This window comes from Rhinolophus sinicus, linkage group LG17 (genome assembly GCF_036562045.2).
Source record: "Rhinolophus sinicus isolate RSC01 linkage group LG17, ASM3656204v1, whole genome shotgun sequence".
NCBI classification, from domain to species: domain Eukaryota; kingdom Metazoa; phylum Chordata; class Mammalia; order Chiroptera; family Rhinolophidae; genus Rhinolophus; species Rhinolophus sinicus.
In genome coordinates this window covers 12,965,141-13,205,233 of record NC_133766.1, presented here as the reverse complement: position 1 = coordinate 13,205,233, position 240,093 = coordinate 12,965,141, and the positions used below count along the sequence as shown (strand labels likewise).

General features: G+C 41.6%; 1 protein-coding gene and 1 pseudogene across 1 annotated transcript; one reads left to right on the top strand and one right to left on the bottom strand.

The window, feature by feature from the left end:
* Positions 1-25,929: 25,929 nt before the first annotated feature.
* Positions 25,930-34,156, top strand: LOC109450562 (serine/threonine-protein kinase PLK1; annotated as a pseudogene).
* Positions 34,157-45,850: 11,694 nt separating this feature from the next.
* Positions 45,851-239,883, bottom strand: LG17H1orf21 (linkage group 17 C1orf21 homolog). The gene is made up of 6 exons (XM_019738074.2): positions 239,484-239,883; positions 162,736-162,955; positions 130,801-130,895; positions 70,202-70,278; positions 62,879-62,939; positions 45,851-46,666 (listed from the first exon to the last, which is right to left on the bottom strand). The coding sequence occupies exons 2-6, from the start codon at positions 162,827-162,829 to the stop codon at positions 46,628-46,630; spliced, it is 366 nt and encodes a 121-aa protein (XP_019593633.1). The 5' UTR covers positions 162,830-162,955; positions 239,484-239,883; the 3' UTR covers positions 45,851-46,627.
* Positions 239,884-240,093: the final 210 nt, after the last annotated feature.

Genomic DNA, 240,093 nt, shown 5'->3' with positions numbered 1-240,093 from the left:
GTCTGTCTACTAAGAGAAGTAATTTAAGGGCTAATTGAGAGTCGTAGGCCTCAGCATCTGCCTGCTTTAGTCTTGTGCTTCTCAAAGCCTTGCTCGTGATTTACCCTCAATAAGCCTGGAGGCCTGTCATTTTTATCTGCCCTCTTCAATGAAGTAAATGGGAGGCCACTGATGGACCCTTGGGGATTGTCTTAAGCCATAAAAGAATGCACTCGACATCCCAGATGACAGTGGGAGAAATACAGGGGTACCTCGGTTTTCGAACGTAATCCATTCCGGAAGACCGAGTTCTGAAACGTTCAAGAACAGCCGACAGCCAGGCCTCAGGATCTTGCACTCAGTGGAAGCCGCGTGACATGTTCAACTTCTGAGGTGTGTTCGAAAACCGAAGCATTTACTTCCGGGTTTAGGGCATTCGTAAACTGAAATGTTTGTGAACAGAGACATTCGAAAACCAAGGTACTACTGTACTTAAATTTAAAAGTCCTGTGGTGTGTGACAACTCATTGCTGCCCTCCGTTCAGTCTCGGTGATGCTGTCTAAGACACAGCAGCAGCAGGTAATGTTGAAAAATTACTCTGGATATAATAGGATGGGATTTCATAAAATGATTGAAAAGCTTCCTCACGTGGTTGAGAGAACCGAAGTCCCTACATAGAGTCAAAAACAGAAATGTAATACCAAGGAACTGGCTGCCACCCTCCCCGCCACCATCACGACCCTGGTCCTGGAGCCGGCAACATGAGGTTCATCTTCCATAGGAGCCCCAACTTGACCTTTTCTGAACCGCTAGGAAAAGCCATTGGCCTTCGGGCCCCAGAAGCAATCTGACAAACACTGCAAGCTAGCTTGCCTTGCAATCCCTTTCCCCATTCTCCCGTCCACTTCTTCCATTTGCAGAATAAATCAAGGTCTCAAATCAGTCCCAGACAGCTGCTGCCTTCAGAAGGGCTAATCTATTCATTGAGCCACTTTCCTGCGTCTCCCGTACCAAGCTAATTGAATTCCAGCCCCAGCCATCTTCTTGGGTCGTTAACGTTTTTAAAGCCCTGTGATCTCAGTCTCTAATCATTCCTATCCTTTCAACGCAACCTCATCCACTCCTAATTCTTCAGCACCTCCAAGCCACTGATCCTTGGATGAATGGATTGTAGTTTCTCAATTCATTGGCCTCCCTGTGGCCTCACTCCCCAGCTTGCCCACCGCTAACCTCTCTTCTGCTCCAATTTAGCAAAACTTTAAAATCGTAATTAAACCCACTACTCACTGATTCTGCACCTAAATGTAAGTTATCTGTTGGCACTGGATGAAATCACGCCCCCACTGTGACTGGCCGCACTTTGAATCATGACCACAGATCTCAGGTGAAATTCAGTACTCCCCCAAATTCCAACCAAGTTTCTCTAGCTAATTCATTTTCCCACTTGGAGACAACAGTTTCACACCACCTTTTTCAAATATCCCATGCTCTTCGCCTGTCACTCACCTGATGACCTCACCTCATATTTCTTTGAAAAAATAGTTGCAGTTGAGGATGACCTCAGCTTCCAACAAGCTATCTGCCTGCTGAGTCCACATGACTTGTACTTAGTCCTTATTATGATAGTCCCTGCATGTATCTGAGATAATCCTCCACTTTTTGTACCTTGATAGTGGAGAGCTGGAACCGCCGGACTCAAACCAGATGGATTGAAAAACGGAGAATCCGGCTGCTACACTCACCATTCCCCCAACCCGCCAACAATTTCTTCCTATGTGCATATTCTAACTCTGGAGAGCGCATCAAATTATCTCTATCCCTGCAAGTTGTAAAAATAAATGTTGGGTACCCTGCATACACAGGGATGCCTCATCCAGGATCCAAAAACATAGATCTCCCCAAACCGACACGCTGACTTACACTCTTTACCTTTCAGAGAAATTGGGCGCTAAAACATTCACCAAAATTCCATGTAAAAAGATCTTTCTTCTTACACTTTTTATCTTGTTTATTTTTATTTTATTTCTACTGCTAGTGGAAGTATAAGTTAGTACAATCTTTCTAGACATCTGTTCGACACGTGAAAATCTTAAAATTATTTATTTCCTTTAAACTCATTCATCTGCTTCTAGGTATCTAAGGAAATAGAGGGACAGACACAGGTTTCCATCCTAATATCGTGAATAAAAGTAAAACATTGGATATAATCTAAATGTCTGTGGGGTAATGGTTAAGACAAATATGGCACATCAGTAAAAAATAATTGCATGAGTTAAAGTGATGTTTATAAAAAAGTGTTAATATCTAAGAACATGCTTTCTAATTCAGATTAATTGAGCAAAGATTTACTGCCCTCCTATGCACTGAGCTAAGCTCTGGGAATAGACTCATGTTCAACACAGTTCCAGATCTTGTTCTCAGGGATTTTACAGTCAAATCCAGACAACAGACATTGAAAATCACATTTATCCGGAAAAAGCTAGGATTCGTAATCACTGAGAAATGTCAAAGAAAAGTACGTACTAGCTTTAAAGACAGTTATATGTGGATAATCCTGAAATATGTTTTGTTGGAAGTGGACACTGACGAGAACACAACTCAAGTAGTGGGTCTCAGAGTTTTAGAGCCAAAAGGTTTTCATGGTCATCACATCACCGATTCTCCTCACTGGACAGAAAACAGAAGCCAGAGATGGGAAGTAACTTGACCAAGGTCACACATTTCCAGGATTGATTTTGCCTTCAGGAAGTGTGTCGTGCGGGGAAGCCTGCGGGGTCTCTGCTCCCGCTCCCCATACAAGAACGCAGGATATGGTGAGGCCAAAAAGGAACACCCACGGAGCCATAGGCAGGGGAGTCATACCACTACGGTCTCACTGGAGGCTGGGTTCACTGGACGTGCGACCTGCTGTCTCTTTTGTCTGCAACCCACCGGCGACTCTCTTTCACTCTCCTCTCTCTGCTAGCGTAGCCACAGCAGTTATATTAGTGGCCAATGGCTCACTGGTTACAGCTGACGGCCAACTAGCCACAGCTGATGGCCATGCAATCACAGTTGATGGCCATTTACTACCTGAGCCAGGCACCTGTCTATGTGAGGCCGAGAGCCTGGAAACTACTTTCTGGGGCTCTGCCCCCACAAAGTGTGAGGGTCTGATTCATCTGTTTCAAAGTCCTTCCCCATGCTTTGTATCTTCAGTACATCCATTCCTTTCAAGTTCACATTCAGCCAGTGGGATAATTACTAACTTCAGAGCTGCCGCTAAAGTGTCTTTGCAAAACACCAGGGCTCCACTGAACACAGTTTAAAAATGACTGTGATAATTTTTTGTTCATTATTTAAACTTTTAGTACATTCAAGCAAAAATGTCTTTTAATTCTCTGAAAACTGGCTATTCTCATTGGCAGCATTTATCCTTTCCAAATGAATAACCCCATTAATGAAAGAATACACTGTGTACTTTTCTTTTGTGTTGTTATTCGTCTGAATTAACGTGTGGGGGCAGAGCTCAAGTGGTGAGACCAAAATACAGATCCTTTGCTGGGCGGGCACTCAGTGGGTCTAAACCCCGAGGATTCCCTAGGTTTCTTTGCGCTGATGGTAGAAATGGTTCTCTTGAGACCCAAATCACTGGATCTGAAGTTTCTACATTTGAAATTCTAAGATAGAGAGCTACAATGATCAACGACCTGTCTATCTCTGTATTGCTAAGGCAAAAATGGAGAATTCTGGACTAAGGGAGCTAGAGGCATCTCATTTTAAGACAGTGTTTTTTTTAAACCTCTGTAAAATTCTCTCATAGCTTGTCATAGTAATCATTACTGATTGCATGTTTACCGTGTACTTAGAACTTACAAAACCATTTGAGACAGGTACTATTGCTACTCCAATTTTACCCATGAGAAAAATGAGGTTGGGGTTCCTAACTCAAAGACACACACTCTGGCTAAATAAAGCAGGGTTGGGGAGAAGATACTAGAGAGAGAGAGAAGTCTCTTGAAGGGTTTTAGTGGTGGCACAAAGTGGGATCTAGGGGAGAACATGTTTTCAATCTTTTTCTTTATTATGTATAACGTGGAAGTTAATGTGTAGACTCTGGCGCCAGACTGATGAGGTTAGAATCCTGGCTTCACTGCTTACTCTGTGTGACCTTGAACTGGGTCTCTCAGTTTCCTCATCTGTACAGTGGGGACACTAACAGAACCTATCTCAGAGGACGGCTGTATTCAAAGCAGTGAACTCAGTGCCACACTCATCATGGGAACTCAACGCAATCATTAGCTATTGTGTGAAGTGCTATGTAAATGTGCTTTCAGGTCCCCTCCTCCTGTGCCTCCCTCCCTGCCAGATTGCTGTCCTTGAGCTTCACCTATAAATTCTAACTGTATTCATCAGTTTTGGGTATCAATAGCGGCTGTTTGACCAAGTGATACATCCTTCAACTTCTTGTTGACCCAGGTGGAGATGCAGGGAGAGGATCTCACCAGCAGAAACAGACCTCCTTGCACAAACTCCAAAGCCAGAGAAAGAGCTCAAAATTGTCAGAGTCATATGAGAACAGAGGTGGAAGGGACTTTCAAAAAGGCAATTATTCTGATAAAGCACAGGCTTTACAAGGAAAAAGAAAAAGGCCTTTTCTGGGGAATTCTAATCTCACTGTCAGAAAAGAACACTGAACAACTCATCTCTCTGGAAAAAGGAGGGGACAGCATCTCCCAGGTGTAGCCTTGGACCACACAGAGCCTTATAGATTCAGACCGGAGCACTGTTTTCCCTTGTTTCTTGAAGGCTATGTCTCTTTTGTTTGTTGCTTTTTCTTTCCCCACAAATTTTCTCTCTCACGTATAAGAACCAGAATTCCTTCTAGTTCCTAGAACTTGCTGAGATACTATTTAATCTTGTCAATGCAGAACCACTTGTTTGCTGTGTGACCCTGGCAAGTTACCTAACTTCTCTGAGACTTGGTTTTCTCCACTATAGAGTACTGGTTTTGTCTGCCCACCGGCTTTCTTCCATTTTCTCTGCTAAGTGGGCTCCACCTCACTGACCATGGGATGACCACTAAAGAAATCAAAGTTAATCTTGCTTTGGCAGCCTCCCTTGCAGCCATGGGGTAAGCTCATAGCTTAAATTCTGTGAGCTGGGGCTTTGAATTCACCTGGAATCTGTTCACGTGAGAGTGATGGCAACCACTACATTCAGAGACTCAGTGACAACATCTGAGTCTGGGAGGTCTGTGCCAGCATGTGTGGGTATGTCTGTGGTGGTGGTGGGGAAACTTATTTCCTACTCCTTGTGTTTCCATGGGGAGAGTCTTCCCTCAGGTAACACCCTGGCTTGCCTCTCCATATCTGTTAGTTATCAGACCGGTGAGCTGGTGTCAGTGGAGAACTCGCTTCCCAGTCTACTGACTACTGTGGAGTAAAAGGAGTCGGAGCCTGTGAGCGGAAGGAGTGTGTGGATAGAGGGAAGCCCAGGTTTTCCGACTTTGCCAGCGTCTGGCTGGGTAAGTCTGCCTAATTCCAGAATGAGGTTAGAATTTTCTTATTAATCCCTAAATCCATCTGCTTTTCTAAAACATCAGTTTACGGCAGAAGGATGCTTTAGATGATTATCTTTTATGCAACTTTAAGCACAGATAATCTTTAAATACACAATTATTAAAAAGCAACATATTTGTCCGTGTACCACTTAAAATCATATTCAGACTAGTGGTATATGAGTTTTACTTTGGAAAATACTGCATTATGCTATATTGCCTCTCTTTTTACGGAGATAACCCATTCTTACTCTGAGGTAAGGAAGACCAACTACAGTGAAATGAGCCTTAAACATTATTTATTTAGTCCCATCAAATTAGTAGGTTCTCAAGGCAACTATGCAAATTCTACCTGTAGCTTTCTAGTAAGTGTTAAAATCAGGAAGTGTGAGTATTCCAATTTGTTGTTTTCAAGATTGTTTTGGTTATTCTAGGTCCTTTGCATTTCCACATAAATTTTAGAATGACATGTCAACTACTTCAAAAAAGTCTGATGAGATTTTGATGGGGATTGCATTGAATCTAGACATCAAATTTGGGAAGAATGCACATTTTTAACAATATTGAATCACCATTCTATGAACGTGGTATATCTGCCCATTTAATTAGGTCTTCTTTAATTTCTCTCAGCAATATTTGATAGCTTTTAGTGTAGAGATTTTTGCATGTCTTTTGTTAAATGTATTCTTAAGTATTCTGTGTTTATGATGATAGGATCTTGTTTTATATTTTTAATGTTTTTATTTTAAATTTTATTTATTGGTGCTAATGTATAGACATATATTTGTATAGTGTCCTAATATCCTGCAACTTTGTTAGATTCACTTATTTGTTCTAGTCACTTTTTTGTAGATTCTATAGGATTTATAATGTAAATAATCATGCTGTCTGTGAAGAAATAACAGTTTTACTTTTTCCTTTTCAGTCTTGATGCTTTTATTTCACTTTTGGCCACATAAAACTGGCTAGGACCTGCAGTGCAATGTTGGGTAGAGGAGGTTAGAATTCACATTCTTTCCTTATTCATGAAATTAGAAAGTATTCAATATTTCATTATTATACGTAATGTTAGCTGTATGTTTTTAAGAGATGCCCCTTTTCAGATTAAGTGCCCTTCTATTCCTAATTTGCTGACAATTTTATTGTGAAAACTGTTGACTTTTGTCAAATGCTTTTAATGCATCTATTGAAATGACCATGTGTTTTTTTCTCCTTTATATTGTTAATGGTAAATTACATTGATTGCTTTTCAAATTAAGCTAACTGTATTTTCCTGGGATAAATCCTTCCAATAATGATGTATTACCTCTTTCATGTATTGCTGAATTTGACTCACTAATATTTTGGTAAGAATTTTTGCGTCTCTATTCATGAAAGATATGTTTTGTTTTTTTTTCCTCTTTTCTTGTAACATCTTTATCAAGCCTTTTTATTAGTGTTATGCTGGCCTCAAACAAGCTAGGAAAATTCCCTTCCTCATTTATTTTGGAAATAATTTAAAATTCTTTCTTCCTTAAATGTTTGATATAATTTACTAGTGAAACGATTTGGACTTGGCATTCTTTTTGTGTGAAGGTTTTGATAACAAATTCAATCTGAAAAATAGATATATGGGCACTCAGATTTTCCTTTTTTTTTTGTTTTGTTAGTTTTGGTAAGGTGTTCTTCAAGGAATTTGTGCATTTCTCTTAAGTTGTTGTTTTTATTGACATAAAATTGTTCACAGTAATCCCTTATTATTCTTTTATTATATGTAAAATCTGTCATCCCTCGTTCATTCTCAATATTGGGAAATTGTGTTTTGCCTGTGTTTTCTTATCAGTCTAGCTAGGGGCTTAGCAATTTTATTAATTTTTTTCAATGAACAAATTTGGGGCTTTGTTAAATCTTTTTATACAGCTTGTTTTCTATTTCACTGATTTATGTTCTTGTTTTCATTATAATCTCTCTTCTATACATTTTGAGTTTAATTTGTTTATATTTTTCTAGTTGCTTACGGCGGAAACTTAGATGATTGGTTTTAAACATTTCCCTCCCCATTTCAGCCTGCTTTTGGTTGTACTCTTTTGTCTTTCAAACAGCTAGGTAAAATATTTTGTCCATAGTTTATAAGTGTTATCTGCAATATATTCTAATTGCCCTTCCACAATTACTGGAACTAGAATTCGGTTTTAAGCTTTATAATCTTGGGTAAGTATTCTAACCCAAGTGCCAAATTCCTCATCTGTAAACAGGGGATAATATGACAACATATACCTTGGAAGATTGTTTGTCATGCAAAGCAAATGAGATAGTGCATATGGAAACATTTTGAAAGAATAACATGATATACAAATTATACTTATTATCATCAATGCAATAAAAAGAATTACTCCCATGGCATGCACTTGTATTTTCACTAAAAGGTAAGACACAATACTAAGTCATTTAATATTGATAGTCCGACAGATGAGGAAGACAGTCCTTTCTCTTCTTCCAAGATGCTCTAAACTTGTAATTATATGCAGCTTCATATTCAATTAATATTGATTAAATGCCTGTCATGTATCTATTAGGTATGTTTATGTGCAATTTATTTCTCACATGAAAATAGTGCCCTCCAATTTATCAACACGTAACAATATCTCAAAAAAATTTTCACACCTTGATTCCACTCTTAAAAATTAAAAATGTATCCTGAGGAAATCATCAGAGATGGTAACCAGATTGATGTGCAAAATGTGTATTGTAGCCTTATTCATAATAATAAATAGTTTGGAACAACCAAAACAAATATGTGTAAAGGAATCATCAAATAAATTGTGATGCATACATACAATGCAATACTATTCAGCCGTTAAAAACATATTTTCAAGGATTCTTTTATCACATGGGAAAAATGTACATAATAGAATATTAAGTGTAAAGAATAAGATTACTGTATAAACATCATGATTATAATTTTATTAGGAAACATGAATTAGAAAAAAAATAGCAGGAAGGAAATATATACCAAAATGCTAATAATGATTATCTCTGGAGTGATACAGTGAGGGATGACTCTTTCTGTACTTTGCTGGGTTCTAAATTGTTCCCAATGAATGTATAATTTTTGCTTTCAATTTTCCCTTCGGCCCCCAGACACATTCTGAAGTGGATTAGTCATAATCCTCAGTTCAGTAAACACTCTCTTCATTGGTCCATGCATAGCCATTATTTGTTAATTTATTTGTTTATTATAATGTAATAAGTACTCATAAACCCAATGCTCAGCATAAAAGGTGGGACTTGAACAAAAATATACATCTAGGTATGAATCCTCTCCTGTGACACTCACCACTTTTCTCTAACCTAGATAACCACCGTCCGAAATCTCATAATTCCCTTGTTTCATAGCATTGTATCTAATTTGACATATAGCCCTAAAAAGCATATATTTTTTTACTTTGGTGGCTTTAATTTTTTTTAAAAAAAGTAGCATGCTACGTATGATCTTTGAAGACTTTGTACTTAGTATTGTATTGCTAAGATTCATCCATATTGATGTATGCCACTAGACCTCATTTATTTTAATGACGATATAATATTCTATTGTGTGACTATATTACTGCTATTTTGTATTTAGGCTATTTCTAGACTTTTCCATAGTGCTACTATAAACATTCTTATACTCAATATATATTCCCACCAATGCTGATGCTAAGGCTCTGTATTCTTGCCAGCATTTGGTCTTGTCAGATGTATAACTTTCATATTCAGGAGAAGAAGTTTTCTAAAAACAAATAAGAACAGAAACAAAAAGACCGTGCCTCTCTTTCCCCCAAATTCTGGGAAATATTTGGGGCACAGGAGATAGTGTATAAAACTATCCTTCCACCAACAGCTTTTCAAAACCTTCTAGGTCTAGAAACCCTCTCCTACCAATGAAGTGGAAACAGTGCGGGGGTGTGAGAAGGTAGGGAAACTGCAGAGTTTTGTGTCATGGGGACTCTTTCTAGCAGATGGTAAAATTATGCTGCAGGTCTAAATTAGAAACCTCTCTCATATTCTCATTCTCTCTCCTCTCTCTCTCTCTCTCTCCTCTCTCTCTCTCTCTCTCTACTGAAATACAAACACTGGACCAGACACATCCTTTTTATTCTCTGCAATATGTTCCCAAGATACACTCTTTGCAAATATCAAAGAACTAACTTGCTTATCTAGTGTTTTTCTCTTGACTACAGAGTAAGAACCTGTAGAAACCACCAATTACACTACTAAGTGGGTTAAGGGGTTCCCTGCACAAGCACTGCAAAGAATAAGAAATCAGAACCAGAAGAATCGAAAAGCCCATTTCAATAGTGGCACTCTGCTTGCTTCTCCTTTCAAAATTGAATCCCAGTTTCTATCACTTTGCAGGAGGCTGGGATGTGATACAGAGCACCAGATGGACGTGTGGATGTGTGATTTTTGCCCACCGATTCCGAGAGAGGTAGGCAGCCCATTTCAACATACTATACAGAAAAACAACCAGGATAAAGTTGAGGGCCAAATGCTTCTCAGCCTGGGATTATCATTCAGGCTAGAAGACACAAAGCATGACGCCCAGAGGTGGTCCTCCAGGGCAGTTTTACAAGCTCCGTCAGCCTACTTAGTTACCAGGGCCCTGTCAGGGCTCTGGAGAAAGTAGGAGAGTCGGAGGCAGTTAACATCCCACCTTATTTTAGATAGAAATAGAGTGGCTTCCAAGTAGTCTATTTAGCATATTTGGTTTCAAAATCAACTTTCTTATGAAAAAAAGTCTTCTATTTTAAAGAAAGTTGAGGAGCCACTGATAGTATTTTGACTGTAAGGTGTCAGGGTAACAGATCTGGAATACCCTTTGGGACCTCAGAGCTATGGAATGAGGTTAAATGTGGCTTCTATGTCGTGGAAGGCAGGTCCATGTCTTTTCAAAACCAACCACGTAGGAAATAAGGCTTGAATCTTTTGAAGGAGAGAAACCCAAGACTCTTACTCTAACATCCGTAGGATTAATGAGGGGAAGAAAACAGTTTTGTTCACTCTTGGATTCTTATGCCTAGCACAGTGCCTTGTACATAATGGGTGTTGAAATTATTTGATAAAGGAAGAAAGAAAAACAAAGATGGAGGGAGGCATACCATGAGGGCAGGGCCAAGAGTGTCTACAAAATAGTTCTAAAACTTTTCCAAAAAGGAAACACACACACACACACACGCACACGCACACACACACACACAAAACTCAAGTTTTTCACCCGAGAGCACAATGAAGAAAAATTCAAAATAATAGTCAGCAAAAATTTACCTCATCTACAGAAGCATCTTCACAACATACCTATGACAGGTCTCATTTTAAAGAGTATTGGTTCCTTTGAACCCTCCAGTAAAGCTTGGCTGAAACGAACCTCTAAGAAATTGATGAGCTCACCTGCTATCTAGAGTTGTAAATAGGTGCGTTACATTTTAAAGAACATAAGCCCAAAGGCATTTGGGCCCTGTAGTAATTGAGTCGAAGCCCCTCTATTTGCAGGTAGAGAGGTAGAAGCACCATACTTGGTCCCTGACCTTCACCCCAAATCACCACTGTACTGGACACACTCTCCTTTCTGTTCTCAGCAGGAGGAGGTGGGAATACACACCCTCTTTGTAAATATCCAAAAGGGGCCTGGAATTAGCACGGATTTTAAACAAAGGGCATAAAACAGTGCGCCATTTGGCACCACTCTTTGACTCACAAAAAAGAAAATTATGTGTGTTTTTGAGAAGCCACACTTCACTGGCTCCGACTCTGGAGGCAGTATAAAATGCTTGCTCTTTATAAGGATCAGTTAATGGGCTTCTATTTTGAGTACAAGCAGCAAAATCCAAAAACTGGTTTCAATCCACAGAATAAAAAGTTGAGGAAATTTTAACATAGGGACAATAGACAATCTTACCTGTAGTTCATGAGAGATTCCTGCAGAAATGAATGAAGAAGTTATCCATGTTCCATGGACCGAGAATCAGGCAGAATAGTCCTGGAATTTTCAGGCTGGACCTTACCAGGAAGGAAATAAACACAGCATTCAGGAAGTATCTTTAATAAACTGACAGGGCATTAATTTCAAGGGAGTAAATTATATTTATTGTACTTTCCACTGGGTTCAAATTTGGTAAGTTGCATTGGACCCTACCAGTCAGAGCAGACAACAAATAATCCTTCAGGGAAAAAATCTTTATTAGATTATTAAATTTTTAGAGGTTTTAAAATAAACTCTATGAGAAGACATAACCAAAATCCAATCAGAGAGGAGCCTGTGATCTCTGAATTTTAAGACATTAGCGCTGAGGTTGAAGAACAAAAAAAGGGAAGGTGTTAGTCTGGATTTGAGCTTCGGTGTTCACTCAGCCGGTTCATGCCTGGCTGATTATGTCCCGAAATCTTACCTCATTCATGGTTGTGACTGCCAAACTGTGGGCCTCCCACAAAGCTTTAAGTCTTTTGAATGAGTAATAAGTTTATGTAAGATTTGAAGCCAATAAATCCTAAAGTGACCTCTTCCAAATTCTATTAATCCGTGGTCTCAGTGGTTTAGCCTAAGTTTTTGTTGCTGTCGCTTCCCCTGCCTCAACAAAGCAGGTACGTGTGGGTACAACCGGAATCCACCAAACACGAAATAGACAGAGCCCCTCACTACTCCCCCCACCCTGGTTATGGGACCCTTGCTGTGCCAGGCGCTCTTCTAGGTCCTGGGGAAACAGCAATGAATGAAGCCAAGTCCAGACCCCAGGGAGACCCCTTCTAGTTTGAGTCAACAATCCACTAATGGAGCCTAGAACAAAGCAGAGCATCTCTTAAGGAACTGGAGATGGTATTTTAAAAGACCTTCATTTGAAACAAAATCCCATAAACATAGACAATAGTTTAGGGGCTACCGGAGGGTAAGAGGGGAGGAGGGCTATAGAAGAGGGTTAATGGGGCCAAATATATGGTGATGGAACGAGAACTGACTCTGGGTGGTGAACACATAATATGAGATATAGATGATGTATTACAGAATTGTACGCCTGAAATCTATGTAACTTTACTAACAATTGTCACCCCAATAAACTTTAATTAAAAAAAAAAAAAAAAGACCTTCATTTGGCAAAATGTCACCCAGAGGTTAGACATTCTCTTTCCGCATTTTCTTCTTCTTAACCACTCCATTCACTAGTGTACCTGTGGGCACAATTAGGCTTCAGCACAGCTACACCAAGGGCAAAGGGGAGGTGGACATTATTTATCTGACCCCAATATTCATCTTTAAGATCCATAAGTAGAGATGGATTCATTATAATACTACGTAGATACTAACTATAGTGCTGAAATTTCCCTCAGTGGGTCCCCATTTTCAGATTCTCTTTATTAATAGATTTTCTATGGAGGAGAGACCAGCTCTAGAAGTTGCAAATAAGCAAGACATTCCCCAGGGAGCATTCCAGATGAGAACTGGGCTAAAGATGCGCCTTAAGAACACAGGACTTACTGATGGGCAGGTCATGAAAAGCCTGAATTAAAGCAGCAAACTCTAGACAAGTAAAGATAAGACAGCAAGAGGTTGTGCTTCAGAGGAACAGTCGCCAGTCAGAATTAGTGGCGAACCATACAAGTGGAACAGAGGGATAAGCTAAAACTTAGTGTTTGGGGGCTTGGGCCAGTAGAAGTTCATTCATGACACAGGAAAGAATAGTTTCAGCCAAGAGGTGGAGGAAAAGCCCCGATGCCAAGGGGGGAGGAAGCCATTGATGATGAGATGAGAGTAGACTCCGTGAAGAACGATTGCACTGACCTCCTAAACGGCTTCCTTGCTCCTACTTCATTCTGCCCATCACTCGCTTCTAGAATACACACTCCCAGGCTCAAAATTCTTTCATAGCGCCATTATCATCTGCACAATAAACGTCAAATTTCTTAGTGCAGATACCCCAGCCCAGCTCAAATGTGGGTGTCATGCGGGAGACCCTGCTCGCTGCGCCATTTGTCCTGCAGGGAGGCCTGCGGGGTCTCTGCTCCCGCTCCCCACACAAGAACGCAGGATATGGTGAGGCCAAAAAGGAACACCCACGGAGCCATAGGTAGGGGAGTCATACCATTATATTCTCTCTGGCGGCTCTATACTCTCAATGGAGCTGGATTCACACTGTCCGCAAACCGCCATCCACACTTGCCAGCCCAGCCACCATCTTCTTGCTAGCCCCCATTCTTCTCTTTTTCTCTCTTCTCCCTCTAGCGTAGCCACAGCAGTTATATTGTGGCCAATGGCTCACTGGTTACAGCTGACGGCCAACTAGCCACAGCTGATGGCCATGCAATCACAGTTGGCCATTTACTACCTGAGCCAGCACCTGTCTATGTGAGGCCGAGAGCCTGGAAACTACTCTCTGGGGCTCCGCCCCCACAGTGGGTTGCAGTTATTTGCGTCACTGCCACTCCACTGGATTATTCCCTAACAGACCCTGTCCCTTCAAGGAATGCACCATTTCTTATTTGGCTTTTTATGTCACCCCAACTCTACTCATTATGATATGGTACTCAACTCATGGGGTTGAAAGAATGGAAAAATAAGTGAGAGATGGACTGGAAGAATGAATGCATGATACCAACCCTGACTGTCTTTGTAACAATGGATTCCCGAGTCCTACAATATGGAAGTGGAAGATAATCTATAATTTTCCTTTGTGTAATGTCTGTCACGTTGAACGAACTCCAACATCCTGTTGTTGCTTCGTCATTTTCAAAGTGCTGTATTTTAGTAGTTTGCATTACCTTGATAGTTTCTTATTATAACGAGACAAGTTCAATTGACGTGAAGATCTCTGATTGGAATAGGATTCCCCAGTGATATGACAAGTGTGACTAAGCACTACCGTTTAGCATGACATTAAGACATAACACATGCTCGGTTCTGTCAAGCCTCTGACTTGTGCGGACAGAATCACCAGGATGCTAATTGACTTTGCTTTGTGATTCCCTTGTCGGCACATTTATTTTAGCTCCTCTGGCAGAGCTGGAGCCTTGCTCTACTAATTCACGACGACGTTGTTTTCTAATTAGGTGTCTTGACGCAGTAGGTATTCGGTCTTGAACATTTCTTTTGTTTCCTTCATGTGCCAGCAGCTGTCTCACTTTTAACTGCCTGATCTTTCAGAAATGTTATCTGCCATGTAAAATGAGATCACCCATGGGAGGTACCTAGCCCAGTGAGTGGCACCTGGGAGGTCTTTCGGAAATGGTCATTACGTTGCCTGGGACACCTTTGCCCTCTGACCTCCTGGTGTTCTAGTTAACCTCAGAAATACGATATTACCATTGTAAAACTTACAGCTTTTTTTTTTTCATCCCAGAAGAGTGTTCAGTAATTCTATGGATTCTGTAAATAATAATGGCCATAATGTGTACTCAGTGCTTCGGTATGCCAGGGTCTCAACATTTCCTTTCCTTTCATCCTCACAAGAAGTCTGTGAGGTAGAAAATTTTTCACTCCCTGCATTTTAGAGGAAGGAACCCTAACTGAGAAGTCCAGTAGCTGAGGGTACAGAGTGGGTGAGTAAGAAAGGTGGGATGAGAACCCACATCTACCTTGTTCCAAAAGTCTTCATCCCCAGCCGGGCCCGGGCCTTGTGCACCATCCTGCCCTCACCAAGCATGCTTTGAGTGGCCAGATCTGTGCTGGGGACAACGACGCAAGACACAAAGATGGATGCGCCCCAGCCCTGCCCTGAAGGCATTCTTCCAGGCTGAACAGTACTGTGAGTGACCCCAGGTGTAAGTACCAACACTCCCTGGGCCTGGAGAGAGGCCAGTTCCAGGGCTGGGCCCTTCCTCTGGGCTGTGCCACCTGGGATGTGGAGGAAGGACGAACTTCCTGTAGCAGGTGCACAGCTTGCCCCCCCCCCTCGCCCCCACAAACCCTGGCCTCCAACTCCACCCCCAATTTCAGCCCAGAGGGGGGACAGCAGGTGTTGCTGCCCCCTCAGTGTTCTGGGAGCCCATTGTCTAATTTTGCTTAGGCCTGGCCTGCTGCCCTGGGCATGTGGGCAGAGCACAAGCTAATTGGCAGGGCTTTTCCAAACACAAAAGGACTCAAAGCTGCCCGCTCACCAGCAGGAGGGCCATGTTCCCAGCTTGTGCTCTGACATTTTCTGGGGCCTGAGGAAGGTGTAACAGGGAAAGGGTAAACAGGGAAAATCAGATCCTGACAGCTTGGCAGAGATAACCCCCAGAGGAAGGGACGCAGGGGAAATCCAGCTGGTCTAGATGCTGGGTCAGCAAGCATCTGGGGAGAGGGAAGAGTCCTTGTAGGGACAGAGCAAAGCTCGTCCTGTCCTGTCCTTCTGCCACCTGCCAGGCCCAGGGAGCCTGAGCCCTCAGGTTCCTGGTAAACAACAGGGCTGATGACCCAAGGCCGCTCCCAGCTCCCTGCTCCCTGCTCCCAGCTCCCCACTCCCAGCTCCCAGCAAGAGCACTTACCTCAGGACGACACAAATGTCTCCAGGACCAGGTGACTGTTGGAGGCGCTGTGGGCCAGCTGAAGGCAAAGTTCCTTGACCCGCACAAAGAAACCCCTCACTGAGACTTTGTCACCAGATACATTTATCTTCAAATCTCATCTCCATGGCTGACTGTAGCTAACCTTTACTGGGCCTTGTGCTATGTAAGTTCTTTTGAACACTATGTAATTTAATGCTCTCAACCACCCTTCAAGGGAAGTTATCTTCTACTCTTTATTTTATAAGAAATGGAAACTTAGTTCAACTCCTTTCCCAGGGAGATATACCCAGAGAGTGTCAATGCCGAGCCTAGAACTTGCTTCTGGCTGACGGGAGGTCCAGGTTTCCTGTGGGGACGTGATGATGGATGAGACAGAACCTGACCTCATAGAGAATGAGTTTCTTAGTCTCCTCACCTCTAACATGGAATTAATAGTATGCATTTTGCAGGGTTTTTGTGAAAATGAGAGATAATAAGGCCCATGGGAGAGGTCCCCGAGGGTTAGGGTGCAGGGGGAGTCCCCGATCTCTCCCCGGAGAGGGAACTGCAAGGCCCATTCCTACTACTGCTATTTCTCTTAAATTAAATCTCTTTCAAAAACATTACATTAGATTAGAATGGAGCAACTCTTGAGTCTGGAGGGTGAGGCCATGGGTTTTGTTTTCGTTTCCATTGTTTTCCAAATAAAAATCATGTGTTATATTTTTCTCATTGTAATTGTAATACATGTTGACACATTAATTATGGAAAATACAGAAACTGTAAAATAGAAAGTAAGAAAAATCTTTACTTCCCACTGTTCAGCGATGACTACTGTGATGACATTTTTTCTTTATTTCCAGTGTTTCATTAATACATTTGTTTTGTTTTGTTTTTCTACAGAATTGGTATCATATTGCATGCTACTGTACTATTTCTCACTTTTAAAGTGCAATGTATCCTGAACATTTCACCCTGATATCAAATAATTCTTAAGACATGTGAGAACTAATGGTTGCTTTCCAATTTTCTTGGCAAAGTGGTTTATTACTTTTGTAATGGAAAAAAATATATGCTTAAAGGAACTCCACTGAGTTAAAAGTACATTTTTGGAGGGGGGGGGGGTGTGCACTGCTTTGCCCCACAGGCATAGTGTCCTATGTTTTATGTCCCACTCAGGCCACGTGGAGGGTGGGAGTTCCCAAAAGAGATAGCTGGACTTTGTTCAATGAGATCAGGTCTGTGACGTTCCCGCGAGTGTGTGGGCCCTGTTGAGTGCTCAGTGATGAGAAAACTGTGTTAGTTAATGACAATGCCAAGAGTACAGATGGTTGTTGCTTGGGGGTGCCCTGCAGAACTGGGGGATAGCCCTGCTAGTGTGGTGAGGCAACCAGCACCTACGGACTCCCAAAAGCCAATTGTTAAATCCTTAGGGACTTTGCAAGCTAGTTGTTGAAGGTTGTGAATCCATTGGTAGTTTGACATCTGTCATGGTGGGAGTATTGACACCAGAGAAATTGGAAATCAGCGAATGCTACAATCAGGGCTATTTGTTTGCATATATGTACACACACACACACACACACACACACACACACACACACACATTTTTACCAGTGCACCACTTGGTAGGGACAATCCAAAGACAGGCTTTGCTGCTTCTCAAAGTGCCTACAGAAATGCTTCTGAGGCCTTGTGTAGCATTATTAAATTTTGTAAAGATGTGTGAGCATGAGCTAAAATCCTGGTCTGGTTGCTCCTGCTTGAACGGGAAAGAGGAATAAGGAAGCATAAGCATCGGGGAATTTAAAAGAGCAAAGCAGAGGAGTTTTTGTTTCTGCTCCTAAAGCATGAGTTACTGGATTGGAGGATGAGACTACAAAAAAAGGGGAGACTTGTCACCTGGACTGACATGGACCCACGAACGTAGTGAATAGTAAGCTAAGGGTTGCAGAGACTTCCTTGTTCAAGAAAAGGCTGTGGGAAGGGGTTGAAGAATGGATGCACGCAGAAGCTTCTCTTCCAGCGTGCCACGAGGCGCCAGGTGGCAAGGATCAGAGACATACGGTCTGTGTGCTAGTAGAGTTCACACATCACTGATCTACGTTCTTCATCTGACAGGTAAGGAGGTGGGGCCCAGAGAAGGTAAGGAATGTTACCCAAATCTAGAATGAAGGGTGTTAGACTCCCAGCTCGAGGCTCTTTCCTGGGCTGCCGACTGCCTGATTTGTTGTGGATAATATACCTGTAGTCACAGAAATACGAGGTCTGACAATGAAGTTTGCGAACTTCCCACCGTGTGCTTATGGCTGGAGTTGAAGGGACTTCAAGCAGAAAAGCAAAAGCGTAAAGCTTCTGTGTGTCTGAGTCTGTTTGGGCTGCTATCTCAGAACACCATAGGCTGAGTGGCTTATAAACAACAGAAATTTATTTCCCACAGGTCTGGAGGCTGGAAGTCCAAGATCAAGGCGCCAGCAGATTTGGTGTCTGGGGAAATCTGAGTCCTGGTTCCCAGATGCTGTCATTTTGCTGTGTCTTCACATGGTAGAAGGGGTGAGGGGCTTCTCTAGGGTCTCTTTTCTAAGGGCACTAATTCCATTCATGAGGGTCCTACCCTCATGACCTAATCACGTCCCAAAGGCCCCCCCTCCTAATACCATCACCCTGGGGGTTAGGATTTCAATATGAATTTGGGGGCAGGGGACATACACATGCACTGTGGGACTGTGGAAATGAAGTAGAGGGAGGAATTGGTGAAAGGCATATCATGGAAAGAAGGAAGAAACCAGTGAAGGAAAAAGAAGGAAAATTTGGTTTTTAGGTATTAATGAGAAATCAATTTGTGACTGGACATGGAAATTGGGTGCAGGTTTATCAAAGAATATCTTATTTAGATTAACACCCAGCTTAAGAAGACCTCCAGCGCCATCCTGCCTCATTACAGAAACTTTGCCCCAGCAATTATTTCCAAGACTCCCCACCCCCAGGTGCTTAGAGACAGGTTCTACTCTCCTCTCCCGCTTCTTTGCTCTGCCAGCACACCACTGCCCTTGCAGTCTGGCTTCTTTGGTGGAAGCGAGGCCAGAGTTTAGGCTTCAAGGTATTTATTAGAGAGCAGCAACACCTGTGAGAGGAAGGAAAGAATGAGTGTAGGGCACAGAAGGAATTTCAGTACACGCCCAGTAAGGGCTCTGCCAATGTGGAGAATCTCTGCAGAGAGTTTTGCTGTCCAAGTATCCTGTGTCACTTGGGCAGGGTTTTTCTAAGCTGCTTCACTCAGGCCGCAGGTGAGAGCTGCCCAGGGAGGGAAGAAGCAGGTAAGGGGGTTCTCTGCAGCCAGGCTAGCGCTGCAGCAGCTGACCCCTGGAGGCTGAGGCTAACTGCATTCCTGCAGCTGCCTGGGGGTATGGGAAAGGCTCCGCTCTCTCCTTTCCTGCTCTGTGCCCTTCAGGGAGCAGCTTCCTTAATTCCCCCTCAGTGGTGATACCGTGATCCCCTTAGAAGGAACTTTCTGAAGGGCTGGGGACATCCAAAGGGAAGTAAGACCCAGACGAGACTGTTTCATAATCCGTGTTAGACATCATTATTCTCACAGCACACAGGTCCAGACTCCCTCATACTGGCTCTGAACGTAATCACACCAGGCCTTTACGTATTGAAACACATACAGTATGGAAGGGAAAACGTCGCATCATAAAACATGTCATTTTCCTCAATCGTGACATGTATAATTAATAGAATTCTGATTGGAATCTAAGTAGAGTTTTTACTTATTTGGATACATAATCTTAAAATTCCTGTGGAAGGTTAAATGTCCAAGAATAGCCATAGAATAATGAGGAAAGGACTTTCCTACCAGAAAATAAACCATTCGCTAATGCTGCTGTAATACAAACAGTATATTGTGGCATAGGAATTTTTAAAAATCCATAACATCCTTTGAACAACATAAAGAGCCCAGAAATGATCTCGATATATATAGTGATATCATGTACTATATGAGAAAGGTAACATTTTAATCTAGTAGGGGAAAGGATGGTTGATACACTATAACAAATGGTGCGGCCACCATGTGCTATCTATCGGGAAGGAAGTTGGATCCCTATCTCACACCATACTCAAAAATAAAGTTCTGATTGTTTAAAGCCCTGAAATAATCAAAAGAAAGTTTAAAGAAATTTAGGCGTGTATATTATTACCTGCATGTTGGGGAGAGTATTTTTTATTAAGACAAGAAAACCAAGTGTTATACAGTATTTTTTAATAAACAAAAATTAAAGTAATGGACTCTATATCATTTTCAAAGGGCTGCTTTGTCATCTTAAGGTGAAACAGTTTAAAAATAGAGTAGAAATTCATTGGGGGAAAATCAGCAAGTGATGAAACAGCGGAATAACCTTTGCAGATTTTTCAGAGAGTGCATTTCTCTCTGAAGTTTACTAATGGAACTTTTCTATTTTGGAGAGACTTGTCCAAATCTACTCCAATGGGTGCTGCTGAAGAAAACCTTCCTGGGTTTCAGCAAAATCAAGAGAGGTTACATTTTCTCTCCTTTGCTAATGCATTACATTTTCTGTAAAATTGGAAGGAAAAAAAAAAGCTGTGAGCAGAATGTCATCAACCGGGACATTTTAGAAATACCGAACCTGAGCTTTTGATTTTATGCCATAAATCAATTAAAATGCAAGAAACCATCTTTTCCAAGTCATGCTACCATCATTTTGTACCTGAAGGGCCACATCTTGCCCTGGGAGGAGAGCTGCTTCATTTCTTAACTATTATGCTTTCTCTGAGGAATCCCAGTTAAACAGCTGAGCACCAGCCTTCACACTGAACATTCTTCAATGTTAAGTCAGTGATTCAAACAGAAACTGAATATTCTTATTTAAAAAAATTAATGAGAAAGTCACATCATGCAGACTCTATATTGGCCCTTCAGCTTCATTGTATCATTAAAGATAAAATTCTTTAAAAACTGCACAACAGAAGGTGTTATTTTGAACTGGTTGAGTGTCATGTTTTGGGCAAAGACCAAGGAGTAAAATATACAAACAAGGTGGAAGAATTTGGGATGTGAAATTTTTTTTTTTTCACGGCATAACATTATTTATTTATTATGTGCAGAAGACAAGAAAGTGTTATCTGGACCAGGATCACTTTGTCTCACTAGGTACCAGTGTGAGGTGTGAAAAAGCAACATTCTTTCTCCCTGGAAAGAGAGCTGCTCTAGACACGTCAGGACAATTTTTTTCCCTCTAAAGAATCCTGTCTCACGACTGTCTGTATTGGAGTTGCAGTAGTGAGATGTGTCTCTCTCCCATGAATTTCTTTCAAGAGTCTCCCTTTGTCTTATGCTCTGTTTTTAATTTGACCACCAGCCTCTGGCATTGAATGAAAAGCCCCAAACCCATTCAACCAGAGGTTGTTTGTGCAGAACAAATCATTTGTTTGTTTTTATTTCCCTTCCTGACCCAAATACTAAATTGAAACGACACTGAAAGTATCAATCTACAAAAAGAGAAAGAGAGAATTCAAGGGATTTGCTCCATTTAAAAACTGTGTCATTACTCTGAAGTCTTAAAAGCAGGCAAAGCTGTGGAAAACAGTCTCCGGCAGATGCCCAGGTGATAAAATTGTTCAGGTTTGACTTCTAGTTTTGTTTTGCTTCATTTTTAATTTGTAACAGTAATAGCTAATGTAAGGATGCTGTGTCCAGTTTATAAATTGCATTTTAGCATGCATTAATTACCTACTGTGATCCTCACAGCTGCATTGTGGTGAGATAGTATCACGATCTCCATTTTACAGATAAGAAAATCACGGTTCTAAGAAATCCCTTTACCCCGGATTCCCCATTAACAAGAAGCTCAGCTTGAATCAGGCATAGGTATTCGGACTTCAAATCCCTTGTTCCTACAGTTGCCTATTTAAAGAAGCCCGAAACCGTGGAATCCGTGAGCTGAAAGGTACCTTTGAGATCTGCTGGGCCAGCATTCGTCTCCACCTGCAGGATGTGAACACATGTTTCAACAAAACAAAGTTTGGGAAATGCCAGGTTAAAGGACATTAAATGGGTTTCCTGACCACAGGATGTCCCGGAGCTAATGGATCTTGATGCCTTTTCTGATCTTATTTGGTGATGGATTTACTCTAGGGGTGCATCTACCTACGAGCCACATCCTTGACCCCCAGGCTATTGAGACTCCTTTGTAATGTTTTGTGTGAGTCTCAAAGCTAACAGAACTGGGGCAAAACTATAGTTTTAGATGACACTTTGAAGGGTAGTGGAGCTCCTCCCTGGTTAGCCTTGCTTGTCACCCTAAGGCCCCTCAATCATCGCTGCAGAGCCAGTGCCCACAGGCCATCTGGTGGTACTTCCTGCTGGAGAGCCTCACCCCGCCTTCCAGGTCTCCTTCCCCATGTCCCCTCTCATCTCAGTCCCCAGTGCTGCATGCTCCCTCGTGAGGTGTTTGAAGGGCAAGCTCCGGATTGTTCAGTTTTATGTCCTGACTCTCCTGTTCACTATCTGAGTTATCTAGTGTCTCTGGGCGTCAGTTTCCCCATCTGCAAAATGGGGCTGAGAGTTGTATCTATTTCCTAGGGTCTTGTGAAGATTAACTTAGCTCGTACATGTACAGCACTCAGCCTATTGCCTGATCCCCAGTAAGTGTACAAAAAAACTCACATTATGGTTTTTATCATCTTAATTTGGACAGGAGGTATGAAGGCTCTCTTCCATTAATTCCTCCAGATGTACCGAGCAATTTCAGCCCTTGTTGAATTGTCATTATTGATGGTGCTTTGAGGTCATGCCCCCCTGTGTTTGTGGGATGCTAAGAGCTTTATAAAGTAGTTCTGTACATTCCTCAGGGACGGCTTTCCAATCCCGTGTGCTCTATCGTGACTTCCTCAGGAGACATTCCTTTCAGAATCAACTCCTAGGGAAAGGGTTTTGTCGCTCCTTATGACTCTGATGATGGTTTTTTCTCGTTCTGGCTTACAGACAGATTTTGCCTCAAATGATTCTTATTTCCTCCCCATTCATTTTAGCCTTTTCCCTCTTTTGACTTGTTGCATATTCCTAGGTTTCCACTTGTTTCTTTTTGTGTTTTTAAAATTTTGTTTTTAATGTCTTTATTTTCTAATTGATATTGTTGTACGCCATTTGAACATTTGAAAGTCTTTGGAGAATTAGGCAAGGACTACACACACACACACACACACACACACACACACACACACACGACCCAGAAGGATAAGGTGAATATCAGACCAAAATCACTGTACTGGATAAACGTTTATTAGAGTTTATATGGTGCATCTTAAGTAAGTAATCCTCTTTAAGCAGTCTAATCACTTTTCCACACTGTATAGTATACCAATTTATAAATCTTCAAAACTTATGGATTTTCAGAAGTGTCTTAGCATAATTTAATGATACCTGCCATTTTTTGAGTATTTACTGTGTGCTCAGAAGACAAATGAACATTTTCTCTCTTTTCTCACAGCATGTCAGCAGGTTGTAATAATGTCTCCATTTTCAACAAGGGAAAACGGAAGCCCAGAGAAGTTCAATATCATCCTCAAATTAATCCAGCTGGTAAGTGATGGGTTTGAGAATTGAGTCCTAGGGTGTCTAATTTTTCAGTCCATGATTTTTTCAGCACATTGTGCCATCTTTCTTACAATCAAGAACTTCTCTTGTTGGTAATGGCTGTTGTATACATTTCTCCTGCTGGGGCCATTTTCTTCACATAAGATGGTGTGGTGGTCTTAAAATATGTCTGCAAACTCTTTGATTCTCCTCCCTTAAAGAGGTGGAGCTTAACTCCCCCTCACTTGAATATGGCCTGGACTTAGTGACTCCTTTCCAACAAATAGAATTGATGAAGTAACAGTGGATCACTTGCTGTGGGGGAAGCCAGCTACCACGTCCAAACGACCCTCAAGCTGCCCCCTGGAGACACCTGATGGTGAAGAACCAAAGCCTCCTGCCAGTCACAAGTGAGGAACTGTCAACAGCCATGTGAGTGACCCCCCTTTTGCCTATGGAATGTCTGCACTAACTTCGGCATCAGTCTGGTGATCTCCCAGGGGTGCTAGCCTGCCAGGTTGCCTCAGGAGGGGTGAAGCAGCCCATGTCAGAAAAGAAGCGGTTCCAACCTCTCATGCTGGTCTGTAAGTAGCCACCACACTCCAGCCTGGGCAACATAGCAAGACTGCGAGAACCTTGACTGTAAAAGACAGAGGGTGCCAAAAAACGTACGTACATTTTTTTTAATTTTTTTTTAATTAAATTTATTGGGGTGACAATTGTTAGTAAAATTACATAGATTTCAGGTGTACAATTCTGTATTACATCATCTATAAATCCCATTGTGTGTTCATCACCCAGAGTCAGTTCTCCTTCCATCACCATATATTCGAACATACATTTTTAAAAAGAAAAACTGTATTCAAATTGTAATACTCAATATATACCAATAACAAGAGATGAATACAAGTCACGCTTGACTTCTGCAATTACAAGAGGTGCTCAAAGTGGTTACCATCAGCGTCCAGACACTTCTGATGACGGTGAACTACTGCTTGGGCAATGTTGACCAAAGTGTCCACTTGTATACATTTTTTTTGGCACCCTGGTATATATATATATGAAAACCAGACTGACCCTGAGTGAAGATTTGTCAAAGCTTACTTCGGCCTTACTTCGAGACAGATGACAGACCCAGGAACTCACTAATGTAATGCATTTACAGAGATCCTCCCTGTTCTATCCCTGAATGAAATTGTGTTATAAGAAAGCAAAGTACCCAGAACACGTTATCTCATGGTCCTCAGAGGGATTTCACAATTAGAGGAGTCTCCTTTTAAAACAGAGTTCCTATGCTTTCCCCAAATCCTGGTTGAGAATATGTCCTTGATTCACAATTCAGCTAATATGTATTTAATGCCTGCTACGTACCAAGTGTTCTTCTAGGGCCTGGGGATACAGCAGTGAACAAAACAGACAAAATCCTGGTCCCATGAAGTTCATAATCTAGTGAGGGAGACAGATAACATGGCAAGCACATGAGATGAGTTAGGTGGGGCAGGTGGCACCGGGAGGGGGCCGGCCAGGGGAGAAGTGACAGGGGTGGCTGCTGTGACGGGGACACTTGAGCAGAGAGGTGCATGTTGAGAAGCTCTGTGGAACATTCCAGGCAGAGGGACAAGTTCTGTGGCAGGAATTTGAGGAACAGCAAGATGACACTTTGGGATTTCTATGTAAGGATTCACAGAACAAATCCCCCTTGAATTGCAGTGGTTCGGGAAAAGTTTGTCTTTACAGACCGATTGGTGTTCATTTTGGTGAGCAAATAAAAGCCATGTGAATGACAATGTCTCCCTTTTGGCCTGGGCTTCTAGAAAGCTCAGAACCAAATTCCATACTTACCGATGGTGGTGCAATCAGCTCATCTCACGGGTCTGGGAGTAGTAGCTGCCCACTCTGTTTCTTGATAGAAATAAATTCTCATTTGTCCTGGACTTTCTCAGGGTATGTTCTAGTGTCACCCATATGCCACCTCAAATTGACTTGGAAGAAGGAAGAAGAATTAAGTTTTTAATTATCATTCAATAGATTTACCGTGGGAAACAAGGAAGTACAACAAAGTGGAAGCTTCCTTGCCCTATTGATTCATGGCTCAAACGTTATGAGTTGCCCATCAGCTTCCAGGCCCGGGGCCCCACCTGCGTGGAAAGATGAAGAGGATGGTTCCTGCCCTTAATGCATTCCTTCCCATTCTAGGATGCAGTGCAAACAAGCAAACAACAAAAAAAAGCAAACAATTACAAAGCATCTGATGAAAGCAGCACAGAATGGGAGCCCAAAGAGGGTGGCAGCTCATCCTGAAGAAGACTGATGGAGGAGAGGTCTATGTCAGCCCACGTCCTCATGGTAGGAGAAAGGCCACATCAGCCCCTGCACCTGCCTCCATCCCAGGAGGGGGGTGACCAGCTACCCAGCCAGCAGGTGTGCGTGCATGTCTTCCAGGATCCATCCCAGCCTTAGGGAATTGGGGTCTGAGCAACAGGGCGAGAGCGTTCCTGACAGAAAGAAAAATAGATTGAAAATGTTTCAGCTCCACATGTCCTATTTTTAATTGATTAGCACACAGACTCTTCAATCACGGTATTAATATTTAATTGTCCTGTCAGGTCAGATCCTTCCCAGTTAAAAATGGCTTGAGACAGAGGAGGAAATGAGGTGGTTGGACAGCGTGACATGAGGAACGTGAGGCGTTTGCTCAGTGAGGAGCAGACCCTGGCCCTAGGGTCCTGACAGGAAAAACAGTTTCCCTCTCTGTCCCTTCCTGGCACACAGTAAGCACAGCAGCACTTGTCCAAAGGCCATTTACGAAACCATATAAGAATTTAGACAACACCAAGGCCTGTGGAACAATTGGAGGGTTTCTTCAATGGGGAGAAGCCAGGAGGCTGGACTCAGGGGAGAGTTCAGAAAATGAAGCCTTTATGCCCCTTGGCTTTCTAAGTGTGTGAGGGACCGGTTGGTGTTTTGACTGTGGGCTGCGTTCTGGACCAGGTGACACCTGATTTACAGGCATGTTTCTGTGAGAAATCGTGTTCATCTTGGCTGTCCAGCATCACAGCAGTGAAGAAAAATGGCTCAAGAACTATTTTAGGTTCATGCACTTGTAGAAGCAGTGAATAAATGTCTCAATGTGACTCATTTCACGAGGCTCTTAATAGGCAGAGGAGAGGGATGGGAGACCCTGAATTTCATTCATTGTCAGCCACTGTTTTGTTTATACCTCCTTTTTAAAACCAGAAATCAACAGGTAAAGCTTGTCTTGCCTGGAGTGGGGAAGAGAAGGCCACCCACCTCCTCCTCTTCTCCCAGAGTCGAAGGGGAAAAGCAAGCACACTCACCTGGCAGCCCCACCACGGTCTTTTTCATTGCTAAACAAAAGCCTAACAAGTCCAGGGAGTCACAGAAAATCAAGTTGAGGTGACACCTCATTTTTAGCAAGCGACAAAGGAAAACTTAGAGTCATGTTCAGAACAAGCTTCAATATCACCTCCTGTCCCTGTGTGTCTTTTTGGTTTGAGGCGGCAGCTCTCAATGGGAGAGCATCTGCTGGAAGGCGGCCTTAGGAAAGTGTGGATGTATTCGGTTGTCTTAATGGTTGAGTCAGGATTGTCTTGACAGCCGGAAACGCCCAGGAGGGTGTCCCCAATCAAGGACCACAGCCCCATGACTGCCTGGTGCCCAAGTTGAAATCAACAGGTAGATGATTTGCGTTCCTGAGTGAAGAACATGTTCGGAATGACCTGAGTCTCAACTCCATTTTACGTTTACAAAGTATTTGGTGCATGTTTTCAAACGCATGAAGTTTTATAGAAATGCTGCTGTTGTGAGAATCAAGGGAAGACTGAATTTTGTTTAGTTCAGCACTTTACCAAGAGTGGGTCACCTTTTGGACAAATCACATCCCTGATGGCAATGCCACTTGTGGTACGTGAGTTATCAAACATCACAGCCCTACAGCGGTCTGCATTTGCGATGGTCAAGTTCACAGAGCTTCTATTTAGGCACGTGAGCATCTGACTGCTTCATGCTGGCTGCTACCAAGCCTCTACTTATTGAAACACATCATCATAAGCATCTTTTCTTTCCTTCCTCCTTTGTATTTCCATTAGGACATTATACTGACTTTTAGAATTATGTGAAGGTAATTTTAATTTAATTTCAGGAATGTAAAGGGATATTATAGAATATTTGTTGTGGGAGAAGCATTGGGTCTAATCCAGGTCCCAAACCAAGGTTGAGATCAGTTTTAAAACAGTACAAACTCCTGAGAGAAGACTCGGACTCTCTGAGGCATTTATTCACGTGCAAATGCTTCTGAAAACACAGCTGCCTGCAATTCAGGCAGTTCACGGGAAAGAGTGAAGGGTCGGAAAAACAAGAGTGAGGGTGGACCGGTGGCTCAGTTGGTTAGAGCGCGAGCTCTGGGCAACGGGGCTGCCGGTTCAATTCCCACATGGGCCAGCGAGCTGCACCCTCCGCAAAGAGAATAAAGTCAATGAGCTGCTGCTCAGCTCCCGGATGGCTCAGTTGATTGGAATGCATCCTCTCAACCACAAGGTTGCCGGTTCGACTCTTGCAAGGGATGAAGGGCTGTGCCCCCTGCAACTACCAACGGCGACTGGACCTGGAGCTGAGCTGCGCCCTCCACAACTAAGACTGAAAGGACAACAACTTGACTTGGATGGAGCTGATGAGTCCTGGGAAAAACATACCACTGTTCCCCAATAAAAAGTCCTAGAAATACACACTGTTCCCCAATAAAATCCTGTTCTCCTTCCTCAATAAAATCTTTTAAAAAAACAAAAGAAAGAAAGAAAAGAAAAGCGAGAGGGCCGTGGCTGGGGTACCTGCTATCAGCCTCACCAGGGCACAATGGAGTCTGTGGCTCGCTGGGTCCCAGCACCAGTTACCTGTCGCCCTGCAGGATTGCAGGCACAGTGTTGCTAGATCTTCCTTTTTTTTCAGTGGAAGCCAGAAGGCTGACAAGTGGGCAACTGTATTCAATGGCTTAACAAAGCTCTAACAAAGAGAGCCAACAATAGAACGGCTTAAGGAACCTGGATGTTGATTTCTTTGGTGGGTGTGGGGACAGAGTCCCAGTGAGCAGTTTCCAGGCTCTCGGCCTCACATGGAAAGGTGCTGGCTCAGTTATTAGATGGCCATCAGCTGTAATTAGATGGCCATCCTCTGTGGCTAGGTGGCCATCAGCTGTTACCGGTTAACCATTAGCCACTAATATAACTGCCGTGGCTACGCTAGGGGGTTGGTTGGTTGGCAGAGAAGTGGTCGGTGGACTGCGGTTAGTAAGTGTAGTCAGCATGCACGGATGGTGGATTGCAGATCGTGTGGATCCTACTTTCTGTGTCTTGCCTGGTTGCTAGCAAGACTGGGGTGCAGGAAGACCCCTCATTGGGATACTGGCGGATGTTTGCTTTTGTGTCTTGACCAGCCGCCATCGAGAATATAGTGGTAGGACTTCCCTATCTATGGCTCCATTGGTGTTCCTGTTTGGCCTCGCCATATCCTGCATTCTTGTGCGGGGAGCGGGAGCTGAGACCCTGCATGACAGTGGGTCTTGGTCAAAGTGGGGCCATAGCCACGTCTGGGTGACAGCTGGTAGGAGAAGGAAGAGGGTGTGGGGAGAGCATCACTGAGGCCCAGACTCAGAAGTGGCCCACCTCAGTCCCCCTTGCGCCTGTCCTCTGATGGGTGGGAAAATGTCGTCTTTGGCTGGGTAACCATTGCCCGGCTGTAACACTGAGGGTCTCTGCCAAAGTACCTAATTCAAACATTTCAAATACATCATGCAGACAAATCCTATGCAGAACATGGGGCCAGACGAGTGTTGAAGGAGAACTAGGCTGGAAGTCAGAAAACTTGGATTTAATTTCAAGTTTTAGCAGCAAGCGGTTGACTATGAGTATGCTATTTTCCTCCTCTGTGCCCTTGGTGCTGCATCTGTCCTGTTCTGGCCCAGGATGGAGGGGGTGGGGGTGGGGGTGGGGTAGATGACGTGTCCTGACGAGACACAGAGCCCCCCACCGCTGTGAAGGGCCGATGTGTCGTCACTGGCATTTGTCTGACTCCATGAGCACATCATGGCTACTCAACAAATACAAAACAGCAATGTTCCAGGCTCCGAGACTCTAGCTTGGCATATTCTCTTCCAAGGTCAAGTGGGCCCCAGCTAACCTGAGGGAGCAATGATGTCCCTTCCTGCAGCTCCAGGACTAATGAGAAATAATAAAAGTTTTGGGCCTCAGAATTAAAAATTGGGATTGATCTAAAGTCCTTCACCCGAAATAGCTCCTTCCAAAAGTGCTGATTCAAATAGTCGAGATTCTGAATGAGACTGAAACATGCACTTTGGGAAAAAGATTAGATTTCTTTGCTGAAATATAGGTTAAGTGTTTTTGAAACAACTGAGAACAACAATGATAAAACATCCAAACCTACCTCATGAATTCATTAACCAAGGAAACAGACATTTCCATTATCCGAGATGTTAGCAAGACTTCAAATGTAAACATCTCGGAAATACTAGAATGTCGTTTTTATAAGGGACCATCAACAATGAATGTAGCTCAATATATTCACTTTACAGATGAAGAAATTGGGGCCCAGAGAAGGTTGCAGTAAGCCATGAAAAATGCATATGTTTGACGTTTTACCTTCTGTGTGTGCTGCATGAGGACCTCACTATAATGTGTCTACACATATGGCACTGGCTGCCTGGGACACCTGCAAGGCTGATGAGTGGTTTGATTTTACCCTTTTGGGGAACACTCTTTTCCTTCTCCTGGATCTCTCAGTCATGGTGCTATCTGGCATGGGGAGGGCATTTGATTCAGCCTGGCCCATCGTTATAGGGATTGGTCTCGGGTAGGCACGTGATTCAAGCAGAACCCATCAAAGTATTTTCTGGGATTTTTATATGGGTGATTCTAAAGCTGCTGAGGCCATGGAAGCAAGTTTCCCTGACTGAAAAGAAAGCTATTTGTAGGAGAGAATAACGCTGCTCCAGAAGAAAGGAGACCCAAGATCAGATACGTACATACATATATACGTACATATATAATAACAGAAAGAACCAGCTCCTACACGTGCTAGTTCTCTTGCTTGAGTTAGTTCGAATTAATTTTCTGTCACTTGCAAACAAAAAAAAGTTGTGACTAATATAGTGAAACACAAATGTTCTGGGACTTCTTACTGATCTAACGCCGCTAAATTGGGGGTACAGGGTAAAGAAATGAGAAATCCCAAGTGGTCTTCTGCTACTTTCCTGCAAAATGTTAGATAAGCTCATTTTCAGATAAAATGTTGGGCCCACTCCAATAAGTTGCTGTTGCACGAAAGCTCCACATTTTCACTTGCCTTTGCAAATGTCATCCTCTCTGCTTTGAGTCACTTGCCCCTTTCCTTTTATGTCCTTTGTTTGGATAACAGTGATTCGTCCTTTGAAGCCCTGCCTTGACCCTCTTTCATTCGTTCGTTCTTCTTTTAGCAAGAATTTACTGCACCAAGTGCTGTACTAGAAACTGGGGATATGGCAAGGAACATGACATTCATTCATTCAACCAACAGATAAGTCCTGAATGCCTACTATGTGCCAGGCACAGCGTTTAGTGCAGGAAATCCAGTGGTGAGTGAGCAAGAAAAGGTCCCTGCCCTTGTAGAGCTTATATTCTATTGCGAGATAAAAGAAAGACCTCGGTTAAGAGTGGGATGTGTCCTCCTGTTATTTATCTGCACCCTCCTCCAGAGTGAGTTCTTACCTGTGTTTCCTACTAGGTGGGCAGGAATGTGAAGAGAGAGACTGTGTTCTTCCTCCAGCATGATACAGGCCCAAGGACCCCCGATGCCTGCACCCCCTCCACCCCTGAGCCCAGCAATGCTCCCTTGTTCATGGAGGATGCTGCTCAGTTAGGTGAAGAGGAGGGGCTGTTTGTGGGAGTAGGGACTGTGCTTCCCCAAGCCCTGCAGGGGCTCCTCTCCATAGTGGGTGGAAAGAGGAATTTAATGAGGTTTTCAAGAAGGCAGTAAAGAAGGTCCAAAGACTTGGCCATCTGGACTTCAGCAATTTATGAGAAAGTAGGACTGGCTCCAGAAAATAGCTGGTTAATCTCTAAAGAGAAGCCAAGTGAGTTTAATCCTCAGTGAAAGCTATTTGGTGGGGTCCATGAGCAAAACTGGGACTGTCACTGCCGTGTAAGGAGGTTGCCATGGGCTCCCTCCAGCTTGGGGCTAGCGAGGTCAGGGGACCAGGCAGGTGGGCCCAGGGCATGACAAATGCAGGAAGTCCTGGTGGTGAGTTCCTGGATGCTGAGTTGGGGCCAAGTCTCCTGTGACTGGGAGACCTGTGGTACCCTTGAAATCAGAGCTGAAGGAATTGCGGAGTTCATCTGGTCTTACCCCCTTATTTTGATGAGAAAACTGAGGCCCAGAGAGGTTAGGTGTCCTGTCAAAGATCAAACAGCTAGACGGTAGCCGAGCCAGGGAGTTTCCAGTTCTGCTTCTGCAGCAAGCCGAGCCGCTCAGGTAGGATACGGGAACCTTGACTAACCCTCCACCAGATAATTTTCAAGATTAGTATCTGGCCCTCCTTCCTTTCCTCCCTCCCTTCCTCCCATATATATGTGGGTCTATAGCTGGATGCTCCATAATTTATCTGTCTACATCTGTGTGCCTATACTATGTGTGTGTCCAAGACCGTGTTATCTTTCTTTTTGTAGCTTTACAGTAAGTCTTCAAAGCAGATAGTGTTAGTTTTCCAACTTTGTTTTTCTTTTTCAGAATTGTTTTTGCTATTCTAGATCCTTTGTATTGCTCTATAAATTTTAGAATCATTTTGTAAATTTCTACAAAAAAACCTACGAGGATTTTTTCATTTTGATAAATTAGACGAACACCATTCCTAATTGTGGTTCACTTTTGGAACAAGCTTTGGTATTTCAGTAAACTGATCAGTTTTCAAATAGGTGGAATGTTTAGAAAGAAGCCTATGAGTCTCTCTTTCTCGTCTGATCCTAGGATGCAATGAAATGAAGCATCACTCTGGTGACAGAAGCACCCTGGAGTGTATCCAAGGCTCCAGGGCCCGCCATTTTGTCCTGAGAGGAAAGCCAGCTTCCTCCTTCAGGTACCCTGTCTGTGTCTGCCACGGTCAGGTAAAACCTCACAACTCAGAAGCTATTTCAGACATTCCCAAATATCCACCCTTCCCACCTTAGTCCAGAGCTAAGTTCATCTGGTTTAGGAAAAGTGGTCTCACTCGCAGCCCAAGAACACCGCAGGCCCCAGGAGTAGACTGTTCTGGGATGGGGTTGAGGAGAGGCCCAGAAAAAGCCAAGGTAGAGCTACCATTTTCTGGAAGCATTGCTGCCACTAGAGGGGGTCTTGCAGATGGACTATCCAGAGCAGGGGCTGTGATTACCACACAGCCAGCTCCCCTGGGGCTACCCTCAGAAAGCCCACATTTCAGCAGCAGAATTGTTGTCTGTTCCTTATACTGTGAATTGTTAGCAGGTTCTAAATAGACCATTCATTCTTCCTTTTGGCACAGAAAGGTCTCACAACTCCGAATACCACCACTGGGCCTAAAGGTTTCAAGTCAAAACATTCCCCAAACCACAGCCCTCGGGTGTGATGCAGGGCTGGCCAAGGGTTTGGAGGAAAAACAACCACCCAGCAGCTGGAAACCACTGAGTACACAGGAGGCTGGGTCGCCTTGCTCACAGGGGCTCACGGGGTGACTGAGCATTTTTACCAGTTAATCTGATAAAGCCACTTGCCCTGTGCCTGTGTCTGCTTCCCTTCTGCTCCAGGAAATAAACTGGTGCGAGGGCCCCGAGGCACGGGGATGGGGTGGAGCAGCCTCGGGATCTGGAGGTCCTGAGCTACTCCCTGTCCTCCTCCTCCTCCTCCCCAATTGTAAAAAGAAGAAGAAGAAAAAGGAGGCTTTTATAACGTTCAGGCGCACTTCACCCAGACTCTACTAGGGCCACTAAGCAACTTCCGGGAACACGAGTGCGGCTGCATTTGCAGGGAAGCTAGTGCAGGCACCAATCCACCAGGGGGCAGCAGCTCCTGGGGTCCTGGCAGCCGCCCGGCCAGCGAAAGAGATACAGGAGGTCCTAGTGGACCTGCACAGTCCGCGGTGCCGTCTGCGGGCCGCTTTCTGGCCAAGGGCGGCTTCCACAAGTGCTTGGAGATCTTGGACGCGGACACCATGGAGGTGTTTGCAAACAAGATTGTCCCTAAGTCGCTACTGCTCAAGCAGAGCCTGAGGAGATGTCCATGGAGATATCCGTTCACTGCGGCCTCTCCCACCATCACGTCCACGGCATTTTTGAGGACAACGGCTGCAGCTCATGATATTGCAGCTGCACCAGCCAAGGAAAGCACTGACGGTGCCCGAGGCCTGCTCCCACCTGCGGCAGTGTGTGCAGGGAAACCGGGTCATTCACCCTGACCTCAAGCGGGGCAAACGCTTCCTGAGGGTTTGGAGGTGAAAATAGGGGATTTGGACTGGCAACCAACGTTGAATCCAAACTCATACTCTGTCCACTGATGGCAGCTATGACCTACATTGAGAAGAAGCAGGAACCTCCCGAGCCTCCTGGAGGAGCACGGCTGTTCCAAGGCGCTGACCAGGCCACTCACTGTGCCTGCATCAGTGGTGGACGAGCTGCTGAGCTCGTCTCGGCCGAGGCTCAGTTTCTCCAGCTATAAAATGAGGAACCAGCATTTAATTTATAGGCGTTATTGGGAGGATTTGGTGAGAGACCGTTTCATCACTGCTCATTAAGTGGCAGCGGCTATTGTCAGGATGGATCCGTGGGGGACCAAATGATGGCTTTGACGCCACACTTCCCCTGAATGATGAGGACTCACTCTGCCAGTGTCTGCAGACTCGCTTCTGCTAACGAGCCAGTCTCACCTGGGACTGGAGGGCAGGGACCCAGCATTGACCACAACCAGGTTTCAGGTGTGAGTTTTCAGGTTGCCCCTCAGGTCTTCCTACTTATCCCCAGGATCCGATTTCGTTATATTTTGGAGGACCCTCAAGCTTTTTCCTTTCAGTTGTGTGTAGGTAGGTGGGGTGGGGAGTAGGAGTGGGGGCAGGGAGATGTTTGAGGCCACCTCTGTGTCAGGAGCTGAGGGGACCTGGAGCACGAGAATTGCGCTGCTGTTTGCAGAGACACAAACACCAGATTATCTCAAGGATAAAAGAGGATTTACAGGGACTTGATTTAAAGCTTCTCTTTTTCCTTTTTTGGGCAGAGGCCTGGGAGTAGGGGTGGGAACTGAAAACAGACAGAGCCTTGTTAGGGACTTGAGTTTTCACTTACAGAAGCACAGAGCTTCAGAAAAGGGTTTCTCCTTCATGCGCCCCTCCCATCACATGCCATCTAACCTGATCTTTAAATCCCCAACCCCATTTGTATTCCAGTCTGATCATGGGAGACTCGTATCGCTGTGCGCCCCAGCCTTGGTTTGTAGCTCACTAGAAACCTTCAGTGGAGCCTTCGGCTGACACAAAAGGACTGCGGGGAAACCAGCCAGCATCCTCACCCCACAGCTGGGCCTCTGGGGAGCAGGGTGGTGGCAGATCAGTCTTTACAACTGCGTTTTACTGGATCGTCTGTGTTGGTTGTAATCACGGTTCTCATAGTCTCTTGTAGGACAGGAAACCATGAGAACCCAGCATCAGGTCAATGTACCAAGTGCCCAGCATACCAATGACCAGGCCGCTGGGAACAATTGGACCTAGTGCTTGAGATTCCAGCCATGAGCCCGGCTCTCCGGGGAGACACATATGTCCTGGGTAAGATCCCAGCTGACAATTCCCAAACTTACCGGCAATTCAACCACTGCAGCCCCAGTTACAATAATTATAACACCCCACCTCCGAAGGCACGAGGGTGAAACTCCTGCTTTTCTGTTTATTCACCTGAAGGACTCTGCAGAGAAGATAAGCAGCCATGGCCCTCAGTCCCTTGAAACCAGAGACCCCTTTTTCACACAAAGGGGGTGTGACCTGCCTTCCTTGAGGTTCATTAATTTTGGGAGAAGGGGGTCATTCCCTGGATGCTGTGTTCTAGCCTGAATTCATCTGCCACAGCTAGAAGTGTCCTGAGGTTGGAGGTAGAGCTGAATTCAGGAACAGGACCAGGCAGGAACAGGCTCAGGGATATCAAGGGGGTAACGTCCTGCCCAGAAGAGGCAGAACGGCCAACAAGGGCAGCAGGTGTCTCCCCAAGGTTTCTTCACGGAATTCTCTTTCTTCAGAACGTCGTGAGCAAAATTGTGCCTACCGTAGAAGCATGATGAACCCCCAAGACCTTTCACTAGCCCGAGCTATGTGTTCTAGGGGTTGATTCATTCTCTTGTGCCACGTCCACAAGAGGAACACGCCATGCGTCACTGGGCGTCCCTATTCTCCCACCTCTCCCTGCTCATTTCTCATTTCCTTCCCTGCTCATTCTCCCCATTGAGAATGAAGGCAGAGTTGAGTGTTTCCTTTTCTGCGATCTCACAGCCCCTTGGTGTGTGTGTGTACAAACCTGCACCCTACTATTCATAGCTCCCCAGGGGCAGGGTTTATTCTGTTGAGCTTAGTTTGGGGGTGTCCCCCTCAGTGCCAGGCAAGTGGCTCTGGGACCCTCCCTTGCCTCAGAGTCTCCTGGGGAGATACTAAGAAATGCCCATCCCCACTCCCAGAAATCCTGACTTCTTAACTGACCTGGTTTGGACACTGGTAGCCTGAGAAATCCCCCAGCTGATTCTAATGTGCAACCATCGTTGAGACCCCCCAGGGGAGACAGACCATCAATGGAAGCTCATCTACATGAACCAGTGAGGCAGCTTTGCCCAACCGACACCTTCTTTTATTTTGTGTGTTGGTGTGGTGGGGTGGGGGTTCTCAAACCCTACCCACCCCTACCATTTTCCCACTGTTAATAACATTTGTTTGAGTCAAAAAACTCTTTGGGGAACCAAGTTCTGGAAGGAGAGTTACTGGCAGGCACTTCTCGTCTGATGTTTGGAACCGGCTGAATAACTGAGTCTCAGGAAATCCCTGCCTCCAGCACCGTGAGTACCTCAGTTATCCTCTAGGTTCACGCTAGCCCTGCCAAATTTCTTCCTCAACATCTTCTAGAATGCAGGCCGTGGTTTCTGAGACCTTGTGGGAAGTGGTCATGGGTAAGTCTGAGGGGTTGTTTGTGAGGGCCCAGGTGGGCCAAGCAGCCCTGGAGGGAGTACTGTTTTTATTGATAAGGTACGTTAGAATCAGGAAGGTTAAGTGAGTAACTCGTCCCATTGTTCCAGGTCTCCCAGCTGAGAGAGAGAGAGAGAGAGAGAGAGAGAGAACACGTGTGCAAGCACACACGAGATTTAAAAGGCTCACGGCACCATTTTCTATCATTTCTTATTGTCGCTTCATCAAGTCTGTGAATTCGTGAATTTGCAGAAGCTGATGGGACCACGTGGGCTGTGTCTGAAAGCTGGAGGTGATGAAAACAAGGTTGGGGGCTTTCCAAGTGGGTGCTTGACATAGTACACGTCCTGCAAACACAGAAGAATTGAAAAGAAGGGAAAGAAGAAGCCCTCGTGTCCATAGATTAGGGAAGAAGGGAAAAGAGCAGAGGGACAAGAACACAAGATCTTTCCTGGCCATTTATAACCAACCCCTCCCTGAGATCCAGGAAAGGAAGAAAGACATTAATAAAAAAAAAATTAAAAGAACAAAGCCAGGTCAACTGTTAAAAATTATTTAATAGAAAGTCCAATGTCAAAATGTAACAATAAACAAAAATACACATGTATAAATATGTATATATAATTAGACCTGTACACTTTCTCAGACCCTTTTCAAAATGGAACAGAATCATCATTACATCTTGGTGATCAAACCAAAAGACTATTCCAACAGCGTGGACCCATGGGTGCTGTGGAGAACAGCACCCCTGACGCGCTTTGAGGGTTCAAAGAATTCCAGTCATGAGGGAGTGGGGGATATTGCCCGTTGCCTTTTCTGGAGACTCAGAACGGGAACGTGAGCAACCCCACGGCTCTGCAGCTGTAGCCACTACCGTCTAAGGACTGCTCTCCTGTCCGATGGGGTTTTGAATTATTTAAATTTATGTTGTTTGGGAGTTTGCTTGCCCTCTTCCCAGATGAGGAGCTCCTGGGGACTTTGGCTAAAGACCTCCCCTTCCTCAGGCCACCTGCGAGCACAGTGGTTTGGGATGGATGCCATCAGGTGTGCTGGTCTGCTCTTAATACAGTGGCGTCCAAAGTAGGTGTGCCATACCAGGTAACTGAGGTCCCCCTTAGGGGCTCAGCGAGAAAATACCAGAACCTCTGACTATAAGATTTTGTATCTTATTCTTTTAAAACGTCTATGTTGTGTACTTTTTATAATGCGCCTACTATATTAGTACAGAAGTATGTGAATATAGGCTTTACATAAATTAATAAACATACAGAGGGGGTGCATCTCACAGTTTTTTGCTGATAGGCATGTGTGATCGACACAGATGGGCGCCCATGGCTTTATAGAATTCCTGTGCAGGCAGCGTGCTGGGGAGGCCACCCTGCTGGGCTCCCATGTCCACTTGAGGAAGCCTTCGCAGGTGCTCAAAAGGGCCATGCCCAAGACAGCACGCAGACCTGACTAAGAGCTGATGTCTCCTAATCCTGCCACTAGAGTTTCCTTGAATGTAAGGCCCCATTCCTAAATAAAACACAAATGCCCTTGGGAAGAGTACATACACAGCCATTGACAACAGGCCACCATTTTGATCTTTTCCTGGTAATGGAGTGGGCATTGGACCAGGGCAGACAACCGGGAGAGGCTGCTCTGAGGGAAACCTGGCTAAATTCCACGACCAGCCCCAACTCCCAAGAGGAACTTCCAGGGTCTTAATTTGAAAGTAGGGTGTGTGTGTGAGGCCAACTGTTCTGTCGGTTTTCAGCACAATTGCCACAGACCAAATTCTAATAAAAAAACGACTAGGCTTAGGGATATTCAAGTGGGAACCACAAGATATACAGAGTTAGAAATTCCTCAGCAAACAGCCAGAGGAATATCTGGGAAAGGAGTGGGTGTTTGAGCTAAAATATTTCTAAAGGTCCAGAAGGCTGGAGTTGCTGTTGGATATGCCAGACTGCACCCAGGAGGGCAGGTACGGGGAGCTTGCAGAAGAGGTCGGCCCCAAGGAGATTTCAGGGCCCTGTGAGATCCCCGAGCCACTCCCCTTCAGCCCCAAATTCCTCCAACCTTTCAGGGAGATGATGTCACTTGTTTAAGCCTTTTCTAGAAACCACGCTGCCTGACAGCTAGTATTTTAATTCATCTCATTCTTTCCTTCTCCTTAATAAAGTTTCTAATTATTTGTCTGGTGGGGAGAGGGTTGTGAAAAAACCCAATGCTCTGAACTCTGAACAGATGCTTTAGAAAACCTGAAAGGCACTGCGAGTTGTCTCCACAGAGACTCCGTTTGTCTCTGAGGCTTCCCTGCCTCATGTCCGAAGAGCACAGAACTCCAGGCTTCGGCAACCTTCCCTGTCCTCGGGAGGTCCATGGCAGCTGTCTAGGCTTGTGGGTATTTTCCATGTGCAAACAATCCTGTGCTTTTAAAAAATTTTAATGTCCCTTTTGGTGGGACTCCGGTGTGTACTCCAGACCCAGAAGAGGCTCGGCCACCAGGTGTGACCTAACCCAGGGAAAGGCTGTCCAAGGGCAGCTGCCTTTGGTGGACTGAATGAGGGTGTCACACACTAAGTCGGGAAGCCCTCTGCTGCTTCCCGTGTATTCATCTTGGGGTGCACCCTCATCCCGGGGTCCAGGCCAGCCGATTCCCAAGAGGTATTTTTAACCTTGGTGGCTCTACAGACAGGTCAGGATGACCTAGAGCTGTTCCTTATATGTCTCTAAACCAGACCCAGCTCAGGTGAAGGCCCTTGAATTCAAACAGCTTTTAGTGAGAGGACGAGGAGGTGGGGTGGGGGTGGGAGATACATGGGATAAGTCAATCTCAGCAAGGAACTGCTCTTCCACAGACAGGAGAGAAATCCTGGCCCCTTTACCTCCCTGGGTGACCTCAGCAATGACCTCTGCTTCAGAGGGCAGAGGAGCCCTCTGGGATGGGTGGCTGACTCTTCTGGCCTCATCCCTCTCTCTCTCTCTCTCAACTCCCAGCTCCATCTGCTTTCCTGCATGCGGGCCCTGCCGCCCACAATGCCCCTCCTTTGGGCTGCGTCCATGCTGTCCCCTCAGCCTGCAAGGCCCTTTGCAACGCTCTCCCTCAGTCCTCTGATAAACGTGGGCTTTGAAGTCTCCTCTTTCAGGAAGCCCCCTGCCTCCCAAAGCTGGGCGGCTGCCACTCTGAGATGCTCCCACAGCACCCAGTGGTTATCCCACAGGTGTTTCCGATATTCTCTCCCCAGACGTGAGTCCTCAAGTGCAAGAGCTGATTTGTTTCAGTCGTGTATTGCTGGCGATTAGCTCAGTGCCTTGAGTATACTCGGTGTCCTATAAATATTCTGTCACGTGAATGTGTCCTTGACATTGGGGGAGGCAATGCTAACAATGCTGCATTTGGGACAGCCTCAGTGAAGGGCCCCCACCCCACACACTGGTGTCGGAGCGTCCCAGTGGAGCTGCTGGAATGCCACACTGGGTGAGTGGGAGAGTGTGAGAAATGTTGTGGTTGTATATAGCCGGACCTGGCATGCATCCTGCGGGATGAGTCCTTTATGTGCCTGGGGTGGGGAAAGGATGCCAGCACAACATCCAGGCTAGAGGCCCAGGTGAGGCAAACATGCCGCTGGCAGGGCATCCTGGTACAGGGCGAGCACAAGGGGAGACCACCAGTGGACTTCCGTCCTCCTATGGGAGTCTAACTCAGACTTGAGCAAGAATGAGCAGTAGCTTTTCCTGTTTTGTATTAGTATAGTAACGCTAATACTTTCCTAGACATTATCTGAGAGATTACAAAACAGGTGAAATACAGCTCTTCCCTAAACAACTATTTCCATGACCAAGTAGTTATAATTTCTCTCTCCTCCTCTCCCCGCCCCTTCCCCCCTTCCCCACCCCCAAGGAAAGAAAGAGATCTAAATTTAGAGTCCTAATAAGACAGCTGCCTGGTTCTGCTCCAGGAAAATAAATACAATTTTTTAAAAATGAATTTGCATCTTGCTTAACAGAAAGGCTGGGTTGAAATCTATTGCAAAACCGTCCCTTTCCCACTTGACTGTCAAGAGAGAACATTCCCGAAGGTTTGGACTGAAATACCAAGAAACTGGAAGCTGTTCTGGCACTTCTGGGTCTAGGCCAAGTGGCCCCCCTAGGTTTCACAGCTATTTTTAACCCTAGGGACCCTAAGGCTGTTCTGGCTGAGTTTATAGTGTTCTTTTTACTGCCTCTAAGTTTTACTCAATCAAGTTCAAAGCCTCGGGCTAAAAATAACCCCTGGAAAGGGAAGAAGGGAGAATTCAGGGTACAGTGGGAAGATAGTATTAGAATGAGGCTTTTGGTTTAGGAATGAATCTTGCTGAATTAAAGCAATTTCTCTGGCTTCCACGAGACAAGAGCCATTTCCTACACTATCTTGAACGAATTTGACAACTGCCAGGTTAGAGGCAGGATCTTGGGGGCAGTTTTCATAGGAAAACTGGTCATCGCATCCTCCCTACGCAAGGAAATTCTTTTGATTCCTTCAAGCTAAGTAAGTGAGAGCGGGGGTGGGTCTCCTCTAGCAGCACCTTTAACAGTTGCTATGGAGACAGGAGTCATCTTTAGAGGATGTGCCTTTAGGAGCCAGGAGGAACTCTGGGGAATTCTTGAGCTCTTCTGACCTTGGGACAAGTTATTTAAATGACTATCCAACTCCCTATGTGCGAATCCCAAACATTTAAGGTTTTGAAAGAGATTCACATCTAGTTTTAGGGCTTAAACCAGCCTGGAAAATACAACCCCCACACCCCCCACCCCAGTTTAAAGATCAAAAAGAGACATCAAACCCTTACCCACAAGAAAGGATTTCCAGTCAATGGCCCAAGCCTTCCCTCCACCTTTGGAGATAAGATTCTCCCAAACTTCTCTGCAAGGTTAAGCCTTTTTCACCTTAAAAAGATGCAGGCTGCAGTGAAACCAGCCTTGGGACCCAGGAAAGCGATCACAGACTCAGATGCTTATCTAGCTACAGAAGTACCAGGTTCCTTTCCCAGATGCGGTAACGGTTCCAAGGGGAGAGACAGGTACCTAAATTCCCAGAGTCTATTCCTTCTGGGCACTCACGTGCTGTTAGCCAGAGGCCTCTCCTGATTTGTGTGCAGCTCATCAGATGTGAGGAGGCCAACTAAAACACACTGCATGGGGAAACCAAGGTGGTGATGAGCCTAGCAGAGGGTCTGGAAGGTAGATGCCCCCAAAGGGTAGTTTTCACAGTGTTGCAAAGGGCATAGGAATAATAAAAAAATTGGGAGAATACTTGAATGACATCTTGCCTTCTTTCAACATGGGCATTTATGTTGGATAGATGCATTCTACACATAAGATCCACTATTTAGAACATGGAGGTAACAGATTCAGTGCACAGGGTTATTGTGAGGGTGACACGAGACAGTTATAAAATGCTTATTAGCACAGTATCTGGCACAGAGTGAGTATAAATAACAAACAGTTCCTTTTCCTCTTTGCCCAAGATTACATTAGATCCCAGATAAGGTACCAGAGTCTCCTGAAAAACAGGGCATGGCTAGTTTGTCACAAAAGTAAATATATTCACCTACAATCATTTTCCGCCATAGGTTTCTGCCCCTTTGCCAGAGATATACAAAAAGGTGACTGAAGTCAAAGACATTTTTTTCCCCCTTGGAAAAAAACACATCCATTCATTGGCAAAAGGCAGTTCCTGAACCTCATTCATGAAATTCCAAAGGTTTATTGCAGGGACATTTGCAGTGTGAACGCCGGTGGCCTCACTCAGCTTCACCCAGGCGCGTGAGGGTCTGGTAACCCACCCGTGACATTAAGAAGCCAGAGTTTCTGCTTCAAGCCACCTTTTCATGATGTCCTTAAAGACATTTCCCTCCCCGAACCATGACTTACTTTTCTACTGGGGTTTAAGCAACTTAAAAAGTTTAATTTTTGAGAGGTACAAAGAAATAAAGCTCTGAGAACGCCTTCCACGGAGAAAAACATGGAAAACAGATTTTATGTAAAACTATAGAGTGCAATCTAATACTTGGTTTTAACAAGGGAGTTGGGAGGAGGAAGGAGAGAGCCTTAGAAACCAATTGTTTTGTCTTTCATAAAACACATCGGAGAGTCCGGCAGTCCAAGACTCAGAGTCAGTACTTTCCTGGATTAAGAATTTGATAGATTTTCTTCCTAGAAGACTGACATATTTAACCGAGTTTCTTGTCTAAAACTAGTAGAGATGGAATGCTCTTTGAAACTCTTGCCTGATGTCTAAACAGGACTTGTAATCAATATACCAACTTGCATCACAGGCTCCTGAGGTAAAATGCATAAGAGGTATAATCTCTGTTTTTAGCAGGCTTTTATGGGAGAGTCTGGTCCTAAGAGAAAAAAAAAATGTCTCAGTGAGGGTGAGGGAAGGACAAAGTTAGAACTCAAAGTGGGATGGTATCACGTGGGACCAAAACGTGGGTGCCATCACCCCTGGGCCTGCTCCTGGGGTCTGTCATGTTGTAGGCGTGGCCACCCCTGACCCTGGGGGAGCCCCTGACCCTGAGGTGCTTCCTGGCCTTACAGGAGAAGCTGGCACCCGGGCAGAGGACTAAAGAACCATGGCTGCTCTTCAGTCAGGTCATCTCTTATTCGAGTCATCCAAAGCCCAGTCTCAGACCATTGGCACTGCTGAGGGGGAGAGACCTGCCTTACCGCAGGCCCATGGCCGGCCACTGCTGCTTCTGAGGGCTGCCCTAGTTTCCTTGTCTCTGGGCTTCATACCTGCTTTGTCCCTGAATAGACCATAACACCACTCTATGCTCCAGCCTGGGGCTAGGAGGCATCATTGAGGTAAAAACCTCTTTCAAGGTTCTCTGCCAGCAACAAACACGTATTCAATTATGACAGCAGAACTCCATGATCCTGAATCTCTGCCAACCAAAAGAAAGCCGTGTATATTCTGCTGAACTTTTACAACTCTACAACTCGGAGCACACAAGGCCTGTGTAATCCAGCTGTAAATCTTGCTGACAGTCGGCCCCACCCACGGGCCACTAGGCAGCTGGATTTTGAACTGCACCCGGCACACAGCCATTCTATCAACTCTGCTAAATGCTTCTCAGTCCATTTCTCACCCTTTTTCTACCTCCATCCACCAGGCCGTTTCCGTCCCTCCCTCCTTCCATCTCCCCGAATCTCAGAGATCACAGCCAGCGGGAGTACTAGTTCTGGATTATTCTTTTCATTGTATCTGAGACAATCTGCTTAGTGTTCAGATACACGGGGGTGAAAAAGGCAAAATATTTTTGCTTGAGGCCCTTTCAGAAAGCATAACAAAATTAAGTACAGACACAAATCACTTGACAATTTTATGATTAAAACCAACCAATGGAAAACAGATCGTTTTGAGTGTTGCTATTATATCAGACATTTCATGCCGACCCCCTTCACCACCCCATTTCTTAGATCTATTTCTAGAGGTACCACATGTGTCCGCAGATGAAATCACTTTTGTACCTCAAAGAGGTCTCCAACTGTTAAAACCGGAAGACACAACTCCAGATGAAAAGCCACTGGTTCTGGGAACCAGTTTCTGGTTTTATGAAGCAAAAGTCAGGTTCTCAAGAAACACTTGGTTCTCTGTATACGTGTGTATCACATCAAAATGTTGAACACAACTGTAAAAACAATGATACGAGCACGTTTCACCTTCAGGTAGGTGATGACTCTCTGGCAAGATACCCTCTGAGACAGTAGACGTCAAGGAGTCAAATGGAAGACATTTACTGTTTGCTTCGTAAGAATAAGAAATCCTGGGACTAGGTCATCCGCTTTAACAGTGCACAAGTCCTCAGTGGACACGTCTGAGGTGGGGCTTACTGGTTCGTTTACAGTGGTAGAAAACCGTTTTATTCGCTTGGCCAACAACCATACAAAGGGAGGACACTTAAAACTCTAGGCGACTTGACTCTCCCAGCATTTTCCTGCTTGAAGCAGGATAACAATCCTTACATTTTGGCTTCATCTCTATTTATGTAACAACCAGAGCTGCTCCCCAAAATAGCTGCTGCTGGCTGAAAGAATGGAGGACTGTGGTTCCTAACATTTGAGACCATTTTCTATAGCACGTGACTGAGTCTCCTTCCTCACACTGTTGTGCCCTGGGTCGAAAAGGAGACAAGGACCCTTGCCATGAGCTATGCGGATGGAGTTTACAGCCCAGGCGCATCTTCTCAACAAGAACAAATTGAGCTGCTTCTTGTCGTCTGTGGCAGGTGATCGCTTGACTACCCAGAACATACTAACCAGCCACCTTTGGAGGGTGGCAGCGCACCCGACGGCAAGGCCCTTCACAGTCACAAGCCCCAAAGAGAGAAACACACAGTGTGCTCCTTCCGTGTTTTTGTGGGACAAACCCAAACCCGGACTGGTGCCCTCCCCAGAAAGTAACAAAGAGAACCCCCCAGTCAAAGCTATCAAATGCGTTAAAAAAATACAAAAGTTATTTTTCTCCTTTTGACGGCTATTTACTTGTGACAACATTTGTTAAAAATATTACTTCTGTCTTTGGGAAGAGATCATTCTCTTCATATAATAATATGGAAAAATAAACTCTACCAAACCCAGTTAACATTCCCCCCGACTGCCCCTGGGGCTTTAGTTTTCGCATCTCCGAGTATCATCACCAGTGTCAATGGGCTACGCTTTCCAGTAGGCGAATACCTCTCACTGTACTGTCCAGTGCTGCAAGGGACAGGAAAGGAAAAGTGGCAAGGCTCCTGCACCATTCCGAAGGGAGAGAATTAGGAAGTAGGGTGTGGTTTGTTTGCTAACAAAATGAAAGCTAACAGGGAGGTTGCAAGCTCTCCTAAAAACTCATGGGATGTCCCCTCATCTCTTCTGACCACTCAGAGCCCAGCTAATGCTTGGCAGATTACTTATGGGATGGTAGGGAGCCACTGAGGTCAATTACGGGTGCCCCAGCAAAGGAGGGCTGTCTTCCGCACCCAGGAGCATCGTAAAACACTGAACTGGATGAATGGGAGAAGACAAGGATCCATAAAAACAGTAAAATGTTTATTTTCTTAGAAAAAAAAGTGGGGAAGAGGGATTCGAAATGATTGTGATCACACACTTCCGTCTGCATCTGAGCAAAGCCAGTGTTGCCAGCTTAATCCTTGGTTAAGATACCTAGGAAATGAAACGACCTGCTGCTGGCTCCTGTGTCACCTCCAGGAGTCATGTCCCAACATGCTTTCAGTCGAGAATAGCTTCTCTACTTCTTCTTAGCACAGAAAAAAAGGCTTGCCATAGCAACCATCCCATCTCCAAAGCGCGACATTGCCAGGGAGAAGCAAGGCTCCAGACCGCGGATGGCTCGGCTCGGGAGAGCCAGGGAGGAAGAAGGGGAGAGGGAAGGAGATACTTAGAAGCAGAACGGGTCTAGAATAGAAGTTTGATATGAGATCACCACTACCCCATCTTTAGAGAAAATAGGTTGGAGAGCCTCTGTAAAACCAACAATATCTTTACGGTGAAATTGCAGAGTTTTGCTGCATACCTGGACACAAGAGAAGTGAAAGTTGCAACAAGTTTGAACTAGCAGCAACAAAGAAAGTTCGTTAACAGTTTTTTGTTTGTTTGTTTGTTTTGTTTTTAGCAATATTCCTTTGCAAGTTCATTAAGAAACACTGTAATTTAATGGGGCATACGATACGGAACGATCTTCTTTTAGTGCTGTTCCTTGAAGAGGACGGATCTTTGCAAAGATTTCAACTGGGGTGTAACCTATTTACACAGTAGTAGCTCCTGGTTTGAGTGGTAGAATTGGTGCTATGTGATATCCTCTTCTTCAGAACAGTAATCTCGACCCTGGAGGGGAAAAGAAAACAGTAACATGTGAATAAGAAATTCAAAGCAGGCCTGAGACAGTTACTTGCCATCAATTTTCTCTCAGTATATGTCTCCTTGCAATCAGGACCCAGGATTCATCAGTGACTACTGGGCACAGGTAGGAAAGTCATAAATAGCATGTGTTGGTTGATTTATAAACTGTATATTGAGCTATACATATATATACGCCTTGAGATAGGCGTGGGAATTTTCCCAAGCCCCCAATAAGCCCTTATTTTATACTGGTAACAACATAAACAAGGCACATACAAGACTCAGCCATTCACCAAGCAATTAGCAAATGGACGATCCATTCGGGAGACCAATTTCTCATGAACAATAAACAAGTCCGTTTCAACTGGGGCTAGGGATGCTTGCTTACTTCCTATAGCTATGTCTCCATGCCTGGAATTTATTACTTTTCAGAGGGGGACGGTACATCCAGGGATGTCTTCGTTTTAAGCCACTCTCAATTAAAACAGGATAAAAACAAACAAACAAACAAACAAGGAGTCACTGAATATAACATATTTGGGGACTATGTTTGGTATGTGTGGGATGCACGAGAGAGGCAAAAATGCTTCTGATTCATTCACTGATGAAATAGGTTATTTGAAGTTTTAAGGACTCTAGACCATTGTTACTTTTGAACATATTCCATCTTCTCTCCTGTAAAATGTATACTCCACGAAGGCATGTGTCGGACTGGGATCTAAGCTCCACGTCCGACCTGGCTGGGTTGCCTTGCTCAAAACACATGGCTTGGTAGTCTGTAATCCCTGACAGGTAGCATAGGAACAAAATATCTGCGTGCGTCACAATGTCAAAGATAAGGGCTTTGTAAAAAGTCACAGATTAATACTATTTGTATCCTTTGACCTTTTTAAAAAATAAATATACAATATGTGTTTCAATTTTGTTGTTTTTTAAAATAGTCCTTTAAAAGTAGAATTTTCTAAATAACTCGAACGTATTCCTAAAAGGATCTTAAAACTTAAGGAATACAATAATTTTGCATAAAACTATTTCTCAAAAGTATTGATGTTTCTTTGAAAGAGGACATTTCCAGTGTATATATGGACATACACTGTGGTGTGACATCAGGCAAATTACTGGGCAGTGGTTTCCTGGGGATAATCATGGCCTCTGTCTCATAGGGTTGTGATCAGGATTAAATGGGGAAAATATGGTGTCTGGCAGACAGTCAATAAATATTAGCTGCTGCGATTATTACTACTATTACTGTTAAACCTCGTGTTTGTTCAGTCCCCTGGCAGAGAAATAAGGATCTCCCATCTCGTGGCTGTCAGGTGAGTGAGGACTGTGGTTATAAATTATGGTCCAACAGGTGTCAGGGAGTCCTCCCTCCCATCTCAGCCTTGCACCTAAGACAGGCCAGACTTCATGTGCTACAATAAAGCTTCTAGGGCAGACACCTAAGTCCCTTCCCCACTTCTATCTAAATGAGGCCTCAAATCAAAGAAAGGCCTAGCTGGCCAATGTGGGGTTTGGAGGGCACCTCATCCCCAAGGAAGACTTGGATGGATGCAATGACAGACAGACAGATAGACACACACACACACACACACACACACGAACTAGTGTGTTCATTGATAAGCAGTGTCTCCAATTCTGTACATGAGCTAAGGATTGTGCAGACAAAGGTGCATTTCAGACCCGCCAAGTTTACTGTCACTATAAGACAGCACTCTCTTTTGAGGGACAAACAAACACACTGTTTAATCTCAAGACTGCAACTTTCATTTCTCAAGCATTGTCTCTGCTGAAATGATTATCATTATTATAGAAGGAGAAGAAAAACCGCATGTGTTGCTTTGCAGACATTGTTTCATTGGTATTCACACCAGCCCTGCAAGGAGGGAGCAGTGCCTGTGACCATCCAGTGGGGAACCTTCAGAGACGCCCAAGCCCACAGGGTACTCCTTGCATTTTTGTTGTTATTATTGCTGTTTTGTTGTGACTGTAGTTAGTTGGTAACGACATTCAAATTCAAATCAGTTTCATTTTTGTTATTATCACCTGTCAGCAGCTCTGAGAACCAAATATTTTATGAGCAGAAAACTTGGAAATCAAAAACATCCAGAGTGGGGGGTGGGAGATGAGGATAAAGGGGATCAAATATATGGTGATGGAAGGAGAACTGACTCTGGGTGGTGAACACACAATGGGATTTATAGATGATGTAATACAGAATTGTACACCTGAAATCTATGTAATTTTACTAACAATTGTCACCCCAATAAATTTTAAAAATAAATTATTTAAAAAAAACAAAAAAAACCCAAAACATCCAGAGTAAGCGCTCCCATATGGCTGGTGTCATTTTAAGAAAGGGGGACCTGAGATCAGGCCCCATCTCAGCATCGCCCATTGGCCCTACCCAGCAGGGCAGGGAGCTTGCTTCAAGAACATGACTTTAGGTCTCATTTAAATTTTTAAAGAACTGTGCTAAAAAGAGAACCTTAAAACCTTCAACCGTCAGAAGGCAGGAAGTGGGAGTGAGCTGGGTTGGGGAGTTACAGAGCAATTCTCTTCACTGAAGCACGCACTTTCCCCTTAGAGGGACGACAAAATGGAAGTCTTTGTGAAGACGCTTTGCGCAGGCGGAATTAGGAACTGTTGGACATAATTCCACCCTTGTGCAAAGGACACACTGAGAGCTACAGAGAGCAAATCCCGACAAGGACCCCACAGACTGGAGGAGCGGAAATGCCTGCTGATGCTGATGCTGTTGGATAACCCACAGGGACATTTTGGTGCAGACGCACACAAACATCTCCGCAAGCTTTTGCTTTCGGAGATTTCCCTGACCACACCTTCACTCTGAATAGGTTTTCCATGTCCTCTTCGGTCATCTCTGTTATTTTCTTGGCAACGTAAAGAAGTTTACAAGCCGAGCACCTCAGGGCCTGGGTGCTAATCCTTCCTCCTCCTTCCTGGCTGGCTCCCTGTGACCCCAGCCCCCACCCATCCATTGCTCCCTTTTTCTAGATCTCTGCTCAAATGTCATCTCATTGTCTTTCCTGAACACTCTACATCTAATAGTGCTTCTTACTCTGCTTCCATTTTATTTACATTACTTATTATTACCTGACATTATTCATATGTTAATTCACTTCTTTGTTGGTTGTCTTTATTGGTTGTCCCCCTTGCACAGAAACATCGAGTGGGCGGAAACTGTTTTTTGCAGTGCTGCATCCCTAGGGCTTAGACTAGCGACAGAAACATGTTTGATGCTCAATACATGTTTGTTGAATAAATGAAAGGATGAAAACTATCTAGAGAGTTCTGAAGTTTGGGAGTTGGAGGGGGACCTAGAGGTTTTCCTCTCTGATTTTGCAGCTAACATAGGATGGGCCTCCATTTACGACATTCCATACAGGGAAACTTCACTATCCGGCTAGTAAGCTTCAGATACATTTCCAAGCTGCCCATGAAACTGTTCAACAGCAGATCCCAAACCCCTTCCTCTCACAGAATGGCTTAGTCTGGGCCTTTGAAACCAGAGGATGGGTCTTCCCACACTGAAAGCATCCCTTGGTCCATTACCTGTGTGGTCTCCATCTGGGTCTCCCTCCTCTGTATGTATGTCAGTTTTTCCATGTATTTTTTGTTTTAAATGGATCCACTAAAAATCACCAAAACAGAATAAGATATCCCAGAAATATAGCCTGAGATATGTAAGAATTAAGTATCTGACAAAGGGAATAACAGAAACAACAGATTCCAAAAAGATCAATGTGCTAAATCTTAGCAATAATACAACAGTATATAAAACTGAACTTCTGTCAAAGGGAGGTAACTCTTAGCCTCAAAAGAATAGAAAAAGATCACAAGGAAAAATAAAGAATATTAGCACGTTTGATTATGTAAAACTGAACCTTTGCATGTAAAAAAAATATTACAACAAAATAAAAAGGCTAACCTCATCATGGGAAAAATACCTGCAGCATACCATGTTCAAATGATAAAAGTTATACGAGAAGCTCATACCAATAAAAAACGAACAGTGAGAGGATCCCAAGAAGAGGGAGGAACACAAAGTGGAAACTCATTCCAAACAAAATAAAGCCATAAACACCAAATAGAAAAACGGTCTGCTTCGGTAATCAAAAAGGACAAATTAAAATGCGATATTATTTAAAAATAGCCACACCCAATTCTTGGGAGTGCACAGTGAAGTGTGACTCTCCTATAATGTTGGCCTTGGCGTAAAATGGTTCGACTGCTTTAAAAAGTATTTTGGTAACATGTATTGTGAGTCATCAAAATGTTCATACCTTTTATTAGAGCAATTGTAGAAATCAGTATCACAGACAAACCCTCAACTATACATTTTAAAATATATATATGCATTGGTTCCCTGGGGCTGGAGGTAGGCATGGGGACTGCTTATAAGCAGGCAGAAGGGATCTTACTGAGTTGACGGAAATGTTCTAAAACTGGAGTGTGGTGATGGTTGTGGCATTCGGTAAATTTACTAAAATTCACTGAATTGTACATGTCAAACGAGTATAAATTTTATGGCATAACTTATACCGCCATAAAGTTGTTAAAAGTATACGTACAAATATTTTCATTGTAACATTTTTATTAGGCATGAAAAATAAAATCAAACATCCACCACCCCGCCACTGGAAAAAAATAAAAAAAGATTTCTAAGGTATGGCTGCTGTACTCTCTGCTACCACACAAAAACAACCAACAGGACCAATCACTCACGATGTCCCAAACAGGCAGATCCTTTGTGTATACCACAGTAATTTCACACATACTGTTCTCTTCTCCCTTCCCAGCCTTCTCTATGTGGCTATTTCAAGTTTGCGATCTTGTTCCAACATCCTATCTTTAAGTGAAATTTCCCCCAGTTGCTCTAAGGTGAATTGGTCTCTTCCTCTCTCACTGATACTTCCATCTCATCACCATGTTTTATAGTAACTTTAGCCTAAATCGTCTTTTTGATACCGAATGGAATCCTTGTGTAGCCCATATTACAAATGGTTATGAATACTAAGCTGTTTGGAGAGAGGCAGGCGCTGTGTGTGTGTGTGTGTGTGTGTGTGAAGGATGAATGTGTTGAATGACGTTCATTATACAGGAAGTGTCCTGGGACATTCATAAGTGAAGCAAACTGTCAATATTTGGGGAAAAGCAGCCCTCTTTAACAATACAACTGATAAAAAGTAATTTTTGAACAAAAGTATTAGCACAGACTAGTTACCAGAATAGTCCTGGAACTCAGGAGAGGCACAGAAGAGCTGCAAGGAGTGGGAATAAAGATTGATAACAGAATCTCACTGTCCATTATTCATCGTTTTTATTTATATAAATAATACCAGTGTAAACCACAAAGGAACCATGTCTGATTCTCTTTCCATAATATTCAGTCAGCCATCTTAAACTCAGTCTTTGCTGTCGTCACAAAGTTCTATATTAAAGAACCTCACAGGTATCACAGTGGAGCCAGATAACTAAACATTCCAGTCAAGACTCTCATGTTTGGAGAAAGCAAACATGCATTTTGTAATGAAGGCTTTCCACAGAAGTTTGGTTAAGTGAGGCTTAGTTCTATCTGGACATGTGAGTTGTTATACTTGTCACAAACAGGCTCTTGTGGGTTGACTGACTGACTGACAAGAATTCACCCTCCTCTTAACCTCTCTGAATGATGCTGGGAACATCTATGAGTTTCTGGCCCGCACATTATTTTGATTCTCCTGCCTCCTGTCTGTTCCCTTTCCATGATTCACCTTCTTCTTCTCTCTTCCCAACTGTGGGGTTCCCGGGTCTCAGTTTCTTGACTTAATTACGACTCCTCGACTCTGCCCTGTGGGACTGACCGGCATTCTAAGCACCAAAGGGCATCTTCATTGAGGAAACACAACTGCCACATCTGAATTTTGGTGCAGAAATTTAATGGGCGGTCTCCCTTCTCTGCCCATCTATACATTTCCCCCCAACGTTTTCCTCCATGTATCACCACCCAGAGGTAACCTCAGATCCAAGTTTCGATGGGAATGAGGACATTTAAGCTCTGACCCTGAACAAGGACTACAAGACAGAAGAGCCCTATTCCCGGCTTGAGCGTGTGTGAATGACAAGCTAGAATCCAGAACAAACATGACCAGGAGGAGGCGGGACAAAAGATGGAAAAGTGGAATGAAGGGCTCTCCAAGGGGCTGCTGTTTCATTCTCCTCCTGTAGGGCGATGAGCCCGAAGCAAGCACTCGACCCCCTCAGGCCCGGACCTGTCACAGCCTCTTCAGTCAGGAAGCATTTCAGCAGCATTTTCCTTTATAGCCCAACAACAATTTATAACACCGTTTTGAGGAAATGCCGAAGAAAAGCAAAAATAATTACCTGTGCTGTTAAAGTCTTACTTCATTAGAAAAATCAGTTGGGACATTAATGGCTGTCTCCTGTCTAATGAGCTTTATTTTAATTAGGCCCACACGTTATTATTTCAGTTGGAAAAAGATCTCCTTTGTAATGAGCAGCAGGAGGAGTGTGACAGCCTCTGACTGTTTCTTTGACCGTATATAGGAAATGATCACCCTGATACCAACAGCCGTGGTAGCAAGCCCAGTATATTAGGCTTCCCATTTCCAAGAAATAAGTATTAACTCAACAGCTTTAACTGCCCCCTACCATGAAATGTTTCTTACACCCAAATCCTCATTCTACCAACAAAAGGAGGATATTTTCGAAGCTTTAAAACACCTGTCTCTCAAGTTTTATCTGATGTTGGCCCTCACTTAAAATATACTCCTTCCCCATGAGGAGGTGAATGGGACAGAGGATAAAGAAAAGTAAGGGTAAAAACATGGGATGTCCACATCTCTAGGTCACATTCAACTGAGGTCCTACAGCAGAAGTTGGCAAATTTCTCTGCGAAGGGCCCAACAGCACATCTTTTAGGCTTTGCATTCCAATATGGTCTCTGTTGCAACTCAACTCTGCCATTTTAAGCATGAAGGCAGCCACAGATAAAAGTGAAAGCACAAAACAAGTTCGGCTGTGTTCCAATAAAACTTTATTTGTTGACATTGAATTTGGAATTTCACATAATTTTTCACATGTCAGACTATATTATTCTGCTTTTTGTTTTCTCCAACCATTTAAACATGTGAAAACCATTCTTGTCTGATGGGCCAGATTTGGCCCAATGGGCTGTAGTGTGCCCCACCCTGTCATAGAGAATTGAATTCCCATCAGAGCGTTGGGAAGCTAACACTATCAAGGGTTTGGCCCTCTTCCCAAGAGCTCAAACAGCTGAGATAATTTCCACTTCAAGAGACCAGAGTTCTCCTCCAAAATGCCATTTTATAAAATTGTTCTTATTGTACAAACAAGAAAGCCATCAATCAAAATAAAAATTAAATTAAAAAAATTTTTTCTGACAACCACATCTTCTTAATAATCAAAGAGTGTTCAAGTTTCGTGTAAATCTCTGTCCACATATATATGTCATTTTAATATAGTTTCAATCCTATGATAGATGCAATTTTTTTATTTGGCTTCATTCACTTAACATTATCTTATAAAATTTTTCCCTGTTGTAACTGATTCCTTATACAGTGGTACCTCGGTTTTTGAACATAATCCGTTTTGGAAGATAGTTCGAGTTCTGAAACGTTCGAAAACCGAGGCACAGTTTCCCCATAGAAAGTAATGCAAAATGGATAATCCATTCCAGACCTTTAAAATCAACCCCTAAAACTGCAAATTTAGCATGAATTTTACTATCTAATGATACCATAGATCCATAAAATTTATGGCGTTCGTAAACCGAAATGTTCGTCAACGGAGACATTCAAAAACTGAGGTACTACTGTAATGGTAATAGATATCCCATACATTTTTTTGTGGAATTATTGTTCCACAAAATTATTGTTCCAGACCATTTGATGGGCTTAATTCAAAAAGATGTCTTAATTAGTCTATTCTCAGGTGTCAAAGTTCAGATTTAAATACCACTCCCTCACTTCCAAGCCAGGACAACCCACTTGGTAGACTAGAGCCTCATGGGTCTTCTCCAGGATTCACTTCCTTTAGGACAGTGATTTTGATTGATGGCTTTAGCAAGTCTGGGATTTTAACCCATATGCCTGTTGACATAGATGTGCCTTCTAGACAAACTCGTTTGAGCTCTTTGTTCTGAACTGACTGCTTATACCCTAGAATTTATATTGAACATGGTTGGAGGTTTGGGGAGACTAAGCACATACCTCCTTTCCTTACAGCTTTTAACTCAAGATAGTCAGAAAGTCAGATGAGAATCAGTTTCCTTGATTAGAAAACCCAGCAGACTCTCCCAACGCCTCCCCTCCCACCGAGGCTCTGTGGATGGTAACCGCCACACCCTGTCACAGGTGGAGAGAGTGGAGGACGTCCGGTTTGCCCCTCTTCCTGCACCACTAGCAGGCGAGTGAGGAGAGAGTGTGAAAAGTGGGTTTCTTTTCTTCCCATACAGAGGAGTGACATTGCTGGGTCACAGTGCTTACTTTTCTTTCTCTTTGCTTTCAGAATAGGAAGCAGTGCATTTAGCCAGGCTTTTAGCTGCCGCTGACGGGAGGTCCCTGCCCACAGAGAAAACAGTGAACTAGCCAGTTCATCATGGAACCTGAGGTTTCCACTGGCCTGGGGAACCTAACACGTTTCCTGGGAATCAGCACGTGGGGAGGATGACAACCGAGGGAGGCCCAGAGGACACAGGAGAGGCTGGGACAAGCAGAGCTGACTAGTCTGTGGTGACTATCAGCCCAATGGGTTATGAAGCTCTGGTAAATGAAGGGTGGTCACACATTTGGCCAACTGGCCAAAAAAGAACAGCAGTTAACAAGGGTCCACTGCATCTATGGCCATGACAATAGAGCCCTAAAAATAGGAGTGATTTCCAATGAAATCTGAAAGAGGAGAGTTTCAGGGACTTAGAACATGGCTTAGTGCCTGTACATCAGTCCATCCCGACGGTTTCCTTCCACTGAACCTCACACACTGGGATGCAGCAGAAGGTGTGAGCAAGGCCAGTGACCCCTGGGTAATCTGCTTCTTTCCGCTTGACATTTTGTCGCAAACATATTCCTGTGTTCATCAACTTCTTTTAATTTTGAGAAATTTAAAAGCTACAGAAAAGTATAAAGAGTGTAACAAACACTGTATTTCCATTCCTCAGACATAAGAAGTAGTGATATGTTGTAACACTGGCTTCTAGCTACCACCCTCCCCCCTAAGAAATGAAACTTGCATCTCAGCCCCATCTCCCTTCCTGCATCCCAGGCTTAACACTGTTCATGGGTTTGGTATGTGTCCTTTAGCTCATTTTTGATACTTCAATATTCATATCGCATTCATACTACATCAAATAAACTGTACTTTATGTGTACATCAATGTTTAAATATGCAACAGATGCCATTTATAAATATGTCATGTAAAACCATACCACACTAATGTGTGCATGCACGTGTGTGTGTGTGTGTGTGTGTGTGTGTGTGTATATGTGCAGTGTCTCTATATCAAACTGGTAAGTTCTGCACTTTGAGTTTCCCGCTCCCAACTTTCCCCAAATCTTTACAAATGGCCTTGAGGATACAGCTATAGGCAACTTCAACCAAAAGAAAAGCTACCAATTACAAGGCATGTACAACATGGCAAACCCTCTACTAGAGACTCCACATAAACTTTCTTGAATTTCTTAGACAGCTTAGTATTACTATCCCCATTTTTTGGTGAGGAAACTGAGGACCAGAAAGGTGAACCAATTATCCTGGGGTCACCCAGCTTCTCCTGGAGCAGGTCCTTGGACGTGGCCCCGGTGGGAAACACAGGCTTTCTCTCTTGCTCCGTGCTGCCTCTCTCCCTGACTCTCTCGCTCCGCTTTCTTGGTCTTGCACCTGCTATGTACCTGCTGGGCTGCCCTTCAGCAGGAGCACCTTCTAGCACGCCGAGCACCTCTCCTAGAGGAGTCTGGCCGACCACATGCCCTTACTTTGTGTGCTTTGGTTCCTGCTAAGCCCAGTGGTCTTATTTGCATCATTCACTCATTCAACACATTTATTAAGCAACCGTTCTGTCCCAGGTTCTGGGGACACAAAGATAAATGAAACCTCATTCGTAGCCTGAGGGAGCTGTCTGCTCAATGCTTTGAGTCCTTCTGAAGAGTCGTAAATAATAAAGCAGCCCTTACGGAGGTTGGCACCCTCTCTATCCCCCGCCCCTGCACTCTCTGTAGGATTAAAACAATGCCCGAGGCTGCCACACACAAAGGACGTAGGGAAGAAGGGAAAAGGAAAGCCCAAGAAGAGGATGGGGAGAAGCAGAATGGGAACCCGTCAAGGGAATGACACACATGGACATCACTGTATCTCTTGGGGTGGTGCCTTGGGTTGCCTTCCCTGATCCAAGCACTTGCACCCACGGCAAAATTCAGTTTGTGCCATACACTGCTATGGCGTTCAGGGCACTGTCCGCCACACTTCATTCATACACGTGGCATGGTTCTTGTTGCATCTGGGCACTACATTGTTCCAGAACCTGAATGCACCTCTGCTGTTCTCTAAAGAGCCAGACTGAAAGAACCTCAAGGATTCTCTGGAAAGCAAGCCCTCCGGGGAAAAGGACGTGAGCAGAGACTGAATGGGTTGCATTTCTTTTAGGCCTGATGCGTGCTTTCTTTTCCTTGTCTGCATCACCTACTGCTATCAGCTACGTGGGAATGCTACATAGCTACCAGCAATAGGTGAGGTAGCGAAGGTGTGCACCCACTTCACCAGTGGTTCCTACACCAGTGTCAACATCACGGCTATTAAGAAGTCATGGCATAAACCTAGGTAGTAAGGAGAAAAAACAGGACTGAGTCACATCCTTACCCTGTCTACAGCTTTCATTCGGCTGGCAGATGAGAAAAGGTACACACAGGAGAGGAGGCAAGGCAGGAAAGGATGACGGGAAAGGAGACGCAAGGAAGGGTTGGGTTATCATCAAAAGCAAGACCACACTATGTTTACCATGGAGCAACAACTAGCTTAATGGGATGATATTGGCAGCCCAGCCCACTTCCCAAATACACATGTCAGCAAGAGCAACTCTCCGCCAGTGTTGAGGACCTCAGTTGTTACTGAAAGTGACAAACTGGGTGGGAGGGACATGCCATGACTTCCTCTGTGCACATGAGGCAGGTCATGGGACATTCTTTAGGGTCTGATACAACAGTCCCACGTTTTCTCATCACTAGCATGCACTGAGGAGGCCTTTACATACATCAGCAGAAAGTAAAGCTTATCATCAGCTACGTCTGCCAAACATTACATTTGATTCTATAGCAGCTCTGACGGTCAGCCGTCTACTACAGGAATCGTTTCTGTGTAGAACCAAACCTGACACACGAGTCACGCTCTTCACCAGGCGAAAAGCAAACACCTTCTGGTCTCTGACACCCTGATTCATAAGGTGGATTCAGGCTGATCTGATGGAGTGTTAAGAGAAGGAGCCCTTGAAATAAATTTGTAAGTGCAGGCTTACCGAGTGCTTTCTCACTAACAAGGTGAATTCTGGCGCCAAGGGATTCGGGCCACTTCGGGAACCCAAACATTCTCTAAATGTAAACGATTTTTCAGTAGACGCAGAGGTCTCCCGATCAACATCTTTTAAAACCAGCTGAATTCAATCCACACGCTGCTCTTTCTCAGACGTTTCTTCAAAATGTCACACTGAGTAATTCCAGTTAACAGGCGAAGTCTCAAAGTCATGCAGGGATACATGAGATGAGACAGTAGGCAAGCTGAGCTCACTCTCAGGTGTGAAGTACCATGAAGTTTTTGGGGAGAAGAAGAAAGGGAAGGAAGGAGGGAGAAGGGGTTTGCACGGAGTTCTCTCCCCTCAGTTTCCCAATCCTCTTTAAAATCAGAGATATATATGGATACGGTCTCTGGCAAGGCTTGGGTCACCTGGGCCCTAGATCTGAAGGAAACACATTAATGAAAATGCGTCTTAAAGAAATCCACAAGTTCTTTGCCTGGGGCCCAAGGACAGGTGGCTCCAGAGAATTATAAAACTCGTACATTTTACTTAAGAATTTCTTGTATACGATATCACGTGCATTTTTATACAGAAAGATCTGTATAACATTTATAAGATTCCAAGAAGACACCCATGGCCCAATAAACCTTAAGAAGTCTTGCATGAGAAAAACTAACCAGATACAAACGACATTGTACTGAAATCTTCTTTATTTACTATTCAGGGTTGTTTTTGAGAGGGCAAAAGGCTCCTTAGTCGCCAGCTGTTCTTACGTCCCCATAGAGCAAAGTATAAGTCCCTGCTTAATTTTTCCTTTAAAAAAATAAAAAAAGTTTAAATTATATTTGATAGTCACTATTATTTTATATTAGTTTCAGGTGTACAGCATAGTGGCTAGACATTTTAAATCCCTGTTTTTGCCTGGAGAAGATACTAATATTACAGGTACTTTAAAAGTGTGCTTACCTTTTCTGCTTCTTACAAAATAAACTCAAGCATATAGTAGAAAGTAGTAGAAAGCATATCTTACAATTAGAAGTGATCTGTATTTGGTACTATATTCAGAAACTGCTCCGTGGTGCCAAGTTTTAATAATCTAGATAGCTTCGTTCTCCTCTAACTACAGAGTTTAAAATCATTACCTTGCTCTGGAGTAAACTCATTTTTTTTTTAAGCTGCAAAATTCGTCAAATATGACCCCTTCCCATAAGGTTCAGGGGCCTATGAAGTGTCGGGCACAACTACAGATTCCAATGGAACAGCATTAGGTATCTTGATAAAAAAACGAGGTAAAAATAAAGGGGACACTTCCATTGTTTCACAGGATTTTTACTCTCCAAAAGAACAAAACAAATGCCAATGAAACAGAGGTTATATAGCATAGGGAATAGAGTCAATGGAATTGTAACTGCTCTATACGATGTCAGAGGGGTAGTAGATGGTGGGGGGTTATCACTTTGTGAGGGGTGTAAATGTCCAATTATTACACTGCTTTGTACACCTGAAACTAATAAAAAAAAATACTGGAAAAAAAAATAAAGCTCTTTTGAATTCTTGTTGATCTGACCAAAGCTGCCCCCTGGTCATCTCCAGAGGCAGCCCCGTGTCCTGGCCTTGCACACACCAGCACAGTGACATGGTACCAAGTGTCCAAGAAGCTGTGTCCCCGCTGCCTGGTTAAGGGACTCCAAGTTTCGCACCTGACCCAGCCAAAACTTGTGTCCAATACAGAAGAATCTGACTCACAGTGACAACGGAGGGAGGGTGGGGGATAGATGAACGACTCCTCCATCAGTAAAACAATTACATTTTTAAAGAAATTCACTTTTAAAATCGAACACCTCAGCCAAGGGACTGTTCCTTACCTATTTTGTATCCCATGTTTCCTATCGATTTTTCTATTCTGAGTAGCTAGCATCATGTCTGGTACTCAGTAAGTGCTAGATAAAAGCTTTTCAATGCATTTTTGCTACCTGCTTTTCTGTGCCACTGTTTATTTCTGAGAAAACCGTGGGTCTGTTTGTGGTGCAAAGGTTAACTGTCGCTTAGCACAGTGACGATCTCTGAATTCATGTACTGAAGCCCAAATTAAGTTTCACTATAAATATTTAACCATCGAAAAGTCCTAGTTTCTTTATGCTAATGGCACTTTTATATCTATTGTTTGAAGTTTTATTTTATTTTTTAGATCTGTCTTGAGAGAGACAGAGCAGAGATTTCTTTTGGGATCCAGAGGAGAGTTAAGAGGTAATAGACATTCAGTAAATACAAAGGACGAATCAACGAATGGCATGTTTCAATCTCCACGGGTTCAGTCAATTTTGCTTCATATCAATTTAAGGAAGAAAAAAGGAATTCCTGGACATTTCTGAGACAGATTAGATCTCAAAACTTAGGGCCTCTCAGAGGGACTCCAATTTTTAACATGGCACTCTGAGTTTAATCATTTTTTTCAATCAACCCTATAAAACTTAAAGAATAGATTTGAGTCGCATCTATGGTGGTCCTCATGCTTGCTTGGACCAAAGAAATATCAGCTACACTAAAAAGTCAGGAAAATAATTTGTAAGAGTCCAGCTTCCAATTTGGGTTCTATAAACTGTGACGAAGACTGCATCAAGCCAAACACGTATGTTAAGAAGGAACATTTTAATTTTTGGAGATTGAACATTTAAGTAATGCATAGGATAGCATATTTACTATATTCCGAAGGAGGAACTTTCAATAAGATAGAAGCAGCAGAAAAGCTTGGTTCAGAGAGGATAGAAAATTCCTCTAGAAATCTGTTAACTGGGAGAATGTCACAGATTAAACAATAGCTCTTCTTTGAGTAGAAATGTATTCAATAGTAGGGGCACGATTTATGTTGAATCTACAAATGCTCCTTTATCCAGGGAAGTTCCCATATAATAAATGATCAAGTTACAAATTTTGCTTTTGTTGTGCTAAACACATCATAATCTATACTTTAGATACAAAAGGAAAACAGGAAGTCGAATTTCAGATGGGAACAATGCATTTCAATTTTGAGTAAAAACAGGCAGAATTTCAATTATGGAAACACACAGCAAAGGAGGTAGATAATTTTAAATGCCTTGTCAGAGTTTGTAAATGTTGTTTAAAAGATCATTTAAAATTCAGGTTCCAATTTTTACAGACTACCTCTACTAAGCAGATCTTTTTGTTGCCAAAAAGCTAGCAGCGGGGAAAAAAAAGCCAAATAAACCGAGAAAGAAAAGATCTTCACCAATACAGTGGGAACAAAATATTTCTTTTTATGCTTCTCTGTACTAAAACAAAATATTTCAGCAAGTTGAACAGCTTTTGAACCAATATGTGAAACTTGGTTAATTACTCCTGGATTAAATTTTCCATCTAAAAAGTCATGCATAAGCCAAAATTTCACTAAAAATAAAAAATTACACTTCCAAATGAGTATTTATGCATAGTCAGGGAGCACCATAGATGAAACTACCATTTTAATTAATTACCATTTCTGTTTTTCACTCTGGTAGTATTAGCTGGTCTTTTAATGGTGCATTAGAAGATTATACCATTATTCTTTTATGGGGTTCATCTTAGAGTGGGGTCTGCTGCTGAAATACTGATGAATTTAAGACTTTATTATCTTCCATTGAGTGACATATATCATAACTTAGAAATTCATGAAGCAATGCTCAGATAAAAGGACCACAAAAAGTTTAAAAGAAATAAAAATTAAAGCAAAAATTTTCAAAGGTAAAATTGGCCTGCGATGCCTTAACCATAGTGGTGATATGTTCCGAATTTACGATTTCACTTTTCTTCAGAATACAGCTTTCAAATGATAATACTCAGATTTATAACTTTAATAGTTAAAATGCACCCCTCTGCAGTGATGAATTTAAATCCTACAAGTATGTAAGCCTGTCATTATTACCACAGTTTATACTTCATTCAGTTGATTAGCATATGGCCCTCTGAGATCCTAAGTTCGATTTCCACACGGATCAACTCTGTAGCTTACTGTCAATGTAAAAAAACCCACACATTCCTAGAGAAGCAACTTGAGGACTCCCCTGTGGAACCACAGAGATGGGGAATAATGAAATAATAATTATAATAATAATAATTATTATAATTATCCTCGCAAACCTGGGTAAGTCACTCAAGCATTCTGAGCCTCAGTTTCCTTGTCTGTAAAATGCAGATAACACATGTCTTGCAGCCATTACCCTGAGGCAGGCATTGATGGCAACACATAGGTGATATTTGTAAAACACTCCAGAGGTGGGTCAGGCATATAGTAGGTAATCGGTAAGTTTTGGCAGGTACCCTCTTGCTTGTGGTCTGAGGTCAGAGCAGGGCTTCAACTGCAGATAACACAGAGTCATAGCAACACTATCTCTAGACAAAGCCTCTTACTAGTCTCTACCTGGCTCTACACACGTCAGTTAATGATCAACGGTAGTACAGGATCTGGGAAGTTTATTACACATTAAATAGTCTCAGAACCACATTTGTGTGTGTGTGTGGGGGGGCACTTTGGTTTTAACCCTCTCTCATCCCCTTACAAGAACAGCTTTGTAACAGAAATCAGAATATTGGTACCCTAACTCATGAGGCAGTTAGCATATTTCCCTAGAACTACATACTTATCTTTTACTTCTTACCTTTTCAATTTTTTCATCCAGCATCCTGAAGAATTCTTGTTGGCTCTCAGAGGTGTGCATGCTGAAAAACAGAGAGAAGTTAAGTGCACATTTCAGTTTTTTGCTTAAACCTGGCTCCCTCAAGAAAAATGCTGAGTCTCTACACTTTGGGGCAGACATTTATTTATTGCACTTTTCCACTGAAATACTCTGAAGTTATAGTAAAGATAAATGTTATTACAGTAATCCTACAAATGCATTTCATAATACTCTATCAGTACCTATAATTTAAGGAATACAATTTTCTTTCAGTGTTCATGTTATTTATAGAGACAGTACTGGGAGGGGCATGCCAAATTTTTTTCTTCAGATACACATTTGTGATTGGAAAAAAAAAGCATAGGCAAGTAGCACATGGCATATTTCAACCCTGTGTGTAACTGTAAAGAAGAAAATATGTCCTAGTTATTATACTGAAAGGTGCACTTTACAGAGGTTGTCAGCACCAACACGCTTTCAGCTGACTGTCTAGGGGTGGGCTGGCAGCCAATGAGCTCAGCGCTTGACACTGGCCCCCGAACACCTTCTCTATTGGCGACAGCACATGTATCTCTCTGGGACTGAAATCCCACTGAAATGTGGGACTAAGTCAGGAAGCAGGTTCGAAGAGCACTTGTCCTGTGTGCTTGCTTGTCCTGTGTCACTTGACAGCATACTTAGTGAAATGCACACAGTGCATAGAAGGTAAGGGGAGCAGAGAAGAATCACAGATGGAAAAGGCGTGGGGAAGAGAGGACCTCGATGGCAATAAGGTTTCAGTGACTGTCGTTTCTACTTAGCAGATATTAGCAGTTGTGGGTGTTCCAAGGAGGTTCCGGATGCTGGGGTGAGAGACACATTGCACAGTGTTTCTTTCACTTACTGCTAGTGCCTGCTGGTTGTGTTGGCTGGGGGTGGGTAGGGGAGTGGCTGCGGAACAGCTTCTTCCCTTCCAGTCTAGGTGTGGTGAGCAAAGTGGGCACGAGTGACCCCAAACCCTCACATGACAGATAATGAGGCTCCAAGGAGGTGTTCCCCTGTGTGTAAACCGAGATTTTAAATCTGGGAGCACAGTGGCATCAGCTCTGATGTAAAAGGAAAACCATGAAAAATATCTGACCAGCAACTTTCACTGTTACAAAGCACAAATATCACGTAACTTTTGCTGTCCTTTATACGATCATTGAAATTAAGTAAATGCCCTATTTCAGAAACAAGCCCTGTCTTATTGCAAGTTTGAAAGGCGGGGCCGACTCTGGGATAATGAGAATATATTAAACAGTCTCCTGTCTCTGGCTGGACAGGAAAGCCAGTACGCACAGCTGAGTTTCCCCAGATTCCTCATGTTTTCACTTCTTTAAAGCGCCAAACACTTTTCATTAGAGCCACTTTGGATGCAAGTCTGCTAAGCTGTACACTCTTTTAATAGAGGATCTATCACAGGCATTACTTAATTTTCTCCTTAATAGCTAGTGGGCACTTCCATGATCTTAAAGCACAATAATCTTCTGGGACACCCCCTCCCCCCCCCACACACACACACACTCTATGATGGGTAGAGCTGGCCCCTCTGAAGCAAAATGGCCCAGAACTTCAGGCTTTTGTTCTTTGCCTGCTTTTGAGCTCTTTCTCTCATTTCTTCTCCTCAGAGGAGGTATTCGTCCTCCTGCGGTTTCCTTTCCAGCTGCTGCTTCTACTCCGTGCTTGGAAACAGCACAGGCAAGTTTGGTCGAGTTGTGCCTGAAGTTATGTGGTCAGGTTCCAAGGCCGAGCTTGGGGGTTTCTTGTGAGTGGGAAATATGAATATTCTGGCACCCACTCTTTGGGCATCCTTCCTGTTCCTGGCCAAACCCTCAGCAGATAAGGTTGCCAGACAGCTCAGGGTCCCAATACGAAAGTCATGAAGATTATACATACTCATACATACACGTATGGTTAGCTAGTCAGCTGTCTGTTTCTAGGAAATTCTAAGAGAACACATAAAAATGGCATTTTTAGGATTTGATGTTCAATGTGGAAATGTTTGGGTTAGAGGTTTTAGCATATATTGCCTTGCATATAACAGGAGGGCAACAGATATTTAATTGACCAAGTGATTTCCATTTAAATGAATGTCGTTTGTGACCCCTCAGAGGCAGCACACTGTGTTAGCAGGGGGAAAGTACAGGCTTCTGACTCCTCATCTATAAAACCAGCAGGCTGGTCTCTGAGGTTCTTAAGTAAAAGCCTTAAGTAAAAGCAACTCTGCAAATGTGTCTGCCACCCCAGTGATCAAGAATGCCCAAGCTCAGGTGTTCGTATCAGGAGCTTGAGACCCAAGGTGATGGAGGTCACCTCAGGATGCATATATGCTAAAGCGAGAACCAAAACCTCAATGGTTTCAGTTTTGAGTAGTTTTACGACATCTTTCCTAACCATTAAAAAATTATATATATATCCCTTAATCAAAACAAACTGAACAAAACCCACCCAACCCAGAAGTAATTAGACAAACCGAATCAGTGTATTTTCAACCCCACCTGAATCCTGAACTGAATATTAACCTTACTCTGGGGTAGAGGGTACAATGGTCCGGAAATAAACTACCATTTTCATTTTCTCATGTGCCCTTTGAGAAATAATTCTAACCCAACATAGGCAACCGGCCTTCAATCGGGTACATCTCTATGACCATACCCTCTGATAGAGAAATCTTTCTTCATCTAACAGCGTTTGAACATTCCCTGCCTGCCTTTGGCTCATTTAAAAACCTACCAAGAAGAGTCACCCACCAGCCTGCTTCACTATCTTGCTATCCTGAAACACAGCACGTAGACTGTGTTAGACAGAAGACGGAATGGAAGGGTGACTTGATTTCTTATCAGATCCAGATGCACTAAATGAGCTCTTTCAGATAAACTCCAGTATCCCTGGGAGCATGGCAGACACTGCCAGATGGAACGAATGCCCACACGAGGTCCCTGTTACCTGGGTATCACCTTAGGTATGGTGTACCTGAAATCATGACGCTTACTTGGCTGTTCTCCATAGATTTGTTTCAAAGAGAAGCCCTGAAATCTCTCCAACAGGAGCAGAAACAGAATTTTTACTCTGAGGAAATAAATTACCCGATATCCTCTAACTCCCACCTAGATAAATGTGGATGCCCTCTTCTCAACAGAGTGGCGTTAATACTAGTTTAAGTTCAAGAATATAAACTGCACTGTGAGGAACAGTCCCTAGGTAATGACTCTCAGTCCTTAAATGCTTTTCTGATGCACAATTTGATGATTGTGAGTGGGGATTAAGGAGGAGGAAAAGCAGACTCGCTTTCTCTCTCAAAGACATTAGAAAGGAATAATTGAGTCGCTTATGATTTTGCTTATGAAGTATAAATACTCGATGCTAAGATTAATTAGATCTAAAAATCTTTTATTAAAGCCTGTATGTTGGTGCCTAATGTCACTGATAAATCTTAACAATTTCAGTAATTCCTGTTTCTCTCTAATAATTACAACTCAACCTTGGAAAACCCAGTGCCCTCCCCTGGAGCACTTCCTGTGGCCCCCAGTTGGCGTGGCAAAGCTTTTGTGAGTTAACCCTGAGCTGGCAAAGGCTCTTTCTGCGATGTCTCAGCTCCATGACACTAGGGATAATCACACGATGGAATCTTAATGACAAGTAAGCTAATGAAGGTAAGGTAGATAAAATGAGCTTGAAGAGCTTTCATGTTTAGTGACTTAAAAAAATTTTTTCCAAATAATAAAAACTGAAGCCACAAAAGTATGAGAGGGCAAGGTCGTCCTTCCTTAAGAGTTCACCTGCAAACATGAAATTCGAATTACTCAGTGGGTTCCTGGCAAATCTCGGCCTGAACACAGGTATTTCTTCCTGATTATCATCGTTCTTTTTCAACTGGACCTCAGGGAAGTGGGTTAGTTCTAATCTTCACATCATGACACTCCCTTGCTAGTGGTTCACGCATGGCACACTTTTATTTTGTTCGTTAATGCTTTTGTTTTTCAAAAATAGTGTAATAAGCAACCATAACACCAAAACAAAAACCAAAAGCTGGGACCTGGACAACAACCTAGAGCTCACTTACCTCCCCACCCAGGCATCTGATTTATTTTAGTTGTTTTTCACTTTTTTTTTTTTTCCAAAGAGTGCATCATGCTCTATGTAATCTTTCGGGGCTTACTCATTTCTTCTATTGCTAGGATCCACCCAGCACTGGGAATTGCTGTAGCACATTCGTTTTCACTAATTTAAATATTAACTTCAAGTGAACTCATTTAATATTAACTTTAATATTCCGTTGTGTGAATATAGTGTAGTACATTTACCCAATTTCCTGTTAAAGGGCATTTGGATGGTTTCTAATTATTAAGATGTTCTTACCAAGTGCCAGGCACTGTGAGAAGCACTGGCATACATTATTTTGTTGACTCTCCAGTCCTCTAAGATGGGGTGCTCACCTCCTTTCTTCTCTGAGGAAACTGAAGCTCAAAGACATTAGGACATTCTCCTGAGACCACAAAGTCAGTAAGAATGTGTTCTATGTGTTGCATCCAAGGTGAGGACCATTACCGTGTTTCCCCGAAAATAAGACCTAGCTGGACCATTGGCTCTAGTGCACCTTTTGGAGCAAAAATTAATATAAGACCCGGTATTGTATTATATTCATTATATTATTATATTATATTATATTATATTATATTATATTATATTATATTATACTATACTATATTATATTATACCGGGTCTTACATTATAGTCAAATAAGAACGGGTCTTAAATTAATTTTTGCTCCAAAGACGCTGATGGTCCGGCTAGATCTTATTTTTGGGGAAACACAGTATTAATAAGTCAGCTATTGTCTGGTATGAGATTGTCCTTCCACTCATGGGGAAAAAAAACCCTCATTATCTTATTTTATACAACTACATAATAAATACGTCAGCAAGTAGGAAAAGTAAACCTCGAGTCTTGGCCCTCCAGAAAGATTTCTTAGTTGAATTCCAGGGACCCAACATTCTGACTCATAATTTAAAATACACACACACACACACACACACACACACACACACACACACACAGGCATGCTGCTGTGTAGAAAACAGAGGATTTTCTTCATAATTTTAATGTAAACACATACGCCAATTTAATCAACTTCTCTGAGAGCTTCAGCCGATGCCAGTTTGCAAAGTGTGTTGTTTCAGTGCGTCCAAGTTAAATACGTATTCGCTCTAAAGGAAAAAGGAAAACCTCTCTAATCCAGGCTCTTCTTAGAATTCGTAGATAACGGAAACATTGAAAAATAGCACATATTCAGACGTCTTGGCTGAAAAGATATTTGGTTCTGTCATCATATATCTGGGATCCCTAAAGGCAGATAAAGTTAGTGTAGATCAAAGTGATTGCCAGTGAAGTGGACCAGGGAGGTTGTGATTGCAGCATAGCATTTACCTAAGGCTGCAAAAATCACTTGGGCCATTATACTGACATTGAAAATGATAAGTGGATTTTAACGTGTCTAGTTTTTTTTTTTTTTTATATTAAAAAAATGAAGCCCGAGCTCATTCACCACCCCCTGAAGAGTCTTAATTGCCATATCATGGTAGCCATGGCTACAGTAATTCCAAACACTGAGCCAGGTCAAACTGATTACGGATCAGGTTATTTCTGTCTCAATTTTCTGGGAGGAACGAGGGTCACAACTTCTTATGCTTATGATTTTAACTTGTGGGGCAACTATTACATATATGTAATGGTCAAATTTATTTTAGGGTGGGGGTGACTGTGTCAAATGTACTAGCGTGATCAGGACCCCCAGAGAGAATTTGTTCATATTTAGGGGGAACCCCACTAAAAAGATTTGTAGCCTCTGAGATAACAGAGCCTCTTTGAAGGAAAGGGAGGTACCTTCAAAGTCACACCAAGTGAGTTTTATCACCAAGGTATTTTCAGTTCTAGAACAATCTAGAAAACTACTCATTGTTCTCTTTAACTATTTAATTGTGAAATACATAACACATAGAAAAGAAAACATGTAAGGTTATTGGTACATTTTTAAATAATAGTAAGTAAAGGGACACCCATGTAATCACCACTCAGATAAAGAAACAGAACCCATGGTCCTACTGTCTTCCATCCAGTCAGAAAGAACTGTTCTTCTATGCTTAATGCCTTTTCATTTTCTTGTTTGTCTTTATTGTTCTTCTACATACATATCTATTGCTAAGTTCGGCCTGTTTTTGAACTTTATATGAAGGAAACTATATATAGGCAGATTCTGCTCCAGCCTTACATTCATGAGATTCCTCCATCGTCATATATGTAGCTATAGATCAGTCATTTCCACAGATATGTACTCTTCTCATCCTAAGACTATGCCACATTTTTGTTAGCCATTATATTTTTGATGGGCATTCGGGTTTTACCTTTAAGAGCTCACAAAAACAATGCTGCCATGGGTATTTGTGCTGGCACGCATGTTCAAGGGTTTCTCTAGAATATGTACCTGATAGCGAAGTTGCTGAGGCAGGGAAGGTCTGAGTAGGTACAATTTTACGAGATAATACAAACTATTTTTCAAAGTAATTGTATCCATTTATATTCCCACCAGCAGGAGTTAAGAGTGCGTCTGTCCCACATTCTGGCCAATCTTTTGTATTGTCAGACTTCTAAATGTTTGCTAACCTTGTGGTACGAAGTGACATTTTTACATATACTGGGGGGGGGGGGGTGCCAAAAAAATGTATACACATGACTTGTATTCATCTTTTGTTATCGGTATATATTGAGTATTACAATTTAATACAGTTTTTTCCTTTCTTAAAATGTGTATACATTGTTTTTGGCACCCTCATGCTTCCTCTTCAGTCAAATGGTCATTCAGGTTTTCAGCCTGTTTTTCCATGAGCTCTCTATATTTTACTTATGTATTGTAAACGATTCCATCATTTTGTGGCCTTTTACTCTCCTACTATATCTGATACACAGAAATTCTTAATTTTAATACGGTCATAATAATTAATCATCTTCCTTACAATTGGCATCTTTTGTGACTTAGTCAAAAATTTTCCCCACTGCATGGTCATAAAGATATCCCCCTTCATTTTCTTCTAACGGATCTGAAATGTCGGCTCTGTCATACATTGTGGGTCTGTTTCGGGACTCTCTGTTCTGTTAGACTAAACCGCACTGGTTGCAATTACTGAAGCTTTATAATGAGTCTTGATTATCTGGTAGGCAAAATGAAACTCACCCTGCAAATATTTTTAGCTTTAAGAACAATAGAACAAATAAGGATCTAGAACTTACTTTGCTCTGGGTTGATGAACAAATCCCGGAATCTCTTTATTCGTTTTAAGTCTTGCATTGGAACTGGCACTTTTTTCCTAAAACACATAAACGTACACATGTAAGAGACAAGATGAGAATCAGCAATTCAACAATAGCATGATTTTTCATCACAGAAATGCTAGATTTGTCTGGGACCTGCCACAGTTGGTTACTTCACAGGGACAAAAGTCCTTACAAAGACGTTACACAGGCCAGATAGAACTGTCAAATATTTTAACAGGGAACATAGTCCTGAAGAGAGAAATTCGCTTTATAACAGCTGACTCTGTTTAGGAGACTATGTGCAACTAATATTTGATTTTTAGGTTAAGTTATTGAGAATAGTAAGAGAATCAAAGAATAGAAGATTCTAATGTTAAGAAGAGCAGCAGTGGCACAATCACAGCCATTGCTGACTTGCTCAGGTTAACCGTAGTTATTGGGACATAAAGTTTGCACAAGGCCCTGTCAGTAACAAGGACAAGAACATGAGTAAAAATAACAATTTTCCACGCACAACAAATATTGGGATTAAATTCAATTCAATTAATAAAATTCAATATTAGCCTATATTCAAGAGACGCTTTTTTGGCTGTTAGCCTGATCTGATTTCTTATTCCCAATAAACCAGCCACATGGGAAAGAAAAACTCTCAAATCATAAAATACCAATATATCAGTAAATACCTAAAATACTTCTGCTCTGTACTTTTACAAACATTATTATTTTAAAAAATATTCAAGGTGCTTTACCATTTGCTCACAAAACACTCCTAAAGTGAAAGGAAAGACTATTCTAAACAAATTTACACACCTCGAAACGCGGAGGTGTGGCAATAATGAAAGATCCAGGCTAGGGACAGGTGTAACAACTCGCGTGGGCCAACGCACCATTCTCACCACAGGCAGGGTGAATGTGTGGCCCATAAAAGAGATGCTCCCAAAATGAACTCTTTTGAGTTCGTATTTCTCCTAGGACAGCAAAAGCCGTTTACGTCAATGAAATTCCAATGAGTTATATGCCTTGGCTGTTTGTTATTTACCATCAAACACAAGCTTATCTGCATAACATTAGTATTCCAAAATAGAGGGTAATTTTGTTTGTGAACCTCTAGGAAAAGAATCATTACAGTTCTTTTGCAGTTTATCTTACTTTCCTTACCCTCCACTAAACAACGTTTTCATGAACATTTAAAATGCATAAAATACATACTGTTCCCTTTGCTTATGTAGTCAGGGAACAACAGATGAACTACCTTGGTTTTTACAAAGCAGGTGGGAAAGCAATTTGAAATTCCTAATGCACTAACTCGAGGAGGGCAGGGCCCATGTCCTCTCTTTACCATCGGGGCTACAATGCCTGGCTTAGGGGCCTGGCCCTTTATGGCAGGCGCTTATCAAACATTTGTAGAATGAATGTATTATGTCAGCAAATAATTAACTTCTTTTTAACAATTAGATATAAAAGTAACTCAAATGCAGTCTCTCTGCAGGACCGAAGAAGATGTAGGTTCCCTCCAAATTTGTCATGTTCTCCCTTTAACTTGCTATACACATGGGTTAAGCATTGAACATGGACATATTTACTATGACAGAACCTTATACTTTTTCTCTAGTCATATACTTTCTCAAACTCGTTGAACTTAAATGATACGTTGTAATTTTAAACATTGCTGAGGCAGGAAAGCAGCTTCTAATTCTAAGGATACAAATGACATGGAATGGTATTCTGTTTATATTCAATGTATTAAACTGTGCCCTGCATAATCACATTGCCTCACCAAATCTTCCTTAAAAACACATTGTGTGATTGCTAAGAAAAGAAGGAATTCCCCCAAACAACAGAAACACAGTGGATAGGCAGAGCACTCCTGCTCAGGAGAGAAGAGGTCACCCTCAGCACCTAACTTCCTGCACTGGCAGGAAGTAAGAGAATCAAAGGTGAGGTGGAGGCAAAGGGAGGAAAATCAGCTTCAGACTGCCCCCTTAGAGAAAAAAAGTACATATAATTAAATAGAGATTTCTAGCCATTATGTTTATAATGTAATTTTTACAAATCACCATTCACCAAGTTCAATAGTAAGAACTCACTGAGCACTTACTGTAAGTCAGGCACTATTCTAAGTGATTTACATACATTAACTCATTTTAATATATTTACATAAATATTTGCATACATGAACTCATTTTTATGCCCACAGTACCTCTCTGAGATAGGTACCATTATTATCCCCATTTTATAGATGAGGAAGCTGAGGTGTAGAGAGGTGAACACTTACTTGAGATTACAACATAATAAGTCTTAGTGTTGGAATCTGAACCCAAGTAGAATGGCCTCAGAGTCCATGCTTTTAGCCACTAGGCCAGCAGTTCTCAAACTTTTTAGTAGCAAGACCTCTTTACCTGTATTCTCCAAATGTTGACACTTTTCACTATACAACATGCAAAAAATCACATTTGTTAAAATCACCACCAATCTCATCAGAAAAGTCTTGACAAAAGCTGTCAAGCAAATGGCAGTATAAAGTTTTCCAAAATTCTAATTTTGGTTTAGTGTTTGAGTTTTATGACTGGCAACAGATACTGCCAACTGTTTCTTTAAAGTCATAGGTTCTCTTCATTCATCTTTGAGAAAAGGTTTGCCAAATACTCAAGTCTGAATATCCATCCATAAGGAAGAAATGCTTTATGCCTATTTCCCATATCACCACATAGATTATTAAAAACATATGCATCCATGGTGTGAGATTTAATAATACAATTAAATAATCTTTACTGCTTTATCAGGGACATTCTTAAGTGAAAATGGAATGCATTCTTCCACTGAGGGCCTGGTGGTGGAGAGTACAATGACTATTGATAGTTTGGTGGCACTGCCTTGATTTGTGATAACTAGTAGTCTTACTATCCTTGCTTTTGCGCCATCAGAGCAAATGTCAACACAGCAAAAAAAAAAAAAAATAGTTTCTCAGTTATTATTAGGAAAATGACCTTGAGGACTGAGAATGTCTCTGGGACCCTCAGGATCCACAGGCCACACTTTTGACTGTAGTGTCTTCTTTGCACAGAAAGGAAGTATCGATTATTTAATTATGCTATATGCTTTATTTAAGATATTTAGCTACCTTATTGAGGTACAATTACTATTCCATAAAATCCCCCCATTATTAATGTATGATTAAGTTATTTTAGTAAATTTATAGAGCTGGGCAATTATTTCCACAATCCAGTTTTAGAAAAGCTCTATCATCCCCTAAAGGTTTCCTCAAATCCATTTGCAGTTATTTCCTGCTCTTATCTGTTGCCCCAGGAAACCACAGGTCTGCTTTGTCTCTCTACAGATTTGCCTTTTCTAGAAGCATATAAATGAAATCATATATATATGTATATATATATATACACATTTATATATATGTGTGTGTGTATATATATATATATATATATATATATATATATACATACATATACATACATATATATATATATCCTTCTGTATCTGGCATTTTTCACTTAGTATAATGTTTTTGAGGTTCATCCATACTGTAGCATATTTCAGTATTTCACTTATTTTAATTGCTAAATAATATTCTAGTGTATGGACATACCGCATTTTGTTTATCCATTCATCTCTTGATGGACATCTGGATTGTTTCCTGTTTGTGACAGTTATGAATAATGTTGCTATGACCATTCACATACAAGTCTTTGTGTGGACATGTATTTTCATTTCTCTTGGGTAGATTCCTAGGAGTAGATTTGCTAGGTTATATGCTAAGTTTATATTTAACTATTTAACCAAACTGTTTTCCCAAAACAGTGGTGGCAGCATTTTGCATTCCCATCAGTAATACATGATGGTTCCAGTTTCTCCACGTCCCTGCCAACACCTGGTATTGTCTTCGATTGTTGCCATTCAAATGGGTGTCTCATTGTTGGGCTTTATTTATTTTAAAAATATGACTTGTTTGGATTTGTTCTTATATTTCTCTGTGTCCCTCAGAGGAACTCATACCTTCCTGCAAGGAGCATGGATATGCTTACTGATTAGCTGTATTTGCATCAATAAACCAGTCTGTAATAATTTAATTTCTACTTTGGGTTTGTTTGTTGGGGAAGAGAAGGTTTAAAGAGCTCTGTCTAAAAAAAGGAAAAAGAAAAAGAAAAAAAGAAAGAAAGAAGGAAACAAGGAAACAAACAAAACCAAAGAAGAACGAAGTTGATGGGAACCTCAGCCAGAGAGGACCCAGCAGAGGGCTCAGAGCCAGGCCAGTTTGCTGTGCGCCAGTTACACGAACAGAGAATTAAACTGGGAGATGATGGAAGAGGTACTAAGATATTGTTTCCCTTGGCAAGAAAAAACTATCTTAATGGTATGGGACACTCATAAACTAAGAACCTAAAATAAACTGGGACCAAGTGGAACCAAGATGAAGCCATTGAAACGGCCCTCAGCAGGAAGTTTGTAGAGCAGTATTTTCATGATTTATTCTTACCGGTACCAGAATCATATGGGATGCTTGTTAAAATACAGGTTTCCAGGCGCCACCCAAGACTTCCTGAGTGTGAGTCTCTAGGATTGAGGCCCAGGAATCCAGGAATCTGCATTTTAAACAAGAGTCCCACGTGACCTTAACTCAAAAAAGTTTGAGAACTTGTATTTCAGAGAAAAAGATACCTTTATGCTTAGGATTCCCCCAGTTGGCTTTCCACAGAGCAGTTTTCAAACTGAGCCCTGGGGTTCTGCAGAGCTGTCTTGGGGGTCAAGAGGCCCACCAGAGTAGCAACCCCTCCAACTGTTTTATACTTAGGGGCTCCATTAGTTGAAAAAAAAGCCTCCATTTTTCAAAAATGTTTGCAAACTCATGTCAGGTAGTGACAGGTTTATTTAAACAGTACATCAAACAACTTTCTCCTTTGCTTGGCAGAATTTTCTTTCTTTACGAACAGAACAGACACTTGTCATTGTCTAGAGTAAACCTGTCTTTCCCTTCTCAGTTTCTCCGATGCTGGGGACCATCAAACCAACTGTATTTATGCTGCTGTACCCCAACCCCTGGGTCACATCTCCCAAAGGGTAAGTCAGACTACCAAGGGGAACTGACAGCTTCTTTGAAAAATCCCTCAAACTTCACCTCTTTGTTGGCGAGAGATGAAATCTCTTTTTTCCTGTCACTTCTTTGCCTGTGTTGACCCACTGAGTCTGAGAAGGCTTAGGCCGTGGCAGCCTTGTGAGGTTCCCTGAGTTGGTTCTGGGTTGGAAGTGTGAGAGAAATCTCATTTTCTTTTTCTGGGTCCAACCGTATAAAGAAATCCCAGGGGCCAGATGGATGCAGGAAGCTGGAGACCTAGAGAAAAGTAGTGGGGGTTGGAGTAGTAACTCCTAAGACTGTTAGTGAAGGACTGACACAGAGAAAAGACTCAAAAGCACTAAATGTGAACCTTCCAAGGGTTCACCCTACACACAGATTGTGTTTGTGTGTCCATTTGAGTCACGGCATTTCAGAAAGCTTATTTATTAACTAGAATTAGGAGATTTCGTGGCAGCGGTGGGGAGCATACACATATTTTAAAAAATAGGAACACATTCAGCTATAAAACAAATGAGTAATTATTCCAAATTTGGGGCAGTAACCTATAGAATGTACTCTCTAAGAACGCAATCTCATTTGATGCTTTGTGTGATTTCTCAAGTGGTATTAACATGACAGGGCATTGTCTCCTTCAGATATAAAATAATTTTATCTCCTGTCTTCTGCGACATCCTTTCTACGAGAGTTGATGGGTGTTAACAAATGGCAAGGCCCAAACTACCGGATGCAACTGTTGATGGATTGGGGCCTACCAGTATAATTATAATTACATCAAGTCAACACTTCCATTATAATTATCTGCCCAAAGATATTATTAGAATTATGAGCATTTTGTTAGAATTCTTGAGTAGTGATGAAGTTGGCAGGAAAAGTCTTAGCTTTATGAAAATTCTTTTTCTATAAATTAAAATACAGCCATGTACATCATTTTATATCAAGCAAATTGTTAAGTGGGGCAAAGCAGTTTTCAAGCACCTAATATTTTTCACACAGTTGCTTCTCAAGGTAGATTGGAAACATTCAAAACAACCTGAAACAAGTAAACAGTGTTGTAAGAAATTGCTCAGAACAGATTTAATTGTATACCAATAAATCTAGAACAAAGTCATTAGGTCACCATGTCAGTAATTAAAAGAAACAAAGTATAATGTTACAAATTTCACGGAGAAGTTTAAGTTAAGGGTATTTTCAACAAGATGATATTATCTCCAAGTTTTTCAGAGAAGTATTATATATACATCCAGAGAATTAACTAATTTGGAATAACCATATTTAATTTTTGCCCAAGATGTTTGTATCAGTTAGGTAAGGGTAGGTTATGTTGCGATAACAAAACAACCCCCAATATCAGTAGTTTAATAGTGTAGAAGTTTATGTCTTACACATGTTACATGTCAGCACAGGCTGACAGGAGGGCTCTGCTTATCCTAACCAGAGTGGAAAACCACAGTAGAGAAAGCTATTTCTTTAGTGAGGGCCCATTCTTCACTAAATCAGTGTTTAATGGTTCTTATGTGACAGACTATGTGAAGAAATCAGAGATATAATCCTCATGAACTCAAAACAAACAGGAAAGGGAACAGATGTTTAAAATGATAGAAGTACCTATGTGTGGTGGACGCACTTGCAATGACCTCCTCAGAGATCAGAGGAGGAAGAAAACATGGCCTGTACTAAGAACCACAGAGAGTCTAGTATAGTCAGAGAGAGCCTGGGGTGCCAGGAGGGCATATGAGAGATGAGGAAGTGAGGTGGGTAGGGGCTGGGCCAGGAAGGGTTCAAGCTCGGGCATCTGGATTTTCCTTTGAAACACAGGTGGACACTGAAAGAGTTTTTGAAGCTTCCGGCAAAATGTCAGAATTGTGTTTCAGAGATGGAAGCAGAGATGCAGTCAGGAAGCTGTGCCAATAAATCAGAAAGGAGTCTAAGAAAGGCTGAATTCAGACAAGAGGGGCAGAAACCAAGAGTTCGGGCTCTGGAGTCAGACTGCCTCTCCACTTCCTGCTTGTTTGACCCTGAGCAGATTACACAACGTCTGTGCTGCGGTTTCCTCAGTTGTGAAGTGGGGATAAAAGTAGTACGTACTTCCCTGGGTTGTCTGTCGTACAGGAAGCACGTAACAAATGATAGCTCGTATTACTAAATTAGCTGCTCTGGGAATAGAGACGAGATTTGAGAGCTGTCGAGAAAATGACTGAGCACCCACTCCATGCTAGGCATCGTGCTAGGCTCTGAGAGAAACGACAAGAAAAGGACAAAACGAGTTCTCTGCCCTCATTGCACAATTGCAAATGTCAGAGAAAAAACCCCAAATGCTAAATTATAAGACTTGGTAAAATCTGAGGCCCACTAAACATGTAGGGGAGATGTAAGAGGAAATGGCATGGTTGAGGACAGCCTCCATTTCTGGCTTAGCTGACAATTTTTTTCTTCCTTGTGTATACCTAATGGATAGGTTGACATTCCCAGTAAAGGTATGTTTCTGGGCAAGCACAGGAAAGGTGACATGGCTATTAGTGCAAAAACAGGCTGGGCAGATACATTTTTCTTGAAGGAAATGACACTTAGGCTTCAGAGCAGAGAAGCAGTGCAGACGGCAAGAACCTCTGTCTGAAGGCCTGGAGTTGGTTGGCTGACCTCACAGTTGTGAATCTAATCTAAGCTCAGGCCTGACTGGATCCAGGGGGTCGAGCAATACCTCGTCTCTCTCGCTGGTTCTCATCTTAGCTTATCACCTGGGTTTCGTTTCTTTTTCATGATCCTGTGGCAACCCTGGATGCAATCCTTCCAACTCTGTGGCCCCACCGGCAAGAGGGTCTTCCCTGTTTGCCCCAGTTATAAGAATTCCCTGCCTGCCTTTTGTGAGACACCCTGTGGTAAGGGGGGTGGCATCTCTTAGCAGGAATGAGGGGCTTTGCTGGGAGAAGAAAAGCGATAGTGACCACACATCTTTTATTCTTCTGCCAATGAACTCTCGGTAGGAAAAAGTGTTGTTGTTTTTCTTTTATGACTATCCATATTTAAAAATACATAAATTCTCTGTTGCACGTATTATGATTTTTTGAAAAGAGTGTTTTGAAAAACATCTTTTTATGTTTTCACCTATGGGAATTTAAGTTTCTCACTGGTGGAAAAGAACTGATTTTTTTTTTATTTATTTATGATGTCTTCCATCACTTCCGGGATGAGTCCTGACTAATTCTAAATTTAGCTCCCGGCCCCATATACTCTCTCTTCTGTAGCCTTTGCAACCTCTCCCATCAGAAGTTATGGTAAATGAAGGGAAGTTGATGTTTTAGTAGTGCCCTTAGGCTTTCTAGCTAATGCAAGTGTCAGTTCTGTCATGGTATGATTATTTGACAACGTGGAGTCAGTCACAGATTTCTATACACAGTCTGGACAGTCAATAATCAAATCTGACATTGTTCCACTATTGATGTACTTTTAGCCCAAGGCTCGGAAAAGACTGTTTGGTTGTAGCTAGCTTTTGGGTTGAAAAAGCTCTTTAAAATTGAAATATGGTACGTCGGCAATAAAGACTAAGCACCATTCTCTGTTTTTTCTTTCTGCTTTTAGAGAAATGGGGTCCTAGAAATATCTTCATTTTAAACTTTACAAATAGAATTGATCCTGAAATGCTTGGAGGGGTGTGTTTAACCATGAATGTCTTTATTTGCTTATCTTCTCGGTCCTTTCGAAGCTTTCTAGAAAAGCTCTCAGACTTTTCCCTATTTCTTTCTCCACATGTCCCCTCGAATTTGGGGTACCTTCCCATAAGACATGTGAGACGAGCACTTATTGTTGATGTAGGACCACAATGGGACTGGGCCCCCTTGGGCAGCGTGACACCAAGCTGGAGAGAAAAGATAAGAGGGGTGATCTATGGCCCCTGCTCTGTCATTCCTAATTTCTCTGGGGTATTTCTATTAGGAGGCTCTCAAATTAGGGGTTTATTAATGATACAAGAAGCCTCCATTTACTAAGTCTACCATTATGTAAAACGGTTTCTGAATGTTTGATCTCATTTTCTTCATTCTTCTCACTCTCTCTAGATCCTACTAGACAAATAAGTCTTAATAGCCAGTTAGATTGTGCCTCCATCCTTTGCCTCTCAACTTAAGTAAAAGTGTTTTCCTGAGTACACGCCCTCCCCTTCCAAAACAACTAGAGCTGGTAATGACAGAAAAATATGTTAAAATACATGTTTAAGAGCTTTAATGAACCATACAAACCTGAATATAAGGTGACACTTTTTGAGTTTTCTAAAGTCTCCAAGACATATTTGTTTAAAATAAAATGTAGTTTGAATTTTTGTATGTTTGCTGTCTTGGAAATTTGATTCCAAGCCATAAATACCCATTTAGTAGTGACAATCTCTATACTGTTCACCATTTTCTGTATTATTGTTACACAGTAAATGTTCAAAGGCTTATATAGGATGACACACAGAAATAATAACTCAATTAGATTTTTTTTTCTCATTTAGAATCAAAACTGATTCTATCAGAAGACCTCTACAAGCAACTAAAGGGATCACTGACTAAAGTTAGTGTGTTAGGCTGATATGTTTCCGCCAAACTTTGTGTTCAAAATAACAAGCATGCCCTGTACTAAGACTCAGATACAAGGTGCCGTCCACTTTTCTGAAGCATAATTTAAAAGAAACAAGAACAAACCCTGCTCATATTGTAGCATACAAGTATACCCTAACATGGTGGACACGCTTACCATGTGAAGAAGACTTATAATCTATCTTTTACCAAAATCCAAGGTTTCCTGATAAAATTCAATAGAATCATTATAGATTTTACCCCATTCTGCAAATGGGATACTGAAATAAAATCTCATAAATGTGAGTGCTGTATCTCTTGTCCAATAGTCATCTGGTAGAAAACATGCGGAGGGCAAAAACCCCCAAACAAAACACGTATGTACGCCTACATGCACGTTCTTTCTCTCTCCTTCTCACCCCACCCTCTCTCACACAGTTATTATAATAGAAGATAAACTCCTAGAGTACACATATAATCATGCTTAACTTGTGTCTTACAGGAAGCCATATGTATGCATTGAATGGAGGCTGCTGTGATAATCTGACAATGGAGAAACATAGCTTTTGATTCTTTGTCACTTATAGTCTCCTATAATTGCAAAAATAAGAACAACAATAAAAGCAACAGCTGTCATGGATGGTACCCCTCCCAGGCAGACACCACACCAGGGCCTGTGGGCACGGATTGTGTTAGTGCAAAATGCCAAGCATGGGCCCTGCCATGCGGTAAGACCCAATAGATGTCAGCAGTTACTATTATTGTTGTTGCTATTATTATTAACTTTTTATCATTTGATCCTCACAACAACTATGTAAGACATGCAGTCACAGAGGAGAACATGAAGAAAACATTAAGGACACAGAGGCTCTGAGATGCTTTGTAAGTTGCCCAATGTCAGAAAGTTATTGGCCAAAAGGAAACAGGAACTCTGCATTTGCACCTCATTCAGTAACTATTTTGCTTTCTTAAAAAAGCCAAATCAATATCAATGAAAGAGAAAGTAAGAATAGTCTACACAATTTTAAACTGCCCTTTAGGTATTTCAATACCTAAAGATGAGATGAAGGCCTGGAAAGAGACACACCAGAAAGAAACCTGGGAATCCCCTCCACGGCCATTGCTGGAAAGCAGCATCTGTCCCTCCCTGACCAAAAAGCAAGTCAAGGTGAGAGAAGTAACACCAAGTGATGAAGAGCCTTGAATAAACAGTAGGGAATACAGGGACCAGGTACGCTTGGGCAAAACAGTCATCAGTAAGTGCCTCTCCAAAAGTATTCAGATTTAATTGTTTTTAGGGTATAATTGACATACAACATTGTGGTAGGCACTCAATAACGGTTCGAGGAAAGAACGAACATCTGTCATCCTTTACTGGGGTGCTACACTGTTCGACAACATTAACCTCACCCAGGTTAAAGAATATGAGGCTGGGCACCAAAAGGGCAGGTGGATTTTAGGGATGAACTTTGGAGCTGGAGCACAAGGATGGGGTGACCAAAGGGACAAAGGAATGGTACCTTTACTGTAGCCTTCACTAAAATTGTATTGGGGCTCCATGGGAAAAAAAAATAGCAAGGAATAATAACATTTGTCCAAACACCTGGGCATTGTCACTTTCATGAAACTGAGTTATAAGAACTTTAGGGGTTTTGGTTTTTCTTTTTAAAATAGGTTCTAACTTATTTCAAAGAAGGAATGAGCTTAACACGTCATTTCACTCTAAATGCTTTTGGTATATTTTCAGCATAAACCTTTTGGATAATAACAGTATTACATACATGTCAATTGCTTCTCTCTAATAATACTGAACATGTCATGTAAGACCTTCTATATAATGCACAGCAACCTAGAGTCGTCAAATTCATGGAGACAGAAAATAGAATGGTCATTGCCAGGGGCTGGGGGCTGGGGCGAGGAGAGCATGGGGAGTTAATTTAATGGGTACAGAATTTCAGTCTTGCAAGATGAAAAAATTTCTGGAGCTGAATGGTGGTGATGGTTGCACAACAATGTGACTGTATTTAACACCACAGAACTATCCACTCTTAAAAATGTTAATGTGGTCAATTTTATGTTATGTATATTTTACACAATCAAAAAAAAAAAAATGCACAGCAAAGGCGGGAGGGCATTCTCACTTCCAGCCTCCAACCTTCTTTTAAAAGATTTTCTTGTTTGCTTTATCACATCTCTCCTTATTTTTACACTCCAAAATCAACATTAAACAGAAAACAGATGTATGCACAAAGGTCTGTTAAAATATTTACGTGTAAATTTATAAAGTCTGCAGTCTCAAAGGATGATTGATGTGTCACATAATCCATTGAGCAACAGTGATCTTGCCGGTTTGGATGCACTGAGGAGAACAGCACATCCTAAAAGGTTTAAATAGGCAAGAATGTTAACAATATGTAACTTCACACATGCAGAGCCTTTTAAAGGTGCTTGGACTTCGAGAATTCAGAGCAAACTAACTTTGTGAAAGGAAAATATGGGTCTTGGTTTGCTTAGGACTCCAATGCCTGTCCACTTTACAAGAGAAAACATGATTTTCTGAGGAGAGGCAATACAGCCAGACTAAAAACCGAAAGCAATCAAGGGAACTAGAATGAATGTAATGATCTTACTGGGGAAGTACCGGAATGCAGAAAAGAGGTACGTGATGCGGTCTAGAGAACCGGTTCCCTAAAGATAGCCCGATCTTCAAAACCCAGACCGCCACTTGCTGTCCATAAATCTTGCACGTAACTTAAAATCTCAAAGCCTCGGCTCCTTTCTCTGCAAAATGAGGATAACTGAATGTCTCTCATGAAACACTAGTATCCCATTAAATGAGATTAAATAAAATAATGCAAGCATCTGGAAGATGGTAGCTATTCAGTAATTCTTAGATATTATTATTTATCTTCATGATGTATTACTGTTATTTATTACTACTAATGCATGAATTATTAGTGGTATATATTTACACTTCTGCGAAGTAACCTGGTGAACCTCAGACATGTACTGAAATACTTTTTGTCCTGATGTCATGGGGTGTTTGGAAGCAAGGAAGGCACCTTTAAAGATGGGAGAGTCCAGCTCCTGCCTGTTACAGCGCTGGTAACTAATGTCGCGAGAGATTAAAGGACGTGATGAAGGTCCTACTGTTAGTGGCAGAATTAAGTGCCTGTTCTTTAATCCAGGGCTCCTTTTTCTCTACTGTGGAACTTCCGTAAGTGGTAGCATTACAAAAGTGGCAGAGTGTTCAAACCTCGCCTTCTAGTTCTATGTGCCAGAAACACAGGGAAGGTGACTTGCTCTTTCCTGTGATGGCTGAATGAGTACTGAGTTTGCTAGGCAGGGCTGAGGAGAAATCAGGGGTGTGCTTGAACACTCTAGGAATGAAGCAATGAACAAACCCTACAACATAAACAAACATACTTGGAAGCCTTATAACACGGCTAGATAACGTGCCTCAGTGTATACACCACTATGATTCTCCCTCAGGAGACCGTGGTCTGGGGCTCTCTGGCTGTCTGTCCTAGTTGAACATGGAACACGAGACACGTGACTGGAAGCTCTGTGTACACAGGCCGGGCCTGTGGACTGTGGCTTCAGAGAGGTGACAGAGCCTTTTAGTTACATCACCTCCAAGAGCAGTGTGCTTGGGTCTATTTACTCCGGCTGGTAGGGGTCCCAGAGAAGGTGCATCTCATCTCGTCTTGGACAGTCTAAACCTCCTTGCGAACATCCTGGGAGCCAGCTGGGGGAAAGACAACCAAGAATCTTGACATTTAGAATGCAGACCTTCACTTAAAAGCCCTGATTTCGGTGCGGCATCCTTGCGCTTCATAGCACGTGGCTGCAAGGAATGGACAAAAGGACCTGGGAGTCTGCTTTTTACACAGACTTTCAATGAAACCTCCTATTTTTGGCCCCACTTTCACCTCCATCCCCAGAGATATCTGGTGCCAGCAATTCCTGAGCCTTTGTTCATTGTACTGTGCAACTGACTGTCTTGGGTTTGCTAAAGAGTTCCCATTCTCTCTGCTTTCCATCTTGCAGAATGTTGATATGTTGTCTTCTATGCTTCTTAGGCATAGAGGATTATTTTCATTCTGTAGAGCCCTTTAACTGTTGTTTGCTTGGCATTTCAGAAGGAAATAAAGGGTAATGTCTAGGGTCTACCCATTCTACCTCTCTGTGTACATTGTCGATTCTACAACTGTATGCAGTAGTTGTTATTATTATCCCCATTCAGCGCCGAGGAAACTGAGTTTCAGCAACTTACCCAAAGTCTCTCGGAGGGTTTGAACTCAGGTCTTTCTGATGTCAGAGCCAGTGCTATAGATCGTGACCATATGTAAGCACCCATGGTGAAATAATGCTAATGACTGTCGATAGTCATTGAGCATTCACCATGTGGTTTGTGTGTGTTAACTGCAACAACTCTGTGAGACAGGTACTATTAACCCATTTTACAGAGGAGGAAATTAAGTCACAGAGTGGTTAAGGAGCCTGCCCAAGATCACAGAGCCCAGAGAATCTGGCTCCAGAGGCTGTGGTCTTAACACTCACCAATGACAGTTCAATATACTACATCTACCTTGTGGATTTCCATAATCTACTTTAGGACCCTCCTCCAGCTCTGCTCTTTCCTCTTTCCTAGATGACTTACTCCAGAAGAAGACAAAAATCTCCTTAAACCAGCCAACCAAAGCTGAGGCAATGAATAGAAGACAGCTAGAGTTAAAGTAAAATCATTTTGAAAATATTTGCACAAGAAATTGTTCTACTAGATTACGCTATTCTCTGTTTATACCTAGTTACCTTTAGACAAGGAATAATGTGAAGAGTGTGCTAACATAACTAGACATGTAAAAAACATACCTTTTTAGGAGCAAATGATAACTAGTATTTGCTTCCTTGTCTGACAGCCTAAAATTATGTATGCTAGGGGGTGCTATTGAACAATTTTAGGGGCCTTGTCCATTTGGTGTCCTTAGATTTGCCTACGGTAGTGCTCTGGGGTAGAGTAGGCTTATAATTTTGAATCAAAACCTGTTTAACCTCCGCCTGAAAACTGTAAGCCAACACAATATTTTACTGCAGAAGAAATTTAAAAATAAGTTCTATTCATTGCATGTACAGTCAGTTCTTACTCATGGAGAAGCATTAATCACGCATTATGGCCGTTTCCACTTGCATGTCCGAGAACTCAATTAAAAGATAACGGAATGGAGGTGTTAAATCCAAAGAAGGTGTCACTGTCTCTAGAGCATTATTGATGGTGTAAAGACTTGTGTCTCGGGGCAGTTAATAGAATCTGTTAGCCAACGGAAGCACCATCCAAATTAGTGGGACCAACATATTATCAGTCCGGAAATCTTAGTTCTAAATCAGTTGCTCCACAATTAAGCTAAATTGCCTAAGTGCATGTTAATAAATTGTGATGCAGTAAATACATAGGATTAAGAAGGTTAGAAAGCGCAGCAGGGCTTACGCTGAATTTGGACACACAAGCTCAGTCTAACATACACATAAAAGGCCAAACAACATGCAGACCCACTTCCAAAGGCCATATGATCAGGAATTAATATATATCCTTCTATAGCTGTATATACATATACACCCTTCTCCGAACTTTCAATCGTGGTCTAAAAAATTACTTGTTCTAGAATCATGCTTACTACACAACAGAATTGTAGTAGCAGATGTCTAAAATTTTCTGAATGTATAAAGAGTACCTATAAGCGCCAGTACTTCAACAAGTTTGCAGCACTCGACTACATGCTTCTTAAAAGGAAATGAATTGTCTGTGGACGCTGAAAGGGACTGTGTGATGAATGACAATCTACCAAGCTATCACTATGTTTCTTTGATCATTCCCTCCCTGCTTCATACATCACTTCTCCCATATGGAGTGAATGACTCCATGTAGGAGACAATGAGATACTATTCTACTCGGATACTTTACACAGCTGCTACAGTAGTCTGGGCAAATGGCACAGTTGTTGATTGATAAATTGTTAAGACAGAGAGAAATGTGAGCTAATAAATTAGCCTATGGAGTATATCCCAAGTTATGGGAGCATTCCTATTGTTCAGGGAAAGCTATTACTCTGGAACTGTGGTTTAAAGGTGAACAGCTCGATACCCTTTTGCTAAAAGGACCAATTTTACCTTCTTGAAAATTACTAAGTCAAATGTAATTTTTTCCTTCCAGTTCTCAAGTCCAAGATAATTATTGCTTATGATAGAAGACCTGACAGCTTTTGGAGTACTGAGGTGAAGTGGTTTTTCCTGCTATACATGAAACCACATTGAGTTACTCCATGTACTAGTTTTTAAAAACCACCTAAGTTTGTGCTTGGAAATAGCTTTCAGCAGCACACACAACACATAGGTCCTTTTTCAGTTGGCAACTTGGAAACTACTATTCTGGGATACAGACTGAAAAAAGAAAACCCCAAAGCCTTTTGGTGGGTATAAATGATTCTTGGATGATTAAAAAAAATAAGGAACTAGGGGAAAAAACCAAAGTGTTATATTTAAAGAAATCCTAAAAATATATCCATTCATTCAATAGGGAATGTCAGATTTTTGGAAACAAAAGTTAGTTGCTTTTCAGGGACCAATTTCAAAAATTGAAATACTGTACTTTGAGTACAGTATTGGAGCTAAAGCAAGTGAACTGATTATGTCCTTTAACTAGCTCACTATTGATTCTAAAATGCAAAATTTTGGCTTCATCTTGTCTCTGAATGTTTGCTGTCAGTCACCCAGGTGACATCTATCTGTATCTGATTCTTGTAGCCCTGCTCAAGGTGGTTTGGCAACATTTAGCAGGTATCCTCCCAACTCCCCACCCCTGCAGCCATGAAAATTGGGGGGCCCACTCGTGTGTGTGAGGAGGGCAGAGGGTTGAGTGACGGAACCAGCTCTGAAATACACGAAAATGTCTCTTGTTCAGGCACTGGGAGATTTACCCTGGGCTCAGCCAACCCACTGCCATGCAGTTTATTCTAAATAGGGTAAATGAGCTTGTCAAGATGATCTCCCCTAAAATTGGATTATTCCACAAAAGCTGGAAATGATACCTACCTAGCAAAAGATTTCTCATAGAGAACACAAATCGCATTGCAAACAAGAGCGCTTAGGCAATCAATGCTTAACAGAATTAAGGAAATGAACAGTTTTCAAGAGGCCCTTCAGCATATAAGAGAGTATCCTTTACATGTAGACAACTGAAGCACTAGTTAAAAAGAATTCCTATCTATTCATTAAAACGGGCCCAAATTTAAGAGCTGCCATTAGTCATCATCTCATTAATCGATGCTCAAGGAATCATTCAAGGTAAAGGCAAGAATTAATTTCATAGCGGCAATTTGCCAGGGACTGGCTCCTTGTAGAAGGGGAGAGTCAGGGATCGTGCCTGTTACATTTGAGGATTCTAGAGAGCCTGCTTCTGTGGGCTCATGGTTTGCTGGTCTGCAGTTGATGGCCGGGAAGAGGTTGGGTACCCCAGCTAGGTGATCCTTTATCCGCAGAAAAGACACCTCACAATGACTCTTTCAGCTAATTATAGATTCTCCAGGAAAGGGTGGGGGTACTATGAGACTTGAAAGGGAAAAGTCTGAATTTCCTTTCAAATATTCTGATTTGCCTTTTCTTTTGGCTCATAGAAACCAGTGCTGTTTTGCCAGCAATTAAAGAGAAACATTATTAGGAATTCTCACTTGATACCCATCAGAGAATCTTACACATTCTAGTAGGTTAATGTAAGAGGTTTTTAATCTCTAGGTTTGCAAGAGTCTTGCATGTCCTTTCTTTGGTTCTTAGAGGCTCCAAATATGAATTTACTCTTCAATTTCATCTCTTACTGTCCTTTGAGTAAAATAATCCAACATCTGTTAAGCAATAATGTGACAGGCTCAGCGCTGTAATGTCTTAAGGCAACGTAAACATAACCTTTTTGGGCCTCTTCAACTAAGCAGAAAATGTGACTAATCATGACTGTTGAATGCATGTCTACTCTGTTATCGGGCATCTTACATGAATTCTTGCTAACCCTTTAAATCACTTGGCATTTTATTGACTGCCTGCTCTAACAAGTACATACTGGGGACTTCTTATCCACATGTCACAGATAAGGAAATTTAAGCTCAGAAAATATTAGGCAACTTAATATTCATGTTCACTGGGGTAGGTACTGGCTGAGTCTAAACTCTAACAGGCACCCTGACTCACATTTCTCCTTTCTCTTCTAACTCCATGGCTCCACCTACAAAGGCAGCATTACCAACGAGCAGCGACGGGGCACTTAGTTCTTGCCAAGCATTGTCCAAACGTTTTATGTCTATTAACTGATTTAACCTCGCAACAATTCTATGAGGAAGTACTATTATTATTACAGTCACCATTTCAGATGAAGAAAACAGAGCACTTAAGGACCCAGCCCCAGCTCACACATATGACTCCCCACAACCGAAGGGGGCAGCCTGGTGATCTGGGAGTTCCCTGCTCTCACCAGGGGTGGCAGCCGGCCGCCTAAAAACCCTGTGTCTGGGATGCTGAAGAAGGGTCCCTGAGCCGGGTAGGCGGTTGCATTTGACCTTCTTCCAGCTAAAGATCTGTAGATGCTTTTGTTCACAACCTAACAGTTTATGTGTATTTTTGACTTAGGAATTCCTGGCACATAAAATGGGTATATTAAGAAAAAAATCCTAGCAACTACCCTAGGAAATGAAAGAATGTACAGTTTGTCACTTTGTCAGGATCAAATGTTGGACAGCCCAAGTGAAATCAACAGTCATCATTTACATAAATCCGGGCCACAGAAATCATAAGGGTAATTTGTTGATGGACATTAAAGGTCATGTATTCTGGGACACACATGCTAAGAGCTTCTTGTTGGTGAGTGTTGGGGGAGATGGGAAGAGGTAGCTGAAGAGGAAAATAGCCAGTTAAGCTTCCACGTTAAGGACTGCTAATGAACGAGTGAGAAGTGGGAAGGAAGAGGGGACAGGAACCGGCTAGAATGACCCGGCCCTTAGAGCCTGCTGGCCAAGGCCACTGCAGCCAGGGGCCCTATGTTCTCAGCATTTCAAATACCAAGCAGGTAAAGCAGGACATGTTAGATTTTGTATATAGACCTGTGCCTGAATTCATATAAAAAACGGATTTATCCCAAGTCCTTTTAAGACAACTGCACGCTGGTGAAGTTCCACTGGAATGTAGTACCTCACATCTGACTCGCTGTGCCCGAATCACAGTGCTGTCATCTAGAATGCAAGGTTCCATCAGTTATGTTCTGTGGAAGTACCACTAAGCTATCGGTGGTGGTCTTTTTAAGTTAAAACTATATATATACATATATATATATATATATATATATATATATATATATATATATATATATGTATATATATATTCACAGGATGTAAAGTACAGCATAGGGAATAGAGTCAATGGAATTGTAACAGCTATATACGATGTAAGAGGGATAGTAGATGGGGGGGGTTATCACTTTGTGAGGGGTGTAAATGCCTGATTATTACATTGTTTTGTACATCTGAAACTATTTAAAAAATTACTTTAAAAAAAACCAACCCCAAAGGAATAATATATAATCAAAGAGCACCAAGATCAATCTAAATACTTCTTAAGAGCAAAATAAAACTTGAAGGGAATGATGATTTAAATTGGGCTTCTCAGGCTAACTCAACACTATAAGAACAATAATGGATCAACTCATGACCCCACCCCCCACATTGATATTCGCAAAAGTCAGGAAACTCAGGCATATCGTTGAAAATTCCAATTTGGCAGTGCAAACATGGGAGTAGAGGGCAGCTGCCACACATGCAAATAAATCAGCGATAATTCATAAATTGATGCAATGTTCGCAATGAGGAGAAACTCTTTACTGTGTGAAGCCAGATAAAAACCGATAGGAAAAAAACCAAAGCAAAACAAAAAACAACAACCAGCATTTCGGGAACAGGGTGGGAGGGGAAATGACATAAAGGCTGGTAAGCCCTGTGATGTTTGGGCCACATTTATCACACAGTGACTCAGTTGGACAAAAAATAGAAGCGGATTGTCTAAGCGAAGACAGTCTCCCATTCATCTTTTCCTTTCTAAAATTATAGCCATCCTCCTTAACAGTGAAAATCGTGCATTACCACGTGTGGAATATGGTTTTTCCTTTCAGCCTGGTCCTGCTCGGAGCTATCACTACGCAGATATCGCCTTTCTATGATTTCTTAGGCTGGTTCTGTTTGCCCTTCTTTTACTCTTTTTTTTAACACGCTGAATTGTTTCAAAATAAAACCTAACAGCCTTTTCGGGTTAAAAGCATTAGGTGAGTACATAAACCTGAAAAAATAATTAGCAGGGTTAGTGGTGACGGCAAAAGGTTCCTTTCTTCTTGTTTTGTTTTTAAATAAATAGGGGCTGTCCCAATTCCCTTTTTTTGGGTGAGCCTTGCCTCCAGCAGAGGCCCGTTTCTCTCCTCTCCTCTGCCCGGACCCGTGAGAGACACCACCAGCCTACTTCAAACACGCTTTGGTAATCTGCAAGGTCATGTATGTCAACAGGCACTGCAGGCTCCTTTTCTCAGGTTGGGAGACAAATCCTGGCACTGCAGCTGACCTGGCCCACGGCTTTATCCAACGCTCACTAGCCTCGGTTTCTTTGTCCAGGAAGCCAAATAAACCCCGTGAGAATATATACTGCAGTGAACACGGTGAATGCCTCTCAATGTGTCCGTGGTGTGTGTGTGTGTGTGTGTGTGTGTGTGTGTGTGTGTGTGTGTTTGGAGGGGAGTGAGGGAGAGGAGTGAGCAATTACTAATTAGGATAACATTTTTTACATATCTTTCTAGAATACAGTCCAAAACAAAGCAGAAAGGAAGCCGAGGAGCTTTATCTCCCTGGAGCAGCCGTCCTAGCCTGGGGCTAAAGTGAGTTCACCTCAGGGGTCCATTGTGTCCAGATGGCCTGGAGGGCCAGTGGGCTGCTCACACAGTGACAATTTGTACAAGGCATCAAGTTGCCTCCAGGGAAATTATTTTTCCTGCCTGAGGCTTGTCAGCTAAGTCAGAAGAATGCCTCAGTGCTGGAGGGGAGCTGGGATGTATTTTTCGTCACTCAGAACTTCTGATTGATAGTCAAGTCTCCCACCCCACCCCACAACACTCTCTCACTCTAATTGTACCGTTGACCTGAGAATAAAACAGAAAGGGAGGTTTCACCAAAAACCTCAGAAGACTGTGGGAGCACAAAGTAGCTCTGGTCTAGAACGCTGGGATAGGAAGGTAACAGTGTCTTTGCATGTAGGTATGTATGTGTGCGTGCATGTGTGCACGCATGTGAGTGCATGTGTGCAAATGTGTGTGTGTGCATGTGTGTGCGTGCACCTGTGTGGGTGCACGTGTGCATGTATGTGTGTGTGAGTGCATGTATACAGTGCATGTGTGTGCATGTGTGTGCGTGCACCTGTGTGGGTGCACGTGTGCATGTATGTGTGTGTGAGTGCATGTATACAGTGCATGTGTGTGTGCGTACGTGCTTTTGTGTGTATGTGGCCATGCTCATTCCCACATCAGCAGAGAAGACTCAGTGCAGTTTCGAAGAATGGTGGACTTGCTGAGGATTCCCGCATAATAAAAGAAGCAGCATCTGGCTGTGGACACTGGGCCCTCAGCTTGGGTCCTGAGGGGCTGTGTCGGCCCAGACATCAGCAGCAAGTCAGAGGGGCCTCTGCCTGGCACATGGCTTCTTGGGGCTGTGGGTCCAGCAGCAGATCCGGAGCAGAGTAGGTGAGGGGTAGGTGGTATGGCCATGCCACATGGTGGTGCTGGAACTCTGTTCAAAGTCACCCATCAGATATCTCCTGGAAATCTCAGGAGTAGTTTGGGAACTTCAAAAAGGAGAGGAGGGGTCTGCTCCAATAGCAGATAAAGGTAGAGAGATCCATCCATCCATCCATCTATCCATCCATCCATCCATCCATCCATCCATCCATCCCACATAAATGGAACCGAGGACTAGCTATGTGCCAGGCATTGTTCTAGGTGCTGAGCAGAGATGACAAAAAAATGTGCCATTCCAGTGAAGGCTGAGGACAATAAAAACTGAGCAAACACATAAATAATATCAAGTCCAGTAGTGAGAAGGAGTAAGAAGAAAATGCAACAGTGTCATAGAGAGTGGGGGTTGGCGGAGAACACTACTCACTACTATTTAGCTAGGAACGTCAAGGTCTCTGGAATTAGAGAAATGTTTATACTGTTAGACACACACACACACACACAACTACACTTTCAAACTTTATAGTAAACAATAAAAAAAGCTTCATTTTTTTCCCATTTTCAAAAATCTTCTAACTATCTTATTAAAAGAATCCTATTATAGACCAATTTAAGTTATAAGAAAATTTTAAGGGACTCTTCATAATTTTTATTGCACTTAGATTTTATTTTATAAATTATGATACAAAGGAATTGGGCCATAAACTAAAGTTTACAAATCTTTGCTATATGCAGATGTTTTTGGAGTGATGTTTGTCTTATTCATTGAATGAATGAATGAGGTATACTATAACCCAGTCAACAGATGGGTTCAAAGCCACCATGTTTTGACTTGACTTTGAAGCTTCTAAGTCTGTAAAATGGGAGCAAAAATCATAACCACAGGGTTGTGAAGACAACATAGTACATTTAAAATGTGTAGCACAGAGCTGGGCAAACAGTAAGCAGCTACTGACTTGTTTTGATTTAAGAATAAATAGTAGAATGTGATTTATTTGAATTCTAAACTAGGTTTTTTTGTTGTCGTTCTGTTCAAATAAAATTTAAAGAGAGCCTGTGAAATAACTTCTGTGCCTATAATTATTAATGGAACTCCAGCAGTCATTCTCAAGGAAAAAAAAATGGAATTAGCTTGTTTTTCTTGAATTTATTAATAGAGTTTAAAACTAAATGTTTTTTCCTAACCTAAAACAATAAAATTCATCTTCCCTCATCTTGGGGTCTGTGAAAAGCCGCACGAGATTGCATTAAGATTTGAGGAGATAAACTCAGCCGGCTTTGGGGCCTTCTGTATATGTACAAACAGAGATTTGGGACCTGAATGTACAATGGACATTTACTGAGCACCTAGTATGAGTACAGGGTATGCATCAAGACCTTCAGAGATGCATCCTTTAATTTATTCCTTTTTAACGAATATGTCAGGAATACATGGAAACAACTCTGCTGAGCAGGTATGTCCCTTCTTTAGGTCAAATGATAAAAATGTCTATTTTACTTTGATATAAATACCAAGTATGTTGTTTTTCTGTTAACTTAAGTAATATTTTCATTGTATAAAATAAATCTCTTGCTATCCTACTGAGTGCCACTTCCAATTTGGAATGTTTCCCATTTTAGTTTTATATCTCTTTGTTTCTCTCTTTTCTTTCTCTCTGCTATTTATCTACACAACTGGAATTATGTAATTTAACATTCTTGGAACAAATGATTTTTAATTGCTTGTAGTATTTCATTATATGGCTAAACCATAAGGTAACCATTAAGGTAATATTGGGGATTTAGGTTATTTCCAGATTTCCACCATCACAAATGCTGCAATAACTAGTTTTATACATATTCTTGACTTCCTTCTTCTTAGAAGAATTATTTGATCAATTTGAACATAAGCATTTTCATGACTCAAAATATTTTCATCCAGGAAGGCTGCAACAATTTGCACCCTGAGCAAAAGGATGTGAGTGTCTGACTCACTTTACCTTTGCCGAAACTTACAACATGATTTTTAAAAAACACACAAAAAAAATGGCACAAATACGTTGTCAATTTTCTAGACAAAAACATTATCTTACTGTTTTCTTGAATCTGCTTTTTTTTTTGCTACTCATAAGTTTAATCCCCTTTCCCTTCCATACTATTTTCGTTTCGTTTTTTCTCCAACTGCCTATTCATGCCTCAGCCCATTTCAAGAAAAACTGGATTGTTAGGGATCTCCTTATTGTTTGGCAAAAACACTTTCTATGTTAAAGGTATTAAATCTTTTTTTTTTTTCCCCTATAATATTTGTTGCAAATATTTTTTTACGGGGTGGTATTTATCTTTTAAATATTTACTGTACTTTTTGGTCGAAGGAGTTTCAAATTTGTATATATTAGGCATAAGTCATTTCTGCCCTACCCAGAGCCACTTTCTATCCAATTCACATTTTTTTCTTAGAGAATTTGCTCTTGCCGAGAGGAGGTAATTGGTCTTCCCTCCTGCCAATCAACGTGATTGTTAGCTACCCAGAAAGAAGCAGACATAGGTCGTATAACTGAGCTCTAATCCAGCGCTCAGATTCCTGGTCCTTTCAGAATCTAGAGTAACTCTATCTCAGCCTCAGGAAGGCCCAGACCAATCATAGACCCTGCACTTGGATTAAGCTGAGATCCATCTCCAGTAAACCTTCCGTTTACTTGTGGAAGTTTGAGTTGGTTTAGTTCCTCACACTCATAACTACCTTTGATGAAATAAAGTACGCCTTTCCTGTATGGTTTCTTCCACTGCTTTTATGTTTCAGAATCCTTCCCAACTCCAGTACTGGTTAAATAGTCACCTAGTTTTCTCTCCCACATTTTAAAAAACATTAAAAAACAAAACAAAACATAATTCTCTAGTTCTCTGGAGTTTATTTTGGTATGTGGTTTGCTGAATAATTATTTTCTGCCCCCATCGGTTTGCTGTGGTCCATTGATCATAAATGTGTGTGTGTGTGTGTGTGTGTGTGTGTGTATTTCAAGGCTATTTATTCTATTCCATTGATTCCTATATGTGCAATATACTTTTAATTATTGCACTTTTATTATCTATTTTAATATTTGAGATAGCAAGTTCCTTTTCATTGTGTTTAAAATTTTTCACAGCTACCCTGCCCCCAAATATGTTGTTATCAGAAGATACCTTTTGGGGGGTTGGGAGGTGGGGGAAATGGGGAGGTGTTGCTCAAAGGGTACAAACTCTCAGTTATAAGATGAGTAAGTTCTGGGGACCTAATGTACAGCATGGTGACTATAGTTAGTAATATTGTATAGCAAATACTGAAATTTGCTAAGAGTGTAGATCTTAAGTATTCTCCCTACAAAAAAAAAAAAGGTAACTATGTGAGGTGAAGGATGTGTTAATTAAGTTGACTGTGGTAATTATTTTACATTATATACTTACACTAAATATACACACTTATATTAAATCACATTATACACCTTAACTATACACAAATTTTGTCAATTATACCTCAATAAATCTGGAAAATCTCTATTAAAATAGATATCTTTTTCTTTCATCATGTCACTAATTGGATTATCTCAAGCTCTTGACAGCCAGTTATCTAAGTCCAGTAGGTCCATCTTTACAAAACTACAAGAGACTTAGCTACCTCTGGATGCCGCATCTACTGTCACAACTCCTGATTTGTCAGATTAAATTAAGAAGGTGGCTAAGATAAATTTAACAAATATGCTGCGGGCAGCATTATAATTTGCCTTTAAAAAAAGTTGGGTGGAAAAAAACTGAGTAGCCCACAAAATTAAAACAAATTAATTTCTTTCGAAACAGTCCTTAAAATAGACATAAACCGGCCTTACACTCTGATCTGGCACAGTGTGCTTTCCTTGACATTTAATTAATTTTTAGACATTTATTTATGCTATTTGTTTTTATGCAAGAACATACAATAGTTACTGGTACCTTAAGGAAAAACACCCATAAACATCTCCAATCAACAACTAAATTTTGTCTTTTAACCACAGTTATGAAGGCGCTTTCCATATATGTTTAGGTATTTTCAGTGACGTATATATCTATCTAAAATTAGGATGATATGAAACCATAAAAATAAACAGGAAAGTTAGTCATTTGGGGGCTTCATTGATAAATGTTTTCATTAAAAGAAAGGTGACGGACTAAGGAAAAAACACCTGCCAGGAATGTTCCAGAACTGCCTGGTGGGTGGTTCCTTCTCTGCTTGCAGCCCCACACCCAAATTTTCACACATCACAAAAGCAATGAAACAAAAAGAAAAAGCCCTCTGAGGCCAGCCCGGTGGCTCAGGTGGTTGGAGCTCCGTGCTCCTAACTCCAAAGGCTGCCGGTTCAATACCCACATGGGCCAATGGGCTCTCAACCACAAGGTTGCTGGTTGGTGGTCTCCGCCCCCTGTAACTAAGATTGAACGGGGCACCTTGAGCTAAACTGCAGCTGAGCTCCCAATGGCTCAGTTGGTTGGAGTGCGTCCTCTCAACCACAAGGTTGCAGGTTCGACTCTCTCACAAGGGCTGTGACCCCTGCAACTAGCAAGGGCAACTGGACCTGATGCTGAGCTGCGCCCTCCACAACTAAGACAGAAAGGACAACAACTTGAAGCTGAACGGCACCCTTCACAACTAAGATTGAAAGGACAACATCTTGACTTGGAAAAAAGTCCTGGAAGTACACACTTTTCCCCAGTAAAGTCCTGTCCCCCTTCCCCAATAAAAATCTTAAAAAAAAAAAGGCCTTCAAAGATACTATCTCACAGGCAGAAAATGGGCAGGGAATGCAATGTTATTAGCAAAAACTTAACACAAAAGAGAGAGACTGAAATATTTAACATGCAACAACTAAAAAGGTAAAAATATTAGTGTATATGATACCCTCCCTTACTGTAAAGATTTAATACATGTATTTAAATATGCGCCCTGATGCCCAAGGTCAACACTTCACATTGTGATGAAAGTCAAACAATCCTTCCTGAGGTTCTTGTCTGATATTCACCCACACCATCTTCCTAGAGAACAGCGTAGCCATGTTGGTTGTTCTCATGTATGATGGGATATGTTCAGTTAACCTGCTCAAGATTTTAAATTAATAAGATGTAAGCTCGAAATTTAAATACCTGAAATGCTGCCAAAATAAAATAGGAAAACACATTTGGCTTTATTTTCTCGACTGTGTATGTGGAGAGACCATGCTTCTGGTGGTGTACGTGTGTGCGTGAACACGTGTGTTGGTCCTGAGAAAGGCAACAGAACTTCCATATGATTTCCTCCTTGTGGTTCTCAGAAACCATGTTCCTAGCAGCAAGCCCAAGGACTTGCCTAGAGCATGCAAGCCGTTTGCAGTTCTTTAAGAGAGAAAAATAATAGGTTTGTACGTATCTTTAATCGGCAAGGAAGTAGGATCATAAACCCCCCAAAATAAAGACTGATTATATTTAAAGACAAAATAGGAGGCAGAGTAATTCAGACCCTAATAAAAATAAAAGGATGGTGCCCCAGCTGAAATTTCTCAGCTTGGCATTCAAGGTCATCCTCAGTCTAGCCCTATTGACGGGTCCAAGCAGATCCTGCCCTGCTTGGTCTGGACTCTTCTGGCTGCTCTCTGGCCTCAGCTCAACTAACCCTTGCCCTCAGTCTCCTTTAGTCTCAGTTCCTGGAATATTCTAGGCTCGCTCCTACTTTGGGGGATTCCTAGCAGCAGTTTTCTCTGCCTGGAAGACTCTTGATGGTCTTCCCCATCACCCCCTCCATCATCTAGTTAACATCTACTCATCCTTGAGGTCTTGTCCCAGGCCTTCCCTGATGCTACGTATCAGCCAGGCTCCCAGGGTCCAGCATTTGGTTGGGTCGACTGTGCTCTCAATAAGGGCTCTTCGTCACGGTGAAGGGAGGTGATGGCTATTCTACTGGCCAAGTCACACGCCCTGGCACAAGGCTGTGTCTGCCTGGAAAAAAGAGATTCCTTTGTGCGAACTAGAAAAAGGCTCCAACAGCTGGCCAAACTGTGCTCCCACAGGTTTGCACATACCTGGAGGGGCTGCCTTCTAATCTGCCCACCTAGAGGGGATGGTTTTTTTTTCTAATTTGCACAAAGGCACGGTATATTGTATTACTGGCCTTACAAGGTTCCCTGCTATACATATGCAACTGGACTTTTCATTCATAGCATTGCCAGGAGTCTGTAGTCATTGATTCGTATGTTTCATTGGGGAGTATCGGTCTCTCCCACTAGAAAATAAGATCTATTAGGACCATGGGCTTTTGCTCATTTCCTGTCCCTAGCACAGTGTTTGGTATACAGTAGGTGCTAAATGCATTTGTGTGGAATCTATTAATAAAAAGGAGAGCCATGGAGATGCTGAAATGGAAGAAATAGCCAGACTTGAGGCACAAGGAAGTATCTAGCAGGTTACTTACACTTGATAAAAAAAATGAGGATTCGACAGATAGTAAAAAGCGGAAGCTGGCAGACCAAAAGATACGCTTCATCACTTCATAAGTCAAAGCAGAATTTTCACTGAAGCATTTCACCCTAGAGCTAGAAAGAAACATGCTGCCTCTAGGAGAAAGCAGAGTCAGGCCTCAGAGGTAGTGCCTCAATACCCTGAATGGGAATAAAGGACATTTTAGACAGGAGAGTAGTAAGCTGGGAGGAAACCAAGTGCAACAAAAATCTAATGATTCATATGATTCCAGGTAAGCCAGGCATCTTGGAACTTGCAAAACTTGTTGAAACAAAAATTCTTGCCCAGTTGGCTGAAGATACGGAGGCAGAAAGCCTCCACGTGTCACTCAGTCAGTGCGTGCATGGTACAACAGGTAAATGGGCTGCAAACGAAATGCTGAGGCCCGTGTAGGAACAGTGACAGCCCAGCAACTCCTACAGTCCTCAGGGCCTTGGAAAAGGACACCCTGTGCTGTGTGGTGCAGGGTGGGGTAGGAGGTGTGGGGGCAGGGCAAAGGACAGTTAGTGCAGGCTTTGGTGCCCCAATTCTAACATTTTTAAAAAAGTACTCACTAGGGAAAGGAAGGGAGCAAAAAAGGTGAAAAGTCATCACTGGTAACAGTTTTCATTCTAGAAAAAAGAAATTTACGCCATACCTGATTATATCTATATCCTAAAGACATCTGTATAAAATATGCTATACAGCATTCTCTACCATAACGCTTTCCTTACTGAATAGCATGTTTTAAAGATATTTTCGTATCTGCACAGATCAATCTGACTCTTTTTTTAACAGCTGCCACACATTCCACAGTAGGATTGACCATAATTTATTTAGCATAAGATGGTGATTCAGGTTGGAGCCAGAGCTTGGGTTTTGGTGTGTTTTAAAGTAGCCACAAGTGGTTGGCAGTCTCCAAGAGGGCCCCCAAGAATCTCCGCCTCGTGATTTGACCACCCTTTGTAGACCCCTTGGTCTATGTGACCCAAGACAGAAACGATGGTATGTCACTTTCAAGATTTGTTTCTCTCAAGTGTGCTCTGCCTCACTTGGTTCATACGCTCTGGGGGAAGCCAACAACCATGTTATGAAGACACCCAGACAGCCTTTGGGGAGGCCCATGTGCACCCCAACAAACAGGAGAGTGAGCTTGTGAATAAACCCCCCAGCCTGGGGTGAAGCTTGAGACGGCTGCAGCCCCTGCCGGCAGTTTGACAGAAAACTCTTGAGAGACCTTGAGCCAGAACCACCCACCTAAACTGCCTCCAATTCCTGAACTCAGAAACTGTATAAAATAATAAATATTTGTCAGTGTAGGCTGCTAAGTTTAGTCGTCATTTGTTATGGTCGTAATAGATGACTAATACGCCACGTAAGGTAAAGTCCTAGCAGTGGACTGACTCGATCAAAGGAACATACATTAAATTTTTTGAAAGCTATTCCCAAATTGTGGCAGCAATTTATAATCACCTCACCAGCACTAGACACTATCAAACTTAAGCAATTTTGCTATACTGATGGGTGAAAAATGGCATCTGGCTGCTTTGATGTGTGTTGCTTTAATTTCAAATGTTTTTTTGAACACAGACCATGCATCGTCAGAAATGCAAGGGAAAAGATGCACTGTAGGGTTCAAAATGATTTATTACAAAATGAGAGACTGGGGGCCACCATGCTTCATCATTTAGGCCACTATCTGATCATGTAAAATTTCTATGAAATGATGAATTTTATACAAATAATAACCACTGAAGTTGACTCTGGGAGTCAAGTAAGCATCTCATTTTGATGACTTTCTCAAAAATGCATAGAACATTAAGTGATTTTAAGAGGCATGATTTTGAACCTTAAGCTATGACCTCTAAATCAGAAAGGACCTAAATTCAAATATTAGTTTCCTTTAATTTTGTTGAACCAGAAATGTAAAAATAAAACCAGAGTGAGTGATTGAGGTCACATGGGAACTAAATGTTTGTATTTTCCAAAACTACTTAAATGAAACCATTGCAATAGTCTCAACTCAAATATGAACTCAAATGAGTTTTACTTGGCTTCGAGTCTTGGTGAGTATAAATGGTTATGGAAGATATCTTTTACAAAAACCTATAAAGAGGATTGGAACTCAGTGACAGCTGAGAGAAGCAAAAATAATACTCCTTACTAGAGAAAAGCATCTGAAATCATTACAGGTCTCCCAACACCACCGCCCCCAAGTTCCATAATAATGAAGAGAAATGTGTATTTATTTATTTTTAAAAATAAACATTATTCATGATGACATTTCACTAAATTATTAAATATATCTGTTTCTACTGCCAGAGGTCACACAAAAAAGACATTTTTAGAAAAACAAACCTACTGGCAATAACTCAATGGACATATTACACCTGAGAAATTCTAGAAAGTATTCCTAACTATTCAGGTATCTAGAGCCAAAAACCAAGACAAATTGGTTGCAAATGATCTCAAACGATCACTTTAATCATATAAATGAGCAACTCAGAAGGCCTTGTATGGTTATTAAACTAGCTCATGGACTTCTCACTTAGTACGTAATATAATTTATCATTGTTGCTTCCTCAGGTTACCCTGGTCTGAAGAAGAAAAATTGAAGGGTTGGGTTAAAAACATAGCCCCTTCTCAGGAGACTCGCTGGGATTTCCATGTCTCTCCTCACAGTTTTCCTGGCAGGGAAACCCAGGGTGGGTATTAGGGTATTAAAACTTTCTTGCCACTGTGCCCTGCTCCAAGGACACCTCTCATGGGCAGCCTCTGTCCCACCTGGCCATGACCTGGGTTGGCCTAGCTGTTCGTGCCATTGTCATGGGCTTTTGTGATGGGCCACATGTCCCATTACACCACCCCCTTCCTTGGGTCAACACATATCTATTACAGTGAATTTCACTCTTTCTCCCCAAAGGTCTGCTGGATCCTCAGGCAAATACTAAGATGACCACCCCGGTCTTGTCATTGCTACCGCCTCACACAACATGTACCGCACACAGATTCTCTAATGACCTGTTTATGTATAAGCACCATCGGTTACTTCACCACAATCTGCTAATTCTTCATGTAGGGAGGATAAAGAATTCTCCCACGTGGAATGTCTCATCCAGTAGCAGCTCAGAATTCTGACCTGCTTGTCAGATACTCATCTATAACCTTCCCACGATAAAAAACAGTATATTTTGCTAAGATATACATTTCCATCCTCTGAATCACATTGATCCTGTATTTTACCATCCTTGAGTGAATACTACTGTGAACTGTGATTGGGTCATTCCAGCTACTGGAGCCAAACTGCCTAGGTTTGAATCCAGCTCTGTTTCTACTGGTTGTATGACCTCAGTGAAATTACCTAAGTACTGACAATTTTCTTATTTGTAAAGTAAGGATAGTAAAAGCATTTTTCCCATGGTTGTTATTAGTATTAAATGTGTTAATGCCTGTTAAAACATAGTGGTTGCTACTACTATTCTGAGTTGCCCTGTCCTATACCTCAATGTCCCCACACCTGGTAAGATCTTCAGGTAAGATCCTGCAGAAGGACTGGGGATTTTGCTCAATCAGTTACTGAGCTGTAAGTGGCTAAGTGGCTGAGCGTCCCAACATGTTGTGACAATAACAGGCTGACGAGCTAAAGATGACTGCACCCTGCATGGAGGAGGAATTTGCCTGAAAGCAAAAACAAAAGCATAGTTCAGGCAATTAATCACCCTCATCCCTTCTTTCCCAGAACATTCAACTGCAGCAAATTCAGGAATTTCTGCACTTAAGAAATTGTAGAAGGAGAGCTGGCCAAGCTGACACACCACACCTGCCAGAAGCCACGTGGACTGTTGTCACCTTCCCACTCAAGTTCAGACGGTTCTGACTGAGCAACTCTGCCTGTGTCACCCCCTGGATTCCAGATTATTCAACAAAGAAGCACTCCTTGGCACACCTTTCTCAAAAAGCCAATTAAGATCCTAAGTTTCCCATCCTGACTGCCAGGTCCACTCTGCTTATCATGCAAAAGAGGAAAGCCAGGCCACTGCTTTTAAAGTTTTAACTAGAGAATGCTGTAAACAATTTAGGCTGACTGGGCCCTCAACATCAGCAGGGGACCGTGATGAGACCTCTCCGTAAATATTTAGAGATCTGATATTTTCTCCCTGTCATTTCTGCTAGGGTCTGAGCACAAGATTTATAACCTTATTCCGTCATCTGAAAATATCCAGACAGACCACCTGTAAAAAGTCCTCGTCCAGGACCTAAAGAAGTGAAGCCATGATTCTGCTCGCTGGGGCGGAGAAGGGCAGGCCCGACGCACAGTAGATCCACAGATCAAGGCTGTTTCTTCTAATGACAAAAGGAAGCAAATTCACTCTGGATGATGCTCCAAGTTCATCATTTTTAGATGCTTACTTAAAATAAACGAAGAAATAAAGCCCCGTATCCTGGGGCAGGGAAAACACACACAAGTTGTAATCAGAAAATGAGGAAAGAAGTGTAACCTATATTTCACTTATTTTAAAACTGGAAAGGACCTCAGATGTCGGGACAGAATTCTGCTGATCCTCAGGTACCTACCCCCTCCTCCTTCTACAAGGTACAGTGTACATGACAACTACATGACATGACAGCCATCTCCCACCTCTCTCACAGCCAGGTGTGACCACATGACTATGTTCTGGCCAAAGGGGCGTGAGAAGTTGTGTGTCACTTGGAAACCACACCTTTGAAGGCACAGGTACACCTTCTCCCGACCCTTTCCCTCTTCTCATTGGTTGATATGTAGACATGACAGCAGGTGAAGGAGCTGTGTGTTCAGCGTGGCCGAGCGACAAGACAGAAGGAATCTGGGGCTCTGAAATTATGAAGCGCCCATAACAGCCCCGGAGTGTGGACGCCAGACTCTATGTGAGAGAAACACATGTTTATGATAAAGCGTTAACTATTCCCATGTCAGCTGGTTCAAACCTCGTTTTCAGATGAAGAAACTGAGGCCTGAGAGACTAAAAGATGTATCCATGTTAATGGGCATGAGAGTGAAGTTTCTTAGAATTTTTTTTTTATTGATTTAATGTCATAATCAGAAGGGGGAACAATAGAACTTAATGTTAAGAACTACATCATTTCAAGTTTCTTAGGATAATAAACATAGCCTATTAATAGAAATTACTTAATTCAATGTAGATTGGCAGGATTCAAAGCTACTGGGGAATTCTGAAGGTTGTGATTGAGGAAACAGCCGAACTTTTGGGAGATATTCTCGAAGTACATTTTCCAAAGCCCATAGGAAGATGATCAGTGGATTTTACTGTATTTGGACTTATTTCTGAGAAGGAACAGTAAGCCTTCAGACGTGATTGGAATTTGGCTCTGATGGTATAAGCACCCAGCTTTTCAGTACACACACAAGAAACTACAGGCTTAATTAATGAAAATAAAATCCACCCATTGAACCTCATTTGCTCTTAGTTAACTTTCTCATAGAAAAGGAGGGGAACATGGTTCACAATTCACCATTTCCTTGCTCTCCTTATTTGCTGTTTTAAAATGACATTCAACAGGAATTAGGCCGTTTGACGTGGTTTGTGCGTCTGATGCTATAAGGAGTTGCGAAATGGCTGGGAACGGTTTCAAGCAATAACATCTGACCTTGTCGGTTTAAGCTTTGGGTACAGTTTATGGAAAACAAGAATGCTTTCTCTTCTTTGGAATATACCTTGGAAACATTTCTTTTAGGTTTTACTTAGGGTCCCTGTGTTGAGAGGGCTGAAATGAGTCCCAACATCACAGAATCAGGGACAACTAAATCCTCAGCCGATCAGCCACCAGAATGCAAAGCCATTTGGTTCAGGTTCATCCACCCCTCTTTCCAAGTTCCCACAAAGCTGTCCGGAGTCATTTTTACTCTACCAGCAGAAATGACAGCGAGTATAAATGAGGCTCACTTTCCTACAAAGAATATTGTTGTTCACTTCACTTCCAGTTCACATAATCTTCGATTTGGAACTCAGAATTACTAGAAGGGAACACATTCATGCCAGTTATTTTAAAAATCGGATGTCAACACCTTCTTGAAAAAATACCAAGGGTTCCCCCGTTACCTAGAGAATGCCTGAGCCTTTCCTATCGTAAGACTTTCAAATCTACCCCTTCTGCCTCTTCAGACCTATCTTCCCCATGGTTCTCCTTTGCCACAAATGTCTTGGACTATTCTCCATTCCGGGGACTTTCTCTGCCCATCCTTCTGTAATCTCTGCCTGGAGTGACCTCTTCTGCTCTCCTCAATTCATTTTCTATTAAGTGTCCTCATGGCTTGCTCTGTCTCCTACTCCATGGAGAAATGATTCCCTAGACTTTCCTATTTCTACAACATCATCGGTTGAACTGTGTTTTAGTTATTCATGCATCCATGCCCCCGATCAGTTGTGAGCACCTCAAAGAAAGGGACCATATCCTAGTTTTATTCCAAACATCTGGGGTAGTTCTTGGCACACAGAAGATGTTCAACAGATACTGACTCACTGTCGGAATAGAAGAAAAAGAAAGCATCCTAAACCATATAGTCCAAAACACTAAAATAAAAAAACCAACTAGATATGTAAAAGAAATACTAACTTATAATAGTGTCTTTGTGTTTCATCTTTTGCACTGAGATGCAAAGATGCAAAAAATTTACGGTGCAGAACAGGTGGTAGAGAGTCAACTGGTGTCTTTACACGAGGAATCAGAAGACCCAGACTTGAGTCTGAGCTCTGAGCTTTCGGCTTCCTTCACTCTGGGCAATTTAAATTTATAAAATTAAAATCTAAATCCCACCTCATTCCAAAGTAAATCTCAGGTGGTAGTTGGCAAGGACTGTCCCTCTGAGATTTTCTTTTCCTTTTTTAAATTAGCTTACAATGGAAATGAAGATACCTGCCTACCTTCCTCACAGTGCGTGAAGTTTCCATGAGCCCGGGGCCTCCAAAGCACTCTATAAACTATTCAATGACATGTAAATGACGGGCATTATTATCACAGAAGGGAAAGAAAAGGAAACAAGTACCATTCACTCAACAAGCCTCTTGAGAGTGGTTATTGTGGGCCAGACTAGGTAGCATGTGTCAGAGATTCAAAGAATACCTGGAAACTCAGGACTGCCCTGGCAAGCGCTCGCCTAGAGGAAACCCACCTATGCTCAGGTAGACTCACTGTGCGACCAGTTTCTGTCCCCATGGGTCTGAGTATCATGAACTGAGGGCAAGTCTGGATATGGCAAAGAAACTGGTGCACCTCTGAGGCAAATGCATTCACAAAATACAGGAGAAAAGCCTCCACCATGCACCACCACCAGCCCCCGAGTCCCCCACCCCCCCCAATTTGACAGGGTTTAGCAGAGCCGGTCACTTCTTACTGGAAATGAGGACTGCAACATAATTTTACTTTTGCCTCACATCATAGCACCAATAGCTGCAAACATCATGTTAGAACATTTATTTTTGAAATTGTTTACAAAGCTGTTTATTTATTATTCTTTAGCATCCAACCTGGCTAAGTCTCAGATCTATAGGAAGTATTAAAAATCAAAGACTATGCCTCCTGTAGTATTATGTTAGAGATTACATTCATTTGTTTCATTCATTCATTCGTTCCCACAAATATTTATTTAGTGTGATGACATGCCATGCTAGGCAGTAAGTGAGGCACTGGGGAAACAGCCATTAATAACCAGAGGTGGCCTAAAGCAAATAGTTACACAAGTAACTTTAATTACAAGGGTGATAAGGGTGAGAAAGGAAAAGTGTAGGGTTCCACACCCAAATGAAATCTGTGGGGGTGGTGGAGGGGGAGAGGACCCTCTCCAGACTCCAGAGCATTAGGGCTCAGACAAGGTAGGTGGTGCTGCCTGGGGGAAGGAGGAGCGAGAAAGCCGTCACGGGCAGGGACAGCAGGAGTGCGGGTTCAAGGTGGGAAGGACCTTGGCCAGAGCAGGAGCCAGAAGAGAAGGGGAGAGAGGAGGCCAGTCAGGCCGAGCAGGGTCACCCAGCTCAGATTACAGCCCCACAGCAACAGGAAGCCATTGAAGGAAGGGCTTTAAACAGGGAAGTAACACGATCAGATATGCAGGAAAAAGCAAAAACAAAAGGCGACTTTAATACCCAGGAGAGTGGTAAGAAGCATAGAGAATTGAACAGGGGTGAGAGTGGGGACCCCTTCATTGTACGAAGACACTGAGCCTCAAAAACGAAGTCACTTGACCAAGGATAACAGAGAGAGATATGCTGAAGGCAGAACTTCCTTGTTCTGACTCTTGGTCCAGTGTGATTGTTTTCATTTTTTTCTATAATAGCACTCTCCACCCTACAACAGAATTTGGAGTCATAGCTTTCCCACTCTTTGACTCATAAGCATAGAACTACATGAGCATAGACCTGACTGCTTTCTCCCCACTTTGAACTTACTGATTCCACTAATAATAGCAGCAATCATTTCTTAGGAACCTGCCATATGCCTGGCAACCTGTTAGGTGCTTTCTGCATCTAATCTTCAGTATGATCTGGTAAGGCAGGTATTATTTTTACCGTTTCACAGTTGAAAAAAACTGAGGCTCAGAAATATTTTTAAATTGCCCAAGGTCACACAGATAGTTAAGTGTGATGCGAATCCAAGTCATTTCCCTCCGGCTCCATACCTTGCCACCAAGCATATTGACTCTAGATTTTATCATTATCAAATGCTAAATTCTGGTCTGGAAAAAATCAGAATGGGAAGGGAAAGCTTTATTTACCTATATTAAAAAAAGAAAACAACCTACCTAAAATTTTCTGAAAAGTTAACTACATATATAATATAATATATAATAATTATATATAATCATACATAATATTACGTAATATCAATATATATTATATAATATATATTATATATACATACATATTAAATATATACAGCCACAAGGAATAATAAGAATTGAAAAAATTCAGAAGAAATTTTTTAGTTTTCATCTACCATACTAATGGCACAGAATTTTTAAAATGCTCTGCCAACCTGTTTCAGGAGATAAATATTGTCCCTAACCACCTGGCTGAGACAAGATGAACATGTCACCTTAAAATGATCTGATCTACAATCGCAACTGGAGGAATTGCCCTGCTGATTACTGAAAGGGTGGGACAATGGAGGAAAGAAAGAGATCATCTCTGATAGACCTGTTCCCAGCCCCCTCAAAAAGTGGAAATAAAATGTCAGCTTCCATATAGTAAACACTCCAAAAATTGGAGAGGTAGTATAAAAAAAATAGAAAAAAATAGTCTCACCCTAATGAGACAGTTACATGGCCCTAAATAAAAATGAAAAACTAAGAAGGTCTTAAGAAGCAATTATAATCCCCCTGAAATAAACCTTGCACACCATACAAGAAAATTTCAGGAAGCAGCTGTTACTCATTCTCAGAGAGATAAAAAGAAACATCCCCATTAAGAAACAAGAACAGAGCAGGATGCACTCAGTCCATGACAGAAGAAATAAGATCACTGCACAGAGTAAATGTTAAAATCAACTCTGCAGGAAATTGGGTTAGTGAATCAGAAGTAGATACAAGAGACATATATGGAGGGTTGAAAAATATTCAGACATTGAAAAGAAGGCGAGAGACGATGGCAGCCCTAGAAAATAGAGTGTGGAGCTGCAACCTGCAAGCAAGGGGACTCTCTAATGGGAAAGGAACCAACAAAAGACAGTCAGTTTCCCAGAACTCAACACCCAAGCCAAATGCAAAAATCCTCTGGATCGGACACTGGAGTGGGCACTACGTTCTCTGCTACATTTGTGGTCAGAAACATCAACTAAGGCAGACCTATTTAAGACACAAAGGCAAACAAAAGCATTCTGAAGTTTCAAGCTGGACCACTTTGAAATGGATGAAAACTAGTATAGCTTTAGTTTTCCCCCCATAAAAACAAAGTCTAACGGAGGGAGCGGAAGAATAAGGGCTGTGGGGCGTGTGTGTGTGACAGCTACAGAATTTTTAATTCTGTAGGAAGGCCTACATCACCCCAAAATAATTTCTACAAAAATCAGAGTCTGTTGCCCCAAATATCAGGGACAGAATAAAAGGGGGAAATCACTTTATGGGGGATATGGATATTGAAAAGGGTTTGGGTGACCATGGAATCAAGTTTCCATTCAGCAATTAGGAAGGAAGCAAGATCATCAATTCAGAGGAGGATATTTACTGATTAAAAAAAGTGCTGTAAGAAACAAAAAATCATAAATATTGATCGTGATAAATTTAATAACTGATGAAATTATTGAAACAAAATAGAAATACAAGTGACACTTCAAAAGAAAGAAAAAAAGAGAATTTTAAGACCCTCAGAATAAATTAATAAACTTTGAGAGAGGAAGATTAGTAAAGGGAAGAAGTCACAGAATTACTCATATTCTTAAAATACAGTATAGTTACTTTGTCTAAAAGAGTGACTATCATCAAAGTTATCCCTAATTTAGCTCTTATTATGCAGCATTCTAAGTGTTTTAATCTTTAAAATAAATCTATGGAGTGGATGCTGTTATTGTATCCATTTCACAGATGAGGAAACTGAGGACCAGGATGCTAAAATAACTTGTCCGAGACCCAGAACTGAGTAAGTAGGATTCTAATCCAGTCCTTCACCACTTTCTGCCTTGCTATGATTAGAAGAATGCACTATGTATGGGATATGTTTTAAAATAATCACTATTACATTTAAAGTAATCATAATCACTATCGTAACTACTATATACAGAGGACTTATTATTGCCAGGCATTGCATTAAGCACTTTACAGACATCGGCTCATTTAATTTTAAAAGCCCTGTAAGATACTATAAAAGTAAAGAGTTTATGCAAAAGTAAAGGTATTGTAAAGGTATTAAGATTCTTGCCAAAGTCACCTGGCTAGTAAGTTGCAAAGCCATAATTTGAACCCCGGTCTGTTTGACCCTGAAGCCTGGGGTCCTTCTCCACTATGCTACGTCCCAATCGGGACAAAATGTTTACATTCTGAATGGAATTAATAGGTAAAAGGATATCAGGCCGACTTTACTTTTTAAAAAGGCACAGTGACTGCTTCCGTTAAGGTTACCAGTGGACTCCTAATAGCTCAACTCCACAGAGGCCCCCCGCCTCAATCATCTGGCTGAGGGTACCATTCCATCCTTCTTTGAATTCCCTCCTCCCAGGGCTGTCCTCTGACTGCCCTTTCCTTTTCACTCTCCTCTACTGGGCTGCCCTGTCTTTGCCCATCTCCTTCCTCACTCATCGGTGCTCCTAGCTTTGGGCAAGCATTCTTCATGTCATCCTTTGATAATGATGACCAAATATCATACAGCTCCAGATTTTTGTCCAGATACACACGTGCACACACGTGTGTATCTGTATCTGCCTGTGAAATACACACACATGGTATGTATGTACATATAGTATCCATATCTCTTTCAAAATAGCTCAACAACCATTCTATTCAAGAAAGTTTGTTCTCACCTGCCCTCTATGTCTCTACGTTCTGATCGTGTGTGGGTACCTTTTAGAGTCCTTACCGCATAAAGCTGAAATTCTCTGTTTGCTCATATAGCTCTCCCACCAGAGTGTAAAATTGCTTATGTTTCACTTCACTTCTGTTTCCACAAGTAGTGAAGTTTTGGATAAGCTACTTAAGAAATGTTTACTAATTGAAAAATAAAAACAAGAGTAGAAAGAAAGCATGGAAAAGTGACAGTCTTCTTTAAAGAATGGATTATTAAAGAAAACAATACTGCAAAAAACTAAAATGGCCTTGGGTATCATTTTTATACTTAATTAAATTAGCAAGAGTTTCAAAATTAGAACACTCACTGCTGGAGAGGTTATCAATTCTGCCTCTTTATCTCGGTGATGAAAATGGCAGTCTCCATATACAGCTGGTAGAAAGCACTAGGCAAAGTTATCAAAAACTATGAAACTATTCATAACCATCAACCCAAGGAGCCCGCTCTTGAAAACTTATCTGAAGAAATAAATCAACAGAAGAAAATAGCTGTATTTGAGGAAAGGGTTACAGAAGCATTATGTTCTATAGAATAATGAAAAATAGGAAACAGACTAATACCTAACAGCAGGATAAAAGCTGAGGAAAATCAATTTGAAGTACTTTTATACATCCATTAAAATGTAACATGATGACTGTAAAGGATAATGGAAAGATATAATGCTAAGAAAAAACTGGAATGCAAAATTACATGCTGGCTAGGACTACCACTATGTGAAAACTATTACGTGCACCTGAGCAAAGATGGAAAGCATCTCGCAAGAACTCACAAAAATGAAAATGTGTTGTGATGATTGAACTTTGTATATACTTTTAGATCCAATTTTAAGACGGCAGCTGCCATAATATGAAATGAAACACAGGCGATATACAGGTTCTACATTTCATTTGCTGTGCTACTTTAGGCAAGAAGCTTAACTTCTCTGAACTTAACTTACTCCTCGATAAAAGGAGACAGACAACTATATTTCTCTCCTTTCGCAGATCAAATTATGCGATAAACACTTAGATCGCACTTAACTATGTACGTGGCACTGTTCTAAGCACTTTAGAAATATTACCCAGTTTAATTACCAACACCTTTAAACGTGATGCACAAAGTTCAGTAATCTGCAATGATAATAGCGAGGTAACAGTAACTTTCAATAACTTCTCAACATCCATGGGATCAAATCTAACAATAACAGCACGGCTAACATTTACTGCGCGTCTGCTAATGTGCTACGTGGTTTCCTTGCATTCGGAAAGGCCTTATAATAATCCATCAGGTAGGCCCTGTAATGGTGTCCTCAGGATATTCAGGCTCAGAGAGGTGATGTAACGTGCTAGTGAGTGAGACAGCCAAGGTGTGAAATGGGTCTGTCTGCGTTCAGAGCCTGGAGCTTCGTCCCTACATGGTGGTGCGTCCAATTTTGTTAGGATGGTATACACCAGGGGTGTCCAAACTTTTTTCAACGGTTTTCACCAAGGGCCATATGCGGTAAAATACACAAACAGCCGGGCCACTCACTCGAGGTGAAGTACGTATTGCCTCACCTGGTTGATTTAAGTAAACTAAACATATTTTTGGAATTTGCTGCGGGCCAATTAACAATGGGTCGCGGGTTGCAGTTGGCCCGCAGGCTGCAGTTTGGACACCCCTGGTATACACAGTGCTTCAGAACCTGACCTTGCTCACACTCTCCTCACTCCAAATCTGGGAGCATTATGAGTTGACATCATAACCTTTTAAGCCCCTGACTTCGGCTCCTGCTGTTCCACACCTGGTCTTCCTCAAAACTTCTATTCACCCGTCAAGGCTCCACCTTCCCGCACCTTGGGAGACATAATTCATTGTTCCCTTATCTGCTGCTTTTAAATAGTAATTTGTGCTTATAAGTCGGCATGGACCATATTGCTTCTACGTTTCTTAGCAGCCTGTTTTTTCCAAACTACCGTTTCACAAAGGCAAAGACCATATTTTATAGTTTTGTGTACTCTTATAGTCCTGTTTCTAAGCACAGTTCCCAGCACATGATAAGGACCCAACACTACTTGATGAATAAACAAACACTTCCAGCGTGGAGGATGTCCCCCCAAATCACTGGTCAACATTGGAGCATCTTTTTCTGTGTATGAAAGACCACACATCAGGAGCCCGTATTTCTCTGCAGTTTTTCACAGAGCTTTGATGCTGAAGGTAGTTTAGCTACGTAAGAACATGAAGGGACCCCTCCACCAAAATGTCCCTCACATACTAAGTTTCGGTTAAGATTGTGTAGTTTCATGTGTTTACGCATGAGGCGTCTTAGCATACTGCATGGAAACTGCCTGCTCACTGGCTTGCCTTCTCATTCTGGGGAGGACTGGAGATATTCCTCAGTGACTGGCATGTAACTGGTGATTAAGGAATATTTGTCGAGTGACTCATTAAAAGAATGAACGAGTGAAGTTGAGACATTTTCTTCCCCTAGGTGCCCTATAGACTATTTCAACTTGTAACATGCTCTACTTTACCAGTGTCAACCTAAAACGCCTTTCAGTTTCATGATACTCCTGGAATTTTGGGTAAGAATCAAATAAACAGCTTAAAAGGTGAAACTTTCGTCCATCTATGTTGAATCTTTCTGTGCTCTCTTCAATGATGGGGAAATGACTGGGAACTCTGATCCTATCAAGGGTTTATTTTTCCTCTAAAACCAAATAGGACCTGTTGAGAAAGTAAAAATGTTTCCCACTTAAACAGTCTTTAAAAACACACAAAATAAAAACATTCATTTGGTGGACATGCTCTCCCCCTTTATCCTAGCTCAGTGCACGGCTGAGGAACTATTGTTAGAAAGCTCTCAGTTGAAGAAGCGCCTTTCAAGAAGGAAGACAAGACGTGGGATACTGTGTGTTCAAAGCTCATTTTAATTATACAAACTTCTAGGGTTACTGAGATGTGCCAAACATTTAGCTAATTAGCAGGCTCTTGAGACAAGAGGGCCGCCTAGAGACAGACACAGTTTTTCCTCATTAAGGAGTGATGATAAATTCTAGTTAAACGCGAATTTTTGCTCGTACTGTAGATTCACTTTCTTTGTTCCTTCTTAAATTCCAGTAAAACGAACCAATCTAAATTGGAAAATTAGACGGTAAGACTAAAACGGAGATCTTCCTCTTTAAAACGCAATGAGCCACCATATTGGGAAACTTTTTAGGAAAGGAAAAAAATTTAGTAAATATTGATTCTGATATTACATTTATAATACAAAATATTGATTCTGATATTATAAGTTTAAAAGCCTGAAACTGAAATTAAGACGACTTCACTAAAAATTTCTATGGATGCTATTCAACAAAATAAAGTTAACAAGCATTGAAGTGGCTGGAACCCTCTAGTAACTTGTAGGTTTTAAGGGCATAGGATGCAGACAGAGATCAGAAAATAGAGACAAGAGGAAAACAGCTACCTTTCATTAAGTACTTACTATGTACTGCAATATGCTTGGTGTTTTACAAATATTACCGTATTTATTTTTCAAAACAACACAGGAAAGTAGTAATCATTACTCCGACTTTATAGATGAGAGATCAAGGCTTGTGGAGTTTCAGTAAGGTCATCCAGGTGGAAAGGAGCTTGGTGAGGTTTGATGCCAGAGACTGCTTTTCTTAGCTCATTACCGATGTCAGCCTACATCTGAGAAGACTCTGAACAACAAAATTGTTTTTATTTCCTTGGATTAGATACATTTAGCCTTTTAGGGTACCTGGTACTTACAAAGGTGTTTTCCTCAGGACTCAAGTATGAGGTACATGTGTTTCTCTGCCAGCTTGTCTTTTAAAATAGAAATTAGATCCAAGAGCATACTTCAGGTGTCCCGAGTCAGTGGGATTTCCCACAATGCTTTTCACATAAAGTGGTCTCTAACCACCCTGACATTTGAACAGGTTGACAGTTGTGGCAGACCGTAGTTTCCAAAGATGGATGCTACAGTAGCTCCCATTTGTGCTCCTCTGCAATGCGACCTTGCCATTCTCCATCAAGAGGTAGAGCTTATTGTTCCACTCCCTTGAATCCGGGCAGGCTCTGGGACTCCTCTGACAAACAGAATTGGAAGAAGTGCCGCTGCTTTTAGGAAGCCAGGTGTCAGGTGAGGAGCATGACTATACTGAGACCATCATGCTGCGAGAAGCCCAAGCCATATGGAAAAGTCACATGTAGTTGCTTGTCGAGAGCTCACAGCCAACATCAATTGCCAGCCCTGTGAAGAAACCATCTTGAACATCCAGCCCAGGTGAGCCTTAGGATGACTGCAACTCAGCTAACATCTTAGTGCAAGTGTGTGAGCGACCCTAAACAGGAACCGTGTAGCTGAACTCAGTCAATCCACAGAACCATGAGATAACAACAACTTATTTTAAGGCACTCCATTTTGCAGTGGTTTGTTATGTGATAATAGATCATCAGAACAGTGGTGTTGCTGGTTTTCTTCTAGGGAGAAGCAACTATTTATTTTAAGCAACTGAGAGTAGATTTTGGGGGGATATATAAAAACATCATACTTGTACATACCTGAAGTAGTGATTAAGCAAATTCTCTTGTTGAGGCTTATTTCTTTAAAGAATTGAGAGATGATGAAAATGTACTTATATAAACATTCTTCCATTTTGGGCTATTCCTCAACAAATAGGCTATACACAGAGGTGTTCTGTTTCAAGGCTGATGCTTTTATTTTTTATCCAGAAAACAGAGTGGGTTCTCAGCAAAACGAATAGGTGTATTTGCAGTTCGTTTACGATAAGGCCGCCAAACAATTATCTTTTTAAAGCAATAACCAAACATGATTTAGTCACTGAACTGCTTCAGGATGCCGATAACCTCAGTTATGTCTGTATGACCGGCCAAATTCCACTTGAGCTGATGAGAGAATTCAGCACTAATGATCCCAAGTAAAAGAATAAGATGCTGGGAATGGAAAGATGCTCCAACAATACTTACAGGTGAAGTATAAGAGAAAATAATGTGTAGACAAAAAAAATGAACTCTTTTCTAGGGAATATCAGAAGGCGAGCACAGGTTTAGTCAAATCTCCTCAGCTTCTGGATTTATTATTCAGTTTTTGGTGTTTATAACAATGACTTTAAGACCAGGCAACATACTGAATCATGAAAGCAAAATTGATTAGCATTAAAAATCCTGCACTTAACTAACAAAGACAGGGTGAATATATTTCAAAACATTTTCAATAGCCAGGCAAGAATAAAGGAATTATGGTGCTGGATCAGCATACTCCATTCTCTGGGTAATTTGGTTAACTCAAGTTTTCTGTCATTAACTCTAATAATAAAATTTAAAAATTACTGCCATTTTGCTAAATAATGGGAAATAATGGGAAAAGTTTCACAATGGTACTTTCATTGTCTCTTTTACAGAACTCCTAAAAAGCCAAAACAGTTTGTCCACATAGGAATGTGGACATTACCTTCCCAGTTTATAAAATTCTGAAAAGTTATACAGCTACATTCATCCATTTACCACCTAGAGCAGAACGAAGTTTCCACTGGTTGTCAACTGAGATGGAAATTGGGTGAAGGGCCTTTTTCCTTCCTCTCATGGAGATGTCCCATACAAGGGAATAAAAAAAGTACCTAATATTTGAAGTAGCATGAATGCTGCTGTTCAGCTCTGCTGTAAATCTTTGTGTTTCAAATGCTTTTTGACCAATTTCATTTTCCAGAGTTGTAAAACTACTAAAGGTCCATTAAAGAGGAAAACATTTTAAATGCAGAAAGGAATTTTTGTGTGTTTTTTTTCCTGTTGTTTTTTTAAAGAAGAAGAATGTTCCATAAACCTGCTACCCAGAGACAACTGTCTCATACTCTTTTGGTCAGTTAACACAAGCAAACTTCTCTCGGAGTTTAGTCTTTAGATGCATTTCATGATCGATCACAAAATCTCTGCACATATCACAACACTGATACGGCTCTGCTTAAAGAATCAGAATGCTAAGTCAATCTTTCTTAACACTGACATGATTTCTTGGTTTAAAATAAAAAACAAACAAAAGCCAAATGATGGAAAAGAAAGATGTCATGAAACAAAAAGATTAAAACGAATAAAAATTAGACAAAAATAATAAAATGAATAGATAAAACTAGAAGCTTTTGATCCAATCATATTGAAACAAAGTGAAAAGAGTACATTGTATAAATTTTATAATCTGATGACAAATTAAGATGCTACAAATGGAAGCTAATTTTCCATAGAAACCAGTGATGTGAAAATAATTATTATAATAACCAAGATTTATATAAAAATAAAACAAAGGAGTTCTTAGCAGCTAATGTTAAGTTTAAAATAAGAGCTATTTTTCCCCATTCATCTCTGCAGGTATGTTCATATTTGACTTCAAGCATAGCAAAATATAACTATTTGCAAAAACTGAGAAGCATAATAGTCTTTAATTATTTAAGGAGTAAAAAAAACTCACCATGGCTGCAACTGAGAAAATATTGTTATTCTTAGTAGGTAACCTCAAGTTACTCCCCAAACTGATGGATACTTTAAGTAATACTTTTTGAGAATATTTTCTATAACGAAGCAAATAAGACCCATAATATCCGCTTCAAAGAGTTTCATCTCAGTTCAATGAGCTCATCATTTATAAGACCCCAAGCTGCCCTGAAGTTAAAGCAGGAACCTTGTAAGTTTTGATGCTCTCGTTTGAACCTTGTAAGTTTTTGATGTAAGAGCACCATAGTGAGTAAAGGTGCTCTTCTTCAGAGGAGTTGGAAAACTACTGAATGACTTGAGTTTTCTAGCAGCCAGTCAAGTGATTATTACCCTGTTGTATTTATATATTTAATTCAACACTGTTAGAATACCTGATGAATATGTCAAATGTTTGAAACATACTGCTATCCCAGTCCTGTATACCAATTGAATGGATGTCTGGAGAGATGGGTGGGAGAAGAACTCTAGAAGAATATTGAATCGGGGATCATTTCAGCTAATGTCATGATTCCCTAAATGTCACAATTCTTCCCATCTTATGCACTGTTCTTGTGGGGCAATATCTTGGGTCAAATTCAAATGCACCATAATAAAGGATGGGCTTATCTGAATAAGGTCCAAAGAGGCCATTTTTTAGGAATTCCTCATGAAGATATCCAATGTTATAGTTTTATATTCATGTGTAACAATAGAATTAACAAATCCATTTGTCTTGCCTTCCCCCACCCCAGATTCCAATGAAAGGAAAGCATCAGATTCCAACACGAGTGAAACATAAGAAATACAACTTATTCATTAAATATTTATTAGTATCTGCATTATGTCAGGTCCCAAATAAATCAGACAAGGATTTCATCCTGGTGGACCTTGCATTTTAAGTTATAAACACATTTTGAAAGTTTCAAACTCAGTAATCAATGAAATACAAATCAAAACAAAAACATACAAGGCAGCAACAACTGAAAACTAAAATTCCCCATGTCGTAAAGGGTCCAGAGACATGCACACTCGTACTTTGTGGTAGAAAGGCAAGTTGGCATTTTTGTCTCAAAAATCCTACACATAGGGATTTATCCTAAGGGAATAACTAGAGACACAAAGTATTAAGGAAAATTGTTCACTAAAATATTAATCTAAAGTGTCCTTTGATAGATGAATGGATAAAGAAGTTGTGGCCTATAATGGAATACTATTCAGCCATAAGAAAAGATGAAATAGTGCCATTTGTGACAACATGGACGGATCTTGAGATTATAATGCTAAACGAAATAAGTCAGAGAGAAAAAGTACAGAACCATATGATTTCACTGATATGTGGGATATAAAACTGAAAACAACAAAAGAACAAGATAAACAAATGAAGAAACAAAAACTCACAGACATAGACAATAGTTTAGTGGTTACCAGAGGGTAAGGGGGGTGTTCTAGAAGAGGGTAAACAGGCTCTAATATATGGTGATAGAAAGAGAATTGACTCTGGACTCTGGGTGGTGAACACACATGTGAGCTATAGATAATGTATTATAAGGATTGTACACCTGAAATCTATGTAACTTTACCGACAATTGTCACCCCAATAAACTTTAATTAAAAAAAAATATTATGGTATGTTCAAGTTGTATATTCACAGTATATACAGTATAGGTCCCTTTTTATACTTAACTAAATTTCATAATTAAAAATAGTTTCACCCTTAGAGACAAGTTGTAAGGATAGTACCCAGACGTGCCTTAGAACCTGCACCCAGTTTCCTCTAATGGTACATTTGTCACAATTAATGAACCAACGTTGATAAGACATTCATATTTCCTTAGTTTTTACCTAGTGTCCTTTTCCTATTCCAGGATCCCACAATAGCTTTAGTTGCCGTGACTCTTTACACTCCTCTTGGCTGTGACAGTTTCTCAGATTTTCCTTGTTTTTGATGACCTTGACAGCGTTCAGGAGTACTGGCCAAGTATTTTGTAGAATATCCCTCAACTGGGATTTGTCCAATGTTTTTCTCAAGATTAGACTGAGCTTATAGGCTTGGGGGAGGAACACCACAGAGATAAAATGCCATTCTCATCACATCATCTCAAGGGTACGTGCTATCAACTCAATTTATCATTGTTGATGTTAATTTTGATTACCTGGCTGGAGGTAGTGTTTGTCAGGTTGCTCCACTGTTAGGTTATCCTTTCTCCCTCATTTCTGTAATATATTTTTTCTGAGGAGGTCACTGTGCACAGTCCAAACTTAAGAAGTGGGAAGTTATGCTCCGTCCCCTTGAGGGCAAAGTAATACATAAGTGATTTGGAATTATTCTGCCTGGGAGATTTATCAACTCTTCTCCAATTATTTATACAAGCATTTATTGGTATCAGTATAGACCCATGGATTTTTATTTTATAGTTTGTATAAAGTAAATGCATTGTACACTATACTAAATTTATAGTACAATCTAATACTAGAGTATTAATTTTGTTGCTCAAATTGGCTCAGCTCTGGCCATTGGGAGCTCTTTCAGTTGGCTCCTGTGTACCCCATAATTGTATATGTGTGTGTGTCTGTCTGTTAGCACTTCCTAATTTTCTGGCAGTACAGAATGCTCCAGGATCATCTACAGTCAGCTGATTAATTATCCAAGGAGTTCTGCTCTGCTTCCTTTTTTTTTTTTTTTGGAGAAGGTAACCAGAAACAAGATCTGGGTGCTGAGTATGCTCGTTGCTCCTGGGGTGTCATTGCTTCCAGGTTCTCTCAGCTGACAGAGCAAGAAAATGTGTGTGTGTGTGTGTGTGTGTATACACATGTATCTATTTATCTATCTATCTATCTATCATCTAGATACATGTATTTGTATACCTATATGTAATACATGTATACCTATACGCAATACAAATAAATACATGGCCACATGTATGTATGTTTATACATGTAAATACACATACCTGTCAATATTTCTACATGTATCCAATTGATCTATATTAGGCTAAACATCAATTCACAATGAAGTCTCCAACTCTAACCTATTGCCACTGGCTATTTATAGCCACCTCCCAATGTGTGTCTGGAATCTCCCACTCCAACAGTGAGAACCGAGTTTCACCATCCAGCATCCACTAATTAATTTTAGTCTTTTCAGAATTAACTGTTAGCTCCATAGTAAGAAAGGAGTATAGTGCTTATGTATAGTTTCTTTTATTTTTAGTCTTACAGTGTCATTTCCAAAGTTAGTTAGGTCAGCACATTTTCCCCCTACCCTCTTCAGGGAGGTTATTTCATATATTTGTAACACCGTCAAATTCTTTTGTCAGTCTACATTCTATCCTGGGATCCCCTGACCTCCCAAATGTTATTTTAAATTCGCAAACATTAAAGTTCACTCTCTTTGCTGGAAAGTTCTGTGAGTTTTGACAAGTGCACAGTGTCATGTATTTACCATGACAGTATCATACAGCATAGTTTCACCATCCTAAACAAAATCGACTGTGTTTCATCTATTCAGCTCTCCTTTTTCCCTGAACTCATCGATCTGTTTACATCTCTATGGTTTTGCCTTTTACAGAATTCATGTAAGTAGAACCGTACCATATTACCTCCTTTCAGACTGGATTCTATCACTTAGCAATATACACTCAAGATTTATCCATGTTTTTTTCAGGGCTTGGGAGCTCATTCTTTTCATCACTGAATAATATCCATTGTGTGGATGGACCATAGTTTGTTCATTCACCCACTGAAAGATACCTTGGTTCCCTCCAATTTTTTTGGTGACTATGAATAAAGCTCCTGTCAACAGTCATGTGAAGGTTTTTGTGTGGTCTTAGTTTTTCAAATCACTTGGAAAAATATCCTAGGAGCATGATTACTGGATGTAAGGCAAAACTATATTTAGCTCTGTAAGCCATTCAGGTCCATTTGTGTTCAGAAAAAAAGTTATATTTCCATGTCTATTAGGAATAAAAACATGAACAATTGTTATGGCATTGATGACTGATTTCATTTATTTTTATTCATTTCTGCATTTCCCAAGGATGTTATAAAATAATTCAAGCAAGTAACACATTTCTAATCAGGGAAAAGTTAATTTAAAAAGTACAGTTAAACAGAGTATAACAGGAGTCAGCCAAATACAATAGCTACGTGTTGTTTATCGTGTTTCACTAGCCCACGAGCTCCTGGCCAGCAGATCCTTTGATACGAGATTACACATCTCGAGTGTTATTATATGGACTATGAAACATTCACTACAATGAGATGTTTCTGTTCTTTCCCTACAGCAGGTGTTCCCTGACCATCCTTTCGGGCTCTGCAAGTCTCAGACTCAGGAGAAGTAAAGGAATCCTGGTTAGCATGTGGGAGACCCAGATTCATGGCAGTACTGCTGCACGCCACTTCCAATAAGGAAACTTGAGCTTTGTTTCTCGGACCAACTATACCCCATCTTCTAGGTCCAATCCCCACACTCCTGCTTTGCCTCTAGTCTAAGCACCCTCCACTGTACAAATCCATCAAGTATTTTTTTTTAAAAAGGTGTGTTTGCAATGAAACAAGCCCTTCAATGATCTACTTAGGAGCAGAAGTTTGCCAGTGAATGAAAATCTGTGCTATGCCACCACACTTGATATAAACAAACAAATAAAAAAGGGGCCAGCTCATTAAGTTTTGGAAAATATCATTGTCATTATCAATGGTTTTAATTTTCAAAGGAGGAAATTTGGCATCTATTATCATACAGAGCACCGAGTAAATAAATTAAATTAGATCGATTATGAACATGAAGCAGGCAGTTACAATGGCATATTCATGTATCTATTATGATGTTGACAAGCTAAACAATACATCCTCCTGTCTTCAAAGAAGATGCGTGAATTTTTTATGCCACGTTATTTATTTCTCTCTTCTCTGAATGACAGGTATAGAATTCATTGTCAAAATCACCAAGAACCGTTTAAAAATAAACAGGGCTCGTGAGTCTTGTATCCCTGTTAATACTGGGCTTATTTGCTCATAAATAAAGTCCACAAGAAGAGACACATCTCAAAGCCCAGACTCTTGGAAACATTAGGGTTTCTTCTGATGCTCTCACCTCCAGGGCATAAATGATTAATTTTGGGTGAAGTTACTTCACTGAGTTTGCCAACTGATGAGTGAAACTTATATGCTTTGGTTTTATTTTTAGCTTCACATGGGAGATAAGAGAGAAATATGAACAACCTGCAGAAAAGGCACACCACTGCATTATTGTTCCAGATAGACTAAAAACGGCAGGTGGTTGAGTCTTAGGTGGCCCTCTCAGTTGTCACTCATTTCTCCCCACTCTGCTGTTATAACTGGGCTAGTTGGGTAAAAAATGCCCATGCTTTAGCAAGATAAATAAATCCAATATCTAAAACGACCACGTGGATCACATAGAATCAAAGCTCTGAAGAAGGGCTTCTTTCTACTCTCTGTTTAAATACCAGGGTGCTGCTCTTGGGGAAGAGGCCAAAAGCCTACATCTCAGGTATTGTTTGTTTGCTGTGCTTCCCCAGGTTAAACAGGGCAAATTTCAGAGGATAAATGAAAAGCTATCCTTTACTGGCAGGAGAAGGTCAGGGGTAACTACGTTCAACAACACCTAGGTAGTACCTTGTATCCAAGGAAAGCATATTTAAAAACCATCACATTTTGCAACAATGCTGGGAAAAGGGAAGTCATTATCAACACACTCAATCTTTAGATTAGATGAGCAAAGGTCTGTTCTGTTTATTCTGCAGCTACAAACGCTGCAAGCTGGTAAATGAATGTGGCTATCTGTAAGCCAGAAATTAATGTGCTGACTAAAAAAACAGCTAAAACACACCAACTACCCAAATAAACACTTCACAACGAGCTCCATCAACCTCCCAATCCACTCATTATTCACGCCACGTTTCCGTGCTTGGCTCACACTATTCCTTCTGCCTGAAAGCCCTTTCCAAACCTCATCTGTCAATGAAAACTTGCTTTTGTTCAAGGCTCCGCGGCAGTGCCAGCTCTCTGAGACTCTCCCCGGGTCTCCCAGGCAGGGTCCACCATTCCATTCTCATGTTCCCGAAAGACTTCGGTAGGACCACTATTGGAGACCTGCAGTATATGTAGCTCTGTCCCCTTAAGTTTCCAGAGAATTACAGCTTTGCTTTGTCAATTCATATTCTCTCACTGCCCAGACAATGCCTGGCTGACAGTAAGAACTGACTACACTGAAATAGGGATTTATTCAAGAGCTATGTTGTCCCAGGATCCTAAGAGCCTGTGTTCACCTTCATATGGTCAGTTCAGTGTACTAGTATGGAAAAGAGAAAGTCAAGGCCATTTAAAATAGGATTTCAGTCATGTTCTGCTATGCCTAGCTTTGTGGATGATTATAGTAGTTGCTGCAAAAAGCACCTTCAATTCATTGGATTCTGTACTTGTTGAGTATGAACTTTTATATTGCTCTCTCTTTGTTGGAGAATGAAGTGTGCTATGATGATTTGTCTTTATTCAAGGGGGCTAGGTATTAACTCTTACTTAAAACCAGAAGAATGTTGTACCTGAACTTCGTTTCCACCGTGAAATAGCCACTAATCTCAGAAACAAACGCAGGTGTCTTTCAGTAGCAACAATAATCACTGTCATTTGTGCTGGGCTTTATGTTTACAAAGCACTTTTGTGGGCATTCTTTTATTCTCATAACATTCTGTTCCTGAATCAGGAACTTTGCTTCGGCTCAACCCTTGAAACTTAGAAGGCTGATCCGACAATCCCTCATCCTTAGAGAATTAAACTCTCCTCATGTTCTACTCCAAAACAAATTACCACAGTGCCTGAAGAATCTGTAAGACCTTGAATGTGACTGGCTCAAGGAACACAAAAGTGCTAGCTGGACAAAGGACGACTTCCAAGATCGATGAAGAGGTAGCATTCTTCCCTCCAATACCTTCTATGCCACAAAAAAACAGAATAAAAGAGAATGATACCACCAAAGCCTCTACTCACATGAGCTCTTATTCCCTTAAGAAACTGAAAAATTCAGGTAGATGGTATCTGGGATCCTGACGCTCTTTTTCTAATTATCTGGAAGAACCTGAGGATGATGTCAACATCATATGCGTGAGAGAACAGCAAGTGGCAATGAGACCCTGAGTTAGAAGCAGGGGACCTCTGCGGATGAGTCTTGTGCTAAAGTGCAATCTATGAAGCTGCTCTAGGAAGAGGTTTCTCTTGTCTAAATCAGATACTCTCAGGACCACTCTCTATCTTTTCTTTGGTTTGGGAGCCCTGAGTCCTCTAGAATTTCCCCCACCAGGAATTATCTCTCTCAAGTCCAGACCTCCCCTGACAACCCACTGCAGCCCCAGCCGGAGCTCAAATCCAAGCTGCATCTGGAAAGAAGGGAGGGAAGAGATGCTTCATAAAACTTGACTCATCTTTATCTGTAATATCAGCTTTACTCTTGGTGGTTTATTTTACCTTATTCTCAACAGTACTAGGAATGTTTTAAATGACTCAGGAAATTGGGACCACTCAAAGTCATGGTAATTTGCATTATTTAGTTTCTAAAAATAATTACTTGACCTTCCATTTGAGGACGAGCACTCAGAGGTAAACAGTCATTTCTAAGATCACAAGGAACAAGCTTTAAACAGAAAAGCCAGTTTGCTAGTATATTAGCTGCTCTATAGTCATCGGATTAGGAAACATGGTCGTATTTGTTAAAAAGAAGAGTTTAAATCAACTCTTAGAGGGTTCCTAGTTATGAGAACATCTTTAGGGGAATGTATCTATCTTAGTATGATAAACATTACTGACTCAGAGTTTGCAATGCTCACTCGCATGTTTCCTTCCTCACAGGTAGAGTCTAATAATTAGAGTGATATGGCGGTCTGGCGCACTGAGCCCTGACCTACAGTGATGAATGGAATTGCAGACTAGTTTCTGTTTTATTTCAGGCTGTCAGTCAATCAAATTCTTTGGGGGACACTAGCCCCCTATACGCAACTGTTTCAATCACAGTGTATTCTGTGGGTCAGGGCCACTTCTCAATTTTCACGAGCTGGATACCACTGCTCCAAGGAGAGCTCTCGTAGTTTCTGGAGCATTTCCTCTTATTAAATATATCTCCTAATCGCCACGTCTTCATTTCTAACTGAATGTTCTGACATTTATTGGAAATATAACATATTGGAGATAGATATGGAAGCTGTTACAAACTCAACAGGCAGAAGGAGGATGTAGTTAGGCCTAAAGCTTGATTGTACTCTCCTTTCCTGCTAAAACACATTAGAACACTCTGTGTTTCATTCTGTCATTTGATTGTACTCAGGAGCTAGAGATTTAGACAAGGGTGTTTCAGATTAGTCTTCCACTCTATGCTAAAGATGAAATCAAAAGCCCAGCCAACCAGGATACATGTCATCTGATAGAAAAGAATCTTCTCATTTAGCAAAGGTGTCTGGAAATAGCGAATCAAAAAACCATTGTAATGCATGTAAATCTAGGACATACATGCCAAAAAACAAAGACAAAAAAAATCCACCATCAAATTCGTTACGAACTCCTAAGGGAGGAAAGCTAAAGAATGACAAATGATAAGTAAGGAAAACAAGAAGTTTTAGTGTACAGTAAGAGGGATTATTTGTACAGTAAGAGGGATTATTTCAACACTAAAACTGGAATATCTTTTCCTTGTTAAGATACTTATTTTGGGGAGGCCAAGGAGACTGGATACTGCCAAGTCTGGAGTCATTTACCTTTAAATTGTTTGTATGCCAAACTGTTAACCCGTATAAGATTATTTCCTGCTTTTCACAAATGGAAACAAAACTGCAGTGAAGTCTCATGCACACACGCCGCTGCTTGGGCAGATACCACAAGGGCTGGGTCATGGGTACATGTGTTTAAATTTTAATAGATTCTGCTAAACTGCCCTCCAAGATGTTTACTGCTAGTATGTGAATACATGTTTTCCTACAACCATATCAAAATACAATATCACCAAACTTCAAATTTTTACCAGTCTTAAGAATCATGTTTTAATTTGTATTTCCCTAACTATACTAAAAGATGTATTAGGTAACGCCATGCAGACTGGTAATTAAACAAGAAAGTGAGTTAGAGCAAGGCAACATAAAAATGTATATCCCGCGGGTGCCAGAGAAATGTCCACACGTGACTTGTAGTCATCTTTTGTTATCGGTGTATAGTGCGTGTTACAATTTTAATGCAGTTTTTTCCTTTTTAAAAATGTGTATACATTTTTTTTGGCATCCTCTGTATACATCAAGCACATTATGTTATTTTAAAAACACAGATGTGCATTTCTTTTCCCATCTCTTGATGCAGAAACAAGGCTTTTCCCTTAAGTGAGGAACCACTGACCAGAGTTCCACATGTACTTCCTTCCTGCGTTATCCACGACACCCTAGTAAGGCACATCTCAGAGTCCCTGGTTTGGTTTCTTATGTGCAGTGAGCATGGAAGGACCTTGTGACATCATCGGAGCGCAGAATTTAATTTCACAGCGACCTTTTAGTACCGTGCCTTCATCAAGACTTTCAGAAGCATTTAATTTAATTTTCATGGAAACAGCTCTTTCCACACTTGTGTTTCATTGGTTTACATATAACTTAACTGAGTTACACAATGATAGTGACAGTTAACCAGTCTAAACAGGTTTGGGAACCATCGCAGCAGCTCATAGAAAACACACAATTAACCGAGGGAGCAAGAGCACAGAGGTGTTCTAGCGAGCAGCCCACAAGTCATCCAGGTGAGCATTCCTTAGGCTGCAGCCCGCATCTTTCAGAGAGAAATGTGTGAGTCTTCTAATGCAGTGAGTTGGGTGAGAGAGCGTCCACTGTACTTGTGATGTGGGACATCTTTTCATATATTTACTGCCCAATATCCTTTACTGTGAACCATCTGTTTATTTCATTTACCGATTTTCCTAATGGATTATATTTTTGTTAATGATTTACAAGTGTTCATTGTAAATCCCAGATGCCAATTCTTTGCCTTTCTCTTTTTTTTTAAGGAGGGCACAGCTGACAGTGGCCCATGCAGGGATTGAACTGGCAACCTTGGTGTTATTAGTACCATGCTCTAACCCACTGAGCTAACCGGCCCTCTTTGCCATTTATATGTCATAAAATATTTTCAGCCAGGCTCTTTCCTATCTATTCACTACTTTTTTGGTATTTATTCTATCTATAGTAGTACTTAATTTCGAGCTAATGAAATAAAGTACTTTGCTTTCTCCACAGCTTTGGCTTTCTATATCTTGTCTAAGAGAAGCTCCCTTTGCGAAGATTCTAAACATAGTTTCCTATATTTTCTTCTAATACTTTGATAATTTTGTTATTCCCAGGTTCCAGATGAGGACCTTAAAGTTCAGAAGCTTTAAAGATTTGACCAAAATTATAAAGCTAGAAACAATGAAGCCAGGACCCATATTGCTATATATCTATATATTGTGTCCAACTCACACCACCCTCCTTAAGAAGGAATTAAAGTCTGAGCGAAGTAAAGTGGAATACACGCTGTCCGGCAATGACGAAAGTTGGGATAAACACATACATCTGTATTGAGAATACATAAATGACTGACATATAAATGAGTCATCATCAGCCTCAGAAAACCTGAAGTATGATCTCTTCCACCTATAGAAACCGCGGTCCAAGAGCCTAAGTGACTGGAAGATCTAAAATACTACTAAGTCCAACTACTCTTATCCATTCATTCATTCACTCATCCATTCAAGCGAACAAAAATACATGGAACACTTAATATATTCCATGCAATGCTCTACATCCTCCTCTGTACCCCTTGCTGGGCTTCTCCACACAGGTGTTCTACAAGTTCCTACAGGTTTGCTTGCTCAAAACCAACCTCTTCACAATGTACCTTGAATTGTAGTCACTTAGGTCACAAGCCTTCTATTTGCTATCAGACAGCGAGCTTTCTGGGGTGAGATTTATGTCTGATGTGCCTGTGTGTCCTTCAGAGCACAGAACCTAAGACCCTGGCAGTACACGTGTTCTGTTGCTGAACCTATTACATTGTCGTGTGGTCACAGTGGTTTAACTTTCTCTCGTGTGAACTCCACTGTGAGATTTTTAAGGGTGGGCAAGAATGAAGAAGGAAGGAAGGAAGGAAGGAAGGAAGGAAGGAAGGAAGGAAGGAAGGAAGGAAGGAAGGAAGGAAGGAAGGACCTTGCATTTTCTTTAAACACAATCTTCTGAGTGATTTTTACCATTTCGTTGAGGTTACTAGTTATTCTCACCACCTCCCAGTCCCCTTTCCAGGGAGGTCACAATTTTAGGATTACCATTATCTCCTGATTCCTCTGTCTTCCGTTAATATCCATAATGAGCTGTCAAATCTTGTTGCTTCTATTGCAACCCAGCCCAAATCTTTTCTATTCTCCCTGCCACCACCTCGGTTCAGGCTCACTGTCTCTTGCAAAAAATATTATGAGATCCCCACACCAATCCACATTACACCTGCAGTTGCCACATAAACTTTCCCGAATCATAATCTCATTCTGCCAAGGTCTCACTGAAAACCTTCAAAGGCTCCCTTTAATCCACTGAATTAATTTCAGACCTCTCAGCAGGACACTGAGCCTCTATATATTACCCCATCTAGGTTTTGAGTCTAATTTCCCACTGCTATCCTACTGACAGCTTCTGCTCTCCCTTTCGACTCCCCAATCAAACCAGACTGTATGCTTTTTTATTAACTCTGTCTCGCGTTTTTCATCTCTGTTACTTCTGCCTGGGGCACTTTTCTTCATTCTGTCCTTCAAGGCGCATTGTAAATACAAGCTCTTTCATAAAGTGAGTCCTATACCCCGACAGACAAGAGATCTGCCTCCTCTGATATCAGCAGCTCTTGGTATTGCCTTCTTTGTTGGAATCCATCTTACCCTGTTTTATTTATAGTCATTTGGTGCTTACCTTGTGCACTGCAATTCAAGTACCTAGAGGTCAAGGTCAGTGGTTTCCTTATGTTTGTATTCTTCCGCAGAGTCTAGCACAGAGCCTTATACTCAGGGGCAATCAATAAAATATTTGTTGAACTGAACTGTCTTCTCAACTTCTCAACTTTATTGTAAGCTCCTGGTGTACGGTGAGTTGAAGTGGCCAGGGGCTCTCAATACAAGGAAGGGCCTTGTACATAACAGGTGCTCCCAACATACTTGATTTAAAAATTTCATAGTTTGAGAGCCAGATTTTCCAAAATGCATCCAACACTGGCATTAACCTAAAGTATTCATTTAGAAATCCCTCACCAATCAACATGAAAGAAAAAAGAAACATGGACTCTGACACCCTTTATTCTTTCCTCGTTTTATATGATAATGCCTAACGCTTACTAGGTGCTTATCATGTACTGCACTCAAAGTCTGAACAACCACTATGTCATTTAATCCTCACAACAGCACCGGCAAGAGACACTGCCTTTTCCTGAGTGGGAGGGTGACAGAAGTAACTTGATGCCACAGTGATCAAGTGGCAGAGCTGAGATTTGAACCCAGGGAGTTTCTGCCTCCAGAGCCCACCATTGTCTCCATTACGTCATCCTACTTTGGTGATGTCTGCTGTGCGCCCTAACTGCAACAGTTCCAGTTTAAAAACAAAAAAAGCTTTTAATAATACTTTGACCTACATCTTAAATAAAATAGTTCTTTGAAACATGAAAAACTTCTTGACTCTTAGATTACTTTAATGGATGCAAAAAATCAAGAATTGTTCAATCTATTTCATCCACCTTCCAAAGTAAGCTTCGAATTTAGGAGGCCACTTGTTTTCTCAAGCAACATCAATAGTCAATACCTGATTCTGCATCCCAAAGGACGCAGGAGGTAACAAAGATGCCATATTCCCAGATAACTGAAAATCCTTTAATTTTGGAAAGCAGTCTAGAAATCTCAGAATCAAAGATAACCATTTACTGTCATTCTCCATGCAAGTCTTTACATAGAAAACTCCTGTAGGAGGCCTGGATTCTGATTGTCTGGCAGAGTGAAGGGACGTGAGGTTGTCATAGATAATTGATCAGTAAATAAGACCAGCAATTTCTCTCTTTGAATCTCCATTCAGTCTGCAGAGAAAAGCACTAGCGCCAATTGTGGCCACTATGTTGAAAAAGAATATACTGGCACCAAGGAAGTGATCAATTACAAAACTAAGAGAGAATGAAAAACATTGAATGGGCCCTAAGTATGACGAGAACACATTGAGGAAAAACTCATAAGCTTAAAACTCATAAGCTGTAAAATCATTTCTTCCCTTAGGTTTCAGAAATACAAACAAGCAAAGCAGAGATGGACACTAGTGGTTAGATCCAAGAAATGGCTACTAGACAGACTGGTCACCGGTGTCTTTAGCCCCAAATTGAAATATTATTATTAAAATGAGTTTCATAACTCAAGCTGAAAATCTCTGATTTTTAGTAAAATAAAGTAGAAAAATGAGTATTGATGTTTTAACTACTCAGGTCTTCTATTTATCTATTGAAAGTGAAAAAAAATCATGTAAAATGTCTGATTTAACTTCCACGAGTTAGATACATTTTCTGCATCTAGGTGTTAATGTTAAAATATACCATAGGAATGATGAGTCTCTGTGACTTAAATGGTACCTTAAAACCAAATCCCAGTTTTGAAGCAATATTTTATTATAAAGTATTTTCATTCCTTTAAAATTATCTAAAATATTCAGTTGTTGATATTTCAGTATTTTGAGTTGTAGATCATATGCTCAGAAAAGAATAGAGGCAGAAGAATTAGCCCATTATGTTCATTAGTGCTTCGTGGAAAATAGCCTTAAACACTCATGAGCACTGGTTAATATTCTGCCAACTCCCTCTGCTGTAGGAGCAATCATAAAAACAAAAACAAAGTATATAACAGAAAAAGAAGTTAAAGTCAAGTGAAAATATTTTATGACATTGCAAGCTTCTTAAAAATACATTCACTCATACATGAAAAAAATGCAAATAATTAATCCCAAAATAAAATACAGAAATAATTTTGCTCCAGCACAACTGAAGAAATGCATGTTCTTAACAATTTGTAATCTCTTAAGAAATGAGCTAATACGGCAATTATTAATAACTTTTTATAGAGAAGGAACAACGAGATGGAGCATGTATATTCAGATTGTTACAATTCTCACATTAACTCAAACCCCACAATACCTTTACCACTGTGAATCTGAAATACTATTTTGATAGGAACCTACCTTGAAAGTACATTCTGTTCCTTTGAAAGGCAACTTGTGCAACATACTACATGTCCAGAATAATGAAATTTAGCCATTCACCCTGACCTGGATTAGAGTTCAAGGAGGTAAAGAAAAAGAAAAGAATAGTCCTCTCCCCATAAATCTCAATCCTACTTCCTGCTTTTTCCTTTACATTTAACCATTTTAACACACTAATAATTTTGCTATTGTTTCCCCCAAGCATTCTCTATCAAGATTAAAGACAGGCTTATTCAGAAACAAACAGGATACAGGAGTAAATGGTGCAGCTTCCAGGCAAGCTATAAATAGTAACGGCATTTTCAAGAAATCTTGTGCCAGGGTGTAAGTTGCAGTTTTAACAGTGCAGTGCAGATTTTATTACAATGGTGTCACCAAAAGGCATTGTAATATGAGAATTTTAGTTCTTACCAAGTTTTCTTGGTTTCTGGCTGCTATTTTCTGCTCCTCTTCTGCCCCATTTTTCATGTATTTGACCTCTTCCACCGGTTTGATTCTATACTCATCTGAATACCAAAAAAAAAAAAAAAAAAGACATTTTATAAATTTTTCACAATGGTAGAAAAGTGTCAGTGAGAAAAGCCCAATAGCATCATTTGTTAGACCCTTTTCCCTGTGGCTTTGATAGGTGGTTCATTGGAAACCATCTGGAAGAAGCTTAACCAGCCTCTTTTTACGAGGCGCTCTCTTCTGTTTACTCAGCACCACGGAAGCAGCTAACGAAGGTGGCTCTGGCTGGTCCTTTCACAGACAGTGGCAGAGGAAACAGAGGTTATTCTGTCTCCAAAGACTATTTGGAATATACACACTGGGACACATCAACCACATCATGGTCCAAGAGAGATTTCTCACCTTATGAACTAATATTTTCCTTATGAGAATATTAGTTCAAAATACCCGCGGCAGCAATTTTCAGCTGCATATTCACACCTTAATTTCTCTCTTTGGGAAAACAAAGTACTGCTTAAGACTATAGTTTAATTGATCAACAAATAGATACAAACAACTGGGAAAAACAATTTTTCCTATTTGTGATCCCCATATTAAACGTAGTATAGTCTGCAATTATTTCATAGGCTACACACACACACACACACACACACACACACACACACACACTTTAATCACTCTGTAAAGTCAACATGCATGAAGAGCCATAATAGGTCGGTATATCACTCAAGGCTGGAGAGCATCAGGGGCCAAGGATGGCACCTAGACTTCACAACAGCCAGAGAGAGTACAGTAAGTCCCAGCATTGCTATACATCATGGGACAAACTCAGGAAAACTTGCAGCTAAAACTCTTCTCTAGGATAGAGGTTTGGTGATGACAATGACATTTTCATCAGATTCCTGTCAACAGGATATGACTTGGGCATACTAAGGTCAAAAATAGGTGTGACTCTGAGTCATCTTTATTGGAAAAATCACAGGAATTATGGAATTAGAACATTCCATCAACCCACAAATGGCATGGAATAATGTCGATGACACGCTACCTGGAAGATGTCTAAGAGTGTATTTCAGTTCAGGAAGTTGGATTGTACTTTTTTATTGACTATGATTAATTTGATACAATGACCATATTCTTATATCATTTTTGCCTTATTATTTATAATACCTTATTGTATATAGTTTTAGGCTTTCTTATACTATCCCTTAACACACTACCCCCCAAAAAAAACATTTGTCATAGTAACATTTCTCCAAGTAATTATGCTGTTCAAATGTTTCTCAAAGTTATCATCCTTATGAAAGTAATACATTTGCATATATCCGAATAAAGCCTCCATGTTTATGGCTAAGCCAATTGTTTTTTCCACCTGACAATTCAAGATAGTTATTGCTTCTGCTTCTTCCTAAAGAAATTAGAAAGACCTGTTTGAGGTTATAGTAATGAGCCCTTCAGGAACACCAAGTCCTAAATGTACTAACAGGTTAATCAATGGTTAATCAATGGATTCTGATCCACAATTACAACACACAAGAACTTTCACATTCCAATTTGGTATTCAGAAGGGAAAAAAATGAAAGTGAATTAATAAATTGGCACATTTAATTAAAGATTATTTACTTAGAACTAGAAAAAGCACTTGTTAATAAATAAAAAAGACACTGACAAAGTATGCCTCTAATACAATTACACAGAGATAAAAATAAAGAAAAAAAATAATAGTTAAAGATGGGCCTCTTTAACTTCAATTTGAGGCATTAATATTTATAAACCATGGTTCACTGTGATAATTACTAGTATTTCACTGATCTAAATTGTGATCTTAATTACTTATGGTGAGTGTCTAATTATTTAAATATAAATTAAATACATACACACATACACACACATTTTAACACAATTCCAGTGGATCTTATTTTTTTCTCTGTAGAACCCAAATACTCACATGATAGAATGGGGAAGCATAACATTTTAGGACCTAAGCAGAACCTTCTGAAGGACCTTCTGAAAGACGGCCCTTTGCTGGCTGCAGAGCAAAAGGTCTCTTCTAGAGAGTAACCACTCTTGCCTTGGTCCCTGTTCTCTCCCATCCGCCAAGCCGCCACAGCTCACTGTAGCCACCAGCTAAGCAGCCTAATAATATTCAGTCTCCAGTCTCTTTTTATCCCTCTAGGGAAAACAACGGAATTGAAAGAAGTGGACAAGCTATTGATATTTTTCTAATATTTTTCTTCAACGAAATGGAAAAGCTGCTCACTACCTGATTTTCAAAGCAGCATTATCCCAGACACAGACTTCTTTTTTTTTTAATCAAGATAAAATCATCACCCAATTTAGAAAGAGGATAGGTTTTAGTGTGTCATTAACAACCAAGACTGGCTAACCAAGGCTGTGTTAGAGGAACACAGTATGATTGGATACAATGAAAGGCAACAAACAGCCTTGAGTGCAAGGCCAGACCTAGCATTGTTACTTACACAACACACTGCACAAAAGTCATCCTATAAAACAAAAAAAGACAGCAAGACCATTAGATAAGACACAATTTGCACAAAGCAAATACTTAAGAATGGTCTGTCAAATTTCTCAAAGGAATGAGTATGTCCATCTGGAAACAGACAACTCATCACAAATGTGTCACACATTTCCATGGCGACGCAGCTGTCAGGAATGGCACTTGCCAACGGAACTAACTCTGTGCAGACGGATGGAGCATTTCGGGTTATGACAGTGAAACCACCACTACAGAAATCCAGTTTTCCTTTCGTTTAACGCGCAGGGGGATCCATGTGGGACTTCAGCCCCCCTTAACCAAATCCTACAGTGGAGGCAATTAGCATGGCCACTGATACCTGCCCGAAGGTCTCTGCAGCCAAACAATGCGCCAGCTTGATTAAGAGGGAGAAGCAAGACCGCCTTCCTCCAGCTCCCTCACACCTGTTCACAATGTTTTTTTTCTTCCTGTTGATCTTGTCAGGTGGCTTATTAAAATGCACGTCAGAAACAGTAGGCTGACACCCCGTTCCGACCCTCCTAGTTCTCTCAGTTGCAAGCTGTGCAAGTCACAATAGATCTGGGCTAAAAGTAATGCGTTGGTGATATTTTTAGCATTTTATTCCTCAGATCACATCAGAGAGGGGCCAGGTTGTTTTTGTGGCAGCTCCATTACACTGAAGAGAGACTGTTTCCCCCACAAATCTCTGTGCCTCACTTTTGAGGTAAAGTGTATCATTATATGTGTACCTATGTATTCTTTAGGGCTAGAAGGAAGGATGTGTTGGCTGGACTTGCTTTGGGTAAGTATGGGATCATCCCCATTTTCTGGATCCCGTCAACTCTTCCATTATGGACAACGTACTGACCCTATCAGTGTTCTCGCAAGCTTTGCAGATGGAAGATCTCCTCCAAGGTCACTTTTATAATCAACAAAACTGACTTTAAGAGGAGTCGATTAGGTGGAGATGAGTGCTGGAGTGAGTTTTTAAGGCCAGAATTATAAACAAAGTTAACAGTTTTCATAAGTGTACATATGAGATGGGGAAGGAGGAAGAAAGGGAGGGGACCCCTCCGTATGCTACGCTCTGAGGTAAGAAGCGATCTATCTGACAGTTGTTTTCTAAAATGGTGAAATTTGCACCTACTTTCATACCTGCTGACTTAGCCCACATTTGATCAATGACACACATATGACAATAAATCTCATCTTTTGCAGGGCTGTTTAATTCTGAAAATTCCGTGCTAATGTCCTCATATCAAAATAGTCCAACATCTTGGGCACCTTAATGGAATGCGCTGGACCCGCCTCTTCATCCAGAATTTGCACGAAGATTATTATTCTATGGTCAGGAAAACATGAGGGCTGGGGAAAGGAGGTACAAGAAGTATTTACGAAAATAAACAAACCAATTAAAAGAAGCAAACTATCCTGCTTTAACAGCATAAACTTATTCCCCATGGGCTTTTCCCATTGAACATTCTGTCTCCCAAGTTAACTAAATCTGTGTCCCAAAATCCTGGTACAACTTCAAATTCTTGCCTCAGATCTTTATTTCCTTACTTGGTAGGATTTTTCAACAGATGAGCATTTACAGTGGCTAAGAACTTAGCTCTAGAGCCAGCATGCCTAGCCATATGACCTCAGGTATGTTGCTTATCTTTTCTGTACATTTTACAGATGAAGAAGTCTCAGTGTCTTCATCTGTAAAATGGGAATATTTATGTCACCAAGTCTCACACACAGAACCACATGAAACATAACATGAAAACAGTGCCTAGTCCATAGTAAGTGTTCAATATGTATTAGCTGGTGCTTTAGGAAACTCTGCTGGTTCTGCAGGGAACACTATTCCTAATGCACAAAAATCATTAAGGTATAATAACAAAAAACATAATGTAAACATCAACAATTATTTTAACCAAAAATGGTGACCTGTGTTAACAAATGAAGAGAGAGGAAGTGAGAAGGGGATTTGTCATCCACAATAAGCCTTTAGTATTGTTTTTACTATGTGCCTATATTACTTTAGTTAAAACAAAAAACAATTTTAGAGTTCTTCTAACCAGATGTTTGATCATTATTTAAGTGAAACCAGGGGTACAATAAAATAATGCCGCTCTAGCTCCCTTTTGTACCTTCACTCGATTCTGGACGTTGGCACAGGTCCTAGTCTGAGCCAACCAAGAGAGCACAAGAATGAGCAGGTGAAGTTCCAATTTAGCACAGGTAGAATGATTGCTTTAGAGCAAAAAGGGTGAAGACTGCTCTAAAGAAAGTAACTGTGGAAGGAAAACCCTTTTCTGGAAGGACAAAGAGGCAGGACGCTCTGGGACTATGAACGAAAGATGGATGGACGTGTTGATTGCGTCAGGAAAAGGTGGCCTTTACTTCAGAGGACTCCATCACCTCATCAGCTGTTCATGCCTCCATTAGTTTATTCATTCAGCAAACACTCATTCAACACCTGCTGTGTGCTAAGCCTGGTCTTTCTCAGGGCTCATAGATGAAGTCCATTAAGCTTGGCTTCTGTGTGCCTGTTTTTGCTTCCTCAAGTGTCTGGCACACAGAAGGTGTTGAATAAAGCCTTTTAAAAAAAAAAAAAAAGGAAGGAAGGAAGGAAGGAAGGAAGGAAGGAAGGAAGGAAGGAAGGGAGGGAAAAGGAAAGAAAGAAAGAAAGAAAGAAAGAAAGAAAGAAAGAAAGAAAGAAAGAAAGAAAGAAAGAAAGAAAGAGAAAAAAGAAAAACAGAGAGCTGATCTCAGTTCATACATAAATAAATATTTCCTCTAATGAGTGCTTCAGTCCTTTTCGTCTCTGGGGTCCTTTTTCTTTCCCCGCCACCCCCTGCTGGATTCTCCAAGGAAGGAAAAAAAATCTCAAATGGAAAATAACAATAATATTCATACCATTCTCTGGATTTTTGCAAGTACAATGGGTGTGAAGCCGCCTGTTCCAAGTCCACTTTTGGTCTGTGGATGTCCTCAGTATGAAATACTTGGCTAAACTGTATTTAGGTTTTTGAGCTAAAATTTATATTATTCCCCTATCTGGAATTTCATTCCCATTCTCTCAGTTGATTCGAAGACTATTCTTTCCCAAGTGTCACTATCTTTATAAAAAATCTTTTTTGCTCTCTCTTGGCTACAAGTAGCTCTTCTGCGTCCAAATTTCTAAAGTTCTCACTTTTCACTTCTAACACTTGCCCCAAACTCCCTTAAAGTTATTTCTTTCACATGTGATGTCATTTAGACTAATGGTAACCCGCTCCAAGCTTACGATAGAACTGCATCTTCCAAAAAATGTCTTATATTTTTAGACCCTGAGCTGGAACATTGTTGGGCCATTCTTGAGTTCAAAGATGGCTGAGCCACAGAAAATATGTCCACATGTTAGGTGAAGACTGGAATTAAGTGGCATTGCAAAGTTTTTGTAACTGTTAAGAGTTCCTTTAACCATACGCTTAACTCTAGTGAAGGCTTTGCATAAACTGCAAGTTTCTAAAAAAATATAAAACTAGTTATAGTAACATTTGTTGACTGGGAATACCATAGATAATACATAATACAAATACAAAATAATATCTATAGCTCAACAATTAGCAAAAGCTTCTTAATCACACACAAAAAAATCACTCCTTCTAAGCCCAGCTGCTTTGCACTTCAAGAAGTAACACCTTCACCTTCAATGGGGGAAGAGGTAATATCACTGGGATATCTCTTCACACCATAGCTCCTCCCCTTAATTATTTGTCTTCCTCTCCCCCAACCCTCAGTGCCTACAGATTCAGGAAACTTCATTGGTAAGAAATACTGGGATGGCACCGAGGGCCAATCCCTTTATGTCCCACTGATGACCCTCCATCAACCATTTGGAATTGGGAATTTAGCAAAATTAAAGATTTGCTTGGGAATTAAGTTACTGGTGTTTTTAACAATGAGTGCATTTAAAAGTTAAAAAACAAAACAACCAATAAACACCAATATTTGAAAGGTTTGCACTTAAAGTGCATTTTTTGCACAGAAACTACATAAGAAGATACGGTTTCATTTCCAGGTTACTCCATGGAAACCCATTTAATGTAATGTAGCTGAACTGTTTATTAAAAGCACCAACTAACTTAGTCCTAGGCCACAGGAAAACGTGGTTATGTGGTCCAGGGATGTAGAGAAAGAGAAAGGAAACACTTCCTTCTCTTTTCCTCCAGGTAAAGCTTGCACTGGGCCAACATTTAAAACAGGTGAAGTTTGTCTTTGATGTCAAAGAATGTCCTCTGCTAATCCCCAAGCCTCCAGTGCATTTTGCCGCCTTCCCAGAGCACCTCCACGCACGCTCGACTGTAAGATTCTACTAAGGCATGTTTCAAAGGCCATTGTTCAAACTTATATCATCTCAGACTTTTTGGGTGCCCAATCAAAAGATGACTCACGTTAAATTAGCAATCTCTAACTGGTGCACTACTAAGCCATGCAACATAAATAAAGGGGACAAATTGAGGCTGGATGGGTGCTATGGCAGAAAGAGGGACGTGGGGGCCACAGGTACTTGCAAGGCCAAGAAGGTCACTGCCAGGCAAGCCAATATCCCCTAGCCTTTATCCTTTGGGGGGCTGCTGAGCTTCCCGCATCTGTGGGTTGCTGCTGTTGGATCCAATTTGGAAAATGTCCAGCTATTATTCCTCCCTTCCCCCCCCTTCCTTCTTTGACACAGTTTGTAAACGGTGGAGCTGTTTGATTTCAGAGGCCACGTCACAACCTTAACCATTCTATCATTGCGCTTCTGAACTCGATCACTTCTCCTGTCGTCCTCACCTCCAAACTACAGTTTTGTGTTTCGTATTTTCACAGCAATAGGGTAGTGCCTAAAAAAACTGCTAGACCGAACAGAAGTTTGCTGCAGAGACATTAAAGTGCACAGACTAGCGACGGCTTTCATGACCTCATCATATCCAACCCTGGTTCACTTCTAAACTCTTCTGGAAAGCACTTTTGCAGTAGTCTGAGAACCTACTATGTGCGGGGCTCTGTGACAAGCAATGCAGGGGCATGGAGGGGAGGGGATGGCAGAAGCCAGGAAACAGTGCCTGAGGAAAACCAGCTGTCTTGAGGGGAAGGCTCATGCTTTGAGAACCCCCTCTGCTCCCTGGAACATACCCCTCAGCACACAGAGTGACCACATTCCACTCTGCCACAGGTCACCAGGGCTGATTCTAAATCTGGGACAACGGTATGCTCAAAGCAGAGACCCAATTGCAGCACCATATCTATCACGACCAGTTCTCTGAGTCAGGCAGCCACTTAACGATAATTACTGTACTTTCACTTATAGAAAGTGATGTTGCCCTTTCCAATGCAATAGTTATCACTAAACAATTTCTGGGGACACTGTAAAGTGCCCACTCTAAATGTTTTGAACAGTTCCTAAACAAGGCTTTGGTGCATTTGAGATCAATTCTTCTCAGCTCTTTTCAGAGTTTGTCTCAACTCAACCGAAAGAGGGAAACTAATTTCAAAATAAGGCTGTGTGATATATTAAGTTCTAAGCGTGTAAAAGTATAAGTCGTTCAAACATAAGAAGCAGGAAAATGACATTTTCAGACTTTATATTTGTAGAAAGTAGACATGGAGGTATCTGGCCCTTAGGTTTCTACTAGGGGAAGTATGAAGATTGCAATATTTGTACATATCTCCCGTTAGGACGTCTCATAAGCCAAAAACGTTACTGTCACTAACATGGTAATTCTCGGAAGCACATTTTCTCCTTAGTCACTAAATGAAAACCTCGTTTCATTGTTTATATTTGAAAACCACAGCTGGTGGTGCTGGCTCCGTTTAGTGTTGCTTCAGTGAGGTAAAACTCCTTTCAGCACACCCTCACTAATACAGGGTATTATCCTTTTCAAAAATATGCAATGACTCAAGGGGTGAAAATGGTATCTAATTTTTATATTGGTTTGATGTTTCAGAATTTACTAGCGAAACCGAACACTTATTCCATGCATTGATCATTCATTTGTACTTCTTTGCGAAGTATCTTTTCATATCCTTTGTCTTTTTTTTACTTTATTGGAGTTGTAGCATTTTTCTTACTGACTTCTAAGGGCTCTGTGTAAATGACAGCAATTTACGGACAAACTTCTGGTCCAAAAAGGTCTGGGAAAAATACCTCGATTTTAGTTCAGACATGAGGAAGTGGAAGGAACTACCTGCTTTCTGTCCTTGAATCAAGTGCTGGGCTATGCCCTGCTGTCCTTTCTGTTTCTTGCCTTCTTTCCAGCTGCAGTATTTATTGAGCATCTCCTATGTGCCAGACAATGTAGTCCTCAGTCATGGGGTTATGTCTAAGAAAAGGAAGCATCCCCTTTTCTGAAGAAGCTCATAGCCAGCGAGGGAGGAGATAAGAAAATAAGCAAGTAGTATGTAGAGTGTTTACAGAGGAGGTAACGTATCCCACTGGAGTTCTGAGGGACACTAGTGGGGGTAGAAAGGACAGGTTCAGGCAACTGGATGGTGAGTTCAAAGGCAAACAGGAGCTCCTAAAGGTCCTTCCATACAGTCAACACACAATTCCAGGGGGCACAGAGACATTTAAAGAAAAGAGGCCGATGGGTCAAATCCAGGAAGACCTGGTATGCAAGTCTGGCTGTCCTCTGAGGGGATATGGACTCCCCCACCAATGCCGTGGCACTGAAGCCACCATTACAGGCTCAGCCATCTCCTCTGGAGAGACCCCCCAACCAACTTAATCCAAGACTTTCTGCCTCTCTCTGAAAGGAGACGCAGCAAAAGGGGAACGTCCATCCTGAGAAAGACCCGTTGGTTAAGGCGGGTGAGGAAGAACACATGAAGACCGGGAAAGAGCCAGAGAGAGAAGACATGGAGAATCTCAGGAGGTGGAGTCTACCCTACAGTCACCTGGTGGGGTGCTAGTGGGGATGGGGCTGAAGAGGCAACATCTGCCAGAAACTGTTTCCTGCCTCCTCCAACAGGCATGCCTTCAACTGGGGGTGGGGGGCATCGTAACACTCAGAATAGGGAGTTGTTTGGATGGGGGGTGTGATCTGTCCTAGGGGCAAAGGGGATGCTATAGAACCTGATCCCCGCTCCTTCCCCTTCAATGGGACAGCAGTGAATCATAACGGGGGGAGCACTGCCTTTAAAGGACCTTTCCCTCCTGACCCTGGCTTTGTGACTTTCCACCTGTGTGCCGGGGATGCAGGGGTGCGAGCTCTCTGAGTGAACTGAGTGAGTTGAGGTGCGTGTGCCCAGGGGGCTATGGTCTCTTAGCGTTCTTAGGGTCTTGTGCTTGTCTTCTTAGAGGACAAGGGGCGCCTACAGCTGCAAGGATGAGAGGGTGATAAAGCTTCTCTCACACCAGCACCTTTAATAATTAAGACTGGACCCCTGCAGGCCCCATTCTTGAATAATTTCATCATTTCAGAGGCCAGACAACACACTTCCTTCATTCATTTGGGGTTCATAATTCAGTGACCATGGGATTATTATCCAGTTATTAAGGGCCCCCCAACATTCACCTTCTGACAAGATCTGACAAAAGACATACAACCAGATCCAAATCCAACCTGAATTCCTGTAGGAAGTCATATGCAATCCAGGGTCTTCTATGGGCAGGGGGTTAATTTCCATGCTATACAGTAATAATCCCCAACCGAGAAACGGGATGAGTGGCTGAGGAGCATTCAGAGCCGCTCCCAGAGAGCGCGGGCACGTGTGGTTGTTCTAACAGCAGTTGGTCAGGTTTCTCAAGAGCCCTGCTCTAACTCTGCAATAGTGCTGATTCTCCGCGCCCCGCAGAACCAACCGCTGGGGCTCTTGAAACATTGGAGACCCACTAAGTCCTCTCTGCCATTCTCAGTGGGCTTCTTGTTATCCTTGAGAACCACTCAAGATGAAAACCTGCACAGTTGTGTACCCTCTCCCTGCTTGGATGTAATCCTCGCGTCAGCCCTGTGAGGCCCATGTTATAACCCCCTTGCCACCTTTGCAGAGATCAGTCCCTGATTGGCTGCTCAAGTGGCAGTGGTGGGTCCAATGGTGGGTTCCAACCCAGGCTGGTCGGAGTCCAGGGCCGGGCTCTGAACCAGCAAGTCCGTTTTGTATTCTGTTTTGTTTGTTTTAATCACAAAGCACAGGAAGACATTTCTTTGGGAGATGATAATAGGCTTCAGGTATGAATGGACTGAAAAAGGGTTTTGGACACATTTAGAAATCACAGAGATATGAATAAAAGTGATAAAGACCTCCAACATCAGAGAAACTTATCAGACATCCCCCCCCACCCCCGCTTGTCAGAGCTCAGTGGAAGACGCCATCCGTGGGCTTTGTAAGTTAGGAGTGCGGTGAACCTTTCGTCACAATGGCGACTTGACCAGCAATGCACCTAATAGAAGAAAACTGGGTTTTCTCCAATGTATGTACCGCGACGTAATTACTGCAGGGCCTTTACACAAACTAGGTATTTTGAAAGATCACTTCATTTTGAGGCCTCTGCTATTACTACTACAAATTTGATACAGATCTTAGCGTTAAGATCAAACAATAAATCCAGGATCTCTTCCTTCACTGGCATGAGGAGGCGAAGGAAGACGAGGAAGAAAAGGAGGAGGAAGAAGACCGGGAGGAGGAAGAGGAGGGAAAGGACGAAAAAGAGGAGTGGGAAGTGGGGAGGAAGTGGTGGAAGGAGATACACAGACTATCAGATACACAGCCCTTTTAAAGTTGGGGATCCAGTTCTGAAAACTTGACATAAACAAGCCATTGAATACTCATAACGGGTCTATGAAGTAGAACCATTAATGTGTCCATCATACAGATAAGGACACTGAGGCACAGAGCATTCACTCATGTGGCTGCACCATCTAGTTAGTGAGCGGGACTGGGGCCAGGCCTGGAACCCAGGCAGCCGGACTCAGACCCCACGCTCTTATTCGAGTTTCCCACAGATGTGTAGGAAAGTGAATTTCTGATAAAAAGGGAAATTATCTTTGTATACTGGTTTCTATTACGGAGCTATTACAACATGTTATCACAACATGTATCCATCCTCTCCTGACCTTTTCAGGTCATCCATTAAAAAATTACATTATACAATAGGCTCTAAAATAAACACAGGGATAGTCTCTTCAGGGTAAACTCTAAGGCAGTAACAGCAAATATGTAGATACTGAATGGAGTGTCTCACATGCCCTGCTTTGTGTATGAAATGGACAAAATTCCACCGTCATCGAGAGGGCCTGAAATGTGAGTTGTTTTTCTAGGACTGGCAAAACATTTCTGCTGACTCATTTGTCGTCAGTCCTTCACTGCCAGCCAAGATCAATAGTGATGAGTTTGCAGTGATGGTTGATCAGGATTAGGAAATTATATGACCATGTCAGAAACTCTGCCCCACTGAGTGTGGCTGCCACAGAGTCATCCCAAATATTGAACAATTTGGCCAATGGGGTGTGTGTGTGTGTGTGCGTGTGTGTGCATGCGCGCGTTTGTACATGTACACAAACAAGTACATCTTAATGTCCAGCTGTTTGATTAATTGGGTTCTGACTTAAGTAGATTCCTGTGAAGTCAAAGATTCTCAGACAATAACCAGGACAGAGAAAAGCATTAGCAGTTGAGCATCACAGCACCCGCCTCCCAAGGCATCTCACCATCAGGCTGGATGGGCTTACTACTCTCTTTGCTCTGTTGTGACGCACGCAGTCTGGTGACAGGGTGAGGCGGTTAGTGGGAGAGCTGCAGCCTTCTGGATTCATACCAGAGAGAGCAGAGCTAATGAGTGGAGAAGAATAGATATGGCCAGTAGCAGAAAATCCCAAGTGGGCTGGGATGGAGGGGAAAGTTTTGCAGAAGATTAAATAGAGAAAGGGGGAGATTTTTGAGGCAGTCAAAAGAAAGACAGACAAAAGGTCACCAGAGTGTCAGCAAGGTAGGGATTCATGGGAATTGATTTCAGTATGTTGTGGAGTGGTTTATGAATGGGATGCCTCTTTGGGATTCTTTGATGTTATCCAATAAAAATGTAAACTGCTTTTCAATGATGTTTAGTGTTTCTTATGAACATGTGTCTACATTGAAGCTGGCTTCTGGGGGCCTGACATGATCTGGGTTATACAACCATCAGAAATAATTCAGTGGCAACAAAATCATTAACACACATAGGAAGAAACTGGATAGAGTTATGTTTCAGTCAAACTAATTCCCAAGTTTATAAGCATGGCCACTATATTTTTTAAGGGGAAAAAAAACACAGCTAAAATACAGTATGTCACGAAATAGTGTAGCTTCTCTGCTTAAGAAAAGTATTCACGACTTGACTTTCCCTGCAGATCTCATGAAAGAAATGCTCATGTTCATGAAGGAATGTCCGGAAATGCCAGGAGAGAGCTCACACGCATATGTGAGGAAGACAGAGGGCTCTCGCTCGCTCTCTCCTTAGATACGTCAGTACCTCTTCTCACAAGAGCTTCATTCACAGAAAACGAAAGATCATTTCCAGTTGCTATGAATCGCCAAGCTATTTTCCTCTCAGAGACTAAAGGAGCTTCTGATGGCAACAAAGTATGGCTCTTTAGGAATAATGTGTGTGGGAGAGTGGGAGAGACCACGTGTTCCATGGTGAGTGGTGCAGTAAACAACAGGCGATCTTCCACGACCTGGTCAGTTTGTACAAACTCAATTTAGTAACACAGTCTGCTCAATTTGTTTGTAAGAGACGGTTGTGGTTTTGAAAATTTATCTTTTGAGGAAGATGGGAAGATTCATTCATAAGTACATCTGAGCAGTTCAGTTAAATTCAAATCAACTAAACTGTGCGGCATTCTGAGGTAGGGTCTGTGGCGAGAGCCTGAGGAGACAGAGCTGATGGAGAGGGTGTCCTTAGGGACCCACATCCACCATCTACACTAGGCTATTTAAATGGAGATTTACCATCTCCAAGGTTCTTAAAGTTCACATTCCATTTTGTTTCTTCAAAAGAAAACTGTGATAGTACCAAAAAAGAACTGCTGTTATCACCGTAACCTGTTAGGATACCTATTATCAAAATGAGATAACCAGGATTGGTGAGGATGTGGAGTTCAGGGAACCCCAAGGCACTGTTGGTGGGAACGTAAATTAGTGGCAACCACTACGGAAAACAGTCTGGAGATTCCTCAAAAAATTAAAACTAGAACCACCATAGGATCAAGCAATTCCACTTCTGGGTATATGAGTATATCCAAAGGAAATGAAATCACTATCTGCAAGAGATATCTGCACCTTCCCCAACCCCCCCGCCCATGTCCATTGTAGCATTATTCACAATAGCCAAGTGTCTGTCAACAGATGAATGGATAAAGAAAATGTAATACACACACACACACACACACACACACACACACACACACACTGGAATATTATTCAGTCATGAGAAAGAAGGAAATTCTACCATTTATGGTAACACGGATGAATCTTCAGGGCATTGTGCTAAGTGAAATAAGTCAGACAGAGAAAGGCAAATACTGCATTTCATATGTGGAATCTAAAAAACGTGGAATTTAAAAAAGTCAAACTCATAAAAACGGGTAATGGTGGTTACCATGGGCTGGGGGTGGGGAGTGGGGGAAGATGTCAGTCAAAGGATACAAACTTCCAGTTAGAGGCTGAATAAGTTCTGGAGATCTAATGTACAGTGTGGTGACTACAGTTATTACATACTTGAAAACTGCTTACAGAGTAAATCTTAAAGTTCTCACCACAAAAATAGAGGTAATTATGTGAGATGATGGATGTGTTAACTAAGCCTATTGTGGTAATCGTTTTGCAATATGTAAGTGTATTAAATCATCACATTGTACACCTTAAATTTAGACAATGTTATGTGTCAATTACATATAAATAAAGCTGGAAAAAAGTAGAAAAACAAAACAAAACAAAACCAGAACTTTAATTTCTAAGTCTTTGGATGATTTAAATCAGCTATTTCCAACATATAGCAATGTATGAACGGCCCATGCAAATCTATACAAATCGGCCAAAGGAGAATTTGGGATAAAAAACACATATAGTGACATAAAACAGCCACAGTATCTTAGCCACACATCTCTGTATGGGTACCACTTTCCTTCAAGTGGAGATCTACTGTTCTGAGATACTGTTTATACCTGAAGGCTGAATTAGGTAAATATCTGAGTGCAAAGATTTTCAAGTTTAATGCACAATGGGGGCTACATTGGAAACAGCACATACAACGTGTGAAGACGCCTTTCACCTGATCAAGCCCAGAGGTGATTATGGCTCCCCACTACTCCTTAGGACCTGACAGAGGTGCAACCAAAGTCTGGGGGTCTTGGCAGCACATACCCAGTGAAATAGCTGCCATACCAGAAGGGCAAGAACTGCAGGCTCACTGCCATATACACCCTCACCATGTCCGTTTCCAGAAACAGCCTGTACCACCAATTGAGGCAACTGTCCCCCATGGAGGAAGCCATGCCACCCACTCTCAGGTCTGGGTTTCAGGCCTTGAAATCCTTCCTGTGCTAGGAGTTCAGACCCACTTCCCCCAATACTGGTAAAGGCATAGAGATTATTCATTTGTTTTCTCAAGATGCTCTGTGGTAGACCTGACTTTGATTTACCAAACCCCACTCTCATCACCCCTCTCTTACCTGTTCCCTTCCTATCCCTTCCTCTTGGTCATTTGATTCTCTTTATAATCTCATCTTCCAGGATCCATTTTCTGTCAACTTCCCCTCCCCGCAATCTGTGGAGGCAAATCAACCCCTGAAAGCCCAACTTCCTATAAAAGTGAGGGTATCTAACAAGAAGGTTACACATTTATTGTATCTTCAAATAGGTGATTTTTTTTTTCTACTGTAAGTTTCCACTGAGCACAAAAGAATGTCTTTTGTAGAGCACTCTGAGAATACTGATGTTATTACATGTAGTAGGGGGAGGGCAGGAAGCTGAGTAAATGTGCTGATGTTATTCCTTCCCTAAAAGGCAACAGTGCAAACTAGAAAAGAAATTCACAATGGGAAATTCTCTGGGGGCTTGGTTTGCCTCCACAGAATTCTGTTTTATTTGTGTATCCATTCGCGCATCTCCTAGGACGTTGCTCCTATTGGGGGTAGACGTAACATGTAACTGAATTGGGATGGTGGATATATCTGAAACAAACAGCACAGGAACAAGGACCAGTGCTCAAAACACGCCAAGGAAAGAAGGAACTGGTGCAGAGTTCCATGAGCAACAAATAAGAGTCTGTGTTGGGGAGAAGAGAAGAGCCAGGAGAATGGGGAGAGAAATGGCAAATAGGGAAGGGAGGTGAGGCCAAGCCATGTGCCTCTGCTGGCACCTCTGGCCTTCAACCGACTTCTTAAAAATGCAAAAGCAAGTCATGTCTGGAGATCCCTTCATACCCTGGTTGAATGAAATGAAACATGCTTGTTTCTATTAGATCCGATGAAATGCTTAACAGGCATGCCTCATCCCAGAAGGTTCTAGAGTCCTATGTACCGCCAAGCACCATAAACCAGAGTAAGAACGGAACTGTACTGCTCTTTGTGTCCCGGCCAGCATCAAAGAAATTTGCTTCAAAAAGGTAAAAAACACAAGGCAAAAGACATTAATGTGGAATTTTGACCTTATTAATAATCCTAACAGCCCCACCTTGGAAAAGTCTTTATTTTCACAATACTAGGGTTTCCTTTTTCACCCCCACGTGGCTAAGCCTTAAAGCACCCCATGTTGCTTCAGAGCTTAAAAACCTTTAGTTTGAACTAAACAGGAGGAGCTTCTGTTGGTACAAAATGCCGCCTACCTGCTACTGAGGGACCCTAGGATAAGATGTGCGCTAATGAAGCTCGTATTTAAGTATTTAAGTATTTTCTTACATACCCTGAACCCGGCCACATCTTACTATCTCTACTGAAAGCTCCTTAGTCCCGACCGCCATCGTCTCTTGCCTGAACCAGCCTCTAACTGGTCACCTGCTTCCAGTCTTTCCTCATGTAGTCTGTTCCCTACCAGAGCAGCCAGAGTTACCTTTAAATTAAAAAAACAAAGTCAGACTACCTCACTCCCCTACTCCCCAAACCCTCTCCTGGCTTCCATTACATTTAGAATAGAATCCAGAGTCCACACCTGAGCTACAGAGCAATAGTCAGTCCAACCCCAGGACGCCCCTCTGAGTTCGTCACCCACTACTCTCCTGGCATGAGGGCCTCAGGTTTTTTCTTGGAACCCACCAGCTGGCTCCTTCCAGAGATTTCGTCCTGTTGTTCCTCTGCCTGAAACACTCTGTTCCTGCATATTCTCATGGCGTACTCCCTTCCTTCAGGCCCCTGCTCAGAAAGGTCACCTACTCAGATGGACCTTCTCTGACCTATGAGTCTAAAACAGCCATTCCATCACTCTCTCCCCTCCTTTTATATTTCTATTTTCATTCCGTTTATCCCTACCTGACAGTATATTATGTGTCTCTCTGTTTATCTCCCCTGTCACTCTCGGGAACGTAGGGAAAATGAGGGCAGGCATTATCTTAGTACATATCACATCCCCTAATAAAAGCCAATTTAGCAATGACTCTATAAATATTTCTTGAATGAATAATTGTGGTTTTCAGAGTTCTACCATTGTTTTTCATTTTAACCCTTGGCAATTTAACGATTGCACTGGGAGAAACAAAGCAAGGAACAAAGGAGGAAAGCCATGGTCAAAACTCAAAATCTAAACACTTTTAAATAAAGAAACATTTCTTGAGTGAGAGAGGGAGTGGGAAGTAAAAGATAAATGGAAGGAAAAAAATTGCTGTGTTCAATAGCTGACACAATAAGTGCCAAAATGCTGAGTGCAACATTAAAAATAAAATACTATTTCATATATAGTTTGACAATTTCTTCTTTGGTTCATGATCAAAATCAACAGTGACATTTACACAGTGAAGCACAGTGTCCGTAGCTGGAAGGGAATTTAAATGTAATTTAGCTTGTCTTGAATGTGGTTTTCAAAATGGAAATGAAACGTAATCTAAATGGACATTTGCGCCAGATTGGTTTTGTTTTACAATTTGAGAAAATTCGTCAGTTTCATAGATCACTATTTTAACACCATGTTTTTTCACTTCACCCTTAATCTTTTACCTTCAGTTCTTAATGGCCATGCACATAGCTTATGAAAATAGATTTTAAATGAAAATGCAAATATCCACTTACATTATAACTTCAGCACGGACTTAAATTCCTTTTAAGTAGACTGCACACATTGTATCCCTCACAGCCATCTTCCTTCTCACCAATCCCCTTACCCAGCACTGGCCCTTCTATCTACGAAACTTTACTTATGCAACTTTTAAAAAAGCCATCAAAAACCACTTTTATTCACAGTTTAAACATGTGCTGGTAATTATATGTTATCAGGATATTATTTATATATACATTTAATATTACGAGCATAAGACTATTATCTCCGCTATCCTTTAGAATTTGACTTTTGGTAACTTTTCACTTTCTCTTGCCCTTTTATAGTCTGTCTGGACCAACACAGTACCGCTATATAAGTTAATGATAATGATAAAAAAAAAAGTCACACTCTGGAAGTGACCAGGTTGCAGTATAATAGTTCTCGATCAAGTCAGCAACCTGGAAAATTAAATATTCTCTTTTTGTCTAGATTTTGTTTAAAACTATCATCTACTATACATTTCATTATCCCTTTCAAATAACAACCAGTGTGCCCTACCCTGATTTCTAATAAAACTTTAAAACAGAAAGTCAGCAACTTAACTCTTGCTCTGACTAACAGCTGCATAACACCAATGTAAGCATCATTTTCGGATGAAAGATTAAAAAAAACAAACCTAGCCAGCCAAGACGTAAGCTGGGACAGTGTCCCACACACTTCCAGCTTTCTCACCTTCTAGCTCATGGGAATGCTTTGAAGCGACAGAAAATATTGGTGATACTTCTTTTTAATTTTTAGAAGAAAAAAATTGTATCACAAAGCAATCAACATCTTGGTCAACTTTGGACCATGCAGCTGTTAATTAATGAACACTACACCCACCATCATTTTTCTAAAAAAAAAAAAAAAAAATCAAAATAATATCTTACATAATCTTTTCAGTGGCCCCAATGGCTTCAGAGAAACTAAGACTACAGAGTTGTGTGAACCACCCACAGTACGAGGATCAAAGTAGAGCCTTTGAATATTAGCGTCCAATACTCCCCACATGATCACTTAGGTTCTAACCACTCACTCCCAAGATGTAGAAACTGAAGGTCACAGAGGTCATCTTGAGCAGTTACTCTGTGGCAGGATCCAAAAGTCCCCAAGATCTCCAGCCACTGGATCAATGGCTTCCTTACAATCTGGGCTTACGAGGCTACAGCCATTTGTCTTTGTTTGTCTGTTTTAATAAAACCTTATACCGTATGTAGCCCACTGTGATCTCTAAGGGAAGTTACTCCTAAAAAGAATTACTTATACTAGAAAATTCGAGAAGAACCGAGAGATTGAGACTCAAGTCACAAAGGACAAGCACAGCTCACTTTAAAATTTGTAATGGGACAACCTCCACATCACCCTGCTGATTTCTCCTCTTCATGCTCTGAAATGAAGAGCAAGACAAGACCCACTGGCTAAACATAATCTTAAGATAGGGAATTATAATAATTTCCTACCTTTCCATTTGTTCTCAGATCTTAAGCAACCTACTGGATGCAGAACTGAAAACAGGCAAATGAAACCGAACTGTTTCATCAGTGCCATGAGTTAGCACAGTTAGCTCTTTCTCCGGAACCCTGAAGTTCACTGTCATCGGATGATTCAGGGTGGTGAAGATGGCATTGGAAGGCGGGGGCCAGAAGAACTTTGTGATCAGTAACCATTCCTGAGGGTTACTTCTGAAAACAAGGAAAAGTACTATGTATGCTAATAATTCCAGTGGCGACAGGTATATGAAAATACAGAACATTCTCTTCATAAGCTGGGGTCTTGCCCACATTGCTTTTCATGTTTTATAACCTATGCAGGCGGTGACTTTAATAAGAAAGGACCCGAAGATGAGGAAGCAAGGCATGGTGGGTAAGCATATAGATTTGGGGGCCAAACTGGTAGGTTGGAACTGACCTCATAAGTTATTTTAACACTTAAATGAATGAATAAATGGTAAAATACTTGAAATGATGCCTGACACATAAAAAGTACTAAGTGAATAAATAAACTCCTTTTAGCAAGTTTTCTAGATTTGTTTCCCTTTTAAAAGTGATGTTCGTCATAGTGTGTTTTCAAAAACAAATTATTTAATTAAAAACATTTTTTTTCTTTTAGAAAAAGAGATGTAGAATATTTGGAAAATATAACCAAAGCACAAGACTCACTGATAACCAGTACCACCAGTAATGTTTCATCAGAGATATCATCACTCACCTTTCTTGGTAAACACTTAGAGGCTTTGTTTTCAGTCCATGGGCATATACATTGAATATATATCGTCACTTGATAAGTGGAATCATTCTACCTGTGTAAGTTCCATAACCAGTTTTTATTTATTTATTTATTTAACATTAGAGCGTTTTAATACAATGAGCTAAACAAACAGGAAAACTCAAATAAAAAATGAAGCACCAACTGTATAGTAAACCTATTCCAAAGTCTAGAGAATTGGGGATTCATTATTTGATACACTTAGGTTTTCATTTGATTTAAGGAACTGCAGAGCCAAACAGAGTCAGACATGCAGATGAGTTCCCAGCCTCTAAAACGGAGGTTGATGTTCCTTTGGCTCAGAAATAGGCCCCCCAGTCCTCCAGCCAACAGGAGCCGGCTCAGAAGCAAGATGCCATATGAAAGGGCGTGTTCCTACCAGGCCTCGGGAACTGCCAACAGCAACCTAAAGAAACTCAACGTCACACATGGCACATTACATCTGCATGCTCTTTCTTTAGAGCCCTGGAGTACAGTGTCATGGGATGATTTATGGCGGAGAGGCTGACACTGAGAGGCGTGGGTCAGAGGACGGCCATCAGTGCACAGGGTCCGGCCACGGCCAAAACACTCCCACACAACAGGGCTCCATAAATCGGTGCTTGCTGAATGGACAACCCGGCTGAGAAAAGAAGAGGGAGGTGATCCTATGCTTTGCTCTTTCACTAGATCGAAAGTTTCTGGCATACAGGAGCTGTACCTTGTACATGTAAAAAAATCCCTTATTATGCCTGACACAGTGCCTCCTTTTTCTAAAGCGCACATTTGTTCACTGAGGTTTTGAAATCAGACATAGCTGAGTTCCTGTCCAGATGCTGAGTTAACATATTACCTATGTAAACTTAGGTAAGTTACTTAACTTCTCACAACCTCCACTCCCTCACCTACAAATGGATGTAACAGAACCCGGTAAATAACAGCGGTCATTATTATTAATGTCAGTTCATTACTACCAAACAACTTACATATTGGGCACTATGATATGGTAAGAAATGGTGAGGTGTGATTAAGTTATCAGCATTATATTCAAGGAGCCAATAATAATAAAATAATGATGATTTACTGAAGAGTAGCGATATTTTTCTCTTAGAAGGAAATGTCTTGACTTCCCCCCATCAAATTGGATCATGAGATTATCAAGCTAAGCCAAATAAGTTGAGAACTATATGACTTCACTCATGGGGGATATAAAACTGAAGGCAACAAACGAACAAGACAAACAAAGAAACAAAAAATCATCGACGCAGACAACAGTATGGTGGTTACCAGAGTTACAGTAAGGGGGGAGACAGAAGGGGTGGCAGAAGAGGATACAGGGGGTCAAATATATGGTGATGGAAGGAGAGCTGATTCCAGGTGGTGAACACACAATGCAATATATAGCTGATATATTATAGAAACGTACACTTGAAACCTATATAATTTTACTAACCAATGTCACCCCAATAAATTGAATAAAAATTTTTTAAAAATTTACTTTTCTCTACCCCTAAAGCAGATTACATTGATTTTTCCCACTGCTCATGGTACTTGTGGACATTTTATGCCAACACTCAAAATGTAGCACTTTGTTTCATGTTTTCAAGTCTCTGTTTCTTGCTGAATTATTTCCTGTACCTACATGGTGTGTTGTTTTTTCTAAACTTGGGTCAAGTTTTGTGGGCAGGGCAGCTGATTGTGTTTCTTTTGTATCCACCACCCACAAGCACAGAGGGCCTGTTTATGAACAATTGTTTATGATTCGATCGGAACCATTCTAACCTTGTAACTGGCCAATCAACAACCATTGACTGAGGATTATGACTTGAGGAATACTTAATTGGATGAAGCAATCTCCCTTACTGTTTAGAATGCTGTTATCAGAGACACAATTAAACTGTGACACCAATTTATGATCACACACTACTCGGCTGGAAATATTTTACAGCTGAAGAACGCTCAGGAAGGACAGGTGAGTGACTGACAGGTAGAAGCTACTCCTACTCTGTCCTGTGGGGATGGACATGCCATTGCTACCGCCCACTGTGTCCCAACCCTCCCCTCTAAAAATTGGGGCAAAGACAGAGTTCTACCCACAGCAAATGCCTACAAGCCTCTCCAGTCAGTAACGATCACCGTGTTTCTGGATTTCTCATTTCACCATGAAAACTTTACATGTGACATATGAATGTGTGTAGTCCGCAAGTACTTAATAAACGGAACTGAACTGCTAGGTTTTAAATGAAACCAACAAGTCAGTGATCAGACTCCATCTGTTTACCTGGAGAAACAAGTCTATCTGTCGAATCCCTGTGGCCCTGGGGCTATTTCCAGTGACAGACACAGCTTTTTCGTCAGGGATAGATTTCACATTGCCCTGAAAGCCCAGTGGAAAGCCTTTGGGAGAAGCGAACATAAAATAATGTTTATCAAAATAAATAATTGAACTCATAGACACAGACAATAGTTTAGTGGTTACCAGAGGGTAAGGGGGGAGGGGGTGGGAGATGAGGGTAAAGGGGATCAAATATATGGTGATGGAAGGAGAACTGACTCTGGGTGGTGAACACACAATGGGATTTATAGATGATGTAATACAGAATTGTACACCTGAAATCTATGTAACTTTACTAACAATCGTCACTCCAATAAACTTTAATTTAAAAAGTAAAAAATAAATAAATATAAATAAATAAATTGTTGTATTGAATGATAAACGTTAACTGTAAAAGATTTAAATCATACAGAAAAATACAAAGGAGAACTTAAGAATCACCTGAAACTCCACCATAGAGAGCTTGCCTTGTTAACGTTTTGGTGAATAGAGCCTTCCAAACATTTCTTTTATGTATTTGCACCGGCTTTTACACATATTTTAAACAAATCAAATTCACAAACCAGATATGCTGTGTAAAAGCCTTTTATACTTTTCGTTTAGTAACGTGCTGTAGACCTCTGCCCCGCTCAATAAATATATAGAGTGCTTTAATCTTTAATGGCAATATTCGATGTATGTTTCATCAGTGAGACAGACCCTTGTGCATACAGATTTACACGCTTGTCCAATTATTTCCTTATGATAAATTCCTAGAAGTGGCACTGATGGGACAAAGGTCATGCTCATTTAAATTTTATAAGTATATATATAAAATGCATATAATCCCAGAAAAATTGTTCTGGTTTGACATCCCCAGTTATAACATGAGACAGATAACCTGTTTCTGCCAAGATGAGTGGAGAAAAATGTTTTGTTTTGCTTTGTGGTTTTTTTTGGTGTGGTTTATTAGATTATTAAGAAGTTAAATATCTTTCTGTATGTGTTTTGTCCTTTTGTATTTTTTCTTTTTCAATAGGCTGGTCACAAACTTAGTCTATTTTTCAAAGAAGAGTTAGTTTTTACTTATAGATTTTAAGAGTCTTTTTTATATTAGTCATATTAAACTTATTTGTGCTGCAAATATTATTCTTACTCAGTTTGACATTTGTCTTTTAACTTAGTTTGTGGTGGTTTGTTTATTTGTTGCTATGCAGAGATTTAAAATTTTTATGTAGTCAAATTTATCAACTTTTTCTTTATGGCATTGGATATTTGTGGTATTTTCCAACCTACCATTATAAAAACACTCTCATATTTTTAATAGTACTATTATGATTTCATATTTGACAATTCAATCTTTAGAGTCATCTGAAAAACTCTAGTATGAAAAGATGAATTGAGGAATTCAATTTTTGCTGTTATACTTATGAATAACAAAATATTTTAAAAGCACACAATACAAATTGATATATTAATAGTATCTAATTTGTACATCTTTTTATTTCAGTTAGTTATGGAGACATTTATCCAATTACAATCACTATGGATATAATCTATACCTGTTACCTCTTGGCCTCTCCATGGTGCTTCGCAGAAAAATGTCCTTACGTCTATAAAATTCCTCACATGATATACATGATAAACCCAAGAGCAGGAAAATGCTGGATTACAACACACACACACACATACACACACACACATTTATGTTTGATAAATGAAAATATGTTTGTTAACTTCTATGATGGGATTATGTTTTAAACCACATTTTTATAGAAATAGGTATAATATTATTATTTACCACTCTTAAATCATGTACTTTATAGTCTTTTGCTTTAAAGACACACATAGTCACACACCTTACACAGAACAAAAGTTGGTCTAGGTCAAAACGGAGAGAGAACGTATTTACAAAATAGATAAGTATTTTATGGATAATTGATAAGGTTTTTAAGATTAGAGAATTACACATCTGCAATAAATTGATTATGCTGTCCCCCCAGCGTCATCAAGAGAAACCATGGCTGCTAATATGATGCTGACATGAATAAATGGCATTCACTCTGTGTATCACGTGGCAAGTCTTACTATGGAAGGACTTTACATACACTGACACGTTTAAGTCTCACAACTGTCCTCTGAAGGCAGGTAAATACTGGTATTCATTGCCCATCTGCTACAGATGAGGAAACTGAGGCAACGGAAGCCCCAGTCATTTGCCAAGACTACCTGTTAGTGAGCACCTGAGACAGCATTTGAAACCAATTTACCCACGCATTTCAGGCCCGTGCATTTACCATGACAGTGAACTCCAGGTCCACTGAAAATTGCCCTAATTACTACAATCGAGTTTCCAGACATCCTCATTTAAAAGCTGAGGGTGAGCTCAAGCAGCCAGTTAACAATTACTTCCCAAAGACTTCTGAGCAAAGGTTGGTTTGGATTGAATGGCAAAGACACACATCTTATTCCTGAGGCAAGAGTCAGCATCCTTCAGGGAATATGGTCAATTGTACTGTAATAACAATGTATGGTGTCAGATGGGTACGAGACTTACCGGGGTGGTCACTTCAAAAGTTATATAAATATCTAATCACTATGTTGTACACCTGAAACTAATATAAGATTGTCTGTCAATTGTGATTCAATATGTATTTTTTAAATTTTAAATAAAGGTGAGCATGTTTAATTCTAGCCACACTCTCATTTCCTTCATTAAGTGAACTGGTATGGCTCTTAGCGTCAAGTAGGGATAATAATAATCGCATGGAAAAAGGCCTTACACACTGCAAAATATGAGTCAAAAAGTTGTGCTTTTGGTGTAACAATTCAGGGGCAAAAGAAATAGCCATGTTTAAGGTGTCAGGTACAGAACGGAGGCGCTGTGATGATCTCTGCAGGGAACAACCAGGGTCTAAATGAGGTCTACGCATCAGACAGGTGCTGCCAGGTGGGCACTGCTTGGTAGGCACTCCCAAGTCGGTGCTTAGGGCAAAACACGTCCTTTCTGCCACATCGGCCGGGATTCCAGGAAGAAGCCATTGTTTTGAGTTTCTGAGTTTTGTGATGTCACTCAGGAGAAAATAACTCTCAGAAGTGCTATGGGTAAAGAAGCCCTCCCACCTTCTGTCTTAACGATGAATCACTGTTTTAGAACTTCCCTCAGCACAGAACAAGCCTTGCCTGTAGCTCTAGTCCTCTGTGCCTTTCACTGAATGGTACCAGGAGGGCTGGAGGCTCCCAGCAGTCTCTTTACTGCCTTCTCCAAGGCCAAGTTCATTCTGATGTAGGTCTGAGGAATGGCTCTAGGCAACTCCAGAGAAGACCAGGCCCCTGGAGGGACAAGAGAGCAAGGAAAGCAAACCCTTAAGACATAAAACCCAAGGGATGCCACCAAGGGCCCAGCCACCAATGGCCTTGAGGACTCAGAGGCTCCCTGATCTCGCCATCAGGGTGCCTTGAAGGGATAAGTGACAAATGGTCCTCCTTTTGTCTCCGATACCTAACACTTATCTTGGTATCCAACATTAAAAGAGCAGGCTCATGCTACCGATTGGCAAGGGAAAGGAAAAATAGCACTTGGATTTTTGTGTTTTTTTAAATATAGAAAGCATAGACCATTTCTTGACTTTCTGTCATAGATTTTTCCAAATAGAAATTTGATTCTGCCTCTCTCACAGCTAGATTGAGCATGTACCAAGGGGCTTCTAGCAGGGTATATTTTGAGGTGGGTAAGGGGGCGAGGAAAGATGTCAGGGCCAGTCTACTCAGATTTACAACAAATGCTTGAGTGCTAATTATGTACCAGGCACTGTTCTAAGTGCTTTCCATCCATTTCCATTGTTCTAAGTGCTTTCCATCCATCATTAACACATTTGATCCTCCACACAACTCCAAAGGGTGGGTCCCATTATTACCTCCGTATTATAGACGAGGAAATCAGGCACTGATGAGGTTAAGTGTCTTGTCAAAGACAACATGAGTGGGGAAGCTGGAACAAAGCCTGGCCAGTAGGAGAAAACCTACAATCACTCCTTTACGTACACAGGGTACTGGCTTGTCTCCTCTCTCCTGTTAAAGTCGTAAGTACCTATCAGAATGGCCCAGCAGCCACCTAAAAGAAGGAAATGAAACTAAAATACGTTGAGCAGCTACTCTGAGTCAGACACTGGGCGAAACACTTTCACTTCAGAACCGTGCAGTGAAACTCCTGGCTGAGGTGGGCTGACTTCTGTAATCTCATGAGCCCCGTGTACACTTCGAGCCATTACGACCTTCCTGAGGCGCAGCTCAAGACATCACGGAGTCTTCAAAGATGAAACCCAGAGCCTTGTTTCTCACTCATCTTGACTGACATTTTTTTCAGCTTATTTATGACTGCGATCCAGTTCTAGCACAGACCCATCAAGCACGTCTTGTACCCTTAAGGTTCTTTACAGACTCAATGAGAACAGAAATGGGGGGAGATTTCCTCTCTGATCTTTGGGACATAACTTCAGAAGTCAACAGAAGCTTCCCTAGGCCAGGAAATAAGTTACATAGGAGGCAGCTAACCACTAATTAGCATAGGGAGCTGAGCAAGTTGGAGAGTTTGCTGCTCATTTGCCAAGCTGCCTGTCAGTCTCTGCCTCTCTGAGGGTCCAGCGTACCCCACACCCTCCTCCCGGAACTGAATGCACCTACCACCTCTGGAGAGTCAAAGCAGGAAATGAGGCCTGTTGCCTCAGCCTACCTTCTTTGCTCTTAGATTTCAATAACAGGTAAACTCCAAAACTGAAACTGGACAGGAAAGGAAATCATAAAACCAACACCACCTGTCAGTGGCTTAAACTAGCACTATCCAATAAAAATATAACGTGAGTTGTACATGTACTGTAAATATTTCTAGTAGCCACATTAAATAAAAAGAAACTGGTGAAATTGACTTTAATAATGTATTTCATTTAACTCAATATATCCAAAAGATTATCATTTCCACATGTAATCAATGAAAAAATGATTAATGATCTATTTCATATTCTTTTCTTTATACTAAGTCCTCAAACTCCTGTGTGTATTTCACATTTACACCATATCTCTGTAGGACTCGCCGTATTTCACATGCTCAGTAGTCATATGTGATCAGTGGTTACTGTATTGCATGGCACAGAGTTAAACATTATTCTCTCTGTTCCTGTCTCACAAACACAAGCAGATTAATTAAGCTTCACTGTACACAATCAGAAATTATTACGGGAAGAAACAACGAAACTTTGCCTCCACTTTAAATTTCTGAATGAATGTGATGTATTTTCTGATTTAATCTTCACCATAAGTTGTGAAGTTGGGCCCTATAGCATTTTATATGGGTAATAGATTGGCATGACAGCATTACACACACACACACACACACACACACACACACACACACACACCTGCTGTATGTTCTTAAGCTAGGTACCCAAGGATCAGAACAGAACTGAAGACACACAGCAATACAGAGCCCAAGTGAAAAAGAAAGCAGCTTCCTGACATGGTGCAAAACATTGGAGAGTTAAAAACAAAATAAACAAAACAAGCGAAGAAGCAAACAAACAACAAAGGGAGCAACTGGAGACCAGTTGCGAGGACTCTGCACTATTCCAGGTTATGGGTCATAACAACCTACACTCTGGTGGTGGCAGGAAAAGTGACGCTAAGAGAGCGTAAGATTCACAGGGTCTGGGAACTGAAAGAGACCAAGACCTCAAGTTTAAAGCCTTTTCAAGATTAAAAGTCTACATTCCTGGAAAAATGGAGTGACCTTCATGTAAGTAGAAAAGTCAATACAACTAAAGAGTTTTCCGTCTCTTGGGGATGGGCTGCAGAACAGATAATGATCTCAGGTTTGTCATATTAATTCCCCTAATAAGACCTGAGTCTGTTCTAAGCACCTACTTTAACAGACTAAGTGCATGACAGTCGAAAGAAATCCAACAAGCACTTGCCTCTCCTTAGAACCTGCTTAACTAGTTCATCATAACTTGAACTTGTTGGTCACTTATTTCATGCAGGCTGGTCTTGGCCATCTGCTCAGCTGGCCTTGGAATGACCTCAGCCGATCTGCTGACCACTCTTCACATCAGCCCTGACCACCGAGGGAAGGAAATCCCAATCTGGAGATGAGCTATCTGGCCTGGACTGTACTTCTGAAAGGGCCACAGTAAGTGAGACACAACTTTAGAACAGAAACATTTTAGGCTTCGATATTTAAAGGGAAAGAAAGTCGACAGGTAAATGTCAGTGATAAAATACCTCTTGAATACCTCAATGACCACTTGAATGCTATGAAATCTAGGAGTCAACACGCCCATTTGTCTTTTAATCATGGATGGTGGGATATTCTACAGAAATGCAGTCACGCATATTTGCAGTGGTCAGTCCCCTAAATAACCAAAACATCACAGAGACTGATCAAAGTGTTGCATAAAGACAGAAATGACCATTTTTAAAAACACCTTGCTTATCAATGCTCCCCAGGATGTCTTTAGAAGCTATGAAATTAAATTAACACCTTTAGAAGAAGGATCGAGTGTGTGTGCGTGAGTATATGTGTGTGTGTGTGGTGTGTGTGTGTACACGCAGAGACACACACTTCAGCGGCAACCCCAAATATGCCACACTACACAGACTTTGTCAATTCTTCAACAACATGTGGCAATAACATTTTCAAACATTCAAAAACATTTAGCTTTCAAAATGTGAATGAGGACACTTTATTCAGTGAAAAACAGAAGAGTGATTTAGAGAGCAGAATATCACTGTCCAGGCTGGAATATTACCTAGTCACGGAGTTCTCATTGCCTCTGTCAATGGGGGTGGTGACCAGTCTCCAAAGACGGCCCTCAACAGTCCCTCCCCACCTTCTAGGCACAGGCTCAAGAGATGAAGCGCCTGGATGCTCCCTTGACCCTGCGCGGGTCTTGGGACTTGTGGCAAAAGTGACATTCTTGGACTTTCAAGCCCACGTCTTAAGAGGCCTGGCAGCTTCCACTGTGTTTCTTGGAAGCCCACACCCACATGAAAAGTTTGACTCCCCAGCTGGAAAGAGAGGCGTGGTAGACAAAGGGCTGAAACCATCTCGGTCAGTTGAGCGTAACTGAGCTCCCAGCTGAACGCAGCGGCAGGACGGAGCCCAAGCAAACAAAGTGGATAGAACCCCAGCCTCCTCACAGAATTGTGAGAAATAATAAATCAGTGTTGCTTCAAGCCACCATGTTTGGAGTTCCTTGTTATACGTGGTTATCGATCACTGAAACAATGGGTGACAAAAGACATCAAATGGTTAAAAGCGAGTCACATCTACCATGCATCTGTGATCACGTTGGGGTTTTGTACTCTACTTCTTCTCACAGACCAGTTTCAGTGGAGAAACATTGAAGGCACCTTCTCCTGTCATATTCAAACCCCAGCATTCAGGAGCATCTAGTACTGGTACTGATACTCATAGTGGGTTCTGACAATTCTCCCTCCAGAGCCCTGGAGGACTAGAAAAACTATCTTCCTTGACTGGTTCATAAAGCTCTCTCTCTCCTTGTATTCCTGCTTTATCTAACGCCATGCCACAAACCTGCAAACGTTGATGTTAGAAAGAGCAACAAGAATGCTGGAGCGAATAAAGCTTCCATATGAGTATTCAGTGGATGAGGAAACATTAGCAGAGGCCTCCACTGCCTCTACTGCCTCCACTGCCCTTCACGACATGTTCTGCATGGAGCCACACAGACGGCAACGACCAGGCTGGCTTGGGGTAAACTGAGTTATGAGCCCCAATCCTTGACCCCTCTCTACATCCACACCGTTGCCATGAATGCACTGTGATCGGATGTACTTCTCTGCCACTGGTCTCTGAGCCTGTGAGGTGACCTGACTTGAACGTTGGCGCACATGACATTATGCCAGCTCTAAGCCCGAGGTTAAGTGGCATCTTGGGTACCACTTGCACTTTTACCCTTCTGCAAAAGGAGGGCACTGCCCCCCTTAGCTCACTGGTCCCAGGAGGAAGAGGAGAGAGACCGGGCGCAGAGCCACTCCAGCTGACCCACCAACGCGTGATCAAGAAAGATGCTCTCATGGTTGAATGCCACTGAGGTCCAGAGGCAATGGGTGACTAATACAAGTCTCCTTTATTAAATGCTAACACTTGCAAAAGACGCATGGCACTCCAGAACAACAGAAAGTCTCCTCGGCTATAAAAGTTGTAACAAATTAGCAAACGGCGGGGGCGGTTCCAATTAGCTGTTTTTCCAGAAACTGGGGTTTCAGTGATCCAGGTTCTAGTTTTATTAAAGATGCTGATGTTACTCTTCTCCACAATTCTAAATTCTATAGGGAGTCACCCTGGAAGCAAATTTGCTCCAGAAGCAACTTTACTTCTCCTTGAAACAAGACAAAAAAAAGACAAAACAACACAAAATCCTCCTCCCATATATACTAGTTCACGTGAAGCAGAGCCTATTCCCAATTCTTCACCAAGGGACTGAACCACCCACGACAATCGATCAATGCTAGAGATTCTAAACGCAGTAGGATTATTTGACCGTGACTGAATAGTGCAACTTCAGTTGTTTACACGTAAATGTTATTTCAAGGAGGTTCTTTGTTGAACAAGAGATGAAGAGGTGCTTTTAGGAATACAAGGGCCGTGCCACTGTCAAGCAGTGGGTTTCATTGTTAAAATAATTCAGCAAGAAAAACGGCTTCATCTGCCTTGTTCTAACTGGAATTTTGGACTAACACACAGACATGGCTTCATCAAAGGAATAAAAGATCTTTCAAGGAACAAACTCAAGATTAGGCAAACTCAAAAGCCTGTCAGGGGCCAGGCAGGTAACGTTCATGGTCAGTGAGCAAACTGGGCTTAATGTGCAATCAGGGGCAAGGCTTAGGGGTTCACTGGAGCCTGACTAAAGAGGCAACCGCTGCCCCACCCCCCTAAGAGTTGCCTCAGAGAATCTTCTGAAGAAATCTGGGATTTTATTTGGAGCACCCTGATTTTTAAAGGCCACCTTGCTTTTCATTTTAAAATTCTCTGGGAGCCAAAGAAAATATATTTGCAGGCCCAATATGGCCATGGGTTGGCAGGATGTGACCTTCGCACTAGATATTCTGAAGTTACCTTGAGGCATCACAGAAAGGTTAAAAGATGATTTTAAATGTATTGTATTTGTATTTTGGAATCTGAAAATTTATAATTCACATAGAGAGTAACTTTCTATTAACGCTAAAAAACACGTCACTGTCTCATTTACAAATTCTCACTGGTGCCACTTTTGGACCTCTCTGTTTTCAGACTTACTGTTCTTCTCCACCTGGACACCCTTTGGCTGCTGTCCCACACATCTATTTAAATCCTACTGGTTATTTAAAACTTGATTTAAGTGCTAGCTTTTGCATAAAACCTCCATAATCCTCCATCAAGTCCTCTATGTATAAGTTACGATCATTGTCCAACGTAAGAGATCTGCATTGATTTCTAGCGCATCTCACCAGCTCTTTCTCAGTATCCTCCAAAAGGTATAACACAATCAGACTGCAAGGATTCATGCCCAGGATGTGAAAGGCCTGAATCCACTGGTCAAGAATAAAGCTCCCGGGCACTCACCGCCAAACACATCTCCATTCTGGTAGTTTTTCCCTTTCTGGGTTTCCTCTTCATTTTGAACAGTGGCAACATGCTTGGCGGAGGCACAGCCCATAGTCTCATTCGCTCAGCTTCAGCCGGGCTGAACTGCAAATCATCTCTACAGACACGGGGACATTTTCCTTTTCTTCCAACACAAAGAAAATCGGTCTTCCCGTGGAGTCGGTTAAGATGTGTGCTCCTGCAAGAACAGAAAGAAAGCTAGATCAGAATGGGTGAGATGAAACGGTTGTCTTGGTGTCTTTGCTGTGTGTGGTGAGACCGGCAATGCACTAGAATATTCCTGCATGACCCCGCTGTGCTGGCGCTGTGACCAGACACCGTAGAACAGAACGGAACACGACCCATTCTTACCTGATCCCCACTCAGGGAGCAAGGCCAGAGGTACGCCCCCTGCACCCCACACAGCTGAACATTTTAAGGAGAGACAAAAACACATACACTTATTTATTCAAATAAATATCTGAGCCCTACTACTTGTCACACATGCTTGCTAATGTTCTGGAACATCAAAAACCTTCAGAGTAAGGAAAGAACACTCATGAGACGTACTCAGTCCAGAAGGCTGGGGCAGTTCTCTACTGTCCCCATCCTGTCCTGCAGGCTGGCGCGTCCAGCTCCTAAATTTTGCCAAGAGGAGACAGCCTTCCTCCTCAGGCTGAAAACACGGGCTAGTTTATACATTTCTGGTATGTTTTATACGTTATTCAATACTTTACCTGAGGTGACACTGTTTGGGATGGTAAAGGAGATGAGGCAAGAACTTAAACTTACTCGTATCCATTTTCTGCTGACCTGGCTCAATGCTTTAAGGAGTGAGCAGATGTAGGAATATAAAGAAAAGAAAACAAGGCAGTTGTCTATCTCTTTCAGAGCCTCTGTGCCTTAATTTGACCTCTAATACAAGTGGAAAGAGCAGCACAGATAAACCACAAAGGAGATAATCCCCTAGCTACCTTCCCCTGCCCCACCCAAGGTCACTGCCTAAATTCTCAGGGCTTGCTGCGCTCAACCTGCCCATTTTTATTTATTTGATTCTTTCATCATGCTTATCCAGCCATTGCATATGTGACTTATTCCAGTCCTACAGATGTTTCCTTTGGACCATCTACCCATTCCTTCGTCTCCGTCCATCCCCTCACCTCCTCACACCCATGGTAGAGAAAAGAAGCATCAAGATACTACTCTTAATTTTCATTAGCACCCGCACCCCAGCACCCTCCTCTCCCTTTTAGGAACAGTTGATGTTTCTCAGCGTCAAGAACAGAGCTACCAAGAGGCAGCTGCAGGCTCTTGCTTCCATCAAGATGGCTGCCCCTCAGCCCTCTTTCCTAGAGCATGAATGGCATCTATGGATGTCGAATTCAAGCCATTTAAACCATCAAATCTCAGCAAAGGGCATTTTTCAAATTAGCCTAACACTACAAGGTAAATCTAAATCCACCTAGTAAATGAACTTAGATACAAAGGTAAAGATCTTAAGCCAAGCGAATACAAATTTCAATATTGGCTCTATGGCTAAAACTCTATCCATGCCTTTGTACAGTTCAGACTATTTTCTATCACTGCTTATATTAAATCATTAACAGGAAGTACAGGGTTAGGTGGTGAAGTATAACAAACAAGGAAGATTTTTTTTTTTCCTAGATAGACAATGCTTATAGTTTTCTACACTATTAGGTAACTTCAGGTGAACACATTTTCAGTTTTTTAAAGCTACATAGACTATACAGACACACCCCTATTCTTATTATATTTAGCAGTAATGTCAATAAAGAAACAGTATTTTCATTTGATGGCCTAGTCATACTGATCTATAAAGCTCAGGGGCTTGATAGGGGAGATATGTTGGCATTTAAAAGAGAAAAATCCACACAATACAGTGTCGTAAGTGCTGTGATAGAGGTTTCACAGGAAACTGTGACAATGCAGAATTAAAAAAAAAAAAGCAGACTAAATTATGAAGTGATATTTTGGAGGGTCTTAAAAGCTTGGTAGAAATTTGCCAGGTATACACGCGTGCGCGCGCACACACACACACCCTTGTGCAGAGGGGCCTAGGTGGGGGAGGGCAGGAAAGAGGATGGCACTTCTGATGCTTTGAGGGCCTGGAGGAGGCTTTGCTAACTTTATCCAACTTAATAAAGATAAACTATAAAACCTCATAAGATATAGGAAGTCCTTGTGATCCACATTTGAGCACCCTTTGAGAAACATTAAATTAAGAGTGTCGAAATCCATTCTGTCAAACCTATTATGGTTTTTGAAGAAACATCACTGAAACATGAGACGAGAATCTAGGAGACGGGATTCAGTGCTAAGGGTAGGAGAAGAGGGGACATGCTTTTCTAACCAGGTGGCTGCCCTATAGGGGTGGTGACTGCTGGAGTTGCTGCAGCTTTGCATTCCCCTTCCTCCTGTCTCCAGCATCACCAGGTAAGGTCACAGGCGTGAGACCCCAGAATGAATTCCTTCCTTTCAAAAAGGAATGTGAGAAAACCACCTCCCAGGGACATAGGAGAGCCAACGGAAGTGACAGGGGAAACCTCACCTGCTTCCCTGTCTGTTGCCACTTCTTCAGAATAAACAAAGTAAAAATATAGGAAGGAGAGTGGGAAATCCTAACATAATTCCCAAAGGACAGGGGTAATCCAGTGACAATTTACAATTGTCCTCTCTGGGAGTCCTCTTGCTTTTCTCTTCCTCATTCCTATTTCCTGTTACAGCCTCACATGCTATCCAAAAAGTAAATGAAAGACTCTAAGTCATGAATTAGGCTTTGCTACCCGGGAAAAGCATTATGTGGTGTTTTAAAAGTTGTGCTTGTATCAAAAAATCTTACTTGAATCTAAAATCACATGAAATCACATGAAAATCAAATACATTGCAGAAAGCTAACAAACATAAAACATCTAAGGACGATTTTCCAAGGACTTCTCTGTTATTCAGGCATGGAGGTGAGGGCCCTGTGAACAAGCAGATTAGTTTAGACATTCAATTTAAGTGATGACTCACGAAGTTTCCACTGAATTATCTATTCTAAGACAGCACTATCGCTCAATACGAGTTCTCTCCAAATTCTAAAGAGGTGTAGATTTTGTTTCTGAAACATATGCACTATCTATTGTACAGCAGTGATTTAAAGAGTGATGTTTTTACATTTTACAACTTCATCAAAAATATCTATTACCATGTTGTCCATTTTGAAGGTGATATTTTTGAAGTCATTTGAGAGGCGTAAGATCTCCAATTCATAAAGCTGACCATGGATCACTGGGGAAAGTTTTCTACTATGTCATCTGCATTCTGCACATAAACAATCACCTAATCATTCATTCATTTAATCAACAGATATTTATTCAAAATTAAGTGACAGACCTGTGTTTGGTAGGCAGTGGGTATATACCGGGGGTGCAAAGAAAGAAACGTATACACGTAGACACTTTGGTCAACGTTGTTCAAGCAGTAGTTCGCCATAATCAGAAGTGTCTGGACGCTGATGGTAACCACTTTGAGCACCTCTTGTGATTGCAGAAGTCAAATGTGACTTGTATTCATCTTTTGTTATCGGTATATATTGAGTGTTACAATTTTAATACAGTTTTCCTTTCTTAAAATGTGTACACAATTTTATGGCACCCTCTGTAGTGATAAACAAGACAAGTTGGGTTTTCCTCCTCATTCCCATAAAATATAAACATTCAGAGAAAGGACAGCATTTAGAGAGACCAGCTTCACAGCAACGTGGTACAACCATGGCAGGTTAAATATAGGCTGACCAAGAAGTTCACCTCACAGGCACCTGATTCAGCCTCGTGAGAAGGAATGTGAAGGTCAGGTTTGAGACCTGACCACAGCTAAAGAAACATCACTAAAATAACCCTGAACTGCATCTTTTATGTATGTCAAAGTTTCATTTCCACTGAAAATTCTCTCACTTGACTCCAACCGAGACCTCATATTGAACAGATCTTCAGAAATGTCCACCTACCATGTTTCCCCCAAAATAAGACCTAGCCAGACAATCAGCACTAATGCATCCTTTGGAGCAAAAATTAATATAAGACCCAGTCTTATTTTACTGTAATATAAGACCAAGTCTAATATAATATAATATAATAAAATATAATATAATATAATATAATATAATACAATACAATACAATACAATACAGTACAAGACAATACTGGGTATAATATAATATAATATATAATCTAATACCAGGTCTTAATTAATTTTTGCTCCAAAAGACGCATTAGAGCTGATTGTCCAGCTAGGTCTTATTTTCAGAGAAACAGGGTAATGACTGCTACAGTAATCTGTTCCCAAACATTTCCTTTTGGTTTGTGTTACCATTCACACGAACCCTAGCACTTTTTTAGCTTCCATTTTTCCATTAGCTTTGCTCAGCCTTTCTCTCCCAACCCCCACACCCTCTATCCATTTACCTCCTTGAAATCACTCCACTTAGAGAGGTAGCCTGAAGGTGCAAAGAAGCACGCAGAGACTGCAACCCTGCGCAGACCTGAGAGTCTCAGTTTCACATATTATTAACAACACGTTATTTCTGAAGTCACACATCACAGTGTGAGAATTAAACTGAAGCATCTTTTATGTTTGACGGAATCTCCTAATGCTAAATCCCATTGGGGATGATTTTTTTGAAACTAAATAATCTGTGTGATAGGATCATTGGGCCCCTCTGAAAACACGGGGTCCAATTAATTGCCTATGGCTTTGTGTAGAAGTCTCCCCAAATAAATGGTTGCATCGCTGTATCCTGTACCATGAAATGAGAAGTTTTAATCCACATCTATAATGCTATGAGCTAATTTAGCTTAGCACAATCTTTATAGGATATTTTTCCCGCCGCTGATAAAATACATTAGCAAATTTCTAATTCCAATTCAAATTTTTTAGAAAGGACTAAAAAGTTTGCAGCCATGCATATCTATCCTTCCTGTCCTCACACTATGCCTCAAGCCTCTTTAGGTAATACTGTATGTGTCATTAGGGGAACTATCGTTCCAGAAAACTTTATAACTGAGAAAGTTATTTTCTGTACACAGTAAGTCTGCTACTTTCCTATGACTACATATTACATGTGAGTGATATATTTACCCTTTTATAAGGAAAGATTATGATGTTTTTTCCCAATGATGACTTCACTTTAGTTTTTTTAGCTTTATTGAGGTATAATTGATAAAACCGCAATATACTGAAAGTCTTCAATGTGATAATTTGATATACATATTCATTGTGAAAAGATTCCCACCATCGTGTTAATTATTAACACATCCATCACCTCACATATTTATTTACAAATATTTACCTTTTTTTGTTGTTGGTGAGAACACAGGTTCTACTCTCTTAGCCAATGGCAGCATTTCCTTCTTTTTAAAGGCCGAATTTTATATATATATATACGTATATGTGTATATATACATATACGTACATATACATATATACGTATATGTGTATGTATATATATATATATATGTGTGTGTATATGTATGTATGTATGTATATATATATATCAGGGATGCCAAAAAAATGCATACAAGTGGACACTTTGGTCAACGTTTTTCAAGCAGTAGTTCACTGCAATCAGAAGTATCGGACACTGATGGTAACCACTTTGAGCACCTCTTGTGATTGCAGACGTCAAACATGACTTGTGTTCATCTTTTGTTATTGGTATATATTGAATATTAAAATTTTCATAGTTTTCCTTTCTTAAAATGTGCATACATTTTTTTGGCACCCTCTGTGTATAATACACATATATGCTTATGTATATATTTTATTGATTGATTGATTTATATATACATTGAATATATATATATATATATACACACACACATACATATATTTCACATTTTCTTTATCCATTCATCTGTTGACAGACACTTTAGGTTGTTTCCATATCTTGACTATTGTGGAAAATGCTGCAATGAATATGGGGGTACAAAAAATATCCTTACCTTTAGATAAAATACCAAAACTGATGGCTTTTTTCTTTATCTTAATGTTTTGAACTGGAAGCACAGTTTCATCAAAAAATCTATTTTTATAAAATTGGGAAGGAAAAAATAAGCAAAATCTGTTTTCTGAAAAATCAAAGCGATATCTGACCTTTTTTTTTTAAAAGCCATGGGAAAATATTTATATTTACGTAATATGATGGGTAATTTTACTTTCCACCAATTAGTCATAGACTTTTTCATTTTGGATGGAAAAGCCAAAAATACTGTAAACAGTTTCCTTGTCAAGAAAGACACTTTTGAAAAATGAATTGAAGGTGATATACGCCATTAAGAAATCCAAGGCCAGAAAGAACATGAATACACCACATGCAGCTTGGAGGACTGGAGAGAAATCAAATTCTGATTGCAATGGGTAGAGAGAGCTATGAAGTCAGCAGTTAAGAAAAAGACACAGCCACATTATTAATAGATCAGGAGCAAAATATCCCCTTTTTTCCTCTGATTAAAAAGGGAAATCAAGATAAGGCAACATCTATCTAAAAACCCCTTTCTTTTATTGAAGAAGAGCGGACATCAAAGCTCCATATAGAAAAGTATATGGATGAAAAACTAATCAGTGTGTTTGCCCATCTGCGCTGTTTCACTATAATGAGTGTTAATACAGCAGCCCCCTTGGGGGAAGAAGAAAGGCAGCTTAAAAATAATTTCTAATCTTGTAGCTTTGGTATCCTCGGGCTACTGTTAACACCATTTCACATTTCATGGTGAATGTTAAAAATAGTACATAAAGAGATGTCACATTTGACATGAGGATAATCTGGAAAAGTCAAACCTTCCTGTTACAAGCAATTGCTAGCATCAAACAAGATATTCGGTCCTGCCTTACACTCATTTGGTGGCATGACAATCGACAACATGCTATTATCTCCAAAAAACAGGAATTTTTGGCTTCTGCTTTCTTTACGGGAAAACTCTCATTGCCACAAATAATTGTACAGAGGTGTCCTCAGAAACAACAAGAAGTCCTATGTGAGATGATAGATTTCTGCTGGATTTTCCGCAGTGAGGTGTGGGGACGAGGGGGCAAGATGGCAAGTGGAAAGAGCACTAGAGTGGGAATGCGAGTGACAAGCTCTGGTGTCAGGTCACACGCTTGCCTTGGTACCAAGGCTGGACTTCACCTCTCGGAGCCTCTCTGATCATGTGATCTACCTCAACCTGTGTCCAAGTGATGCTAAGGACGAAATTACCAGTTACAAAAAGGCTATTTCTTAACCATACTCAATTTATTTGCAAACTCTGTTTCAGCCCTTATCCAAATAGGACATATTTGCAAACAAATTTTTCCTCCCAAAATTTCAAGAAGCCCTATGAGATCTCAAGATTACCACCAATGATGTTTTGGCCCAAGGGTGTTCATTTCAATGGTGTATAAAGTGAAAAATGAACAAAACTGAGCTCTCCCATCTCCTCTATCAAGTTTTTAATGAATAAAAATGAAATGAATTTTAAAAATATTTCCTGTAGGGATCTGGTTAGAAAAAGTTTGTGAAATAACTGTTCTTCAGCTAAGGACTGAAGAGTTTGGGGCCTCATCGTGCACCTGAAAACTCTCTTAGATTAACTGCATATGTTCACACAGGTTCTGGCATGGCTGACACTATGTCTGGGGAGGCAAGAGAGGAAAACACCAGATCCAGAGGAAAGTCACCCACCTACGCCAGGGCGAACCCATGCGGAATTATGCTGTTTGTGGATTTGCTCCTCAGTGGTGAAGGCCAACGGCAGACACTCCTACACTCTGACTTTTCTGTCTTCTTCCCACTTCCAAGACTGAGAATACCTAGGGTATCTGCAAAAAGTCAACTTGTGCCAGTGGAGAACCTTCTGTATCATGACACCCACGACTGGGATCCCTGGATCGCTGTGCCGCTGGTTCCCCATGCCAGTTGGAACAAATCATGTGATTTCCTTGTCACTATCCTAATAATAATAATAATAATAGCATTCCCCCCCTTTTTAAAAATTGTTTTGAAAATATAGATAGACAATGAAATGCTCTGAAAAGTACATATAAATGCAAGGTAGTACTCTTCTGTGCATACTTTGCTAGGCCAGGTGCAGGCCATTACCTTTCAACCCATGGCTTTTCGGGAGCATTGAGTGGAATCGGTTTGCCCAGAGGGCTCCTATAGGCGGGCCCCAGAGAAAATGAGCGAAAACAAATGGAAAAGGAAAGACAAAAGTCACGAAATGACAAGAAACTGAAAGCAGGATAAGTACAAATTACTAAAAAAAAAGCACACTTTGATTTCAACCTAAGCCATTAATTCGTGATCCTTCCTGAATGAAAAACATCTGCGTGGGTGATCTGAGTGTTGAAATACATTGTGAAGAAAACAAATGATTCCTGCCCTCGAAGGACTAGCCTTCAGGTAGGGCTAACGGATCATAAACAATAAAATAAAACAAAATTCCAATGACTAATGTACACTGCAGAGAAAGAAAGGATCGGAGATGTTCTGGAAAGTCCTGGGTTAATTCAAGTTAATTAAATGAGTGCTTGCCTCAGGTTTATTTTATGCAACGAGAGGTAGGAAAATCCAGCATACTGTGCCACTCTTAGCAGATCCTCAGTTAGCGTGTACTGACGAGGACAGTGCAACAGATGTCATGTCAGGTTTGAGCTGTTGATCCTCTTTAACGCCCTAAAGGACAACAGAACTGAGGCTGGATTAACCCCTCGGAAATCTGAATGTCACTATCGTGGTGCCAAAGTCAAGAGCCAATGCCTCTGATCCTTGTCTGACATGCACACTGGAAAAGCACATACGATGTTTTCATCCCTCAATTAAAAGCCTACACTTGATACAAGACGACTGTGTTCCATATTTTTTTGATTCAATTCAATCTCTAAATTTAGTGCTGGCATAGCTCATAACACAGCCTTAAGCTGGTTACTGTGGTAGCTAGAAAGAAACATAACCAATAGACACAAGAGGTATGGATTACCTAAACGAACCATTAGCAGCAAGTGTGAGAATCATTTGAAAACAAACAAAAAAGCCTGCTTACATTTTATTTGAAGACCTTGCTACTAATATCTGAGGATGGATGGATACATTTAATAGCCTCAGAATTATAAATACTTGTAACCAAGTAATGTAGTAATACTTTGAAAAATCTGAATCATAGAATTTGAAAAACAGGGTTTCCCTCATAATCTAAACATATATCCTTCTTCCCTCCAAAAATAACCTCTTTCCTTCTTTCCCCCCTCCCTACTAAAATAAATTAAATCATCCATGAGAGACTGGTGCGAACTCTCGTCAAAGGTCTCTCTCTCTCTCTGCTCTGCTCCAGGCTGCACTATCCCAGGCTTGAGGACAGGTCAGCGATGACCCAGTGACTGAGAACAACCATCCCGCTCCTGCTGGGCAGAGGGCTACTGACTAAAAAATACGTGTTCCTGAGGGAAAGCCTTGGCTATCTGAAATTCTGGCTTCTAGAACCTTCTAGTGCTATCCAGAACAGCTCAAGATCTGAAAGTGCCGTAACAACTCAGAAAAAGCAAACAAGTAAAAACCTCTTTGTTGGTGAAGGGTTTAGTGTTGCCTCTCTCTCTCTTCCTTGTATACACACACCATAAAAGTTCTAGACTATACCCAATATTTTGTGGTTCTGTCAGGGAAGGGAGCTGTGTGCCTTTGGGCAAGACATTAACTCCACAGTTCCTTGGGTCCACATTTATCAGAAGGGATAAGACCACATGAATTCTGAGAGGGGTAGATGAGATAATGTATGTCCAGTGCTGAGGGCCGCACCAGACAGTTAGAAAACAATTAACACAGGAGAGTTATCATCCTCCACACCATCGTCATTATTACTTAAAGAGATGGGCATGAACTTTAAGAAGAAAGGGCCAGAGGGAAAAGAGACAAGACAGAAGAGACGGAAAGAGAGAGGAGAGGTTAACTGTGGCGGCTTGCTGGTTCTTAGGAACTGCACCAAACATAAGCAGACAGACGGAACATTCCGTTGCAGAAGTTCATGGAACAAGTGCAGCATCTGCAGAGAGCCCTGAGCATTGCCTGGGGGCGATGGGGAGGGGGAGATCAGCCTCTGTGTGGCACATCCTAGGGCTCTGAAGACACAGACTGCTGTGTGTGCACAAGTTGAAAGTCAGCGAGTTCTCTCCCAAGCTTTGTCACAGTCTCGAGGAAAGTGCAGCTCACATCTTCCTGCTATTAAGTGTTTATGTGCCTGTCTCCTTTACTAGTCAGATTGCCAAGGTCATGACCATGCCCTAGTTATTCTTCTATATTCCTTCTGGCACAAGTCGGGCACACGGTAGGTCTGCAATAGATGTTGAGTGAATGAATTCTTTTCACAAAGAGATGTTGGGGGCTTTTAAGTAAGGTTGCTCTCCTCAGCTCTGTATCCTAGGTCACCTGCATGGACAGTGATTTCTTTAGCACATCACCAATAACTATGGTTACAGACATTCATCTGAGCCATCACCGACAACTTAAAATTATGTTCAGTATATATACTCCTTAAAAAGATAGTATCATATGTAATATTATACTAGTATAATGCAATTTTGAAAGCTTTTGGCACTTAAACTGTTTGCCCTAATCTGCCCAGAAAATTACTCTATTTATTTCAACAATCATTTGGGGGTGAGGGGACTTGTTTTTTAGCTGTCAACATTCCACCAGGGACTAGAGATTCCAACGTGGATAAGTCAGCCAGTACTTGATGTGCATTTCCCAATTTTCAATTAGAATCTAGAGATGTTTAGCAGTGCTCCTGAAACTCACCAATCTGAAAAATCAAGGTGTTTTTGTTTTTCTGGTGGGGGTGATTGCTGAAATTTAAATCCTTGGTTAACTTTCCAGGACAAAGAACTATTTAAGAATGATGTCCTTAGAAGGCCAAACAAATGGAAATTATAAATATCATTTTTCAGATAGCATGAACCAATGCTCCTTTAGCCTACTGAGTTTAAAAATAATGACAAAAAAAAAAAAAAAGCCACCTTAGTTCTCATGCTGCTCTCAAGAAATGCACACAACTTTTGGGACCTTCATAGATTTTGTAGAGCTAAGCCAAAAACATTCTGTGCAATCATCGACTTAAAGAAAACAAAAGTAAGAAGCTGGTAGAAGAGACCCAGGAAGACAAAGCAGTCAGCTGAGTAATGGCCACTCCTTTCTAATGTACCAGAAGACGCCCTTCCACCCTGACAAGTTCGCTCATGACTGGTCACTGAAGACCCTTTCCTCTGTGCCTACCGTCATTTCTGTGGTGTTTAATGGGGTTTGAGGTAACAAAAACATAAAAGGGAGGACAAGAAGCATTTCCCTATTGATGCTCTTCTCCAGCCACCGAAAAGCTATTAAAGAACATTATGGGGTTACAGGTGATGAGTCAGTATGACCTCGTCAATGTTACCAAAAATCTGCAGTCCACGCTGACATAATTACTTTAAATCAGCCCAGCGTTCCCCAATGAAAGTAGCACAATTAGTGAACATGTTGTTCTTTGCTACTTGTCCAGCAAAATGTACTCAGAGGATGAGACCAGAGCAACAAGCTTGGGAGGGCTGGACAGCATGGCAGGCGCAACACAACGGGGACCCACCAGCAGGGGACCACAGGTCAGCAGCCAGATGCATCCGCCGGTCCCTGTTGGTCTTAACGTTCTCCAGTAGATTCACTTTCAGTTCCAGTCTGACACATGGAAGTTTCAAGTCTTCATCTGAATAGAGAACTAAATATATGGCTTGATGATACACGCTTTTCTTGGAGAAAGGTAAAGCATAGTCTATAACATTTAGTTACAGGATGTGACCACATGCTGTTCTAACACGGCTTCTGCCCAGCTGTCATCTTTATGGGACCTCCAGTGGGTGGTCAGGCTGAGGCGGTGTGGGTCCTGGATGTGACAAAGGCATCTTTGGCAAGGTGCTTAGGAATCCTGCATCTAAGAGGACATCACCCTTCCATCGCCTCTATTATGTCACTGCCATTACCACCCTCAGAATGGCACTGCAAAAATAGAAGATATAAATTTTCTAATTCTAAGATCACCCTCCAATTTTAAAAGAATCTTAGTATCTAAATTAAAATTGAGTATCTAAATTAAAAGACGACTTGCTGGACCCAACCTCTAAACCTCTTATTTGTTCGTCAGCCTTTTCTAGGCCGTATTTGTTTTTTGTTGTTGGTAGTGTTTTCTGTTTTTTGTTTTTTCCTTTTTTGAGAAAGGAAAATCTCAGAAGGGATCGGCCCAGTGGACATCAGGATGGTCTTATGGGTGGTTTTAAAACATCAGAACATGATGAAAATTTTTAGTAAAAAATGATACTTCTCATAAATTAGTAATTATGCCATTAATTTTCTACAACAAAGACAAATTAAGATTCTTAATGCACTGATTCTGTCAGCTCCTTCCCCTGGTCCAAAATCCTCCAGGACTCACTAATGCCTCCGGGGTGAAGTTCAAGATATGTGGACTTTCAAGCTAGATGTGTCCTCAGGGACCACTCAGGTCAAGACGCTTAAGTTACCCATGAGAAAACTGAAGGTCAAGGCGTTTAGATGACTTTGGCTCCCCCAGGACTCAGACCTATTGACCCACTGCCACCTTTTCCTACTGCTCCAAGGTAACTAGTGTCCTCTTCATCACATTAGGTGGTCTCACAGGCCCCCATTTTCTCTCAATATTCTACTCACATGCCCACCTCTCTACTTCTGCATAAGCCTTTATTTTTCCAGGAAGCCTCCACACCATTCCATGCCTTCCTTCCCTTTTCTCTTTCCTAAACTCTTACTTACAGAGTCAAATATTTGGCATTTCTTAGACATTTCTCTATAAATAGATACTAAGTGCTTGGAGGGCAGAAACCATCTCCTGTATTTGTCTCCCCTGCTATATCGGGTGCCCTGCTAGGCAGAGAGAAGGAACTCAATCACCCTCTTTCAAATGGTGAGCAGCAGGCTGGCTTGGTCTTCCCACCTCTCCACCTGCTACCCCCTGCCTAGAAGGCTCTCCTTCCCCTCCTCTGCCTGGATAACTTCAAGTCTGTGTGACCTGTCCCTTCAAAAAGGTCCCAGCGCACCTGATAAGCCCCCTTCATAGCCCTCATCTTGTGCAGGATATTCCTAATTCCCAATTGCCCATCTATCGCTTCCCTAAGTCTAGAGTGTAAACTCCTTGAGAGACACAGACTGTATATTACCTGTTCCCTATAATATTCCCAGCTTCTAACAGTGTTTAGCTCAGAATTTGTGCTCAAACAATAAATGAAAAAAGAGTGTCTGCAGAAGAAAGTTTAAACGCCTTCTCATGGACATCAAGGCTTTCCGTTCATACCTCCAGCGTCATCCAGCTTTCTACAGGCGCGTTGCTCCAGCCAGTCTGGTCTCTAGCTACCCCTGAACAGGGCTCATATTATAACCCTAACTGCCTCCGCTACTCACAGTTTCACCTTCAACAGAAGGCCTTCCCCATTAATCTCTGCCTGTTATTCAAATTCTACCAGGTTCAGAACAAGTCTTATCACCTCTAGGAAACCTTGCTCCAGGCCACACAGACCTTCCCCTTCTCTAAATTCATCAGCATGTGTCCATATGGCCCACTCATCACCTATCCATGTTGCTACATGTCCACAGCTATCTTTCCATCTCAGTCTAACTTGGTCTACGGGAACCCCCTGCCTCTGAAGTCAGCATTTTCCTCTCATTTAGGAAATAATTACATACACTGTCTTGGGACATCTCCTGTACCGTTGTTTTACAGTACTAACTTTTGGGCATTTTTGTCTTGGTGTCCTAATTTATTTATGACTATTTCGAGGCAAACCATGCTTTTGATGCCTTTGATCCTTTGCAATTCTTTGCACAAAGTAGGAGATTCATAAATATTTGTTACCTGACCTGTTGGCTAGAAAGCAAAAGTGTGCAGGATGAGATAACTATCGAAATTACAAAGAAATAACTTTTGCCAAAAGTACAGTTGAAAATTTCTGATTATTACAGGCTTATTTACCTATTTATTTTTTCTCTTTATATAACAAGGAGTCTCATGAAATTGTATTCAAATTCAAGGGTACAGACAAGAAGCAATTTTCAGTTAAACAGAAATAATGCAATAATATAATTACTGACTTAGATAGCTCTACTTGAGGTTGTTCAGAGTGAGAAGAACTATCTGGGTTATCAGCTATCCAGTTTTCTCCGTTCTTCAACTGTCTGCCATGTCGAGATTCATTACTCCTAACTAAAATGGGAATGAAGTGTGTACAGAGAAAATATTTTATTCTTTATTGCAGGTGTACAAAACAATGTAATAGCTAGACATTTACACCCCTCACAAAGTGATAATCCCCCTCCCCCAATCTATTACCCCTCTGACATCGTATATAGCTGTTACAATTCCAATGACTCCATTCCTTAGGCTGTACTCCACATCCTGTGACTACATATATATTTAATTATAGTTGACATTCATTGTTATTCAGCTTCAGGTGTACAGCATAGTGGTCAGGCATCTCCACCGTCCCTGAAGTGGTCTCCCTAATAAGACAAGTGTCCGTCGGATACCCTACAAAACCTTTACATTATTGATTATATTCCCCAAACTGTCTTTTGCATCCCTGTGACAATCTTGTGGTTACCAATGTGTGCTTTCTAAGCCCTAGTGGCTGTTTTAAAAGGTCAAATGTTGACAGTATAATTACACTATAATTTGGTAAAATTATTCTCTGCATAAAGATTATTTTTAAATAGAAGCCTTTGTCCATATGATAAAGAATTATGAATAGAAGAGAAAATTTAGTAGAAAAGGAACACAAAGGGAAAGAAAGAAAAACATGTACCCAAGATTGACACCCCCACCCCTACCCCTAGATCAGGGAGACTGCACTGGCTGCTGCATTCACAAATGCATCACCTGACTTTTGTTACAAAATCTAGTTCATGATTGAGATTCCAAGATGGCTCCATACAGGTCTGCCCAACAAGTCCCTGAACACGAACAAAATAATTCTCCTGGGTCACAGGGGTGGAGGAGAGGGAATCCATCTCCTAGTTTGCCATGCACATTTCCTCATAATTACTTTTTGATGTACTGTGTCTATTTTGTTTTATTTATTTCACATCTCACCATGCTCCCCCACCCTCCCCCCAAAAAATATGTACAGCAGCTGCTTTCCACCATAATACAATTTTAGAACACCAATACTGTGTTCAGGATTCAGGAAATTCAGGGTTCAGTAACCTAGCAACAGACTGTGAAGACCTCCCAATCTGTACCCTCAACTGTCACACATCCATGGGCCTGCAAACCCACTGCTCCAATCAGGTTTGGCTAATCACAAATCAATATTGGCCAGCAATGGGGAAAATCACAAAACACAGGAGCCTTTTTGCTGGGCTCCAAAAGCCTGCATGTCAAGGAATATAAACAGGAAGAGTACACGCTCCTAGAGACGAGACGCCAGAAAGTGGCCAATCAGGAGTTGGCCCTGGGAAAACCCAAAGTAGCCAGCATCCATCACCTTCTAACAACCACCACCTCACATGGCTTATACACCAAAAGCTGAACACATGTTTTTAGTGGAAATAAACATACCCGTTACCAGGAATGTTGCCAGATGAAGACAAGAGGAAGAGAAAGGGACATATTAATGTTTTATTTTAGTGAATTAATGAAAGTTGAATCCCCATCTCCAAGACATAGTACATGCAACAACGTGAAGACTCATCCCCCCCCCCCCCCCCCCGTTGTTTGGTTTGATCTGCCATTGTCTCATCCACCTTGCTTTAATGGACCCGGGGTTCCAGGGACATTTGTAGTAAAGGGTCCTTCATCTCTTAAAAAATACACATATTTTATAGGTTTCCCTCCCTGACCCCACAGTGAAGGTCATGATATAGGAAAGCAGCATAACAATGTGGGTTTTGTTTTTAAATCAACCCTTCCAGCAGTGGCAAAAATAAATGAAACATGGAAGCCTGTTTGTTTGTATGTCAAAGGGAAAGTGAAATCCTCAATAGGGTGACGCGATCATTTGTTTTCCCCAATGAAGCAAACAAATCAAATAGGAATAAAACAGGAGCCTACCCTTCATCATTCATGGTGTAATGCGTTCTTGCTAGATTAAACATTCTTCTTCCTTGCAAAGTCTCACTCCCAAAGAAAAAAAAAAGAGAGAGAGACAGATGTGCCATGACATCAGCAAAACAGCCAAAGAGCATCGATCTATAAGACAGGAAGTGCAGCAGCCAGACTTGCATCCTTTTTAAACATTAGCTGACTCCTGGCTGGTGGCTCTGGCTCTGCTGTGCAGGAAATGGGCTCACAGACAAGACTCTGAGTAGCAGCAATGATGGGAGGCTCAGTGCCCTGGGACATGGAGACCCAGACCTGCCAAAGCCCTCTGGATCAGGTGGCTGCCTAGGTAGTAGGGTGCTTGGAGTCAAAAATCGTAGACCCACTGAATCCAATGAGAAGCACCCAATGGCATTTCTCTCCCCTTCAATGCAACCACCCATATTAGAAGCTGGACACCAACAACATTCTGCCAAGAAGACCAAAGACCGAGTGTGCAAGGCATTGGTGAACCCTGTCCACGGGTACTGGGATAGTCCATTAGATGGACAAGGCCACCATGCTGCATATAAGGGACAAGCCAGTTCAAGCCCTGGTTGGCTGAGTGCTCGGACGTCCTACGCAAGAGGCCTGGCTGGTACAAGGAATGTGGGGGTGTTCTTGGGTCATGGGAGTGGGGAGAGGTGCTGATACTGAAAATGCCACCTCTAACAGTGATACTCAGTTGACGGCAGGCACGCAAGAGTCAGCATTTTCTGTGGAGAGAAATGGACAGAAGGAAGACCAGGAAAACGGAGGCAAGATGGAGACAAGGAAGGACATCTGTCCTCAATGTCAAACCGTGACGGAGAGCTACGGAACCCAGGGTGCCTGCTGGCACCACAGTTACAAAAGCAACGGATGCATAGTCACCACTTTACTATTTGCGGAGCCTTTCACACACATGGGCTCTGTCAACCTGCCAGGGTCCTCTCTAGATGATTTAGAAGACACTGACAGCACAACGCTAAATGCCAGTACAGTTAATCCAGATGGAGGGTGCCACTGGAGAGATGAAGAACAGAAAGTGCCAACTTTAGAAACAGGGGTAGTCGCCCCATTTTCATTTCCTCTGCATGAGAGCAGTAGGATTTTAGTCAACAACAAAAAAAATCAATAGATGTATTGGAGCATATTCAATGGTATTTGTTACATCTCCAACCTGGGTACCCCTGGCTGGCACGTCCACAACTCAATTTCTGTTGAATGGCTATGGAAGCTGCATTTTCTCTGGGATGTAAACATCCACAGGGGAGTCCTGCTTCCCTGACAATGGTAGTAGCTGCTGGAATCAGCAGAGTGAACGCTGAGATGCTGAGACGTGGGGGCTCAGTCAGTGACTTCCTCCAGCCTCTGGCTAGTTCCCTCCCCCCTAATCTATTTCGAGCACTACCTACCAACATGATTTTGAATTCAATCTATGGTGAAGATGTCTAGAGAAAAGCAGTGACAGTTTCCACCGCAGAGGAAATGTGCTTCATCTCAGGGTGCTGGCTCACCTGGCTTTCTTTGGGGTAGGGGGTGGGGGCTGCGTGTCGAGTCCCAGTGTGGAAAAATCCTGAAGAACAACAAAAAGAGAATTGGGGTGAAAGAAAAGGACAGGCTGAGCTGCTGGGTGGGGGCAGAGGGAGAAAATTAGAAGCAGCCAGAGGAAAAGTGAAAGGAAAAAAAAATCAAAGAGAAGGAAATGGATGCAAAAGCTTTTATGAACGCTTTCCCTACCAGGTCAACTCAACCTCTAAACGGCTCAGTGTAAAATTTCAGGAAGCCTTTTTGCGATCCTTGGGTCTGGCACCTCCTTTCTGCCTCTCAGCTCTTCCCTGCACTCCCCACTGCCTGCTTATGTGTCTGTTTCCAGAACTAGAACAGGAGTGACAAACACAGAGACTCTTATTCACTTAAAAAAATATCCATCCCGAACTCCTACCGTGTTTCCCTGAAAATAAGGCCTAGCCAGACAATCAGCTCTAAAGCGTCTTTTGATGCAAAAATTAATATAAGAGCCGGTACATATTTATATTTATGTTATGTTACATTACGTTACATTATATTATACCTGGTCCAGGTCTTAGATTAATTTTTGCTCCAAAAGACGCATTAGAGCTGATTGTCCGGCTAGGTCTTATTTTCAGGGAAACAGAGCACGGTGACTGTGACGCACAGAAAGTGTGCAACACATGTTTGCAAATACCATGAATCTTAAAAATGAAGAAGGTGTTAAACGGATTCCGGTCATAACAATCCCAGAGCACCTTTGGGATCTTAAACTGATATACAGCACAACAAAGAGTAATAAAATCCTTTTATAAGAAAGGAGAGTCATTCAGCCACTGGGAAATAAACAAGGAAAGCTGCATGCAGTTTCTTTCAGTATTCTACAAGGGCAAATTAGGCACTTTTATAACTGGCACCAATTCCTGTGGGTACGGATTTAACAGTTTGTACTCTTTGACCTAAAAGTGCTAAGGCAAACCTCAAAAAGAGTCTGATTTACTCTTCACCTTCTCCAGGAACAATCTATATGTTGGAAAAATATAGCCCATTCGGTGAGGGTAAACTTCTCGAATGCCGGGCGATTTACTAAATAAATTACTTCCCAGACAACTTTCTAATCTACTTTTCTAGTGAAGATGGTAGAAGCTGACATAAAAAGTTAGGGCCCTGGAAAAGTCTTTATCAGATTAACGTTTCCAAGAAAGGGATCGAGATTCAAAAACAGGAGCAATTTATAACAAACAGCACGAGGCAACATACATAGCAGACAGTGAAATAAGGTTTAAGTAAATATGATTACTACTGAGATATTCTGGGTTTTATTTTTTTTAAACATACGCTTAGTTTTACTCAAGGAGTGTGAAAGTCCTTGATAGAACTGATAGAATTACCTCTTTATCAGAGAAACTTGATAAAAATATGAATACTGCTCTAATTCTTATTTATTTAAATTTGCCACAAACTCATTTATGCAAGAGTGAATTTCTCACTCTTTCTGAAGTTCCAGCTTTCTACCATCAGTTTGTTTCTAAATTTTAATGCCGCTTAAACTCCAAGTTAGTCTATAAGTTTGATTCGTTTTATGGCATATATTTAGAAATGAATGAAAATTAACTTTGTTATGAGAACATTTCCATTCTCTTGTGATAACTGGCAAAAAGCTAGATTGCTGTAAAAGCCAGAGTTGGTGTAAATAACTGAAGATGGTTAAGTGAAATACTTTTGGAGTTGTTTCAAATTATAGCAGTCAAAGTTATACCCACCCATTTGTTATGCAGTACACACGTGCCAAGCATAATATACTTGTTGTTATTGCTTCAAGAAGTCTAGATCTAGCAGTATATATGTTAACTCCTCTAAAGAAGATTTTTTTCCTTGTGTCCCCAGTGGGACCCAGCGCAGATGAATGAATGTCTAGGAGATTGTGAAAAACCTTTTTCCCCTCTCAAAGCTTGGTTAAACTCCTGGAGAGAAGCAAATATTAGCAGAAGATGGACAAAAGGGTAAACACTTTTAGAGCAATCTGTATCCTACACCACAAAATAGTAATACTTCCTCTACTGGGATCACTTATGCAGCCCTTAAATACGGGGACTTCAGGCAAAGCTTCAGGAGGGCAGAACAGGGTCCCCTGGGCCATGCATAACCCCCCTTCCTAGCATACACTACTTAACACAATCTACAGAGGCAGAATGGGGCAGTTAAAAGAACCTAAGCTTTGGAGACACACAGATGGGGAAAGAGTCAGGCTTTCCTGTTTACTAGCTATGAGACCCAGGGAAAGTTAATCTCTTAAACCTCCTCTTCTATACAATGGGTATAACACCATCTACCTTGTTGGATAGTTCCTAGCATTGGAAGTAAAGTCTACAAAGCAACTGCTATACTACCAAGCCCTGAGTGGACACTTCAGAAGATAGCTGTCATTATAAATAAGTGAATACTATAATCCTATCATTATAAATAAGTAAAAATAAAGTATCAGGAAGTACACAAGCCTGTAAATGATAAAAATGGCTATTACAGCCTAAGTAATCTTTACACTAAACTACGCTCCGGTTAAAAGCCTCAGGACACTCAAAGTTGATGCAATCCCACGGTCCCTTTATCTGTGTTATGGCCCCATGACAAATCAGACCGAGCATGGGGGAAAGCAGCAAATGCACTGACAGCTGGCGAGATGCCCGTCAGAGAGGCACAAAAGAACCACGAGCAGATTCAAGAGTCCAGAAGAGCCTGGGCAATGCAGTACAGCGACAGCAGCTTTCAGTTGACTGAGCCCCAAAACCAACATTCACGTGAATGATCATTAAGAGGTCAGATTGCCTTCAAGGGACTGACGCCACTTGAGGAGGCAAGAGAGATAAAATCTACGTAAAAATTTTTCTATCCAACTAGTTAGCCTCTGCTCCCTCCAGCTGGAATCCACATCTGTGCTCTTTGGGTTCCCACAACATTTTGCTTGCTTCTCCACGATCCAGCTTCTCACAGTGTAATTGGTGTCAGTCTATGCGTCAGAAAGTGTTAAGTGCCTTGAAAGCAGGTAACCAGCTTCAATCATCTTTGCTCAATAAGCATGTGTTGAACAAGTCAATTTTCCTTTCAAGATGACAGATGTAATTCTAGTCACTTGTATGTCCCCAACAAGTTCGTTCCTATTAAGTAAGAATTAAGTTCAGAATACCTTGCAAATATCTTCACAGTTTACTGCTTCTGCAGCAACACCGTCTTCTTATGGAGTGTTTATTTACAACTCTAAAATATTGGCCGCGATCTTATCATAATTGTAAGGCAAGAGATAATGCCAAACCAAATGATCACCACCACCTTCTCCAGGAAGCGGCCTCAGATAACTTTCTGCTTTGGTCTTCTCTCTCCCCGCAAATGCTCAAACTGTTCTTTCATTTTGTTCAGTCAACATTTCCTGCTGCAGGGGGCCAGCACTAAACTACACACACCTGGACACAGATAAATATATAGATGAAAGTATTTTGTTTACAATGGAGTGATTCGTAGGGAGTAAAAGATGATCTAGTTTAAGAAATTGCAAAACACTCAGGTGATTGATCTAGCTCCCATAAAAGCAAGTAGAGGAGATACAGCTACAGAGTATGCCTGGATGTATTCAAGGAAGACCGTGCAGAAGGTAGGATTTGAGCTGAGACTTGGAGAATTTTAACATGAAAAAATATCAGATCTGGGACTTGTGCTATCATAATTGTTTCTAAAAAGAAAGGATGGGACTATCTTTACTGTGAAAGAAGAGTAACAAATCAGAACCCTTGTGAAGATCGTCAAGTTTCTATCTCAGAGGTAAACTCTTCATATTGCCTTTAAGCTGTTAGCTATGATAAGGAAATTACCTAACTTGGTTCATTAAAGGGGAAGTTAAATTTCAGCAGGAAGCAACGAAAAGAGATCAGGTGCCAACTTGACAACTCACAGCATGTAAGAACGACATTCCAGTTTATATATACTCTGCATATATCCATAAAGAATTATGTAGCTCTTGATGTGTTTTTAGGGACTATTAAAAATTTGACAGTGGAAATCCAAAATGAAAGTACTCAAAACAGCCCAAAAGTCTGAATGTTATATATTCATCCATTCATGATTTCAGTTAGCATATATTTATTCAGGGTCCGACACGTAAAGGGAGTCATTCTAGGTGCTTGAGATATCATGGGAACAAGAAATATATGGAGCTTTAGGTGGTTATTTTGAAAGAGTTTTATAGTAAATCTCAGTATAGGCAATCCCAGAAAGGTAACCATTTGTGGTTCTATTTTCATTGCTATCCCCAAAAGGAAACTATTGGGGCCAGCAAAACACTGTAATGGAGAACGTATAAAAAGAGAGTTCCTAATTTGGGGGGTGGAGGAGGTTGGCTCTCTTACAGCTTAAGACTTTGTTTCTCAAAGTATGACCTGGGGACCAACAGGATTGGGGTGTACTTGGGATCTTTTTAGGAATGTACAATCAGGCTCCAGCCCAAACCCAGAATCGTCACTTCTAACAAGATCCCCCGTGGTTGGTACGCACATAGACGTTTCAGGAGCAGTGTTAGAAGGGATTATTCACAAGTTTAATTACAAGACAGGTCACCTTAGATCTGTGGCTGAATGAGACCGCTAAGGTTCCTTCCGACATTGGAGACAGTATCTATGACAATGGCACTGAAAGTCTAGGAAGGGCTCAGGTCCGAAGGTGAGGGACAAACCTACCAATATCGTTGTTAGCTGTAATAGTGGAACTTGGGGAAATTCAAAATTCAGATGCCAGAATAGTGAGACAAACACGACACATCACACTTCATTAAACTCTAATTCCTACTTTCAGAATCTAGACTATTTTTGAACTAAGGATATAATTAACTAATTAAAAATGGCCTATATAAAAGATACATATTTACGACCGCTTCATATCGCCAAAGAATTCAGGTATCTGAGAACAGTTGTGCATTTGCTTGCCATCATCGGCTCATCATTCGTAAGGAATGTAGGGAAACCAGAGTGTGGTAGTGGATTCTTTTTGCGAGACCCTGTTTCTTCCACATGTTGTTGACTAGTCAGTGAAGCTGCCCACTGCTGCTGGACCTAACATTAAATTTACCTCAAAGTATCTGTGACTGTAATTACTGATTCTTACTCCTACTCTGATAATAGATTGTCCATATAAAATTAAAAGTTGCTAATCTACTCAACTATATCATACTGAAGTCTATCAAATATATCGAAACTTGAACCATTCCTTTGATTCTTCGCTTCGATTACTAAATGAGGATTCAGTTTTAAATCTACGAAAATTCCTCACTCATTGCCTTTCCAAATGGAAATAAAACAAAAGAAACTCACCTGCTGTACATATTGTTTAGTGTTTTCCTTTATGGACCTACAGCCAATGGTGTATGTTTAGCATAAAGCAGTTGGGGTCCAGACAAGGCGATGTTATCCTGCCATCCATACAATGTTTTGTTTCTTGTTTTTAAGTTTAGAAACAAATTCTACTCACTCTCTGCAACCACTGGAAAGATTAAGTATAATCCCTCTTCTCTTTTGGGGTTGACTTTTCAAAATTGTAATTTAAAAGCACATTCTGGAAAAAGCAGGAAAGCAGCTTCATTCAACTTTAAACTCTAATTTATGTAGACAAAAACTGTAAAATATCTGGCACTCACTGTCCATTAATCCCTCCAGTTTCACACATGAAAACTAACAGCTATTTCTTGAAGAACAAGTCAAACACGGTAGGTTTAAACAAATAAGCCAATGAAAAACCAGTATTGGTCGAGATTTCTTCGGAGATTAAAAACTGACATAGGTGGAACAAGAGAAGGTATTAACATCAGTACCTTCGGCAAACTTATGAAAAGACAAAACACTGAAACGCAGGTCAGTGTTTACCCTGGGTTATTTCCTTCAGGAAAATGAAACACTCGTTTCCTGATAAAGACAGACCTAGTAAACATGTGTTACTAAACTGAATATTAGTCCATACTTTAAAAATGTATAGAAAGCAAAGAAGGAATTGCAAAACCAAAACAAAATAAAGGCAGGAAAGTGTTGCTCTCTGCTCTACTCGCACCTGAGACAAGGATGCATTGATCTGGGGCCTCACAGATGAGAAAAGAAAGGTCAGTTAATACTGAGCTCTCTGCTCTCTGCTCCTAGAATCTCTGGAGAAGGGACTGGGGCCCAGTTTTTTCAAGATAAAATTGGCTATGACACAATTTTGCCCTCTTCTCCCCAAAGTGATATGGGCTGTGGGCCTCACCACTTAGAGACATTTCACAGTGTGCTCCTCAGCCCTAAAATTTTTCTGGAAACAGGTTGTGCCTTCTCATCCGCCAGCTTGTTTACCATTTAGAAGGAAGATAACCCTGGCTGAATAGAGACCAATGGCCTCTGGATCACAGCAATCCTCTCAGCAAAAGGCTTTAATGCTTCTTTCTGACTGAAAGTTTTCCACTGATGAGGCCAGGGAAAGCTTTTACGGCACAAACAACAGAGGTGAGGCAAAACTACTAAATTTTTTAAAGGCCTTAAAAATTGCTCATCAAATAGAGCAGTTTATAATAAAACTATCCTGGGTCAAAAAAAAGAGAGAGAGAGACAGAGAGAGAGAGAGGAGCCAGGCAGAGAGATGAAACACGCAACATACAGATTTTGCTCCTACCCCATATAACCTGAACAATCTCATAAATCCTCTGTGACACCATAAAGTGATTCACAGAACTTCTTTCTGTTCTTTAACAACAAAAAGGCCAACGAAAGTTTGTTCTGAGCCATCGGCCACACAGACATCTCATGAAAAGGTATACAAATCACCGCCTTCGTACAAGCAAATGACACATGTGGTGACCACGCCCTCCTCTTGCCACCTGGTCACGCTGGGGGTCAGGCTGATATTATGACCTTATTTCAGAAGCAGAAAAACACAGAGCTTATTTTGGGGGAACCCTTAATCTGCTGTTTCTGACAAGCACAACATTATCCACTGGCCGACATCCAATGGCAACCCTACCAATGAGATGAGAAATGTGATTGCCCTTTGGACAAATAAGCGAGCTGGTCTTACCTACACTTTTGACGACGGGGAATTCTGCTCTGTTTCAGGCTTGGAGGATTCTAGAAACAAATCTTTTTAAAGGGCATAACCCCTTCATAGGCGACATGGTGGTGATACCATCACCCCTGACAAATAAACCTTCTATCTTGTCGACAAGAAATAAGCTCCCTCCAAGAAGCATTGCAGAAGATTTTCAGCAGGAACACATCAACATTGCACAAGCACATGTCTCAGAGTTTAAGAAGCATTCCTACACTACCCAGAGGGAAATTTCATTGAAGTAATTGGCTTTGGCTGGGACTTCTGATTTCAATGTCGCAAAATATTTCACCTTCCAGGGATCACTTGGTGATTGGCTAGCGTTTTTATTCATCTCCAGTAACAAACTAACATGAACATTTATTTCTAAAAACGAGATCATTTATAAAGGATGGAATCACTCAACGGAGCATTTGCTCATGAAGTTTATAAACATTGAAAAGTTCCGCTTTCACATGCTTATAATTTGCCAGTGCCTTTTTTTGTGACCTTGGAGCAGAAGAGGCCACCAGTGAGCAAGATCTCATTTAGGGGGAATTCTGTTATTAACTTTTAATTCATTTGTTTTTGAACACACTGTGCAACCACGCCTAAGGGTTTGGAGAAGGGGTGTGTGTGTGTGTGTGTAGAATTCTTTGTTTTTTTAATTTATTTTTTTAATTTATTGGGGTGTGTAGAATTCTTTAGAACCACAAAGCAGAGTATTAAAACTGTTGATGGGCAGACTGAAATTAAAACTAATGTTCCAAAATTTGATAAAAAACATAAAATTTTAAAAATAACAGGCACAGCAATCATTTCTATGTGATTCATTATTTTAAATCACAGCTTTAACAAGCAATTTTTATACTGGTTGATTGCAAAGGTAACCTGAGACTTTTTCCTCCATCCTCATTTTGGATTTTAAAGAATAAAAGAACTCATTAGCACACACGCATACAAAAAATGAGTTAGTTTTCCTCCCTGACCTTTAGAAAGCCTTTCATCCAGATAAAATTTAATTACGTTTAATATTGATAAGACATAGTAGAAGACAGGAAAGTTAAAGCGAAAGGACAGGCAATCTGGTTATATGCTTATTTTGATAACCTATCTAGCTGTGTGTGTGTGTGTGTGTGTGTGTGTGTGTGTACACCTTTTGGGTAGCCACAATCTACCACGTAGGTACTTCACTGGGACTATCACCTCAGCTACTGTCACCCTAAAATAGTTTTCTCATTCTCTGTATTAAGGTATTGGTGACATCCATTAAAATGCATCTATTATTGGGCAGACAACATAGTCGGCCATTAACACCCTTTCCTGGTTTAGTGCTACAGTAGAGCTGGTTAAATACTAAAAGGTTCTGATTTGGGGTTGGAGGAGTCCAGGAAAACGCAGTGATTCGCACCCTGCCTGGAGGGTCACTGGGCTTGCAGGGCTCCTGAGAGGTCTGCATGCTGGTAGTGGCGTGCTCTCCATTTCACTGACCGCACTAAGTGCCGTAAAGGGACACTTCTCTGATTGAATCCTGAGTGACAAACCCTAAGTACAACCTCTCTGCAAGGTGCCCCACCCACGATCCCCTCGATGGCAGTACCCAGCATCCACCTATGACCTCACTGTGCCGTGTTCTACAAGTGACTCATCTGCCTGGAATTGAAGACACCACACACCCCAATCCTACCATAAAAATACCTCCCTCCATCATGTGTTCTGTCTGTTACCCATATCACACATGCCAGGCAGGGAGACTTTCCTGTGATTTCCAAATTCCAGTATAAGCCTTCCTTTCCTCGTTTCAGGAGTAAGGGCTGGCACACCCTGCCTTCTCCAGCACGGATCTGGCAGGATGAAGTAACTGAACACTGAAGGAAAGCTATATGAGGATATATGATCACACAGTTAGATACAAACTCAAAGCTGCTAGTCTGTGGGCTTATAAATATATTAGAGACAGAGATCTTAATTTTGACTGGCATAATGTTAAAATCATTGGCAGGGCCTTTTCTGACTAAAACTGTTCTCAGAAGATTTAAATAATAATTCTCTGGGAAAATAGGTCCACAATCGATATTGAGCTCAGTGGTTCCTAGGTAGTAAGAAATCTAATTAAGGCCCTATTTTCTTCGCTAAAAATACTATAAAATAAGTTAAAAATAAAATTCAAGAAGTTCAGGAAGAGAGAAGTCTTATTTCAAACCCTTTACTCACATATTTTAAAGGGGCCACTAAGAAATGGGAGAGAATAGAGGCAACTAGAACGGGAGGGAAATTAAGTCCCCAAAGAAAAACTTCCGCTGGAAAATGGCCTCTCACCTACCCCTCCCAGTGGCCACACAGACCACCTCTCCTCTCTTGAGGAAATGGGATCCAAGAAAAAAAGGAGCCCTGGGGTCCCTGCCACTGGCTCCCTGTAAGAGCTCAAGGTGGCGCCCACGTGCAGGAAGGAAGAGTCCCTGGAGGCCCAGGTCAGCAGGCATTCAGCCCTCACTTATGAAACACTCGTGGCCTCAGTACTGGGCAAAACCCAGACAGTCTCAAAGAGGCGATGAAGGTACTAACGGGTTGGCTTGTAGCCCTATACAATCACAAGGCAATTGAGAACAACACTTCATGGCAGTATGTGCAGATGGCAGAGTGAGCATTTGAGAAGCAGCTCCCAAGTGCTCCAGGGGACCATCAGGGAAGCCTCTGAGAGAAGAGCCATCTTTAGGACTTGAAAGAGAAAGTGGTTTCCTATGTTGTCAAGATGGGTCAGGTAGGTGGGTGGAAAGGGGTGGTGACTTCCGGGGAGAAGTGAATATACAAGGAAAGCCGAGGAGATCTGACAAATATGTCATTCTCTAAATAGATCCGAGGAAGGAGTGTCAGGAAATGGCATTGCTTACATAGACAGGGCTGGATAATGAAGGGCCTTGCTAAGACCTTGTAAGCCACTGATGTCAGCAGAGAGGCAAAACGACCAGATTTTTGTGTTAATAACATCATTTCTGGGAACAGAAAGGATTGGGCTAACAGCAAGGAGACTGGTTAAGAAGGTTTTGTGGTGATGGTCCAGTAGCTGGGTGAGAGATGGTGAGCGTCCCAATTAAGACACTGTACTAAATAAGAGGAGGATACAAGAGACAGCATTTAGGACGTAAAATGGTGAGTCTGATGACTATTCACATGCAGATGTTTAAGTAAGGAGAAAAGTGAAATCTACCCTAATTCAGAGGTATTGGGCAGGAAGAGCATTTGGGTCAGTGCTAAAACCATCACCCGTGTTATCTGTGAGGTGTTGGTGGAGCTCCAGAGCAGACAAATGAATGGACAAGCCTGAAGCACAGGACAGAGCTGTGAGCTAGAGATCAGATAAGAGACCAAACGAGCAAGTAGAAGAAAAGCCGTGGATGGGATTGTTCAGCCCAGCGGGCAGTGAGGTGGCTCTTAACCTTGAATCACAGGCCCTTGAAAGTCTGATCAATGTCATGAGCTTAACCCCTAAAAAAGGCACAGTTGCACAATATACACAAGGTGCTGATTTCAGAGGAAATATACATCTTTTGAAGCTCATCTATGAACTCACAGGTTATGTACTCCTAGTAGGAAGCAAGAAGAGAAGAGGGCTGAGAAAGGAGATGGCAAAGAAATTGGGACAGAAGAAGAAACTGCCGAGAACTACAGCCTCCACAGTGACTGCAGACCACTCTTTCTGGAAATGTATATGAAATAACACGCAGTATACAGACGGGACTGGGTTTCAATGTTGAGTTTTGGTTCCTTGTTGTTTTTAACATATTTTTCCTTATGTAAAATTTCACATATATTCAAAGTAGAGAGAACAGTATGACATAGCCCTTTGGACCTATGTCTGAACTTTGAAAGTTATCAACTCATTTCATTTCATTCACTTTATTTATCGACAATTATCTACTCATTTCATTCATTTTATTTACCAACAATTATCAACTCATTTAATTTCATTCATATCAACTCACATCATTTCCCTCCTAAATATCAGTATCTATCTCTAAAAGGACCACACTAAAAAACAAAACAAACAAACAAAAAAAACAAAAAAAAACCCACAACCATACCACCATTATCACATCTTAAAAAATTAACAAGGAGTTCTTAAAAATCATCAAATATCCAATTAGTGCTCAACTTCCCCCAATTAAGTCATGTATTTTCATTTTGTTTTCAGTTTGTTTAAATCAGGATCCAAATAAGGTCCCCACATTGCTACTGGCTGACGAGTCTCTTTAGTCTCTTTTGATCTACAGGTTTCCAGTGCCTATCTGTCTGTTTTTACTCACTTGGTTGTTAATTCTGTAAAGGTTTTTTATTTGTTTGTTTTTTGGTGGGGGGTTCCTGATTGCCCCCTCGAAGTATCATTTAATGTTCATTTTATTCCTCTATATCCTGTAAACTGATACTTGGATAGAGAGGCTTATTGAGATTCAGGTTCAATATTTTGGCAAGAATACTTCGTAGGGGTTGAGTTCCATTAGGAGATATATAAGTAGGATTTTCTAAAAAAATGATGGGACTGACAAATCATGCTCATCTGCTATGGGAAAGAAGCCAGCAAAAAAAAAATGAGGTTGAAGACTAGGAAAAGGCAAAGCAAAAGGACAGCGGATGGTGAGAAAAGAAATGGAAAAATATACAAAGTAGCTGCATAGTCTACACGTAAAGCACCCTGCTCTGGGGCCATTTCAGGCAGCTCCAGCATCTCTCCATCGATTCGAGGTCATAACCAGCACCCATCACAATAATCCTAACGGCATCAAGAAGACTAAATTATTTTGCATTTACTTTGCATTCACTTTTGCAAGCACTTTCCTGAATTTGAAAAAGTCTATCATTAAAATTCTCAGGATCAGAAATTTCTGTGCTTAAAGAGTTAATCTCCCAAGAAAATGCACCGAAGAAGCATCTCGACTGCATCATCCGTAGGGGTAACTATTTTGTCTTGTAAACCCAGAACCCCTATAATCACATCCCTGACCTGCAAGGGAAATATTTAGCCAATAATACAACATTGATGTAATTATTACGGTAAAGCAGTAATAAAGAGAGAGATTCAAGGTTATGTATACCCTTTTAATTAATTTTCACCAGTATCCTCACATAACAGTTTTTTCTAGGGACTAAACTTTCATTTCACAAGATGCACCTGTAAGAAGCACAGGACTCCATTCACTGATGCCCCCTAAGGAAAACATTCATTCCATCAACTTGCCTTCTCGGAAAACCTGTCTCATTGTCTGACTTTTCTCCTGGCCCGTCTCAAAAACACAAATTCTATTTCAACATCTATAGCAAGCATGTTCCAACTCACTGAGCGTTCCTGTACACCATAATTACTCTGCTGTTAGAAACGAACACCAGGTCTAAAAATAAAGCACGTTTTAATTTGAAGTGCAGTAGTCTCAGGTTTAAAAAAAAAGGAGGGTTCAGATAAATTAATAGGTTTTTCATCATACAATTTTATATTCTAAAAATTTTCATCTGAAAACAGCCTGTTTTTAATATACTTATAAACACACATCAGTGAGGTGATTTTACAGGATGAATAGGCAAGTTAAAAATCAAGGAGAGCTTCCCACATGCCAGTCCGGAGACAGTGACAGTCCACTGTGAAATGCAAACCATAAGGGCAACATAGTAAATTTTCATAAAACTTGATTCACCTATCGTGTCCTGCCTCAAATGTCACCTCTGCTGGGAGGTCTTGCACGGAAGGAAGCACCAATCCGCCATCCCACTACTGTCCCCTATTGGGTCACACACTCATATAACATATATTACAATACAAATCACTCTACACATGACCACTGACAGTACTATATTCCTACTAGGTGTTTCCACACTGAGGAAATGACAGGTGAAGGAATAAGGAATAAGAAGCAATCTTCACTTAGATGTGTGCTCTCTTTATCTCCCTAAACAAGGGACCACGTCAAGCCTGTGTACTTGGCACAAACCCCTACCTGGTATTTATCATGTGTTTGCCACATGCCCGGATGAAGCACTTTCCTCATTTTCCTCACAACAACCTTGGGAGCTGGACAGGAAGGATAGAGATTATATATTCATTTTTACATAAGGAAATCGGGTTCAAAAGTAATGTGGTTTCCCCAAAGTCTCTGAGCTAGTAAGTAGACTCTCTGGAACCCAGTCTGTTTTGAGGGAAGATGAGTGAGAGGACCAACAGATGGAGGCAAAAGATTGAAAATCCTCCTTTGCACAAATTGACAACGAGGCCGTGGGTTCTCTTTCCAGGACTGTACTCCCAAGGAGGCAGAGCCCTCCCCAGAGATACAGGTTAAACAAATTGGGATGAAAGACATTTTAGCAGGCTGTACTCTCCCTGCATGCACCGAAAGGAAGAATTTTTTAACTGAAAGAATTATTGATTACCAGCTCATTCTGAAAGGCTGTGGTTTACTTCCCATCAGGATGGAAAATGCTGCCCATATAGAGCCTCAACCTCCGACTGGGCCTCCTCACCTCCTGCCCAGGTAGGACAGAAGGCTCTAAACGCAGTGGAATCCAGTGCATTCAGGTTTTGCTTGGATTTCTATGCCCGATACCCCCCTTTCCGGAACTTCCGGGGGCCAGTGGGACCCCACTCTTGCCCTGCCGTCCCTCCAAGCAGTTCTAGAAAAGTGAGCTAGTTAGAGGGGCCATGATGCAACAATCCAGTACTAGGAACCTCAGCACTGTCCCTCAGGGGCATATGGAGGGTTGGCCAGGAGTGATGTGACCCCCAGAGGGTGAAATTAGCAAGGAAAATAACTTGGGGTGAAGAATTCTCCCAATGCCCCTTAAATACCACCAAGGAGGCAAATCGTCTTTTACAGGTACAGTGTTTCTAAAAAAAACTCTGCTTTGGGGCGTATGTTCACAATGTTTGCTACTGGAGATGAAGTCCCCTTCCGAGAGAGAAGGGAGGGAAGTGAATGTGGTATTTATAGACTTGCTAGCCGGTGGAATATAAAATCTGGCATCCAGTGGCGAACAACAGTTTGAATTTTAAAATCAGGTAACTATTCACATCAGAGCAGCTATTGCACTCCCAGGTCCAAAACACTGAAAAGCAGGTTAGGTAAGATCTAAAATTACACATAATCTCTCTACCAGAGCTACTTATGCACGGCACACAGGAACAGCCCACAAAAATAAAATAAACTTGCACATAAGGAGAAGGAAAGCTAAGCATATGATTAAGGATTTAGCACCTAAACCTCAGGGGCAATCCTGCAAGCAGGGGAACTCCCTTCCGGAAAACACACAGTAAAATTCTTTATTTAGCTGCTTTGTTCAGGGTTTACTTCACAGTCAAAGCCCAGCATATACTCCAATTGTTATTATGGGCTTCCAACTGTAGTGCTTCATATGAAGTTAGACAGAAAGGGAGAACAGGGCAGAGATAAAACAAATTAAAATGTCACACTTAGGATTAAATTATTTAACGTGTTGATGATTTCAGTATTAAACTCTGAATCACAGGTGACAACCACACATAGCATGGAACCATCCAATCTACACATTAATGGAAGCCGAGAGACTGCCTGTCATAGTCCTCTGATTTAGAACTTGTTTTATTTTTTTTTTCCATGTCCACAAATATTTTTGTTCAGCACAGAATGTATCCAGGAGGATGGAGATAAAGATCAACCGTAGAAGAATAAGAACTTTAATCTGAACAATCAAGTAAGTGGGCTAGGATCCCGACAGTATTTCTAAATCTAATCCATTCGTGACCCAAAGAGCAAAAATAACTTTCTCCGCCACTCACATCATGGGGTTAGAGCTAAACTGGTAAATGTCCCAGGGAAACTAATATTCAGTATAAGCAAAAAGCTCTACCCAAGTCCAGCTCCCTAGGGCTGCTCTATCCCTACAGGTTGTCAGCCAAAGGGAGGGGGTCACCATCATTTCTGAGGGTCAGTTAGTGGTAGGTACTTTACGGATGTCACATTTCATGTAATCTTTACCATGACCCTGAGTTAAATACTACCTCCATTGTGCAGATGAGGAAATAGAAAGTCAGGGAGGCAAATGTCATGGCTAAGGTTAGTACTAGCAGCATCAGAACTTGACCTAAGCCCATCAGACTTTAAGATCCTTCCCAACGCAGAGATTCTATGATTATGACAACTGTTATGAACAATTACCATGTCACTGAATATGTATTATGGATAATGCTCTAAGCAATTGACATACATGTTCCCATTTAAGGTAATCACCACCACAGCCATGAGGTATTATTATTCCCATTTTACAGATGAATATACTGAGGTTAGAAGGGTTGACTGGTTTGCAAGGTCATCCAAGAATAGGGGAAAAGTCACGATTTGAATCAAATTCTATTTGACCTGGAAATCCATGGTGCACTCAACGACAGGGCTGACCACAACATACCTGAATGGAGTCCAAGAGTTTGGCCGTGACATTCATTGATACCTCCCCATCATGTCAGTAAGGAATCCCAACCCCTAGAAACATGAATACTTGTTGGACACGAAGCACTGCAAGATGGGCCCACGTATTTCTTTGATTATCGTCAAATTCTTTGACATGCTTCTAAACCAAGTCAAAAACAATTTAATAGTATCTTGGGTTTATATAGCAGCTTTAAATATAAGAATAGATTTCCAAGTAGCTCAGAATTATACGTGTACTAGACAGTATTACCAGGCATTGTAAACACTGTGGTTAAGATGACTAGTGTGGCCTACTCATCCACATGGGGCTAGTATCACCTATCTGAGGACTGTTGTGTGAGATTTACACGAAGCCACGCATGTCCGCAGCACTGGCACACGGTAATCACATGACATTGCTACTGTCCTTTTGTTTGGGAATTGGGTCTTTGAGGTTAAGTAAGAATAAAATAGCGAAGAAACTAGGGAATGAATTCAAACTGTGTTGTGTTATAAGACACAAAAGTACAAGCATGGAATCAAGCATCTGATTTGGGGGCAGGTCTGACAATCTGATTTCTAGACAAACCAGATATTTCCCTTTTTTTAAAAGAGGAACATAAAAATAAAATAAAAAATTGAACTGTCTCTGGGTGTAGGAAAGGTTTAAGAGAGCTGTGGGAATTAACTAATGGAGAAGGAGAAGTGAAAGATACAGCAGAGTTAGATAGGCAATGCGGAGAAACACGGTAACCCACTAAAAACAACTCAATCACAAATCCAAGAGGAAGCTGCCCTGAAGTAAAAATGCCTGTGTGCCCTGGGGATGGAAATTTCCACTAACCGAAAGAGGAAGCGTTCTTCTATCAGAAGACTAGGAATTTTAAGGAGGTACTTCTGCCCTGATGCCTCTGCAAAGATTGTAAGTGGAATTTCAATTTACTAGGATATTAGGTCCAACAAAAAAAAACATCAATAGGGCTCTTCAGTTCAAATTATAGGGCAAAGTCAGTGAGATTCCCACCCACCCTCCGTATCTGTGATATCTCTGGCACCAACATTCAGAAAGAAATGCAACCTTTCCAGGTCTTGATTTTCTTGGAAAATGTTGAATCTGGCTGGTCTCTCAGCCAGGTCCCTTTAATTGGAAAAAGTAAATCCAATCTCCTAAAAAATTTCTTAACATAAATGCTCAAGGCATAAGCACATTTTTAAGGGATATACACTTCACAAACTTGACAAAACACTCCTCTTTCTTCTCTCCTTCTCTCTGTATGCCTCTCTCTCTCTCTCTCTCTCTCTCTCTCTCTCTCTCTCTCTACACACACACACACACACACACACACACACACACACACACACACACATATTTTAATTTTTATATTTTGGCCCTTAAAATGCCAAAGATGTTTTCCAAACTTACTGTATTGGAATATGTTTCTTCAACTTCTTCGTAAACTTCTTTCAAAGAATCTTTTAGACTCATAAGATTCCCTCAAGGCAAATATTTAGACAGCTTCCACTAATACTAAAAGGAGAAAATAAGGAAATCGACATATTTTCTGGTGCTCTTCATCTTAAAGCAAGCCTCAGTCATGCTAATTTCTACTAAAACACTCAATATTATTATCTACTGTGAAGAAATCAGATATCACTTCTACTGCCCTCTCCCAACAACCATGTTAAAATTCAGCTCAGAGGCTACTCACTCTCACAAGACTTACCCCCAATCAGAACAGGGGGAAGTAGAAGCAAGAAACAAGTCTAATATTATTTCTTGTGGTTTGGTTTCTTTAGAGAAATGTACTCGTTACCAAGCTGAACTCTTAATTCATTTTAATTTTTTGCTAAGTTAACAACCACAAAACTTTAAGAAATCATCAAGCTCCCTTATTCTACTTTTTCACACCGCCTTTATTTTCACCATCTTTGTAACTCCAAAACATAAGACAATGCCTAGTAATGTATGCTGAGTGAGTGACCTCAAGTGCTTTACAAATCTAGGCATTGGCCAATACCTATTTTAACTAAACCACAAAAATCTTTAAAACTGACTTCTCCAGTGTCTTATAAACGTGGTTCTGTTAATAAAAAGCTGCTACTTGGGAATTTTGATGGCGTGATACAGAGCAAGGGCTTTGGGGTCAGACAGCTCTGGGGTAGGGTCTGCATTCTGTCACATAGAAAATAATGTCATGATCCTCATTGTATAGAGGAGGAAACGATGGCCTCAAGAGATGAAGCAAACTGCTCAAGATGAAACAGCCAATGAGTGGCACATCCAGAACTCAACGAAGCTTGGAAAGAATGTTCTGTAGTTGTTTCTCACTGGAGAGATCCTTGTTGCATTTAAGGCAACCATATTCATGGGCTGTTTATCAGTTGTAAAGAACTTGTCAAGGGCCTGTGGTATTCAAGGATGACCAAACGCGGCCCCCACCCTCAAGGGGCACGTGAAGTCATACAATCCATCAGCAGTGCTTCCTAACCAGAGGGCCACCACTGGCTTTTACATATGCCAGGATATCGTGTCTTCTGACAGCACCCCCTCCACCCCCGGCAAAGATCCCCTGTCAGTCATCTCTGGCTTTGAACATCCATGTCTATTAACCCCAAGGTGCCTTGCCAAGACAACATTTTCTACTTGTGCTGTAAAGTAAAAGCACCGCACTGGGGTACTAGAGGGGATGCACAGCAAGATGGGCCAGGCTGCTCTTCTGGCACCAAGTCATTCAGACCAAACTGCACCTCAGAAGGAGAACCCAGGGACCTCGCAGGTGAGCTAGACATGCTCCAGGATCTCTCCTGGCTCTGGGTTTCCTGAAAGCGCAATATAATTGGTGAATGAAATTTTTTTTTTTTTTCCCCACATAATGGTACTTGCTCAGGACTCCAAGGGCAACACAGAGGTTGGAATTGAGCTAAGTTCTATATTACACTCATCAGGAATGAGGAGGAGAACTGATTTTTGAAAGCGCCTAAGAATGTGACCTCTTTAGCCTTCCTCTTTTTTCTTTCCTCTGGGAAAAGTCCATAAAATGACACTTTGGCTGCATAACAACTTATTTAAAAACGGAAGTTCCTCTGGACCCCATCCAACACACCCACAAACAGCCTGACACCACCAGCCCTCCAACTCCCCCCCGCCCCACAGCTATGGCTATCTTGACACTCGATGTGACAGGGGGAAGGTTCTCAGGTAAGATAAGAACCAAACACACAGATTGAAGATAGGAGGGCAAACAAGAACCGAAGGACTATCTGGGTGGAAAGTCTTCGTAGAGAAAGATTTCCTTATTTGTTGTTTGTTTGTGTTACTGAAAGAAGAGCTTTGATTTCGAGTTTCAGGTTAATTTTCTGAGTTCATTTTGGAGTGGTCCTGATCTGAAAATCAAACCCCTTCTTGTGCTTCCAGGGTGATTTTGTTTCCTGAAATGAATAGTTGTTGAAATGTAGGGGGAGGAAGGAGAGAGGGCGAGAGAGAAGGAGGGAAGGGGGCGTGGAGAGAGAGAGATTCCTTCCATGATGATGCTGAAACATTTTAATAGTTTCATCTTGTGAACAAAACTTGCAAGAGGATTTCCTTACGCCACCCCAACACCTCACTCCCATAGGAATTCGCCTTCTTTCTCATTCTCCACACGGGAGAGAAAAGGCTCCCAATGTTCAAAGATTCCCCAAGGCTGGCTTTTTCCTACCCTTCAGGACTCAACTCAAAGGCCAGGGCCTCAGGGGAGCTTCTGAAGTACCCTTCCCCCAGACCCCACCACAGAACCCGATCACTCCATCTCACTGCCTTAGTTTATTGACTTCACAGCACTTGCCGGTCTCTCAAATTATTGCGTACAGTTGTTTCTTTCCTTGGTTATGGCTGCTGTCCCCTCTTAGGACAGATGGTCATGAGACCAGGGATCCCTGCCTTGTTTACAGCTGTGTTCCTGACACACAGGGCAATGCCTGCCACTGCTAAGTGTTCAATGAATGAATAAGGGACAGCTACCAGGAGAAGTCACCGGAAGGGCAGAGGGAGGAAAAGGTACTATGTGTGCTAACAACTAGTCAGTTCTGTGGGGCACAAAGCAGAATGGCCCAGATCACATGGATTTTTTTTTAATCTTCATAGAAGCATGTCGTTAAGTCATTAGCTCCTGGGGGCTGGGTAGAACTGGGTTCCAGTGCCACTGTGCCTGCGACCCAAACCATGGTGACTTCGCTTTAGGAGAATGCTTTACTGAATGCTTCTAATGGGCACTCAACTTGGCCACACACTCCTTCTATATTCCCTGTGTGTGTGCACTTTTCAGATTCTCCAAGTTGACCACTTCCAGTTCTTCGACTCGCAGACTTCACGCTTACTCTCAGCTGGCATTGCAACACTCATCAGCAAGAAAATAAGTGCCAGGAGAGAACTACCTGTCTTCCCAAAACAATGCCACCTGCTCAGCTGCATTTATGCCACCTACTCCGCCTTCTAGCCAGTTACAATGTGAAACGCGTCCCTTCAGGCTGAGGCCAACCTCCCTACTCCCTGTCACCTACCAAGGACCGTGCTCTGCCATTATCCCCCTTCTCCTGCGTCAGCAGCACCTCTCTTTCTGTTGGATTGTGCTCATCCTCACGTCCTATTTTCTTCTCCTCACAGTCCTGTTGGGCTTTGGTCCCCACCGCGCGGATATCCGAAGATTTTTATAATTCTTCACACAGGTAATGGAGCCACTGGAAGCATCCGTGTGGGCAAGTAGTATGTTCAGATCTTCACATCACAAACATGAGCATACAAGTGACACCACATATGCAGTGCATGTTTTAAGTCAGTCCTTTCTCCATCCTCTGCAAAGAGGGGATTAAGAAAGAAAGCCTTGTGCATGCCTCCCCTTCTCTCTGCTAGCCCGGCAGAGCTCTGAGCACCACTCTTGACAGCCTAAGCAGAAGGAAAAAGGATTTTCCATGGCTGTGGTTTTGGACTCCAGGGCATGGGTGACCACCACACACACACACACACACACACACACACACACACACACACTCTCACACTCACACTCACATACTCCTCCCACCCACACCAAGGGAAGGGCGGCCAGATCTGTTGTGACACCGAAAGCCAGGAGGAGATGGCCTCAAGCCACAGCTGAAACCCACCTGCCTAAGGAATGGCCAGAATGAGGGTATATCCAGGGCCCTGAAAAACGTTCGCCCACCTGTGTCTGGGGACAGCTTAGAAAAGAGCCCTACCTGTGGCCCCTCACTCTACAAACTGGACAGAACAAAAGCATGCTCCTCTTGGGTCTTAGTTGGATGCCATTGGTCACGAACTTGAATGCCAAAATTCCACGAGCAAATTGAGGTTCAAAAAAAAAAAGATTCTGAGACTTGTCTTTTGATATCAAATACAATAATGAAAAGTGGCAAATCATTACTCTCTATTTTCTTTTCCTTCACTAAACACAGGAAAAGCAAAGCAGAAGAGCTAGTTCCTAATCATTTTAAGGAGTTTGCAAAACTGCTCATGTTCTCCATTTTGTTCTTCAGCAAATATCTTAACTCACCAAAAGCCTATAAATTTTGCAAGGATGTGGGGTTGTAATTTTCCTTCTTTCTCACAGAGGCACCAGATCTCCAAAGAAGAAATGATGAATGGACATCGTTATAAATATTTCAAGGCTAATGAGAACCAAAGATGAACTGTAGAAAAATTGGTATTTGGGGGCTAGCTCCTGGCGTGTGCATTGGTTAACAGGTCCTGACCCCAAATAAATTCCAGAGCCATTTTATCAGATAAGAAATACAAAGCCAAAAAGTGCGCATAAATTAAATTCTAATTTCACCAAATGCTTTTTAATAAAAAAAAAAAAAAAAAGGCTGTTTTTCAAAATGTAAGTAACTGCTAATAAACATATAAATTTTATGTATGGACATTGTAAGGATTTTAATAGAATGGTTGCCACTTCATTAGTAATGGCGGAACAGAAATATTAACCAAAGTCCTACAAACAGTAAGATGTGTTATGCTTGAAACAGTAACTCCCCCTATGTGAGGAGGGGCTTAGAGTGAACATTCAGTGGGAGGCAGGGTTGATTGACTGGAAAATTTCTTACTATCTGACAGATACTTTTGTGCAATATTACCTGTACATTCGCAAAATTCCAGATTATTGGTGGATGCTGCCTGGAGTTGTCAGATTTAGTCAAACAAAGCAAACCCAACAAACAAACAAAAATCACCAGTTAAGTTTGTATTTCAGATAAACAGCAGATCATTTTTCAGTATACATATGTCCCAAAGTATATCATCTGGGATATACTTGTCTTAAAAAATTATTTGTATTTTTTAGTACAGTATATTTTATCTGGCAAATCTAATGCTACCTGGTGGTTTGCTAAGCTGCTACAACATTTCACCTGAATATTAGGAAAATAGCAGATCCCTCTAAGTGCCTTAAGTTGCCCTCAGACCAAAACCCAGTAATTCATTCATGCCAGATGGCACCAAATGTGACTAAGCAGACACCTCAACACAATATCTACAGTGTCCATGGAGACACGTTCAAAAACTGTATGCTTCCTTTCCTAAATTAATTTAGAATCATACGATCAAAACATTTTAGAATTGGAGACTTGCATAGATTCCTTTTTTATAAAGAAAAAAAATTAGGTCATTCCCAAGTACAAAGAACTTTCCTACAAACTGTTACCAACGTGGGGTGAGGAGAGTGACGTGGGCAGCACATTTAACCACAGGAGAGCCAAGGAGATGCCAGTGCCTCTCCAACCGAGGATTTATTTTTCCAGTGCTAGCAACTTAAGGGTACTTTTGACAAGTGGTGACATAGATAGAGAAGAAACGGACTGTGAGTTTCCTAAGGAATAAGTGGTTATTGAATTCATCTGTGTAACCCAAGTGTTGGCATTTGGTGGGCACTCAGTGAATGTTTGATGAATGAATGCATGCATGAATAAATGAATGAATGAATGAATGTGTAGTCTTGAATCATGAGACCAAATATGTGTTGACGAGAGAGAGATGGGGGAAAGTGTACAGGAGGGGAAGTCTGAGGTGAGGGCAGGATGACAGGAGAAGGCAGAATGACCACAGCCCCTGCCCTCTGTCCATCTTCCTCATGGGATCCTTTGGATTGTCCCGTCCCCCAAAATGATGCAAAGATGTCATCCCTCGCAGCATTTGGGTCCTCAGGAAGCAACCTGATCTCAGCCTCAGGTCAGCTCAGACCCAGCTGTTTGCCCTCTCAGGACCACTTTACCAACCAGAGGCCCAGGCACAGGTAGTGACCCACAGGCTCTCACACACCTACTATAGGAACATCTGCAACCCGAGGAAAACACAGTTAATTCCAGAATCCACAAGGAAATCAGAACTACCAAAATTAGTCAATGGTTGCTTACATGTCTAAAAAATACCACCTCAAGTCAACAATCAAATGCAACTCGATGCTCACATCGTTAAATATAAATCGTGTTTAGTGTGGAATGTAGGTACGTTTTACTAATTCTGATACAATGTGAGCTATGACCATCCTTTGTCCACGTTCCTCCCTCCCACCCATCTGAAGCTGCTTTCATGAAATTACCTGGTAGACCATCTCTCTAAACATTGCTTCTGGTCCCTCCCTGCCTTTATCCTCTGCCTCCTCAAAGCTGCTCTCTGCAGGAATGCCTGACTTTAAATACTTCTTTGTGCAGCAATTTTGTTTCCTTGTGAAATTGTTTAGTCTCCTCCACAGCGATGTCCTGTAGGGGACAGCTAAAGAATTCAGTGTAGGTCTGTGGGGAGAGGTTCCAGTGGTTGGAGAATGAAAAGAGGCACACACGTGAAAAATGGCTTTGCACGAGTGTTCACCGTGTGTAAATAAATTACTGTGCCTGGTGAGGTACTGACACCTCACAATACCCACTGAAGTAGGATCTCTGATCATCCTCCCTTTATAGACAAGGAAACTGAGACTCAGAATCAGGTTAAGGATGAAACCAGAGGTCACACAGTTGAGCCAGGATTTAAGCTTAGACAATGTGATCTTGTTTTAGATAAGGAACTGATTGCTCCAGCCCTGGAGTCAAGTGGATAAAAAGGGTCATTGCCCAAGACTGGTTCAAATCTGGAAAATGTTAGGATGGCCATGCCCCCAAATGAGCTAAGTCTGGGGACACGTGGAAAGAGAGGAAAGACAACCAGACAGATTTTTTCCAAGCAAGGACGATGAGAAAGATGGAAGCAGTAAGATGCACACTCTTTAAACTGAAGGCAGTGACACTGGGCCTCTGTTTGGGAGCTGGAGGGTCACTGTATTAGGAGGCGGATCTTCCTACTGCCAGGACCTGGGGGAAGACAGTGAGTCCATTCATTTCAAGCACCTCGTAGAACCAAAGCCAAAAAAGGTTAAATAGCATAACACCCCCACGATCACATACCTGAAGGGTATTGTAGGCCTCCAGGCTCCACTCCAGGGCTCCCCTCCCCTCAGCTGCCTCCCTGAGCTTGCTAGTGAGAAGTGAAAACCAAAAATCTTACGAAATTAAAATTAAAAAAAAAAAATCAATCCAGGACACATAAGGAGGTCCTGACCTTGAAGCCTCTCTGAGAAATCTCTGGGAGCCACAAAGAGTAAGAGAAGTTTCTATAAAGGAAAAGAGACAGGTCAGGGTTTTTGGATTTTTTTTTTCTTCTGAATGGGGAAGGATCCAGGAAACTAAACTAGTAGAAAGATTTCTGTCCAAGCTAAAAAGGAGCTTTAGCAGATTTTTGTAAGTACCAGGCACCAACAAGAATTCACTAGGATATCATGTCAAGTTAACTTTACGTCTTGTTTTTGACAGAGTTCTTGGTGAGCAGAATACGTCTGTTCCACTTAGAGTCAAGACTCAGGCAGAGTAGTCTGATACCTGGAGAGGAAAGTGGCAAAGTCAGGGCTGGATTCAGCTCAGATGTAACCTTCTTAAGACACCTTCGCCAGCCTCACCGCAACCCTGGACACCCCCACCCTCCCCACTCCCAGAGGATGGCACACTCGCCCTGCTAGCAAAGGTGGCTTCCGCCAGCTGCATCCCCTAAGTGGCCTGTAAGCTGATGAGTCCCGCACCCCTGCACAAAGGAGGATCTCGACAGCTGTGAGTGGAATGAATGAATGAATTCTTCTGCTTATGCAGCCACTATCTACCAAGCAGCTACAACGCGCCTGGCATTGTGCCAAGCACCCTTCCGCCTCCCTCCACGAGACAGACATGGTCCCTGCCCTCAGGGAACTTCCAGTCTTATGGGAGGGACAGGCATAAAGAAAGCAAATAATTCTCAGTTACAAAGGGAAAGTACCAGATGCTACAAGAGGGGGCATTCGGGAAGACTTCGCTGAAGAAAGGGCACTTAAGCCAAGAACCAAGGTAGGAGTTAGCAAGTTCAAAGCTAGGAGGCAGAGCATTTCTAGAAGAAAAGCCTGTGTGAAATCCCCCAGGCAGGAAGATGCGGGGCCCCATCAGAGACCTAGAAGGCCGGTAGGGATGCAATAAGGCACAGTGCCTCCCAGTAAGGTGAGAGAGCCAAGCCGGCAGGGTGGGCAGGGCCCACTGAGGATTCCTGCCCGGAAAGCAACGGGGCTGTTACCGAAGGGCTTATAGCACCAGAGTGACGCGATCACACAGGCTTTTTCAAAAGACCCCTCTGGCTGTGTGTGCAGAAAAAACTGGAGGGGGAACGTAGAAGACCAGCTGGGAGGCTCCTGCAATAACCCTGGCAAGTTTTGGAAGAACAGACAAATGACAAGAGCACTGTTCTGAGGAATCACCATTGCATAACAAAAACCCAAGAGCTCATTCAAGCTTAGGTAACAACAGGGAAAAGATCTTTGTTGCACAGGAGGGTCACAATTTCTCCTTGGCTCCGCCCTTGGTCTCTGTCCCTTCCAACACCTTTGTCATTTTGAGGGTTGGAGGGGACAGAGGGGGCATTCCTGGGAGCAGGAAAAACCTGAGTTAGGCAAGTGTTAGGAGCGGGTCTGCTGGAGCCCCAGGGGCAAGGCAGGTCCCAATCCACATTCTGAAATATCAGGATTAGCATTCATTTGTCAGTTTACAATGGCCTTCCACATATATTGTTTCATTTAATCTCAGATGTACAATGAGGTCAGTAACACTGATCTTGATTGACGTCTAAGAACACTGAGGCTTCACTCACCCAACCACGTGAGCTAGTGCCAGCAGGCCACCGTCCTGAGCCTCATTCCACTCTTAACCAACGAGGCCAAACAAAATGAAGTGTGACATTTAATGAAAAGGAAAGTAAAGACCACTGTTTAGGTTAACAAAACATGTCCGTAAGTGTAGGATAACCACAAATTCAACACAAGCTCTCAAAGCACTGTATACTTCAGGTCACGCAAGCTTCATGAAAATATACACAAGTAAGAAATGATGGTAAATAACGGCCCTCTGTGACCTTGAAGTCCGACAGCCAGCCTTCAGTGTGATTTTCAGCATTTCCATGTATTAGCTGTTTGGCTGTGGACTGGAAATTACTTCACTCTGAAGTGAAGTTTCCCCATCTGGAAACTGGAATACGAAACCCACTCTACAGGGGTTGTTGGGAGGCTGATGAGAAAATACAGGTAATGGGCCTGGCATGAAGCCTGGCGCATTCTGTGACTGTTGGCCTGGCTTAACTCTCATTACAGCTCTCTGCCAAGGTCAGAACACATCTGAGACACCACACTCAACTTCTGGTGCCATATTTTATGATAGATAGTAAAAATTGATAGAACATTTGGGAAGGGTTATCCAGAGAGAAGGTTCGAGAAAGCACTACTAGTCTTGCAAGTCTGGACACCTAAAAGCCTGAGTTCTTGACCCAGTATTATCACTAACTGTGATCTTAGGCAAGTCACAACTTATTTGTGACTCAGATCTTACTTGTAAAGTGATGAGGGTTGAGATATGAATTCTAAAGGACTTCTAAAGGCCCAGTCGGCTCCAAAAGTCCTTAGATTTTATGAATCCCTGACTTACGGGGACCTTTTTAAGGGAAATGGATTTTCTAATGGGAGAGCTGATTTAGAAGCTCTGTGGTATTTTGAAAATGATGAAAAGCAGTCACATAAAAGACAAGACGACTTAGTTTATTTTATAAGAAATAATTAGAAAAGTAGGGCCATTTGGGGAGAGGCTCAGAGCCTCAAAAGGAAGCAGCTTTTGAGTCAGGCTAAAGAAAAAAGAACTTTCCAACAATAAAAATGATTCAATAATGGATTCATCAGCATTCAAAATTGTGGGATCCTCAAGGGCAGCAGTGTAATGTTTTCAACATTACACTCCCGCAGCCAGCCCAGTAAGTGGAACATGGGACACTCTTAAGAAATGATGGACAGAAAAATGGGTGGCTGGATGTGTGGGTGGGTAGGTGGATGGTTTGAGTGGATAGGTGGGTAGATGAGTGAGTGGATGGGTGGGAGGAAAGGAAGGAAGGAGGGAATGAAGGAACAAGGAAGGAAAGAGGGAAATGCTTCAGGAGACAGTGAACTTCCCCTTGCTGGGTGTGTTCAGGCAACAGCTGGAGCAGCATCTGTAAAGGGCGCTGCGGAATGGATTTCTATCCCATGTAGGAGGTTCCGCGAAAGGTCGACGTGAAATGTATTTCCTCACTTCTCTCCCCACTAACATCCTACATATTTTTGTCAGATCATCTTCTTGAAGGACAGTTTTGTCAATGTCACTCACCTCAAAAAATTAAATGGCTCCCCCTTATCTATTCAATTAAGTCCGCAATCCTGATATTGGAGGCCTTCCTTCTGGCTCTGCCTTAACAATGTTTATTCATTCTGCAAAACGTATCTTGACTGTATCCTCCATCAAGAAGATGGCCAGTCTTCACCTTCCCTCACCCCAGAGTGTATCTGAACGCTGTCCATTGTTGTTTATCATTGCACACAATTGTAATCCACTTGGTGACAGTTCTTCTCTTCTGTGAGACCGTGAAGTCCCTGAATGTCAGAAGGATCTTTACCTCTGTACCTCCGACAAGCAGCAGAGAACCTGACTTCCGGCAGTTACTCAATAATAATAATAGGAATTATTTATTATTTATCATAAACCAGGCATTCTGTTAAATTCCTGATAGGCATTATCTGCTTGAATCTTTATAACAACTCTATTGTCTCCATTAAATGCACAAGGAAGTGGAGGCTTAAGGGAAGGTAAATAATTTGCACAAGACACAAAGGTGGTAAGGGCTGGATTCAAACCTGGTACCGCATAGGAACCACTCTACTATGCTCTTTTTCCTGCAGCAAGACCATCCACAGCAATCAATGTTACTCATTCACTCACTCAAAGGCATTTACTGAGCCATTAGAAGGTAGGTTTTGTACGCAGAGTTCCTGCCCTCAAGAAGCTTATAGTTTAATGTGTGAAACAGACACATCAACAATTATGGCACAATGCAATAACGCTATCAGAGAGGTACGTACAAGAAGAAAACCATTTCAATCAAAGTAGGGAGACAGGACCTACTAATTAGAGCAATGACTTACAATTATCAAGCACCTACTATGTGCTGCATAGTGTGCTGAAAATCTTATCATAAGGCTTTATAAATAAAATGCAGCCTAGATAGGTTATAGTGCAGTTAGTATTGACACAACAGTTTCTGGAGTCAAAGTGCAATCGTTCTACTCTCAGTACTGCTCATTTCTAGCTGTGTGCCCTTGGGCAAGTTACTTACCCTTTGTGCACCTCAGATTCCCCATCTGTAAAATAGGAATAATGGTAGCTTCTACCTCCTAGGGATGTTGTAGTGATTAAAAGACTAAACCTATGGAAGATATTAAAAATGTTGCCTGGTATATAGGGTTGCATACCTTTCACTTACTTTTAAGTAACTTGACCAAGAGCACAGTAAGTAATTGTCTGATTCCAGTATCCAATCCCCTGCATACAAACCCTTCCTTAGGAATGCACCTAAGACAAGGTGATGCTTGAGCAGAGCTTTGAAAGACAAATAAAGGGTAAGAGGGATGGAGGGTATGACCCGTTATGGAATAGCCAACATTGTATACTGCCCTACTGCGGCACGTTTGTTCCTTCTTTTCTCTGCCTGACATTCTTTTCCTAGCAATCTTGACTCATTGAAAACCTATCCATCAGCTCACAAAGCCATCCCATTAGACTTCTTCCATGACCTTGCTCCCATGGACTTGGTTGATGCTTCACTGGTCGGGGTTAGTCTTGTGTATCCTGTGGTATTTACATACTTGCGTCCACACGAGTATGCCCACACGTGCATGCATACGAGCAGCAATCCACAGGGCTTCCAGAACGCCGCCCACCCATGGAGCAGGTACTTCACAAAGCACCACAGACAATGATCACCAAGTTCAGAGACATTTGTTATCCTAATGACTGTAGCCAACTTGAAATCAGAAACCATCCCCACACTGCAGACAGACAGCTCCACTGTAAACAATATTTTTCCTACTCATCCTAACTCATCATCCTGAATTTCTCACTCATGGGGGACGTACACTGTGATTTATTATTTAGAACTGCGATTTCATCTAAGTAGTTAAAAAATGGACATGGAGAACTTGAGACAAAAGAAACCTCTACCCTCCCCATTGCCTGTTTATCTGAAACGGTCACATTCGCTTTCTTGGCTTCCTTATAATCTGGAGTGGAAGAAAGCGGGAAAAAATTTTATAGTAAAAATGATCAGAAATACAGTAGAAATTTCCCAATGCCAGCCTACATCAAATATCGCTCCATTTTAGACATGGGAATTTTATTTTTCTCACGGCCAACTTGTGATCCAACACCTCAAAAATGCAATCAAACCAAAGTGTACTAGCGGGTCAGAGGGGTGGAAATGCAGAGAAAATGCACCCCCCCCCCCCAAAAAAAATGGTAAAACAGTGAAGGCAATGGATGAAACGGACAATTATGAATTCCTTCTCTTCCCTCTCTCAGCCCAGTCTGGAAGGCATAGGCAGACTTGTGGTCAGAGTCTAGGCAAAGCGACAGAAAGGAAGTAGAAAGATCATGACGATCCAAACATTAGATCCAGATAATGAACTTGGCCCCTGAGTACTGATTAATATTTATTTACCATAGGTCTCCTTATTTGAAAAAAAAAAAAATCATGGGCTCAGAAATACTTAGAAAATTAGAACTGAAGGAAGATTAATTTTTTTTGGGGGGGTAGGTTTCTGGGGCGCTTTTAAGGCATTAACTTATTTTTAACAACTTCAGGTTAAGCAACAGGGAGGATAAAAGTATATTTTGACGCCAAAGAAGACATTTGGGGGGGGGGGGGCTTCTCCAAGCACAAACACAGGGGGATCAACTCCTGACCAGCATTAAAACTGAGAAGGCCTAATGGGAAGGCAAGCCTATCAAATAAGTTACATTTTTCCTCCGAACATTCTAAACTTAGATACCTTAGAAACGCCATCTTTCTTTCAGTGAAAATGATACATTACCACAAACTTCTCTTCTTGACACCACTGACGTATTTGGGTTCCACAACTGCTTGACAGCTAACTTCACAGGTAAACCAGACCTAGAGAATTTGTCTAATAAAATGTCACAACCAACCTAATGAAATCTCATTTCTTATTTGAAATATCCAATCTCTAAACCCAAAGCTGTGTGGACAAACACCCCCCAAAGTAATTTCAGACTACAAAAATGCCTCAGCTTTCATCCCCCAAAGACACATTGCTGGTAAGATAAATGGAATCGGCACACTTTTCCCTGCACAGCCTAAATCTTGGCTCTCAAAGAGTAAAAGGATTTATTTGAAGATTTCCTGCACTTTGGGATCTCTGGGTCTGCTCCTGGTAACACAGCGGCAGACCCAGTAGTCAAACCAGGATTCCAAATTCTATTATAATCTGAAGGGGTTAAAGGTGACCTCTAAGATCTAGGCTCCCCTTTTCATTGTGATGGGAGCAGCAGCCAGAGCAATCCTTTCAGATCTAAGTGAGACCATGTCATGCCTCTGCTCAAAACTCCCCCCTTGCCTTCCCTCTCAGAGTAAAAACCAAAGCCCTGCAATGGCCCCAGACCCCTCTTCCAGCCTGGTGCCCCCTCACCTCCTGCTCTTCTCTTTGCTCAACCTGCCCCACCCCCCTCCACCCCCGCCACACTGGCCTTTCTCCGCACTGGCTGTTTCCTACCTGGAATGCTCTTCCCCCAAATTGCTACATGGCAAACGCTGTCACCTTCAAATATTTGACGAAATGTTTCCTTTCCAATTAGATTCACTTAGAAATTTCACGTCCTTTAAGCTCCATTTCTTTTTCTTTTTTCCATGGACTTTGCACTTTCCAGCAAATGACCTAATTGACTTATTCATCACGGTTCTTGTTTATTGTCTTTTTCCCCAGCAAGAGCGTACGTACTTGGAGGGCAGAGGTTTGCCTGAGCCATTCACTGATGTATCTCATGTGCCTGGTATGTAGCAGGTGTTCAGCAAATATTTCTAGAATGAATGAATAAGGTGTTTTATTCCTCTAACTTCTTATGATTCTATGAAGTATCTGGTCCTTTGTACTTAGTAAACTGGTAACTAGTTATGTTCCCCACAGAAACCAACCTAAGAAATCAAGTAACTCCGAAAACACCTGATTAAACGCCACCATTTATTGAGAATTTATTATGTGCCAGACACTGTGTTGTACAGACGTTTTCTCATTTAATCTCTACCAAAAGCAAGTTTGAAAGACATTACATTGCTCCCTAATGTCTGAAGGAGGCTACGGAAACGTAGGCTCCAAAAGATTAAGTAAATACCCCAAGCTCACAGCAATATGAGTTTCTATGCTGGGCTTTTCTGAAGATCCAGGGCTGTCTGGCACCCCTTCTACTTCACTTCATTGTACAAGTAATTCACACCCACTCATAGAGATGGAGAATAAATCGATGGTCACCAGATGGGAGGAGGGTGGAGGGGCTGCGTGAAAAAGAGGAAGGGATTAAGAAGGACGAATTGCCAGTTATAAAAATAGTCACGGGGGTGTGAAGTACAGCACAGGGAATAGAGTCAATAATATTGTAAGAACTATGGACGATGTCCGATGGGTAGTAGACTTATCAGGGTGATGGTCACGTAATATAATAAGTTCTACAAATGTCTAATCACTGTGTTGTACACCTGAAACTGATATGATATTGTATATCAACTATAATTGAAAAATAAAAAATATTTTTAAACCAATAAATAAAATTGATTCACCTCTTCAATAGCATCAGACAACAGAGACCCCATGGACATGTTATGAAAAGGCTCCAGGGTGCAGTTATACAGAGGAAATCTGGACTAAAAAATAAATAAATAAACGCTATGAAATGTTGAGAAAGATGCTGTACTTTTGTAATAAAACATAACATATGGTCATTCTTATAAAATCATTCTGATACTGTCATAACCAAACCGATAACAACAGACTATGAAAGAGAGAGGGTATGACCTACTGAATTCAGCATCGGTCTCCCGAAGACAGGCCCTAACCCCTTCACTGAGCTTCAGCAAATGAGCACAATGCCACCGAGCCGTAGGTACTACCTGCAGATTTTACGACTACATAAGAAAAATCTATGTGCAAAATGAATGAATTGAGAGAAGGCACTCTATAAACGAAATGATCTCCTGGTCACCATTTCTCGGGTTGGTTGTAGTTTGAGACCCATTTCACAAGCCCAACAGAGCAAAATCTAAGTCCACTCAAACAGCCAGCCCAGCAGTTCCCAGAAAATGGCAGAAAAGGAGAATTCTATCAGACGCTCTTTTCTGTGAATCATCTCAGTGGTGGACCAAAGTCTTAGTTGCCACCAAGCCACAAAGGAGACAGGGTCCATGACTAAAAGTTTCCAGAAGGGTCAGCCTCTTTGGGCAGAGGAGGAAACAGGCCAAACCAGTCACCCACTTCTATGGCTCAGTGTAGGCGGTGTGGTTAGTCGAGGCTGGGGTGCCCACATAAAGGCTAGTGTCACTGCCTTAAGCAACTCCTGAACCACAGACATTGGGGGGAAAAGGTGGGAAGACCACGAGGGTTCTGCTGATCTCCACACACACATAGCATAACAATGCTTCGTCCCCAGTTAGACCTGGCCTTATTCCAACACAGTCCGTTAGATCTCCCCAAACGTGCTTGGTGGTTTCTCAACCAGACACTGCATATGAAAACATCTGTTCTCACTGTTCCAACTTGGAGGTGGCAACCTCAGTGACTAGGGACAGAGGTAAAAGGAGAACCTCGCATGTTGATGTTGGAAATGGCCTCCTCAGATGGAGTGTCTGAAACTTCCAGGTATCGCATGGGTCACGGAAGTTTTTCCTTTAGAGGATAATTCTCCATTGGGAGCTCAAATATCTAACATTGGATTTCACATAAATGCCAAGAATTCCTTTTTTGCGACCACTGTTAAAAAAAAAAAATACAAAACCCAAATTTAAAATCCCTGCTTAAACTGTTTTGATCAAGACAGCAATCCTGAAGTCTTAATTTTTGAGGCCTATTAGTTGCCGAAAATTTTACTTGAGTCATAATGTAAAATAAACCTGTCAGCCTTAGGAAAAAAAATTTTAATGAAAATCCTTCATAAGTATTCCATAATCACTCTGAGAGCCGTCTTGACACATGGGTGTCTTTGGGGAACGGGTGTGCTTAGGATCTAACTGTACTTGAAAAATAGCATTGTCGCTATGGAAGCAGCTCTAAATTTTGACTGTTTTTCCTTGTGCTAGCAAAGGCCATCTTCTTTATATGCAGCTTTTCTTTTCCCCACAGAGGGCTTCGACAGTAAGCCACCTAGCTTGTAGCATGTCCTGCCCTGCCTACATAGTCACCCTTCCCTCTTACGGTTCAAGCACCGTTCTTTTTTGCTGACCTGCAAACATGAAGGTAAAGTACAGGTCAACTGGAATACCAGCATCCACCAAGAAGAGAACAAGGTGACATTCATTCACTCAATCATTCCTTCCTTGAAGGAACCATAGACAAGGCCCGTTCAGGTCCTTGTCACTGGATAAACTGGCCTGATTCCAATCTCTCCTATCCAGACACTTCACTGGCAACTTGTCAATCAAAATTGAGACAGTGTGACCAAGTTTTGTTTTAAATAAAATGCTTCAGAAATGTTTACACTTAAAAGAGTATCGGCCTTTCGGAGCGCTCACTTGATCCAATAACACAATGAAGACAGTTGCTCAAATATGTTTGAAACCCCTTTTTCTGAACTGCCCGGAGAGCAGGTCCCATTGCAATCGCTCAGGACAATAAACTGTCATGCTGTGAAGATGCATTTGATTCTGGGAAGCAATCAACAGGCTTTCAGAGCCAAGCTTGCCAAGCTCACCAAGTAAGGTAGGTAATCGTGTTGAGCAATGCTGGTTTTCATAAACGTGAGGTGTGGTCATTAAAGTGATGAAACTGGTTTTCTTATAAGGATCATAACTAGACTCTAAACGCAAGTTCAAAAAAAGGATTCAAAAGCTGTTTGATGGTGGATATTCTTGTTTTTCGTGTGTTTTTAAGCAATGGTGAAAAGATCTTTGGAATTAGTACAAAATCACCCAAGCTACTCTGAAGACAGTGCTTCTCATTTGAACACATACATATGTGTATATATAATAAATTAAACTAATGATGTCTGCCAACTGCCTCCTAATCTAACATTTTGATGAATTTTCACAAAACTTTATTCTTTTCCCATTATCCTTCTCATAAATTAAAATCATTCACTATGATGGGTGCAAGTATTAAAATATATGATCCCTTCAAGGAAAACAAATGATTGAATGAATGAAAGAAAAGTCTTATTTAGCACCTTAGAATTGAAGTGGCTTTAGAGAACGTTCATCCATAAGATTTATTGAACAAATACTAGGAAGAGAGTCAGGTTGCCAGGAAAAACCACCTGCATCTCCTTTCAATAAATCATCTCTTTAGGAAGATGATTTTGATGCTGTGAAGCTGTCGTTTGTCCCTGGCAATCTTTTTGGCCTGGGACTGTTATTTCTGTGTTACCAAAGTTGTCAATAAATGGAAGGGAGCAGGGTTTCCCATGATATTCCGGAAGACAAGACGTCTTACTCTACGGAAGGATCTTCTTACTGTCTGCTATGATACCTAGAAAAAGTTTCCCCCACCATGACGGGATTAGCGCTTCTATCTGGGAGCCGTTCAGGGGGCACGGTCAGTATTAAAACCCCTCTATCAGGTAAATTCACCTTTTTGAAATAACCAGTGCTTCAGGAAACAGGTGAATTCCAAATCTCCTATTTGCACACAGAAGTCAAATGGCAGAGAGTAAGTAAGGATAACGATCTCCGAGGTTCCTGGGAGTGGGGTGCTGCTGTAACAAACAAACACCTAAAAGTGTAGACAGTGGCTTTCTAATTTTACTTCTCTTTGCTCCAGGACACCTCTTACAGTCCTCTATTTCCTGTGTGAAAGGTATTTCAAAATCTACTAAATTGACCTCATGACTTATTCCTGGGCCACTTCCCATGGTTCAGAAAACACTGACCTACAACAGGTGTTTCTGACAGTGTGGCCCACAGACCACTTCCATCAGAACAGAACAAGCAAAAAAAGCAATTCCTGGGCTCCATCCCAGACCTACTGCAACAGGTTACCCATTGGCCAAGTCTAGGAACTGTCATTTCAATAAGCTTCCTAGCGGATTCTGATGTGACTGAAGTTGGGAAACTTATCTAGACCAGTATCCAGTCATGAGCTATAAGGAAAGTAGGTCCAAAGAGGCTACGTGATTTTTCAGGGTCACACTGCTAATGAGCTAACAGTGGGGATCCTTGCCTTCTGTATTCCCCGACAGTGTTCTTTAAACACAGAAAGAATAGCACTCATGCCCATCTCAGGTCCAGAATGCTGCAATTGACACCTCAGTCACTGCTGTATCTCCAATGTCTACACCAGTGCCGTGTTTGGGTGGGGGTTAGGAAGAACCACAGAAATGTATGTCTTCTCATTTTGAAAATTAAAATTCCAAGAAGACGGGAGCCCAAAATCACACACATGGCCAATCTAACAACCAGCACGTGGTTTAATCAGTAATCTTCATCAAATGTACCTCTGACCTCACAAAACAAATTATCTCAAATGTTGACATAATAATGGAGGCAAAGGCACTTTGCTTTCCTTCCATACAGATAAGAAGAAACCGTTACATAAAGGATCCAAAGGTGGCCAAAAGAATCAATAAACTAATCAAGGGAAGCATCAGTTTTAGTTCCTAAATCATAAGTCTTACAAGCGGTTTTCTCAGATTTTAACAAAGGAACAATATCAACAAAAACCAAGTCAATCTAGGATGCTAAATAAAGCCCTGTGGAAGAGAATAAAAATAAACCACGGAATTGGAACATTTACTGCCAAATCTACGGTTTGGTTAGGCTTTCTGATTTTGCCTTTCTAATATCAATTTTTCCATCTGAAGGGCTTGTCCAGTTAGTTCCTGCACACATAGGCAGGCTGTAATACCCACGGACACAGATAGCCCCATAGCATGACCTGTGCTCTGTGAAGAGTCTGCTGACTAATGTTTGCCTTCTCTTGCAGAAGCAGCCCAAGGATGATTTTCCCAGGGTCTAACATCAAATGAATTCAATCTGTATTTATTGAGCAACTATTAACTCCTGGGTCCAGTGTGAGGCTGCAGGGAAGTGGGAAGAGATAGAATAGCCTGTGCAACTCACAGATTCCACGGCAAAATTCACTGGGTGTACCTAAGTATAAGGTTATGAGTAAGAATCACACGAGCAGGTACACAATGGCCGATGGATTTACCGGGGAGGAAGGAGGAAGCAACTGCAATGTGTACGCCAGGGCACTTCGTTTCAGAGAAAAAGGCAAACGTGAGGCAGAGTGACCTTCCCTGGCCCCTCCTCTCTCTGACTCTGAGACGTCTCCTTCCTCCCTTTCCTTGTGACTTCTCTGGCAAAGTATAGGTGGAAAAAGAGGTTTGAAGATGTTTCCCCCCTACCCCCCCCCACACACACACACAGAGTCTCATACACACGAGGCATATTTTTAAGGGCAGAGGTACTTTGTCACAAGGCCCTGGGAGAAAGGGCAAAGCTGACACACCCTCCCACTTCACTTCCTACATCCCTCTCCAAGATTCCCTGTAACGCTCCCTATAAACTAGTGGTTGGTGAGACAGCCAATGAGGTCCACAGACGCGATGCCTTGGGTTACTGGGTATTTTTCAGAAACATACTCCTCTGATAATTCAGGGCTGACTACAACTGCTTCTGAGATTTACTACCTCGCTCTGCAGCTGGTCAAAACAAGAAAGAAATGTGCTACAGATTCCAAACACTTTTATGAACCAAAAAAAGAATACCAACTCTGACATCATTACTACAGGATGTCTACCCAGATCCAAAGCAGCTTACTCACTCCTTTTTTACTTTTGGCATCACGACTACCGTACGACGTAGTTCAAACAAATTCAACGACTGATGGCAAATACACGGCAAAGTTTTTATCCGAGTGTGAGGATGAGCTTCACCTCTGGGTTTGATGACAAATATTAGTGTTTCAAGACTCTCTCCCACGTGCATTTTGTCATACATGTACGTACATACCCATCACAACATGCATGAAAGCCCCAATCATGTCTTTGCTTGAAGAATTTAAGAAACGACTCCAGGCGGACACTGCAAGATCACCCCAGTCACACATGTCCACCAAAAAGATAACAGGAAGAAAAGCGGAGATTTGTGTTCTTTCACTTGCTCTCAGGATTGTAGGATGAGTGTATCCCAAGAGTTAATCCCTCTAGCTGTGTCAAACACGAGGTCTTACATTATTCCCTGACTGCAGTCATCAACAGAAGTATTTCTAGAAAAGGCCTGGGAAGAAATCTGGATTTTCCCAAGCACAGTTCACCTGTCATTGCTCAGTGTCCCTTTCCAAGGAGACATTTCTCTCTGTAGAAGAGCAACAGTTGCATTTGTGCAAAGCAATGATATAATTATGTCTTATAATCGAATCTTGTCATTGAGAATGTTTCTTCCTCTCATATGGCTGCGGCGAATCTGGGGCCTAGATTTGCAGACTACCTTTAATCGAATAGTCAGAGAACCTTACAGAATGCATGTCTGGATTCTAATACTCTTCTGGTTTCATCTGTTTGATCCCGATGCCATTTTTGTTCTGGTTTCTCTTTGTCTTTATTAATGTGTTCCTTTAAGAAACAGACAAACAAGTACCTAAGTATCATCTGTTCTATATGAGATGTGTCCGCAGTGTTCACCACATAGAAGAAGTCTCCTAAGCAGTGAGCCATGTATACATTACCCTGAGTCTACCGTCTGTGTCTTCAGGCACACATTCCTGACACAAGAAAACCCATTGCTGGCCTACTGACAGTCACAAGGTGTGACATCCTCCGGCCTTAACAGTGGGTGGTAGTGCTGTGTCTTCCTTTGAGTGTGATTAGACCAGGCTTTCTAGTCTCCTAAGAAAATCCTTCCTTGTTTTATCCGACAGGAATATTGAAAAATGGGGGTTAGGGAAGTACAATAACTAATCTAAAAACACAGAAATACAAAAAAACACCCAATGATATCATCTTTGCCACAGAATCCATCCCATTAAAAAGCCATCCATCCTTCTATAACAAAGGAGGGCAGAGTGTGGAGATGGTAAAAGGCTCACCACTCAATTCTCTTTCAAATTGTATTCAATATGAACAGCCATAAAAAAAATCGTTTCTAAATATACAATTATCTCTGTATAATTTTAAGTGTCTCAAGTATATGATTAGCACCAGGAGACCATCAAGCAAGTTTTGAATCATACAGAACCTGGTACCCTCTCATAGTAACGTCAGAATGCGGCATTTGAAAAGAATTCCTATAACCAATAAATTTTAGTCATGTTGGCATTAAGAAAAAGATAGCATGGAACTCTCCACATCCTAATTTGAAAGTAGCATACAAAGTTGCTCAGTAGCCACATTTTATTGCAAAAAAAAAAAAAAAAAGTAAATGTTCTTAATTATTTTGTAATCATGAATAAAGAAGTAATGTCCCTTACTCCGTTTGCAGAAGACACTTCTAGAGCCTGGAGAAGCCCTCAGGTTTTCCAAGCCTGCTTAAAGCCAAAACCCAAAAGCGGATGGGACCTCACTGATTCTTCCATTTGATCATAAACTTTCCGATGAGCCACATATATTCATGTTTAAGCCTCCATATACATTGAAACAAACAAGCAAACAAAACTTTGGCAATTAAATACTGAGACTCAATAGGGCATTTTCTCCAAATTGGAAATATTTCATCTGTATTATCTCTGTAGGATTTTACAATTGCTCAAGAGAAACAAGTCTAGTTGATGCATAGAGTTAGGGGGGGAAAATTTTTGGCAAATTAAGCTTTCATTGCATCAAATAAAGTTCATCCAAAGTACATATGGAAGAAAATCCGAAAACTGACCACCAGTTCTGCTTCAATACTGTCAGATAACATTAGCCACCTTCATCCACATAAGATTCATTGTAATTCACTTCAATTTACGGAACTATATCCATTTAGAAATGAATTGGCTTACATTTTGTTTCAACTTTGCTCACCAAACCACAGGTCGGATCTAAAATAGTGCTTGTGCTATTATGAATTTGGTCAAAATCACTCAAATATTCACAAGTCATGATGAAAGTATGAAATCCAAGATCTCCGTATGAAAGACATCTTTGATCTCGGGATAACGCTTCCTCCCAAGACAGATTCCAACTTCCTAAAATGTTTTCACCTATCCAGACACAGGTATAATTATCAGACTATGCCGTCCAAAGCCCTATTTCCTAGGTAAACAAACTATTCACAGATCTTCTATCTAACGTGGTTCTTTTTTTTTTCTTTTGCTGACCAGAACAATAAACTGTTACTTAAGAAGAATCTTGCAGTACCTTTATAAAGATGTTATCTTAAAACTTGAGAACAGACACTTCATTTCTAGTTGATTGAAAAATAACAAATTTCCCACTGTCCTTACACTTTCTTCTCCATAGTCTATCATTTTCCTTTCTCGTAAGTTTGCCAATTGGTCGTACTTTCTCCCGATTCTGCTGTATGTCTTTCCCGGCCCGGATGCAGATTTATATAAATGTTTTGATTCTCTTCTGTTGGTAGCTCTGCTGCACTGCTGCTGGAGAAAGGGCATAAATAAGAGCCAAACCAACTGAGAGTACAGCTCAGAACAGTTAAGATATTACTCAGTAACCCACAGAGAAGGGAAATGAAACAATGACTACCCAGAGCCCTGGAGTCACCATAACACTTCATTCAATTCTGCACATATTTGTTGAGGCCGGCAGTGAACCAGGCCAGTGCTAGGTGGATGGTAAGTTACAAAGATGGGGCGGGCCGTGTGGACCACAGTCCTTGCTCTGCAAGGAGCTATTCATTGTTGGTCTGTAAAGAACAATTAATTCACGATTGAGAGTTCTGTTACACTGATAAAGATCACTGTTTTCTTCTTTCTGTTTTAATTCACCAAGATCTATTATAAATCCCTTTGATTCTAGGAGGATTCCTGAAAGGGGAGTTGTGTTAAAAAACAAAATCTACCTGCAGGTCATTTCCTGTATGGTCTCCCCACCCCCCATCTCAAACCCACAGTCCACACCCACTTACATTCCATGACTACTTCATTTCAGGTACTTCCTCCCCAGTACTAAGGTGAGGTGATTGTTTTCTACAAAGGCTGAAGATCAGAGCCACTTTCAACACAAGAGCCTACTCACTGCAAAGTACAAATAGAACAGACTTCTGGCCCCTCAGCTGTCACTCACCTGGACCAAGTGGAAGCTGCAGCCAACTGCTGGCCTGATGTCGTCCCAACACTACAAAACATGCCGAAGGAAACTGTCTTTGAAAACTGAGTAAGAACGAAAACAAAAAAAGCGCTGAATAGAAAATGGAAATGTTGGAAACTACCCATATTGCACCTTCTCAGCCTAAAGAGTGCTTGGTAGGCTCGTGGAGAAAGAATGCTGACATCCAAACCCATTAGGTCACTGTGAGAATAGCCAAGTGAGTAAGGAACAGACTTTGTTCTAAAATTTTCTGATGGAGCATTGTCAGAATTAAATAAAAGGACCCTCATTTTCCATTGTGGGTATGCATGAGACTGCATCAGATTGGTATCCAACAGAAAAGGTAGTGAAACCCGAACAGGCTTACAACAGCTTTTTCAAAGGTCAGACTATCCCCAAAGGATGGTAAGGTCTTCAGGGAGACATGCCTTCACATTCTGTCTATCCAGCAGCTCAGTGACTATTCCTACTCGTAAGTACCTATCAGGAACTCCTGATGTCTCACAAACACCTAACAGGGATAAAAATTCCTCCTTGATGATAAACATTTTAACTTACAGCTCAGTTTAGCAAAGCTCCAGGCCCTAGCAAATGACCCAAATAATCACCCTTTGTGGATGTGGATTCAAAACGATAAAAATGATGAATGGAAGAAAAAAAATCAAGGCAATAAAAAGTCCAGCAAAGCAGCGTTTCTCACTGATAGACTGGGTCCCACTGTGGAGACAGAGAAGTCTCTTTGGGGACAGTCCCTCCGTACCCAGGACTGCTGGTGCAGAATAAATTCATTCACCTTCTCTTTGGTTGTCTCCCTCGTGAATGAAAAATAATGTTTCTGTTCAGGCTTTATGTTTGATCTGCAAATAAACTACCACCAACAAAAATAAACTATTCCCCACTGCAATGTTACAATATTAACACACACTTTCCAGTTTTAATAGAGCAATTGAATGTATTACTAAGTGCACTGAGTCATCTGCCTACTCAGCAAGGAAATACCGAATTGCGACAGTTTCTATTTAGGATTCTTTCCCCATTCTTATCTGCCCAATCTCACTGTTATTGTCATTGAGTTATTAATTCTCCAGCTGCTTTTTCTTGTCTTGACTGTTCTGTTAACAAAGTTAGAGTCAGGTTAATAAAAAGTGAAAACGAGAACCCAGTCTCCCTGTGGCCCTCCTCGTGGTTTCCAAACCCTGGGAGTGGAAGGTTCTGGCTCTTCCCTCACCTGATACCCATTAGCACATCTGCACTGGAATCCATATGCCCATGCAGTGAAAAACCAGACCCTAGGTCCCCCTCCTGACTATCGGGGCGACGCAGATACATAACTTTTTATTCCAGACTTCTTTACACTAGATAAAAAACACAGTCATGTCAAATATAATGTTCCTTCGGCATTCCAATAGCTATGAATGATTTGCTAGGGACCTGGTACATTTCTTTAAATGCCCCAGTCCCTCCTTCCCGCCCCCAGCCCCCCAAAAAAGCAAGACATTATGCTTCAAAGGTAAACAGGCAACAGATTTAATTAGAGCTATCAAAATAACCCAAGATGATGTATTTTCTTTACTTCGGAGGCAAAGGGAAAATGTGTTTGTGGATTTCTGAACCACCGTGCAAGCATTTGCATAATAGATGTGTACACTGCACTACGTGTAGGTGGCAGAACACAGGATGTGACCCTTGGGGAAAGTTTTGTTTAGCTTAGAAAGAAAATCTTACCTGAGAGATTTTTCTGAGGTTTTCATATTAAATGTTACCAAATGTAATTGTAGATTCATTCAATTATGGGAAATACCATTTAGGTGTCTATTGAATTTTCCCCCCACTCATTTTAGAAATGTAAAATGTTATAGCCAGAGTAAGTGCTACATCGAAGACTCAGTTCCATAGAGAAATGGGCAGGTGGAGTGGTGGCAGTGTGGAAAACAGAACAAAACCCATTTAATCTCACACATGCATCCAGATTTAGGCCTTGGTCTCTACAAGTTTCCCTCACTCTCCCACACTTGCAGCTGGCCCATTAAAGCAAATGTAACAGAGAGAATGAGACTGCAGTCCTTCCTGAATAGTCCTTGAAGGCAGCAATCAGGAAAATACAGTCTGAATGCATTTCTGTAAATTACATGGTTACCTTCAGGCTGTGTGGACAAGACCAGCAGTGCTGAATTTCTCCCTATTTCTGATCCTCTGTGCCACTTAAATAACCTACCACAAGTTCTAATGTAAATTTTATTTTCCAGAGAGCAACACTTGATCATAAATGAGTATTTCTTTTTCTTCCTTTCCATGGACATGACACCCTCCACCTCACTCTAATCTCATTTTTGTAACTGTCCACATCTAAGATCCAAAGCAAAGCCCCCCAAAATCATCACAGGCTCTAAGCAAGTAATAAGAAAACCAACATGAATTTCACATGCATTCATTTCTGGATATACTCATTTTACTTCCCTGCTAATCACAGGCATTTATTTTATTCCAATTGGTTCCTTTTTAACTTGGCTAGCCTTAGATACCATGGTTTTTTTTTTAAGTGTAAAGTCAAAACCCTTGCAAAGGATTTTCTTTTCAGACCTGCATCATTAACACTCTCATCTGAGATTATATGAAGGGAAAATACTTTTCTTGACATTAGAACGTAAAGCAAACTTGGTAGAGTCTCAAATATAATGAAAACAGAAGGAAGATAGAAGGATGGCCTCCGCATCATGATAAAAACTACCCTCCTGGATTCAGAAAGGCACCGACAAATCACAACGTGAGCTGGGGCTTCACCATCTTCACTTTTACACTGACCTTATTTAGATTAGAAAATAATGTTGCCATGTACGTGCCCTTGAAACAGCAAGTGTAACAATCCCGAGAGCAAGAGGCTGAGCGGCACTAACCCAAAGAGGAATGTGCTCTCAGACAGAGATAGCAAGGAGCTCTGCCATAATTTCCACATAACTTTGGGAAGTCACAATTCCTGAGTGAGCTAGGTTCCCTAGCAACCAAAGGCTCATCTGAATGCTCTTTCTCACCCTACCCACTGCATCAACTAGGTTGTCTCCCAAAAATACCAGTGGGAAGAGGGGGTAAGAGAAAGGGTGGAATTTTGAAGATAAACATGATGCAACTTCAAAGCATGATAATCGTTATTAGCGCTGAGTCTGATAATAACATACCAAATAATGACTCAGAGAAAAGAGAAAGTGAGTTTCATTTGTTGATATCACAGTTTGGGATATATAACGTCATCCTTGAGGAACCAAGAAAAACAAAAAGGTTTTAAAATTCTGACAAGCTGGAGAAATAGATACATATAATCTTAATGCCAAAAGAGAAAATGGGCAGCAAAGGTCTTGCACAAGCATTCTCAAGAGAGGTTTTGGGGGTTCAGGTTCATCTTGAGGATGGAAACTGGGGAAGTCTGCAAATCTGAAAACAAACAGAAACCCTCACAGGTCTCCCTTTGCCCAGGCAATCAAATTCTTTAAGACAACAAGTCTATGAAAGGGCATGTCACACAGTGGGTGGGCAGCAACTGGTAAATGCTATTAAAGAGAAGAAAATTTAACACTGATGTTAAAAATTCACATAGACACTGTGAAGAACTGCCACAAGAGATTCAAGGATTTCCTTCTCCAAACTTGTAAGTGTAGAAATACTATCTTTTCTGGGATGGGCCTTGACTGAGCAAAGGGAGTGGTTAGCACCTGCAGTTCTCAAAAAATACTCTGGAAAAGAAGTTGGCAACATGGCTTTTGGGGCCAGACAAACCTTTACGAAAATATATTTTGTGAGTTGACCTTTTGACTCATGCACTTCCTATGTGGCTTAGCCTCTCTGAGTATCAGTTCATTCATTAGTAACATGAAAACCGTATCTAATTCTTTATGGGACCATTATCTAGATTAAATGAATTAATGTACATACTGCATCTAGCATGTAGCACATCCTTGATAAATGTTTGCTATTCATGATGCTGTCCCTTCAAAAATCTCTCTGAATAAAGTTTAAAATTGGGCACGATGATATTTTTGCACAAATGGTAAAATGATATTTTGCACAAAAAAATTACTTAAGTGTCAAAGAACCCATGACTCTACCTGTAGTTGTACTTGGTGTTGTGTCACTCGTGTGTGTACACCAAAAAATAAAATTTCTGGCTGCGTGACCAGACACTAAAAGAGCAAATCTTTCTCTTCAATCGTTCATGCAACCAATTAAAAAAGTCACTGTTACTAAATAAGAAATAAAAAGAGCCACGTGTTTCACATCTAACAGAAATTTTTCTCAAGCATAAATTTAATTATTCGAGTTCTGGTTAGCCTATTCCTGAGTCTGGATTGTTGCTGCTGTTGTTTGCTTCTCTTTTGCTATGAAATAATCACATAACACATGCACAATTTAATGGATAAAAGCAAAGTGAACATTCATGGACCACCTACAGAACATTCCAAGAAACTTTAAAGTCCGACAAGAAACTTTAAAGTAGCCCTTTCTAAATACCTCCACCCCCAGAAGTAACTGCAACCCTTCTGCATTTTATGTTAAATAGCTCCCTTGCTTTCCTTTACAGTGGTACCTCGGTTTTCTAACGTAATCCATTCCACAAGACCTTTCGAGTTCTAAAACGTTCAAAAACAGAGGCATGGTGTCCCCATAGAAAGTAATGCAAAATGGATTGATCCGTTCCAGACCTTTAGAATCAACCCCTAAAAACTGCAACTTAGCATGAATTTTACTATCTAACGATACCATAGATCCATAAAATTTATGGCGTTCATAAATCAAAATGTTCATCAATGGAGATGTTTGAAAACCAAGGTACCACTGTATAGTCTTCCCATATATGAATCAATCCTTAAACAGCGTGTTGCTTTAGTTCAGCATGGTTTAAATTGCACATGAGCGGAATCACACTGTACTATTATTCTTCTGTCTTACTTTTCCACTCAGCGTTATGCTTGTGAGATCCATCCCTGTTGATATACACGGTTGGAGGCTGCTCTCACTACTGTTTATTATAAATGAACCACAACTTCTGTATTCAATACACTGTTGACAGACACAGGCTGTTTCCAGTATTTTGCCATCATGAACAGCACCGCTCTGAGCATTCTTGCGCGTGTATGAGAATTTCTCTAAGGTGGTGCTTCCCAATCTTTGTCACAACCTAACTTATACAGAAAATGATAATATTAGAATGACAAACTAAAGTTATTCGACAAAGCTTCTCCCACTCCAGGCTTACGATCTGCTCTGCTATCTTGCTTTGCTACCCTGAAAGCTAGGAGACTAGGGGACCATTTTACAAGGTATTCCAAACTTCTTTCCCAAATCATTATAGCAATTTATACTGTCACCAGCATCGTATGCATATTCCTTCTGCTCCATACCTTTGCCCAACGCTTGATGTTGACAGATATTTACCAATCTGGTAGGTATTAAATGGCATCTCATAGTGGTTTTAATGTTAAAACATATTATACCATTTCTAATATTAAAACAGTAGGGCCTGGCTGACCCGGTGGCTCAGGTGGTTGGAGCGCCATGCTCCTAACGCCAAGGTCGCCGGTTCGATTCCCACAAGGGCCAGTGAGCTGCACCCTCTACAGCTAAGATTGTGAACAACGGCTCTCCCTGGAGCTGGGCTGCCGTGAGCAGCCTGAGGTCAGTGTGAGCTGCTGCAGGCTGCTGTGTGCTGCTGTGGGTTACCATGTGCTTCCATGAGCAGCCAGCAGCCATCGTGAGTGGGCGGCAGCCAGTGTGAGTAGCCAGCCACTGGCAAGAGCTGCCATGAGATGCTGTGAGCGGACAACCGATGTCCGGTGACCGACTGCCTCAGCCGGGGGGGAGCGCAAGGCTCATAATCCCAGCATGGGCCAGGTAGCTGTATCCTACACAACTAGACTGAGAAACAACAGCTTGAACCAGAGTTGGGGGGGCGAGGCGGAAGAAGGGGGCAAAAATAATAATAAAAAACAGTAGGGTCCTGGAACATGAAAGGGCAGACCAACAGGACAGGAAAGAAAAATGCAGAAATACAGCCAATTAATTCCTTATGGAAATTAAGTCTATGATGCAACACATCTCACATCACTAGGGAAAAGATGGACTTTTTCATAAGTGGTTTACGATATCCAGATAGCCACGTGGAAAAAAGAAAATTGGAGACATTCCTCATACCATACACACCAAAGTAAATTCCAAATGGGTCACAGAATGAAACGTTAATAAGAAAACCACACAAGTACTAACAGAAAATACGGGCGACTCTCCCTATAAATACGGTGTCCAAAAGAGCCGTCATTATTCCCAAGTGGCAACTAAGCACTTGAAATGGGGCTAGTGTGACTGAGAACTAAATTTGCAGTTTTAAACTATTTTAATTAATGTCAAGTTAAAAACTGATACGAACTCAGTTATTCAAAAAGCTTTTATGTCCACCTGGAAAAATTTGGTTATGTGAACTTATTTTTCAACTGTAAATTTGATGAAGTCTAAATACAGACCATGTGTTTATGATGAAAAGTTAGTGACCAAATTGAGACATGCTACAGTATAAAATGCATCCATTCTTGAAAATTTGGTATAAAAATAGCTCATCAATAATTTTAAAATAATGATAACTTATTGAAGTGATCATATTTTTGATAGACTGGAGTAAATAAAATATATTATTAAATTAATTTCACCTGTTTCTTTTTACTTTTTTTAAACGTGGCTACTGAAAATTGACATATGTGGTTTGTGTTCTATTTCTGTTAGATAGTACTGCGCTACAACCTAGAAGGAAATTTTTTTCCACACTGTCATTCAAAACCAAGAAGAAATAAAGAAAAATACTAATAACTGATTACTTCAAAGAAACAAACACATTAAAACAACCATAATCACAGGGGTAAAAAAAAGACAAATAATAAACTGGAGAAAAAAAATTTAAATATTAAAGATCATATCCCTAATATGTAATATCCCTAATATATAAGAAGCTTCATAAAACAAAGGGGGAAAAGACCTAAAACCCTCTAACAATGGGCAAAAAAGTATGAAGAGACAGTTCACAGAAAAAGAAATGAAAATGATCCCTAAACATGTGAAATGGAAATCACGCTAGGTCATAATAAAAGAGATGCAAGTTAAAATGACACTGAAGTATCATTTCTCACCATTTGGATGGCAAAGACCCTAAAGCATTTTACAACCTATGTACTGGAGAGATGGTGGGGTAAGAAGGTGCTCTCACAGTCCCCTGGTGGGAATGCAAAATTGTACAGCACCCACAGAAGGGACTTGGGTGACATCTAGCAAAACAGAAAATGTCTTTATCCTTTGACCCATCAATCCCACTTCTAGGAATCTATCTCAAAGATAAACTAGCTAGAATACAAACATAAATATTCACAAGGCTGCTCACTACAGCACTGTTCACTCAGCTGTCCATTTAGTTAAGAAAAAAAAATGTTTCAGTTCAGGCTTTATTTTTGATTTGGAAATAAACCTCCACCAACAAGAACAAATCATTCCCACTGCAGTGTAAGACATAAAAGCCAGACTGGAAACCATATATTCAAATGAAAAAAAGTGTGGTATAGTTACACAATGAACCTCGTCAGTTGTAAAACACACTGAAAAAACCTTTAAAAATGGCTCCAGAGTGATCTCTGAAATATACTGTGAAGAGCAACAAGTGAGGTGCAGAGCTGCAGAGCTGCAGTGTGCTATTTTTCTAAGAGGGAAGAAATAAATATGTTTGCTTACATCAAATAAAAACAATAGGCACGTATTCATATGTCATACATACATGAATACACAAAAACATACCTACACATACATGCATATTATGGATATCAATAGGCAGATATACATACACACCGGGGGTGCCAAACAAATGTATACAAGTGGACACTTTGGTCAGCGTTGCTCAAGCAGTAGTTCGCCGTAATCAGAAGTGACTGGACGCTGATGGTAACCACTTTGAGCACCTCTTGTAATTGCAGAAGTCAAACGTGACTTGTATTCATCTTTTGTTATCAGTATATATTGAGTGTTACAATTTTAATATAGTTTTCCTTTCTTAAAATGTGTACACATTGTTTGGCACTCTCTGTATATATTTTCCTCACATTGTTCACTTGAACAGACCTAGAAATAATGACCAGCCCAGAGGCAATAAGAACCGCTAACACCTAGACTGCGGTCTCTAAATACCACTTGCCACTGAAAAGATCTGGGTTAGTACTAGGAAAAGTACTAGATAAGTCTGAAATATCTTGATATACCAGAAAATAAAGTCATCATCAAAGACTGCTATAGTCATGTCAAAAAGATTCAGATGCCAATTTAAAGAAGAGTCTTCTTATACCAAAGAAAATTTGAACTTCAAAAGAAAAAATTGCAAGGGATTGAAACACATAATTTTATTAAAATCCATGAATGCATGATACTTAAAACAAAAACAAACAAACAAACACACAAACAAACCCCTCGTTGGTCTTCTTTGGAAGATGCTAGGAAATCAATTTATTATTCTGAACATTATTTAAAATAGAGGGAATAAAGCCGAACATTAATATTCCTATATAAACTATACCCTGAGGTAACCAAATTTAATTGATGTGATTAATTTCTTCTTGATAGAAAATCTCCAGCTAACAAATGCAGAAGAGATAACTGAATGTCAACATTTTACAAGCCTATTGAAATAATATGCCTAAGCAATGACCATCGATGAAGGGCCTGGGAAACTTTATAATGGAAAGATCTGGACGACAAAACCTGAAACCAATGATCGGTCTTAACATCGGCAAAGAAGAAACAAGAAGGCTTGTGTGCCTCCTGATGTGACGTACTGGGAAGCACATGACTCTTTACAGGACGTACTCTTGCTAAACTATCTGACTGAGCTCCCCATCTAGGTCAAACTACCAGTTTACTGGAAGTATAAGAGAAGAGTATAGAGACAAACACCAAGAAAGAGGATGCAATCAGCAAACTACAGAAGGCAGAGAAGGCTATAGGACAGATCCCTGTTTCCTGAACACATAAACTGCCAGGGAAGAAAACGAAGAGGGGAAAAATAGAGAAAGGAAGCCTACAAATAAAGACAGTTACATCTCTCAGGGGTGCAAATTGTTTGAATCCTGGATGTGACAAACTATTCTTTTTAAAAAATTATGGGCCAGTCAGGAAAATTTGCTGACTGGATATTTGATATTAAAGAATTATTGTTAAATTTTTCTAGGCATGATAATAATATTGTGGTTATATTAAAGAGAAACAAACAGTCTTATCATTTAAAAACATAATCTAGGGGGCCGGCCCGGTGGCTCAGGCGGTTGGACCTCTGTGCTCCCAACTCCAAAGGTTGCAGGTTCAATTCCCACATGGGCCAGTGGGCTCTCAACCACAAGGTTGCCAGTTTGATTCCTCGAGTCCCGCAAGGGATGGTGGGCAGCGCCCCCTGCAACTAAAATTGAACACGGCACCTTGAACTGAGCAGCCGCTGAGCTCCCGATGGCTCAGTTGGTTGGAGCGCGTCCTCTCAACCACAAGGTTGCCAGTTTGATTCCCGCAAGGGATGGTGGGCTGCGCCCCCTGCAACTAGCAACTGGAACTGTACCTGGAGCTGAGCTGTGCCCTCCACAACTAAGATTGAAAGGACAACTTGACTTGGAAAAAAGGCCTGGAAGTACACACTGTTCCCCAATAAAGTCCTGTTCCCCTTCCCCAATAAAATACTAAAATATAAATATATATATATATATATATATATATATATATATACACACACACACACACATATAATCTAGTTGATACAGACACATGACATAATGTCTGTGATTGGCTTCAAAAGAACCAGTAGGTGAGGGGAAGTGAGTGTGTGTGTGTGTGTGTGTGTGTGTGTGTGTGTGTGGTGGGAAGAGGAGGGGTATACAGAGAAACGCAATTGGCCAGGAGTTGATAACTAAAACCCTGACTGTAGAGTCCCAGAAGCTGGATTCCAATCTCAGCACCACCACATATTGGCTACAAGACCTTGGTCGAAGTCCTAATATCCTGAGCCTCAGTGCTGCCTTATCTATAAAGGAGAGATAATAGCAGTCAGTAGTTTCTTCATAGAGTGACTGCGAATATCATAGAAAATATTTCCACTTCTATTTAATAACTGAATCAGAAATTCTTAGAAAACCTCTTACTTCTTGCGACAATCCTGACCACACGCCGATTCTTGCTCCACTCTCCTTTCTCCCAGGCACCAGCTTGCCTGATACTCCTGCCTATATGACAGCCGGCACTTTCCAGTCTCCTTCGTTATCCTTTCCCATCCTTTCCCACAGTCCTTAAAGGTGCGTGGTCCCTGGTACTCACTGTTTTGTTTTCTTCTCCTACTTCCTTCCCCTAGGCAATCTCATGCCAAACCAGATGGGGCTTCAACGATCACATTTACAAAAACTCTCTTTGATTCATACTTTGTTCATTTAACAAAGAAGTACTGGGCCCTAATTGTGTGGTAGGTGCCCTGGGCATACAAGAGGGTCAAAAACAGATATACAGACGGTCCCTTTCGACTTTACGATGGTGCGAGAGCGATAAGCATTCAGTAGAAACCTTACTTTGCATGTTGAATTTTGATCTGTTCTGGGGCTAGCGATATGCAGTAGATCTTCTCTCCTGATGCTGGACAGCGCCAGCCGGCCAGCAATCGGTCAGCGACGTGATCGCCGGAATGAACGACCGACATTCTACAGTGTCCTGTGTTGCCAGCGTCGTTTGGATATTCTGTTTTGTATTTTCACATCCCATCGTGTCTACAAAACACCCATCTGTGTGTCCTGCTTCTGATGAGAAGAGGAAAGCAATCACAGATGCTCGTCGACTTAAGATGGGCTTTTAAGCCCTGATAATGTAAGTGTCTGAGTACTTTAAGGTAGGTAGGCTAAGCTATGATGTTATGGTATGTTAGGGATATTAAATGCATTTTCGATTTATGATATTTTCGGCTTATGATGTGTTTATCGGGGTGTAACCCATCGTAAGTGGTGGAACATTTGTGGGGGATCGGGGGGTCAGTATTTGAAAAAAATCACAACGATAAATGTCATTTAAAAAGTAGTGAGTGAAGACAGGCAAGGTACATATTGCATTAAAAAATAATGATAATAAAAATAAAACAGAACAAAACAGACTAAAGGGATCTAACCTCATCATGGAGATTAGGGAATGATTCCCTAAGAAGATGGTGACTGAACTGAGATTGAACCCATAATTCTGCCCCAAACTGCTCTTCTGAATTCTAGATTAGAATTTCAGTATATCTTCACCTAAAAGAATATAAGCACCTAAAATTCAGTACACTCCAAAATGAGTCCATAATCTCTGCTTGCAATGCCCAGATACCCCATCTCAGCGAAAGACAGTATGACCCATCCAGAAATTTTGCAATTACCTTTTATTCCCTTCACCGTGCTCTATTCCCAATTTGTCACCAAGTCCTACCAATTTTGCTTCCAAAATACCTCTCTGATCTGTCCCTTCTCTCCATTTTACGGCATCAGTTCCTATCATGTCTTACCATGTGAGTACCTACACGAGATCACTTGCACTGACCAGAGTCTCTGTCACCTTCCCGTCTCTTGCCCCCACTCAAAAAGGAGCCATCTATTATGCCAATTATATCTGTCCCCTGTTTACAACCTTTCAGTGCCTCCCACTTCTTATATTTCGGGCAATAAATCCAAATTCTGTACTAGGAAGCCATTCATAGTTCATCAGTCTCCTCTCCCACTGTGCTCAACCACATGTGGAGACCCCAGGAACAAGGACCCATGTCCGGTTGTCCCCACATCATCCCGTGTCTTCTGCCTGAAATGCCCTACTTCGTCTTCTGTCTTTCCCCAAACAGCTTTATCCTCGAATGCCAACCTGTGACTGAGTCTATGAATCCATACTAAAATGAGAAAAATAAAATTAGCAAACCAGTGTCAGTCCCCCCTTATTTTTGGAAATGTCAACAATACCCTTCGAGTATCACCCCAAACACATCCTTCTCCGCAAAGCCTTCTATGACTTCTCAACATTGGGGAATCGTGTAACTTATTGTCCAAACTGGGAGACTTTGAAGGGCAAAGGTGGTGCTATTAAAAACTCTACTGAACACAGACACCGACCAGGATGACCCCACGGAAACCAGGCTGCATGGTCAGCCCATCTCTAGACAGAGATGGCTGCTTTCTTCCCTCATCTCCCAAAGCACCGTTGTCAGTTCAGCACATATCATGTGTTTGCGTGTCAATTCCTGCACTTGCATGAGAATTCCACAAAGACAAGGCCAGGCCTTTTTATCTGGATCTCCAGCATCTCTCCAGTGCCAGGCAGAGAGATGACACAAAGTGTCATCCACAAAAGCAAATGTTTGTTTAATAAATTGTCTGAGTAAGAAAGAGTCGATGCCTTCACCGTGGCCAGCAAAGGAATTTAAAAATTCCCATTATCCTTTCTCATCCCAGACTATACTTCCTCATTTGGTTAAAGAGAGTTTTCAGTGGGAGCAAGGTCTTCACAGAGAAAAATTCTCAGCCTCTGACCAATGACCAGCTGTCAATCAGCCAACAGCTACTTACTCAGCATAATATACTCTTAAGGCCCAGTGGATATGATAGAAGAGCTTATACTTTGGTGGGATGACAAAAAAAAAAATACATAAATGAAAATCAAAACTAATAGTGAAATAAAATAAACATCAAATAAGTGTGACAGGACCTCATGAGAGGCAAGAAAGTCACCACTCCCATGGTCAGAAAAGGGACTGCCTGGAAGTGATGGAATTTGAACTAAGACTTGAAAAATGGCGTGGACCACAAGAGAAGCAGCAGAAAGAAGAAGATCCCAAGGCAGGGCAGGGATGGGTGATGGGGAGGCCACCAATGGTAGGCAGATTTGTTTTTAGAGCTGTATCTGGACTTTCACGGATTCCTGGCACAGAAACCAGAACATCTGAATTTTCAGCAAATAGTAAGCCACTCAAAAAGGTTCCTGGATTCTCACTTCCTTCCTCAAAACAGTTATCTGCCGGAGACATATAATGAGATACAAGTTGCTTATTCCTTTAGAACCTTTTAATTGTAAGAACTGCTAAAACATTATCTTAGGAAAATTACTTTTGGCAGAACTTTCAGATAGAACTGCTGAAGTCACCACTTGGCATGTATTAATATTAACTATCTATGTCTTTGAAAAGTTCTCTGCAAACCACAGCCTGGCAGCCTGCAGTGTCTCCTTACTCTACACCCCGGCCTTTCAATCTTCTCATGAAAGAACCTGTAGTGTTACTACAGGGGCACCACTGTACACTGTAAATAACCATGTACAGACCTCCTGTCAACTTTGGGGTTCAGGGAGAAGCTTTTAGGAGTGGCTGTGATATACACCACATTTCTTGGGTTGTTAAGCATATCTTCCCTATACCATGATGGGTTGTGTTAATGTCCCCACACGCCAGCTAAAACCACCAACTTTTCACTGTCCTTTCCCTCCCCTGCTCAGGCAGGAAAAACCAGAAGTCCCCATGTGAGGTGGAATTTGTCCTAACATATGGTTTAACAATGAACTGAAATACTTCAATATCCCCTGCACTCAAATAAACCATAGATCCATCAAAGAAAGGGGCTCCTACTTAAAAACCACTCTCCTGGCTCTGCTTTAAAGCTCCTTCTTCCCAAAGCCCTGGAGCATTCAGGATATTGCGTAACTAGTGTTGGACCTACTTTTGAAGTAGTTTTATAAAAAGATCAATCCAAGTTTGTATACAATGAGTCAATAGAATATGTTTTGCCAATAGTAGTCCTCACTTTAATACTTTTTTCCCCACCGATTCAACTGATAGGGCCAACATAGCCCACAAATTCATAGGCGAACCCAACAGTGTTAGGTCTTAGCTAAAGAATCCTTGCTCTGCATAAATGTGTCTTGTGTTTTCATGGAGAGAAGTAAAACCACAACAAATGATAAAAAAAAAATTTAGTTCACGTTTATTTAACCAACATTTATTTAACCAAAGGAGAACAAAATTAAGGTAATGAGGATGAAATTAAATAAACCATTTGACTTCTGTTGATTAGTAAGTAGATTCTAAAGACTTTCAGTGGTGCCATTATGAAAATCTATGAAATGCTTTTCAAGATTTGTTCTCCAAATCTTTTAAAAAAATAGCAATAATCATTGAGCCATTCCTTTATCTATTATCCAACATAGGATGTAATAGCTAAGTGAAATAAAGAAGCAAAGTACTTCAGCTATCATTAAATGGCTTAAGAGCCTTAACAAGTCAAAAATGTAGTAGAATCAATAGTGAAAACAGAGGCAGCAAGATCCCTAAACTTAGGGGACCTAAACTTAGGTTCCATTTTTCTACATGTGGACTTCAACTCGTGAATACTATAAACACACACCTGCTGAGGCAGGTACTTGCTGGAAGATGTATCTGAAGTCTTGATGGAGAGAAGTGGGTGGGAGTAATCAGGCAGGCGTGGGGCAAAATAGGACAAGATAGAGGGACCCTGAGGGCAGAAGGGAGAAGCTGGGCTGGAAGCAGGAAGTCTACACATGTCAGAGAGGTGAGAGGAGTCACCGAGTCAGTAGGCCTGGAGATGTGATTAAAATCCTGGAAAAGATCACCCAGACACAGAAAACCTAAGTCTTGCAGGCAAAAGTAAGGTGGTGGGATAAGAAGCGGGACGGTCTGTGGATGAAAATCTGGGGGACAGAAAACCATGGAAATGCTTCAGAAAGGATAGAAGGTGAAAGGGACATTTGGCATAAGGCAGTAAGAGGTAAAAGGCAGCCCAAAGTGAGAAGAGACTGAGGAACAGAGCGACAGGATGCTGGCAGGCCAATTGAGCTCACTGTACCAGACAGGTCTCGTCTTTCCTTGTTTTAAGTTATTTTAGAGGAAGCAGCAGTGAATCCTGAATACTGCCTCCCTTGGGAAAACCTACTACACCAAGAGGTAGGACAATGTGAGCTTCCCCAGGACCTCTCCTTCACGCCTGGAGCCAGGCATACTCCAGGATGGGAATATTCCAGCACAGGAAACCCTGAGTGCTATGGCTGCCGCACATCTTCAGGTAACCAGAAGGACTTTGAGAACCATAAGGCACGCTATAAACGTGAGGCACTGTTATTCACTGACTCCCTCAGACACAAAAGAGAAAGACCATACAATCACGAGGGAGGAAATGTTTGTCAAATATGGACATTACATATATTCCAAATCAAGATGCCCTAACCAGAAATTCCAGTCATTCGAGAGGACTTTATGCTTGGTATGGTTACTTTCCTGTCAAATATTTTTTGACATTTAAAATTTTCACCTGAGGCATCCTACGGAGCTCTTAATAAACTATTGCACTGATTTCTCAAAATGGAAGTCTGCATCTAATGTAGTCCAAGGAGTTTGTTTGCTTGTTTTGTTTTTGACACATTATAGATCTTAACTAATTCGGGGAATTCCATTCGATTCAATCACTCAAGGGACTTCCAAGGGCAAGGTAGTGAGTGTGCTGGCTGCCCTGGGGGTGACACAGATGAATCTTCTCAGTTTCCATTTCAGATTGGGAAAGCTACATCTCCTTCCACAAGTGCAGAGAGCAAGCAATCTTTACATTATGTGACCAGCCTACAACCTAGGAAGTACATTTTCCAAGAAAACGTTTAACAAAAAACAAAAACAAAAAAAGTAAAGGAACTTCTTAATATACTTGGTGACTTCAAACACTGTTGTGTGTTCACGTCTATGTTGGTCCTGTACGTCCAACCACTCTTGTCATAATTGCACAACCACAGCACTTCAAGTTGTTTCTTGTTGCAACTGTAACTTGTGAAATGAAACTTCAGAACTGAGACAGTCAAGCTAAATAATTGCCTATTTAAAAAATATGTGTACATGTACATAATTTACATGCCACTTCAGATAAGCGCTTGAATTATGATCTCTCAAAGTCATAACTGTCACCAATTTTAAATACAGTTTCAGTGTTGCAATCCTCCCTGCACACGGGCCCTATCCCAGCTTTTCAGTTTTCTAAGCAGTATTTTATGCTGGTCTATTGCAATCTGCTTTTAATGTTTTTAATGAGAACCTAATCACAACTTTTACTTCTCCCACACTAGGGGACTTCTAAAATTCTAAAGGACCATAAAAAATGGCCCAAACTGCCCTTGTGTGTGCCACATATGGTTCCAAGTTGTATTGATAAGTTCAACAGAAGCTGGTGATACTTTATCACTAAGGACCCTTTGAATGAGTGGCCTGCCCTCTCTTGCCCTAATGGGAGGTGACATGACACTCCCTCTCCCAGCCTGGGGTGTCTCACTCTCTGACAGAAAATACCCAGTAGAAAGGGGCCACTAAGAGCCTAGAGCAAACCGCTCAGGATGTAATACTCAAGGTGTGCCTGTCAAAAATCCAACCTGAGGTGTCATCAGCCTGGAAATGATACTCTTATTGGGGTAAGCCACCTTCCTCTTTGGTAGGGTTTTCTAATCAATCCCATCAAATAGTACCAATTAATGAACAAGTTCTTGATTTATCCCTGTGATTCTTTAAGAAGCTCCCACAACGTATATATTGGCCTATTAATCCCCAGATATCCATGCTTGGCAATAAAGTGAGGTGGGGGGAGGGGGGTGAAGGATAAATTACTAGGCGAGAAAACAATATTATCAGTTCTCTCAACCAGTGAAATTGAATCAGTGCTGAGGTGGGAAGCTAGAACCTCAGGGTCCTTCCAGGATCAACTTCTAACAATGGATATAAGACCTCCCTGCCAACCAAGGCCATTTTTCTTGGAAATACGCCCAAATGGAGATATTCTTGACAAGAGATGTACCCCACTCCTCCTTGGGCATCTACTCATGCAAGTCCGAGTTTGCTGTCTTTGTTGCTTTTCCTAGCAGCCTTCCAGAGCGGTTCTCTGAACCCAGTTTGCACAGCAGGAAACATGAGGGGAGGTTCATTTCAAGGCTGCATTTGTGATTGGTGAAGGGCTACTCCCAGCATTGGTTGAATGCAGATAAACACTTCTTAAGTAGCAAAACCAAAAGAGGTGATCAAGTCTAAATTAGTTCCCATGTCTGATCAACTGCATTTCCAAATAGCCAACACAGAACATGTTCTATGGATCCTATAATCCAGAAGTATGAAAAAGGGCAGAAAACTCCCAAATTGAGGATCTTGGACTTAAAGACTCTTCAGAAACATCACCTTTTCCCCCAAGCGAGCTAAAAGTAGCCCAGGTCCATTCTACCCATGATTTTTTTCTACCCTGGTACCTGCTAATTCTACCCAACTGGAAGGTTATTCTAGTTGGGTGGAAGGTGAGCCCACCACCTGGAGTAGAGAAGTGTTCATAACATTTGTGAGTGTAAGGAACGTGTCACTTCTCCAAAAAGTCCATACTGCTTCCTTAAATACAAAAACAAAACAAAACAAAACAAAAAACAGCAAGTGCTACATGAAATCCGTGGTGTGTCAGCCCCCCCTCCACATCTGAGTCAGAGCCTGTGTGTCTTTACCGAGGTTCTGTGTCACCGGGGTGTATCACTTTCAGAGTTGCTCCAATAGCTGAACTTATGGCTGTCTTCCAACCACGCACAACACAATCACTATCTATTTTAAAACAATTTTCCTAACCCACACACGATGGAAGATACCTCCTACATAGGTCGTCAACTTCCTACTGGAAACAAAACACTTCTGTCTCACACTGAGCTTGTCATCTCAGGATTAATGTGTGTTTCTGTGTATTTCTATTTATCTTTGACCGCGCAACTCTTGGAGCAAAGAAAGCCACCCCAAATTTAGCCAAATCAGAGCTTTTTAGAAGAGGAATGAATGGGAGATGAGAGCCCTTAAGCCCGGGGACTGTTCTCACACAAACAGTAAGAGGGGGGGAAAATCCCTCCTAGAGGGAGGGGGCAGGGTGGATGAGAGGGGAAGGACGTACAGCAGCCGACCAGAGAGGCAGCCGCGGCGGCCGCACTTCGCAAACTGCCTGCAGAGGGGAGTGAAATTTTTTTCCTTGTTCAATTACCAAGCACTCTCCGCCAGCCTCGCATGGGCACGAATAATAAATACATCGAGGCAGACAAACAGATGCACCGAGACCAGCCACCCCCAAAAAGGTCAAAACTTCAGAAACCTGGGGATCACTGCACCCACACAAACATATCCATCAGTCACAGCCGGAGAAGGGATTTGGAGACACAGCAAAGGATCCTGAATTTTGTTTTTTTCTTTCAAGCTCTGGCTTGCAAAGTACGGCGGCTACATGCAAAGCTAGAGGTGCAGCAAGGCTGAGGGCGGCGGGGGTGCGGGTGGGAAGGGAGGGGTGTCTAACACCAGCCACCCAGGCCTCGATGTGACGAAAGCCGTCAGCAGCCCCAACCGCATCCCAATCCCTCCGTTTCAGCCAGCAGACGCCCCCTGCAGCGCCCCCCACCCCAGGTTCGGTTCCTGGCAGCACCACCAGCCCCGCACCAGCAGCAGCCCCCCAGCCCGGGCCGCAGGCGGGCAGCGCCACGACCGCGGCTCCCATCCCTTCCGCGCGGCAGACACCCCGCAGGCCTCCCTCCCAGCCCACCCGGGCGTGCCCGGGGAGCCGTGCTGGGGCGGGCACCGCCGCCAACTCCCCCCGCCCCGGGGCTGGCGATGGCTCCCGCTTACCTTGGGCACTCGCAGGGGGGGCTGAAGGTGGCAAGCCTCCCGCCCCCCGCCCCTTTCCTCCGCGTCTGGTTTCTTCCTCCGTCCTCCTCCTCTTCCTCCTCCTCCCCACAGTGTGCCCGGGGCTCCCCCTCCTCCCAGTCGCCGGGAGTAAAAGCCGAGAACCCCGAAGCCGGGCCCGCGTGCGTGCGGGCGGGCGGCGGCGGCGCGCGGCCAGCTCGCCAGTAACTGAGCGCGGCGCGCAGCTCCCAACTAAAGTGTGAAAGAAGCAGCGGCCCCGGCAGCCGCGGCGCGGAACGTCCCCCCGGGAGTGGGCAGGGAGCGAGCGAGGGAGTGGACCGGGAAGGAGGGAGGGAAAGAGGGAGGGAGGGGACCTCCTTGCCCAGTCACTCACTCGAGGGGCGGGGGCAGCCAGACACTCCCCCACCGCCCGGCTCCCGCGCGCGTCCTGCTTCCCTCCCCCGGGGAGGGGCCTGCGGAGGCCGCGAGGGCGCCGCGCACCGGAGGATGGGACCCGGCAAGCGGGCGATCTGGGCTGCGAAGGGTTGCGGGGAGGGAAGGAGAGCCAGGACCGGCGGTGTGGGCGACTGTGTGTGTGTGTGTGTGTATGTGT

Excerpts from the sequence above, each read along its gene's own strand:
- LG17H1orf21 (XM_019738074.2), bottom strand. The coding sequence starts at position 162,829 with ATGGGCTGTGCCTCCGCCAAGCATGTTGCCACTGTTCAAAATGAAGAG. Across the intron at positions 62,940-70,201 it reads GTTCATCAACCCAGAGCAAA|CATGCACACCTCTGAGAGCC; the intron begins GTAAGTTCTAGA and ends TCTGTTTTTCAG. Across the intron at positions 46,667-62,878 it reads TGGATGAAAAAATTGAAAAG|GGTCGAGATTACTGTTCTGA; the intron begins GTAAGAAGTAAA and ends TTTCCCCTCCAG.